The 288,358-nt window shown below is 42.9% G+C and overlaps 1 protein-coding gene, 1 long non-coding RNA gene and 2 pseudogenes across 2 annotated transcripts; 1 reads left to right on the forward strand and 3 right to left on the reverse strand.

Annotated features, from left to right (window-relative positions):
- Nucleotides 1–4,251: 4,251 nt before the first annotated feature.
- LOC127576192 (uncharacterized) lies at nucleotides 4,252–161,964 on the reverse strand. Its single transcript, XR_007957180.1, has 4 exons — nucleotides 161,814–161,964; nucleotides 74,358–74,444; nucleotides 29,953–30,043; nucleotides 4,252–5,271 (listed from the first exon to the last, which is right to left on the reverse strand). It is a non-coding gene; the product is annotated as an uncharacterized LOC127576192 (long non-coding RNA).
- A 76,119-nt stretch (nucleotides 161,965–238,083) lies between these two features.
- Nucleotides 238,084–240,803, forward strand: LOC127578514 (gamma-crystallin S-1-like; annotated as a pseudogene).
- Nucleotides 240,804–256,848: 16,045 nt separating this feature from the next.
- LOC127568111 (gamma-crystallin S-1-like) lies at nucleotides 256,849–260,084 on the reverse strand (annotated as a pseudogene).
- A 13,299-nt stretch (nucleotides 260,085–273,383) lies between these two features.
- On the reverse strand, nucleotides 273,384–283,616 carry LOC127567962 (gamma-crystallin S-1-like). Its single transcript, XM_052011207.1, has 3 exons — nucleotides 283,587–283,616; nucleotides 274,713–274,972; nucleotides 273,384–273,654 (listed from the first exon to the last, which is right to left on the reverse strand). Exons 1-3 carry the CDS (start codon nucleotides 283,614–283,616, stop codon nucleotides 273,384–273,386), a joined length of 561 nt encoding a protein of 186 aa, XP_051867167.1.
- Nucleotides 283,617–288,358: the final 4,742 nt, after the last annotated feature.

Below are 288,358 nucleotides of genomic sequence, written 5' to 3' on the forward strand. Positions count from 1 at the left end.
GATATTGAATAACTTGGAAGTCCATTCAATGCAGCTGGGATACATTTTGCCATGACAACATGTAATGTTCTGAATGTGTTACAACTTGATTAGACTCCATAAAATGCCATACAATAATTCAAGATTTTTCAGGTTATGGTGTTTATAATTTTTACACGTTCATTATCACAAATTCATTGGCAGCAGTTTTTAGTGTCTGATGGACTATAGCAATCCAGAAGATTTTGTTTAACAACAATCCAGTTGTTTTGTCACTGATGCTAGCATTTTAATTCCACATCTATTCAATTGATTCAATTTATATAAGAGATGACTGGGAGCCATGAGTCCATTGATATTGAACTGAACTACAAGAAATTCTTACAAGAAATTATTATGACAATAACTTATTGGGGTCTTGACCACTTGCATAAAACATTTTGAAACCCATTTATCTAGATTACAATGGAAAAAAAACATTTCTTTCCATACATCCCTATGTATACAAGCCATATTACACGAAGTAATGCTCTGAGTTACAGAGGAATCCAAAGCACCCTTACAATATGATTCAACAGCCCATTGGATCAAACTATTCCATTAAGCAAAGGAAGAAGCATCTTCAAAGCATGTTATGATCAAAAGCATGGTGGCAAGCATTACAGTATGGGATACCATGATTGGTCCAGCTGTGTATCATGTGAGTATCATGAGTAGAATCATGATTCGATCATGGCTGATTTATCTTTCCCTCTCAACTCCATTCTCCTGCCTTCTCCCTGTAAGCTTTGATGCTCTTACTAATCAAGAACCTATCAACCTCTGCTTTAAATATACCCAATGACTTGGCATCCACAGCCGTCTGTGGCAATGAATTCGGTAGATTAACTACCCTCTAGCTAGAGAAATTCCTCCTCATCTCTGTTCTAAAGGGACATCCTTCTATTCTGAGGCTGTGCCCTCTGGTCCTAGACTCTCCCACGACTGGAAACATCCTCTCCATATCCACTCTTTCCAGGCCTTTCAATATACAGCAGGTTTCAATGAGATCCCTCCTCACCCTTCTGAACTTCAGCGAGTACAGGCCCAGAACCATCAGATGCTCCTCATACATTAACCCTTTCGTTCTCAGGATCATTCTTGTAAATGTCCTCTGGACCTTCTCCAATGCCAGCACGTCCTTCCTTAGATATGGGGCCCAAAACTGCTCACAATACTCCATTTGTGGTCTGGCCAATGCCTTATAAAGCCTCAGCATTTCATCCTTGCTTTTATATTCTAGTCCTCTTGAAATGAATGGTAACATTGCATTTGCCTTCCTTACTACCAACTCAACCTGCAAGTTAACCTTTAGGGAATCCTGCACTAAGACTCACAAGTCCTTTTCACCTCTGATTTCTGAATTCGCTCCCTGTTTAAAAAATACTACATCTGCAGACCTTTTCTTGCCATACTAGACCATTAAGTACTTCCAAGAAAAGAAGGGGATTTTTAAAGGCAATATTAATTAGTTAGCATATAATAATAATAATAATAGTAATAATAATAGTATTCAGTATATTTGTGATAACAGGTAGAAACTCTGAATTTCCATATGCAATTAAGATTTTTTTCATTAATTTCAATGCTGTTAAGTCCAGAGTGTCCGTTGACCATCAGAACTTACAAACAGTGAATTTTCTAGTAGCAAACATCAAAGCAAATAAAACTTATTTACAAAGTCCATTTAGAAAGATCCTTCACAAAGAACAGCAAACTTTCTGTAAAATAGATCCCAGTCACTTGGATCAGTGCAGTCTCCAAGCCTGATTAATGGGAGAATTACCCAGCCACTTCCATTCTGTCTGAGAATAGTAGCATCATTCCATGCAGCCTGTAAAATAACATTTCATCCAAGTTATTTGCTTGCTTGACTAAACATTCTAATGCCTATATTTTTCCACAAGAGGGTTGATTGTAGCTCATAAAACAAATTAAAATGCTAAAAAGAATCTAAAATGTTATGTACTAATGTTTTTACAAACAACAGTCAGTCAGGTAAATGTAAAATGAATTGTAGACTGCATACAGAATGATATTGGTCAGTTAGCTAGATGGGCAGATTAACACCAGATGGAATATAATCTTGAAAAATGTGAGGTGATGCATTTTATGAAGACTAATGAGATTAGGATATACACAATGCTGAGGCGATTCTGAAGAGCAGACAGACCTTGGTGTACCTGTCCAAGAATCCATCAAGGCAGCAGCACAGGATGGATAAGGTGGCTAAGAAGGCACATGAGGTACTTGCCTTCATTAGCCAGGTCATAGAATGAAAGAGCAGGTGGGCTATGGTACAACAATACAAAATATTGGTTAGGCCACAGCTGGAGAACAGTGTGCAGTTCTGGTTATCACATGAGAGGGAAGGTGCGATTGTACAGAAAGGGATACAGAGGAGATACACCAGGATGCTGCCTAGGATGAGGAGAGACCGGATAAGTTGAGTTTGTTTCCCTTGGAGTAAAGAAGGCAAAAGGGCTACCTGATTGAAGGACATTGACATGGCAGATAATGAGAAACTTTTCCCCTAAGCAGATGTATCAATAACTAAAGAGAATTGGTTTAAAGCATGAGGTAGGAGATTTAGAGGGAATTTGAGGAATAATATTTTCACCCAGAGGGTAGTTGATATCTGGAATGCTCTGCCTGCATGGTACAGGCAGGTACTCCTACAACATTCAGGAGGCGTTTAGATAAATACTTGGAATGCCACAGCATAGAAGGCTACAGGCTGAGCGCTGGTACATGAGATTATTATAGATGGCTACCAAATGAATAGCATGGATCAGGTGGGCCAAAAGACCAGTTTCCATCCTGTATGACTCTATGACTACATTTTCATTATTTATATAAATCATAATCATAACAAACTTTTCATAGCTGTTTATTCTAAAAATGTTACAAACACAAATTATACAATTTCCTTTTCCCATTTGGAACAATTAATGAGAGCAGCATAAATTTGAACCATTCTCCGAAACATTCCCAAATGTTATCCCGAAGTGTCAATGTCCATAAGTTGGTTACAGACATGCTCAGCTACTTTACCTCGCTAAAGTCAAGTGAGAAGTCAAGTGGATCCCTGTGTAAATCACTGTAATTTGGAGCAAAGCCTCATATTAGCTTTATTTAGCATTGGGCGTGTGCTGCTTTCAAAGATGATGACATACTTTTATGTCCTGTGTTATATATTCTGTAGTTGGTTCAAACCTTGTGGTAAAAGATCAAAAGTCCAATACTGCAATATAATGCTAATATTCCAATTAAAGTTATAATTTGTTTTTGTATTTGTCAATTAAGAATGAATCACCAATGAGTTCAAATGATTGATTTTTGAAAGTAACTTTTAAGTTTGCAGTATTTACTAAAGGGAAATTGCAAACATAACTGGCAAATGTGGTAGGTGATGCAGTGATTCAATAAGATAATTGCCTGTGCGATAAACTGTTTTGCAGACCAGCAGCATGTTGGTGTTAGAAAACTTTTAAATGGAAACAGAACCAATTTTTAACCAAAGAAAAGAGCATTGCCAGTGAGTTTTATTTAAAAAAATAGAAATTTAGAATACAAAAGAAACATAGGATGCCTTTGTACTTTTTCTTTAAGTTCAGTTCAAATAGAATTGCAGGCTCATTAAATAAAATTGAATTTAATGATAGAATGTTTTGCAAAACAACATCAATAGATTGCATTATGACATGTGTATATTAATTATCATGGGCTATGGTAGCACAGTGGTTGCATTACTAAACCAGGAATTCAGAGGATAGGACTTACAATCTGGTGACAATCAATCAAATCCCACCCCAGCAAGTGAGAAATTTATATTTAGTTAACTGAGGAATTAAAGAAAACTAGAAATGATAATGGCGATGGTGAAGTCACCATAATGCCTTAAAGAGCCTCTGGTTTACCTGTATCCCCAGGGAATGAACTTTGCCATCCTGAGCTGTTATCCTAAACTGTGACAGAGCCACATGGCAGTGAGTAGAAGGACAGCACAAAATCAGTAAAACCCATTCAGAATTTCCTCGCACACAATGTGAAGTTGATTTGCTAATCTCCTTGTGCGTGTGTGCTACTGTGCAGGGAGACTGCTAGCTATGTGGCAGATTATTAAGTGGTGCATAACTCACATTTGAAGTTGCTGCTGCAGCAATGGAGCATTGAAAAAAAAACATGTGGGCTTTGATTGCAGAAAAATGAATCTTAATGGGAGGAGGCAGAACTGCTCAAGGGTAACTTAAAGAGACTGTCCATTTCTTAACTGCTACTGGAAAATCTGCCACTGAAACCAGCCGTGCAATCGTGTCCGATGAATGAGATGACTCTGAGTTTCTTCCCCTTGGCTGGGATGGAGAATCCAGACTGCTATGATATGTGCTCTCAGTGTCCACCTTCACCACTAGGCATCTGGTGTCTATCAGAGAAGCAGGGTATCTGCTCCTTTCTCCATCCCTCCACTCCTTGGTTCAGTCTGCAGATCAGGCTCCAGTACTACAAGTGGTGATTCCCATTGAGAACTGTCATTGTAAAGGCTGCAACCTTGCTGTGAGATCATATTACTTGTGCCACTCTTGAAATTAAGCGAGTTGCTGTGTGTAACCCTCCTAACATTTGGGGACTTGCTCTGCTAACCTGCTTGACTTCATGCACATTGGGTGTCTTCTACCACTGTAGTGCACTTTATCACTTTCTATACAGTTTCTAGTCTAAGAAACCTTCCAAAAATTGCATATTCATATTCTTGCACAATTCCAACCAGACTTCCTTTCTTTACTCATATGGCAGAGTAACTAATCTTGGAATCATTTCATAGTTTTATTAACTTCCTTTAATCTCTACCGGTTCTCTTTCAGAAACACATAAATACAAAATAAATGGGACTTAACTGCACTGGCCACTTAGAATTTATTACAGACAAAATAATCAATGTGAAGTGTCACTTACTTTGCATAGACAAATAATTATTTAAGTGTACAGAATTTATGTTCATACTCTGAAAAATAAAGTTGTCAATAAACGGAAAAATAAATTTGCTGCTCATTAAAAATATTGCAGCATTAAATTGATTGAAATAATAATCAGGAGCACCAGAAATCTGTGAAGATCCTCATAGTTGTGAAGCTGCTCCTCAATTGATGCTTGAGCTGGAGGCTCTGATCCATTTGGAGACAACCTCTTCTTTGGCCAGCATGTGCCAGCTGATGACCTGTTCCTCCATTCTTGACCAGCTTAGATTTGGCTCTGTATGTAAAAATAAACAAAAAAAATCACTAAACTATAGTTGATTTGAATAAAAATTTTAGATAAATAAAAGATGAAGTTTTTTGTGCGGTTAGTACAAAACAAACGTCCATACCCCTGCCACCTTGTTGCGGATCTTATCGGAAAAAATGCACAAATTATGTCCTATCAAGAGAGTTGCAGTTGTCATCGGAGAAAGCATTGCTAAAGTTGTAACTCTTCAGTGCCTCGGCATGCTTATGAAACTATTTTTTTCTCTTTTGCCATTTCATGCATATATATTTATATAAATAATATTTTCTTTGGAACTGGCACTGACTACAAAATAACACTTTTTTTGGTAAGGAATGCATATTTCCTGCAAAACGATTTGTATACTTTAAACATGGAAGATTTTTTCAGAGGAAAAAAGAACTAATGGAAATAATTTTCTAATAGTCTTTGTGATATTTCAAACATCCCAGATTTTCAAGGCACATTTCAGATATTTCCCCAGCTTTAGTTCCCTCTCCACATGAGTACATACTCATGGTTTGTTTGCACAGAACCACAAACCAAAGAGAGAGCTTCATTTTTGCTCACATGTGATACATTTTCCAATTATAAGTCAGAACCAGGATGGATGCTAAATGTAGTGAAGAGCAGGTGCTGTAACATTTAAAAGGATTGGCTACCAGCTTCCTTTGTTTTGTGTTTTTAAACAGTCCATTTTTCCAATAACGACATCATAAATTAACTGTACCCAGACCGTATACTACATTGCTGAAATTGGAATAGGTTTTCACTGTTCATCATTGAACTCTGGTAACTCCATTTCTGTGCTTAGTTTAGTATGATCTGACATGAGGTGAGTCACTGTGCATAATTTTTCACCCTACCTTCCATTTTATATCCCCTATTGCAGCAACCATTCGTAATTAAGAATAACAAGTAGTTGAACAGGTCCTGCTCTCATACTTTAATCCACCAGTCAGTACAAGGTGCTAGAGTCCTCTGGGATGACAAGCTTTCATTCTGCATTTCCTACTCTGGGGAAATGTATCATTTCCAAGGCACAGCTGCTAGATGATTTATTTCACACAGCAAATTTGCTGAGTGGGGAGACTCATGACATTCTGCAGTCTTGTAAAACAATGAATTAGGACAGGATGAAATTAACAAGGTAATTGTCATCTTTTTCTGCACTTAAACATTTTTCAGAAACAGGCAAAAAATGTTCATATTCACGATAGTTTGTATGTCAGTAGTTCCACAATTACTGAGGGATATATGTCCTCTTCTTAAATGAAAAGGCTAATAAACCTTGAATTAAAATACTTGGTAATTTCATTCTTTGTTGTGGATTATCTTGTGAATTGAATGCTTCTAGCAGGGACAGTCAAAAGCAAATCAGTCATGTTGCACCTCTTGTAACCACAATACCTATGTTAGGGGCAGTCTTCAACTGTCGACTTTGGGCATCTTGCCTGACAAATGCATGGTCAGCAGACTAAAACATGGTGGCAGTCTTGGCACTCATATCCTCACCTGATTTAGTTCTTTCCCACCCAGCACTCTCATCAAACAGATGGAAAACTGGGTTGACGTGGAGTGCCACAACAGTTGCATTAGGCTAATCGCAATTTTTATGAAGAAATGGATGGATCATGCAGGAAGTGAGTGGCTTAACTAATGGCCCGCATGAGAACGCTTGGAAAAGGCAAGTTGCTGTTTCTTTTAAAATAAAGTTTATCTGGGGCCAGGTAGAGTACTACTGACCTTTCTAGTTCCTCAAGAACATTCTGACCCTAGATATATCCACTCCATTAACCCAACTTGTTGATCCACTCTGTCCTGAGCTCCTGCTGCAGCTGAATGCCCCTTTGGTGTCCACTGTTTGCTTGTTCCAACTGAAGTGAAACCAATTTGTGTCTTCTGCCTGTGACACTGAAAGCACCACGGGTACACTGCCGGTATTGTGCTCACTTTGTACCTGATGTGAAAACCTTCCCCTTGGTATCCTACTTGGTACTCCCTGTTTTTCAAAACTTTGTTATGTAATTCTTATCAGTACTAGATTTTAGCTCAAGTGGACAGAGCTCATGAAAGATTCCAAAATTCACCGAAGTTAATACAATGGCAAAGCTATTTAATCTGTCATAGCTTATTTAATTAAAGATAAATGACTATAACCATCAGAGCATCCAGCTGTAGTTTAGATCATTCTAAGGTTTATACCTCAGTCGTCCCTATCAGGACAACACTCCAGGCTTTGATCTTTCCTTGTGCAGACTTTTTACAATGCACTAACTCCTTGGATCTGGATACTTGCAAGGTTGAAGCTGGGAACATCAAGGGTCAGGGATGTGGGTTGGATTTGCGTCTGAAGCTGGACCGGGAAAACTGAAGGTCAAGAACGCGGGTAGGTTTATATACAGGAACACAGGTAGGTTTATGTACAGGAACATGGGTAGGTTTATGTACAGGAACACGGATAGGTTTATGTACAGGCTGAAACTAACATTGAAGGTTGACTGCTGTATTTTGTTACAACCTTAATGTCACTGCCAGTGGCCTGAGAGGTATCTGCATTTTCTGTTATCCTGGAAAATTCTGTGCACTTACCCCTCATGTATGATAAATGCTTGGCCTAGTATAAAATGGGCTATTCTGAGTCTCCCACTTTATATTTCCTTTGACTTCAATCTTATAGAATCAATTCAGAAGAAAAAGAACAAAAAATGTAGAGGTGGTTAAACACAGCCTTCATTAAACACATTGTGCTGGAAAATCTAGTTCCTTTAACTTTTGTGATTTTGTTTTCTAGAAGCTGTGGTAACACTTGGAATTCTTCCCTTCATTAGCTAATATATGTCAGACTGACTTTCCATTTATATTCCTTATCTCCTCCTGAGAAACTCTGCATGGATTTGAGCCTAAGGTCTTAATAGACCTTCACAAGCAGCAAATTTCTTAGCTTTTGGAATGGAAAATATCAGCACAAATGGATGGGAAACCATCCTCCTCAGTCTTATTTTCTTCATGCCTTCTTCTCCACAAAATTGTTACACACAAAAAACATGACCCAAATGTGATTGTTGCTTTTTTATGGGATGTTGGTATCCGGAGCACAGCTAGCTTTTAATGCCCATCCTGAGCTGTCCCTGAGAAACTGTAGTCCATATGGTGAAGGCACAACAGAGTTTGCTGCTATAGACCAACAAACAAGATACTGGAGGAACTCAGCAGGTCAGGCAGCACCTGGGGAGACAAATGGACAGTCAACATTTTGGGTTGAGACCCTTCATCTGAACTGAAAATAGAACTGAATTTTTGAGTACAATATGCAGAAGTTTCCTGCTACTAACTGAATGTAAGACTTTAGGCAAGTTTCAGTAATGGTGGCTATCGTAGAGTCACAACAAAAAACTCCGGTTCAGATGAAGGGTCTCGACCTGAAACATTGACTGTCCATTTCTCTCCACAGATGCTGTCTGATCTGCTGAGTTCCTCCAGCATCTTGTTTGTTGCTCCAGATTCCAGCATCTGCAGTCTCCTGTGTCTCCATGTTGGTACTATAGAGTACTATTTCAGAAGTTACAAGTCAACCAAGTGGGTCTGGATTCACCAGACTGTTATGGGGAGCACATTTCTTTCCTTCCAGCAGGACATCAGAGACTGTTGTATACTCTGCTTCACAGAGACATGGCTCACCCCAGCACTCCAGAACAGCGCTCCAGCCCAAGGACTTAACCATCCACCCAAGGACCAGACGGTGGCATCAGGTAAAGGCAGAGGCGGTGTTTGCTTCATGACTAACTCATCGTGGTGCACAGATGTGACGGTTCTGTCTCAGGCTTGTTTCCCTGACCTAGAACATCTGGCGGTCAAGTGTCATCCGTTTTATCTGCTGAGAGAGTTCTCCACCGTCATCATGGTAGTGGTCTACATTCCACCCATGGCAAATGTCAAGCTGGCACTGGAGGAGCTCAACACAGTAATCAACAGTCACGAGACAGCACACCTTGATGCCTTCCAAATCATAGCGGGGGACTTCAACTGGTCCAGCTTGAAGAAGTCTCTGACAAACTACAACCAACATGTCACCTGCGGAACCAGAGGAGCCAACACACCACCATCAAGAACGCTTACTGTGCCATCCCACGCCCGCACTTTGACAAGTCTGATCACTTGGCTGTACTTCTACTCCTGACATAAAGGCAGAGACTGAGGACTGTAGCACCAGTGGTGAGGACTGCAAAGGTACGGTCAAGGGAGGCAGAGGAGCATTTATAGGACTGCTTTGAATTGGTGGACTGGACCGTATTCAGGGATTCATCTTCGGATCTGAATGAATATGCCGCGGCTGTCACTGACTTCATCAAGACCTGCGTGGATGAGTGTGTGCCGTCGAGAACATACCAAATTTTCCCAAACCAGAACCAGGAGATTCACAGTCATCTAAGGGCTAGATCTGTGGCATTCAAGACCAGTGATCCAGAACCCTACAAGAAGTCCAGGTACAACCTATGGAAGGCCATCGTGAGAGCGAAAAGGCAATTCCGTGTGAAGTTAGAGACACAACTGGACACGCGACAGCTGTGTCAGGGTTTGCATGCCATTACTTCCTATAAGGCGAAACCTAACAGCATAAATAGCAGTGATGCTTCATTCCCTGATGAGCTCAATTCCTTTTATGCATGCTTTGAAAGGGAGAATAACACTACACCTGTGCAAATCCCCACATGACCCTGTGGTCTCTGTCTTGGAGGCTGACATCGGAGCATTCTTAAAGAGGGTGAACCCTCACAAGGCGTCAGGCGCTGACAGTGTACCTGGTAGGGTACTGAAAATCTGTGCCGGCCAACTGGCTGGAGTGTTCAACGACACCTTCAACCTCTCACTGCTGCAGTTGGAGTTTCCGACCTGCTTCAAAAGGGCATCAATTATACCGATGCCCAAGAAGAGCATGGTGAACTGCCTCAACTACTATCGCCCGGTAGCACTCACATCTACTGTGATGAAATGCTTTGAGAGGCTGGTCATGGCTAGAATTAACTCCTGCCTGAGCAAGGACCTGGACCCGCTGCAATTTGCCTACCACCGCAACAGGTCTACAGCGGATGCAATCTCACTGACTCTCCTCTTGGCTTTGGAGCACCTAGCCAACAGCAATACATAGATCAAGCTGCTGTTTATCGATTACAGCTCTCAACAAACTGCAAAACCTGAGCCTCTGTACCTCCCTCTGCAATTGGATCCTCAACTTCCTCATCAGGAGACCAGAGTCAGTACAGATCAGTAGTGACATCTCCTCCTCGCTGATGATCAAAATAGGCGTACCTCAAGGATGCGTGCTTAGCCCACTGATCTACTCTCTCTACACTCATGACTGTGTGGCTAGGCACAGCTCAAACGCCATTTATAAATTCGCTGATGACACCACTGTTGTTGGCAGAATCTCAGATGGCGATGAGGAGGCGTACAGGAGTGAAATAGATCAGCTGGTTGAGTGGTGTCGTGAAAACAACCTCGCACTCAACATCAGCAAGACCAAGGAATTGATTGTGGACTTCAGGAAGGGGAGGTCGGGAGAACACACACCAGTACTCAATGAGGGGTCAGCGGTGGAAGGGGTGAGCAGCTTCAAGTTCCTAGGCGTCATCATCTCGGAGGATCTATCTTTGGCCCAACACATTGATGCAATCACGTAGAAGGCACACCAGCGGCTCTACTTCATTAGGAGTTTGAGGAGATTTGATATGTCACCAAAGACTCTTGCAAATTTCTACAGATGCATGTTGGAGAGCATTCTGACTGGTTCCATCATGGTCTGGTATGGAGGCTCCAATGTGCAGGATCAAAAGAGGCTGCAAAGGGTTGTAGACTCAGCCAGCTCCATCGCAGCACAAACCTCCCTGCCACTGAGGATATCTTTAAGAGACGGTGCTTCAAGAAAGTGGCATCTGTCATTAAGCACCCTCACCATCTGGGACATGCCCTCTTCACGTTACTACCATCGGGGAGGAGGTACAGGAGCCTGAAGACTCACACTCAGTGTTTCAGGAACAGCTTCTTCCCCTTCACCATCAGATTTCTGAATGGTCCATGAATCCATGAATACTCCCTCATTATTCCTCTTTTGTATGATTTAGTTTTGTAACTTACAGTAATTTTTATATCTTGCACTGTACTGCTGCCACAAAACAACACATTTCACAACATATGTCAGTGATAATAAACCTAATTCTGATTCTGATTCCTTAAAGATATTAATGAAGCAGAGTTTTTTAAATGACATTACAGTAGCCTGTGTGGCCAAATTATGCTGTAACTCCATCTACAAGTTTGCATATGATACCACCGTAATAGGCTGTATCTCAAATAACAATGAGTCGGAGTACAGGAAGGAGATAGAGAGCTTAGTGACATGGTGTCATAACAGCAACCTTTCCCTCAATGTCAGCAAAACAAAAGAGCTGGTCATTGACTTCAGGAAAGGGGGCGGTGTACATGCACCTGTCTACATCAATAGTGCTGAGGTTGAGAGGGTTGAGAGCTTCAAGTTCCTAGGAGTGAACATCACCAATAGCTTGTCCTGGTCCAACCATGTAGATGCCTCGGCCATGAAAGCTCACCAGAGCCTCTACTTCCTCAGGAGGCTAAAGAAATTTGGCATGTCTCCTTTGAAACTCACCAATTTTTATCAATATACCATAGAAGGCATCCTATCTGGATGCATCACGGCTTGTTATGGCAACTGCTCTGCCCAGGACTGCAAGAAACTGCAGAGAGTTGTGGACACAGCCCAGTACGTCATGGAAACCAGCCTCCCTTCCATGGACTCTGTCTATACCTCTTGCTGCCTTGGTGAAGCAGCCAGCATAATCAAAGACCCCACCCACCCGGGTCATTGTCTCTTCTTTCCTCTCCCATCAGGCAAAAGATGCAGGAGCCTGAGGGCACGTACCACCAGGCTCAAGAACAGCTTCTATCCCACTGTGATAAGACTATTGAACTGTTCCCTTATACGATGAGATGGACTCTGACCTCACGATCTACATTGTTATGACCTTGCACCTTATTGGCTACCTGCAATGCACTTCCCTGTAGCTGTGACACTTTACTCTGTTATTGTTTTTACCTGTACTACCTCAATGCACTCTGTACTAACTCAATGTATCTGCACTGTGTAATGAATTGATCTGTATGAACGGTATGCAAGACAAGTTTTTCACTGTACCTTGGTACAAGTGACAATAATAAACCAATACCAATACCAATATCATTACTGAAACTTGCCTAAAATTTCACATTCAGTCAGTAGCAGTTGTACTCTGCATTTTGTACTCTGAAATTTAGTTCTATTGACTTCAAGTGCTGAGGAAGAATTTCTAGTCAACTATCTTTTTATCCCAGTTGGTCACAGCCACCCTATTTGAATATGAACAGATACCTCTGAGTCTTCAGTCCTGGGCTCTGGATTACCAATCTACTCACTTAAGACCTCTGTTACAGGCCTCAAACAATGTAATGGGGGGTTGTTGTTGGCAGCCCAGAACAAACCTCACCCATGAAACTCATCTGGAAGCCTACGACAGCCAGCAAATTAAAATCTATTAACAATGAGACAATATCTGGGCCAATAAATTTTTAAGTTTGTTGACATTTTAAGTTTACAACGTTTAGTTAAACATAAAGACATGCTTAGTTTTTTTACATATTCTCTGTGGCACAGTGTTCATTGCTGCAGTTTACCAGTTCCATGGAAAAGGAAACCCTTGACTCCTTTTTTTGCTTATTTACTCAAAAATATTTATTTTTCATCTCTACTTGCTCCTGAGTTGAGGAGGCAGGATGAAGGCACAAACAGGCCAAACCAGGTGAAGATGACAGATTTCCTTCCCTGAAGGATATTACGAATAGAGCTGCTGCCTCACAGCTCCAGCAACCCAGCTTCAATCCTGGCCTCTGGTGCAGTCTGTGTGGAGGTTGCATGTTTTTCCTGTGACTGCGTGAGTTTCCTACCACCTCCTAAGGTCAGTTGGCCACTCTAAGTTGCCTCCTCTTTGCTAGTGAATGGTAGAATCTGGGGGGAGTTGATGGGAATGTGAGGAAGATATGTTACAGGGAAAATTAGTTGGAGAAGGGGATTGCCCTGTGAGTTGGCATAGACTTGATGGGCTGAATAGCCACCTGCTACATTGTAAAGAAATACGATATAATATACTAAATCAGATGGATTTCTCTGACAATCCAGGAGTTTCATAGTTACCTAGACTTCTACTAACATTTTATTCCAGATTTATTTAATTAGTTGAATTTAAATTCCCCAGCTATCATCATAGGATTCATGTGCATGTCTGGATACCAGCCTAGAGACTTCACCACCACTGTACCACAGCACTGCTTTAAAATTCCCACATAATGTGTGTTTCCAAAGGAAGCCCACTGGATATGGACGCTACTCTACACCAGCTGGAAAACCTGGATAAAACCATGAATGTTTATAACGCCTAAAAAATAACCAGGATTTGATGCAGTTTATTGATCCTACCAGAATTGAACACATCTATCAATTTCCACCATGTCCAATCATTTTATCAACCACAATGTTAACAGGATTATCTTGGTAGCTTTGCATGGCCTTGATAACTCATAACCAGCTCAGCCAAGGCAGCATATTGTATTTCATTATTAATTTAGTCACAGTTAGAAATGGGAAAGTGCAGTGGGTAAAGGATGAAACAACTTGGATAATCAAACCTGACCTCATCATTTAAAAAGACTACCTAGTTGTATCGTATTTTGCTTTGAATAATGCCCATGAATTTGTTTGCATTTTGGATTATCTTAAACAGTTCTCCCTTTGCAAATAAAAAAGCTGTTGTTATAATGTGTTCCAACTTTTTGCTATTTTTGATTAATTACCACTTCTGTTCTCTGGATTGATTTTATTTTGCAGTAAATGTCTTTGTTTACTTAGCTTGATATTTTGGGAATGAAATTGGTCGTTACCAGTTAGATGAACAGCTGTATTGGTGAATACACTGTGCCCATACTATTTTAGACCACATCTCTGGAAATCAACGCAGGTGTTTATACATAAATATATAATCAGATTTATTTCCACATTTGTCATAATTATATTATGGTCCAACAATTTTGCAAAGGCTGCACCAGGGTTCCGATGAGCACAGCAGGTCAGGTCTCAATTATGCCTGGAACTGGCTGGAAATCAATGGAAAAGAAAACGGGAAACTGGATTCTGATGAAAGATCATTGAAGTGTTGACTCTGTTTCTTTTACCACTGATGCTGCCTGACCTGCTTAGTGTTTTCTGCACTTTCTGGTTTGGGTTCAGGTGTCTATCATCTATATCCTTTTTGCTTTTTGAAAAGAAAATGGTGCCAATCTGCTGTGAACCTATTAAGTACTCCAATTTAACTCCCTCTTGTCTTACAGGATTTGATGAAGTCATCCATTATCCATCATAATTGCTCTTGATAGCTCATTCCCTTTACATCAGGGATCATTTTTCTGATTAGTTTCATAAACTCGGAGATTCAAGGAAGATCTAAAATATAAATGTATCCACGACAAATAAAATCCATTTTCCAGAGACTCGTCAAGGACAACTTTAATGAAATATCAGTGTTTGTATACCTAAAATGACATTGAATCTGACAATAATTTTAAAGGGATTGATGCTTAAACCTAACCCCATTTCAGAAAAAGCTTTCCAATGAATGTTTAATTATTCATTTAAATCAACTGCAAACCCCATGTTTTATGTTATCTTGAGAGTATTTCCTTTAGAAGACCAGAGTGAAAGCAAGTCATCCTTGATCCCAAGGAGCTCCAAGGGGATATGCTTATGTTTAAATGCATGTCCCTTAAGCTTCAGATTTTCTGTCTCATTGTTATATTTTTTTGTATTGACCGAAAGTCCTTGCAACCTGTGAATCAAATCACTATGATGCCCTTACATGTCACCCTCAAGATTTTACTGCTTCAGTTACAGCCTCTAGAATAATAATTCTAATATCCAACACTACATGGCAATATCCTGAGCCTTTGAGTGCAGTTAGTGCAGTGCACAACTATCAAATCAAGGTTGAAAGGAAAAAAAAATCACAGAAATTCTCGCTCAGCATTATATACTACGATAATCTTGATAATGGTGCATCAATTTTGATAATTTTTTCATGAAATTCATGATTTTTTTCAGTTACAGTGTGGTTGCCAAGTTGTTCATGAGTGGGTGTTGTTTGTGCAAATATTTTCACCTGCAATTTATATTGTTTAACTATTACTTGACCTCCTGCCATATTTGGCTTTTATTAACAATGCAGTGTTCAACCCTATTAATAAGCAGGTGAACATATATAATTATAGAGAGCTTGGATTTATTTCCATGTTTGTCAGAATTATATCATGGCCCAGCTATTTTGCAAAAGCTGTTCCAGACTCCAATCAACAGAGCAAGTCAGGCCTCAATTATGGAGCAACAAACAATCTGCTGGAGGAACTCAGTGGGTTGAGCAGCTTCCTTGTGGGGGGGGGGGGGGCAGAGAAGGAATTGTTGATATTTAACGTCAAAACCCTGAATTAGGACCTGAAATATTGACAATTTCTTTGCCCCCACAGATACTGCTCAACCTGCTGAGTTCCTCCAGCAGATTGTTTGTTGCTCTGGATTCCAGCATCTGCAGTCTCTTGTGTCTCCAGGTCTCAATTATGTTTGGAACCGTCTGGTCTTGCAATAGCCTTAACATCTCCCTATGAAGCAATGATTCTGGGGATAGGGTGTTCCTACCCTGGAGGTACTTCCTTGCTTTGATTGCTGGGACCACTGTTGGACTGGAGGCTGATGGTGTAGGATGATGTATACCGGTCTCCAGATTAGCATTGACCATGCTGGGTCTGACGTAATGGGTGAAAATGAAATTCAGTCTTGTGAAGAGAGCAGCTGCCTGGACCCCCAGAGGATGGATGGAATCATTCTCTTCCAAAAGTCAAGTTCCTCTCTCTTTTACAAGGGACCAATGGAAAACCAGCTGGGGTTGGGCAGTGGAATTGAGGAGAGGCTGCTCAACGTATTGTGCTGCTGCTGCAAAAAAGCTAATTTTCATTTTCATGACATTTATACCCTGTGTATGTATGCCTATGACAACAATAAACTTGAACTTGAACAACCTCCCATAAAGTCAACAAGATTTTCCAACCGCACAGGCAGATAACATGCTGGAGATTCACTCATGATGATGGGAGTGCCAAGCAGCCCGGAGAAGTGACGTATCTTCCTACTGACTGCACAGACTCCGGGAAAGTCAGCGCTGGATGACATAGAATTCCCAGAACTACTGTGGCCTTCAGGGGGAGGATTGCAGAATGCCATGGACCATGTGTATTTTCAGGATTAAAGTCTGCATTGAAAGGAGGGAAGAACAAAACTGGTGGGAAAAAAATTGCTTTTGGCTCTTGCCAAAATACTGACCAAAAAAAAAATTCTGGAAGTTGAAAGCCTGCCTGCTGTATTATAGTTTTATGGAATAACATAAGAAACATCTACTGTTTTAGATATGTCCACTATAGATGAGCAAAAGTGCTTTACAATTATTTTCATTCAATGCCCATGTTTTGTTCTTGTAAAGCACAAATATTCATCAATATTTTCTGTAAACCGCGTTCGCTATTTTCTTGATACACTATTTCCATTGTTTTTCTATATTTCCCTCTCTAATCTATAGACCTAATGTGTAAACTTTCTTAAAAAGTTTATATAGCTAAAACTTTTATGTATATATATGTATATATACTGTACATACGTACATATATTTATGTACATATGTATATATAGCTAAAATGTATATATAGCTAAAAATATATAGCTAATATTGCTATATATGTATATATAGCAAGTGAACCATGGTGTTTGCAACCTGATTCGTCTTTTTTAATAATTGATTTGGAGCCGTACAGAGCTGTTGCAAAAGCCAGGTAGATGACATATGAAGAGCCAATTGACACAACAGTGAAGTTCTGGCGTGAAAGTGAATGGTCCACATGCGACCTGCTGGGAATCTCCAGCTATTCTGCATTGAATTGCTGCCTTTAACTCCTGCACAAACATGGGATTTCCCAACTCACAGACCAAGAACCCAGCAGTGCAGCATGAATTTGGTGAGCTTCCTGAGTTACGTTAAGGAATCTGGCTAGTGAATCCATGCCAGGTTAGACCTGAGCAGCAAGGTATGGCTGTGAAGAAGCAGATTAAATATAAAGGCAACTTACACTTCCTTCAATTATGATTGCATTGATGTTTTTAAACATTTTAAATTTCCTTTCAAGTTGCATGCCTTCTTGATTTGGAAATATATCACCAGCCCTGAATCTAAATAATGGAACTTCCTACCCAATAATACTGTGGGATATCTTCACTCGAAGGACTGCAGCAGTTCAAGGTGGCAGTTCACCACCACCTTCTCAAGGGCAATCAGGGATGAGCAATAAATGCTGGCCTTGCCATTGCCAACCAGACCTCAAAAAAAATTAAAAAAGTAAAAAAAAATGGTCATAGGTGTCCATGATCTGATTCAATGTCAGAACAGGCTCTTTGGCTCTTGCGTTTGTCCCCTTTGTTCCTGGACATATAAGGGCAAGGTAATTTGGTGAGTTAAAGCCCCCGTCACTCCACAAAGCCCAATAACCATTGTATAATCAGAGGGGGTAATTAGCAATTGACAGCCAGATAAAAATTTAACCTGAGGGACACTATGTAAATTCATTGCTTAATTGAGGGATTGTTGTGTCACAAATACTTAAGTCTAAAACAATTCTTCCATGCAATAATACAATGAAAAAACAGAGCATTATTTAAAGATAATCATTGTCGGTTAATTAATCTTTCATTTTATGTTTACTCCATAAAAATATCAACCATTAGCTGCTTCATTTACTAAATAGGAAGTTATTTTCATCATAATGATATCTGGCTCTTTCCTCCAACAATGGAGGAATATGTTTGTCAGGGCTTTTGGACTGAGCTTCATGTAAGAAGAGCACACACTGTATTAATTGTTTCTATGTGAACTTCACTCACTGATGTTTTGTTCAATCCATTCCTAGACTGAAATGTTGCATAAATGTTTCCCTTATCCTTTGAGTCCAGAAAGCATTGATAGTGTCTTTCTTTGTGCTAGGTAGTTCAGAACAAAGCAGTAGTTGAATAAAAAATTTAAAAACTGCAGATGCAGATGCTGGAAATCTAAAATAAAAACAGAACATTTTGGAAGTAATTGATGGGTTAGGCACCATCTGTGGAAACGGAAAGAGTTAACATAAGACCCATCATCACCTTCTCAATGGATTCGAAGGCTATGCATCAACTACTGGCCCTAACAATGACAAAATGTTTGGAATATGAAGATGGATGATGGTAATTCATGTCTATAGGGCACATTTTTGAGAAGCATTTTGAGTCTGATTTTCACTCATAACATTCTGAGGTTTGAGAAATAACTAGAGAAAATTGTGACTACAGATGGATTATTTCTAAACAGGAGTGTCATTCCCATGCTGTGTGCTTAATCCATGCCTTGTCTGGTTGCAGTAGCTCCTGGTAATAAATGCCTGTGTGTATTTGGAATGTCCTGTGCTTTGTGGCAGTCAACGCAGGTCCCATCAATTGATGTTAGGGTTCTAGGCTTTAAATGTTACACTTGTACTAAGCCATAGCCAAGTTTATTGACTGCTTGTGCAGTTTTGGTCTCCTGTTAACTGAAAGAGAGGGATTGGAGGGCCTCTGTTTCATAGATATTGTCTAAAATATCTTAGTGAAGGAAATGGTTTGCACCAGGCACGTTTTCTCCACCATTGTTGCCAGGAAGCACCCAGGTCACTTGTGAAGTCGAGATGGTAGGACGGGACTACAGAGCTGACCTAATGGAGTGAATCACCCTACAACAGGAATAGTGCCAGAATAAATTGTGTGACCTGACAACATATGTGAAGGTGTGTGTTCTGCTATTTGGAACTGTGCCTTCACACTCAACTAGCTGAAACATTCACACCAGCACCCAAGAAACTATTCCCCTGAAGTAGCCTTCCATCTGCTTTCAACAACTCCTCACCAACTTATCCCTTTCTCAGCAAAACATCCTCAAAACTCCTCCAAATTTGACAAACTAGACACTCCCATCATTTACTCCATGTTAAATCTGGCTAATTACTTTAGTGTCCTGTTGTCATTAGCATTAATGATGGGATTCCTCATATTGCCAACGAGATGTGTCAGGCTAACTAATCTAGAGGCTTGCTAGAGGTATAAAATTTAAACCCCATCCAAACCTGACTCGATGATCGCCAACCTAAACCTAACCCATGCCTCAGCAAAACCCTGACACAAATAGTGGATGGGGTCACATGGCCAGGCTCTACAGTTTTGCTATAGGTTGAGAAATAGGAGGCACTTCCAGTGTTATCTGCACAATCCCAGTTGTTTGGGGACAGTCATCCTATCATGTCCCAAAGTACTGAGCATAGGGCATCTCCTTATCAAAAACAGCCTGACCCATGCCAAGGACACATTTTTCTTAATATCAATCCCAAACCTGAGATATTCACAGACGCCAACCGGAAGTTGTGGTTGTTCCTTATTTTTGCTTCTGCTTTGCTTGATGATAAAGTAAAGAACACTTTCTCCAGATACCAGCAGATCTCTGTGTGGTCATATGGATCAACAGAGACAGATCCCCCTCTAAAAGTGTCTTTCATTTTTGCTTTCACTGTGCAGTATTCTTAAGCCTCAAATGTGGTGTGCTTGATGCAACAGAATTACAAATCTCCTTTACATCAGAGACTGCAATGTTATCACCTTCTACTTCCCCATCCCCTGTGAACTGCAGCCCTTTAAGGAGTGCAGCCCTGTCTGATTTTACCATCCAGCACAAATCTGCCAAAAGCCAAGTTTCCTAGGTGACTTTCCTTGGGCTTGTGGCCTTAAAATGTTTGGCTGTCCTCCTCCCAAATGCAAACCCTGGCCAAGTTCTTTACATCAGCAGCAGTGAAGCCTCCAGTAAGTCAGAGAATGACTTAATGAGAATGATCTCATGCTCTTGCACTCTGGGCAGGAAGTTGCGCTCACAGTGAGTCACAGTTGGAGCTTCAGGCCATAATGTTGTTGTGTCACATGTGATCAGCAAATGTGACAGGAGGTTTCAAAATGTCATGTCACTGCTGCTCATGGGTGGACTGGATAGATAGGAAATCAAGAGATTTAATTGAGCACCCCCTGTGTATAATTCCAAAGCACGTTATTATCAGTATCTTTCAGAATTACCAGCAAATCCTTTCCCCTTGAGCATCTGATAGAATCTTGCACTGATCTCTCAAACTTTGTTGCTGTTACTTGCAAAACCTGGATTCAACATGGCAGCAAACATAGCACTCACTAGAGATTCATTGATCTCCTGCTTTGTAAGATACTAAACCAAGCTATGCAGGAAAGTCGGCAGATGGTTGTTGGCATAGCTGAGATCAGAGTGATTGATACTGTGCATATCTGTCAATTCTTCACAGTGCAGGCAGAAGCCAATGTCTTTAATGTCAGCCAAACCTACAGTCAGAGCTGACTGTGTCATCAGATCCATTATTATGGACAAATTACACTTCAGTACTCAGGCTGGTAAAGCCAACAATGAGATCAAAGTATGCACCAATTCCACACAGCGTAACCTGCGCTCCAAACAAAATTTGTGCAAACTGAGCTTCCAGCAAAGTTTGCAAGGCTTTAATTTAGCTTTGTAAAACTTCCACACCTGTCTCCAGCATACCTTTTACATTGGTCATGGCACTGTGCACGGATGTGGTCAATTCTCCACTCAATCTTACTCTGAGATGTCCAGCAGTAGCAAGATATCACCCAATCAAACTATTTATGTATTCATTATCATTAAGGACCCTCACCATCTGGGTCATGCCCTCTTCTTGTTGCTGCCATCAGGAAGGAAGTATAGGATCCTGTCGACCCACACCTCAAGCTTCAAGAACAGCTTCTTCCCCACTGCCATCAGGTTCTTGAACAGACCTGAGAAACCTAATTCTACCTCAGACTATATTTCCCTCAACTTGCACTAATGCTGTTATGTTTATTTTTGTTTATTTTGTTGTGTAAGTTATGCATAATTTATGTTAATTTAGGTTGATGTGATTTACGTTTGTCGTGTTTGTAATTTACTGTGCTGCTGCTGCAAAAAGCTAATTTCCATGACATTTATACCCTGGGTATGTATGCCCATGACAATAAACTTGAACTTAACAATTTAACAACCATTTGGGATCAATTTCAGATTGGTTGCCTCTTCCATTCTTCTATTATATAGATTACTGTAGAAAGTACAATATAAGCAGAAAAGCTATTGATATGATGTTGAAATTACACCAATAAATATAAATTACATGCATTGAGATAAGGGAATAGATCAATGTACTGTGAAGTGTCAAGTCTTGATAACTGTGTAATAATTATTAGCCGCAAAATTACCAGGCCCAATTCATCATTGACTTGGAGTACAATAATGAACCCTTCTAAGGAGAATTAAGTTACGTTTCCAGAAAGAAATGCAGAATGCCGAAGTATCCTACAATTATCTCAGACAGTCTCTTAGAATCAAGGATGACTCGTTTCCATTCCGTTTTCATGAATTCTGTCAGGCCAATGTGAGAACTGCAGACTCTTTCACAAATGGAGCAGGAGGTGGACGATGAGGTGGGTAGGTGATTGCTTTGTGAGCTAGTGTGCCTCTTTTGATATTTATACCGGTCTTCTGTGTCCTAACAAAGCATGGATTTGAAGTTATCAGTCTTATTCTGAATGATCCTTCTCCACTTTGAGCATTCATGGGCCAGTGATTCCTAGGAATCAGTAGCATTTTTCAAGTAGGCTTTGGGTACATTCTTGAATCTTTTCCTTTCACCACCTGGCAATCTCTTCTTGTGACAGTGCTTGGAATTGGTGCGTCTATTTAGGGAGTTTGGTCAGGCATGTGTACGGCAAGGCCCGCACAATGAGTTGACTCAGTGTAACTCATTGGCTTAATGGAACTCAGGCCTCAATGCTGGGGGTGTTGGCTTGGGAGAGGGCACTGACATTGGTCTGCCTATCCTCCTGGTGAGTTTGGAGGATTTTGTGGAGACTGCATTAGTGGTGTCTTTCCAATGCCTTGAGGTGTCCGTTGTACGCAATCCAGGCCTCAGAAGTACATTGGTGGGCAGGAATCACTGCCTAGTAGACCATAAGTTTTGTGCCAAGTCTGAGGTCTTTAACTTCTAACACACTTTTCATTAATCAATTGAATGCAGTGGTGATTTTCATCATTGGTGTCTGCCTTTTCTGAAAGGTGATGTAAAAGAAACAAGAAGTTGTCCACGTTTTTCAGGGTCTTGCCATGAACCCCATTGTTGGAGGGTGGTGTTGTACAGCAGGGGCAGGTCTTAGAGGACCTTTGCCTTGAGGATACTAAGTGTAAGATTCAACTTCTTGTTTGCTTCAGTAAACAACTGATGAAGTCTTGGAACTTGCCTTGAAACACAAGCAACATCTGCGTACTGTGGACCTGCAGTATGAGATTCAGTTGAATTTGGTTCTGGAGCATAGTGGTCGTAAGTTACACCCAACACAGCGGAGAATTAGCTTTAATTCACAAGTCATAGGAGTGAACAAGTTAGGTTTCTCTTTTGTACTCAAGCTCAGATCAAAACTTACCACCCAGAACTGTAAAATTATTTTTAAATGCATTTTTAATTTGCATGGCTCCAGATAGATTCTTGCATATTTCATAATATTTTCTGTCTGTGCTTTTGTGAGGGATGGTTCTGTGGAGCAAGTTGCAGTGGAAGTACTTGAATCTACCCTGAAAAGCAATAGCTGGCATCGACAGTCATGCAGCACAGGGAGGGAAATATGTGCCTTCACCTTCAGTGGGACGGGGACAATTAAAGAGAGTGTCAGGTGGAGGTGAAAAACATTTAAAAAGCCACTGAAGTTTGTTGATTTATCACCAGCAGCCTCTTTCTCCAGGGATGAGAGAGCAAAGGACAACTAATTGCAGCCCAGCATGAAGAGAAATGGACTGTTAGAAATAGTGAAAGGGGAGCAGACAAATTGCTGTGCAGCTCAGTACTCAGTCTTGTGCTTAACTGCTGAAGTTGAGGACACGTTACGTGACTTGCTGTAAGAAGGATTTTTCACAACATTATCTCCTGGGCCTCCGCTGGGCTCTGCCTGCAAGGAAACATCTTATGGCTGACCCTTACATTGACGCACTTTACAGCATGGTAGTTGCAGGTCGGCATGGCTCAGCATCACTGCCTCTGTCAAAGTAGTTTAGCATTGCTTTCCCAGGGAATTCTTACAGTAAATCTGACTCTTAAGTGCGGCTGGCTGTCAATGACCTTTGACGCAGATGTTATGCCAGATGTTGACATCTGACTGGGATCCAGTGCTGCTACATCCTACAGAGGGAAAAGTTTCCATCCGTTATTGTCAGTGTAAATGTGCTACATCATTCTACAACTTGAACGCGTGCCAGCAGGAAGTAGAGAGAATGGCTGGGACTGAGCCTGCCTCTGGCCGATGTAGCAGGCACGGTAGTGTAGCGGTTAGCGTAACGCTATTACAGCACCAGCAACCTTGGTTCAATACCCACCACCGTCTGTAAGGAGTTTGTACATTCTCCCTGTATCTGCGTGGGTTTCCTCCAGGTGCTCTGGTTTCCTCCCACATTCCAAAGACGTATGGGTTAGGAAGTTGTGGGCATGCTATGTTGGCGCCGGAAGTGTGGCGACACTTGCGGGCTGCCCCCCAGAACACTCTATTCAAAAGATGCATTTCACTGTGTGTTTCGATGTACATGTGACTAATAAAGATATCTTATCTTATCTTGTCTTATCTCATGGCCCTGTAGAGGACTGATGGCCACTTACAGTCTGTGTTTCGGCTTGCCTCGGACCTTCACGCACGTGTGCTCCAAATGCAGATGCCAGAGCATCCGACCTCCTGCTCTGCTGTCGGACTCACCCCTGAGCCCAGTGACAGTGCACTGTCAGATGTAGTCTGCGCCTGGCCCTCAGCTTGGTGCCAGCACTGGCTGGTGTGAAAGAACCTCAACCCCACCGTGTGAAAAGTGCAGAGAGAAAAATTTATTTTGCTTTATTTTAATGTGTTTTAATTAAATTTATTACATTTTATTTTCCAATATTATTTACTCATCTTTGTTCTGTAAAATTACTTAAACAAAATCCTCTGGGGCATTTGTAGGGCCTCAGGATCTGATGCCTGCAGCTTGGAGCCTGCTCGTCTCATAGGACATCCCTCAGTTACGAAGAGTCGGTTCCCTCAGCCCTCTGATGGGTGACCACGTGGGCAATGAGTTCAGGCTGTGTGCTGGGTGCAGTCTGATTCGGCTCAATTTCTCTGTTACCCATCCTCTCCGCCACAAAAATATTGTAGCTTAGAGGATCCCTAGTGGTGAATCTAATCATTCCATGAAAGGGACCTTGGAACAAAATGCATCCAGCTAAAAAGGTTCAGAAATGTTTAACAACCAGCTGAAATAAAATGGGAAAAGACAACAACACACACAAAATGCTGGAGGAACTCTGCAGGTCAGGTAACATCTATGGAGGGAAATAAACAGTCAATGTTTTGGGTTGAGACCCTTCATCAGATCCTGTTGACTGTTTATTTCCCTCCATAGATGCTGCCTGACCTGCTGAGTTCCTCCAGCATTTTGTGTGTGTTGCTCCATATTCCAGCGTCTGCAGGATCTCTTGTGTTTCCGAAAAGACAACAAGGTGTCTTTCAATAAGATCTTTCAATAAAATATATTAGCCTTATTTTCAAACCACTTGGATAGCCTCTGGCCCACTGCTGGCCCACTGGCTGAAGCCCCCAACCTTCAATATGAAACCGCTAATCTTAAACTGACGCCTTCTATACAATTCTTCTGGCTTTCCACCCACAGCCTGAGCTCTTGTGCCCTCTACATTATCCTCCTGCCCATCAGCTTTCAAAAGAAAGACCTGGGGACTCAGCATGCCCACCAGCCAGTGAATGGGGTCTGCCCAACCTCTCCCTGCTTCACACACAGTGATGCTTTTGTCTGCTTCAGATTTAATCATTCTCCTGGCACTCAGTCAGAATAAGTGGATGACCTAGTGGCACAGCTACAGATTAAAAAATATGACTTTGTGGCAATCACCGAGTCATGGCTTAATGACGGATGTAATTGGGAACTGAATGTCCAGGGGTACACAGTGTATAGGAAAGATAGGTGGGTAGGCAGAAGGGATGGTGTGGCCCTGATGGTTAGTAATGATATAAAATCAATAGAGGCAAGGGACATAGGGTCAGAAGAAGTGGAATCCTTATGGGTGGAGCTAAGAAATAGCAAGGGTAAAAGGACAATAATAGCAGTTATATATAGGCCCCCTAATAGTAACCAGGATATGGACTACAAGTTACAGTTAGAAATAGAAAAAGCGTGTCAGAGAGACAACGTCAGGATAATTATGGGGGATTTTAACGTGAAGGTGGATTGGGACAGCCAGGAATGCAGCGGATCTCAGGAAAACGAGTTTGTGGAATGTCTACGGGATGGCTTTTTGGAGCAACTTGTTGATGAGCCCACCAGGGGATTGGCTGTTTTGGATTGGGTGCTGTGTAACGAATTGGAGGTGATTAGGGAACTAAAGGTAAAGAAACCATTAGGAACTAGCGATCACAATATGATTGAGTTCAGTTTCAAATTTGAAAAGGAGAAGCTGATATCAGATGTGTCAATATTTCCGTGGAACAAAGGAAAGTACAGTGGCATGAGAGAGGAACTGGCCCAAATTGATTGGAAAAGCAAGCTAGCTGGAGGGACGACAGAGCAGAAATGGATGGAATTCCTACAGGAAATAAGGAAAATGCAGGATAGATATATTCCAAGAAAAAAGAAGGTTATGAATGGAAAAATGGCACAAATGTGGATAACGAGAGAGGTGAAGGCTAAAATAAAAGCAAAAGGGAGGGCATACAAGGAAGCAAAAATTAGTGGGAAAACAGAAGACTGGGAAACTTTTAATAACTTACAGAAAGAAACTAAGAAGGTCATCAAGAAAGAAAAGATGAATTATGAAAGGAAGTTGGTAGATAACATTCAAAAAGATACTACGATTTTTTTAAATATATGAAAAGTGAAAGAGAGACACACAGGTTGATATAGGACCAATTGAAAACGGTGCAGGAGAGATTATAATGGATAACAAGGAGATGGCAGAGGAACTAAATGAGTATTTTGCATCGGTCTTCACTGTGGAGGACATCAGCAATATACCTGATAGTCAGGGGTCTCAGGGGATAGAACTGAGTTCTGTCAAGATTACTAGAGAGAAGGTGCTAGGGAAGCTAAGTGGACTAAAGATAGATAAGTGTCCCAGACTGGATGAAGTGCCCCTTCGGGTTCTGAAGGAGGTGGCTTTAGAGATTGCAGAGGCATTGGTGATAATTTTCCAGGAATCAATAGACTCCGGCATGGTTCTGGAGGACAAGAGGGTCACAAATGTAGTTCCGCTGTATAAGAAGGGTGGGAGGCAGCATAAAGGAAATTACAGACCTATTAGTCTGACATCAGTGGTTAGAAAGCTATTGGAATCGATCCTCAAGGATGAGGTTGTGGAATACCTAGAGGTGCAAGGCAAGATAGGTTCAAGCCAGCATGGTTTTGTGAAGGGAAGATCCTGCCTGACCAACCTATTGGAGTTTTTTGAGGAAATCTCAGGTAGGGTGGATAAGGGAGAGGCGGTAGATGTTGTGTACTTAGACCTTCAAAAGGCCTTCGACAAGGTGCCGCACAAGAGGCTGATTAATAAGATGAGAGCTCATGGAATTACGGGTAGGATATTAGAATGGGTGGAGCATTGGCTGGTAGGCAGAAAGCAAAGGGTGGGAATAAAGGGATCCTGTTCTGGTTGGCTACCGGTTACCAGTGGTGTTCCACAGGGGTCGGTGTTGGGGCCACTTCTTTTTACTTTGTACATTAATGATTTGGGTTATGGAGTAAATGGTTTTGTGGCTAAGTTTGCAGATGACACCAAGACAGTTGGAGGAGTAGGGAGTATTGAAAAAACAGGAAGGTTGCAGAGAGACTTAGATAGTTTAGGAGTATGGGCAAAGAAATGGCAGATGAGATTCAATGTTGAGAAATGTGCCGTTGTACACTTTGGAAAAAGAAACAAACAGGCAGATTATTATCTAGGTGGGGAGAAAATTCCAAGTACAGAAATGCAAAGGGACTTGGGGGTCCTCGTGCAGGATACCCTAAAGGTTAACCACCAGGTCGGAATGGCAGTAAAAAAAGCGAATGCTATGTTGGCATTCATTTCGCGAGGTGTAATGTATAAAAGTAAGGAAGTGTTGGTGAGGCTCTATGGGGCACTGATGAGACCTCATTTGGAATACTGTGTGCAGTTTTGGGCCCCTTATCTTAGGAAGGATGTGCTGATGTTGGAGAGGGTTCAGAAAAGATTTACGAGGATGATTCCCGGAATGAAAGGGCTTACTTATGATGAGCGTTTGTTGGCTCTTGGACTGTACTCGCTGGAGTACAGAAGGATGAGAGGGGACCTCATAGAAACATTTAGAATGTTGAAAGGACTGGACAGAGTAGATGTGGTTAAGCTGTTTCCCTTGGTGGGTGAGTCCAGGACTAGGGGGCACAATCTTAGAATTAGAGGGTACTGGTTTAAAACAGAAATGAGGAGAAATTTCTTTAGCCAGAGGGTAGTGAAATTATGGAATTCTTTGCCACATACAGCTGTGGAGGCCCAATCATTGGGGGCATTTAAGGAGGAGATTAATAGGTATCTAATTAGTCAAGGTATCAAGGGATATGGGGATAAGGCCAGAAATAGTTTTAGTTGATCTCGTGGAGCAGACTCAATAGGCCGAACGGCCTACTTCTGCTCCCTTGTCTCGTGATATTGTGATTTGTGATCTTGTGATTATACAATGGGACCTAAAACCCAAAGCAGTAGTCAGGAGATAAGGTAAATATTGCTTCTGCTGGATTTTGCAACCATTAGATAGGGGACATTAAGTCATGTAAACTTGCTCCCCCACCATTTATTTCTGTCTGTGTTTAGCAATGGCTTACCTTAGCATGAAGATATCTTTTGTTCATCTATTGTGTCAGGAGAAGATCAGACTGCTTAAGAAAATAACATGGCAGAACCATGTCTTTCAAATATCAAGTTAATTACAGGGATCAACTGCAGCCTTCTAAGAACTGAGCTGCTAATACCTTTGCTGCTGGATTATTTGACAGCTGATGCCGGAATTCAGTGCTGCAAAAGCTTATAACAAACTGTGTTTGCAAACACTAAAACAATCTTATATCTCAAACTTGACCTCAAGATGCAGTCTGAAAAAAATCCCTTGTTGTTCGCTGTCAGTTTAATGTACTTAAATACAAATATGAAGATTAACAAAATCTCGTTTGGTTGATCCTGTTGTTCAACAAGACCCTTTTGTAATAAACACATATAACATTAACCTTGAGAACACTGAAAGTAGAACATTCTGACTGTTTACCGTCAGACACCAAAATTTCCTCATGAATCAAATTACCAAGCGACACAGCAAGACATCAGCAAAAATAGCATGATTCAAAGGCATCAGTTCCTTCTTCACACAGAAAGCAGCAATTACAGCACACAATATATGCGCTAATTCTGTTTCAATTTAATTGCTAAGATTAAACATTGTTCAGTCACTTGCTGGAACTGATAATATAAAACAAAGCAAGCAGAATTATATTAAATCATTTGGCAAATGAAATAACTTCCTCAAATTGAAACAGCTACCTTTGGCCAGACAACTTAACTACCTTGTAGTAAAGGTACTTTATAACAACTCCCTCAAACTGCATAGCAGCTTCCAGCTAAACAATAATACATTCATATAGCACCTTTAACACAGCAAAACATCTAAAGATGCTTCAAAAAATAGTTATCAAACAAAGGTTGATACTGAGTCATTCAAGTAGATGTAAAGGTGAAAGGTCTTAGGTTGAAAGCTTTAGAATAGGAATTCCAGACTTTAGGGCCCTGGCAGCTGAAGGTACAGCTGATAACAAAAGACCAATCAAAATCAGGGTTGCTCAAGAGGCCAGAAGTAGAGGAGAGCATGTAAAAAGGATTACAGAGCTGGAGCTGATTGAGGGAATTGAAAATGAGGATGAGAATTGAAGCATGGCTTAACTGGTGTCAGGTCAGCAAGCTGGCAAAATGTAACCTGGCAAAGTTTTGGAGAGATCTCAAGTTTACAGAGGATTCAAGGGATGAGGATGGGCAGCAGTTTGCAGAAGTAATAAAGGAATGACTGAGGACTTCAGCAGAAAATGAGTAAGGTGAGTCAGGTGATCTTATGGAGGTGGAAACATTCAGTATTAGTGATGGCAGAGATATGTTGTCCGAGCAGCCTGATACAGCCTCAGACATTAAGGATTAGGGACTGTGGTTTTTTAAATCTATTCCGTAAATCCCATTAGAGGACCTAAATTAACACGGTACTGAAATGGAGTGATACGCTCTGGGGAGAGAACTCTCACACTGATTCAGTTTGACATAACATGGAGTGTGAAACTTTTTAACTACCTTATGTCAGTTTCAATGTTTTTTTTGCATGAACGTCTTCCTCTTTGAGATCCAATGCTTGGTTTTCACTGGTTCATTCCTCTAACATGGCCTAAACGAGAAAGGAGAATTGTTAACCCAATGTGTCACACAAGTCTCCAAGAGACACTGATGCAATTTGATTCCTGTTGACTCACAGCTGATAAAATCAGAAGAGGAAGTAAGAATACATAACACATCCAGTTCCTAACATCACATTGCATTCATCTCTGGTCAGTTGTCAACAATTAATACAAGCAAACGGAAATGGTGAGTTAAAAGGCGTGAAGAATCAATGGGCTCCCTTGTTTCATATTGCATTTATTTTCCCTCTGTTCTATTTTTAGGTTGCCCTAAGCAGGTTTCAAGCTTAACTTGATCCATCCTCTCAACACAGAGGCAGCCGCTGTTGAAAATTTACATTTTCAGATGCTCACAATTTCGGTACAGGGCCCTACATGGTTTAGATTGTGTTAATTTATGTACTTGGCCAAATTAGCAGTTGCATTAAGATCCTTTACATACTTCTGATAAAGAATGGCAAAAACAAAACTTCCAGGTAATCATCTGGGAGGAGTGCGAAACTTCAATCGACTTCTCATTCATTTTTTTTGTCTTATTTGTAACTTAGACTGCAATTTAAAGATCATTCATGAATAACAGGAAAATCGTACTGATTGATTGAGATTACTTGTTAAGATGTTCTCTTTCATTATTTCTCAGCTGAAAGCAGAGGTGGATAACCAGCTCCAGGGGTCTGCTCATGTCTTCATGAACTGGCTACAAAGATATTTGCACAAGGCATAATCCCTCTGATAATCTCTTTTCTTTTCTGGGAAATTATCTGGGTTACACTTAAGTCTCGAACAGAAGATGAAGAAATTATTAAGAAGGATCTCCAAGGCCGCAGGCAAATTATCTCCCTGAAGTACCGAGTCTTTACAAACCTGTGTGTTGAGATGTATAAACATTGCAAGTTTGAGCGTCAATACAAAGTAACATCCACCTGACACCAGTGGGTGAATGGTGGTACCTTAACCACCCTAAGGTGCGCAAATTAGCGAGCACCATCTATGCTGTCTAGGTTGTAAATTCTGTTGCTTAGGTCCCAGAATATATAGGACAGGATTTATTTGCTGTATTAACACTGTCAATTGCTGATAGCAATTCCTGGTATCAAACTGATACTTTATTTGGTAGCATGCTTTGTCAGCATGTGCCATCGCATGAATGCTTAAATCATGACTTGCACAGACGTTTGGCAAGATACTTGTATCACAGATAAATAATGGCCATTTGGCCAGCAGGTGGGAAATCCACGGATGCTGCCAGAAGTTACATTGAGCTGTTCTCTCCAATCACTGATGGCAATTGAAGCAAAGAAACTTTCTTCTATAAAGCAGAAAGAGAAAAGAATCACACCTGAAATGAACCTGATTGGCATTTAAGGTACTGCAGATCTGAAATTCATTGCACACTGAAGTTAATGTTAATCAGTCTACCAACATGTTTAATCGAATAAATCTGCAAGAAATTTGTTTGTGAGTTACACGGTAACAAGAGTAAATAGAAAGAGTTCACCAACGTGATGACTACAAATGAGGTAAGGTCTGATTTATAACAAAGTTCAAGTGGGTACAGAGACACAAGAGACCGCAGATGCTGGAATCTGGAGTAACAAACAATCTGCTGGAGGAACTCAAGGGGTCAGGCAGCATCTATGGAGGGAAATGGACAGTCGATGTGTCAGGTCGAGATCTTTCTTTTGGATTCATGTCTTCTGAATTTTGCCACTTATTTTGACCTGTCTTCTGATTATTACTTTGATACATATACATGGACACAGGTTTGGTTTTGGAGCCTCAACCCATTTATGTGGGCCGCTTGAAATGTCCCCATGAGCAGGGAGGAATTCCAGATCATTTGCATTATCTATAAAAGCTGTCATTTTGTAATTTTTAAGATTGTGGACTTGTGGTGAACCAGCAAGGATGTTAATGTGATTCAAACCAGATGAACCAGAGTTTACACTTTAAGAATGTGAGAGTGGGAAAAATGTTAGAATCTGCTTTGTTACATTTTACAGTTGAAACTTTTTCAGCTTTGAGTCAAGACTCCCATTTCGAGTTGTTCACATCCTGAGACCTGGTCAAGATAGAATAGGTGTGAATATCACAGATAATCTGTAACAATGGAGCCAGGTAATCTAATGGATAAATAACCAGGATATCTCCAGTCTCCTGGTGTTTAGAGGATTTGAGAATTAAATGACTCCCTGTGTTGGGGAGATCAGGGAAAGGGGACATAATCTTAAAATCAGAACTGGGCCATTCAGGATCGAAATCCAGAAACAATTTTTTACACAGATGGTGGTGGAAATCTTGAACTCTTCCAACTCCCCCACCCCCAAAACATGTGGATGATGGATTAATCAAAATATTCAAGGGTGAGATCATTAAGATTTTATTAAAGCGAAGGATGGATGAAGATTGGTTATTGTCGAATCAAAAGTTGGTGCAGTCTGGTAAGTTATTAGATTTCTCATGTTCCTGTCTAGTTCAGCTACTCTTTGGATAATCACACTGAACTATAAGAAAGTTCTGCACCTTCCTTTACAAAGGTACACCCCCCCCTTTATTCCAATGTGACCTCGTCTTTCAGACCTTATATCAGCCATGCTTGAAGAAAAGGGGTGGGGGGCGGGGAGGGGGGTCACAGGGAAACGATTTGGAATAAAGTCTCTATTAGTCCTAATCATTGATGGCAACCAGCTGGCATGCAACAATAGTGAAGAAGTCACTATCCCCAATTTTCTACATAGCCTTTGTTAAGTTACTCGGCATCATAATCATGTCTCTCAAGAGTGAAGCAACAGTAATCAGGTTAATTACTGTTCTGGTACTTGGGGCAAATTCAGGATTTGGACAGTCAAAGCAAAACTAAGTTTCAGATATAGTTTCCGGAAAATTTGATTGTCCAAAGGGGCAAAACAGCTCATCATAAACTAAAGTCTGAAGCAGAACCAAAGCTGACATTTGTTTGCTCTACATTTGGAAGATTAGGATTACTGTATCCTTAAATATTCAAATTTCATTTAAATATAAAACAATGCCACAAAATGAAATGCGTATCTCTTACTTATTCAAAAACAAGAGGCATTTGTGCCAGGTACACTTCCTCAGTGCAAAAGCCTTTTTGACTTTCATGTATTTTGCTTAAAGCACATCTCTTCTCTCCAGCTTTCACTGATGACCTGCATATTTGATTACTCTAGGCTCCCAAATGCTTTTTAAGCATATGGATGCCTTATTTCTACAAGACAGCTATTTGTATTTTGTTCATGAAGAACCCTCATCTCTCATGCGTGTCTGTTGCTATGGTGATCTAAAAATAGAAAACGTATCAAATAGATCAGTCTGGCTGAAAATAAAGTAACCCTTTCCATAAAGGTGAAAGCAAGGATGTTTTGTGAATGAATTAGACACACATAGTAAAAGTGCTATCTAATAATGGGAGTAGATGTATTATTAGATATCACCTAAGAATTGTATCTACAGCTGCAACCTCAGTTACAAATCACAAGTTTGACTGAATTCACCCTTGATTTACATAAGACTTATGATGAATTGGCTGTGAAAATTACAACAAATATCTTAAATCCTGTCTCAATCCTTTAATATCCCCATCTGAGTAAAACTGAGCTTTACCCAAGAGAAAGAAATGATACTTTCCTCCACTTATCATTGCCTCTTGACAATCAGGATGACTAGGAACAGACAGTTGTGGTGTAGGTGATAGTGTGGATGTAAACACAGATACAGCACATCACTGTGTTGCCTATGTTTGGGTTTGTTATTGTTACCACCAAAGTGACAGCCGAGCCTTCTTGTGACCAGGTCTAATGGAAGACTGACGCTTATAGACTGCATTACACCTATCAATTATGAATCACTTTAACCATCAGCCCCTCATGCTAAGGTGTCAGCCCTGGGGGTGAATGTAGCACTTTTGCCTCAGACTGGTGTGAGTTTGAACACACAGTAGAAACCCAAGTGTATAATCCAGTCTGTCTCACCAGTGCAGCACTGAGGGGGCATTACACTACCAAAGGCACCATCCTTTGGATGATATTTTAAGTTGAAGCCCCATCGGCTCTCTTGGGCAGTGCGATGTGAGAGAAAACAAGTTGCAGGGAAATACATGGGAGAAGGCAATTGATGGGATTGCTCTGACAGCCGGCATAGACTTGATAGGCCAAATGACCTTCTTTAATGTTGTAAGAAAATATTTGATAAGAAGAGTTCCCACGAGCCTATTCAAATAGGAAGAAAGACTTTTCCCTGATGGGTTGATCAGTGTTTATCCTTCAATCATTGCCACCAGGCCAGATTATGAGGTCATTATCTGGTTCGTGGGAATCTCAAATTGACTGCTGTTCCTCTTCCATTACACTCGTGACAACACTTCAAAAATACTTAACTGGTTACACAATGATTTGGAATGCCTTTGAGGGTGTGAAAAGATGCCACCTAAATGCAAGTCTTTTTCTGTCCGAAGCAATTAATAAAAACAACATATACTGTCAATAGATTCACTCTGGCTGCTGTTATTCAGGCAAGCAGAATCCAGAATTGAGACTTCTTTGTTGAACTCCATTTTTCTGCTTTTGCAAAAAACACTGCCGTATTGTAAGTTGATGCTTTAAGGTTGCAACCTTTTTTTGCAAGAAAACGTGCCTTCCACTTCCTAATTATGATTTGGTTTAACTCAATAAAGGCATTTATTGCAGGAGCAAAAGGGCAGGCACATAATTTAGCTATTTAATTTCATGTTTTTTAGTACTTGTTTTTTTTTATTTCTAGGCTTGTGATGTCTCAAGAGCCACCTTAACTGAAAATTTTCACCTTAAAAGAACTGAATAGAATTTATAGTCACAAGTGCACATTCTGAACATTTGGGGCTTGAAGATGTTCCCACAACATAAATAATGTAGCTTCAAGATGTCAAGAGTAGAACTGGGTCTCCTGTCATCCTGAGAGGATTTCAGTCAAGTATCATTATAAAATATTAACATTTTTTCTATTATGAAGACATCTAATTAATGCAAAGAAAATGTTTTATCACACACCCCTATGAAGATGCCAACCCCAAGTGAATGCAGCACTTTTGGTAAGACCACACCTTCAGCACTGTGTGTTGTTTGGGTCTCTGTACTTAAGGTGGGATTCATTTGTCTTGAAGTCAGGGGGCATAGATGAGATGCTTGTCTGCTGAAGAGGGACTGACAAGGTGGATGCTGAGAGACCATCTTCTTGGTTGGTGAGTTTAGAACTAAAGAGTGTATTCTCAGGATTTGATATTGGACATTTAGGACTGAGATGATGAGCAATTTCTTGACTCGGTGTCAGGAACAATCGGAATTCTGTCCTGCTTAGTTGCGGAACATCTTCAAGAGTGAGATCAAAGAATTATTGGATTCCGAGAGAATCACAGGAGATGAGAACAGGTAAGGAAGTTGGTGAAGTAACTGATTAGCCGTAATATTGAATGGTAGAACAAGCTTGAGGGTACTTACAGAAGCCAAGAAGAGAGTGGTGACCTGCCTCAATGACTACCGTCCAGTGGTGCTTACATCAACCAGAACAAAATGCTTCGAGAGGTTGGTTATGGTGCGAATCAACTCCTGCCTCAGAGATGACCTGGATCTGCTCCAATTTGCCTACTGCCACAACAGGTCAACAGCAGATGCGATTTCTCTGGCTCTTCACTCTGCTCTGGATCATCTGGACAATAGGAACTCATACGTCAGGCTGCTGTTCATCGACTACAGCTTGGCGTTCAACACAATCATCCCATCCAAACTTATCATCAAGCTTCAAGACCTGGGCCTCTGTACCTCCCTCAACAACTGGACACTCCCTCATTGGCAGACCTCAATCAGTGAGGATTGGTAACAACATCTCCTCCTCTCTGGCCGTCAACACAGGTGAACCACAAGGCTGTGTGCTTAGCCCCCCGCTCTACTCTCTATGCGCATATGACTGTGGGCTAAGCACAGCTCCAATGCCATCTTCATATTTGCTGATGACACCACTGTTGTTGGACAAATAACAGGTGGTGATGAGTCAGCATACAGGAGAGAGATAGGACACCTGGTCGAGTGGTGCCACAACAACAACCTCTTGCTCGACGTCAGCAAAACTAAAGAGCTGGTTGTTGACTTCAGGAAGGGGAAGGAGGGCAAACATGCACCAGTCTACATTGGGGGATCGGCAGTGGAGAGAGTCAGCAGCTTTAAAGTCCTGGGTGTTAACATATCGGATGACGTGTCCTGGGCCCAGCACATAGATGCAATCATAAGGAAGGCGCTCCAGCGTCTTTACTTTCTTGGGAAGTTAAGGAGTTTTGGCTTGTCACTGATCCAGAATCTGCAGTCTCTCCTGTGCTTGCCTTCAACCATTTGGTTCTTGAGCCAACCGGCAAAACTCTAATCACTACAGTTTAGCACCACTATGAGTACTTTGATCACTTTTCACTAAAATGGACTTTGTTCTTTTTTGTTCTAATTATGTTCTTGCTTGAAAAATTGTGTATAGTTTATGTTTAATTTATGTTTTTCTTGTGAATGCTGCTTATGTGATGCTGTGTGCCTGTGACGCTGCTGCAAGTAAGTTTTTCATTGCACCTGTGCACACGTGTAGTTGTGTATATGACAATAACCTCGACTTTGACTTATGGCCTATTATTGCTCCAGTTTCTTATACTTTTGAAAGCGTGATACCTGAAGAGGATGCAATTATCCCTTTTTTAATACTCATCACAACTGAATAATAAAGAAACTGAATTATTTCAGTGACCCAACATGTCCAAAGTGCCTTGAGTCCAATAAATTACATCAAAGGTTCCACTTGATTTTTGTTATTTCATATCTTGAGCTGAGAAAGGAAATAGTTAATTCAAATTTATGCTCAGATCTCTGACAAACAACCTGATAGAGAATTGTGAATATCAACCAACTTAAAAATAGCACATCCCTGAAAAAACAAAATAAAACTGTAATAATGCCTCAGATTTATGTAGTGTCCGTACCGAGTAATAGATGCCTGAGGGCTTCCAAAGAGCTCAGTCAGATGAAATTCAACACCTTACTTCAGCAGGTAATTCAATAATACATTGCAGCATACACCACAGTGCTACACAATCCATTTTTAAAAAGTTGTCATCAATTTTTCAATTTTTGTTTTGAACAAATTCTGCGTATATGTCCTCTGAATTGTTATTAAAATGCAACTGTCCATAAACAAGCATCTTGTGAGGATTCTTATTTCATTTGTGTAAGTGAACCTGTTTGGATTTCACAAAGCCAAGGAGATTCCATTCACATTCTGTTCAAGCGCCCAGTGCTAAGTTGCTAAAGTCTATTCTCAGGTCATGCTCCAAATAGATTGCAGCTATATTTTGTCAGCATACAGTTATTGCTTGCTGCTGCTTTATGGATTTTTCAGAACCTATGTTCTTGAAAAAATGCATTATTAATTTCATAATTTGGCAACTTTCAATGGTTTGGAGCTTGAATACACTATGTGGACCTTTAGTACTGCATTATACATCACTGACAACTAATACTCAGATAATCCCAGGATAACATGACTTAAAATGACCTTGAAAAACAACCAGAAAAAAGCCTTTAACTCTACTTGCAGTTTACTTAGTTGAAAATATATATTTGCTGAAATGGAAATGGAAAGTTTCTGCAGATTTATGGGGGAAAACACTGGTTTGGTGAGTGCTCTACTGGAATGGTTGTTTATGAATCTGCATTTGAATCTATAGTTTACCTACAATAAAATGTTATTTATATAAATATTGAGTGAATATTACGGATATTGCTCAGTTATAAAATTCTCTGTTTTTAACCAAATCTCATTCTATATTTATAGAAGTCAATTGACTCTAAGTAGTTTTTCAATCACTTTGTAAAATCACAGCTCACTTCCTTTAGAAGTCTACATACACGCCAGTGCAGAGCTAGCTTTGCAACAATAGGCAATGGGTTGATGTAATAGTTTGGGTGACACTACCATAAAACTGCAATATTTCACAATGGCTGAGCTGATGAAGTCAAGAGGTTCCAGCAGAGAGGGCTTAATCAATGTCCATTACTGTGTCACACTCATATATTGTCATTTTTGTAAAAGTCGACCCGTGCTGTAATAAAGCAGACAACAGCAGAACCAAGGAGCGTACAATTAATGCTTTATTATTTTAATGCTAGCGGGAGTGAGGGATACAGAGAAAGAGTAAACAGTGTAACCCGAGCTCTGTACTGACCCCCACTCGGAGATTTACATGTTAGTGTCCCTCCTTTTATAGACCCTATGTGGGAAACTGCACATACTATGGCAGTTGCTTACAGCAAACTTTTAGCAAAACAAGATATGCCTTAAGCACTTCTTTGTTTCTCACCAGCACCTGTACATTTTTTAGTCATAACTATAGTCACAACATGGTTGAAGCAATATCACGCCATGGTTGAAGGAATACTAGCTGCACACCATTAACCCTTACAACGCCATTAACCCTTACATTTCCAGCTACCTTTTACACTTTGCTCAATTGTAGAATCATGAATCATGGAAAATTTGTTATAGAGAGGGAGTCTGTGCTGGTCAAAAATGAGCGAAGCAGCTTAATCCCACCTTGCAGCATTAGGTCCGTTGCCCTGAAGGTCATGGCTCTGCAAGTGCACGTCAAGCACTGCTTAAATGTGATGAGGGTCTCTGCCTCTACCATCCTCTCAGGCAGTGAGTTCAAGACTCCCACTACCTCTGGGTGAAAACATTCCTCTTCATAGCCTCTCTAATCCCTCTACCAATTAAGATTATGTGCAATGGCTAGGGGTTGAAGCATAAATGGCTCACTGCGAATTCTGATCGCTGGGCTCATAACGTATAGAGGCCTTAAACTTAGATGTCAGGTTACTTTTATACCCAGTGAAGTACTTTAGAGATGTCTAAAAGCAAAATGACACAGGCGCTATAAACCTGAAATAGAAAGCAAAAGTACCAGAACTACTCAACAGGTCAGACAGCATCTGTGGAGACAGAATCAGAGTTAATGTTTCAGGAAAGTGACCTTCCATCAGGTGCACAGGCTGCCTGACCTGCTGAGGATTTGCAGCATTTTCTGTTTTTATTTTGGGAGCAAAGTCACTGGAACATACGTGACTCCTGTAAAACTGGCCTCTTCTCTCACCAGGCATGGTCTCTGCTCCCCCTCTTCCCAGACTCTTTCTCCTTCCTCACTGAGCCTGCCCTCTTATCATCCTGACTTTTCACTCCTCCCTCACTGGACCTGCTCTCCACTCTCCCAGATTCCTGCTCCCTCACCAGGTCTGCATCTCTCCCACACTCCCGCTCCTCTCTCACCAGGCCTGGGTCTTTGTTCTCCTAGAACCCCACTCTTCTCTCACCAGGCCTAATTATAGTTTGCACTGGTCACAGTACAGATGAGACTGATAAAGGTGCAAAAATAGGAACATGAAGATTGCTTCAACACAACAATCATTCAACCACTGATCTCCTGCATGAATATCCAGATGTTTTTCATGGAAGTTCCTCAGGTTTGAGTGTGCCTTGCTTCTCCTCCGTTTCTGTGAGTTCTGCAATCAAGTACTTAATTACTTTTAGAGAAGTAAAAATCTGCAGGTGCTGGAAATCTGAAATATGAGCATAAAATGCTATTGGAAACACTCAGCAAGTCAGGCAGCATCAGTGTTGGCTCTCTTTCTCTCTCTCTCTTTTCTGTTCTTATTTAGTAATTACTTACATTTTGCTTTTTCATTAGATTTAATTAATGACCCAGATGGCATCACGGAAGAGTTGTGAAAGCAGACAGTTCATGATGGTGAAGAGGAGAAGGTTAAAAGCAGGGAAGTCTCATCTGATTGTTTCATAACATCTGATTATTTTCTGATCAAATCTATTCAGTTATTGCATTTAAAGCAGTAATTTGTACAATTTATTCTCTTTCAAGCAATTTGGATTAATTAGGTGACCCTCTGTTGACTTAAATCCTGCTTAGTTATCTCTGGGATATGCAGGAAATATTATTAGATGAGTTAACAATTGCATACACATGTCAACTTTAATTGATCTCATTGTACTTTGTTTTGTCAACAAAGGAAAACAATAGTAAAAATTATATTGGGTCAGAATATTTCAGTGGAAGCTGTAAGAAACCATACTGAATTTGCTCCACCTTGGAATATTAAGTATATCGTGAATAGAAGGCATGTAGAAGACTCATCTCTTGTTCCACAGATGCTGCCTGACCTGCTGAGTGTTTCCAGCATTTCTGTTTGTATTTCAGATTTCCAGCATCTGCAGTTTTTTGATTTTCAATATCTGTATATATTTGTTTTTTTGTCTGTAGACTGGTAGTTGTGCAGTGTACATTGCAACAATGACTTCACTTCAAAAGTAGTTCATTGCTGTAAAGCACTTCAGACAATGCAGTCATGAAAAGTCCTTGATAAATGCAATTCTTTCTTGTTTTTGCATGTCAGATGAGGGGACGTCACTAAGTTGGCATAAAAGATTTCAGAAAGGCAAGGCAAATATCCAGAAGCTGTGATTCACATGGGAATTAAAGACTTAGAATAGAAAGAACTGAGGTCTTACAAAGAGAATTCAGGAATCTGGAGAAGGACATTGCAGCAGATGTCAATAATCTTGGGATTTCCTTCTATGTTATCATCTGGTCAGTATAGGAATCTTCTTGTTGAGTAGGGTCAAGTTTGATTTGCTTCCACTCCAGATCTATGGTTCTGAGGTGGCTGAAAACTCCAATACAGAATCTGCAGACTGCCACAGGAGGGGCAGGAGATACCTTACAGGGCAGGTAGGTGGGTTGTTTGGGATGTTGTTCTGCTGTTTGCATTTGGCCTTCCTGTGCTCTCCTTGTTGATACTCAAGCTGTTCAGTGCCTTCCCAGATGTTCCTTCTCTATTTCGGGCAGTCATGGGGTCGGTAATCCCATAAGTGGTGAAGATGTTACATTACTTCAAGGAAACTTTGAGAAAATCTTTCTGTTTTCTTTGACTGCCTGGAAATCTGTTGTGATGGAAATCTGAGTAGAGTCCTGGTTTCAGAGGGGCCCATCAATGATCTCAGAGCCTCAATGCTGAGTTGTTGGTCTGGGACAGGACACTGAGTTCACCTGTCCTGCCAATGCATTTGGAAGATTTTGAAGAGACAGTATTGGTAGCAGTTCTCCCCTACATTATGGTGCCTAATGTAGGTGATCAACGTTACTCAATAGACCAGTTTAGTGCCAAGACTGAAGTCTTCACCCTTGGACACTCCTTCCTTCAGATGGCCCAGCATACTGAAAATGGTGGTGAATTTGATGGTGAAATCGGTCTACTTTTACTGAGGGGTGGTTCCCAAGGTATGGAAATGATCAATGTTTTCCAGGGATTCATTGTGGATCTTCATTGTCTGGGGTGGGATTGTGGGACTGGGACAGGTTTGTAACTCATGTTGGTCTTCTAGATGTTTGATATAAAGTCCATTCTCCCTTACACTTGAACAAAGGAATCAAATGATGACTTGTGGTTCAGCATCCAACTGTGAACATACATTTGCATCTCTTGGATACTGTAACTTGATGACTGTGGTTTGAATGGAGGCAACAAAGTGCAGATCACTCCCCTGAATTTCTGAAGTGTGGGTGAGACCTTCATATTGTGCATAATGATCTCTCAACTCCAATAGGTTTGTTCACATATTTTTCTGGGAATTCACTCCCATCTGCACAAATCCACTCACTTGAATTCAAGTACCGCCCACAACCCCCACCCCCAAATGAGACTCATCTTAGAGCAGGACAAGGGCCACACAGGATGCACCACCTTCAGGATGTCAGGACTGGAACTCCTCTCCACTGAGACTGCCCAGGAGGATGTTCTATATGGCTAAGGCAGGGTGAAAAAAAAACAACAAAGTATGAAAACACTGGAAAGAAAAGGCTGTGGGATAAGTGAAGAAGAAAGCAAGCACTTTTTGAAAAATGACCTGGGTGTGCACAGCAAACCATCACACAGAGAGGAGGCGGGGGTAAAGATTTTCAGATAAGGGATAATATTGATTGACTTTAATTACACTGAGTTACTGAGGGAAACAGATTCTTCAGTTGCAGTTGGACAGACAGCCGAATTGCAACACGAACTCTGAGGACTGGCCCTGCCCACTTTCCTGGATTGAACCTGGGCTTCCAGGATAAATCAGCTGTGGAGAATTTGGGGCAGATCCAGGTTATGTGAGGGTTCCTCCCCCAACCCTTTGCAATGGTCCATTTAAATTCTAGTGGTAACTGGGATCTTAATACTCATGCAGGAGGAGTGCCCCAACTTCTCAGAGCTAGCTTCATGAAGACCGCAGTGGTTCAAGGCACCACCGCTCACCACCACCTTCCTGGGGGCATGTAGTGACTGCCATTAAATAGTGGTCTTGTCACCCTCGTCCCATGAGAGAATAAAAGCACTCTAACCCTGCTGCCCTTCAATTTGCTCTCATACCAGCTGAGAGTGTGCATAAACACTGCTGAGCATGCGGTGGGCAGATTCTCATCCACCATGGCCTTTGTGAGATTCTGCATACACTAACACCTTCAGCAATTTTTCTCTCAGTGCTTACAACATTTACATTTTTTAGAATTTAGTCAGCTCCTAGAAATTGGATGTCAAAAAGAAATAATAAGTTTTCATATAAGAAGTGACGAAATTGAATCACCTTTTGATGGTCATCTATCTAATCCAGTCAATTGATTGAAAAGGGTTGAAACAATTCTTCCTTTGTTATATTCCATAAAACACGACAAATGGATTACAGAACAGGAGGGGAACCATGATGAGTGGCCTTTGTTTTGCGACTGTTTCTCTTTGGCAGCTTTCCTGGTTGCTAATGCCAACCTTGTGTTTAGTCCACCACTGAGGATGCAGATACAGCCCAGCAGGAAGGAGATGAAGTCAGACAGTTATTTTCTTTCGGGAAATCCAAAATAAGAAAAGAGTCCTTAATCTATTGGCTCATCGTGATATTTATCTTTCACTGAGTGGAGCCAAATGACGCATGGGTGAGGAAGAGCAATGGTTTTCCACTGAATTATAGAGTTCATGAAAATGATTTCTATTGGAATTCATAATTAGATTAATAATTGTTCCCAATATTGGTAACACTCAGGAAGAAACCTTTGCGGTGGCTATTTTAAACCATCTGAACACTGATAGTTTATGACACTGATTACTTGGTCACATTTATGAACAACAAACCCAGCATAAGCAAGTACAATCCTGGATAACTAATGAAACAACAGCTGGCTGCTCTTGGGGATTCCCATCCTTACCAATGAATCAACAGCCGTTACAACCAAGGCTTAGAATAATACTAGGATCCAATGTTTTAAGAGCATTGCATGAGAAAATATCACTGCTGGGTGGTTCATATATTACCACACAGGGCTGTCATAATGCCACTGCACTTACACTGATGATAAGTGTTTTCCAATGAATTTTGATTTGCAATCAGCAAAGTTGCCTCAGAGTTAAGTATGATTTGAGTTTCAAGTGCACCAAAACTAAAAGCTGCAAGACCTGTACTTCACATACTCAAGCTGCATGGAGATTATACTGAGGTGACATATAATTCTGGTCAAGAAACATATTATCATTTTACCAGGAGATCTTTACAATGGTGCACTTCTTTATACCGAGTGCTTTCTCCTCATCTAGTACCTGGTATTAAAGAATGTGTGCAGTCTGCTTTTGTGGCTGTGCTCAAACAACCACCAATCAATAAGTGTAAGTTAGGACTATTGACCATTCATTGGACTGCTGCTTTGAGACTGATTTCTGCAATATTACAGCACCCAGTTCATCAGCACTGTATAATGGAACATCTCTCCTCTGTGCTATTAAATACTCAGATGCTGACTGCTGATTCTGCTTTTCTCAGAAACGGCAACAATCTTGAGAGGCATTATGTGAATTTGGTAAAGTGTCGGCTTGAGGGCACTGAGCACGTCAGAACCTGAGCATAGAAACTCTCTGTCCGCTAGCTTCACAGTTCAAGTGAATAAGTGGGAACAAAGCTCAATTAAAACACTTGCAACAATCTGTAGCAAATGAAGATTCTTCTCATTGGCATCAAGAGTGATATAAAGTAGATCTAAGTTTTAATCAGTGCTCCTTTCTGAAGTTGCAGTGCATTTGATTTATGATAAACATCATTTATCTCTAGGCTTTGCATTTTTCAGAAACTGTAAGAGAACCGTGAACTGTAATTTGGTATAAACTCATCAAATTGACGTGTCATACCCCTATTATCAGTTGATTGGTAGTTAACCTCTCCCTGCTTCAGTCTGAGGTTCCCACCTGCTTTAACAATAACTAAGAAAAACAAGGTAACATGCCTTAAAGACTACCACCCGGTGGCTCTGACATCCACCATCATGAAGTGCTTCGATAGGCTGGTCATGACACATATTAACTCCAGCCTCCCGGAAAACCTCGACCCACTGCAATTTGCCTCCCACTGAAACAGGTCTATGGTGGATGCCATCTCCCTGGCCCTACATTTATCTCTGGAGCATCTGGACAGTAAAGACACTTACGTTAGACTATTGTTTATTGATTCCAGCTCTGCTTTCAATACTATGATTCCAAGCAAACTCATCACCATACTCCAAGACCTGGAAGTCAGCACCTCCCACTGCAACTGGACTCTTGACTTCCTGACCAACAGACCGCAATCAGCAAGGATAGGCAGCAACACCTCCACCATGACTATTCTCAATACTGATGCCCACAAGGCTGAGTCCTCAGCCCCCTACTCTACTCCCTATACATTCATGGTTGCATGGCCAGATTCTGCTCTAACTCCACTACAAGCCTGCAGATGATACCAACGTAGTAGGCCGTATCTCAAATAATGATGAGTCGACATACAGGAAGGAAATAGAGAGCAGAAAGCTTAGTAACATGGTGTCATGACAACAACCTTTCCCTCAATGTCAGCAAAACAAAAGAGCTGGTCATTGACTTCAGGAAAGAGGGCGGTGAACATGCACCTGTCTACATCAGTGGTGCTGAGGTCGAGAGGTTGAGAGCTTCAAGTTCCCGGGAGTGATCATCACCAATACCCTGTCCTGGTCCAACTACGTAGACGCCATGTCCAAGACAGCTCCAGTATCTCTACTTCCTCAGGAAGCCAAAGAAATTTGGCATGTCCCTGTTGATCCTCACCAACCTTTATTGATGCACCATAGAAAGCATCCTATCTGGATGTATCATGGCTTGGTATGGCAACTGCTCTGCCTGTGACTGCAAGAAACTGCAGAGAGTTGTGGACACAACTCAGTACATCACGGAAACCAGCCTCCCCGCCTTCCCCCCCATGGACTCTGTCTATACTTCTCACTGCCCCAGTAAAGCAGCCAGTATAATCAAAGCCCCAGCCACCCTGGACATTCTGTCTTCTCCCCCCTCCCATCAGGCAGAAGATACAAGCCTGAAAGCACGTACCACCAGGCTCAAGGACAACTTCTACCCTGCTGTTATAAGACTATTGAATGTTTCCCTAGTGCGATAAGATTGACTCTTGACCTCACAATCTACCTTGTTATGACCTTGCCTCTTATTGTCTACCTGCACTGCATTTTCTCTGTAGCTGTTACACCTTACTCTGCATTCTGTATTGTTTTACCTGGTACTACCTCAATGAACTGTGTAATGAATTGATCTGTACGAATGGCATGCAAGACAAGTTTTTCACTGTACCTCAGTGACAATAATAAACCAATTCCAATTCCATCCTAAGAAAGTGGGGGGTGGGAGTGTGGTGGAGGGTGCAGCGGGGGTGTGGAACAACTCTGTCCTCATCAACGGAGGTGCTGTAGAGATAGCTTTCAGTTCCTTGGCATCCATTATCACCAGTAACCTCGCCTGGTCCCTTCACACTGATGCGGTGCAATTCTTCAAGGAGGCTTTGAGCACATCCTCTCATCTTTTTTTCCGTCTGCCTGCTAATCCCTTCCCGTGGGTTTCTTCATTCTCCCACAGAGGGAGGATCCTGCCTCAACAACTTACTTCAACACACAAAGAAGAAACTGAGCACATGCCTCTGGTAGCATGGTTAAAATAGTCGGTTAGAAAGAGAAGCTGATGCCGATCCCTGACTTCCTTCCTGCTGATGAAACCTATACCCTTCAATGGGTCAGCACTAGACTTCACTATTCCAACTCCTGGTTGGCCTTTCTCAGTTCTAAGCTCTGTAAACTTGAGGACATACAAAACTTTCTTGTCCACCTCCCAACATGCACCAGCTCGCATTTGCCCACTGTGGTTGCAGACCTACTTTAAGCAATCCCTCGGTTTTCATTGCTCTCTCGTTCCTTTTTCAAATTTTCCCGTGGTCTTGCTCCCCTTACACCCTTGTTGTCTCCTCCAGCCCTACAACCTTCTGAGACATCCATGCTCTTCCAATTCTGCCCTCCTTACTTTAATCACCACACTATGTTGGGTTTGTTTCTAGCTGTCATGGCCCAAGTGCTGAGATTCCTTCCCTAAACCTTTCTACCTTCCATCCGTCAGATGATTCTTACAACCTACTTCTTTGACAAGGATTTTAGCCATTCATCCTGTTATATGGATTGGTGTCAAATTCGTTTTACTAACATTCCTGCAAAATGACTTGGACTGTTTTACTATGTTAATTACATACCCTATATATGCAAGTTGTTGTTGCTCAAATGGTAAAGTAGGATCTTTAATTTTGCCATGGAAAATGTAAACAGGCAAAACTGACTGAAGGGAATGTGTGACGAGAAGGGCGGCATCTTGGACCATGAACATTGTCTCGTTACTGCACTGAAAGATCACCTTGGTTTGGAGTTGTATCTTGGCTGCTCATAAAAGTGCATGGCTGGTAAGGTAAACTGGAAAGTAGATACAATTTTAATAGCCAGCTTAGTACATACATCTCTGTTGCTTGCACCTCAAATCATGGTGATTTTTACAAAAGTCATGTTCTTTTATCATGATTGAAGATATATAACAATGCTGCAGGAAACACACCCAAACGTTTTTTTTCTTCAAAAGACTGCAAAGAGCTCTCAGTACAATAACATTAATTTCCCCTTCTCAACTGTTGTTACATCAAAGAAACCCTTGAGCTCCCCAAGACCCAGAAAAGAGAAGCATAAGTGTGTTACTTCTCATGTCTAAATTCCACATTCTATGTTAAACATCCCATGACAAAAAGACTAACCATATTTTTTAAAGCCCCAATATGCTCTTTTTACACAACCACTTAGTGGCTTTCTTGGTACTGATCGAGGCTGGTGGCAATGGAACCCTCAGCAATTTATAAATTTTGTATGAAGTACAGTAACAACATCTTCCTACTATTCTTCAAGACAGACATAATCTGGAGTAGGAAGGAGATGATAATAATTAAAAGGCAGAGGAGGTTTGAGGGGGTGTACCTCTGTCCTGATGGCTCTAATATTAAATCAGACCTTTCTCTACTTGACTGCTGCTTTAGACTCCAATATAGTACTGTCCTAAAGTCACAACGGGACTTAATTTATGCAATATCTCCTCTGGTTTTACTTCTCAAAGATTGTCATTATCCATCAGTTCGTTTCACAAATTAAGTTTACAAAAGAGATTAAAATAAATATGCCAAACCAATATTTGTGATATATTAGCATTTTAGCATTCAGAGTTTAATTATGAAGAGCAAAACAGCGATTGATAATGCTTTCAGACATGGATTTTAATTTATGTGAAAAATTGTGAACAAATACAAGGATGCTGAAAGGATAATGGCTCAGAAATTGATTGTGAGATGTGTGCTTTTGGGTGATTGAATGCAGAATTGATTACAAAATGCAATTGGAACTTTTATGTGTGCAGAGTGTCCACTATGAAACTAATTCACTGGCTGACATGTGGGTGAAGAGGTGGTAGGAAAACTAAATGGGCTAAAGACTGATAAGTCTCCCGGACCGGATGAGGTGCATCCCCAGGTTCTGAAGGAGGTGGCTTTAGAGATTGCAGAGGCATTGGTGATAATTTTCCAGGAATCAATAGACTCCGGCATGGTTCCGGAGGGTCGCAAATGTAGTTCCGCTGTATAAGAAAGGTGGGAGGCAGCATAAAGGAAATTACAGACCTATTAGTCTGACGTCAGTGGTGGGAAAGTTATTGGAATCGATCCTCAAGGATGAGGTTGTGGAATACCTAGAGATGCAAGGCAAGATAGGTTCAAGCCAGCATGGTTTTGTGAAGGAAAGATCCTGCCTGACCAACCTATTGGAGTTTTTGAGGAAATCTCAGGTAGGGTGGATAAGGGAGAGGCGGTAGATGTTGTGTACTTAGACCTTCAAAAGGCCTTCGACAAGGTGCCGCACAAGAGGCTGATTAATAAGATGAGAGCTCACGGAATTACAGGTAGGATATTAGAATGGGTGGAGCATTGGCTGGTAGGCAGAAAGCAAAGGGTGGGAATAAAGGGATCCTGTTCTGGTTGGCTACCGGTTACCAGTGGTGTTCCGCAGGGATCGGTGTTGGGGCCACTTCTTTTTACTTTGTACATTAACGATTTGGATGATGGAGTAAATGGTTTCATGGCTAAGTTTGTAGATGACCCCAAGATAGGTGGAGGAGTAGAGAGTATTGAGGAGACAGGAAGGTTGCAGAGGGACCTGGATAGTTTAGGAGAATGGGCAAAGAAATGGCAGATGAGATTCAATGTTGAGAAATGTGCCATCGTACACTTTGGAAACAGAAATTAACGTGCAGATTATTATCTAGAAGGAGAGAAAATTCCAAGTACAGAAGTACAAAGGGACTTGGGGGTACTCGTGCAGGATACCTTAAAGGTTAACCACCAGTTAGATCGGTGGTAAAGAAAGCGAATGCTATGTTGGCATTCATTTCTAGAGGTATAGTGTATAAAAGTAAGGAAGTGTTGATGAGGCTCTACGGGGCACTAGTGAGGCCTCATTTGGAATACTGTGCACAGTTTTGGGCCCCATATCTTAGGAAAGATGTGCTGATGTTGGAGAGGGTTCAGAGGAGATTTTTGAGGATGGTTCCTGGAATGAAAGGGCTTACGTATCATGAGCGTTTGTCGGCTCTTGGACTGTACTCACTGGAGTACAGAAGAATGAGAGGGGACCTCATAGAGACATTTAAAATGTTGAAAGGACTGGACAGAGTAGATGTGGTCAAGCTGTTTCCCTTGGTGGGTGAGTCCTGAACCAGAGGGCACAATCTTAGAATTAGAGGGTACAGGTTTAAAACCGAGATGAGGAGAAATTTCTTTAGCCAGAGGGTGGTGAATTTGTGGAATTCCTTGCCACGTACGGCAGTGGAGGCCAGATCATTGGAGGCGTTTAAGGAAGAGATAGATAGATATCTAAGTAGTCGGGGTATCAAGGGATATCGGGATAAGGCCGGAAATTGGGGTTAGGTTTTTTTTGCCCCCCCCCCCCCCACACAGTTTCTCATTTCTTTTTCTTTTTTCCTTTTCTTTGGAGCAGACTCGATGGGCCAAATGGCCTACTTCTGCTCCCTTGTCTTGTGATCTTGTGATACCTCTTGCAGAAGTTGCAGGGTAAACAACTGTGATACTAACTGTTATGCAAGACGTGTGACGTTGCTGCTGCAACATTCAAACGTTCATGCTGAAGCAACAGTATAAACCTTGACTGGTAACTCAGTGAGAGTGTGAAGACCTGCTCGTAGAAGGGTTAAGGAGCTGAAACTGGCAAGAGTTATAGAATCACCACGGAAGACACTCAAGGAATCTTCTCCAATAGATCAGATGTCCTGGCATGTTTTAGTCAAAATTTCTGTTCCCCTGGTTATCCTGTTCACCCAACAATATAACCCAACCCAAAAATACCCAACAATTTTACCCCTGATTACCCAAAATTAATTTATTTAATTCCATTCCATTACATGAACGATTGGTACATGTTGAAAATTGTTCTTTTCAGAACTCCCTCTTTGGCAGGAGATCACACAGTTAATTTGTAAACTTAACATTCTGAGCATTTTTCCTTCTACTGTGTATATCCTGCTAAATCCTCCGGGTATGCGGCTTTTTGTTGTGTAATTGTGACCAAAAGGACAACATGTTACCATCATTCATCAATCACATGGCACACTACTTTACTTGTCTTGAATTCCATTTGTTAGATCAAGGAAATTTTTGCTAAGGGGAATGTTGCAAATTGATGAATAAAGAAACTTGATCCTGGTCAGGCATTGTTTACGTATGAAACCTACATAGATGTCAAAAAGACTGCTGGAGAAATTCAGCAGGTCAGGCAACATCTGTGGAGGCAAAGGCATAGTTGATATTTTGGGTTAAGACCCTGCATCAAGGTACAGATACTGCCTGACCCGCTGAGTTTCTCCAACATGAAACACGATGATGCTGGAGGAACTCGGCAGGCCAGGCAGCATCCGTAGAGAAAAGCAGGCGGTCAAGGTTTCAGGTCAGGACCCTTCTTCAGGACTGAAGATAGGAAAAGGGGAAGCCGAATATATAGGAGGGAAAGACAGAGCAGTGATAGGTGGACGAACGAGGGGAGGCGAGACGAGGCATGGTCCTGACCCGAAACGTTGACCACCTGCTTTTCTCCATGGATGCTGCCTGGCCTGCTGAGTTCCTCCAGCATCATGGTGTTTCATCTAGATTCCAGCATCTGCAGTCCTTTGTTTTTTGACTTTCTCCAACAGTTTGTTTTTTTTTGCTCCAGATGCCAACATCTGCAGTCTCTTGTGTTTCCATAGATATCAATCATGTTTTCCATTTCAAATCAGGCAGACAGAGGGTCTTCAGTTGTTTTTGCAAGTCTGCTGAGTAAAATGATCTGATGAGGATGCAGATTGGCAGCATTAACAGTTAAAACAGCAAAAATGAAGCCACAATGTGAATCATTGATATACAGTATATATTTTGGTGAAGCAATAACAGGTAATTTTAAAATAGAAGTTGGTGAAGATGCTTCAAGATATTGTTCCCAGAGAGACTTATTTGAGCAAACAAATGCTGGAAATGCTTAGCATGTCAGGAAGCATCTGTGGAAAGAGACACAGTTAATGTGTCAGGTTGAAGAATCCCTGTCAGGACTGGGGAAGAGAAGGCATGGGGGAGGGATAGGTGAGACAAAAGGAATATCTGTGAAGGTGTGAGGCTGGGGTTGTCCAGGCTACTGTGAGGATTAGTTGTGATCCATGGGTTAACGGCAGCAGTTGGGGAGTGAATACACAGAAAAAGGAGGGTAAAAGGTTGTGAAATGTATGGCCGTCAAAAATGTCCTGCAGGTCAGGAAGTGTGAATGGAGAGAGAAAACTGAGGAAATATCACTATTGGATGACTTATATAAGAAATGGCCAGCTCTGATATAGGCACAGAAAGTTGGTTCCCAGAAGTTGTAGAATTCAATATCAAATCCAGAAGGCTGTAACATGCCCAGACAGAAGATGACATGTTGATCCTCAAGCTTGCCTTAGAAAGCGTCACAGTTAAGAAAACATGATAGACACTTAAATAACCAAGGTGTAGAAGTATATGGTCCTAATGAGAGAAAATGGGATTAGTATAGATGGGCAGAAAGATCACATGAATGTGGTGGGCCAAAGGGCCTGTTTCTCTGTTGTATATCTCTGTGACTCTTGTATTGGGCTGCATTGTAACAATACAAGAGGCCACAGACAGATGGTGAGAGAGGGAGTGAGATGGAGAATGAAAATGGTAGAAATCAGGAAGCTCAGGTTCACTCCTAAGAATTTTAGGTGCAACACCTCTTCCCTTTTCACCATCCAGGGATCCAAACAGTCCTTCCAGGTGAAGCAGTGATTCACTTACATTTATCTCTGTTAAGCAGTCACCCAGTGTCTTTGGTTTCTCAAGAAATATAAAAGCAGATAGTAAGAACTTCTGGAAGTATCTACAAAGGAAGGAAGTAATAAGGTAAATGTTGGTCCCTTAGGGGATGATTTGGAAGGAGGAAATGGCAGAGACTTTGAACAAATATCAGTCTTCACAATAGAAAACATTAAAAACATCCTATAAATGGCAGACACAAGAAATTCTGCAGATGCTGGAATCTAGAGCAATACACAAAAAGTGCTGGAGGAACTCAGCAGGTCAGGCAGCATCCATGGAGGGAAATAAACAGTCGATGTTTTGGGCTGAGACCCTTCATCAGGACTGGAAGAGTAGAAAATAGTAGAATAGTAGAAAATCGGATGGCACAGAGAAAACAAAGGGAGTTAAAGTAGTCATTTTCACCTGAAAAAATGTACTAGGCAAAGTAATGGGACTAAAGGTTGACAGATTCCTGAACCTGATGGCCTGTCTCCTGGGGTCTTCAAAGATGTGGCTGCAAAGATAGTGGATGCATTGGTCATGATTTCTTAACATTCTCTGGATTCTGGAATTTCTTACGTAACTTTCTCTGTCTGTATCAGAGCTGGCTATTTCTTATGTAAGTCATCCAACTGTGATATTTCCTCAGTTTTCTCTCTCCATTCACACTGCCTATCCTCCTGGACATTTATGACGGCCATGCACTTCACAACTTTTACCCTCCTTTTTCTGTGTATTCACTCCCCAACTGCTGCCATTAATTGTAAACGCAGGTTGAGAAGGAGAAAAGGGGATGACTTTCTTTGACACGGTCATGAAGATATTGCCAGGAGCCAATCTGGTTCTGTGGCAAAGGCAACCACCTGATTGGAGAGAATCAAACGAGAAGTTCCAGGAGAAATGGATGGAAACCTGAGAGGACATGGCATCTTCAAAGAATTTGGAGAGGAAAGGGAGGTTAGAGATAGAGTGGTAGTTTGCAGGATTTATTGGGTGATGGCAGATTTGAAGGACAGAGGCAGTACCACCAGAGAGAGAGCTCCTCATAATATTGGCCAACACGGAAGCCATGAAGACAAGTTGGGTTATCAGCAGTTCACTTACCAATAGTTCACTGGAAATAAGGCTGACTGAACAGAAAGTAGGTCTAATGGTTAGGGCCTGGAAATGAATCAAACCAGTGAAAAATACATCTTCAGTATTAAAGGATGGAAAACTACAAGAATTTAGTGAGAGGGGGGAAGAAGGGTAACGGTTGGTCACATGTTCTCATTTAGTGACAGGTATATCTGTGACCTTTTCAACAACATGAGATAGAGGAAACAAGGGAGAGGGGGAGTGAACAGTTCTAATGGATGAAAGGAGGAGCTGATGTGGGTTTAATGTGGTCCAGCCCAAGAACAGTTGTCTGTCATATCCATTGAAGATGGTGTCTCTTAGATTAAAAAGAGCAGAGCTGAGGACTGTACCAGTGGAACTAGCCAGGACAGTAATGGTTTTAATGGGGGCATGCATATTAATTGGGTGATCACCAAGAGAAGCAGAGTGACAGACCATGATCTGGTGAATTAGAGCTGTCAGCCAGCCTGGTAGTCTGATTATCTGGTGGAATCCATAAATGGACAGGCCTCATCAATTTGAAACAAGTCATCGCCCACCAACCAGAATTCTCAAACTACATCAGTTGTTCTCAAGGCTCAATTTACAGTACCTTAGAAATCAGCATAGAGTCATAGAGCAATACAGCATGGATACAGGCCCTTCAGCCCAACCAGTCCACCCAGCTAGTCCCAATCTCCTGTGTTCGCCCCATATTCCTCTGAGCCCTGCCCCTCCATGTACCTATCCAAGTGCTTCTTAAATGATACTATTGTACCCACCTCAACCACTTAATCTGGCAGCTCATTCCCAATACTCACCACCCTCTGCGTGTAAAAGTTGCCCCTCAGATCCCTTTTAAATCTTTTCCCTGTCACCCTAAATCTATGCCCCATTGTTTTAGACTTCCCTACCCTGGTGAACAGACTGTTACCATCCACCTGATGTATGTCTCTCATAATTTTAAACACTTCTATAAGGTCGCTCCTCATTCTCCTACATTCCAAGGAATAAAGACCTAGCCTTGCCAACCTCTCCTTATAACTCAGGCCCTCTAGTCCTGGCAACATTCTCGAAAATCTTTTCTGCGCTCTTTCCAGTTTAACCATGTCTTTCCTATAACAGGGTGACCAAAACTTACATAGTACTTCAAGTGCAGCCTCACCAATGACTTGTACAACTGCAACATAATGTCCCAACCCCCATACTCAGTGCCCTGACTGATGAAATCCAGTGTGCTAAATGCCTTTTTCACCACCCTGTTTACCTTTGATGCCATTTTCAATGAACTATGCATTTGTACTCCTAGGTCCCTCTGTTCCATTACACTCCCTAGTGCCCTACCATTCACAGTATAAGTCCTACATTGGTTTCACTTTCCAAAATGCATCACCTCACAGTTACCTGTATAGAAATCCACTTGCCACTCTTCGGCCCACTTCCCTAACTGATCAAGATCCCCCTGTAATCTACGATAACCTTCTTCACTATCAACAACATCTTCTAATTTCATGTCATCTGCAAACTTACTGATCATTTGTGCATTTACATCCAAATCATTTATATAAATAATGAATCACAAGGGTCCCAACACTGAGCCCTGTGGCACATCACTTGTCACCAGCCTCCATTCCGAGAGACAACCTTCAACCATCACCCTCTGCTTCCTAACTCTGAGTCAATTTTGAATCCACCAAACTAGCTCTCCCTGGATTCCATGGGACCAAACCTTCCAGACCAGTCTACCATGCGGGACCTTGTCGAAGGCCTTGCTGAAGTCCAAATAGACAACATCTGCTGCCCCACCCTCATCTACCTTTTTGGTTACCTCTTCAAAAAACTCTAAAAGGTTCATCAAGCACGACTTTCCACGCACAAAGCCATGCTGACTTCTTCTAATCAGACCCTGGCCATCCAAATGCTGGTAGATCCTGTCCCTCTGAATTCCCTCCAGTAACTTCTCCACTACTGACATCAGGTTGATCGGCCTGTAGTTCCCTGGCTTATCCCTGCTACCTTTCTTAAACAATGGAATAACATTAGCCACTTTCCAGTCTTTGGGAACTTCACCAGTGGCTGATGATGAAGAAAAATCTCCACGAAGGCCTCTGCAATTTCTTCTCTAGCCTCCCACAAAATCCAAGGATGTACTTGGTCAGGCCCCAGGGATTTATCCACCTTAATGTGCTGTAAGGCTGCAACTACCTCCTCTCTGGTAATATGAATTTCCTCCAACACATCTCCATTTGTTTCCCTTATCTCTTGAGCAACCACGATTTTCTCCTCAGTTAACACCGAGGAGAAATATTTGTTAAATATCCCACCCATCTCCTGCAGCTCAAGACATAGGTGGCCCTGCTGATCTCTAAGGGGACCTACTCTCTCCCTGGCCACCCTTTTATTCTTTATATGGCTATAGAACCTCTTGGGATTTTCCTTAACCTTACCTGCCAGATCCATCTCATACCGTCTCTTTGCGCTCCTGATTTCCCTCTTAAGAGTATTCTTAATCTTTTTATAGTCAGCAAGGTATTCACTCATCTCTGACCTCCTAAACACAATGTATGCTTCCTTCTTTTTCTTGACCAGATCCTCAATATCCCTCGTCAGCCAAGGTTCCCTAAACTTGCCAGGTTTACCCTTCACCCTAACAGCAACATGCTGCTCCTGGACCCTTGATATCTCATTCTTAAAAGCCTACCACTTGCTATTCATTTATTTCCCTTCAAACAGACGCACCCATCGACCTCTGCTAGATCCTGCCTAACTCCCCCAAAATTAGCCCTGTTCCAGTTTAGGCCCCTAACCTGTGGACCTGTCCTATCCTTTTCCATCATGATCTTAAAACTAGTAGAACTGTGGTCACCAGAGCCAAAGTGCTTCCTGACCACAACTTCCGTTACTTACCCTACCTCATAGCTAAGAAGAGGTCAAGTATTGCACCCTCCCACGTAAGGTCCTCTACGTATGGACTCAGCAGAGAGCTTTTAGCAGGGACTTCAGAGAATGAGAGCTCATCATACTAAAATGTACAAAATTCTTTAGGGTCTTGACAAAGTAGATTTGGATTGACCTCTCCTTGGCTGGGTTTGTCCAGAACCAGATAGCACAATCTAAAACAAAAAATGGTCAACTATTTAGAACAGATATATGAAGACATTTCTAAATCTAGGAGTAGGCTGGCTCCTCTGTTCTGTGAGATCATCACTGATCTTCATCCTCAGTGCTATTTTCCTGCTCCAAGGATCCCCTGTTGATCAAGTCTCCATTTAAAAGCATTAGTTAAACACTCTTTATTTGCAGCACTTTCGTATTGCGCAATGTTATAATTTAGAAGTGGCATTTCCAAGATTACTAATCCATTTGGAAAGAGAACTTTTAGTGCAGCTAAAGAACCTGTGCCATGTGCCCCATGTTCCTAGAAGACTCTGTAAATGTGCTGATGCACCCCTGGGCATACCAACCATCTGGGAGGCTATCCATTCCACAATCCTTGTCCCCAGTAGAGAAGCAGATCTTCTGGAGAGCTGCAGGGTGTCATAATATTGGCTGTTGGAGCAAACTTTCTGAGTCTACCTTCGGAAGCACACATGACTACAAAGCTCAAACATCACCCAACCCCATCTGAGGTTACAGCTGACATCACTTACGTGGACCTGAAGTTCAGGGGTCAGTTGAGTGCCTGAATTTCTAAGCCTGTCCTTGGGGCGTCAAACTGCTGCCCAGCTCTGGAAAAGGGGTGCAGTGGACAAGCGAAATCCAGAAGCAGTTTGAAATATCAGAAGCCACATCGATAAGGGTGTGAGCACAGGGCTGAGAACTCCAGATGTGTGTGGATTCATTGGCCAGGCAGAAAACAACAAAGCAGAAATGTCAGATGAGGTGTGTGAATCTCCGTTCGGGAACCAGAATTGATGAGGCAGTGGTCACAGGCATAGACTCAGATCTGAGTAGTGGCACATCTCAGATTAAGAGGACCTTAGATTAAGAATGATTTGATTGAAAAAGTGTTCCAACATTCAGTCATGACTAAGTTTGCTCTGTTGTCCAATCCCTCAAATACAATTCTATTAATATCCGAAAATGTGTTGATCATAGTCTCAAATGTAACCTATGGCAGAGCATCCACAGCCTTTTGAGTAAATTCCAAAGACTTACAGCTGTCCAGGCAAAGACATTTCCTCTCCCTTCAGTCTAAAATAGCCTGAGACCTTCCTCACCCCCTGACTCTAGACTTTCCGATTGGAGGAACTGGTCACTTGGCATCTACTGTACCTTCCAGAAACTTGCAAGTGCTTCAATTACTGTAAAGCACCTTGGGAAGTTTGGAAAGGGAACTGAAAGAGCTGTGAAGAAAGAAAAGATGCCTTTTCTTCTCCAGTGTGATGTAATGCAATCAATTCTACACGCAGGCTGATCGGCCTTCAGTCTATTTGAGTACTTTGCGTCATTATGAAAGTTACATACTCCTCAGAAATTCCATTCTGCATCCAATAGGTTCAGAAATCCATTCAACATGCTAGTTACATTGTATGAGCTGAACTGCAGAGGATGAGTTTATCAGATATCCTGAAGATTCCATTCACCCATATTTGCATATAATTTCCATTCAAGCAATGCAAAGCAGTACCCCCACTGGTTTCACAGTGCAGACCAGCAGATGGTAATTTGTGATCATTTGCATGAATTCCAATTAGCAAATGTCAGACTGTAGAACCCTTTATATTTGTTTACTTAAATGAAACATGGCATTAATATCCTGGCTAATCAATAGCTGTTTAATGTTAACTTGAAGGAGAATGCTAAAATTCATCACTCACATAGAAACAAATCTATTTGTACCTATTTGCATATTCAAGATATTGCAGGTTCAATTTGTGTCAAAAACATTCAACAACAAAAGTAAATGAATGAAAATCAAGAGTTTCATTGAAGCTCAGGGGTGGAGTAGTTTGGAGCTTCACTATTCAAAAATTTTTTAAAAAGCAGTTTCAACACAATGGAGCAAGGGAACTAGAGTGTACAACAGACAACAGTTGAATCTTCGGAATTTGCTTTACAATTTCTAGACTGAGAGCTAAAAATGACCACATGTAATGGAAGTTGTACACAATAATTGTTACTTGAAAGCTCTGCCCCTTTAAGGATTATGTCATGTGACTAATCATTCTCTGTGCTGCAACAGTGCTTGTCGAAAACTCCAGAGACAGGCTCTGAAGAGTCCTTAGATAAACTGCAAACACATTGTATGAGCTCCCAGTGTCTCAAGTGTATCACCTTGAAGTGAATGTCATTAGAGGTTATGAATCCTTTGGGTGAATGCAGTTTACACTGGCAAGAAGGCTAGGGTGGCAAAGACTCTCTGCCAATAATAATAAGGTCATTGGGTGCATCAAGTGACTTCATGACTGCATTAGTCGAATGGTTCTGTGAAGCCACAATTCATTGCAGCAAATCTGGTGTGCAAATTTTGAACTTGATGAGAAAGATAGACCCTGCAAAATCTGGTACAGATAAAACACCAAGCCTTGTAGGTGCTGCAGTGACAGACAGTGTAAAATGGCAGTCTGGTCCCATAACACGGTTATGACAGAGTAGGGGGAGCCATTCCGTTCAAACAGCAAATGGATGGAAATATTTTTCAGGACAAATAACAATATCAAAGTGGAAGGTGAGGGTGAAAGTGCTCAGAGCAAGGCCATACTTGAATACAAAGCAGTGACCCTGTCAGCAGAAATAGGACAAGAAAATTTTGTAATGTTGGTCAACTGACCAGCACCCCATGTGATGATTGATCATTTGACAAAGCAATAGAAATGATGAAGAACTATTTCAGCCCAGTGCTGTTGGAACCCATAATCAGGAGAGATGATTACATAGTCATTCTAGAAACCTCATTGTGGTATTTGGTGCATTTTTGCATTGCACAGTGCAATGTAAATTTGTGCATAGACTAACTGATGTTTGTTAAAATCACTTCTTGTTCTTGTAAATTCAAGATAATACGACCCTGGTCAATTGAACCTCTCCTTGTACAAATAAAGCTGCCACCCAAGAATTAATCTGTGTGCAGTCGGTTGTTAACCTCCAATGACATTCATTGAAGAGTCTGTGTACTTATACATGTGAGACACCCTCAAATGATGTACTTGTCACTTATTTAATGGCTCTTCACACACTGCCTCTGAAGTTTCTGCATTGTTACAACCTGGTGAGCAATTGGCCACATTGCATTCCTTAAGGGTGACAGCCTTAACTAACTAGTATATACATCATCAGTTTCACACAAGATTATGCATCCTCTTTTCTTTAAATAAAACATAAACTAATTCAATATATTTACAAATTTCACAAGTTTAACAGTGTGACAAGCTTATGCACTGTGTGATTTTCCCAGTGGCATCAGTGTTACTTTAGTTGAATGTGGGTTGACCAGATATCGAAGTATCATCCATCTCTGGGCTCTGTTGCTTCATTGTGACTTGTCAGAAATATGACATTTTGGTTCTTGAACAATTGTGGCATTGACTTACAGAACATCTTCAATCTCACTGTCTTCCTCATGATTCTCCCAAAAAACACGTGTTCGAGGTAAGTTGTCTAGAAGGACTTTTCAGATTTTCTCAACAATCTGCTAAACACTTTATATGGCTGTTTATTAATACTAAGAAGTTGTCCACTCCTTTTCACAGTAGTCCATGTGGATCTGCTGGAATGGCCTTGCAGGACACTTCCGTACCTGGGATGGTTTTGTAGGAGGTTGCATTCTGGACTCCCTACATAGGATCTGCTGGCTAAATCTAATGTATCCTTCTTGTTGCCAAGCCAATAGATAAGTCCTGTAATACTGCCTTATTATTCAATATAACAAAGAATCCTGTGTGGACCTCTCCCATAATCTTGCTTTGCAGTTCCTCTGGTATCATACCCTGCGTCTCACTTTAAAAATCCTTGGTCTTTAAAAAAATCCATGGTGACTTCAACAAAGCAGCTTCATTATTTCATTGAGTCCTTTGCCTGAATCAGTCCATCCAGTTACTGTGTTTTTATACATGTCTTCAAAATCAGGTTTTATGTGTAGTCCTTGCTATTTCCACCAGTATCACAGGGAAATCATCTTCCACCACCAATACAGTATAAGTTTTACATTCTATGTTCATTCTAGCTTCTTCTAAATCAGCCGTAGCTTTTTGCTTGGATGCTCTGTACTTAATGTTGTTGTGGTCTTGTGATGGCAGAATGGTCGACCTCTCCCATTGTTGATGTTCCTATGGTGGAAACAGCAGATATTGTCCCCATGATGGCCAACAAAGGCTTTAGTCAGTAACTAGATTAAATTGTGATTCCCAGTAAAGATTGGTGGAACCTTGTAATTCTAAATATAATCACCAACACCTCCTTCTCTACCTGAAGTGCTTTTTCTTAACCTTTGATAAGTGTGCATGATGCTTAAGCAATAGGCTTCATATGCCCACAACTCTGGAGTATATACATCATGCTCCAATTATATTGAGCCCAGGCAAGACTGCATGCAGAACATTGCAGACAGCTCTTGTCTTCCCTACCTAAGGATATACCAGGACAGAGGGAGTGGAGTGAAGGTCCACCAAATTAATTCCCAAGATAGAGCTGTGGGTTTTGTTATATAAAACTGTAAATATTAAAGAAACTGTGCCTGTACTCTCTTGAATTTAGAAGAATGAGAGGTGGCCTCACTGAATTATATGGAATTCTTATGGGGTGGTCATAACAGATCCCATAGCACTATTCTGAAGAACAGCAGGGGTATTAGACTTGGGTCGTGGCAAATATTTGTGTCTCAATGAGCATCACTATGAAGGATTATCTGGTCATTATCACATCATTTGTGGCATTTCCGTGATTCTTAAAAAAATACTTCATTGGCTGCTTTGGAGTATCCTGAGGTTATAAAAGGGGCTGTGCAAATCTTCATTTCTCTCTCTGTCTCCTATCGTATAATACTCTCCTTCGTGTATAAAACTTACTGTGGTTCCTTTTGCGGCTACTGCATGAATGGATCATAAGTTTCACCCACAAGTTATAGCTGAAGTGTCTGTTCCACCATTTCACATCTAGGTTGTTCAATGGGGGTACAGTTCATCTATTGCCTCTTGCACCTCACATTTCTCAATACCATCTCCAGTCTGTCTTTCCCTCCTCTGTAAACTTTGTAACTGTTCCTTATAGGGAAGGTGGCCCACCCCAGGTATCAAATGAATTGTCCTTTTTCCTCTGAGGCGACTGCAGAAGAAGCTTGGTATTGGTATTGGTATTGGTTTATTATTGTCACTTGTACCGAGGTACAGTGAAAAGCTTGTCTTACAAACCGATCGTACAGGTCAATTCATTACACAGTGCGATTACATTGAGACAGTACAGAGTGCATTGATGTAGTGTAGGTAAAAACAATAACAGTACAGAGTAAAGTGTCACAGCTACAGAGAAAGTGCAGTGCAATAAGATGCAAGGTCACAACAAGGTAGGTCGTGAGGTCATAGTCCATCTCATTGTATAAGGGAACTGTTCAATTGTCTTACCACAGTGGGGTAGAAGCTGTCCTTAAGTCTGGAGGTACGTGCCCTCAGGCACCTGTATCTTCTACCCGATGGAAAAGGAGAGAAGAGAGAATGTCCCGGGTGGGTGGGGTCTTTGATTATACTGGCTGCTTCACCAAGACAACAAGAGGTAAAGACAGAGTCCAAGGAGGGGAGGCTGGTGTCCGTGATACACTGGGCTGTGTCCACAACTCCCTGCAACTTCTTGTGGTCCTGGGCAGAGCAGTTGCCATAATAAGCCGTGATACATCCAGATAAGATGCTTTCTATGGTGCATCGGTAAAAGTTGGTGAGAGTCAAAGGGGACAAACCAAATTTCTTTAGCCTCCTGAGGAAGTAGAGGCTCTGGTGAGCTTTCTTGGCCGTGGCATCTACGTGATTTGACCAGGACAGGCTGTTGGTGATGTTCACTCCCAGGAACTTGAAGCTCTCAACCCTCTCGACCTCAGCACTATTGATGTAGACAGGTGCATGTACACCGCCCCCTTTCCTGAAGTCAATGACCAACTCTTTTGTTTTGTTGACATTGAGGGCAAGGTTATTGTCATGACACCATTCCACTAAGCTCTCTATCTCCTTCCTGTACTCTGACTCATCGTCATTGAGATACGGCCTACAACGGTGGTATCATCTGCAAACTTGTAGGTGGAATTAGAGCAGAATCTGGCCACACAGTCATGAGTGTATAGGGAGTAGAGTAGAGGGCTGAGGACTCAGCCTTGTGGGGCACCAGTGTTGAGAATAATCGTGCTGGAGGTATTGCTGCCTATCCTCACTGATTGCGGTCTGTTTGTTAGAAAGTCAAGGATCCAGTTACAGAGGGAGGTGTTGAGTCTTAGGTCTCGGAGTTTGGTGACAAGCTTGCTTGGAATTATTGTATTGAAGGCAGAGCTGTAGTCAATAAACAATAGTATAACATATGGTTGAAGGTGGACACACCTTCCCCCCAACCATCCATCATGCCCATCTCCCATTGCTACGCACAGTCCAGTAATTGTATTTTACAATACTTTTTCCAGTCCTGGAGCCTAGATCCTGTTGATTTTTCTCACCACTACTAGTTGGTCGGCTAATTGGCTACTGTAAATCATTGCTAGTGTGGGTTGTTGGTAGGAGAATTAGGGGAGAGTTAATGGGCATATGTAAAAGAATACGTTACAGGGGAATGAAGTCATGGAGCCATACAGCATGGAAACAGGTACTACGACTCAACCTGATCATGCCAAACAAGTTGTCTACCTGAGCGAGTCCCATTCGCCTGTGTTTGGCCCATATTCCTCTAAACCTTTCCTATCCCTAAATATCTCTTAAACGCTGTAATTGTACCCCCCTCTACCACTTCCTCTAGCAGCTCATTCCACACAGCCACAACCTTCTGTGTGAAAAAAGTTGCCCCTCAGGTCCCCTTTAAATCTTTCCCCTCCCACCTTGATCCTATGCCCTCTAGTTTTAGACTCTCTTACCCAAGGAAAAAGCCTGTGACCATTCACTTTATCTATGCCCCTCATGATTTTATGTACCTCTATAAGGTTACCCCTCAGCCTCCTATGCACCAGTGAAAATAGCCCCAGCCTATCCAGTCTCTCCTTATAACTCAAACTCTCCAGACCCAGTAACATCCTCGTGAATCTTTTCTGCACTCTGCCCAGCTTAATGAAATCATCCCTCTAGCAAGCTGACCAGAACTGCACACTAGACTCCAAGTGCGGTCTCATCAACATCTTGTACAGTTGTAACATGACATCCCAACTCCTGTACAGTTGTAACATGACACCCCAACTGATGAAGGTAAGCATGCCAAACCCCTTTTTCACCACCCTGTCTACCTGTCTCGCCACTTTCAGGGAACTATGTATTTGTAGCCCTATATCTCTCTGTTTGATAACATTCTCCAGGGCCCTGCCATTTACTGTGCAAGTCTTGCCTTGGTTTAACTTCCCAAAGTACAACACTTCACACTTGCCGAAGTTAAATTGCATCTGCTACTCCTTGGCCCACTTTCCCAGTTGTTCTAGATCCTGTTGTAAACTTAGACAACCTTCTTCACTGCCCACTATACCACTAATTTTGGTGCCATCTGCAAACTTACTAACCAAGCCAACTACATTCTCATCCGAATCAATTGTATAAATGATGGAAAAAGCAGACCCAGCACTGATCCCTGCAGCAGACTGCTGGTCACAGGCCTCCAATCTGAAAGACAACCCTCACTCGCACTGATGAAGGGTCTCGACCCGAAACATCAACTGTTTATTTTCCTCCATAAATGCTGCCTGACCTGCTAAGTTCCTCCAGCATTTTGTGTGTATTGCTTCAGATTCCAGCATTTGCAGGATCTCTTGTGCCTCACTACCCCTCTCGGACTTCTACCACCAAGCCAATTTTGTACCCATTGGCTAGATCACTCTGGATCCAATATGATCTAACCTTCTGGACCTGCCTACCACATAGGACCTTGTCAAAGACCTTGCTAAAGTCCAGGTAGACAATGTCTACCACCCTGCCCTCATCAATCCACTTGGTCACCTCTTCAAAAAGCTCAATCAAATTCATGAGACATGATTTCCCACGCAGAAAGCCATGCTGACGATCCCTAATCAGTCCTTGTCTTTCCAAATGCAGACAGAACCTTTCTCTCAGAATCTCCCCCAGTAACTTTCCTATCACTGATGTTAGGCTCACTGGCCTGTAGTATAAGGGAGGGAAAGAGCCAGCACAGAATTGATGGGCGGAATGGCTTCCTTCCATGTTGTAAAGAAATTTGAAAAATATGAAATATGTGTTGTACTATTCTGCAAGCCATTAAGTCTAGATCTCTCTCCAGCCTCGTATCCTGCAGGCAAAATCCTTCACTATCCTTTACATGCCTGTAGTCTCTGGCTTGTAAAGTGAAATGGCTGCAGTTTACCAGATCAAACAATGCCTCTACACTACATTTATTGTTCTCTGCTCACTGAACAGATGCTGACTGACCTGCTGGTTGTTTGCAACAGATTGCATGCCTGATAACCAGTCTTGCCTGAGCTGGATTTCTTCCAATGTCCCATTCAACCTTGAGTTCCGTATCTACTGCATCACAAGAGGTCGCTTGTTTCAACTTTGGTCAACATTGTCCATATCTTCCTTTGTCTTCTGATGAAACCCTCCCTTTACATCTGGCCTCTTTGGACATGACTCTTCCAATGCTTCCTGGCCAAATTCCCATCAGCCATGTCTGTAAACTTCCCCCAAATACCGGTTCCTGAATCTGCTCACCCATATTTTCTGATCTTTTGAAATACATTGGGAACTTGGAATCAAAGCCATGAGTTTAAATTTGTCATCATTGTATTTCAACCTTTCCAATAAAAGCATTACATCCAATAGACAGAAAGAATTCTGCATTTGGCCCCAGTCCCAGTAGCAGCAAAATTTTCCCTGTTGAAACAAGATTCTGAGGGATTTAATTTACTTTGGCTCTGATAATGGTTAATTCATTCATGTTAAGATAATTTCTGTTCTATTTATCATATTATTTAGTTAATTGAAAATGGGTGAAAAGTGTGTTGAAATGGCATTTGGTTAAGCTTTACTCAGATATTTGCCAGATGCTGGATATTCTGGGGTTTAGATGTTTCAAAAGGGACAGGGCTGGAGGTAAAAGAGGTGGGGGAGTGGCTTTGCTGATCAGGGATAGCATCACAGCTGTAGAAAGGGAGGATGTCCTGGAGGCATCGCCTACTGAGTCAGTGTGGGTGGAAGTCAGAAACAGGAAGGGAGTAATCACTTTATTGGGAGTATTCTATAGACCCCCCTAATAGCAGCAGAGACACTGAGGAGCAGATTGGAGGCAGATTTTGGAGAGGTGCAAAAATAACAGGGTTGTTGTCATGGGTGATTTCAACTTCCCTAATATTGATTAGCACCTCCTTAGTGTAAAGGGGATAGATGGGGCAGAGTTTGTTAGGTGCGTCCAGGAAGGATTCCTGACACAGTATGTGGACAGGCCAACTAGAGGAGAGGCCATACTGGACCTGGTACTAGGCAATGAGCCTGATCAGGTTTCAGATCTCTCGGTGGGAGAGCATTTTGGAGAGAGGGACCATAACCTTTACCATAGCCTTGGAGAGGGATAGGAGCAGGCATTATATGAAAGCATTTAATTGGAGAAGGGGGAATTATGATGCAAATAGGCAGGAACTTAGGAGTGTAAAGTGGAACAGATATTCTTGGGGAAGTGCACAGTGGAGATGTAGAGGTTGGTTAGGGAGTACTTGCATGGAGCTCCATTTCATTTGTTCCATTGAGGCAGGGTAGGGATGGTAGAGTGAAGGAACCGTGGTTGACAAGAGATGTAGAATATCTTGAGGTCCATGTCATAGATTCCTCAAGGTTGCCGCACAGGTTGATAGGGTTGTTAAGAAGGTGTATGGTGTGTTGGCCTTCATTAGTCAGGGTATTGAGTTCAAGAGCCACGGGGTAATGTTGCAGCTCTATAAAACTCTGGTTAGACCACACTTGGAGTATTGTGTTCAGTTCTGGTCAACTCATTATAGGAAGGATGTGGAAGCTTTAGAGAGGGTGCAGAGGAGATTTGCCAGAATGCTGCCTGGATTGGAGTGCATGTCTTATGAGGATAGGTTGAGAGAGCTGGGGCTGTTCTCTTTGGATCGAAGGAGGATCAGAGGTGATCTGATGGAGGTCTACAAGATGATAAGAGGCATAGATTGAATGGACAGTCAGAGACTTTTTCCCAGGACGAAAATGGCAAACACGAGGGGGCATATTTTAAGGTGACTGGAGGAAGGTATGGGGCAATGTCAGAGGTAAGTTTTTTTTACACAGGGTGGTGGGTGCGTGGAACACACTGCCGGCAGAGGTGATGGAGGCAGATACATTAGGGACATTTAAGAGACTCTCAGATCGCCACATGAATGATAGAAAAATGGAGGGCTATGTGGGAGGGAAGGGTTAGATAGATCTTAGAGCAGGATAGAATGACGGCATAACATCGTGGGCTGAAGGGCCTGTACTGTGTTGTAATGTTCTATGTTCTATGCTGAGTGCACAGTACTTGAAGTGCTTTGCCACAGGTTTCCTGGAGCCTTTAGGCCTTGGGCAATCCCTCTTCTTACTGTTGTGTCTGTCATATCACCTGCTAATCTAATTTTCTATTACTCAAACACTCAGACACAGTTGTTCATTTTGAATTGGAGGAACTGCCAAATTGAATCAGCTTGCACCCTGCAATGATGTGGCATGACAGATTACAGATTTGCCATAAGAAGTGTGAGACCACTGGATCAAAAACATCATTTTGATAGGAAACGAATGATAATGCCTCCTGCACTTGTTTGCCTCACCAGAACAACTCAGATTGCTGAACTCTTAGGAGCATGGTTGTGTACCTAGTGGGCCACAAGATACTCACAAGAGGTTAAAGTAAACATGGGAGTAGGGTCATATTTACACAATGCTTTCTTCTGTCTGTGTTACCTGTGAATAGGATCAATGAATCCAAGATAGAATACTTCAATTTCTCTACAGCACTGTTAAAAAGCTGCTAGGTTGTAATTTAGGAGTGTAACTATTAAATAGTAAAAAGTGTTTGGTATTTACTTATTCAAATATATTCACTATTTCTTAATACAGTATACAATCAGCCGGCAGGCAACCATGGGGAGTGCCAGTTGCAGGAGAATTGCTCAAAAAAAATTACTGTACATCACACACTACTATTCTATGCATAACCTTTAAATAAATTGCTGAACCATATGTCATCCCCTTAACCTTTTAAAAAATAACATGTTATACTGCAATATACAGGAAAAATAAATCAAACGAATGACTGTACTCACAATCACATGAAGTGCCAGATGTTCAGAGGATGTCGCTGCTAATTAGCCCACAACTGCACTGCCCTTGTGTATATAGATAAATAAACTAAAAGTGTCTTTTCACACATATTTCATTTTGAAAAAAAATGAATATGGTTAATATTCTGAGAAATTTATGCCAGTTGCATGAGAATTCTGATGCACAAGTATCGGATAAACAAGACTTTACAGTATATGTAACCAAGTTGAAAAGTTGTGCACTGTTAGACAACTACTTTAAGAAAAGGTGCAGGTACAGTGTGGACCTTCCCAAGTTTTGCTTCTGTGATGCAAGCAGAGGAGATAAATAATTTGACTCTGGGTCTGATTATCTTCCATTTATAATGTATACAACGCCACAGTGGAAAATGCCACAAATATTCTGTATTACAATAGAGATATGACTCAGCCCATGGCTACAACTGATTCCCATCCTCTTATTTTGCTTCTGCCCACGATAGCCATGTCTTAGAGGCAGTCAGTCAGCAGGAAGGGAAAGTGGTCTCAGCAATTTCTCACCTGTGTGTAGGAGAATTGAGCTATCATCTGAAACACCACATGGGGAACTGTGCTATCACCAACCATTCAAATGTTTCCCATCAAAAACGTTGCCAGTTTTAAAGCTCAAGGTGGTCCACACACGGTATTCACCCGTCATGCTGAACACTCCACTGGCCTACAATGAGGCATCAACAAGTCATTGGCCCAAGTGATTAGTTTGAGGATGAAGAAGTTGAATTCATACTGGAATCCTGCTTATCCAGAAGAACTTATCTGGAAGAAACCACTGGGGAAGGGAGAGAAGGGGAGGGGCAATGGTGTGATGGTGATGAGGGTGGGGAACAGCAATCTAAAAAGAACCTCAGAAATGTTTTAAAAAAACAAGATACTGGAGGAACTCAGCAGGCCAGGCAACATCCGTGGAGAAAAGCAGGCGGTCAACGTTTCAGGTCAGGACCCTTCTTCAGGACTGAAGATAGGAAAAGGGGAAGCCAAATATATAGGAGGGAAAAGCAGAGCAGTGATAGGTGGACAAAAGAGGGGAGGTGGGGTGGGTACAAGGTGGTGACAGGTAGATGCAGGTAAGAGATAGTGATAGGCAGGTGCGGGGGAGGAGGGGAGAGCAGATCCACTGGGAGATGGGTCATAGGTATGCAGGCAGACATGCTAACTCTAACCCTAACCCCATGGGGGGAGGGGAGGAGAGAAAAAATAGGAGAGGAGAAAAAAGAGAGATAGGCTAGGAAAGGGAAGAAATAAAAAGAAGAGGCATGGTGGGGTGGGAGGGTGGGTTGTTTACTTAAAGTGGGATAATTTGATGTTCGTGTTGTTAGGCTGCAAAGTTCCAAGATGGAAAATGAGGTGTTGTTCCTCCAGTTTGTGTTTAGACTTTTCCTGGCAGTGGAGGAGGCTGAGGACTGACATATCAGTGACGGAGTGGGAGGGGGATTTGAAGTGACTGGCAACGGGGAGATGCAGATCGCAGTTATAGATGGAGTGCAGGTTTTCTACGAAATGGTCACCTCGTCTGTGTTTGGTCTCACCAATGTAGAGGAGGCCACACTTGGAGCTTCGAATGCAGTAGATGATATTAAGGGAGGTGCAGGTAAATCTCCGCCTCACCTGAAAGGACTGTTTGGGTCCCTGGATGGAGGTGATGGAGGTGGTATAGGGGCAGGTGTTGCATCTATGGCGAGGGCAGTGGGAAGTCCCCAGGGTGGGAGCGGGATGAGTGGGGATGGAGAAGTGAACGAGGGAGTCATGGAGAGAGTGGCTGCTGCAAAAGGCAGAAATGGGTGGGGAGGGGAAGATATGCTTTGTGGTGGGGTCCCGTTGGAGATGGCGGAAGTGGTGGAGAATGACGTGTTGTATACGTAGGCTGGTGGGATGAAATGTGAGGACAAAGGGGTCCCTATCCCTCTTGGATCTGGAAGGGCCTGTTGGATCAGAAATATTCAGCTGCTTCCTTTCAGATGCCAGACTGGTTCCAATGGTCCTCCTCAGTCCTTAAATTGGTTATACCTCTATTTAAAGCTCAGTTATGGTGTCAAGTGGTGTGAAATGTAAGCCATAACTTTTAAGTCTTTTGTTTCTCAGCATTGACATTCCTTATCTTGGTTAAAAACATGAAAAAAAACCCGGATGTTTAAATAAACTAAAGCAGAAATGCTGGAAGAACTCAGCTAGTCAAGCAGCATCGATGGAAGAGGAAACCAGTGACCCTTCCTCAGAACTGGGGGGAGAATGGTGGGTTTATGGTTCTCAAAACTGAGCTGGGGGGGGGGGAGGAGTGAGGTGCAGGACAAAGACCGACATGAAAATAGGTTAAGAGAGATCAGGTGATGAGGAGCATGAGTACTGATGTTAGCGAGGCATTTTAGAAAGACAGGTTGAGAAAGGGATACAAGTGTGATAATGAGAAACAATGAGAGAGCAGGTTACCTGAAGTTGGAAAATTCATTGTTCATTCCAGGGGATTGCAAAGTGCCCAGATGGAAGATAAGATGTTGTTGTTGTTCTAGTTTACATTGGGCCTCACTATGGCAGTGGAGACGGCCGCAGACAGACAGGTCGGAATAGCAGTGGGACGGAGAGTTAAAGTGACACGCAACAGGAAGGTCAGGATCATCCCTGCGGACTGAGCGCAGGCGCTCTGCAAAGCGATTACCCAATCTGCGTTTGGTTTTCTCCAATCCAGTGGAGACCGCATTGTGAACACTGAGAACAGCAGACTAGATCAGAAGACGGGCAAGTGAATCACTGCCTCACCTGGAGTGGATGTTTGGGCCGTGGGATGGTGGAAGGGAAGAGGTAAATGGACGGGTGTTGCCTCTTCTCCGGTTGCATGGGTTGGGGAGTGGTGGGTGGGAACGGAAGAGTGGACCAAGGAGTCACCAAGTGAGCAGTCCCTGTGAAGTACAGAAAGGGGAGGAGAGCAGAAGACATGACAGTTGGTGGGATCACCTTGGAGCTGGGAGAACTTGCAAAGGATAATATGTCGAATGCAAAGGCTGGTCAGGTGGAAGGCGAGTGCCAGGGGAACTTGCCCTTTGTTCTGTAGTGGTGAGGAAGGGGTGAGAGCAGACAGGTGGGACCTAGAGGAAATGAGGTTGAGAGCTGCATCCACTATGGCAGAGGGGAAGCCACGATAGAGTGAGAAGGAGAACATTTGAGAGGCAGCCGAGCATAAGACCTCATCATTGGGACAAATGCAATAGAGACAAGGAAATTGGGAAAAAGGAATTGCAGCTCATTACTATTTAAAAAGTATGCTGGTAGAACTCCAGTTTTATCCATTATACATTGTTTAAACATTCCTTCCTAAACCAGACTGTTGCAAGTGGAAGTTCCTTGTTGTCACCAATTTGGACGCAAGTCTCAATGCTTGGCTGCAAATTTATGGTGAACTGGCCTGCTTCCTTCACCTTCTATTGCAGTTGTGTAATGTAAACACAGCAAATAATTCATCTGAACATTCCATGTTTCTTGCCATTTGGATATTTCGCTCTTTGAGTTAAAAGGAACTGTCTTATTCTTCTCTAGTGCTTTATTACAAAATCTGGCCACTGTCTGTAAGGAGTTTGTACGTTCTCCCCGTGTCTGTGTGCGTTTCCTCCGGGTGCTCCGGTTTCCTCCTACATTCCAAAGACGTACGGGTTAGGAAGTTGTGGGCATGCTATGTTGGCGCCGGAAGCGTGGCGACACTTGTGGGCCGCCCCCAGTACACTCTATGGAAAAGATGCATTTCACTGTGTGTTTCGATGTACATGTGACTAATAAAGATATCTTATCTTTTCTTATTTTGTATTAAACAATATTATCATACCTTTCAAATGAAAACACTCAGTTGATCCAATTTGCTGTATCAAACTTTTTCAGGGTGGCTAATGAATGCTCTTAAATAAAATGAAACAGGTAAAAGAAGAGCATAGGATCCTCATCGCACTCCCTGTGCACATCACTCTGCAATTGCTTTAAAATACAAATTATAGATGTGTGCTAAATGAACACTTTTCACAATACAAGAGGGCTTCTGTAGGATTTCCGTAAGCTGTTAAGGATGGTTGGTCTTTTAATGCAAAGAGGCAAACAAAACAATTGCAGCACGGATTGGTGACGTGAGTGTCTTGTGGATGAGCACGATGAGGTGCATCAGGGCAGTTCATCACCACAGATGGCCACAACCTTTATTACACATTGAAGGAGATGGCTGAGAGTACTGGATGCAGCAAAGCAATGGGACCAGACAACATCCTGGCTGTAGCATTGAAGATGTTTGCTCCAATAGTTGTGCCTCCAGCCAAGCTTTCAGTATAGTTACAGCACTGGCATCTATCCAGCAATGTGGGAAATTGCTTAGGTATGTTCTGCTCACAGAAAGCTGGATAAATCCAATCCAGCTACTTACTGCCCCATCAGACTGCTATCAATCATCAGCAAGTTGATGGAAGTTACTGTCAACATTGTTGTCGCCAACATAACCTGGCTCCAGGCTTCATTCTTTTTCCAAACATGGAACAAAGAGAGACGAATTCCAGTGGTGAAGTGAGAGTGGCTGCTCTTGGTGACAGGGCACCCTGGCAAAACTGAAATCAATGGGGATCAATGGGAAAACACCCCACTGCCACTTGTCGTACCTTACACAAAGAAAGCTGGTTGAGATTGTCAGAGGTCAATCATCCCGACCCCAGGATAGCACTGCAGTGTCCTTGAACCAAACATCTTTGGCTGCCTCATCAGCGACCTTCCTTTCATGAAATGGTAGGAAGTGGGGATGTTCACTGATGATCATACAACGTTCAATTTCATGCACAGCTCTTCAGCAAATGTCACACCCATGTTCACATGCACAAGATCTAGACAATATTCAGGCACGGGCTGATAAATGCCAAGTAACATTTGCTCCACAACAGTGCCAGGCAAAACCATCTCCACAAGAAAGAATCTAATGACCTAACTGTGATATTCAACAAGCATTACCATCACTGAGTCCCTCACTATTTACACCCTAGAAGACACCATTGATCAGAACGTCAACTGGAGGAATGGATTAAATACTGTGATGACAAGAGCAAGTTAGAGACTGGATACTCTATAGTGACTCACCTCATGGCACTCCAAAATTTTTCCACTGAATAAGTCGGCAGTGTGATGGAATACCCTCCCCTTGCTGAAATGTGCAGCTCCAACAACACTCAAGAGGTTCGACCCCATCCAGGGTGAAGCAACCCACTTAACTGGTACAATACACAACAAGTGCTGGAGGAACTCAGCAGGTCAGGCAGCATCCATGGAGGGAAATAAACAGTCGACGTTTCGGGCCGAGACCCTTCATCAGGACTGGAAAGGAAGAGGGCAGAAGCCAGACTAAGAAAGAGAGGGGAGGGTGTGCTCCTGCGTGTGTTACCACTTGGTTGGTACCCCACTCTAAATATTCATTCCGTAAACCAGTGCAGCAACTGCAGTGTGTAACATCCACAAAATGCACTACAATTACTTGCCCCAGCTACTCCAACAGCACCTCCTCAACCTGTGATTTCTACCACTAAGGAGGACATGGGCAGCGGGCTCAAGGGAACACCACCATTCCTCACATTCCCCTCCAAGTCATACATTATTTTGATCTCGAAATATGTTACCAGTTGTCCATTGTTGTTGGATCTAAATCCCGGAACTCTCTACCCAACAGCACTGTGGGGGTACCTTCACCAGAAAGACCGCAGTGGTTCAAGAAGGCAGCTCATCACCACCTTGTCATGGGCAATTAGGGATGGGCAATAGAGGCTGGTCTTGCCGGTGACACCTAGATCCCTAAAAATCAATGCAGGTTTTCTCCAACTTGCACACCACCCCAACTTTAAAGTCTATCACTAGTCCTTCAATGTCACAGAAACTCAGTCCTGGAACCTCCTGCCCAACAATGGTGCGAGAGCACCCGCATCAGAAGGACTCCAATTGTTGAATGAAATTCTTAGAGGTGATTAAAGGTGGGCGAGAAATGGTGGCTTTGTGAGTGATACCCACGTAAACTCAAATTCACTGGGAAAATGCTTGCACATTAACCATCAAAATAGGATAGTTAACTTCTGCATCTAAGCCTGGACACTCAATTGGATTGCAAAATTTTGCATGTGCATTGTGACTGAACTTTTACGAAAAAGCATTTGGTAAAGACAACTGGATACTGACTGGCGTGCTGCATCTGTGCTGATGATTTAATGCATCTTTCCTGGAGCAAACAATATCTGTGCCTCTCTTTGTCTTTAAGTAAGGAAATCGGCCAAACCTCACCCAGACAAACCTGTACGTTACTCCAACCGTACAGCAATGTGGCTTCCTTTTAACTGCCCCTTTTGTGGCTATTTTTTTCAATCAGGGATAGGCATTAATATTGTCTTTACTAGTGTCACCCAGATCGTGCAAATGATATCAGAGAGAAGATACCATTGTGGTTAAGTTACTGGTCAAACAGCCAGAGTTCTGAAGCATTGATGCAGACATAGGAAGTGAATAAATGGCAAGTAACATTCATGGCAGCAGGAGAATTTAAGTTGAAGTAGTTAAATAAATATGGAATTCAAAAATAGGATGTCTCATTAAGCACAAAGTTACCAGGTTTGTCCTAAAGACCCATCTGGGCCACCAGCAGGGCAGAATATCTCTTGTCCTCTCCTGGCCTGGCCTGAATGGTTCTCCAGACCCATCAATGTGATTGACTGTTAACCGTCTTTTTAGTTCAGGGGCAATTAGGGATGTTCAATAAATGTAGGCTTTGCCAGCAACAGCCCCCTCATGAGAAAGAATAAATTAAAACCACGCTGAATGTGGAATTAGTCAGGAGCAGATGTTCTCCTCCATGCCTCAAGTTAAAATCACAGGCCACCGCTGCCCTTGCTTTCCCAACATACCTCTCCAAAGAAACAAAGGACTGCAGATGCTGGAATCTAGATGAAAAACACGATGACGCTGGAGGAACTCATCAGGTCAGGCAGCATCTGTGGAGAAAAGCAGGCAGTCAACATTTTGGGTCAGGACCCTTCTTCAGGACTGAAGATAGGAAGAGGGGAAGCCCAATATATAGGAGGAAAAAGCAGAGCAGTGATACGTGGACAAAAGAGGGGAGGCAGGGTGGGCGCAGGGTGGCCTCTCCAAACTTGCTACCATTGACTCCCCTTCCAATCACCTTCCCTCACAAGCCCAACCTGAGAGACGCTGCCAATATCACAATAGGTCAATACTCAGATAGACTTTACAGTAAAACTGGTGTGGCTCCCTGGATTGAGGTAAACAAGGCCTCTAATCCCTCATTAACTGTGCTGGGATTTACTTATTCAGCACAGAGGCCATTTGCACCCAGATGCACACTTACTTCAGGGCCAGAGTGCCAATTACTCTCTTGGGAGCATAATGAGAGAACTAAGATCTTCCCTCCGCATTATGAAGCAGAGGTTACATTTCAGGCTGGTTTTGGACCAGGGTTATTTCAGTGTTCTGAAAGTTCACTTTCCACTGTTCCATTTTCAACAGAGTGCTCTTTTCATATTTTTGGATTCTGCGTTTTTTTGGTATTGAGTTCATGCTGTCTGTTATTTTTCCTGTTTATTGCACATAGATCTTTCTAGAATTGCAGGGCTGACTCCAGGAAATATTAACTTGTTTTCAGCCAGCCATCAGCCATTGTTGCCAAGTGATTACTCATCAATGCAAACAATGGCCAAACATGCAGCCAGAGGCCCAAAATAGAATAAAATGTGAAAGAAGCATAAGCTGTGCACAAAAATAACTCTTGTACTTTCAGCCATTGTAATTTTTATGTGGTGACATTGCACACCTACCAGCTTCTTCCATTTGGTGGGGAGTATGCCCATTATTTGATGGTGCACGTTGCTTGCCACCCACACTGTTTTATTCTTTAACATTGTGCTCCCAGTCCTGTTTTTGATAAGCAAAACTGGTCACATAAATAAATAGAAACACTTCAGTTTCACCAAGCCTTCGAGAAAGGCGACAGCAGATACCGATGTCAAAGATGATATTGATTGAAGAGGTATAAATGTAACCTTTTGCTGAAATCAAATTAAAATCAATGATCACTACAATGATTTCCAAGGGTGATAGAAAAGACCTTGGACACATATGCAGTGCAATTTGGATAAAATACATTTAACTTGCAAAGGGTTTTTAGAATTTTCACACATTACTTGCTAATTTTTCTATCTTGGTTTCTTGTTGCAACACCCACACATTAACCAACAAAGCAGGCCACTTTAAAGATGCCTGTTCAAATCTGCATGGCAAGCCTCTGAATTGTTTACAATCTTGTTTTCTTTTGGGATTGGGATGGGCATGTGGGCATCAGGTGCTTTAGTGAATGAAGCCCTATTTCAAGACCGCATTTTAGTGTCAGTCAAGAGTTAGAAAAGTGTCAGGATTGAAACTGAGTTTCACACTTTTGTAAGTGGTGATGCCTTGTGGCTGTATTGCACGTCAAAGGCAATGTTATACATCCTTTGCAACCATGGTTGACATTTTCATTATCCACCCACTCAAACACATCTGTCAAGTGCAGGTCTGTGAGAGAGGGGATGTTACCCAGTTACCCTCGGGGATTGCAAGGACCTTCATTACATGATACTCTGAATGATGCAGTGCGTAACAAGGAAAGGGTAGATTTCCGTTTCAACAAGTATTTATCACGACCCAGAAAATAAAAAGTGTAAGTGAGGTCTGGAGGCAGGCGTGCTCATTTCTTAACACTGGTGAACACGTTAAAGCTTTAGGATTCAAAACCTCTGCTTGCTGCACATGAGTTCCAGCCATTGTAAAACTGGTGGTAAAGTAATGTCACTGAACCATTAAATGCTCACTGCTTAGACTCTGCCGTCCTCTAAATGAAATGAAACAGAATTGAAATTAGCTATAATGAAGTTGTGTCCCACAAGTGAGAATGAAAGGGGAAGAGGATACAATCGCATTGTAAAATACAAGGAATATATAGGCATCACTAATTCATGTGGCATGGTAGTGAAGGATTTTGGGACTGACAGTTGAATAATAAGTCAAAATTGGTTCTCTCTGCTGTGTACAAATTACATTAACTTTTTGTAAATGTGATCTCCCTCCTGTAGTGATGCTGATCTTAGCCGGATTGCCTTTAGAAGACATTAATTTGAAATAGGGAAAAAAAGGGAAACACCATTCGTGTCATCCTGTTCTCCATTCTGCCTCTGAAAGTAAGTCCACTGAAAGTACTTGGAAGAAGTCCAGAGACAGGTACAAAGTCTGACATGACTATATAATGAATTTCATGTTATGGACTGGGATGAATCTGAGATTCAATCATTGTCTGACCTATTTCATACACTGTTCAACACCTCAGTTGATTTTCCTTTTAGTTATAGAAAAATAGCTAGCACAGAATTAAAGGCTGCAAATTAATCCAAAGCTTCAGATATTTGTAAAGTATTTGATAAGCTCTCTTCATATCACATGAATCCAGAGATTAAATTTACACTCTATTTTTAGACACAAAGGCATCAAAGGATATGGGGAGAGAACAGGACTATGATCTTGAGATAGAGAATCAGCCTTGATCACACTGGATTGAAGGGCCTACTCTTATTTTCTATGTTTCTACTCACTCCCAGGCACCTTTCACCTAATTGTAAACATTTTGTACAGTATTCATTAGAGAAGGTACAACACTGCAGAAATAAGGCTTCAAACCTCCAAATAACACAAGCTGATGTGAATTGGTCATAAGGCTTTCAACCCCATCCCACATCCAAAATTTGTAAATTTGTTAACATGTAAATTTGCCTGACAAATGCTGCAATTACCTAGCCAATGGGAACGAACTCCTCAAAATCAGCTTCTTCCTTCGATGTTATAAGGCTTAATGTCTAAGAACAAAGTGAGCACAATTAAGAAATGGGCACTTAGTTAGAACAGGTATTGATCTTTGTTGCAGTTCAGTGAAATTAGAAAGCAAGTAGGGTTGTACATGTCAAAAGTTAAAACAAATTGCTCCTCGAGTTATGCAGCTTTCTGAGGCTTTAACTTTAATCTTTATTAATTCCTCATTAAACTTTACTTTGGGCCATTTATCCACAATTCTATCTTTGTAAATTATACAAAGGCATCACCTCAAAGGTCTGTTCCACAGTATTCCTTGACCCTAAGGTAGCTCATTACAACCTTCACAGGGATATCAATGACAGACAATCAGCATAAGCCGTGCAAGTGACAATAGATCTTGAAAATGAATTCAAAATGTTTTTAAAATATACTTGAAGAGCAGTTTCAGGTAATCAAGAAAGGTAACTTCCTTGGTTACCTGAAAAGTATTTCCTTCAACTAATCAGCTAGCTTCCTAATTACTTGCTGTATCCACATGCTGACTTTTTTATTTCCATGCATTTGACCTCCCAGATCCCTTTGCAATTTGTAGTCTCCCTTCCTTCAAATATTAATTTGCTTCTTCACTCTTCTTTCCAAAATGGATAACCTCACGTTTACCCACATTATACTCTGTCTGCCAACTTTTTGCCCAATGATTTAACCTGTTGTTATCCCTCTGCAGGCTCTTTGTGTCCACCTCAAAACTTGTTAACCTACCTATCTGTGTTTCATCAGTAAGTCTGACTATAGTATGTAGGTTCCATCATGTAAGCCATCAATATAAATTATAAATAGTTGAGGCCCTAGTACGATTGCTGTGGCAACTCACTAGTTATTGATTGCCAGTCCAAAGATGACCCATTTATCCTGACTCCCTGTTTTCTGTTCTTTAGCCGCTCCCCTCTCCATGTCAATATATTATCCCCAACCACAGGCACTCATCTGTTGTGTAATATCTCACTGAACATCTTGTGAAAATTCAATTACACTTCATCTACTTGTTCTCCACTCATCCACCCTGTTGTTACTTCTTCAAAGAATTCTAGTAAGTTTGTCAAATGCAGTTTGCTATTCATAAAACCATGTTAACTCTGTTCAATTGTCTTATGATTTTCCAAATGTCCTGCTGTTAATTCCTTCATAATCCATTCCAGCACTTTTCTAATGACAGATGTTTTCCGAATGACTGGCCAATAGTTTGTTGCTTTCTGCCTCCTTCCTTTCTTGAATAGTGGAGTCATATTTGTAGTTTTCCAGTCAACTGGCACCTCTTCAGAAGCCAAGGTATTGTGGCAGATTATAACCGATGCAGCCACTTCACTAAAGGTCTTAGGACGTTGGCTCAGGGAATATGTGGGTCCTTATCCCCATTAGTTTGCCTAGTACTTTTTTTTGAATGATAGATATATTAAGTTGCTCTCTCCCTATAACCCCTTAATTATCTATTATTATGGGGATGTTCCTAGTTTCTTCTACTGTGAAGAGGGATCAAAGACAATTTCTGCCATTTCTCCAATTCCTGTTATTAATTCCCTGGTCTTATCCATTAAAGGACCAATGTTTACTTTATCTACTCTATTTCTTTTATGTGCCTGTAGAAACACTAACGATCTGTTTTTATATTATTTGCTAATATAACCCTGATGAGCCCAATATGGGACCCTTCAACAGAAAGGGCAGGAGATGTCTGATGCAGAGGATGGGTGGGTAGTTTGAGGTGGTACACTCCTTCCAGCACTTACACAGGGCCCTCATGTGCTCCTAGTGCATGGACTCGAGATTCTCAGTGCCATCCTAATCTTCCTCTCTAATTTGAACCATTAGGGGCCAGAGGTTCCCAGGAGTCAACGAGGATGATTTATCTTTTTCAAGGAGGCTTTGAGGACATCCTTGGAATCTTTTCCTCTGTCTACCTCATAATCTTTTCCCGTGACAGAGCTTCTGTTTTGGGAGCCAGTTGTTGGGCATGCAACCATCATGTCTACCCACCAGAGTGTAGTCAGGGCCTCAATGCTGAAGATGTGGCTGGCATTAGCAACAACGTGTCATTGTTATCATTGTAGGGAAAGGTGTGATTAGATAAAGAAATTAATCTCATGCATGTGCAGGAGTGTATCTTGCACTAATATATTTTCCAAAGGGGAAACAAACCCCAAAATTGTCAATACTTTGAGTATTTGTAAGACAACATTTACGATTATGCAGTCAAAGGTTTGGATCTGTTGTGGATTGCCTGCTTTGTGTCCATTGTATGTAATTTACACTGCACGTTCACATGATTCCCAGGGAATTCAGTGACAACACTTTATTTGCCGCAGGGATTTTAGCTCCTGGTGTACTTCCTTTTGATGGGAAGATCTATTATTCATGTCTGGATTCTTTAGAAAATTTTAATGCAGTGTTCAGGGAGTGAGAGAAATGGGCAGTGAGATGCAAAAGCATATGAAATGTAAAAATCCATTGCAAATTTGAAATTAATTTTATTCTAACTTGCTTCCCAATGTTGGTGCCTTTCATAAAACATAAAAAAAGACCAAGTTTATAACAAGTTTTTCACATTACATTGGAGCAAAACATAAATATATAATCCTGTTCTAATCATATAAGCTTCCCAACTTTATCACTTTCTTTCCTAATGATCAAATGTCATACAATTTAAGCCTGTGATTAAATGAAAAAGTGATCAATATTGCAAATATTTTTTTATTTTTCAAATCAGCAAGTTGCATAAATTCCAATCTGCACCAGTTTTTCAAGCTTGTCAACGATTAATGATGATTCATTTGTTCCTATAAATCTCACTTCAGCTCTTTAGTTCATGAATTTTCCACTACAGAGAAAACCAATGTAAATAAGCCCCATGAATGGCTGTGTTCAGTCCTTCAAAATATTTTCAAACTTACCTATAGAAATAATTATACATCAATTTAAGCCAGTTCAGGCCCATCGGAGAACAGAACTGTAATTTACCTAAGTGACGTTTAACATTGTGGTGACTGGAAGCCCTCGTTTATCTTTCATTCATGACAGCAAAATAATTGCTACAACACAAACCAATCAAACCTAATGCTTTTAGTATTTTCTTGATTTGACACAGGTCTGCTGAATGCTTTGTCGACTATAATAGCATTTCTGGGTCTTTTTTAAAATGTTTGTCAGCAGGAAACATAAATATTACATGAGGTGAGAGATTTCCTCTGCATACCATGTGTAAGGAAACTATAAACCCATTTAAAATGAAATCCTGAATTCCTTATATGGATGGCACAGAACAAGTCTTGCACAGTATCGACTGATCCTTTCAAACATAAAAAATACCCTCAAGAATCAAAACATATGAAAAATAATTTATTATGCGCTTATTGTGCCAACAGGTGCATATTTTGAAAGCTGCAATGTATATTCTCAATGCTCAAAGGACACAAAAATGACATAGCTAAGTGTATGCATTTTTCATTGAGAAAGTGGCTTTCTAATACAACTAAACAATGTTGGCTATTAGTCTGGATATGTCAGTTCACCCCAATACTAAAATCTATCAAATTGTTAAAAACACATTTTTTTCTCAAACTGCATTTTTAATTAGAAAGAATGGAATTCACCCATCATGTCCAAGGTAAATAGAACAAAGCTAAATTTAATGTTTTGAAAAATGTTTTCCAGAGAGGTATTTTCTAATATTCAGTTCATTGACTTCAAATTTCAGCCATTTGTTCCATCCGGCACACAAGTGGCTTTGAAAATTCAACAATTCGAGATAGATGAGCATTGATCTGCCACATGCAGTAACACTTGATCAAATGCAATAATGGTAGAATAGATCATGGTTTGTGCTATCCACTCCCCTGGGATCAGAGAGTTCAGCCAAAGAAAACTTGGACAGTGAAGCTGCTCACCATATCCCTGCTTGCTCTCCTTTTCCCTCCCCAGTCTCTTGCTGGGTTGGCCAGTCTCCTTTCACCAGCCATTCTCTTTCTTCCCCCAATATGGTTTGAAGATCTATCAAAAACTCCAACTACCTCTTAGTGGTGGATGGCCAACACTGCCAACAGAGAGAATTTACAAGTTGAGAGGTAGCTTTATTGGTAAAAAAGGCCCAGATGTTTCTCATGCTCAGTGGCTTACAGTGTTATAAATGCTGGAAGGTACGGGCTGTGAGCCAGAGACTGTATTAAGTAAAGGGCAGTAAGAACAATGGAAGCTTCAAAGATTGAGTTCCAAGAAGTTTATAACCCAAGAGTGGCCTTATAGCCTCTAATGTCTATGTCACTGGCACATTCTTTCACAGAGTTTTCCCACTGAATTCCCAAACAGCAGTTTGGGGGCAGATTACAGAGCCACTCAAATGGTGGCTCCATGCTGTTGTCTATATCAGGTGGGACTTTCTATTCACCTCCTCATGGACTACTAGGTATTCACAGCAATCTGGCCGGAGACCTGATGAAAGGAGGTTCAATTGTTATGTTCCCTTCCTGCCATTCTGGTAATTGCTGCACGTTGGCTGTTAGTTAGACACAGAGCCCTGATGTTGCCAAGAAATGGGGATCTGGTGTTTGGGCTGTGGGAGCGATGGTCAAATGAGAATTTCTTTCTTTGTTAATAGAGGCCAACGGTGCCTTTGCTGTGCAAGCAGATGTTTACTTCCACTTAGTTTGTACTAGATGCACTTTAAATAATGTTTGATGTCAAGATTGGTCTATGATTGAGGAAGGTAATTATTTCCAGTCGGTCAAACAACCTTCAATTACTAATGGTTCTGAAGAAAATGGAGGAGTGACTGATTCTCATCTTAGATTTTCATGCACTTTGACCTGTAGTTAGCGACTGAACATAAACTCAAAGCTAAACTAAATAAAACTGTAAACCATTATTCATGTGCCATTCTACTGAGCCTATCAGGTAACTCACAGCAAACCACCAACTACTGGTTTTGATTACCTCATAGAGAAACTAGACTTCATGTAAATAACCCTGCAGAAGCTGACCGAGGTGTGGTTGCTACTTGAATTGATTGGATCCACCAAGCTTGACTGTCTAAGCAAAGGCCTTCACATCAACTGGGGAGTTGCTGACAGTCTCTGAAGTGGTCCAGATTTACCATCCAAATTCAAACACCCTCAGCCACTGGCTTGGCTTGGTGACAAAGATGACGGTAAATCCAGACCAGTTCATTGAGTTAAATTTGCCCTTATAATGTTTAAATTAGTTCAGTTCCTTAATCACTCTCTCTCTACATCTAAGTCAGTGAGGCAGGCCATGGATTTCAGCATAAAAATTGTTTCTTGCATATCTGATCACTTTGAGGCAGAGTTAGTGAACTCACAAAGGACACTCCTCCATACACTGCTCTTTCCTGACCAGTTCCTGTGCATGTGAACAAACACTTGGCTGGTGCTGGCTTTGCACAATTTTTTTTCCCCCGATGCATCTGAGCAAATTACATTGCTCAGAGATCAGCCAGATTTTTAATCCTGTATTCTGCAGTAGTGATTAACTATCTGGAGTGAGTCTCGAATTCACAACCTTTTGACTCAGATGCAAGAATGTTAGCAATGAGCAACAGTTAACAACTTTAACTGGATGGAGGACATTAAAAAAATTGTGCCACATCAAACCCAACTGTAGTTCCCAGGTTTTCATTTTTATATATTATCTTGACTTTTTCAATGATTAAACCACACGTATCACTTTTACCGACAAAATCTAATATCACATATTGGACATGACAGAATTAACAATTACTTTCAGTACTCACCCTTTTCTTTGTTCCTTTCACACTATGGAGGAGAAATAGAAAGTTTCAGATGATGAGTCTCAATGATGAGAATCAAAAAACAGGAAGAAATGAAGCTGATTGTGACCACAAGGACAACAGTGGAACCTTTAGAGGAAAACTTGTATAGGAAGCATGCCATCTGAAAATAAGTAGAGAGGGTGTTCCTGTTCTATCACAACTGTAACGATCAGCCTTGCAAAAATGAAAGAGACACTTCTATGTGCAAGTTTGATAAGTTATTAAAAAGATAGCAGCTTGGTGATGCACATTGATCCAATATCAATGTGACGTTAGGAAATAAGACCAAGAACTAATGAAATATTTAATGGGAGTCTTTTCATTTATTTTCAAAAAAAATTCAGAAGTGTAGGTGAGAGGTTCACCTAGAAATTTGCAATTTCCTCCTGGATCCGTGCACTTTACTGCAGCTTGCCACTTTGCAGCAGAATTACTTGGAAGCTGGTGCATAAACAGTCACTTGGTGGTAAAGTAGTCTCTCACAGATTGTCAAACATCTGCTTCTATTGTTCACAGAAAATTGTTATCAGTATCATCGGTGTCCTCAAAACCACAATATGATGATTTACCTTATTCTGTGCAGAGTTTAACCCACATATTTCATATTTCCTTTAGAAAATGTTCTATTCAATTATGGTGCTGGTATGTTCATAATTATGTTGTCAAGCTACTAACAAAACATGCAACAATCCTGCATTCTTTTCTTTTCACGTGTACTGCAGTTGTCCTTTCAATCCCTGGTTCTTCTGGAGAAACTTTTAATCTTTAGGTCAATCTGTTCTTACAGGGAGTCCTTCACAAACCTATGGCTGGTTGCACAATGTTCAAATATTTCTCATGGAAGATCATCTAATCCAAGATTGGGGAACACAATTTAAAAGGTGAAGGCAAGTAAGCGGCTCGTTTCAGATTTCTTCCCTGAATTTTGATTTAAATGTAGTCAATAAATTGGGTGCAATGTAAAACTGGGGGCTGACTTAGTATCACATAAGAATGGAAGAAATAGTAACAGGATTAGGCCAGATGGCTCCTGGGCTGCTCTGCTATTCAGTAAGATTGATCCTCAACCTCCTCCTCTTTCCTCGCAATTCCATCAATCCCTTGATTCTTCAGAGTGTCTCAGTCACAGCCTTGAAGAAGTTCAATTACAAGACCTTCTCATCCTTCCAAGGTGGAGAATTCCACGGATATCCAAAGAAGAGGAAATTTTCCTGACTCAGGTTCGAAGTGTCCAGAGGAAACATCACTTCAACACCTGGCTGGACCTTACTTGTTTCAACAAGATCAGAGAGTTGATTGTACTGGTTGGTGCTGCTGCCTCACAGCCGCAGAGACCTGGGTTCATTCCTGACTTTGGGTGCTCTGGTTTCCTCTCACGTGCCAAAGACATGCTGGGTGGTAGGTGAGTTAGCTACTGTAAATTACCTCTAGAGTAGGTGAGTGGTGGGGAAATCAGAGTTTGGGTGTGAGGAAGGTGAGGGGGATGCAAGAGGAAAAATAGGATTAATATTGGATCGGTGTAGATGGGTACTTGATCGTCAGTGCGGGCAGGATGGACTGATGGCCCTGTTGTCTGAGCTGTATGGCTCCACAACCTCTTTTACCTTGCAGTTCAGAGAGCAGGGGCACTCCTTTCGCTTCTCCCTGCGTGAATGGCAAAGAGCTAGCAGTGTGAATGCTCAGTGTTTCTCTAAAACCACATGGATCATCTCCATTTAAGTCAGAGTATCACAAGGAAGGTATGCCAGTATCTCTACTTTCTTAGAATGTTAAGGAGGTTCAGCATGTCACTGAACACTCTCACAAACCTCTACAGATATACTGTTGAAAGTATCTTGACTGACCAACCGTGGGAACAACGATGGAAGCTCCAGAATCACATCCAGGTCGCGTGATTGTGAGCGGTGTGGAAAGTGGGTCTGAGAGAAAAGGCCGTTACGTTGCAATGGAAGTTATTCAGCACAAGAGCAGCAGGATATTTCGGTTGCAGAAAGCAAGGGCACACAAGCTCTAAACACAAGGTTATTCACCATTCAGTGAGCCTGAAGAGAGTTGGCCTCCCAACAAAAGGGCCACAAAGACACAAAGAAGTTTACATAACATTGAGGAGGGCATTTAATTAGCACTAGTGGTAGTAAAGAAAACAGCATTTCAAAATGTAACAGTTACTAATCAAGCCGCAGCTGCCAATTGCTCCACCATAAGAATGGACACATATAACCAAAGGTTTAGCAAGCCTATCTTAACCAAATGTTATTCAACTGCTGATGTACTATAGTGGGAATTTGAAAACATTAGGACAAATGGAATATGTAGTCTTCTGCAAGGGCAAAGGACAAGGTTTCTGATTATAATGATTGACTGTCAACACACCAACTCTGCTAGGGAGAGAAAAAGTTACATATGGATAAAAAATGCATTCAGCATAAATACATCATGCCTATTTTCAAACAAACTTCAAACTATACAAAGAAATGTTTAAGAATTCATGACAGATGTCAAAGGGTACAAAGCTTGTAAGTATATAAAAATCAGATGCCAAGCAAATCTACTGTAAATCCAGGCCAGTACCTAATTCACCAAAAACTATGATGAAGAAGAGCTAAACACACACATGTGGCATGGAATATTGGTGAAAGTGCACAGAATAATTGGATGAGGGCAGTAGCAGTGTACCTAAGATCATCTGACTCTGCAGGATGACCTTTATTAGAAACGTAGATGACAAGCATCGTCAACCCATGTCTCAAGATTTATATGCTAAGTTGGCAAAAGGAAAGATCGTCACAAAACTGGAACTGACCCATGTTCAGGCTGATGAAGAGAATGAAAAACACTATGATACTGGAGGAACTCAGCAGGCCAGGCAGCATCCGTGGACAAAAGCAGGAGGTCAATGTTTCGGGTCAAGACCCTTCTTCAGTCAGATATAGTCATGAACACAGGCACCATCATAGGCACCATCATCAACATAGGCATGATGTATTTATGCTGAATGCATTTTTTAATCCATATGCAACTTCGGATGCTGCCAGGCCTGTTGAGTTCCTCCAGCATCATTGTGTTTTTCATCTAGATTGCAGCGTCTGCAGTCTTTGTTTCTCTGATGAAAAGAATCATTGATATTTGACATTCAATAGCCACGAGATTTTGTACCTATACACTAGGGTACAAGGTGGGGTAAAATCATCACCTTAAGTATTGTAAGCAACAATAGATCAGATACTGCAGGGTCTCAAACATTATTTGTGCAATCAGGATGACATTCTAACTACAAAACCATTGAAGGAGGAAAACCTTTGCCCATTTGAGGAATTGCTCAGAAGACTTCATCAAAATAACACCAAACTGAAAAAAAACAAATTATCCTGTGTGCAATCGAAGTGGTTTTGCAGAATATAAGCTTCACAAAGTGGCAGTGTGGGTATGGAAGTAGCCAACAAAACCATCCCAGCAGACCCATACTAATTATTGTGAAAGAAGTTCTAAGGAGAAGGAGAGATTATTCAAAGTGATTGAAAGTGTGTTTATGCACTTCCATGGAAGGCACAATAGAAGAGATAAGATTTACCTTTGCCCTAGTGTATAAGTACAAAACCTCGTGGCTAAGAAGTTGTATTAGATAATGGCCCACTGTTCACATTATCACTGAACAATTCATTGAGGACAATGGCTTAAAACACCGCATCACTTCTCCTTACCACTCAAGTTCTAATGGGGACATTCACATGGCACAGAAGACATTGAAGAAGCATATCATGGACTTTATCATTTAACATTAACTTGCAATGCTTCTCCTAAGCTATAGGTCAATGCCACACTCCATAATAGTGCACAGTCCCATTGAGATGTTGATCAAAAGATTCAGAATGCAACTCAGAAAGAGGCTTATCAAATTCAATTTAGAAGGGAAAATGGAAGAAAAGTGATTTAAAAAAGTATCACAACACAAGTCACAAGAAGAGGTTCAGAATTCAGATACTGAGACTTCCTGGCAGTGAGGGCTGAGGAGATAGGGGACTGAGGAGATAGGGGAGGAACATGGTTCCGAGAAATATTTTGTATAAAGTCCACATTGACCATTGATCCTTGCAAACAATACATGGGAAAATAACAAAGATTGTAAGATCAAAAATGTTCCTGAAATGAGTCCAACTATTGTTCAAAAGAGGTCAACTTGTTATTTTTCTAATGAGACTCAAGCTGAGACAACATTGTTAAGAAAAGAGATGGATGATACACCCACAATACCTCATGAGTCAACAGCTTCAGTGCAGGTAACACCACTGTCATTCCAAAGGCCACAGAAACCTGTGATTCTGTTGCATTTGTAAAACTTGTAAATGTGTTAGTCAGTTTATGTTCTTTATAAATAATAAAAAAAAACAGAAAGAGGTGTCGTATATGGTTGAAGCAATGATTGTGCCTTTAAGGGTGTCATGCCTTTAAGGATTAGGTTACGAGCATAATAATGTTTAGAGTTTTTTGAGCCATAGCTTAGGAGAAACATTACAAGTTGATGTTACATGGTGAAGTCCATAATATGTTTCTTCAATGCTTCCTCTACCAAGTGAACTAACTTTTCTGCTTCCCCATTTGAAGGTGAGTTGTAAGGAGAGATGAAATGGTACGTTATTTGTCCTCAATGAATTGTTCAAATTGAGATGATATAAACAGTGTCTTGGTGTACAAATTCAATCCTTTATGGGCGTAAATTATCAAGTAGTGTTAGCTTTCCTTGTCTACATTAGGCTGGGCAATGGCCATGAGAGGCCGTCTAATTTAGTAAAGGTCATTGCCCTGCCAATTCAGGGCACAATTCAGGCCAAAGGCAATTATTCTGACCCTTCAGTCCTGGTGAAGGGTCTCAGCCCGAAATGTCGACTGTTCATTTCCCTCCATAGATGCTGACTGACCTGCTGAATTCCTCCAGCATTTTGTATGTGTTGAAAAGGAATTATTTGTCATCCACCACCTATATTAAAGGTCACCTTATAAGCCAATCCAGTTCTATAGAGGCTATCTTATGGGCATCATCTAATCAGTCTGGATCAATTCCATTAAGACTCCATGTTGCTCTAGTGTTGACTCTTCTTTTACCTGAGTTTTTGGTGCATATGATACCAGTCCAGGTTTACAATAGATCAGTATGATATTTGCTTTAATACACAGAGGAGCATGGTGTCCTTTAATACTCCAGGATGAATCTGTAAACATATCTTCACGTTGTTCCCGAAGCACCTTTAAGTATGGTTGGATTCTATTCAATCTAAAGACACTTTTCCAGTCTGTCTACCACTCTTTCAGTCTCTCCCTAGCTTGTTTTCATAACCACTTCCCATTATTGGTAGCCTGGCCATTTGTCCATTACAGAGGATTACACATTCTCAGTGTACCAATATTCTCAGAGTCTCAACAGAATATTATTACCTACGTATATGTGTAGGGTACCTTTAAGAACCAATTAGTAGCAGTTGGCAGCTGTGTCAATAATCATATTGATGTCTTGATTATTAACCTTTACCTTACTTTTGCAATCACTGTTTTTTGATCAGCACTAGTGCCATCTTCAGACCAAAACACCCTCATCATGTAGTATGGCATTGCAATCGTGTTAAATGGGATAGACTCAGAACTGAATCAGCAGCTCAAAACTGGGCATCTATGGAGGTCTGTGGAAATGTTACACCGCTACATTTTCACCCTCTCTGTGCCTCACGCTACAGTCACAAACAAGCCAGGGGACCGAGCCAGAGTTGTCGCCACACAAAGAGGTTGCTTTTCTTCACCTCCATGCCACCTGTTCATGCAGCTGTCCTGTGGCTGCCACACAATGGCAGTTCCTTCAGAAAGACATAGATAACCTGAGCCAATGGCCAAGTTCATGGCAGATGGAATATAATAGAAACATAGAAAAACTACAGCACAATTAAGGGCCTTCAGCCCACAAAGCTGTGCCGAACATGCCCCTACCCTAGAAATTACTAGGCTTACCCATAGCCCTCTATTTTTCTCAGCTCCATGTACCTATCCAACAGTCTCTTAAAAGACCCTATCGTATCCGCCTCCACCACCGCTGGAGGCAGCCCATTCCACGCACTCACCACTCTCTGAGTAAAAAACTTACCCCTGATATAATGGAGAACAATCTGAAGTTCACTTTGTTAGAAAAAAATAGAAAGCTGTTTTTTTTTAAGAAAGCAACGAGATGATGTTCAGAGGGATCTAGGTGTCCCTTCGACACAAATCACTGGAAGTTAGCACAGCAACACACCAGGCAAATGGAAGGATTTAAGTACAAGATGACTCACTGCAATTTTGCAGCACCTTAGTCAATCTGCACCTGCAGTATTTTGCACAGGTCCAGTCTCCCAACCTTAGGATAGAAGGAATGCAATGAAGGTCTACCAGATTGATTTAGTGTTGAATAAGGAGAGATTAAGCAAACTGTACCTATACTCTGTAGAGACCAGAAGAATGAGGTGATCTCTTTAAAAGATAGATGCAAGGATGAAGTTTCCCTTGGCTGGGGTATCTAGAACCAGGTGTCAGTCTCAAAATACAGAGTTGGGTATTTAGCACCACGATGAGAAGAAATTTGAGTGAATCTTTGAAATGCTCTACTCTAGCAGGTTGCAGAGGCATGATTGCTAAACATATTATTAGGAGAGATTGATAGATTTTTGGATATGAAGCATGTCAAGGGATATGGTATTACTGGCACTGAGATAAAAGATCAACCATGATTTTGACGAATAACGAAGGATGCACGGGGGGGCTGAATAGCCCACTCCTTCTATTTCTAATCGTTCGCTGCAACCCCACAACTAACAAATTAGAACAAAGCTCTGCATTCCTGCCACACCCAGCCAAAAATTGTGGTGGACAATTCAAGATCTAAAGAGAGGAGGCAGCTCCAAGCACATCATCAAGAATGGCAGGGCTTAGCTAGTGAATGCTAAAGACGAGACTGGTGCATTTGCAACAATGTTCAGCCAGACGTGTTCTGCGAATGATCCATGTTAACCCGAGCATCACAGAAGCCCACCTTCAGCCAATTCAATTCAGCTCACAAGATTACAAGAAAGGGCTTAAGAGTACTGGATAGAGCAAAGGCAGTGAGACCAGACAACATCCCAGCTGTAGTACTGAAGACCTGCGCTTCAGAACTAGCCACACTTCTAGCCAAGCTCATCCAGTACAGATACAACTCTGGTATCTACCCAACAATGGTAGATACCAGAAATTGCTCAGGTATGTCCTAGGGCAGGCACAGTAGTGTAGTGGTTAGCGTAACACTTTACAGCGCCAGCGACCTGGGTTTAATTCCGACCACTGTCTGTAAAGAGTTTGTACATTCTCCCCATGTCTGCATGGGTTTCCTCTGGGTGCTCCGGTTTCCTCCTACGTTCCAAAGACATACGGGTTAAGAAGTTGTGGGCATGCTATGTTGGCTCTGGAAGTGTGTCAACACTTGTGGGCTGCCCTCAGAACACTCTACGCAAAAGATGCATTTCACTGTGTGTTTCAATGCACATGTGACGAATAAAGACATCTTATCTTATCTTATTCACAAAAGGCTGGACAAATTTAATCTGGCTAATTACTGTCCAACTAGTCTGTTCTCAATCCTCAGCAGAGTGCTGGAAGGTATTGTTGGGAATGCTGTTAACTTGGTACTTACTTGCTGATAACATACTTACAGTTTGGTTTTCGCCTTGACCAACTTCAACACAACTTTGATCCAAACACAGACCAAAGAGTGAAGCCCAGAGGTGAGGAGAGGTGACTGCACTTGACACAAAGGCAGAATTTGACCCACAGTGGCCAAAACTGAAGCTAATGAGCCTCAAAGGGGAAGCAATGCAGTGGCTGAAGTCCTACCTCGCATATAGTTGTGATTGTTGTAGGTCAGTCATCCCAACTCCAGGCCATCACTGCAGCAGTTTCTCAGGGCAGACTCCTGGACCCAAACATCTTCAGCAGCTTCCATGATCACAATCTTCCTTCCATCCTGAGATCAGAAGTGGGAATGTTTGCTGATGATTGCACAATATTCGATTCCATTCAGAACTCCTCTGTAAATAGAGCAGCCCAGGTCTGACGCAGCAGGGCCAACACAACATTCAGCCATGAGTAGGTGACATTTGCTCACTGAAGTGTCACGCAATGACCACCTCCAACAAGAGGGAGTCCAGACCTGATATTCGGTGGAATTACCATCACTGAATCTCTCACCATTAACATGCTGGGTGCCATCAATGACCTGCAACTCAGCTGGATCAGCCACATAAATGTTCTGACTATGACAGCAGATCAGAGGCGCAGGATCTGTCTGTGGGTGACTTACCTTAACACCCTGAAGTTTCACCATCTGAACAACACAAGTCAGGAGTCTGATGGAACACTCTCCACTTGTCTGGATGAGTGTGGCTCCAACAACACAGCCATCCAGGTGAAGCAGTCTGTTTGATTTGCACCTCGTCCACCTCCCCGAGACATTCACTCCTTCCATCTCAGTACACAGCGGCTGCACTGCAGTTTCTCACCTAGGCCACTTGAAAACCATAACCTCCACCACCAAAAAGAACAAAGGCAGCAGGTTCCTGGGGACACCGTCACTTGCAGATTCCCCTCCGAGTCGCACGCCATCTTGACTTGGAAATATATCGCTGGTCCTTCACCATTGCTGTGTCTAAATCCTGGAACTCCCTGCCCTGATAGCACTGCGGGAGTAGCTTCACTAGATCAATTATAGCAGTTGAAGAAGTGCCAGGCATGTGCAATGAAAGTGGAGCAAAAAACAAATTGCTGTAGGAACTCAACAGGTCAAGTAGCATCTATGGAGGTAAAGGGATGGTTGAATTTTCAGGTCAACACCCTGCATCAGGACTGAGAGTGTAGCGGGGAGGTAACTTCTTATCTGTCGCTACCTATCACTCACCAGCTCATGTCTCCCGACTCCACCCCTCCACTCCCCCACATGGTTCCATCTCCTCTCCCGACTCCACCCCTCCACTCCCCCACATGGTTCCATTTCCCCATCATCTCCCACCTCATTGGATTCACCTATCACCTGTCAGCCCCTGTCTCACCCATCCCCGTCACCTCTTCATACTGGCTATCCCCCTTCTACCATCTCAGTCCTGATGCGGGGTATCAACCTGAAATGTTGATCATCCTTTTCCCTCTACAGATCCTGCTTGACCCATTGAGTTCCTCCAGCAGGTTGTTTGTTGCTCCAAATGTCAGCATTTGGAGTCTCTTGTATCTGCAATGAAAATGATCTTGTCATTGATGCCCACATCTGGTTGGAAATGGTGGTGGACAATCAAACAGCAAGAAAGTACTATTTAAAATGGCAGGCACAGTAGTGTAGGGGCGGCAAGGTATTGTGGCGGTTAGCGTAATGCTTTACAGTGCCAGCGACCCAGGTTCAACTCCAGCCACTGTCTGTAAGGAGTTTGTACGTTCTCCCTGTGTCTGCATGGGTTTCCTCCAGGTGCTCCAGTTTCCTCCCACATTCCAAAGACATATGGGTTAGGAAGTTGTGGGCATGCTATGTTGACGCCAGAAGTGTGGCGACACTTGCGGGCTGCCCCCAGAACACTACGCAAAAGATGCATCTCACTGTGTGTTTCCATGTACATGTGACTAATAAAGATATCTTATACCTCACTCCGTCATCTTCTTTAATGCTTTGTCGACTGTAATTTTTTTCCCCTTCCTTTGGGACACTGCTTGACAGCCACTGCTTTGGCTTGCGGGACTCTGAATAACTCCGTCTTCAGAGGCAATGTTGCCTCTCTTTCTCCAGCTGAAACATCTCTGGGCTTTGAACTGACACACTTGTACTGAATGGTTCCCATCTCACTGATAAAATGGATTCCCAGCAGATCCACTTACCACACAAAGTAGCATCACATGACCCAGGCTCAATGTGGGCACTGCCACCATTGCTGCTGCCCTTGGCCTGTGAACATTTACTCCCTATTCTGTGTGGGCCAGAATTCCTCCACACTTTGAGCAGCTAAATGCAGCTCTCTTATTGTAACATTTGATCAAGTGCCTTTCTGGGACGGTCACCAGTTAGCCCACACACAAATGTAGTTCACAGCACCCGATCTGAGAAGGCACCAAAATTTCAAAGTTACAGCAAGTTGTTTAAATAACTGTGTAGTTGCTAATCATGTCTCCTGACAGCCACATTCATGGCTTCCCAGAATCTCCTGTTTCTGCCAACAGGGTACCCGTCTTTTGTTCAGGTATGGCCTCAATCTCAGCAGTTCCACCCTCGCTCTCTACTTTGGCACTGTGATTCACCCTAAGAGATCTCCATCCATTCAATGTGAGAACAGAAGCGCTCTCACACTTTGATATAACTTTCCTTTATAACTGTTCTTGGACTGGAGTGGCATTTTGTGCTCTCCTCCACAATGACAATTACAATGTTGCCTTTTACCTGCACTCAGTTTTGCAGGTACCACCTCTTTTTCTTTTGTGTTCATGTTAGTCCCTCAGGCTTGCTGTGATCAGTCATGAGTTTCTCAGCTTCACCTTTCCAATGTGGCACTCAATGACCTTGCTGACCTTGTAACTTTTGATGGTTGTGGTTCTTTGCCACCCCATCTTTGTCGCTATTGTAAAATAGATGCGTTCAGTGGGTTCATAATGTTATATGAAGTCCATTGGAAATTGATACACATGAGACACCAGGTGTTTGTAGATTATTCAATGTTTCTTCGCAGACTGCTTCTGGAACTTCCCATACACATTGTTGCAGCTCAGCATATAGTTAGTCACATGGCATAGTCCTTAAAGTCATGACATCCATAAACTAACAATTATTGCCCACAAGGATTGTTGTATATACCATGATACAGAAGTGTGATATGTGTTGGGTTTTGAGGCAAAGTGCTGGAATGTGATACTTGAACATAGAACATAGAACAATACAGCACAATACAGGCCCTTCGGCCTACAATGCTGTGCTGACCTTTAAACCTCGCCTAAGACTATCTAACCCCTTCCTCCCACGTATCCCTCTATTTTAAATTCCTCCATATACCTATCTAGTAATTTCTTGAATTTCTCTGGTGTACCTGCCTCCACCACTGCCCCAGGCAGCGCATTCCATGCACCAACCACTCTCTGGGTAAAAAACCTTCCTCTGCTATCTCCCTTGAACTTCCCACCCATTACTTTAAAGCCATGCCCCCTTGTATTGAGCATTGGTGCCCTGGGAAAGAGGTGCTGTCTGTCCACTCTCCCTATTCCTCTTAATATTTTGTACACCTCTATCATGTCTCCCCTCATCCTCCTCTCCAAAGAGTAAAGCCCTAGCTCCCTTAGTCTCTCCTCATAAGCATACTCTCTAAACCAGGCAACATCCTGGTAAATCTCCTCTGCACCCTTTCCAACGCTTCCACATCTTTCCTATAATGAGGCGACCAGAACTGGACACAGTACTCTAGGTGTGGTCTAACCAGAGTTTTATAGAGCTGCATCATTACCTTGCGGCTCTTAAACCCGATCCCTCGACTTATGAAAGCTAACATCCCATAAGCTTTCTTAACTATTCTATCTACCTGTGAGGCAACTTCCAAGGATCTGTGGATATGGACCCCCAGATCACTCTGCTCCTCTACACTATCAAGAATCCTGCCATTAACTTTGTACTCTGCCTTGGAGTTTGTCCTTCCAAAGTGTACCACATCACACTTCTCTGGATTGAACTCCATCTGCCACTTCTCAGCCCAGCTCTGCATCCTATCAATGTCCCTCTGCAATCTTTGACAATCCTCTACACTATCCACAAGACCACCAACCTTTGTGTCGTCTGCAAACTTGCCAACCCACCCTTCTACCCCCCTCATCCAAGTCATTAATAAAAATCACGAAAAGCAGAGGTCCCAGAACCGATCCTTGCGGGACACCGCTAGTCACAGCCCTCCAATCTGAATACACTCCCTCCACCACAACCCTCTGCTTTCTACAGGCAATTGACACCCCAGTTCCACCTCCTTGGACTCTTTGATATTCTAATAATAATAGGAAAATCCTTCAGCCATTGATTGGCGCATAGCCTTTAATGATGATTTAAAGAAGTGAAAAAGCTGACCAGACTGAGTGGCATTACCAGACAGTATTCTAAGAGGGAGATTTCCTCAATGACCTGGTTCATATTTAGTCATAGAATCACAGAGTAGAGCCTATTTGACCCATCATTGTGCCAGTTCACTGAAGGAACATACAAGTAGTTCCTACTGATTGATGAGCAGCAATCAAGCACTGAACCATTTCCCTCTTGAAAGTTATACTGCAATAGCACAAATTATTTGGTCCAAATGACCTGTTTCTGCATCGGATATTCTATGAAACTGCTTCCAAAAACTCTGAAGTGCAACTCTCAGTATTTGAGACTGCAGAATAAGGTGTTTTCAATTAGGGTGATTTTTAGTATTTATTATTTTGCAGATGTCTCTTTATGCATTAAAAAAACCTGCCGATTAAATACATTCCAGAAATTCATGGTTCATTACATAGGGGAGTTTTAAGAAGTAGAGTTGATTAAATTTAAGTGAATGTTATCTGGGAAATTATGAGTCATAGGTAATTTGAAATAGCGAAGTGATCTGCAAAGAGGATTATAGGTTTAAAATTAACCCTGATTCAGGAATAAGAATTGATAAAACTCAAAGATAACATTGCGGGAGCCCTTATATTTTGGAAAAAAAACAAGGGATCTATCATGAATAAAAATAGTAAGTGCTGGAAATACTCAGAAGGGAAGGTAGCATCTTTGGAGAGAAAAATAAGGAAGGGAGACTTTGGTCTAATTGCCAAATCTTTTAAATTACAAACTTGCCTGAAAATCCTGTGCAAGATCCAATGAGGCAGCAGGATTTAAAAACAAATAATGGAAGAAGTTTTGTGCTTAGAGCTGAGCTGACAGGGTTCACTTCTGGCTATCACTTGCGATCCTCATTGAGAGAACCTGTGGGAATCACAGAGAGGATTATCCATGGGGGAGGCCCGACACATCATTGGTGTTTGATGGTATAAATGGGGCATCGTGTAAGGGGAAGTTGAGGAGAAGGACTGGAGAGGAGATGAGGAGCCAAAACTAGTCCTGCCCATGGAAATAAAAATAAGGGCAAACCCTGCGTTACGGCCTTCTGGGTAATGGAAACTCACCCTTACAGAATACACATATCACCACCCAAAAATTTGAGATATGGAATAAAATTCATTCTCACGGAACTTATGTGGAAAAAAAGTAAATAAGTCAACACAAAATTTATTCTCTTATCAATGCGTTTCTTGATGCATGTGATGCAGCTTTGCATTATAGAAAACTGCGATATGGATCATTCTATAGGAACGCAACATCCCCATAACACAAGGGTTGCCTGTAAAACTAAAATTGATGTAGAGACAAGACTAAACTGGAACTCTTCGAGACTTAAATCTTTTAAAATACATTAAATGTTTCCGAGACATTCAAAAAATCTAATAAAGAACCCCTAAAAATCTTATAAAATTAAACAAAAATATAAAAATCTTAACTTGGTTGAAAACATGAAAATATCAAAAAATATCTGCAACATACCACTGGAAACTTTACAAACTTCCACAATTAAATACCTTTAAACACTTTAAAAATTCAAAATTAAGAAAACATTGAAGACTTTAAAGCAAATTCTTGATAAGCTTTAAGACACTGTATTTAAAACTGAAAATCCATCTGAAAGTCTCGTATAAGCTGATAAACACAATAACTCCCTTTCATTAAAATTAAAAAAAATCCTGAGCCCTCATTAGTTCTGACACAGGATTTTTGGTTGAGTTTGTAATTTAAAGATTTGGGAATTATCCCAGGGTCCCTCTTCCTTGGCGAACTCCATGAGGAATCTTATATCACAGTGCAATCTGCTCCAGAGGCGAATGGCTGAGAGCAACATCTGAATTTCTGTAGTTCCACACATATGTATGAGAATACCAAGGATGCTCACAGTGACAGCAGCTGCTGCCAGTTTTGCTGTCATTACTTCACATAATCTGGGGCAATATTTCACAATAATGCCTTTTCTTTAGAAAAGGATCAAGTCAAAATGATTTCCTCAAATCACCCATGCCTTTGTTACTCCTATACTGAACAATTCCAGTGCCTCGCTGGCCATTCTTCTCCGTTCCATCCGTATCTTTGTTCATTCATGGGATATGGATGTCACTGGAAGACCAGCATGTAGTGCCCATACTCAATTGCCTGGAGAAGGTAATGGGTCACTTTCATGAAGCATTGTAGTCCTTGATGTATGTACTTACTCATTGCAGTTGGATTGCAAGATTTAGACCCAGTGACAAAGAAATGGTGATCTGTTTCCACATCAGGATGGCCTGTGATTCTGTATACTTGAGTTCATCCAAACTTTGCTCCTCACACCTAATCTCATTCACACATTGGCCTTTGGCTTGCTCACCCTCATTGAGTTCTGGTCCAGCAATACCATGGCTCTAAAGCCATCAACAACAGTCGCAGGAAATGCTCATCACCACGGCTCCCTTCATTCAACGCATCTCTAGCTCCCACCCAACTTGGCTCCATTTCAAATTTTTGTCTGATTAAACCCGTGAAACCAGCTTGGGGAATTGCACTGCATAAAAAGAACTACATAAATATATTTTGTTGTTGTGAAAAGATGCTAGGAAATGATTCCCATCCCACCCCATCAACCCTCTTACCATTTACTTCCTAATATTATACACACATTATTTAAAAGTTGCAAAAATATCTGAGGACCTGTTGCTTTCAGATACGTATATGTCTGTTTAACTGAAGGTAAAAAAAAATGTTATCATCATGTTCCCTAGAAGTTAGCTGCCTCAGCCATCCATAACGTTAAATGATATCACTTGGACTCCTCTAAACACAGTTTGAAAGCTGAATGCAAACACTCCTGCATTGTAATCTTTCTGGCTCTGCAACAGGACCCAGTAGATTCAAAAAATGCCCCCAAAGAGTATTGAACTCTCATGAACTCTATGGTTCTAAAGTAAGTCAAGCATGTTTTGATAACAATGCCACATGAATCAGGCTGTAATGTAATCATAAGCTGGTTCTATTCTCAATTGTTTGTCTCACATTGAACAGCAGTGAATTGTACAATATTCTCACCTTGCATAGAAATGCACTGGATTGATAGTGATGCACATCCCTCCCAGCCTATTCTTTAAACTTTGCAAGACTTGGATGATGCCTATTTTCTTGGAATGAAGAATTTCCATTTACATGAGGCATTAGTGACTCTATGCTAGCAAAAAGCTTGAACAAAAAAATGCTAAGAACATAATATACCAGAACGAAACTCCCAGCATTATAGATTGATTGACTTTGTAGATATTTGTTACTGAAAACTTGTGCTCATCTGATATATTTACATCTGAGGGAAGCACAATGATTCCCCTCCTACTTTCTATTGTGACAGCAACATCTACCAAAATCCAGATTTAAAGTTCCTGTATGACTAATATTGATTCATAAAACATGGCTGGTCATTTGGCATTTATATTACTGGTGAAGCCAACAGGGATACTGCGTTGAGGCAGACAGCACATTTCTTATGGTTGACACAAAATTTCTGTTTTACTTCAGGTCTGCAGTGTAAACCATTAACAAGTTGAACCACACCAACCATTGGACAGCCCTCTTACCTAAAAGGACAAGAATAACAGACACAAGGGAGCATCACCATCTCCAGGTTACCCTCCAATTTACATATTATCATGGCTTAGAATTTTTTTGCCATTCATTTCTCATCACTAGGTCAAAATCTACGACCACCCTCCCTGACAGATCTGATTATTTTCTCCAAAAGTCCTGCAGTGGTACAAGAAGCTGGAAACATTCTCTTATGGCAGCAGGGAATGGGTGATAAATGCTGGCCTTCAGGGAACCAAAAATGAAGAAAAACAGAAGATATTTCTGTATCTTTTCATTTAAAACAAATGCAAACCAAATTGCCTGTATTACTGGTAACAGCAGGGAATAGTTCAGATAGTTGTGAAGATGTTCTTAGTCATGGGCACCTTGAGCTGGGGGGGGGATAAGAAATACAGGATAGGTTCTAATAAATCGTAATTTCTAAAGATTTTCTAATAAAGTAGAAGACTTGGATCTGTATAACATCTTTCATGTCCTTTCAGGACATCCCAAGTACTTTACCGACAATGAAGGATTTCTGAAGCAGGTCACTGTTGTAAACTAGGAGAGCTAGCAGCCAGTCTGGAAACCACAGACTCCCACAAACAACCACAAGAGGATGACTTGACCATGTGTTTTTAAGTGATGCTAGGTGAGGGAGTGACCTTTCACACCAGGGTAAACACATCTGATATTCCAAAAAATGCTGGCATGGAATCTTATACATTCACCTCAGAGAGAAGACAAGACCTCAGTTTAATGTCTCAACTGAAAGGTGGCACCTAAGAACAGTGCAGCTCTCCTCAGTACTGCATGAGAATGCCACCCTAAATTTGTGTTCTTAAGCCACTGAGTGCTACAAATCGTCTCAACTTGGGGCAGCCCTGGCTCAAAGAATTCGAGAAAATATCAAGCAAAACTTCTTTGCGTAGGGAGCAGTTGGAAGATGGGATTTATTACCACATGGAAAATTTGAAGTGATTAATTAGAATCATTTCTGAGGGTAGCTAGGTAAGAGCATGTGGGGACAGGAGTTACAAGGCTATCTCGACGGAATGAGAAGAAATAAGATGGGAGGAGGCTCATGGAGAGTATAAATAGCAGCAGAGAGTTGTGGAATTAATGGCCCTTTCCAGTTCTGTATGTTGAATGTCATTCAACAGCAGTCCTTGGCAATGAGTCTTATTTCAACAGCTTACTACAGCCTCAGTATCTTCTGAGCTCAGATGAAAGTCAGACGTTATAGTTGTTGGCCTAGGAGATTGCTAAGAGAGGTTGTTACATTCTGCATTTATTATTGTTGTATCTGCAAGGACAGGCAAATTATAAGTACCATAATCAAATTAAATCTTCTCCATTGGTTTTCAGTTAATATCCACCTTATTGCTTTTAATGAAACAAGTTCATGATTTATGATTTAAGCATTGGAATCTAAGGATCTATCCAAAGTCTTGAAGAGCTTAGAATGTGCATAATTTAATTAGCTTATGGAAGTAACAAATATTCCTATTCAATTCTCATTTAACATTACAGACATTGTGATTATAAAGCTGCATTATAATTATTAAGAAGCAATGGCTTGTTTAGAGATAAGCAATTTGCAGAAGAGAAGTGTCTGCAGCAGCCATTAAAGTATAATGGCACTTAACTAACAGTCAGAGAATCTTCATAGCGGAGGGAAGATTAAATGCACATAAGTACACAAAAAAAAGGCAGGAATAGGCTGCCTGGCCCCTCGAACCTGCCTCATTATTTAATATGATCATGGCTGATTTGCCCCAGGCCTTAACTCCTTCTCTTCGCCAGTTCCACATAGCCCTAAATTCCCCCCCTCCCAAAAATTATCTGCTTTCTCTTTAATTTCCTCCAATGATCCAGCCTCCACAACCTTCTGGGGTACAGAATTCCAGAGACTCACTGCTCTCCGTAAGAAGACATTTCCACGCACCTGAGTTTCAAATGATTACCCTATTATTCGAGACTCTCTTGTTCGAAACTGTCGCCTTCAAACCCTGCCTGAGGAACTCAGAGAAATGAGACTGGCTTATGACATGAAAGACTAAAAAGGTGGCAAAGTCTGAGGACCACCTTCCTTTGTGTAAATCTTTCCTCCTTGCTTTGTCCATAAAGTGCACTTCCTGGGGTAAAACCATTGGGAGGTGAAGCAGGGGGAAATTGCAAATGTTAAACAGATGAAGAGATTTTTAATGGAGCACTGTGGACGTGCCATTGCTGCCTCTGCCATTTTCCAGGAGAGCTACCAGGTAGAATGCTTGTGAAGAATTCCCATGGGTACAGGCTCCAAGAGTTGCTGAGTTGCACCTTCAGATCAGGGGCTGTTTCATTCTTTAGCCAGCAGCTTACAGCCTGACTGTTGCAATACATCGAGTGAGTGGTGGAAATACATAAAGCCAATATGGATATAACAAAGATGCCTTTGTAAATATGCAAGGCACCCTCCCCTCCATGGACTCTTTCTATACTTCTTGCTGCCTTGGTAAAGCAGCCAGCATAATCAAAGACCCCACCCACCCCGGACATTCTCTTTTCTCCTCCCTCTCATCGGGCAGAAAATACAAAAGTGTGAAAGCACGTACCACCAGGCTCAAGGACTGCTTCTATCCTGCTGTCATAAGACTATTGAACAGTCCCCCTCTTGAACTCACACTCTACCTTGTTATGGCCTTGCACCATAATGTCTGCCTGCACTGCACTTTCTCCGTCACTGTAACACTATAATCTGCATTCTGTTATTGCTTTTCCCTTGTACTACCTCGATGTACTGATGTGATGAAACAATCTGTATGGAAGGCGTGCAAAACAAAGCTTTTCGCTCTGTCTCGGTACATGTGACAATAATAAACTAATTTACCAATTAAACGTTCTTAATTATCATGGAGTATTCCACTTCCTGTCCCATGTTTTGAGTACACCCTTGTGTGAAATAACAGTCCCATTTCACCTAACACTGTACGGCCCAGTGATAAGAAGGATAAGAACATAACAGATAGAAGCAAGAGTGAAGCTTCTTACTGCTTCTCCAATTAACATGATCTTGGCTGATCTTTTACTTAACACCACTTTCCTGCAATAAACCCATTCTCAATATCTCTCTCTACCTCTGCCTTCAATATACTCAGTGACAGGGTCTCCATAGCCCTCTTGGATAGAGAATTCCACAGATTTATGTATGTTATTTGGACTCTCTGTAGTTTCCAAGCAGCTTCTGCCCATGCCCCTATATTAAGCTTTGTTAGCAAAACTAGTTAGCTTGTACTGTGTCTGAATCCAGAGATCATGAGATTAGTTGAATACTGCAGGCGATAATGTCATCAGTAAAGAAAAAATAGTTAGACAAAGACAGGAGGCGCTGGAAATGCTCAGAAGATCAGGCAGCATCCAGAAAGAGAGAGCAGAAGTTAATGATTCAGGTCAATGACCTTTCATCAGTAGAAAGAGCACTGCGGATTGCTGTCAATCAGAAATAATATAATGGGTGCAGCAAGAAAAGACAAAATTAACAAAGGTACAGGATCAGAATGCATATGGATTGGGGGTACGTCATTCCAATCTTTCCAGTACAAAACTGGGTAGAATCACAGACCCATTCAAAGCCCAGAAGGAGACCATTCAGCCCTTTGAGTCTCTACTGGCTCTCTGCAAGAACAATGCAGCTGGTGGAGGAGGAACATCTTTCAGGCTCCTCACCTTCAACATTTTTGTTCTTGGTTTATTTGATGGTATTTTCCTTCACTGCCTGCCCTCATATGATGACCATGCTGGGGCTATATTCTACAGTGCTCATGCATACTGCTTACTCTGTGAGTTTCACGCAAACAAGGAATTTCATTGCACCCTGGTGTATATGGCAATAAACTAATCTAATCTAATTTTATCTTATCTAATCTTTTGAAGATGCCAGTAATGTATTATCTAATGTTCCTGGTGATTCATTGCACATGGGGAACTCCTCATTGCCACTCTGCAGAGTTAGGAACCAAAGCTGATGATGATTGGCCCTTGGGCTGGACCGTGCCGACCCTGGTCTGCGTCTGCCAGTTGCCCCCTAAGCTAATGTTGGCTTCCAGTGCACTGCGGGGGTCACCGCAGCAATCCCTGTGTGAGGTGCAGTGGGCTGTGAGTAAAGACCAGGCTGAATTACCATCTGGAGAGCAGGTCAGAGACATTCAGAAACAGTTGAATAAACTTAATTCATTCAAAAGAAATTTTAAAAATGATAAATTTAGTTAAAAGCCATCAAATTGCTATAAATTAATTTAAAACCAACATACAGTGAAATAAAAAAAACTTACATAAACTTGCCTTTTAGCTGAAGGTTGGTAACTCCATTCAAATGAATGAAGCTGTGTTGGATGTGCCGGCTATGGCTGGTGTGAAGCCCAGGGGCCAGTTATCATGGATCTGGCCCCTCAGCTCAATCGGTTATGGAAACTAGTGTGCCCCAAGTCAAGTGCAGGGGTGGAGTGGGAGGCCAGGCCCATAAGTCTTAGCTCCAACATATTCCTGACTTTAATGCTGCAGCGAGAAGGTGTGGAAGTCTGGGATGCACTGGTGTGTGAGCTGCAAGTTGCCTATTCGTCATTAATGCCACCTGGCCCATTATCAGTGTGGGGCCATTCCAGCCTTATGGGCTCCTTTAACACGAAGGGGCCACAACCACTGCCTGGGAAACAGGCAGTTACTCTAACGTTATGACTTTGACAATGACAGGTGATCTTCGTGTTGCTGGAACAATGCCCAGTTACAGTTTACAAAGTTTCAAAATCGAGTTTATTGTCAAACGCACGAGTACATGTCTGCATAGGTGCAATGAAAATCTTACTTGCAGCAGGCACATAGGGTCAGAGACACAACATTCACAAGAAAAACAGAAATTAAACATAAATTATACAAGAAAGAACACAATTAGAACAAATAAAGGTCCATTGCAGTGCAAAGTAGTCAAAGTGGTCATAGTGTTGCTATACTGAGGTAGTGACTAGGGTTGGGCAGGTTGAACTAAACGGTTGAAGGGAAGTAGCTGTTCTTGAACCTGGTGGTGTGGGACTTCAGGCTTCTGTACCTCCTGCCTGATGGTAGCTACAAGAAGATGGCGTGGCCCGGATGGCGGGGATTCTTTGATAATATATATTGCCTTCTTGAGGCAGCACCTCCTGTAGATACTACTGATGGTGGGGAGGGATGAGCCCGCGATGTAGTCCACTACTCCCTGCAATAGGAACCTGTGTGGAGCTTGAGGGACCACAGTGATGTCACCATCAGCAGTGCCGTGGACCTGGTGGAAACAACACAATTGAAAAATACCATTCTGCTCTTTCCTCCTCCTGCCTCAAATGTCCTGTACACGTAACTGACCCATTACAAATGATTCCCCAGTGGGAACTTGCAGGCAGAATCTGGCTCCAGCAATCGTAGTGAGGCACTGTGCAAATCTGGGGTCTTCTGTGATATGGATGGCATCACACGGGAGTGCTCAGACTGCAGGTTACCTTTCCTACATTACCGTCAGCAACTGTACTTCAGAAGCACTTCATCGGCTGCAAAGCACTGCAGATGGCTTGAGGTCCAGCAAGGCATGGCATAAATGCAAGTTCTTTTCCTGTCTAAGAGCTGCACTGTCGATCCAGATGTAAAGAAAACAACAAAAGAGTGCCAATGCAGGTTACATTTCACAATAACGTATCAGCTGCTGCAAGCTTTTGCAGTCCAATCTCTGAGCACTTTCCTACTGCTTCCAATGAAGTGCATCAAAAATTTTAAAAAATTACAAACCTAAGTATGCAACTCTTTGAGTTTGAAAGAGGGACAGTAAGATATCAATCAAGAATTAACTTTGACTGTTTTCTAACTCAATTCCCTTTTCCACTCTCCACCACTAGAGCTATTGTATTACATTCCCATATTTATATATTCTATATATACCTCCAGGTGTACAAACAGTGCGGTGAAGATTTGAATTGAATTAATGGTAGGCAAGTCTTTGGACACTATGCCGTAAAGGATATTCAGAACAAAAAAGTCCAAAAAAGGAGAAGAAATGAAGTCTTATGCTAAACATATCCTTGTCTACTTTCAGCTTTTCTTTACATCTGCACCTCGAGTGCTGAATTTCACTTGCAGATCTGAATACACAGGAATGCTTTTCATCAGGGTTCTTCTGTTAAGTGTGCACAGCTAATTCCTTACATTCGTTTATGGATTTGTCAAAGGCACTGACTCAAGAAAAGCCCATATAAAGTATGTGGCACGATCAAACTAATTTGCTTGGAAAAACACTGTTTTATGTTTGCAGTAGTGGGGAAGTCTAGGACATGGTAATTACACCAGCCACCAGCAGGCAGACTGCTTCCAGTGGGTCTGGCGAAGCAAAGGGAAAGCTCCAGTGGAGGAGGGGCAGGCAGGGAGAGGTGCATTGAATGTGGATGAAGTCGCAGATACAGTAACGTGGGAGAGAAACTCTGCCTGTCAGCTGCTGGCTTTAATATGTGGTCATCAAGTCTGCTGCCATAAGTCTGTGGGCTTGTTCACGTCACCCTAGACACCCAGTGCCTCTCAATCCTTCTGCAAAAACAGTGTATTTCTCTGCAGGAGCCAAAGGAGGGATTCGGGTAACCTGGTGACTTTAAATATCTTTTTCCCAATTGTTTGATGTAATTTAAGAGTGGTAAAATTCCATTGAGAGTTTTCTTCATGTATAGAAGGATGCCCTGTTGTTAAAAATACAGCTGTTGGACTGGATGCTGGTGTGTTGAGAGTTTCTACCCCGGATCAGAACAGCGCTATACATACATATAGCCCCACAGTCAGTGTATTAGACTGACACACAAGGTGTTGGCTCTGCTGGTTGTTAAGCATTGCCTGCTGGTCAAAGCTTAGTCTTCCTAAGCTGTCCTCTTAACCTCAGTTGGTAGTGTAGAGGGACCATGGACCAACAGTTAAATGATTGGATTAGCAATCTGGAAACCGGGATTAAGACAATTTGAACTCAATTTGAAAACAAAATCAGGAAACAAAATTTTGGATCAATAAAAATTACCTGGAAGCTGCAAGTTTGTTGTAAAATCTCAAGTCTTCCTCTTTTTCATTCATAAATTTATTTTGGGGATATGGGCATTGTCAGCAAGGCCAGGATTGATTGCCCTTCCCTAATTAGAGTCATGCAGTACAGCATGGAAACAGGCCCTTCAGCCCAACTTGTCCATACTGACGATGGTGCCCACCAAGATAGTCCCATCTGCCTGCGTTTGGCCCATAGCTCTCCAAGCCCCTCCTATTGCCCTAAAGAAGATGGTGCTGAACCCACAGTGCTGCTGGAGGGGGAGGTCCAGGACTTCAACTCAGACCATGAAGGACCAGCAATGATGGTGCGTGACCTGGAAGCAGTTCCAGTGCACCTGCTGCCCTTGATTGTAAAAGTTGAGGGTTTGGGAGATGCTGTTGGGAAGGAAATGTGTCTTCTTTTCCCAGTTTGGCCTGTGAAGTGATTCTTGATCCATATCATTGCAATTGACTATGAATAGCCCTTGATAGTTGAGGAAGCTGTACTGAAGATTCAAGAAAGTCCAGCATCAACTTCTCAGGGTATCCGGCACAGGAACTCATACTGCCACACCCTGACAAAGTTCTCACTCTCAGAATATCAGATCAAGTCTGCTGAGCTTCCAGATAGCTTCTTGTATTTTTAAGTATATTTGAGATTTATAGGTAGTAAGTATTAAATACTTTTCAATAGTGTACATCAAAACGACCTGTGTCTCTGGACAAAGAAAATGACAACTAATCCTGATGGCACATTGGGAGGAAGGAAGAGCATCAGTGGATTAGCAATGCTGCTGGGAGCATGGATTTTATCAAAAATTTAGAAGCTGAATTTAACAGCTGAATTCACCCTGTCTTTCAAGTGTTAAATTTGCAAACTGTGGTCTGAAATTCAAAGAATTTTCCAACACAAGGAGAAGTAACTTGAACATTGGAAATGATAAATAAAAACATAAAATGCTGGAAACACTCTACGGGTCAGGCAGCAGCCATGGAGAGAGAGAGAGAGAGGGAGGGAGAGAGAGAGAGAGAGGGAGGGGGGAGAGAGAGAGAGGGAGAGAGAGAGGGAGAGGGAGAGAGAGAGAGGGGGGAGAGAGAGAGGGAGGGAGAGGGAGAGAGAGAAGGAGAGGGAGAGGGAGAGAGATAATGAGGGGAATGTTAACCACTTAAAATGGATCACTTGGGGTCTAGTAAGATGGCAAATTCTTTAAAATCTCAAATCAACTAATGAATGTCCCACTGCCCAACTGTTTATTAAAGAAGAGGAAAATGGTGAGGGTGTGGGGGTGGGGTGTGAGTGGGGAGGACAGTGAAGAAGTTGACAGCGTGGAGCTGGGGAGGATGTGCAACCAACACAATCCCTGTGACACTTGGGCACTTAAATATTGCAATAAGGCTGGGAGCTTAATTTTAAGCTCACTCCTAGGGTTAAGCTGGGCATCTGGGTGACCCGGACCTTAGGTAACCAACCTGGCACTTGGAATAGACCAGGACAGGTAAAGGACCGCTACTTAAGGAGCAGTTCGTTCAGGTCACATTTCCCATGCCCCAGCCCAACTAATGCAAAGACATGCTCCTCCCCAACACACACACACAGGACTGGGAGTTAAACCTCCATCAAGAGTGGGGGTGGGTGGGTGTGGAAGGGAGAGACCCATCTCCATTACCAGATGCACACTCCCCATATTCCCACCAACACAGCCATAGGTCCCCTACCTGCTCTCAACTTGCAGTCTCCACTTGATTTGGAGCCTGGTATCAAGGTGGGGAGCCAGATCGAAAATAAGAAGCTCCCATTGTTGAGCTCAGAATGAATACTTGGAGGTAATGACTGATGTATGTATTTCCTTTTCAGAGACTACATAGACGGTCAAATGCCTTCCATATCCATGACATAATTCACACTTGCCTGCCGATGGATTCGACTGAAAAATGTCACTGCCACAGGGTATTCATGTAAGCCAACTGTTGGTAATTTATAGTTGCGGTGAGCCTCTTGGCCTTGTCATCCACTTGTCAGCTTTCACCGGATCTAAGCTTCTCAAACAGTGCCAGAGTGAAGTCTTCCCACCCCTCAGGGTGTCAGCACCACTCTTCAGAAGCACCAGGGCCTCCCACACTTATTATCATAGCCAGAAATAGTGTCAATCTGCTCCCCTACAGGAGGGGCAGCTGAGACAATTTGCAGGTGGAAGCAGCGATGCAGACTTTAACATACTAACTCAGTTGAACTGAATTTGGATTTTCTTTTTACAAGGAGAGAATCTCTGTGGCTGATAATTGCCGATGGGTTTCCTTCCATTGACACATACAAACAGATAAATTCAGAGCAGGAGTAGGCCACTCAGCCCTTCAAGTTTGCTCTACCATACAATAAGATCATGGCTGATCTGATGGTAACCTCAACTGTGCATTCCCATCTACCCATGGGAAGCATTTAGTCGTTACTTCTTTCAGAACCATTCAGAACTATTCTTGCTTCTCAAGAATCGATCTACCTCTGTCTTAAAAATATTCAAACACTCTTCTCTTGTCCTTTGAGGAAGAGAACTCCAAAGATTCACAGCAACACACAAAGCACGGGAGGAACTCAGCAGGTCAGGAAGCATCTATGGAGGGAAATGGACAGTCAATGTTTCAGGTCCAGACCCCTCATCTAGTCCAGATGAAGGCCCAAAACTACAACTTTTTAGTTCCCTTCATAGATGCTGCCTGATCTGCTGAGTTCCTCCAGCACTTTGTGTGTTGCTCCAGACTCCAGCATCTGCGGTCTCCTGTGTCTCCAAAGATTCGCAACCTCCTGAGAGAAAATATTTCACTTAATTTCTATCTTAAAAGGACAACTCTTTATTTTTAAACAGTGACTCCTGATTTGAGATTTTCCCAAAAGAGGAGACATCCTCTTTAGACCCTCACCTCAGGATCTTATGTGTTTCAATCAAGTTGCCTTTCACTCATCTAAACAGCTGTGGATGCAAGCCTGTTCAATTTACCCTTGTAAGACAACCTGCTCATTCTTGGTATCAGTCCAGTTAATCTTTGTTGAAATTTTCCAATGTATTAACATCCTTCCTTAAGTTAGAAGACCAATACTATGATATACCGTATGCGAGCTGTGGTCTCACCAAAACCACATATAACTGAATATAGCTGTACTGCTTTTTCATTCAATTCCCCCAGCAATAAATAAAAACATTGTGGTTTTTCTATCTGGGACAAAAAAAAGCTGCTGAAGGTACTCACCAGATCAGGCAGCATCTGTGGAAGCAAAATAATAGTTGACACTTTGGGTTGAGACCGATCAGGACTGTTTTACATAATACTAGCCTTTTCTGAATCATCCACAACTAGGACACCAGATTCCCCTGCATCTCAGAGTTCTGCAGTCTCTCTCCATTTAGGTAACACAGGTACTTGATGGTCAGGATGGACAGATTGAGCTGAAGGGCCTGTTTCTGTGCTGTATGACTCTGTGACCGTTTACGCTTTTTTTAAGCCACAGTAGGGTAGCAATTAGTGTAAGTCTATTACAGTGCCAGTGATCCAGGTTCAATTCCGGCCACTGTCTGTAAGGAGCTTGTACGTTCTCCCTGTGTCTGCGTGGGTTTCCTCCAGGTGCTCCGGTTTCCTCTCGCATTCCGTACGGGTTAGGAAGACAAGGAAGTTGTGGGCAAGCTATGTTGGCGCTGGAAGCATGGCGACACTTGTGGGCTGCCCCCAGAACACTCTATGCAAAAGATGTATTTCACAGTGTGTTTAGATGTACATATGACTAATAAAGGTATCTTATCTTATCTTATAAAAAAAATGGACAATTTCACATTTTCCCTTATTCCACTCCATTTGCCAGACCCTTGCCCACAGTCACCACACTACAGGAACGATGTGGTAGCACTGAAAAGAGTGCAGAAGGGATTCACCAGGATGCTGCCTGGAGTTGTGGGTTGCAGTTATAAGGAGTGATTGGATAGGCTGGGTTTATTCTCACTCGAGCGGCGCAGTCTTAGGGCGACCTTACAAAGATTTATAAAATTATGAGGGAGTAGATAGGGTAGATAGAGTCTTTTTCCTAAGGTGGGGGAAGAAATTTAAAGGCAATCTGAGGGGCAAATTTTTCGCACAGAGGCTGGTGGGTATAAGGAAGAAGCTGCCAGAGGATGTGGTAGAGACAGATACAATTACAATGTTTAAAATGCATTTGGACTGGTACTTGGATAGGAAAGAGTAGATGGATACGGGTCTAATGCGGGCAAATGGGATTAGCGTAGGTAGACATCACGGTTGGCATGGATGAGATGGGCCGAAGGGCCTGTTCCTGTGCCGTAAACTCCCTGAGTCTATGATCCTGTGACTTAACCTATCTACAGATCTTTGAGGTTTTCTTATGACCTTTCAACTTACTTTCATGCCTATCTTCGTGTCATCAGCAAATGTAGCAACCAATTCCTCAGGGCCTTCATCCAGGTGATTTGTATAAATTATAAAAAGTTCTAAAACAATTTTCATCTTGCCCAGGAAGTAGAAAAAAAGATAGTTTTCAGTCTGTGAAAATGGCGTTAAGAGATCACCATGGCCCATTTCAAGCATTCTGATACCTCATGTCCCATGCTACCACTATTACTGAATGTAATGGTCAAATTAGGGCATTACAGAAGACAAACTGTGTCACACTGACAGAGCCCTAGAGCTCTCATTGTGCCCCAGCATCTACAGTGCTTCTCACAGCCCCATTTGCAAGGTCACCTCAGAATGCCCCGCAATTTCCTTCTTGCCTTGAATGGCATTTGAGTACTTCTGTGGGGATATGGCACACAGACCACAGCTCCGGCAATGCTTCCCTCCCTGGCTCATACAGCTTATTACTCAGACTTCTCACATACATTGAAAACACCAAGTGCGACCTTGTCACTGCATTTTCCAAACCCTCTGTGTTGTCAGACTATTTGTTCAACAGCCAGTCTTGGATAAGGTATATTTTCCTACAAGTAAACATTGGGAATAACAAGGACGTAGTGATGGGAGGGAGAGAAGATATGAGGGAGCACAGGCATGGGGATAAATCTGCCAAGGTCAGGGATGTGAGGATCTTGTCCCATTTAATGATTGGACCGTGTCTTAAAGGGTCTCGACCCGAAACGTTGACTGTCCATTTCCCTCCATAGATGCTGCCTGACCCGCTGAGTTCCTCCAGCATCTTGTTCGTTGCTCTTAATTTTCATCGTCTACTTTTTGCCAATAGTTTGCCAAATTGGCAGGCTGGCTGGCTGGCAGGGGAAAAGGAGATGGGTCTCACAGACAAGAGGAGCATAGATCAGAAGCGATCGGTCGTCGGAAAGAGAGGGAAGCATGGGTTGTGTGCTGGGAAATAGGGAGCGGGTTGGAATTGAGAGGTGAAGGGATGGGAGTGGGTATGGCATACTGGGCAAGATGGGGAGGCAGCACAAATCAATCTTAGTAACAGGGGATCATGACCTCCTCATAATTGTTTTTCTTTAATTTTATTTACAGCGTGGTAACAGGCCCTTCTGGCCCAACGAGTCTGCGCTGCCCATTTTAAACCCAGATTAACCTACCCGTACGTCTTTGGAATGTGGGAGGAAACTGGAGCACCCGGAGGAAACCCAAGCAGACACGGGAGAACGTACAAACTCCTTACAGACAGCGACGGGAATCGAACCCCGATCGCTGGCGCTGTAATAGCGTCGCGCTAACTGCTACAATACCGTGCCGTGCTGTTGAAGGTGAAGGAGTATCCATCATAATGAAGGATGTTGGTTCATGTAAACTTATCGATAATGAAAGTGCTGTGGGAAATGTTATTAACTGTATTCATTATTTACTCCATTTATTGCAACACCATCGTCTTTTACGCTCTCTCCAATCTAATGAAATAAGAACTTCCCCAAATATTTTTCTTGTGGTTTCACTGCAATTATGTAAGCTTGTCCTAATTCGTAACAACTGTTTTGCAGAGAATTAAAAATGCACCTTGTGATGACGCAGACAGCTGAGGTTCCACAGTGAAATGAATTGGATCATAAATCTACATGATACACCTTCTGGGTATATTCACCATGATTAGGCAAACTCAGTCATGTTTCTTTACAACTTAGTGCCACGTACAAATGATAAAGCCTGTGCAGTTATTATTGCTGACAACAGAACTATTTATAATCACTTGGAAATACTTCCTCTTTAAGCTTGACAGTACTTTTATGTCTCCTCCTAGGTGTCTTGTCTGTGTTTTTCACCTGACTGAGGGCTCCTGGCAGTAAAAGTAGTATAAAGGTGCAAAGCACTCATGAATCCAGCGGGCTAAATATTCCTGCTTCTACCACTGCTGTATCTTCCATCTGGAAGATGTACCGCATCAACATGTCAAGGCCACTTTGACTGCACGTCTAAATTTGTGACCTCTGCCATGTAGCAGGACGAGGGAATCGGGCATGGTAATCCCAGCACTTATGTTTCCCTACAAGTCACAAACTATCCTGATGAGGAAACAGATCACTGTTCTTTTGTTGCAACACACACAAAATGCTGGAGGAACTCAGCAGGTCAGGCAGCATCCATGGAGGGAAATGAACAGTTGATGTTCTGGGCAGTGAAAATCCCTCGAGCACAGTGGAAGTTCCCTCATCAACAGGGACCGCAGTGCTTTAAGGTGACAGCTCACTATACCTATGTGTAAAATGCTACTTTGACAGTGATTCCCACATCCAATGAATGAATAAAAAAAATCAGCTGTCTACAGCTAGCTCTTTTCATAACTGTTTTCCTTTTTTTTTATATAAAGAGTCAGTCTCATTTTTCATAAACCTGTTGATTAACTCTTTGCTATGATTACTGCAGGGAGGCAGGATTTTCCCCACAGTCATACCTCAGGTTAGTGTGAGTTTGCACTTAAAGTTCAAGTCCTTCCAGGAGCAGCCCTGAACCACAGGCAGCACAGCAGGTGACTCCAGTCAATCCTTGACTGGATCCATAAACCCTTGACTGTGCGTTCACTGTGACACAGGCAGCAAGAAGCATCAGAGCTCAGAAAGGGAAATGTGTGACAGATGCTAAATGGCACATTTTATAAGCCCAGGGTTTGGGTTCTGGGATCATAGAGTCATAAAGTCATAGAGCATGGAAACAGGCCATTCAGCTCACAAGTGCCCACCTGAACATCAAGCACCCATCTGCACTAATGCAACACTAATCCCATTTTATTCTCCCCAGATTCATATCAACTATCCTAAGATTCTGCTGCTTACCCACACAGGAGGGGGCAGCTTACACTGGCAGTCAGCCCATCAACCTGCATTTCTTTGGGACATGGAAGGAAAGTGGAGCACCTGGAGGAAGCTCATGTGGTCACAGGGAAAACATGCAAACTCCACATAGACAGCACCTGAGGCCAGGATTGAATTTGTGTCACTGGGGCTGTGAGGCTGCAGATCTACCAGTTGTGGCACAGGGTCAGCCCCCCAAAGGTGGAAATACAACTGTCCTAGTGCCTGTTTACATGTGTGTGTGCATGTATGTATATGTGCATGTATGTATGCGTGCATGTGTGTGTGCATGCCTGTACATGTGCGTGTGCATGTGTGTATATGTGCATGTATGTATGTGTGTGGGCATGCCTGTGCATGTGTGCGTGCATGCCTGTGCATGTGTGCATGTGTGTATCTGCATATGTATCTATTTCATTGTGTGTGTGTGTGTGTGTGTGTGTGTGTGTGTGTGTGTGCGTGTGTGTGTGTCTTCCTTCCTGAGAGGCGGGTCACTGATTACAATACTTAAGTTGGACCAATTCTAGCAGATTTTCACCAGCATGTAAATCTAAGGGAGTCTGCACTTCCTGAAAGCCTACTAAAATATTGGGTATTATATGGAGCTAATTCAAAGGAATAATATGCATGTCAATAGATGTTGAGTACTCACAGCTGCTTTCGAACCAGCTGCAGGAGTAGGCTTTATTGAAACACCTTGTTCTGAGAGGCTAACCTTGGATAGAGGTATTGATGTTCACCACTTCAGGGTGGATATCACCACGGGGCTGGGTTAGGTAGGAACTTGGATGAGGAAGAAGATGAAGATTGTCAGTAGCAATGGTCTACTGTGGGGAGACCTGTGGATGTTTGGTAGAGTGGTGCACAACAGATGGTGTTGGCAAGATGGTTAAAAAAGTGTTGAGATCAAAGGTGGCACTCTCTATGTAATAGTGTGCTGGCAGAGGCAGAGGCTCAGCTGGCAGAGCCTTGCTTGTGGAGGCTGAGACTATCACATGAGATTACTATTATAGGGTGCTCACCCATCACCAGCACTTCTCTCCCAGACCAGCTGGCAGGCTTTTGTCTCCAATGACCCCATGGGAGCAGGTACTCACACTGACAGCTAACGTTCAGGCTGGATTCCACTGGAGCCTCGTGACATTAGCAGATCTGCTAACACTGCCTTCTGCAACCACAGACTGCTGCCATCTGCCAAGTTGCTTCACCTTCCGTGGACATTTGTAAGCAATCAAGAAATGTGGGTTCGCTTGAGGGATAGGATCGGCCAGCCAGGAACTCTCAGTACGATAAGATGGACCCTTGACCTCACAATCTACCTTGGTATGGCCTTGCACCTTATTGTCTACCTGTACTGCACTTTCTCTGTAGCTGTGACACTTCACTCTGCATTCTGTATAGTTTTACCTTGTACTACCTCAATGCACTGCTGTAATGAATTAATCTGCACGAACGGTATGTGAAACAAGTTTTTCACTGCACGTTGGTACAAGTGACAAGAATAAACCAATTCCAATTCAAACAGACTTAGATGGGCATCTTGGTTGGCATGGACCGGTTGGGCTGAAGGGTCTGTTTGCGACTCTATGTCTTCCCTTAGGGAGTTTCCTCACTCCTGTGCTCTTTCACATCTATGCAGGTGATTTATTATTACCATGTATACTGTTTGTTTTGTGAAATTCATGTGAGCAAGGAATTTCATTGTACCCTGGTGTATATGAAAATAAACTAATCTGATCTGCCTGCCACTACATTGAGGAAAAGTTTTTACACCAACATAGGTGTAGACTAGTAGGGACCAGGGGAACACTTTGACAGCTGAGTAACTGCAATCACAATATTTTCAGAGTTTATGACACAGTTTCAAGGACTCTCCACTGGTCCTACTGTTCTTCCCTTGACATTTACAACAGGAAGGCCTAAAATACTATTCAAAACAAGGAACTCATTCGAGATCCAACAGCAGCCCTCCCTGGGTTGCACATTCCTTGAAGGAGCTGGACAGTTCCAAGTAGGACCTGAATGTAGTTCCAAAGTAGGACATGGAGACACAAGAGACTACAGCTGCTGGAATCTGGAGCAAAAAAACAAACTTCTGGAGGGCTTAATGCATATGTTGTGAATCAAGCTCTCAGTGATTTTGATCAAACATGGAACGTGTCATCATATCCTGCTTCAGCTCAAATTCAATACCTTTGAGATATACCCCCTCTCCTTAAAAACCATGCAGTGCTTATGAAGACGGAACTTCATGTATAAATGTTGATTCAGCCACATTTAAGAAGATGAAGATGAAGAAAGAACTGCAAAGTATTCCCAAGGCAGGACAGTGTGCAGCTTGAGGGGACCTTGCATATGGTGGTGTTCCCATGCACCGAATGCCCCTGTCCTATTATGTTTAAGAGGTGCTTTGAAATGCTTGCAGATTACTGCAGTGCATTTAGTAGAGTAACTACTGAAAACTTTGTAGTGTCCAGGCAAAGAATATCTGGATGATTTATACTTTACATTATGCCATAAGTATTCTAGCTATCAACAGCACTTTAGATTCACAGCCCGGTGCTTAGCATAGAGTTAACCCAGACTTGACAATGTCACTTCTAAGATTCATTGGTTTACCCAATTATAGCTTGCAAAGCTCAAGCTTTGAATGTTACTGTTTCAGTCAATCTCACATTCCTGAATACCAAATCTAATTTAACATTGGCTGCAACATGTTGTGATATATTTATAAAAAAGTAAACTGGACAAGACAAAGTAACATGGAGCAATGGATTCATTCAAGGAATAAAATCCAGTCACTTCAAAACAATGATTATTAATGCAATATACTAATCATGTCTTTAAATATATTTTATTTTGTCTGCTTCCTTGTTCAGGGGAATTATGCTGACGTCTGTGTATTTCCTATCCGTATACTGATCTGAAAGGAACTGGGTGGGTTCATTGTTCAAAATGCCAGTGATATCATGGCAGCTTCTCTGAAAAATATTTCTTCTGTATTTAATATAATAGGGTGAGCATTAGCGAACACAAATTCTAACTTGATCATGCTATGTAGCACAAAATATTATGATTTTGTTCATGTGTTTCAAACCTGTTGGTAACAAAAGACCTTCAATTTCCACTTTCCCCTTGCAGTATAAAACCTTGCAGTTAAAGCAGACTGAGCTCTGTGTAGAACCATTTAAAAAATTCCAAACACAATGCAGATCAATGCTCCCTTTCATTTTATTGTTGTTGATTTCAAGCAATTCTCCACAATGGATACAACAATTTTACCAGACACGAAGCAATGTGCTACAAAACTCATCTATAATTTTATTGATATTGCTTTTTAGCCTGGGAAACAAAGCAAACTAATGCAACAACACCAAGTTTTCTAAGCATCCAGTGTTAAATTTTATTTCTGCTGTTCTCACTAGATGTTCTTCCTTTGAAATACAAATTTTAGAAGTAGCAGGAAGTGTGAATGAGACAGCAATGTGAAATTAACCATTGATGGACGATGTATCAGTCATGAATTAGGGGACCTGACAGGGTATCAGAGCAGCTTTGACACTGCTGCCAGTGTGTGTGGGGAAGAAATGGAATGACAAACCAAAGAGCAACATGAGCAGGAAATGCTCCCAAAATAGCTCCAGCTGATTGATAGCCACTGAGATGTTAGTGGCAGCTACATTTCTTTCATGCCCATAATAAAGGAAATTTACATGGAGGAAGCAGTTGCACAGTTGAAGCTGTTAACGCCCACACAGTAAGGAAGCTTCAACTGCCCGCATGCCAGCAAAGGGGAATTCAGACAATCTATCTTGTAAATCCTCTCAGGGAGGTGGCTGCAGGCAGTGTTTCAAAGCAGTAACCAGGAAAAGGTGCTCCAAAAAAAAAATGCATAGATTTTATGCTGTTCAAAACCTTCGCTGAAAAATATTCTTAACAATTGCACATGTTGTGGTTTGTTATCTTAAAGTGTGCAAGTGTGTTAACGTCTTAAACCGCGTAGGTATGACAACAAAGTTTAACTTAGATGTGAAGCCCACATGACAGGATGTCTGCACCTAGCTGTGTGAAAGGGATGTTTTTGTTTGTATTGAACTACAAGATGCTTGTAACAAGATACAACTGCAAGGATTGGCATTGAAAAGTGATGTCCCAGAGGGCCCCGGTATCAGACTAGGAAGGTCTACCCCAGATGGATAGTCAGACTTTATAGTGAATTGAATCACTGAACTGAGTGGCTGCTGCAGTTAAATATTCTTTCGGGTGTTGATCCTACTAAGAATCTTGAATGAAGGAGACTGTGATGATATCTGTGACAATAAGCTGAACCCACTGTTGTTCATTTTGAAAAGAAAGTCCTGTCCATTGTAATACACTCAAAGTACTGAAGTTTTGTGATATTGGACTAGACCACCAGATTTCAACAGTCAGCAGGTAACTCAGTCCCGGATTTAAAGGCCCCGCCGTAATTAGCTGAGTGACGGATGCTGGCGAATCTGTCTCCTGCTTCAGTGCTGGACTACATCCTCTGAGGTGCAGGATTTCAACCATCTGCTTAAAAACTTCTTACTTCAGTCTTTAACAATACATTACGCAAAGGGGCCAATTAAAAGCAGGATAATCCTACCCTCAGACCAAGGCCTCTGGTTCTAAACTCTCCAACCAAAGCCAATAACCCCTCAGAATCTACCCTGTTAATTCCCCTCAGACTCAATGAAATCATTTCTCATTCTTCTGAACTCCTATGAGTATGGGCCACTTTCACTTCACAGATGACCCCCTGTCCCAGGAACCAATATGGTAAACTAATGTTGCCCTGATTCCAATGCAAATTCATTCCTCTTTAGGGTCTGAGACAACATAGTATCACAGGCTTCCAAATGTAGTCTCACTGCACAATTATGACAAGAGTTCCTCACTTCTGTACTCCCAACCCCCTTGCAATAAAGACCAACATGTTACTTGCCCCCCAATTACTTGCTATACCTGCATACTTACTCCTTGTATCTCATGAACCAACGTGACGAAATACCTCTGTACGCCAACATTGATTCAATTCTCACTATTTAAATGGATTCAGTTTTTCCATTCTTCTTGCTAAAGTGAACAATCACATATTTTCACATATGAAACTGCAACTCCTACAACCATCAAGTTCTTGAACTGACCTGCACAACCGTAATCCTACCTCAGCAGTGGAACACTATGGACCACCTCTTGCACTATCATGGACTTGTTTCTGATTTTTTTTGCACTAATGTCCTGTTTTGCACAATCTTTTCCTTCACTGTCTTGATAATTTATGTTCTGTGTGTTGTGTCTGAATCTATCTGCCCGTGTTTTTTTTAAGATATCTTTTATTAGTCACATGCACATCAAAACACACAGTGAAATGCATCTTTTGCGTAAAGTGTTCTGGGGGCAGCCCGCAAAGTGTCGCCATGCTTCGGGCGCCAACATAGCATGCCCACAACTTCCTAACCCATATGTCTTTGGAATTTGGGAGGTAACCAGAGCACCCAGAGGAGACCCACATAGTCACGGGGAGAATGTACAAACTCCTTACAGACAGCGGCTGGAATTGAACCCGGGTAGCCGGCGCTGTAATAACATTACGCTACCGTGTTGCTGCTGCAAGTAAGTTTTTCTTTGTACCTGTAGCTCACCGTGTTAGTGCACATGACAATAAACTTGACTTTCATTCGCTTAACCTATCCATATCCCTTTTATATGCTCACTTTCCCATCTAGTTTTGGAAAATGGGCAGAAGCTAAACAATAGCTGCTGTCCATCTCCAGGCTTTTGATTCATGCCACCAGGAAGGCCCAGAAGCACTGCAGCAACTAAAATATGACCTGCAACAGATGAGGAAAAGCAGATAAAAATCTGGAAAGGTTTGCTCACTCCTCTCACAATCTTTACTTTGGGATTTTAACCCACTTAATCACTGTAGACAAAGTTTTGCATAAAAACAGCAGAATATGAGTTCTCTGTACAACACCAGCTTGATGTCACACAGATCCCCCCTGTAATCATCAATCACACCATTATGTCCTACAATAGATGTGATTATTTCCTTCTAAAGAGGAATAAACATGGGAAAAAAAGGTCAACTTAACCGTACATAAACCATGAAGACCAATGAGAAATATTACAAGGTGATCCTCAATTGTTATATGTTATTGGAGGAAAGCTTTGTTCCTTGAGACAAAATTGCAGGAGAACCATTAGGACTCAGAAATTGTGGATGATTTTATCCCCAAGGGAAAAAATATGAGATTATGTTCATCCACGTGCGCACTTTTGTGATGTCCACTTATATCTCAATTTCCTCTCAATAACATACACCAGAAAGTAGTAAAAGGCTTAAGGTACTGAAAATCAGCAGGCAATTTCCAGAATCAGAGAATGCAGCAAACTTGCACAAATATTGCTTTATTTAGTTAGTAACGTGTTTCAGATTATTGAACTCAGACATAACTTGTTTAGAGACAGGCATTTTTAGAAGCTTTTCACTTTCTAATGTGACATGTCATAAAATTGATTCCATAAAGTTGTTAAAAAAGAAATAGGAAGCGCAAAAAGAGACAAGTCAATGGATACCTAGAAAAGACCTTGGTCAAGAAATTCTAAGTTATGGACTCAAACAGTCACACCAAGGGTCTCATCTATCTGTGTGCCCGTTTGTGTTACGTGAGGCCAATGCACATGTTTTGCCACACAGAGACACATGCCTAAATGCCACTTTCTGCTGGTGCCTTGGGTGAGGAGTTTTCTTATGAGCACGGCTTGCAAGGAGTTAGGTGCACAAGTGATCAGAAGACCAGACCTTCAGTGCAGTTAAATATGGTTCACTTCAATGGCAGGAGCTCATAAAGTTCTCGTTCTTAATGGGGATCACTGCATGAGGTAGTGGGGCTCAGACAGATTAACTCTGGCTGGAAGTGGTGGAAGGGACAAAGGAGCGGGTACCCCCTTCTTTGCCAGCACTCAAGGAGGATATCTGAGGATATTGTAGGACTGGTGATCTCCTCCATAGCCCCCCCTTGCCCACTCTCAAGAAAGCAGTAGGGTCTACTTCTAGCTTTGGAGAAATCTTCTCTGTAAGAGAGGATTCAACAGTCACCTTCAGGAGTTGACTCTCAACTTGCTCTATTTTTAGGTTGGTGGCTTAGGTACATTATGCCCCTTTAGCTTGTTCAATCACGTTTGCAACACCCCTCCTCCTCCCCCACTGAGGCCAGGTTTTCCATTTAAATTTCATCTAGTGGACATCAGTGTTGCAGCAGCCTCATTGTGTGTGTGTTACCTGCTGACAGAGCCCACTCGTTGCCACATTACAAGTGGACAGTGACACAATATCACATTGAGTTGTGGAAGTGGTGATTGATATTCACCTTTAAATCTATCGAAGAGCCCCAAAACAAAGCGTAATACATGATGGGATCTTTAGCCCTTCACTTCATGCTCTCTATTCTAGGCTTAACTCCAGGGCTATTTTGAAACTGTATAATCAGAGAAAATGTGTGCGTCTTGCTCCTTTCTCCTTGCATCCTTCAGGTGCAGGATTGTGAATAAGGAAAGGAACTACTTGGGCAACAGACTTGCACCTTAGTTTCCTCAAGCACTTAGGGTGAGTGTACACATTACACTTCAACTGCATGTGTTTCTGAGCTCAAGTTCCCTAGACTTTCAACCTACTGATGCCAGCATTCAGATAGGACTAATTAACCAATGCTGCTCTTCTGCATCTCCTAGTGGCTAAGTCTGATTGGCACTTTCAGTTTAAAGGCTCGGTTTGAAACCCAAGCTCTCCTGAAAATAGAGCAAGTCGGACTCGGTGCCTGATTTTCATCTCCACTAAGGTGAACTGAGTGTAAAATTGGGCTGCCAATCAGGTGTGTAGGTCACACAGAGCAAGTAAGTTTAAACTGGGAGAAAAAGCCACTTGAAATCAGTGGCTTGAAGAAGTGAAGGCGGCAGGAGAAAATTAGTTAAGAGCCAGGCAAAGAAACTAAAAATGTATTTTTCTGAAGTCCTGAGGACAAGATCATAATTAGACTTCAAATGCTCACAGTTATTGATGCAAAAATGAATCTCGGCACTGAATTCTGTAAATTCTTAATGGAAAGCTTATATCAAACAAGAGTTAAGGGATCCCATAGCCAACTGGGAGAGTGTGACACCCATTAAAGTAAACATAAACAATTCTGTTGTTGATATGATTTGGATACCAGTGCTCAAGTATATCTGTGCAGCAAGTTAATGAGCTGTACTACATTTCACATATGGTCCCTGTATGTAATAAAGCTACCCAGAGGCATCAGCTGATTGTGATGGCTCAGACTTACCTTTCACCAGCTAAATCATGCAAGTATTCGAAAGCCCAATTATAACTCAGGACAGGAATTGGAAATGTGGGAGCTGCACTGGGTAGCAATAAATATGACTGGGTTAGTTGGTTAATTTTAACTCCTGGGCCTCATTAGAAGTCTCTGTTGGTGACTCCTGCCTAAAGCTGAGTTCCCTCACTCCTCCTCCTTCCCATCTTAACCTTCTTGCACATAGTACCATTCTTGTCATATGAAAGATTAAAATCAGGCTTTAAGCTGCTCAGTGACTCAATGGATCCATCAGGCCTTGCTGTGCTACAGCTCCTGAAATAAATGGCATTTTAAAGCAGCCATCAGCCATGGCGTAACTGAAACCCAAATGGACATTTTATGACAAATATTTAGCCTGCAGCGCTTGCACATTTGTTGACAAGAGAAATTGCACCCAGCAGAGTTCTTACAACTGCGTGGATTTCATCAGCACGTCTCTCAAGTGCTTCAATCACTCACTCTTCATCTGTTTTAACAGGAACGTCAGTGGCTGAAGTCACAGTAGGATGTCAGAACCTCCAGCTTCCTGGCTAAGAGAACTGTGAAACATTAGCTGAAGAAGCTGCGATGTACATGTAGAGCTACCTTGCTTGCAGGCCAGTGCAAAGTCAGTGCTATTTTGATGGTTATAATGGAAATAAGCTGACATTTGTTCCCCAGTTTTCATCACCTCAGGATTTATTACAGCTAGTGCATTACTTCTGAAGTGAACTTGCTTTGGGAACCCAGCAACTAAACTGCATGTAGCAAGGTCCCACAAAACAACAATGGGATAAATGATTAGATGTGTGTGTTTAGGCATTGGTCGAATAATGTACTTCTAAGGCCACTGAGGGACATTTCACATCTGCCCAAAAGGAGAGTTTAACATCTCATCCAAAGAATCGTGGAAATTTACATCACAGAAGGTGGCCATTTGACCCCTTGTTGGTGAAAAATGGACTTCAGGTAATTCCTCCTTTCCAACACTGGTCCAGAGTACTGTAGGTTACAGCTCTTCAAGTGCATATGGCAGGTGTGGTAGTGTAGCGGTTAGTGTAACATTATCACAATGTCAGTGACCCGGGTTCAATTCCGGCCACTGTCTGTAAGGAGTTTGTACGTTCTCCCTGTGTCTGCGTGGGTTTGCTCTGGGTGCTCCGGTTTCCTCCCACATTCCAAAGATGTGCGGGTTAGGAAGTTGTGGGCATGCTATGTTGGTGACGGAAGCATGGCGACACTTGTGGGGCTGCCCCCAGAATACTCTATGCAAAAAATGCATTTCACGTTGTGTTTCAATGTACATGTGACTAATAAAGATATCTTATATCAGATATTGCTTCAAAATGGTGAGGGCTTCTGTCTCCACCAACTTTTCTGGCAGCAAGTTCCAGACTCATTGAGTGAAAACTTTACTTCAACCCCCCCATAATACTTCTACCAATTAACTGAAATCCATGCTCCCTTGTCCTGTCCTGAAGATGGGTCCTGACCTGAAATATTGACCGCCTGCTTTTCTCCATGGATGCTGCCCGGTCAGCAGAGTTCCTCCAGCATCATCGTGTTTTTCATCTAGATTCCAGCATCTGCAGTCTTTTTTTTCTCCCTTGTTATTGTCTGAGTATCTGTCACTGGGAAGTTTTGCACTGTACCATGTTGGTCCTGGACAAAGCTTGTCAGTAAGCCAGCTTTATTTTATCTCATGTCTCACAAGTTTGATCAGAGGACTGCATTCTTTTATATTTAGAAAGGCCACAGCAAAGCACAGTGGTTCAGCTGGAAGAGGTGCTGCCTCACAGCTCCAGTGACACAGTTTACATTCTGACCTCCGGTGCTGCCTGTGTGGAGATAGCACACATTCTCCCTGTGGCTTCGTGAGTTTCCTCTGGGTGCTCCAGTTTCATCCTGCATCCCAAGTAACGTGCAGGTTGGTAGGTTAAATTGGCCACTGTAAGTTGCTCCTCATGTAAGTGAGATGGGACTGTGGGGAGAATAAGTGATGAGGAATTAGTGGGGGAATAGGATTGCTGTAGGTGCCAGCATAGATTCAACAGGCTGAATGGCCTCCTTTATGGGTGGCACAGTGGTGCAGCTAGTAGAGCCACTGCCTCACAGTCCCAGAGACCCGGGTTCAATCCTGACCTCCGGTGCTGTCTGTGTGGAGTTTGCATGTTCTCCCCACATGGATTTCCTCTAGGTGTTCCAGTTTCCTCCCACATCCCAAAGACATGCAGGTTGGTAAGTTAATTGGCCGCTGTAAATTGCCCCACATGTGTAGGTGAATGGTAAAGTCTGGTGTTACGGACTCAGTGAATGTCCCTTTTAGATAGAGTGTGTGTGTGTGTGGCGTGCTTACGTCAATAGAAGATAAAGGACATAATGACGTTGTTGAAGAAGTCCGAAGGAGAGAGAGAGAAGGGAGAGAGACACCAGCCTGCTAGTTTTCTCTATTGATGGATGAGAAACTATAACTGTGTCTGCCACTGAAATCCATGTATGGAAGTTGGAAGTAATCCGGTGGAGTTCACTTTGTTGCTGACCTGTAGAAGGAAACAGGTATTTGTGTGTGGACGACCACGATTCGGATGCTTTTCGGGGTGAGGAAGTCACTACCGAGTAAACACTGAAGTGTCGTTTGGGTTCCATCGTGGAACATTTGGATTTTGTACTTACTCTCTCTATGTTTCTCTATGTCTACGTCTTATCTTCAGACAACGGTGGTTGTTGAAGAAGCCCTTGCTCATGTTTCACCTTATGGCTTGCGGAACTGAACTTTAAGAACCATTCCTGAACTTCGAGTTTGGGACTTTGTCACACACACACGAAGAGTTTAGTTTTGGGGTTAACGTTCAAGGTTTAACATTTTTGAATTCTAACATACTAACATTTTTACTTTTATTTTATGTATTACCATAAGTAGTGATTAATAAAATAGTTTTTAACACTGAATCATGCTCAGTGTGTTTCTTTTGTTGCTGGTTCGTGACACTGGGAGGAGCTGATGAGAAAGTAGGAAAAATAAAAACGGGATTAATGCAGGATTAGTGTAACTGGGTGGTTGATGGTTGGTGCGGACTTGGTGGGCTGAGGGGCCTGTTTCTGTGCTGTACCTCTCAATGATTCTATGTTGTAAGGAAATTTGGAAATGTATATTAATATCTAGAACAATGCCTGTGTTGTTGGGTGGTCCATATATGGAATGAGCTGCCAGAGGAAGCAGCTGAGGCAGGTAAAATAACATTCAGAAGACACTTGGACAAGTACGTGGATAGGAAAAGTTTAAAGGGATATGGGCCAAATGCAGGCAAATGGGACGAGCTTAGATGGGCATCTTGGGCAGCATGAACGGGTTGGGCCAAAGGGCCTGTTTTCATGCTGTTTAACTCGATGACTCTACTTGGAGATGCAACGCTGCAATAAATATTGATGGCCTGCGTGAAGTGCCCTCGCTCTGCTGTGTGAAGCAATCCTGCTTTGGATGTCCAAGTACTAGTTCTGGGGGACGTGGAGAAGTGCAAAGCACAACAACTTTAATTCAGCGACGGTTGTGAGATTACATGGAAATGCATTGTATGCACAGAAGAATGTAAAAAAATAGAAGCAGTAGAGTGAGCCATTCAACCCCTTGTGTCTGCTCCACCATTCTATAAGATCATCATCTTTTACCTCAGTGCCACTCTCTAATACTAGTCATATACTCTGTGGTTGGGAGTACTCTGCTGAGGCTGGGGTAGAAGGCCATGTTTAGTGCAGAGGTAACTGTACTGGTGGTGTCCCATGCTGGTACTGGGTACAAAATACTGTTTCATTTAATGAACACAAGAACCATAGCAGGAGTAGGACATTCAACCTCTGCCCCATTTGATAAGATCAGAGCTGACCTTTCACCTCAGCATCACTTTCCTGCACTAACCACAGACCCCTTGATTCCCTTACTCTCTATAAACCCATCACGGTCTTCTCGGGGGAAGAATTCTAATGATTTGCTACCCTCTGGCTGAAGAATTTTCTCTTTCCCGAATGGTTGATCCCTTATTTTGAGACTATGATCCTGGTTCCAGACACCCGGCCCAGGGGAAACATCATTCCTGCATCTACCCTGTCAAACCAGTAAGAATTTTGTATGCTTCAAGGAGAATAGTTCGCTTTTTTTCTAAACTTGAGAGTACAGAGTCTGCGTAATCTTTCCTCATAAGACAAACCCAGTATTTCAGGAATCAATCTGGTGAACCTTTGTTGCACTCTCTTAGGAAGGGAGACCAGATCTGTACACACATCCCAGATGCACTCTCAATCAGGTCTCCATATAATTGGAGCAAGAAGTCTTCACTCTTGTGCTCAAGTGTTTTTGCAATTAAGTCTGACATACTGTTAGCCTTCCTAATTGCTTTCTTTACATGCTTGTTAACTTTCTGAGATTCGTGTACACGAATACCTAGGTCTCTCTGAACACCAACACCATTTTATTCCTCACCACTTAAAATACTTTGCATTTCTATTTCTTTTCTACCAAAGTGAATTACCTCATATTTTTTTCCACACAGCAACCAATCTCCCATCTTTGCCAATTCATGAATGCATCTTTATTTTTAATTCTTTTTTAGAAAATGGGCATCACTGGCAAGGCCAGCATTCATTGCCCACCTTTACTTGCCCTTGAACAGGTGATAGTAGGTTGCCTTCTTGAATTGCTGCAGTCCTTCTGGTGAAGTGCAGTTGGAAAGCGAGTTGCATGACTTAGACCCAATGATGATGAAGGAGCAGCAATAAATTTCAAAGTCAGGATGACGTGCATTTTGGAAGGAAACCTGCAGGTAAAGAAATTCCCATGTTGCCCTTGTCCTTCTTAGCAGGTGCTCCCAAAGTAGCCTAAACAAGCAATTGCATTAGATGATGCCTAAAACTCCATTGCCTACCACTGCAACAGGTCTACAGCGGATGCAATTTCACTGGCTCTCCATGCTGCTTTAGAGCATCCAGACAACACCAAAACGTACGTCAGGCTGCTGTTTATCAATTACAGCTCGGCATTCAGTACCATCATCCCCTAAGTATTAATCATCAGGCTTCTAAACCTGGGCCTCTGTACCTCCCTCTGCAACTGGATCCTCGATTTCCTCATCGGGAGACCCCAGTCAGTACAGATTGGTAATAACATCTCCTCCTCGCTGACAATCAACACAGGCGCACCTCAAGGATGCATGCTAAGCCCATTGCTCTACTCTCTCTACTTTCATAACTGTGTGGATAAGCACAGCTTAAACGCCATTTATAAATTTGCAGTTCCAGCAGCCAGAGCAGCAGAGGGGAGAAGCCAGCAGCTTTGTTATAAGTTGTTTTCGATTGGCTATGTGCGTGGCCACTCAGCCAATAAAAGGAAGGTAGGGTCAAGTGGAACAGCCATTTTGGAGCAGTGATTGTGTGAGTGGGCCAATGTCAGAGTGGGGAGCTGAGGCTTTGGCTCAAGAGGTGGAGGAAGTGACCTGGGTGAGGGGAGTGCGAGCAACTCTTTAAAAAAGGCTTCAGTGAGAAGGCAAAGGTAAGATCTTTATTTTGTTGTCTGTAAATCCTTAGTCCTTGATTCAGTGTCGGTAGGATGGCAGTTAAGGTGGTGGAATGCTCCTCCTGTAGATGTGGGATGTCAGGAACCTCACAGTCTCCCTGACGACTACGCTTGCAGGAAGTGCACCCAGCTGCAGCTCCCGACTGACCAGGTCAAGGAGCTGGAGCTGGAGGTACTCAGGACCATCTGAGAGGCTGAAAACCTCATAGATGAGACTTTTACTGAGATGGTCACACCCAGGGTACAGGCTTCAGATAGATGTGTGACCACCAGGAGAAATAAGGGGAGGAAGCAGTCAGTGTGGGGTTCCTCTGTGGCCATTCCCCTTAGCGACAGGTATACCACTTTGGATACTGCTGAGGAGGGGTCGGGGGTGGGGTGGGCGAACTGACCTATCAGGTCACAACAGCAGCAGCCAGGTCAGTGGCACTGTGGCTGGCTCTGCAGGGAAGGGTAAAGTCAGGCAGAGCAATAGTGAGAGGAGACTCGATAGTTAGAGGGACAGACAGGAGATTCTGTCTCTGTGAAAGAGACGCCAGGATGGTGCGTTGCCTCCCAGGTACGAACTTTGATCATATCTTGGAGCGGCTGCGGAATATTCTCAAGGGGGAGGGTGAGCAGCCAGAGGTCGTGGTGCACGTTGGCACCAATGACATAGGTAGAAAGGGGGAGGATATCTTGCGCAGTGAGTATAGGGAGTTAGGAAAGAGGCTGAAGAGCAGGACCTCCAAGGTAGTAACCTCTGGATTACTCCCGGTGCCACATGCTAGTCAGGGCAGGAATAGAATGATAGAACAGATGAATGAGTGGCTTAGGAACTGGTGCAGGGGCAGGGTTTCAGGTTCTTGAATCATTGGAACTTCTTCTGAGGCAGGTGTGACCTGTACAAGAAGAATGGGTTGCACCTCAACTGGAGGGGAACCAATATCCTGGCCTGGAGGTTTGCTAGTGCTTCTTGGGAGGGTTTAAACTAGTTTGGTAGGGGGCTGAAAACCAGAGCACTGGGTCAGAAAGTAGAGGGATTGAGAGGAAGGTGAAAGTCAGAACCAGCATAAACCGGCAGGAGCAAAGTAATAGACATGATGGGATGGACAGTTTGAACTGTGTGTATTTGAATGCTAGGAATGTTATGGGTTAGGGTGATGAACTTAGAGCATGGATCAGTACATGGAACTATGATGTGTAGCCATAATAGAGATTGGTTGAGAGAGGGACAGGAATGGGTGCTTAATGTTCCAGGATTTCTATCTTTTAGAAAAGATAGAGGAGGTAAAAAGCAAGTGGTGGGAAGGGGAGGAGGAGTTGCACTACTAATCAGGGACAATGTCACAGCTACACTCAGGGGACATAATGGAGAGCTTGTCCACTGAGTCTATATGGGTAGAACTCAGAAATAGGAAAGGTGCAAACACCCTGATGGGGTTATACTACAGACCCCTCAATAGCCACCGGGACATTGAGGAACAGAAATACAGGCAGATTAGGCAAAGGTAAAACCAATAGGGTTGTTGTTGTGGGGACTTCAACTTCCTTAATATAAACTGGGATCTCCTTATTGCAAGAGGTTTAGGTGGGGCAGAATGCGTTAGGTGTATCCAGGAGGGTTTCCTAAATCAATATGTAGATAGTCCATTGAGAGGAGGGGCCATACAGGGCCTGCTATTGGGCAATGAGCCTGGCCAGGTGACTGACCTTTCAGTGGGAGAATGGTTAGGGAACAGTGATTACAACTCCTTAAGTTTTAAGATAACTATAGATAAGGATAAATATGGACCTTGAGCGAGAGTATTAAATTGGAGCAGGGCAAATTATGGGAAGTAGGGAGAGTTAATTGGGAACAGCTGTTTCTGGGGGTCCACCTCTGACACATGGAGGGTGTTTCATGATGAACTGTGCAGAGTAAAGGACGGGTATGTTCCAGTAAGAAGGATGGACAAAGATGGTAGGGTGAGGGAACTTTGGATGTCAAGAGAGGTGGTGAATTTAGTCACGAAGAAGGAGAAAATATATGTAAAGCTTAGGAAGCTAGGATCAAACAGAGCCCTTCAGGATTATAAAGAAGCCAGAAGAGAACTCAAGAAGGGAATTAGGAAAGTCAGGAGGGGCCATGAGAAGTCCTCGGCAAGTAGGATTAAAGAATCCCAAGGCATTCTATACATCAAGAGCAAGAGAAAACTAGGGAGAGGGTAGGACCACTCAAGGATGAAGGAGGGAACATATGCTTGGAAGTGGAGGATGTGGGTGAGGCCCTAAATGAGTATGTTGCATCAGTATCTACCAAGGAGAAGGATGTGGAGGATAGGGAGATCAGTGTGGAGTGTGTTAATATGCTAATGGCACCGAGATAAAGGAGGAGATAGTGTTGGATCTCTTTAAGAGCATTAAGGTGGATAAGTCCCCAGGGCCTGATGGGATATATCCTAGGTTATTGAGAGAGGCAAGGGATTTCTGGGGCCTTGACCAAGATCTTCATGTCCTCTTTAGCCACAGGTGAGGTCCCGGAGGACTGGCAACTAGCTAATGTTGTTCTATTATTCAAAAAGGGAAACCGGGATAGTCCTGGAAACTATGGACCCGTGAGTCTCATGTCAATGGTTGGGAAGTTACTGGAGAGGATTCTTCAGGATAGGGTTTATGAGCATTTGGAAGACCATGACCTAATTAGGGACAGTCAGCATGGCTTTGTTCAGGGCAAGTAGTGTCTTACTAACTTGATTGAGTTTTTTTGAGGAGGTGACAAGGGTGATTGATGAAGGTAGAGTTGTGGATGTTTACATGGATTTTAGTAAGGTATTTTTCAAGGTCCCTCATGGCAGGCTCATCCAGAAGATTAAGATGCATGGGATCCACTGTGAGCTGGCCATTTGGATTCTGAATTGACTTGCCTGTGGAAGACATAGGGTGGTGGTTGAGGGGACTTATTCTAGCTGAAGGTCTCTGACAAGTGGTGTTCCTTAGGAATCCCTACTGGAACCTCTGCTGTTTGTGATGTATACAAATGACCTGGATGAAAATGTACACTGGGGGGGGGGGGTAAGTAAATTTGCAGATGATACGAAGATTGGTGGTGTTGTGGATAGTGTAGAAGACTGGCAAAGGATACAGCGGGACATAGATCAGTTGCAGATATAGGCAGGGGAATGGCAGATGGCGTTTAACCCAGCCAAATGTGAAGTGTTGCACCTTGGGAGATCAAATATAAAGAGACAGTGCACTGTTAATGGCAAGGCCCTTAACAGTGTTGATGAGCAGAGGGATCTTGGGGTCCAAGTTCATAGCTCCCTGAAGGTGACTACACAGCTTGATAGGGTGGTGAAGGCAGTATATGGCATGCTTGCTTTTATTAGTCGAGGCATTGAGTTCAAGAGTCAGGAAGTTATGTTGCAGCTTTATAAAACTCTGGTTAGGCTGCATCTGGAGTATTGCATTCAGTTCTGATTGCCCCATTATAGGAAGGATGTGGAAGCTTTGGAGAGGGTGCAGAAGAGATTTGCTGGATTAGAGGGTATGTGCTATAAGGAGAAGTTGGACAAACTTGGTTTGTTTTCTCTGGAGTGGAGAGGCTGAGGGGAGATCTGATGGAGGTTTATAAGATTGAGAGGCATAGATAGAGCGGACAGCCAGTATCTTTTTCCCGGGGCTGAAATGTGTAATTCCAGAGGACATGCATTTAAGGTGAGAGGAGGTAAGTTCAAAGGAGATGTGCACGGCAGGTTGTTTTTTTTTACACACAGTGGTGGATACCTGGAATGTGCTGCCTGGGGTGGTGGTGGAGGCAAATATGATAGGGGCATTCAAGAGGCTCTTGGATATTCACATGAATGTGCGGGGAATGTAAGGGTATGGATATTTAGGCAGAAGGAGTTAGGTTAGTTGAGCATTTGATTACTAATTTAATTAGATCAGCACAACATTGTTGGCAGAACATTGTACTGTTCTCTGTTGATGACACCACTGTTGTTGGTTAAATCTCAGATGTCAATGAGGAGGCGTATAGGAGTGAGATAGATCAGCTGGTTGAGTGGTTGTTGCAACAACAATCTCGCACTCAGTGCCAGCAAGACCAAGGAATTAATTGTGGACTTCAGGAAGGGGAAGTTGGGAGAACACACATCAGTCTTAATTGAGGGATCAGCATTGGAAAAGGTGAGCAGCTTCAAGTTCCTGGGTGTCAATGTCTGAGGATCTATCCTGGGTCCAACACATTGATGCAATCACAAAAGAAGGCATGTCAGCAGCTCTACTTCATTAGGAGTTTGAGGAGATTTGGTATGTCACCAAAGACTCTTGCAAATTTCTATAGATGTGGAAAGCATCCTGACCGGTTACATCACAGCCTGGTATGGAGGCTCCAATGCACAGGATTGCAAGAGGCTGCAGACGATTGTAGACTCAGCCAGGTCCATCACAGGCACAACCCTCCCCACCATTGAGGATATCTTCAAGAGGCTGTGCCTCAAGAAGGTGGCATCCATCATTAAGGACCCTCACCATCCAGGACATGCTCTCTTCTTGTTACTGTCAGGGAGGAGGTACAGAAGCCTGAGGACCCACATTCAACAATTCAGGAACAGCTTCTTCCCCTCTATCAGATTTTTGAATGGTCCATGAACCCATAACACTACCTCATTACAAAATAAATAAATAGTGCAAAAAAAAGTAATTAAGTTTTGTCTTGCACTGTACTGCTGCCTCAAATCAACAAATTTCTCATATGAGATGGCGATAATAAACCTGATTCTGATTCCATTGGTCACAAACTCCTTGTCCATATGACTTGTTTCTTTCTACACTAACTACATAATTTAAAAATGTAAACAACAGTGACGTTACAAACTGTTGGAGATATTTTTCTTATGTTACATTAGCCCTGGAATCTCAAAAGGTAATAATATACTGGAAATATGCTCTACATCCAAATCACATGGATCAAAAAGCAGAGACATTGTTATTACATTTTCCAAATTAATACCAGAAGTGTTTACAATACCCAATCCCTGGCTATGTTAGGTTAGCTCAGCTGATGAGCACTGTCTTTAGAAACATGATGCAAGCCTCCAAAATATTGTTGGAGAGTCAGAGAATAATTAGATGGCTGGAAACTTTCGGTGAAGTCCACAATATGGGCTGACAATTTGGAGTTTAATAACCCAATAATACTAACAATGCATTTACAGATTTTATTTTGACCACGTTTCTAAAAATTCTTTGGAAAAGATCCATTTAAGGACTTGGATTTGATGGTCACGTGGCTTCTTGAGTGCAAGTTACAGAGATCGTGTTGAGTTAGCGAAGGCCATGCAGATAGCAAACCTACAATATCTTCCAATCTTCACCTATAAGACCGGAAGGCTCAAAGGAGGATCCACTGCAAAGTAATGTATTGCCTGTATGCAACAAGGCAACTTCAAGCTCCCAAAGCCTCATATATAAGGTGATTAATTCCTACCAGTGAAGGCAACAGTGAACTTGTACTCTTGATCAAGAAGGAAAGGCACTTCACAAACTCATGGAGATAAATATGTCACTTTCAATTATACTGTGCAAAAAAAATGAATACAATTTAACCTTAACTGCCAAAAAGTTTCATGAAGCTACAAGATAATTGCTGCAACTCTGGCCCAAGACAAAACTACAAAAATACTGAAGTATTCATCTATCGTTTATAACAAGCGACAGTGGCACATGGCCTTTTCTCTCCCACACACCCCCACCCCCCCACCCCACCCCACTCCACCCCCAATAAGCTCCTTTTGAGCAGGGCAGTTGGCAAGGAATAGTGCATTTACATTTCATCACTGAGCCAGGCCAGAATGCTGTCCTGACTTGCTGGTGAAATTGTTCTATTCACAGCCAAAAGGTAGCAGCAAGAATGGAAAACATGCAGTATGGGCCCAAACCCATCAACTGCATGCCTGCCATCTTTCAAAACGTCAAACCTTGGAATTCAGCAACAGAAAGGAAGGCTGGGCAAATTGCAACAGGTCTATGATCCACTGCCAAGTCTTATTCTCCAGGGAACCACTTCTTTGTCATCAATACTCATTCCAAATCCTCTCCACAGTTCATTGCAGCCTCAGCATAGTCCTCCTGGGCTGAAGATCCAGCTTACACCTTTTGATTGCTTCTCTTCTACCTTCAAACATTTGGTTCATGCCTCTTCTGCCTCTGGTGAAACGAACCTGTGAAGATTGTGCTTTCAGAGGATAGCACCCAGGAAGTGTTCAGCTGAAACATAGGCTGGGGATGAGGACAGGCCTTCTGGGGGACTCCAGAGATAACGTTGCTTGTGATTCCATGGATATGACCAGAAAGATAAGAACAGATGCGTGAGTGCAGTCTTGCCAAACTGGTGGAGCTAAGAAGCGTTGGGGAGCGATGATGTGGGCAGCTGCAGAGTCTGCAGACAGGTCGAGGAGGCCCATTCTGCGTTTGTGACAATCACAGGGCGTAATCTGTTTCTTTGATAAGGGTCTTATTGTGGTAGCAGTGAAAACCTGATAGGATAGTTTCAAACATGCATTTCTGGGAGTCAAGGTTTTAGAACATAGAACACTAGAACATAGTACAGGCCCTTTGGCCCACAATGTTGCACCGACATTTTATCCTGCTCGAAGATCTACATAACCCTTCCCTCCCACATAGCCCCCCATTTTTCTATCATTCATGTATCTATCTAAGAGCTTCTTAAATGTCCCTAATTTATCTGCCCCCACAACCTCTGCAGGCAGTGTTTTCCATGCACCCACCAGTCTCTGTGTAAAAAAACTTACCCCTGACATCCCCCTTACATCTTCCTCCAATCACCTTAAAATTATGTCCCCTCATGTTAGCCATTGTCACACTGGGAAAAAGTCTCTGACTCTCCATTCGATCTTTGCCTCTTATCATCTTGTACACCTCTATCGAGTCACCTCTCATTCTCCTTCTCTCCAAAGAGAAAAGCCCTAGCTCGCTCAACCTATCCTCATGAGACATGCTATCCAACCCAGGCAACATCCTGGTAAATCTCCTCTGCACCTTCTCTAAAGCTTCCACATCCTTTCCATAATAAGGTGACCAGAACTGAACACAATACTCCAAGTGTGGTCTGACCAGAGTTCTACAGAGCTGAAACATCACCTCGCGGTTCTTGAACTCAATACCCCACTAATGAAGGCCAACACTACATACACCTTCTTAACAACCCTATCAACTTGTGCGGCAACCTTGAGGGATCTATGGACATGGAGCCCAAGATCCCTCTGTTCCTCCACACTGCTAAGAGCCCTACCATTAACCTTGTATTCTGCCTTCAAATTCAATCTCCCGAAGTGTATCACTTCACACTTGTCCGGGTTTTGAGAAACTAAAGCTCATTGAAGAATTTAGTGGAGAAAGGGAGGTTGGAGACTGTATATGGTGTGAAAAGGTGGCGTGGTCAAGCTGACGAGGTGCAACTTTAAAGGATGACGATACCCGAGGAGAGTATAGCAATCTCAGTTCGAATCAGCATCAGAAAAGAAGCTGGTTTGTACTCATGATCCGTCGACCCCTCAGATGTGAGAGGGACAGAGGAGAAATTAAACAAAGTATAAGCCAGGGGCTGGGACAGAGGGGAGCTTTACAGGAAGCTTGGCCCAGTTGATTTGGGGGAGAAAAGGAGGGGAATGGCAAAGGCACCCTTAAATTGTTAGTGGTGATGATCAAGGAGATGGAGGAGGGGTTGAGGAATCCAGGGTTATTGTTGCAGTCAAGGATGGCAGTGAGCAGTTTTGGAAGATGTGAGCAGTTCTTTAAGTGATCCTGGCAGATATAATGATGAAGGCTAAACCAGCAATTGGTGATATTGGTTCAAATCTATATATCTCTTGGACTTAAATGGAGTGGGGCAAACACTGAAGCCTCATGGAATGGCAAAGTCAAAGCCTGACATCAGAGGTGGGGAAGACACCAGACAGAATTCTGAAGGACAGGATCTACCAGCATTTGGATAGACAGAGTCTGATTAGGAGGAGTCAGCATGGCTTTGTTTGCGGAAAGTTGTGCTTGATGAATCTTTTAGAGTTCTTTGAAGAGTTAATCAAAAAAGGTAGATGAGGATAGGGCAGTGGATGTTGTCTATTTGGACTTTAGCAAGGCTTTTGACAAGGTCCTGCATGGCTGACTGGTCTGGAAGGTTAGGTCCCATGGAATCCAGGGAGAGCCAGTTAGGTAGATTCAAAATTGGCTCGGAGGTAGGAAGGTCATTTCTCCGAATGGAGACCGGTAAGTAGTGGTGTGCCGCAGGGGTCAGTTTTGGGACCTTTGCTATTTGTTATTTATATAAATGACTTGGATGTGAATGCATGAGGCTGGATCAGCAAGTTTGCCGATGACATGAAATTAGGAGGTGTTGTTCATAGTGAAGAAGGTTATTGTAGATTATAGGGGGATCTTGATCAGTTAGGGAAGTGGGCCGAGGAGTGACAAATGGATTTCAATTCAGATAAGGGTGAAGTGATGCACTTTAGAAAGTCAAACCAATGTAGGACTTGTACTATGAATGGTAGGGCACTAGGGAGTGTGATGGAACAGAGGGACCCAGGAGTACAAATGCATAGTTCATCGAAAGTGGTGTCACAGGTAGACAGGGTGGTGAAAAAGGCACTCAGCACGCTGGCCTTCATCAGTCAGGGCATAGAGTATGGGAGTTGGGACATTACGATGCAGCTGTAGAAGACATTGGTGAGGCCTCACTTGAAGTACTGTGTACAATTTTGGTCACCCTATTATAGGAAAGACGTGGTTAAACTGGAAAGAGTGAAGAAAAGATTTACGAGGATGTTGCCAGGACTAGAGGGTCTGAGTTATAGGGAGAGGTTGGTCAGGCTGGGTCTTTATTCCTTGGAACATAGGAGAATGAGGGGGAACCTTATAGAAGTGTTTAAAATTATGAGAAGCATAGATAAGGTGGATGGTAACACAGTCTTTTCCCCAGGGTAGGGAAATCTAAAACTAGAGGGCATAGATTTATGGTGAGAAAGGAAAGATTTAAAAGGGACCTCAGGGAGCAGCTTTTTCATGCAGAGGGTGGTGAGTATATGGAACGAGCTGCCAGAGGAAGTGGTTGAGGCAGGTACAATAGTATAATTTAAGAAGCAGTTGGATAGGTACATTGAGGGGCAGAGCTTAGAGGGACATGGGCCAAATGCAGGAAATTGGGACTAGCTGGGTGGGCACTGTGGTTGGCATAGACTGGTTGGGCCGTAGGATCTGTATCCGTGCTGTATTGCTCTGTTTCTATATGGTTCATGAATTGATTTGATTTGTGGAGAGAAACGAGGAAGGCGGTGAAGTCGAGGATGAACTGAGATGGAATTTGATATCACTGGGAGTGTAAAGTCACAGGGTCAGCATCAGGAAAGAAATGAGAGGTCAGCGGATGAGTAGACTGGGTGATCTAGGCTGCTGCCTGTATGGTGGGAGTGACAATACCTTCATGGGTCCTTTGGAGGACAGCAAGTGAGGCACAGAGGGAAGCGTGGGAATATTTAAATGAATAAATAATGAGGTGCAGTGTGTGCTTAATCTGAAGTATCATTCTCTTTCGCTCACTCGGTGTTCCTCAAGGCGTGAAGGCTGCCTCCAAGGTCAGCTGATTATTCAGCTGCAAGTGCTGCAGCTACTTTTACATTTGCCAACTCTGGCTACTCAGTCTGCTGACCCCCAGGGCTCAGTGAGTGAAAGAGTCATCTCCCAACTGGATTGGGCAGGAGTGACGTCAGGACCAACAGACAGGAGCAGAGGTTGGGGGCGGAGCCGAGTGGATGACAGCTCAGGAGCAAGGCAGAAGGAAAGTCTGCAATGCGAAGGGGTTGGCACTGGGGAGGGTCGGACGCTCCTCGTGGGATTTCGGGCAAGCAGATTTGCTCCTTCTGGCTCCCAGGAATTCCACTGAAAGGAAAACTGAAATATCTGTCCTGCCCTATCCAACAATTCTGCTGCCTCCTGGTCTGGGCTCTCAGCTTTGCTGCTACACAGGCCTTCTGACATTTTCTGTTGAAACAGGCTGCAATGCTGACACTAGTGCAGTTATATTTTAGCACAGGAGTTGTAAAAACAAATGCATCTATTCCTGACTATTGCTCTGAACTGCTAACACAACAGACTTCAGACAGGTCACTTTGATCTTGGGCTTTTGTATAAGATATGCTTTTCATTCCCAGCCTCTGATAAACACTACACACGACATTTGTTTGAATCAAAAGCCAGAAGAGGTATTCCTTTCTTTTAACAAGTCGTGTATTCTTGATCAGAACAAACCTACAAAATAAACAAAATGATTATACTGCGGCTTCCTGATGCCAGTACTTTTAGGATTAGTCATCCTGCCCTCATCCATATTTTCTAGCTCCTCTCCTGTTTTGGCTGTTTTCAAGCTCTGGAATCTCCTTTGGCTGTATTAAGCCTCAGAGATATTGTCAGACTCCCAAGTCAGGCCTTTGACCAGTTTTAATTGTTGTACCGTTAATGGCTGTGCCTGCAGGTGGAAAGGTTGAAGAGGTCCAGTCTGTCTTTGTGACAATCCCATTGGATGTCATTTGTGACTTCTCTAAGGTCCTTAATGTAATAACATTGAAAACCTACTGGGAACAGCACTGTAATTTCTTCCCTCTGCTTCTCTACCCTCATCCAAGATGATCCTCAAAATCTCTCTTTGACCAAGCCCTTGGTCACCTGTCCCAATATCCTCAGCTCCCTTCCTCAGTATCATTACGTTTCATTTGATAAGGCTTCCATGAAGCACGAGGATAGGGAGGCTGAGGGAAGGGATTTCGGGGTCTTTCCCAGCAGGTTTTTATTGCTGCCACATCAAGGCCCTGAGAAAAGTGACAATAGTTGTTGTAGAATCATAGAATTTATGCTAATCCCATTTGCCCACATTTGGCCCACTCCAATCCTATTCAAGTACTTGTCCAAATGCCCTGCAAGCATTGTAATTGTATCTGTCTCCACCACTTCCTCGGCTCTGTATGAAAAACATACCCCTCAGATCTCCCTTAACTTTATCCGCTCTCACCTTAAACCTATGCCATCTAGTTCTAGACTCCCCTGCCATGGGAAAATGATTCTGACCATTTATCCTATGCCCTTCATAATTTTATAAATCCCTACTCCTCCAACATTCCACTGAGAATGAACCCAACCTATCCAGTTTCTCCGTATAACTGCAGCCCTCTATTCCAGGCAACATTCCAGTGAATCCCTACCTTATTCCCTCTATGGCTCCCACATCCTTCCGTTAGTGCGGCAACCAGAACTGTACACAATACCCCAAATGTGGTCTAACCAGTTTTACACACCTGCAACATGACATCCCAAAAGACCAGGCTGGTAAAGAAGCAAGATGTCTGGACATGCGGAAGTGTTCCTACATTCAGTCAGTGTTTCAACAGCAAGGCTGGCTCCTACCATGTGTTCTTCTGAGGCTTCAGACAACCAGGTCCTGCTTTCAATCATTTGGATTCTGGTCCATCTAATACCTGTAGTAATCAGGTTTGACAGGTACCGTTTTTGTTCAGGCCCAGACATTTTACCTGATCATCAGTCAATTCTGTCAAGTGGGCATCAAATGTTGGCAGGTGCAAACTGGTAACATACTCTTCTTTTTAGGCAGAAGGTACATGTCTAGTTTTCAGCAGCCCTCGGGAGCATTGTAGAGCCTAATCAGAGCCAAAGCCTGAGTGGTCGCTGTGATTGAAAGCACAGTTGAACAGGTTCAAGTTAAGAAGATGACTCTCAGTTAAAAGCATAGCACGCTTCCCATCAGACCAGATCACGATTGACCTGGAACTGCACGTGTTCCCAGGTTAGTTCAGGAGTACGCACGCTAGCCACATCAAGCTGTGTTGAATGACCCATATTGCAGACAATGCACCCATTTTTTCCATTCAGTCAAGCTGTTCTCTGTTGTTGGTCAGAGTAGTCGACGGAAGCACTGGTGTAGACCTTCCATTCCAACAAACTCCTGGAACATACCCAGGTATTCCTGTGGAAAACCCTGTTGACATTAACAGAAACCGGTGGTGGCATTTTCAGCCCCCGTCCCTGCCAGCTATGGCTGTCTCTGTGCTGCTTGGCTCCAATGGGGCAGTGTGATCTTCAGCAGATTTCTCAGCTCTTTGGCTGTGGAGTCTGCCCGCTGCACCCGAGCTGGGTTAAATCTGGGGCGAACACGGCAGTCCCTGTTTGAACAAAGGGTGAGACACCAGCTCATGGTTCTGGGGGGGGGGGGGGGGGGCGCAGGGTCTCACCATCTGTCAAAACCATTGTGTGAGTGCAGCAGTCTGCTTGAGCTGTGCCACACTGGGCCGTATTGAAGTGGTCACCCTGCTAGAACAAGCAGCAAGCCGCAGCACAGATGGATGGTGAATGCGGGGCAACAGAAGGTCTGTCCCATAGAAAGACTTCTGCTATTTAAGCTAGTTAAAACAGTTCTGAACATGTTGGATGCACATGTTCCACAATTAAGTTTTCACTTGCTGCAGGATGAGTGAAAAGTTCCCAATATATTCACAGGTCAGTTAAACAAACATTATTAAATTGAGACCATAATTAAGACTTAGTCATTTATAGAAAAGCAATGTAAAGGAACTTTCTTGGAAATAATCCTGGAGTAATTGGTTTTAAACAGAATATGTGAACATTTAAACCCTTGTGAGAGGAATTAAAGCAGCCAGGAGGAAAAACACTCGAGATCTGTTGTGGCAAGAATTTCACAGGTCAGGTGCAGTTATGAATGATGTATGCGTTTTCATATCGCCAACACAACATGAAATTTGGTCAATGTGGTTCCAAGAATCCTATGTAATAAGATCTATCATTTCCCGAAATAATCATTCTGTCTCAAGCCAGTTCTATTCTGGGTCCATAGCCAACAATTATTATAAAAATCACAGTCTTGTTTTGGCATGAAGGGATCCATTCAGCCCAGTGAGTCATAGAGAGTCTTACCGCACAGAAAAAGACCCTTCAGCCCATTGAGTCCATGCTGACCATCAAGCACCTATTTATACTAATCCCATTTTATTCTTGTCACATTCCCATAAACCTCGCCTCCCGATTCTATCGCAACCACTCACTCGCCTACACTCTAGGGACAATTTACTGTGGCCAATTAACCTATCAACAGGCAGATTATCTAACTGGAGAGAGACTGCAAATGAAATTCAGAGGGATCTAAGTGTTCGAGTGCATGTATCACAAAATGTCGGCAGTCAGGTCCAACAAGTAGTAAAGGTGGCAAATGGCATGTTGGTCTTTATTGCGAAGGGGTTGGGGTCTAAAATAGGGAGGTTGTGTTACAATTGTACGGGATGCTGGTGAGGCCACACTTGGAATACTGTGCGCAGTTTTGGTCCCCTTACCTACCAATTGTAACATTGGAGGTAGTCCAAAGGAGATCCGCAGGGCTAATTCCTGGGATAAGAGGATTGTGCCATCAAAAGAGGCTACATAGGTTGGGTCTGTATTCTCTGGAATTATTAGAAGAATTAGGGCTGCACTTATTCAAACACACAAGGTCCTAAGGGGGAATGACAGGGTAGATATGGAGATGTTTCACTGGTGGGGGAGTCACGAGAAAGATAAAAGAGGCTGGTCATTTGAAACTGAGGTGTGTAGAAGTTCCTTCTCTCAGATGGTGGTAAATCTCTGGGATTTTCTGGTGGTGGAGATAGATAAATTATTTGAAAGGTCGAGGAATTGAGCATATGGGGGAACTGGCACAGAAGAGGAGTTGAGGCCAGCATGGATCAGCCATGATCAAGTTTGAACATCAGGGCAGGCTTGAGGGGCCTGGTGACCTGCTCCTGCTCCTTTTTTATTTGATCCTAACATAGAACAGAACAGCACAGTACAGGCCCTTCGGCCCACAATGTTGTGTTGACATTTTGTCCTGCTCTAAGATCTATCTAACCCTTCCCTCCCACATAGCCCCCCATTTCTCTATCAGTCATGTGTCTAAGAGTTTCTTGAATGTCCCTGATGTATCTGCCCCCACAACATCTGCTAACAGTGCGTTCCATGCACCCACCACTCTGTGTAAAAAAAACTTACCCCTGACATCCCCTTATATCTTTCTCCAAACATCTTAAAATTAAGTCCCCTCGTGTTAGCCATTGTCGCCCTGGGAAAAAAGTCTCTGACTGTCCACTCGATCAATGCCTCTTATCATCTTGTACACCTCTAAGTCACCTCTCATCCTCCTTCTCTCCAAAGAGAAGAGCCCTAGCTTGCTTAACCTATCCTCAGAAGACATGCTCTCCAATCCAGGCAACATCCTGGTAAATCTCCTTTGCACCCTGTCTAAAGCTTCCACATCCTTCTGACAATGAGGCAACCAGAACTGTACACAATCCTGTGTTCTTGTGTACCAATCTGTGTATCTTTGGGATGTGGGAGGAAACTGGAGAGCCTAAAGGAAACCCACACAGTCACAGGAAGAACGTGCAAGCTCCACACAGATAGGACCAGAGATCTGGATTGAACCCTACTCTCAGTTGTGATGCAGTAGCTCTCCTCGCTGTGCCACTGTGTCACTTGTAGATCTGTGCACTGCTGGGTCTTAGTAGAGTAACCTCATTTGTTGTATTCCACTACTCTTTTGCCATTGTGCTCAAATAAGGAGAGACCAGATAGGCTGGGACTGTTTTCATAGAACATAGAACAGTACAGCACAGAACAGGCCCTTCAGCCCACAATATTGTGCCAACATAGCTATTCCCTCCTACCTACAGAATGCCCATATCCCTTTATTTTCCTCTCATTCATGTGCCCATCCCATCCCTCTTAAAAGCCCCCAATGAATTTGCCTCCACCACCCTATCAGCCAATGCTTTCCAGGCACCACTCTCTCAGTAAAAAAATGTACCCCTCACGTCTGTTCTGAACCTACCTCCTATTGCCTTAAGTGCATGCCCTGGAGCATAGGAGGCTGAAGGTTGACATTATAGAAGTTTATAAAATAATGAGGGGCATAGATAAGGTGGATGGCCACAGTCTTTCTCAGGATAGGGAAGTCTAAAAGTAGAGGGCATAGGTCTAAAGTGAGAGGGGAAAGATTTAAAAGGGATCTGATGGGCAACTTTTCCACACAGGGGGTGGTGGATGTATGGAATGAGCTACCAGAGGAAGTGGTAGAGGTGGTGCTGGAGGGGGGCACAATTACAATGTTTAAAAGACATTTAGACAGGTAAATGGTTTAGAAGGGTATGGGCCAAACACAGGCAAATGGGACTAGCTCAGGTAGGCCACTTGGTCGGAGTGGACGAGTTTGGCTGAAGGGGCCATTTCCATGCTGTATAATTCTATGACTTCAATTATTCTTTCTTAAGATCTATCCAACTCCTGTCTGATTGTCTGCACTGCCCTTGCAGACAGCAAATTCCAGACTACAACCACATTCTCTGTAAAGGAAATTATGCTCCGAGATACACAGGCCTCCGTGTTCCTGCACATCCTGTACAAACATGCTATTTAGTCTATAGTTCCCCATTTTCCTGCCAAATTCCAGCTCTTCATCCTTCTCTGTATTAAAATTCCATCTGCCACGTCTGCCCATTCTGCCAGTCTACCTATGCCTTTTTCCTGTCTATTAATATCCTCATCACTGTTTGCCTTTCTTCCAACCTTGGATGGATGCCTTAATTCCAATTACTCAGTGTATATTCATTTAGATTCCCCACACTAATGCTATGAAAGTATAGGTCTGAAACATATTATGGAATTAACTGTCATACATTTGAGTGCATCAGCTTAATTATCTACTGTCTGTATTTAAGCACAAACAAATGAATTATTGGGAATGGCAACCTCTCCAGGTTCTCTTTGTCCAGTTTTGACTGATGAAGCCAGATGGCAGCTTTTCAACAGGATATTATTTAATGTTTCAACAGTTGTGAATTTCTCGCTCTACTAGTTCATTCTCCAATAATGAATTAAATCAGCTTTATTCTCTAGGATAAGGGCATCAGATTTGCCACTGTAAGATACTGTTAATGAAGATGCACCGTAGTGTAGCGGTTAGTGTAACACTATTACAGCGCCAGCGACCCAGGTTCAATTCCGGTCACTGTCTGTAAGGAGTTTGTATGTTTTTCCCCGTGTCTGCCGTGGGTTTTCTTCCGGGGGCTCCGGTTTCCTCCCACATTCCAAAGACGTATGGGTTAGGAAGTTGTGGGCATGCTATGTTGGTGCCGGAAGCGTGGCGACACTTGCGGGCTGCCCCTGAACACTCTACGCAAAACATGTATTTCACTGTCTGTTTCGATATACATGTGACTAATAAAGATATCTTAACCTTATCTTAAGTGCAAAGAACAATGGGTCAGATGTTGCAGTCTCAACTGTTCGCATTTCCTATCATTACATTGATGGCAACTTCTGGCATTTTTAAAGGCATAGTTAAACTCAGAAATCCAGATATCGTACACTCCCCTTCCATAGATTACAGTGCTTTGCAACCTTCTTCATCATATTCTTCAGAAATCAATGATCTGACAATTATATACAAAATATTCTCAAAAATACTCTGAAAACATTGAACTTTGTTACATGAGACTAAAGCAAAGTTTTAATGGTGAACTAAACTGCGATTCCTACTTTCAAATCTTTTTGGCCTTGAAAATAAATTCACATGTGTGGAAAAACCATAATTAATATTGAAGCTGTATCTTTTTTCTTTTTAAAAAGGGTTTCTTTGCTTAACCGTACCTTAATCTCATATGTATCTTATAAATTCTTTGCAATTTGCGAAATTTTCTAGAAAGTTAGTTAATAATTATAGAGACAAAAGACTGCGGATTCTGGAATCTGGAGCAACAAGCAATCTGCTGAAGGAACTCAGCGGACTGGAGCAGCATCTATTGGGGGGGGGGAACAGATCACTGACATTTTAGGATGAAAACCCTACATCAGGATAGTTTTAGGGAATGGAATTATCATTCCCTAAAGGGGAAGGGTATCTGTGGGAGAGCACGTTTAAGATAGTGATCATAATTCACTTGGATTTAGCATAATTGTGGAAAAGACATTAAAGCTGAAGTAGGGGTAAAATTTCTAAACTGGAGGCCAACTCTTCCTTTGAAGGTTGTTTTCGCTGGAACAAAGGGAGTCTGAATTGAGGGGCCTGGATAAACAGGAAAGAGGGAAAAACCCCCCAGCAAAAGGATCAAAATGAATGGGCACAGATTTAAAGTAACTGGGAGAAGGATCAAGGGGGGAGATGAGGAAAGCATTTTGCACCCGGCAGTTGAAGGGGTCTGGAACTCACAGCCTGAATAGATGCCAGAGACAGAAACCCTCATTACCCTTAAACAGTACCTTGGTGTGTACTTGAGGAACCGTGCCCCTACAGGGCACAGACCTAGTGGTGGAAGGTGGGACCAATGTGGGTCGACCTTCTCCACTGACACAGATGCAATGGGCCAAATGGTCTCCTTTTGTGTCTATGTTTTTTCAATGAGTCTATAACCCTGTTATTTTTTTTTAATGAAAAGGTAGGCTATTAGTTCAATACCATAGAACATAGAACAATACAGCACAATACAGGCCCTTTGGCACACCATGTTGTTCCGACCTTTAAACCTCGCCTAAGACTATCTAACCCCTTCCTCCCACATTTTCCCCTATTTTAAAATCCTCTATATGCTTATCTAACAATCTCTTGAACTTGACCAACGTATCAGCCTCCACCACCACCCCAGGCAGCGCATTCCATGCACCAACCACTCTCTGGGTGGAAAAACCTCCCTCTGACATCTCCCTTGAACTTCCCACCCATTACCTTAAAGTTATGCCCTCTTGTATTGAGCATTGGTGCCCTGGGAAAGAGGCACTGGCTGTCCATTCTATCTATTCCTCTTAATATTTTGTATACCTCTATCATGTCTCCCCTCATCTTCCTTCTCTCTAATGAGTAAAGCCCTAGCTCCCTTAGTCTCTCTTCATAGTCCATACTCTCCAATCCAGGCAGCATCCTGGTAAATCTCCTCTGCACCCTTTCCAACGCTTCCACATCCTTCCTATAATGAGGTGACTAGAATTAGACACAGTACTCCAAGTGTGGTCTAAGCAGAGTTTTGTAGAGCTGCATCATTACCTCGCGGCTCTTAAACTCAATCCCACAATTTATGAAAGCTAACATCCCATAAGTTTTCTTAACTACCCTATCCATCTGTGAGGCAACTTTCAGTGATCTGTGGATATGAACCCTCAGATCCCTCTGCTCCTCCACACTCCCCAGAATCCTGCCATTAACCTTGTACTCCACCTTGGAGTTAGTCTTTCCAAAGTGTACCACCTCACACTTCTCTGGATTGAACTCCATCTGCCACTTCTCAGCCCAGCTCTGCAGCCCATCAATATCCCTCTGTAAGCTTCGACAGCCCTCCACACTATCCACAACACCACCGACCTTTGTGTCATCTGCAAGCTTGCTAACCCACCCTTCCACCCCCTCATCCAAGTCATTAATAAGTATCACGAAAAGTAGCAGTACATGGTATAAAGATTGTGGTGTTTGATTTATGATATAACCTACCCAACCTGGATTTTAAATAAGTGTTTCCTTAGGCTTAGTATAGCATTGTAATTTTCTTGCCAGGATTATATTTTTATGAATGTATATTGTTTGACAAGCGCCAATTCAAAAGTAATTTCCTCAAGAGAGGCTTTACATAGGAGATTAGATCCCAAATCCCAGATTCAAAAACAGAAGAGATTCTACTGCATATTTGAGGAAAATAATCATTGGCCTAATGCCTACTTGAAGGCTCGATCTTGGGGGAGGAATGTGTCCTTTAAAGTATGTATCAAAAGCAATGCGCGTGTTGAAATCCACTTCTGAAATTCAGTTCATTGGCTTCAGCTGACTAAAACTGCATTGGACGGTTCAGTACAGGTGTTGTATTCACAGTGGGGCGAGAGGTCTCTGCACAGGCAGTGTGGGCAGAGAGGTCTGGTGGGTAATTCCAGGAATCAAACACAGAGCTGCTGGAGGCAGCACTCCTGTGGTTTATGTACATCAGCTGCTAAGGAAACCTGCTGCTTCAAGGTTGCTGGGTGGTGACTACCTGAACAAACTGTCATTTGTTTGTATCTTGCATCATTTTTTGTACCGCCACTGCAGTTTGGTTGAAAACTGTCACAGGTAAAAGAAGTAAAAACAGACAATGCTGGAGATTTCAGCAACGCAGGCAGTAGCTCTTGCCACAGATGCTGCCTGACCTGCTCAGCATCTCCAGTATTTTTGACTTTTATCTCAGATTCTCAGCAGATTCTTGCTTGCCACGAAGAGAGGTTGTGTTTACTTGTAGCTCCATGTTTAAGTGAGTGATAATCTGTTCTCAACACCGGTTTGGAAGAACCTACAATAACTACACTGGCAATGAGGCATGGGGTGTAAGTAGCTCCAAGCTATAGAAAGTAAACTGGGTGAGTTTGTAAAGATGTTAGTCAATGTGTGACTGATGTGGATCAAGGATATAATCTACCAGAAGTTCCAGAGTGTAAGGAAGTAAAGATAAAGCAATGTCACAAGACAGTCTCTGGAGAAATTGCGAACTCAGCTCAGTCCATCACTGTCTACACTTTCCGCTGCCTCGGAAAAGCAGCCAACATAATCAAGGGCCCCTCCCACCCCAGACATTCTCTCTTCTCCCCCCTTCCATTGGGCAGAAGATACAAAAGCTTGAGAAGACAAACCATCAGTCTCAAGGACAGCTTCTATCTCACTGTTATCAGACTTTTGAACAGACCTATTATCATCTTTATCAACCTACCTCATCATGGCCCTTGTGCTTTGCCTACCTGCACAGAACTTTTTCTGTAACTGTTACACCATTTTCTACATTCTGTTTCCTTTTCTTTCGTATGACTTTCATGTACTCATGTATGGTATGACCCGTCTGGATGGCACGCAGACAAAAGCTTTGCACTGTATCTTGGTACATGTGACAATAATAAACCAATTAACAATTACCATGAAGAAACTGACAGTGAATCTAAGAATTTAGTTGTGCATGGATGTTTTTGAAATGTAACCAGTTTCACAAATTGATCTGTGGATGTAACTGAGTATGCAAGTTTACTATTGACCTGTGTTGATTTATCAGTGTACGTAAGCTTCAATTTTTTTCCAATCCTTTTATTAAATTTCAAATTAATATACATAACAATATTGATTATACATGTGGTGCGAAGAGATTGGGATTACAATAATAACAGTTTACATATACACTCACAGGGAGTAAAATATATAATCTGAACCTCCCAATATTTTACTAAGTGAACATGATACAAAAGAATTTGAAAAGAAATTTAATTATATGAAAAGAGAACCCCCAAAATTAAAAAAAAATAAACAAAAGCAAATCAAAAACTTCAAAAAAAAAAGCTGGACTGTTATTTCTTCGGTTAAAAAAAATCATTATTATGTTGTTAGCTCCGCTCCTCTATATTCAAAGGTTATTGAAAGGGATTCGAAAAAGGTCTGCTTATATCATATGGAAATACTGAATAAATGGACTCCAAACTTCCTCAAATTTAAGCGAAGGATCAACAGTACCACTCCTAATTTTTTCTAAGTTTAAACATGTTATATTTTGAGAAAACCATTGAAATGTGGTAGGAGGTATAGGATCCTTCCATTTAAATAGAATGGATCTCTTGGCCATTAATGTAACAAATGCAATTATACGACAAGCTGAAGTGGATAAATGGCCAGAATTCATCATTGGTAACCCAAAAATTGCAGTAATAGGATGAGGTTGTAAATCAATATTCAATACAATTGAAATAATATTAAAAATGTCTTTCCAATATTTTTCCAAAAGAGGGCAGGACCAAAACATATGTGTCAGGGAAGCCACCACCAAATTACATCTGTCACATATAGGATTTATATGATGATAAAAACGGGTTAACTTGTCCTCGGACATATGGGTCCTGTGGACCACCTTAAACTGTATCAATGAGTGTCTAGCACACATTGAAGATGTATTAATTAATTGGAGGATTTTCTTCCATGTCTCTATAGGTAAAAGTATCTGGAGTTCTCTTTCCCATTCCTTCTTAATTTTATCAAGTGTCTCTAGACGTATTTTCATAATCAGATCATAAATTATTGCTATCAAGCCCTTCTGATAAAGATTAAAACCTAAAAATTTTTCTGTAATTTCAATTTTATGTGGTATCGGAAAAGTAGGTAAAATAACTTAAAAATTTCTAATCTGTAAATATTGAAAAAAATGTGATCTAGGCAAATTGTATTTATTAGACAACTGTTTAAAAGACAAAAGACAATTATCAATAAATAGATCACGAAAGCATGTTATTCCCTTCATTTTCCACAAAGAAAAAGCTAAATCAATTCTGGATGGTTGAAAGAAAAAATTGGATTGGATAGGACTTGATAAATGATATTTATTCAAGTGCAAAAGGGAGTGAGGCTCCTAAAATAGAAGCTAATGAGAACCCTTGCACAGACTCATACTCAAGATACACTCATTGGGGACATTGAATTACACCTAAATCTTGTGTCCAAAAAATTAAATATCTAATATTAATTGCCCAATAGTAAAATCTAAAGTTAGGCAAAGCCATACCGCCATCCTTTTTCAATTTTTGTAAATATTTCTTACTTAATCTTGGGTTTTTATCCTGCCATATGTATGAAAGAATTTTAGAATCAATAGTGTCGAAAAAGGATTTCGAGATGAAGGTTGGAACCGTGTGAAATAAATACAAACATTTTGGTGAAATATTCATCTTAACTGCATTAATTTGACCAATCAATGATAGAAACAATGGGGACCATTTAGTAAACAATTGTTTAACATGATCGATAAGGGTAAAAAGTTAACTTTGAATAAGTCCTTGTGTTTCTTGGTAATTTTAAACACCCAAATAAGTAAAATAATCAGTCACTAATCTAAATGGTAATTGCCTATAAATTGGGACTTGCATATTTAATGAGAAAAGATAACTCTTATTAAGATTTAATCTATAACCAGAGAAAACACTAAACTGAGCAAGCAGTGATAATGCTGCAGGGATGGATTTCTCAGGGTTAGAGATATAAAGTAACAGGTCATCTGCATGTAGTGATATCTTATGGGTGCCCTTTCCACAAGTGATACCAAATATGTTAGAAGAGTCCCGAAAGGCAATTGCCAAGGTTTCCAAAGCAATGTCAAATAATAAAGGACTTAAAAGGCAGCCCTGCCTAGTACCTCGAAAAAGCCTGAAAAAGGGGGATCTCTGATTATTAGTAAGTATTGAAGCCAAAGGTGTATGGTATATCAATTTAATCGCGGATATAAAATTTGGGCTAAAATTAAATTTCTCAAGCATGTTGAATAAATATTCCCATTCATCTCTATCAAACACCTTCTCGGCATAACATTCTGAAATTGTAGATGAAGGGGTATATACAATATTCATTAGCCTCCTAATATTAAAATGCAAATAGCGATTTTTAATAAATCCTGTCTGGTCATCAGAAATAATTTGTGGAAGTACCTTTTCCAGTCTAGAAGCCAATATTTTGGAAAAAATTTTGGAGTCCACATTCAATAAAGAGATAGGTCTGTAAGATGCACATTCAGTGGGATCTTTATCTTTTTTAAGAATTAAAGAGATAGTTGCTTCATAAAAGGATTGTGGTAATTTACCTGCTGATAGCGCATCTTTAAAAATGGTCTTACCTTTGACCCATCCCTCAGTGGATCTGCTCTCCCCTCCTCCCCTGCATCTGCCTATCACTATCACTTACCTGCATCAACCCATCACCTCCTTGTGCCCACCCCACCTCCCCTCTTTTGTCCGCCTATCACTGCTCTGCTTTTCCCTCCTATATAGTGGGCTTTCCCTTTTCCTATCTTCAGTCCTGAAGAAGGGTTCTGACCTGAAACATTGACTGCCTGCTTTTCTCCATGGATGCTGTGTGGCCTGTTGATTTCCTCCAGCATCATTGTGTTTTTCATCTAGACTCCAGCATCTGCAGTCCTTTGTTTCAATAGTGACAAGAGAGTCATTTTCAAGGGATAAGGGGGCCATTTTCAAGTTGGCAACTTTTAAATAACAGGACCACAGGTATTTACAATGTTTATTAATGATTGGAGGAAGGAAACAAATGTACAGTAGCCAAATGGGGGAAGCAAACTGTGAGGAGAATACAAACATTTTACAGAAAGATAGGGACAGGTTGAGTATGAGGGCAAAATGTAGGCAAAAGGAGTATACTGTGGGAAAATTGTTGACTCTGGAAGGAAGAGTGATAAACAGACCACTATTTAAATGGAGAAAGACTGCACAAAGCTGTGGCACAAAGGAATTTTGCAGTCCTTGTACATGAAACACAGAAAGCTAGCATGCAGGTGTAGCAGGTAATTGGGAAGGCTAATGGCATGCCAGCTTGCTACTTCAAGAGGGTTGGAGTATACAGGTAGGGAAGTCTTCCCACAAATGTACAAGGCAAGACAAGGAGAGATATATTATCACTGGAGGCTCAGAGAAGGTTTGCTCTGATGATCCCTGGTATGGAGGAATTGCCTTATGAGGAAAGATTGATCAGGATGGGTCTGTGCTCACTAGAGATTAAGGGAATGAGAAGTGAACTTATTGAATGAAGATAGACCTTATTTACACTTCCCCATCTATTTTTCCATCAGTCTGACTGACCTTTCTCTGGCAGGCAGCCTCGTCACCGATCTCCACCCATTGGGTGTACGCGTGCCATTACACCTTCTATTCTTTTCCTTGATATAGAAAAAAAAGGTCTTGTTTTGTGCCTTGGAAAGACTGTGTTCAGGAAGCAAATCACTCACTGCAAGATACCCAGCCACTGACCTGTTCTTGTAACCACAGTATTATTTGGCTTGTTTAATTAAGTTTCTGGTCAATGGTAAACCCTACAATGTTAACATGTAGTGACTTGATGATGGGAAAGCCATTGAACGTCAAGAGTAGTTGGTTCAACTCTTGCGGAGAGTTTGAGGCCTTGCAGAAAACTGGCATTGACCCTTCACATCTGCAGGTCACACGACAGACACACTTCATTGCAGTCACATCACAAAAATATGTTCCATGACAATCTTTGGCACAATTGCTCCTTTCTTGTTGAAGACTGCCCACCATAGAAGCAGGGAAACAGCAGAAGGCTACATGAAATAATTGAAAGACAAGAGCTGCAGGTTCCGGTTTCCAAGAACATAACAGACAGCATCAGGAGCCATTAAGCCTTTTGACCCTGTTCTGCCTTTCAGTAGGAAATGCACATCTTCCTGCCATGAATCTTTCGATTCCCTTAGAATTGAAAATTCTGTTGAACTCAGGTCTTGAATGTATTAAACAGAAGATTTCAATCATTCCCACTTAGAGTGACGATATTTCTTCTGTCCTCCCCTTATTCTTTGACCCCTTGTTCCACACTTTCCAGCCAGTATCTTCCTGCTTGGTATCTTAAAAGTGTTAGACATTCTAATGGGATCATCCCTCCTCATTCTAACCTCAGCCAGCCTTCCTCACTGGGCAATCTCCTCATTCCAGGAACCAATCTGGTAAACTTGTTGCATGCCAAGGTAAATATATCTTTTCAGGTGTAAGTGGACCAAAGCCATACACAGTGCTCCAGGTGTGGTCTGACCAATGCAGTAAGACAATTTTGTTTTGATTTTTCCCCAATCTCTTTTTAACAAAGCTTCATCCCTCATTTCTTCTTGCACCCCAATGTTAACTTTGTGATTCAGGTACAAGAACCTTCAGCTGCCTCTGAATCCCAATGTTTTTCCAATTGTACAAATCTAAAAATGGATTCTGATTTTCTATTTTCCTACTAAACTGGATAACTTCAATTCTCCACGTAATATTCCTTCTGTTGAATGCCTGGGAGCTGACAGAGCACTGTGTACAGTTTTGATCTCTTTACTCAAGGAAGGACATATTTGCCTGAACTATGACAATAAAAGCCATGAGGTTGCTGTTAAAGAATTCATAATGTTCAAACATTTCAGAGAAATAAAGAAAGTGCATACAATAAAGATGTTAGATGTTCCAAAGTTTGAGAACTGTAATTAGCATAGAACAAAAACAGAATGGAAGAATAAATAGCTTGCACTTATATTTTCATCACCTCAGAATGTTTTCAGACAACTTTAAAGCCAATAAAGTATTTTTCATAGTCTAGTTGCTACTAGAATGTAGGAAATGTGGGAAACAAATTGCATACAGCAAAAGAATTGTTGTACCTGATGTTGTTCGAAGAATAATTACTGGCTGGAATACCAGGCAAAACCCTAGTGGTTCTTCCATGAATATTGTCATGGAATATTCTATATTTAGGGTGTTGGCTTAATATCTAATGCAGAAACAGCATCTCCAACACCTTGTTGATCCATCAGCCTGGATTGGCACACTCTAGTTCTTGATAAACTCATGACAGACTCTCCCCACACTTTAGAATTTTTATCACTAAGACCTGACTGAAACTTAGTGGATTTTTGATAACCTTAGTAGTGGACCTTAGTGTTCAGCAATGCTTGCCTCAGTGTGTGCAAAGGACAGAGGCAAATATTTCCTAAATGAGAAAAAAAAACCTACAATGTCAAAAGACCATCGAAAACCAGAAGGAAATATAAAATAAAGATGTAGCTATTTTAGAAGTGGCCCCAGTAAGTGATAGGTAATGAATTGTTCCAGCATTGTATTTGAACTTGACAATTCTTTCCACTTAAATTAATCCTTCAGTTTCTGGTACTGGGTATATAACTGAAGCAGGCAATTAGCTCCTCGCCTCTTCTGCATCCATGAGGTTTTAACTGATTTATGACTAAGTTCCACATACACAACATTTTCTCCTATTCATTATTAACTTTCATTATCCAAAATCTATCAATGTTGCAATTAAAATTAAGAATTGAGTTTCACACTTCACACCTGAAAGGTCTGACTCTAATTTTTGGACTGTATCCCAGTAACATTTTTTCAATTAACATTGGGAAAGTACAATAACATAATAACACTACATAATAGCACTAGTTATCTTATTATGCTTTGTTGTTACATTACACCTTTAAGAGCACTGTGCATTTCCCCTTTAGGACTATGTACAGCTCTGAGCATGCCTAGTATCTCAGGTGTGGCAATATAGAAAGTAGCCATGATTTACCATGCTTAACAGTGTGTCTTTTTAATTAATAATTAATACAAGAATTAATACGGTCAGGGTTTACAATGGACACATCCTTCCAGCTCTGCAGGGTTTCCAGTATGACTCTCCCCAACTATAGCTTGTCACTACTTTTCTAATAGTCACCTAAACAGATGTGACATTCCACAAATAACAACTCATTCATGCACTGAGCCGCATGGTCTTATCAACACAATTCTTTCTTCCTTGGATTTATCAAGTTCCAATATCTTGTCTGTGGCTTGAGCTTCCCAGGCCCAAGCCTTCCCGAAAACATTATCTCTTCAGCTCATTAAATCCATGACCAAGGTTGCACTCACTTGTCCTAATATCTTCTTATGAAATTCAGTGCCAAATTTTGCTGCTAATGCTACTGAGAAGTGCCTTCAAATACAACTTTTGTATGTTTTTGTTTGGATTGTTGGATCCTCATACCTCTTTGCAAATCTCTCCGTATTCCTTACTGCATCTGTGTCTGAGATCTGTTGACATTTTATCCAGCAAAGTTCCTCTGCCCACCAAGACAAATTTACCTCTTATTCCTGACGCCCAATCTTTATTTTTCTTTGGTTGCCTCATTAGTCTGGAGAGGGATCAATTGCAATCCAGAGGAGGTTCTAGAATGATGGGTTAAGGTATTGTTTCTAGTGCCCAGGAAAATCTGGAATCAAAAGGCAACTGGAATCCAACTTCTACTCACTGTTATAAAATTTGAGAACTTCTGTGTCACGAATCATCATCATAGTCCAGCCCAGATATTTGCCATCTACCGATATAAACTCAAATGATCTTCTGACTCAACCTCCCCATTCTAGAAACACATACCTCATTTTTCCTATGCTATCCTACCCCTGTATCAATATATCTTCTTTCCAAATCTGTTTATAGCTATTTTAATAGATGACCTGCAATTATATTTTGGATACGGGCAAATACTTGTACATGGATTTCCCTCGCAGGATTATCTCTCAATCCATTCTGACAACACCCAACATTAAAACAATATTTCACTTGGGCTGTTTCTAAATTAGGATGATGTTGACACTTCAGGATTTGGCTGGTAATCTTGAAAAATGCAGCATTGGCAACTTGAAGCTGAAGTCTAATCTGAACAGGTCCATGTGGATTGCCAGAGAATAAAGTGTATGTTCCTGCATTTCATTTTCTTGGGAAACAGTTGTAGCAGCCATTTGGGATCTGTGCAGAAATACTGAGGATCCTTGAGCCTGTCAACATTGATGGACAAACAATACCATCAAACTCAGTAAATAGGTCTAAGTTTGGGACACTCTCTCTCCGTATGGATGACAATTCCCAACCGAAAACAGTGCTCATAGATTACTCAGAGATAAATACACGGACTACTTAGTATCAGACACACAGTGTAGCAGACTTCAATCATCAAGCTACAATTACCCCACCCATGATGAAAGTAGGTAGCTCCCCCCACATTATACATTTTTCTTTTCATCCACCAGATGGCAATGACTCCCACTACACCAACAGTGGCACTTCCTGTAGTGTTGTTTATAATATGCCAGTATTTGATTGGTTAATCACTGGATGGGTCTTGCCTTTTGTGCATGGCTACTGCCATATTCTTTTTAAAAAACAAAGCAAGTTTGAACCTAAATAAGTCAAATTTGTCAGGTTTAACTTTGTTCACGGATTGAGTTCTTTAATAGATGTTTCACAGAATGATCATAAACCTGGATATATTAATCTCATTTCTCTCTCCACAGGTGCCTGCCTAACCTGCTGGGTTTTTAGTTCAGATTTATTCACTAGATTTTGCTTTTGTCTTTAATGAATTCACTCATTTCTATTGCATTCCAAGCTAGTTTCTCCTCAAAAACACCATCAGATTCAATGCTGTATTCCCTTTCCTTTTCATTCCATGCAGGGTGGGAGATTTCCTCCGCTATCATTTTTATGCTTGGTTTGGTGGATTCCTTTCTGGTGAACTGGGTTTTCCAACTCAACATCAGCATTTACAACTCTGTAGATTATCTGAGACATTAAGAAATTCTTGCAGTATAGGGAGATAGAGGTAGGGAGAGAATCTACATTTGCTTTTGTCTGGAATATGCATGGCAATAACCATTTGTAAACTACCTTTGCACAGGGGACTTGAGCAGATCCAGTTTTTTGCTTTGTAAAGATGCAAGAATTACTGATCTGTTTACTCCACTGCATTGCAGAATTGTTGGTGTTATGGTTGGTAAATGCATCAGGAAACCACTTGTGTTTATAAAGCAGCAGGCTACACACAAGTTCTGATATCCATATTATATAAACTGCTTGGATTTCCCCTGGGAGCTCTGGTTTCCTCTCACATCCCAAAGATGTTTTATTTGTTCGGTTGCTGTAAAATATCCCTGCTGTAGGGGTTGGTTGAAGAATTGGAAGAGGGTATGTTCATAGCATGCGAGAAATAATAGGTTGCAGCGACATCAGTTGAAGATGGGATTGATGGGACTGCTCTGAAAGCCATGAGAGATGTGATGGGCTGAATGGCCTTCTTCTACATCAGCAGGAGAAATGGAAGATAATGGAGGCACTGGAGAAGATGCAGGAACGATTCACAGAGATGCTGAAGAAATGAAAGACTATGCCTTGGTATACTCACCAGGAAAATGATTAGTTGGGTGGGTAGTAGGGTGGAGGGGCCTTTTCTGTAGGCAAGATATTTATGGGAGGTCTTTAAGACAATGAAAGAAATAAGGAAAATACTGGTATGTAGTGAAAGAAAATCTACTAGTCATAAATATATGATTGTCACAAAAAGAGTGTGGTTAGAATTTGGAAGTTGCTCCTTCGGAGCAGCTGGGTCATGGATGCATTCAAGAAGAAGTGAGAACGTTCAAGCGAGCAGGGAGTCTAAGGTTGCCCTGATGATGTGGCCAGGTGCATGCTCGCTTGCAGTGTACACACTGCTCAGTAGGGTTGAATGAGCTGCTCCTGTGCTATACATTTATGCAGTTTTATGGACACATTTATACAATGAGATTCACCAGTATAGTGGGCTCATTGCCAATGTTAACCACATCCATGGTATGTTTATTGCTCTTGGCTAACTGTCACTTTCTGCATATGCAACCCCTCCTATTGCATCCATCTACTACAAATGCTTTTCAATGAAGCACCTTGAGTTAGTTAAAACTTAGCAGCAAAAATCGAAAGCCATTGGGATTAATAAAACAGAAAATGCCACACGTCAATGCAAGAACATAAGAAATAGGAGCAGGAGTAGACCATTTAGTTTTTTCAAGCCTGCTCCACCATTCATCATGGTTAATCTAATTACCTCAGTGCTATTTTCCTGCATTTTCATATCCTTTGATTCCCTTGACAGCCAGGAAAATATCTTTAGACTTTATTTACGCAGCACAGTAACAGGCCCTACCAGCCCAACAAGCCCGCGTCGCCCAATTACACCCATGTTAACCTACCTACCCATACGTCTTTGGAATGTGGGAGGAAACCGGAGCACCCGGAGGGAAACCATGCAGACACGGGGAGAACAGGCAAAGTCCTTACAGGCAGCAGCAGGAATTGAATCCCGATTGTTGGCGCTGTAATAGAGTTGTGCTAACTGCAACTCTACTGTGCCGCACCATGCCCCCCCCCCCCCCCCCCCGTTCAATCAATCCCTGTTTTGAATGAACTCAGTGATTGATCTCCACAGGGGACTATGCAGATAATTCTAAAGGTTCACAACATTGTGGGTGTAGAAATCTTTCCTCATCTCAGTCTGAAATAACCTATCTCTTATTCTTTTTTTCTTCTTCAATCTTTTTATTAATTTTCAAATTAGTACAAAATAATATATATAACATTAGTAATTATACACATGGTGCAAAGAGATCAGGATAGCAATCATAACAGTTAATATATATATAATCACAAGGAGTAAAAAAAGGTAATCTAGACCTCCCGTTCTCTTATTAAGTGAACAAATACAAAAGGAAAGATTGAAAAGAAATGAAATTTAATTATATGAAAGAAGAACCCCCAAATCAAAAAAAATATTGATAATAAACCAAAAAAACCCAAAAACTTAAAAAAAATGGGACTGATATTTCTTTAATTAAAAAAAAACATTATTATGACATCAACAATGTTCCTCTGTATTCAAGGGTTATTGAAAGGGATCTGAAAAAGATCAGCTTATATCATATGGAAGTAGTGAATAAATGGACTCCAAACTTCCTCAAATTTAAGTGAAGGATCAACAGTACCACTCCTAATTTTTTCTAAGTTTAAACATGATATAATTTGAGAAAACCACTGAAAAGTAGTGGGAGGTATTGGATCCTTCCATTTGAACAAAATGGATCGCTTGGCCATTAATGTGACAAAGGTGATCACACGACAAGCAGAAGCAGATAAATGGTGGATTCCATCATTGGTAACCCAAAAATTGCAGTAATAGGATGAGGTTGTAAATCAATTTTCAATACAGATGAAATAATGTTAAAAATGTCTTTCCAATATTTTTCCAAAAGGGGACAGGACCAAAACATATGTGTCAGGGAAGCCAACTTTGAATTACATCTGTCATACATAGGATTTATATGATGATAAAAACAGGCTAACGTCCTTGGACATATGGGTCCTGTGGACCACCTTGAACTGTATCAAAGAGTGTCTAGCACACATAGAAGATGTATTAACCGATTGAAGAATCTTCTTCCATGTCTCTGTAGGTAAAAGTATCTGGAGTTCTCTTTCCTATTCATTCTTAATTTTATCAAGTTCCTCTGAACGTATTTTCATAATTCGATCATAATTATTGCTATCAGGCCCTTCTGATAAGGATTAAAACCTAAAATTTTTTCCGTAATTTCAATTTTATATGGTATCAGAAAAGAAGGTGAAGTAACTTTTAAAAAAATTTCTAATCTGTAAATATCGAAAACCATCTCTTATTCTGAGGCTGAGACCCCTGGTCCAAAACTCCTCAGTACAGGGAAACAACCTCCCTGCATCCAGTCCATTGAACCCTGTAAGAATTTTGTAAGTTTCAATGAGATCTCCTTTCATTCTTCGAAACACTAGAGGATACAGACCAAGTCTATGCAATCTCTCCTCATATGACAAACCTGCCAACCCTCAAACCAGTCTCCTGAATCCTTGCTGCACTCCCTCAATGGCATGTATACTTCTTTTTAAGGAGACCAATACTATGCACAACACTCCAAGACTAGCCTTTCCAAGTCTCTGTACAATTGCAGCCAGACATCTTTGGTCTTGTACTCCAATACTCCCATAACATAGGCTACATACCATTTGTTTTCTGAATTGCTTGCTGCGCCTGCACATTGGCTTTCAGTGACTGGTGTGCAAGAACAACTGGGTCCCTTCAAGGCATTACCAACCTTATGCCATTCAAAATAATATCCCGCTTTTCTGTTCTATGCACCAATGTGAATTAGTTTGCATTTTTCCACATCACATGGACTTTAGCAAGGCCTTTGACAAGGTTTTGCATTGTCAGCTGCTCCGGAAGGTTACTCGGGATCCAGGGTGAGCTTGTCAGTTGGATTCAAAATTAACTTGGTGGTAGGAGTCAGAGGGTGGTAGTGGAGGGTTGTTTTCTCAGACTGGAGGTCCGTGATCAGCAGTGTACCGCAGGGATCTGTGCTGGGTCCCCTTTTGTTTATCTGTACCGATGATTTGGATGAGAAGGTAGGTGGTGCGATTAGCAAGTTTGCAGATGACAGCAAAATTGGTGGTGTAGTGAACAGTGAGAAGTTTGTCTAGGATTACAACCAGGATCTAGATCGACTGAGGAGTAGGCCAAGGACTGGCAAAAGGAATTTAACTCAGATGCCCAAAGTATTGCATTTTGGCAAGTTAAACCAGGGCAAGACTCACACAGTAAATGGCAGGGCGTTAGAGAGTGTTGTAGAACAGACAGACTAGGGGGACAGGTAACTGGTTCCCTGGAAGCGGTGACACAGGTGGATAAGTGGTGAAAAATTCATTTAGCATGCTTGCCTTCATTGAGTACAAGAGTTGGGGTATCGTGCTACAGCTGTACAAGATATTGGTGAGACTGGACTTGGAGTATTATGTGCATTTCTGGTTGCATAGCTACAGGAAGCACGTCATTAAGCTGGAAAGGGTGTGGAAAAAATTCACAGGGATGTGGGCGCAACTGGAGGGCTTGAGTTAGAAGAACAAGCTGGATAAGATGAGGCCATTTTCCCTGGAGCATTGGAGGCTGAGGGGTGACGTTAGAGGTATACAGAATCATGAGGGGCATAGATAAGTGAGTGATTATAGTCTTGTTCCCAGGGTACTGGAGTCTAAAATGAGAGGGCATACATTTAAGGTAAGAGGGGAAAGACCTGAAAGGCAACTTTTTCCACACAGAGGTTGGTGGGTATATGGAATGAGCTGCCAAAGTAGAGGTGGACACAATTACAATGTTGAAAAGACATTTAGACAGGTTCATGGATAGGAAAGGTTTAGAGGGATCTGGGCCAATGCAGGCAAATGGGACCAGCTCATGTAGACATCTTGGTCAGCATGGACGAGTTGGCTGAAGGGCCTGTTTCTGTGCTTTCAAAGTCTCTGGCTTAAAACTGCAGATGCTGGATTCTGATTCTTCACCTGAATGTTCTCTTATTCTGCCTCTGTGGATGTTGCTTGTCCTGCCGAGTATTCCAGCATTTTCTGTTTCTTATGCCTCAAGTAAATGTGGGGTTTTGCACGTGGTATTGTTTAACACAGCTACAGATCTGGCCCTTTATTTGTCATCTTGTAACATTACTGCCTCCCTCTGCATTACAGCATCAGAACTCTGCAGGGTACATTTCCAACACCAGTTCCTTGCTTGCTAATAAACCAAAGCCTTGTGATGTACCCAGAGTTAGGAGAATATTTCGAAAACCTTTGCTGGATGTGGCCCATGTTGGAAAGCTTAGGCTTGTTTATCTCTGTAAGGTTATTTCTGAAGATACATTTCTATCTATCTATACATATATGTATATATATCTATCTATCTATAGATAGATAGAAATGTATATATATATATATATATATATATATATATATATATGTATGTGTGTGTGTGTGTGTGTGTGTGTGTGTGTGTGTGTGTGTGTGTGTGAATATATTTAGAAATGTATCTAAATATAAAAACACACACACACACGGATGCAATTATCTTGTCCTAGATAAACCCAAGAAGGAAGAAAAAGAAAGCTTCAACTTGCATGTATGTCTTAAGTCCTCAGAACTTTACACACACACGCAATCATTAAAGCACAAGTCAAGAGCACATTGGAATATCTGCCACTTGCCAGAACGAGTGCAGCTCCTTTGCTCAGTGCCATCCAGGACAAAGAAGTCCATCAACCACCCTAAACATTCATTCCCTCCACCACCAGCACATAGTGGCTGCGGTTTCTTACCGAACAGAGGACACGTATGGAAAGGCATGGATGTGTTCTCAGCTGAGGAGCAGTACTATTGAAGGGAATTTCCATTTCTTCCTTTACCTGACTCAGAATGTTCACTAACCTGTGTTGCAATTTGCTGGAAGCAGTGAGTCTGATTTAAACCTCCCACTTCCAGCCATCCCCCACCCTTCAACAACCCGTCGATGACTGCCCATGTCACTCCCTTGCCAGAGTCTTTAGTCAGGAATTCAAATCATTCATGGAAGCTGACATGGAAACCCTGACCATATGGAGCAGAGATGATTTTGTTCTGTGCTTCAGTGGAGCCTCACCCCAAAGTTTGTGGGTGTGTCCTACTGCAGACATGAGCACACAAGCCTGCATTGTTAAGGGGAAGACAATGGACCAAAAGAGGTGGATTTCATAGATCCCACTCCTTTATTACAAAGGAAGAAAGAGACTTTAGGCACATCTCTACATCATTAAAGACCCTTTCTAAAATCAAGACTACTTTCTTGCATAAAGAGAGCAAATACTTAACCTGCAGACTCCTCTGCATCACATACTACAAGGTTGCTGGGACGTATTCTAACATCGACTCCAAAAATGCCTGCTGCTCTTAAACTCCTTCTGAAAGCAGGTCTCATAAAACACAAGTCAGGATGTTTCATTGTGTGCCACTGCCAACTTTCAGTGAAAAATAAACAAAAGGAACATCTCATGGATAAGCAGAGCATCAATTTAACACAAATCCCAAGTGAATTAGAAAACTAACCATTAAGTAGAAACAAAGGCCATTAGAATGGTGATTGAATAGTCGTTTTCCTTAAAAAATACATTCATTCCAAAATTACTATGGCATTTCTGTAATAAGCTTACAATTTAAAGTATGAAGATTGGTCACTAAAATGAGACTCAAAGAAAGCAATTAATTTCTTGCACGAGTTCTTCAAGGTAAAAGCACAAACAACATACAATTCCTGTCCAAGTCAACCATTGCCTTGATAAACCCTTCGTCATGTCATATCCTTCACAAACAGCCATTAATTCTCTTAAGTAAGCAGGGAAAAATATTGCATCTTACCAGTGAATCCTTTCCAGTGCAAACTATTTAACTATTTTTGCTTCCTATAAAGTTAAATTAAGCTCCTCTCAGGATGTTTCCGTCATATCAATTGTGAGGAAAACTACTTAAAAAGTTGGGCAAGTGGTACACTGAATTCCCACAGCCTTCACTTTTAGAACAGCACATTGCTTACTCATTTCTTCAGTTGCTGTTCAAGAAAAATACTCATTGCGTCACACTGGCACTGTTTCCATGACACTGGTGACTTTAGCAGCACCATAGTAACCATACAATATAGCATTAAAATGATGTAAGAATGAGAAACACTCTTTCAAATTGATCAGATTGATTGAGACACTTAAAACAGTGGAATTTTAATGAAAGTATTAACAACATAATTCCATGGTTATAAATCATGGTGTGAATATTTTTTTGAACTATAAGACATTCATTAATGACAAAAGATTAGAAGCTCCTAAGCAAAGTAACCTAATGTGATTGCTTAATACACATGGTAGAACACAAACAGATGAAATCCTTTGAATACTCTGCCAGTTTTGCAGGTGGTAGAACAATGCCAACTTTTAACTGTATTAACACTGTCATTCTCATTACCTACAAGATTAGCTTATACGTAAATACTTAAATTCAAAGGCATAGGCGTGCTGGAAAATTATGCACAAAGCCTGCTCGGCAAAGTTTAATGTTGTCATCTGAGGAACAGAATTATCCAAGGGCATTTCCACGTATTCCTTTACTGAGCACTGACTCAGAATGTTCACTTATCTGTGTTTGCTTGGAAGAGTTTAATGTTCCATTGCCTACAAATTAAACTTCACCCCTTTATGGTGCACTGGTCATGTGCTGGGTTTTGCCCTGATGTCCAATCAGATTCCCTGAATGGAAACTGGTAAAACTGGCCAAAAGTATATGTCAGACAGAGCACTGTTATGGTTTATGTCCAAAGTCATGTGTTAAGCAGGACATAGGATGTCCGGTGGGATTCATATAGAAATATTGCTGCCACACTAATCACTGGGAAGACCTTATAGGAAACACCAGGGAGAGAGGAAACTGATCTTGTAGATGTCAGGGTATGTCCCTCAGGATCACCTGCCCTGATTGAGCCCCAAACCATGAAAAGTGTTGTACACACCACTGAGGAGTGTGGAGCGATCAACAAGGCAGAGATCACAGCATGTGCTTCTGTTGTACGTTGTATGAAAAGGCTGCAATCAGTGAAGGAACAAACAATGATGAGGTTAGTCCTGTGCATTGAAAACTAAGTCTGGTAGATGCAGCATGCAGGCCCTTTAATTGACATCTCATTGATAATCTTAGCATAATGTGCTCCTAATTATTTTGTGTGAAGGTCATAGGTTGTACCCATATGCTTCCATTTACGTTGGTGAAGAAGGGAAAAGTGCATGGTTTGTGATATCCTTAGGCACAGGATTGATGGCAGAATATGTCAGATAAGCTGAGGCAAATTGCACAACAAATTGCCTGGCTCAGTTTTCCCATGGATGTGATTTAACCTGGAAATGAACACTTGGGGCATCCCACCAGGTTGAATTGTTCTTGTGTGCAATGTGCACAAAAGTGCTATTGGATCCAATTCTAGCCTCTTATGGATGCTTTGAAAAAATGATTATGAGGTCTAATCTTAATTAAGTAGCACAAGTTTTTCTTTAGAGCGAAGGAGGATGAGAAGTGACTAGATAGAGGTGTACAAGATAAGAGGCATAGATCGAGTGGACAGCCAGAGACTTTTTCCCAGGGAAGAAATGGCTAACACGAGGGGGCATAGTTTTAAAGGTGATTGGAAGAAAGTACAGGACACACTGCCAGGGGTGCTGGTAGAGGCAGATACATTAGGGACATTTAAGAAGCTCTTAGATAGACACACAGATGATAGGAAAATGGAGGGCTATGTGGGAGGGAATGGTTAGATTGACCTTACAGTAGGTTAAAAAGTCAGCACGACATCGTGGGCTGAAGGGCTTGTACTGTGCTGTAATGTTCTACATTCAAATGGGACAGCTATTGTGTGAGAAAAGGGCTAGCTGTGTCTACTGAGAATTACAGAAAAGTGAGCCTCTCATTGAATAAAGGATTTGGGATGTGGGGAAGTGTCCTCAGGGAATGAGCGTTTTGATAGATATCAGTCAAAATCAAACGTAATAGGAAAATATCAACTCTGATTTTACAGCTAGTTCATATTAAATTGAAACGTAATCTTTCCTCTTGTTATACTGAAGAAGAGACATTATCTTCATTATATCATGCAAAAGTAAATGTGCAATCACAATTCACAAGATCACAAGAGAAAGGAGCAGAAGTAGGGTCATTAGGCCCATCGAGCCATTCAAAAGCCACTACTGACATCACTTCTCAACGTTTTGCTTGTGCTCCCTTTGAGACTGAAAAAACTGGATTACAGATGACCCCTGTATTATGGCTGTTAAAATAGTGAAAATTTGCCCTTATAGAATTCACAAACCACTACCGAAAATGTTTGAGATATGGAATAAATGCACTCTCACAGAATTTATGTGAAAATAAGTAAATAAACGGAAAGCTAATATTTTTTCAACTCGTGTTTCTTGATGCATGCACGGATGACGGGGCTTTGCATTGCAGAAAATCACAATACAGACCGGTTTCTAGGGACACAACACCCTCCATAACACAGGGGTCACCTGAATGTTTAACGAGAGAAAAAAAAATGCTCTTTTCAGTCAACATCTTCTAATCCACAAGCAACCGAGGATGAAAAGGTGTAGTGGACGGACAAGAGACTGGAATCTGGACCAACAAAAAAAACTTACTGGAGAAACTCAGCAGGTGGAGAAGCATCTGTGGGGGGGGGGGGGGGGGACGTGGTGGGGGGAGGGAAGGAATTTTCGACATTTTGGGTCAAAACAGGGTGCAGCTTAGATCTGTGAAAAAAATGCAATTCTTCATCTCTGGTAGTTTTAGGTTAGTCAGTTGCTTAAGCATATAAGCTTTCACTTTTACTTTATTCTAAAAAGTATGAACATTTCACTATCAAATGAGCATTACTTGCATAAATATAGTATGTATAAATTCCCAGCCAAAACAGCAGCTCCAAATGACTGAATATATCAGAAATAAGTACATTACTGACAAAGTGTATGATCATTTCACTATTTTACTTAACATTCCTATACAGAGGGCTGATTGCTTTTTGAGTTTTCTGATTTTTACTTAAGATTTCTTGTTTAGGTAGATAACAATTCTAAAATACATTAAACGCATTTTTTTGTTGCTGTCAAAAAGTTAGGGTCCATTCTCATGATGCTTCCCGAAAATTTAGATCTTTTATTAATGTAGAAAACTTTAATTTCATTACAGCATGTAACGTTTTGTAAATATACAGAGAAACTCCAATATGCCACCTAATCAGAGACATAATTTTAAAATTGAGAGGAACAATATTACTTACTTATTCCCCTGTTGCCCTGTAACTTGTTCTCTCCCATCTATTCCCCTTCGATTCTTTTGCCATTGACCTACACCAAGGGATAACTTACAGCAGCCAATTAACCTACCAACTCATATTTTGGAAGTGGGAGGAAACCAGAGCACCAAGTGGTCATGAGGACAACAATTCAAACTTCACATGACACTGAACCCAAGATTTTTCAAGGGATGTTGGCTTTGCCGGCTGAGCCAGCATTTAATTGCCCTTGAGAATGTGGTGGTGAGCTGCCTTCCTGAACTGCTGCAGTCCTTGAGGTGTGGGTATACCCTCAATGCAGTTAATGAGGGAGTTCCAGGATCTTGACCCAGTGATGGTGAAGGAACGGCGATATATTTCCAAGCCAGGATGGTGTGTGGCTCGAGGGCAACTTCCAGATGGGGGTGTTCCCTTGCTTTTGCTGCCCTTGTCCTTCTAGCTGGTAGATGTCGTGGGTTTGGAAGGTGCTGTCCTGAGGAGTCTTGGTAAGTTGTTGCAGTGCATCCTGTAGAATGGTACAAACTGGAGTGAGTGAGTGGTTGTAGAATGGGAGCCAGTCAAGTGGGCTGCTATGTCCTATATGGTGTCAAGCTTCCTGAGTGTGGTTTAAACCACACTCATCCAGGTAAGTGGAGATTATGCCATCATACTGCTGATTTGAGCCTTGTAGACAGTAATCAGGCTTTGGGGTGTTAGGAGGCGAGTTATTCACCGCAGAATTCCTGGATTCTGATCAGCTCTTTTAGGCACATTGTGTATATGGCTACTCCAGCTCAGCTTCTGGTCAATGGTAATCCCCAGGATATTGATAGTGGGGGATTCAGTGATATCGAATGTCAGGGGATGATAGCTGGATTTTCTTTGTTGGATATCCGTCATTGCCTGGCACTTGTGTGGCACAAAATGGTACTTGGCACCTATCAGCCCAGGCCTGGCTGCATTTGGATGTGGATGCTTCATTATCTGAGGAATTGTGAATGGTGCTGAACATTGTGCAATCATCAGCAGACATCCTTACTTCTGATCTTATCTTTGAAGGAAGGTTAGGATCGAACAGGAAGTCCTGGAGCAGTGAGGCAGCAGGGCCACTGCTTGTTTCTTGATTAATGCCTTGAAAACAAAGTTTTGCTAAATATCTAATTAATCTTATGGGATGAAGGTATTGGATGAGCAATTTGCAATTTAACATTTTAAATCTCTCATAGACAACCACTGGATTTGAATTCAATGAATCTGTTCATTTGTCAGACCATCATAAATATCCAACAGGCTCATAAGAGAATCTCACCACCTCTGCATAATCTGGTCTGCATGCGTCTCAGTCAACACTCTCGGTTATTAACACCTATGCCCGCCATCTGGTTGTAAAGTAGTTGCTATAATAATTAAGAGAATGACTTGTGATCTCAGCAGGAAGAGACAAAAAGAATCCCTGTTGGTTTGGGAGAGCTGTCATATGGACTAGCCAAGCAATCAATTCACATCCATCAGCCAATATTCCCAATTCCTATAACCCCATCTTAACTATGGTCTGTATTACTGGCAGAGATTGAGGACTACATTGAGTGTTGCCAGCCTAAGTAAATATGTAAAGTAGTGTTAAGGCCAAACACTGTTTGGGACGTGGGGACTCTGATCCTTGTATGAAAGTTACTAATGGGTTGCAATAGTCAGTGAAGGGCAAGATGGAATTTTCATTATTTTCATTTAACCAGGGATTAATATTGGAGTCATGCCTGCAATTATTTACATCCCTTGGGAAAAATAGTAGCTGGAAAGAATTTATAGCACATGATCGATTGAAATGAGTAACTCTGTGCTCTCAGTACTCACTTCCTGTGATGTATGTTCTTGTCAGCATGCACTGTTGGTCCTACTCAATTTAGCTCAGAGCCATTGAACTTTGGACTGATTTCTGAAGCATTTTTCTATAAATAGATTGAGTGGAGTGGCATGGCAATGGGATTTCTTTAAAGCTATGACTCAAAATCTCTTCCAAATGTCATAAATTGGGGCCAGGGTGAGGTGAAAGTAATATATCCAGCTGAGATTCTGCCTCACATCTTGTCAAAACAACAGAAAATAATTTGGACGAGCATGAAAAAATTTGCTCTTGAATCATGAGATGGTTCCAAATTCTAAGTAACATTTCAAATTAATTCTCTGCAACTTCTCACCTTGGTAGCACTAACCCCGCAACTTATAGCAGGTGAATTGATGGGGCACCTTTTCCCTATTAAATAATATTGGTGTGTGATGGCATTGCTGGATAACAACAATATTCCTGCTGCTTATCAACATCACTGCTGCCTTATGAATTAATTTTTATTATTTGAATTTGTTTGGAGGGCTGTTTTGAATCAGCCTACTGACATTACAATCAAAGGTTAATGATGAACTTTGCATGCCGTGACTGTCCAGCTTCAAACCATACCATTGCCCTAACCCACCTTCAAAACCATTCCAACACTCCCAATGGCTGTTAGTGAACTCTTGTCATCAGCAAATGAGCACAGATGTTTCTGACTAAAATAGAACAGTTCAATACACTGTAATTGACAATTTTAATACAAATGGCTACTGGCTATCACATTTTGGATTATAAGATATCTTTATTAGTCACATGTACATTGAAACACAGTGAAATACATCTTTTGCATAGTGTTCTGGGGGCAGCCCGCAAGTGTTGCCATGCTTCCAGTGCCAACATAGCATGGCCACAACTTCCTAACCCGTACGTCTTTGCAAGATCGGAGGAAACCGGAGCACCCGGAGGAAATCCACGCATACATGGGGAGAATGTACAAACTCCTTATAGACAGTGGCCAGAATTGAACCCGGGTCACTGGCGCTGTAATAGCATTACTCTAACCGCTACAATCAACTGGTTTATAAAACTTGCACGGTTTTTACATGATGGGGACTGTACAGTCAGAATGGGACTGATACCCACTTCAGATCTTTGATGATGTTTTGGCTCAGTTTTTCCCGTCTCTTCATTAGTACAGCCTGACCAGGTGGGCATGTCCACAACCCTGCTCCAAGCTACACACAACACAGAGAGAGAAGTGTAACAAATATCTAGCTGCTCTCATTAACCAACATGGCCTAAATTCACCCAGTCATAGATATTCCTTCTTTAACTATTCATCCCTTCTAGCACCTTCTCCGCAACTTAAAACCAACTTGTTTTTCCCATCTTTCCCGGTTCTCAGACCTGAAACTTTAACTTTGATTCTGTTTGCAGAGATGTTGTCTGATCTGCTGAGTATTTCCAGCATTTTGTTTTTATTCCAACATCGGTGTTGAATTATTTAGAACAGGCAACAAGAGTTCCTCCTCTTCAGCACACTCCACAAGATGACTTGTTTCATTACAAGAGGTTTTAAAACCAGAAAGGACACATGAAGAAAAATTGCTTCAATTGAAAGTATAGTTAAAGAAAGTTAACTTGAAATATTATTTCAGAACTTGTCATTATTTCATGATTCTGGGGCATCTTTTTCATGCTCGTCCAAGTTATTTTCTGCTGCGTTGGCAAGACGTGAAGTAGCATCTCAGCTGGATATATTACTTTCATCTCATCTTGGCCCCGATTTACAATACTTGGAAAAGACTGAGTAATAACTTTAAAGAAATCCCATTGCTCTGCCACTCCACTCAATCTATTTATAGAAAAATGCTTTAGAAATAGACCCAATGATTCTGAGACAAATTAAATGGGATTAACAACACTTGCTGGTGAGAACACACAGGTGGACACAGTTTGTTCCCGAATCCATTGGTTGTCCTCATCAACCCTGAACACGAGCGCTCTGCTACTCCCAGCCAACATACTGTGAACACAGGTGATGTCATGTGATACCAGCCAGTAATAATCCAAAAAATGTCATGACAATGGATTCTCCAAGGTTAGGAGCATCAGGAAAAACAACAACTTTTATTTGTATTGCACATTTAATGTAGTAAAGACTCCAAGATGCTTCATTGACAAACAAAAGACAAATAATGCAAAGCTTGATTAAAAATACTGAAGAAAAATTAGAAAAAAAGAGACTTCCTGTATAGCGGTTGCTACCGCGGAATAAAACAAGACTCTACTCGGAGGATTGCCAAACAGAACTGGTTTATTTTCCCGCCTTGCGCGGGCCCTTTAAGGGAGAATGTTCCCGCCCAAAACAACCGGCAATGACATAAGTCCTACGTCATCAGGACTTTCCTGCGCGCGGGTTCTCCCCGTCGCTCGGAAAGACGAGGCCCGCCGCCATCTTGGGCCTCGTCGCTCTGATGCCGCGCGACCCGACTGCCGAGCCGGTTCGCCCGACTAGACGGTGAGTCGCCACACAACCCCCCCCCCCCCCAGAACCGGCGAGACAGTCCCCAAGGTCCGTGGGCTGTGCCAGCTGCCGCTTAGGGGGACGGCCTCTGCGTCGCGGTGTGGCAACCTCGACAGGCTGTTGCAGATCCAAATGGGCCGGTTTGAGGCAGTCCGCCGTGAAAACCTGTTCCCTGCCTCCAATGTCCAAAATAAAAGTGGATCCGTTATTCCGTATGACTCGGAACGGTCCCTCATACGGTCGTTGCAATGGCACCCGAGATGTGCCCCTGCGAACGAAAACAAACTTACAGTCCCGTAGTTCCTTGGGCTGGCAGGATGGGGCTTGACCGTGCCGTGAGGGGGAATCGGGGCCAAGTCGCCAAGCTTCTCGCGCAGTCTTTGTAGGACTGCTGGGGGTTGTTCCCCTTGGTCCCGAAGGGCAGGTATGAAATCCCCGGGGACAACTAGTGGCGCCCCGTATACAAGCTCAGCTGACGAAGTGCGGAGGTCTTCTTTGGGGGCAGTGCATATGCCGAGCAGGACCCAAGGCAGCTCGTCAACCCAGTTAGGACCCTTCAGGCGGGCCATCAAGGCCCATTTCAGATGGCGGTGAAAACGTCCCACCAACCCGTTTGATTGAGGATGGTAGGCCGTGGTGGTGTGCAGCTGCGTCCCTAGCAGGTTCGCTAATGCAGCCCAGAGACTAGAAGTGAATTGGGTGCCTCTGTCTGAAGTGATGTGGGCCGGAACGCCAAAACGTGAGACCCAAGTTGTGAGCAGCGCCCGGGCGCAGGAATCAGTTGTGATGTCAGTCAGGGGGGTTGCCTCAGGCCACCTCGTGAACCGGTCCACGATGGTAAGGAGGTACCGGGCTCCTCTTGAAACCGGCAGAGGGCCCACGAGGTCGACGTGTATGTGGTCGAAACCTCCTACGGGTAGGCTCGAACTGCTGTGGTGGGACCTTGGTGTGTCGCTGGATTTTTGACGTATGGCAGTGCGGACAAGTCCTGGCCCACTCACTGACCTGTTTGCGCAGGCCATGCCAGACAAACTTGCTGGCGACCCAGTCGGACAGTAGATCTGATGGACAGGTGCGCCAACCCATATACCGAGTCAAAAACGCGTCTCCGCCAGGCTGCAGGGACTATAGGGCGGGGCTGACCAGTTGCAACGTCGCAAAGTAGGGTCCGTTGACCTGGACCAACCAAGAAATCTCGGAGCTGCAGACCCGAGACTGCGGTTCTGTAGCTGGGCAGTTCGTCGTCGGCTTGCTGTGCGTCAGCTAGGGCCGTGTAGTTGACACCCAAGGATAGGTTGTGGATGGTTGGTCTGGAAAGTGCATCAGCAACGACATTATCCTTTCCGGAGACATGTTGGATGTCAGTTGTGAACTCGGAAATGTAGGATAAATGTCTCTGCTGACGAGCTGACCAGGGATCGGAGACTTTGGAGAAGGCAAAGGACAGAGGCTTATGATCGGTGAAAGCGGTGAAAGGCCTGCCTTCTAGAAAGTATCGGAAATGTCGGACCGCCAGATACAGCGCTAGAAGTTCCCGATCAAAAGCGCTGTACTTCAGTTTGGGCGGTCTAAGGTGCTTGCTGAAAAATGCCAAGGGTTGCCAGCGGCCTTCGAGTAGCTGTTCCAGTACCCCACCCACCGCGGTGTTGGACGCGTCTACCGTGAGGGCAGTCAGGACGTCAGTCCTGGGGTGTACCAGCATCGTGGCGTCTGCCAGGGCGTCTTTGGCCTTAACGAAAGCAGCCGCAGCCTCGTCAGTCCAGGTGATGTCCTTGCCCTTACCAGCCAGCAGCGAGAACAGAGGGCGCATGATACGGGCTGCTGCAGGGATGAAACGATGGTAAAAGTTGACCATCCCAAGGAATTCCTGTAGGCCTTTGACTGTGTCGGGGTCGGCAAAATGGCGGATAGCATCCACCTTGGCGGGTAGGGGTGTTGCCCCGTCGCTGGTGATTTTGTGGCCGAGGAAATCGATAGAGTCAAGTCCGAATTGACACTTGGACGGGTTGATCGTGAGGCCGAAATCGCGGAGGCGGGAATACAGCTGGCGGAGGTGGGAAAGGTGTTCCTGGCGGTTACGGCTGGCGATCAGTATGTCGTCCAAGTAAATGAACACGAAGTCCAGGTCTCGGCCTACCGCGTCCATCAGTCGCTGGAAGGTCTGCGCGGTGTTCTTAAGGCCGAACGGCATCCGAAGGAATTTGAACAGGCTGAATGGGGTGATAATCGCAGTTTTGGGGACGTCATCCGGATGGACCGGGATTTGGTGGTATCCCCTAACGAGGTCCACTTTGGAAAAGATGCGGGCCCCGTGTAAGTTCGCTGTGAAGTCCTGGATGTGAGGGATGGGATAGCGGTCCGGGGTGGTGGCGTCATTCAGCCTGCGGTAGTCGCCGCAGAGCCTCCACCCTCTGGTGGCTTTGGGGACCATGTGCAGGGGGGAGGCCCAGGGGCTGTCTGACCTGCGAACAATCCCCAGCTCCTCCATGTGACGGAACTCTTCCTTTGCCAGGCGGAGCTTGTCTGGAGGTAATCGTCGTGCTCGGGCATGAAGGGGTGGCCCTGTGGTAATGATGTGGTGTCGTACCCTGTGTGTGGGCCTAGAATTTGTAAACGAAGGTGCCAAAATCGATGGGAATTCGGCTAGGAGCTTGGCGAAATCGTCGCCAGAAAGGGAAATGGAGTCCAGGCGCGGGGCTGGTGGGCTGATTTCTCCCAGGGGATAGGTCCGGAGAGTGCTAGAGTGGACTAACCGCTTCCTTCGCAGGTCGACTAACAGGTTGTGGGCCCGAAGGAAATCGGCTCCTAGGAGTGGTCGGGCGACGGTGGCAAGGGTAAAGGTCCAGGTAAAACGGCTGCCGCCAAAGTGTAATTGAAGCGTACGGGTGCCGAAAGACCGTATCGTTGTACCGTTGGCGGCATTGAGTAGAGGACCTGGTGGCCTGTCACGAGTGTCACGGCCTGTCGGGGGCAAAATACTGACCTCCGCTCCAGTATCAACGAGGAAACGCCGTCCAGATTTCTTGTCCTGAACAAAGAGGAGGCTCTGTCGGCGGCTAGCCGCCGTAGCCATCAGCGGCGGCTGGCCCTGGCGTTTCCCTGAAACTTGCAGGGTGGGCGGCATCGACGGGCCTCCGCACCCCACCTCTGATGGTAGAAGCACAGCTGGTCACCCGTGCTGTCGTCTGCGTTCCTGGGGCGTGGCTGCTCGGTTGCTGGGGCCAGGCAAGGCGGGCGTTGGGCTCGCGGCCTGGTGATTTGACTGACAGACGAACCGCTCTCCGCGCTTGGCCCTCCACAGGGACATCTGCCCGGGCGGCCACCTCACGGGGGTTGCTGAAGTCGGCGTCAGCTAACAACAAGTGGATGTCATCGGGGAGCTGTTCGAGGAAGGCCTGTTCGAACATCAGGCATGGCTTGTGTCCCTCGGCCAATGCCAGCATCTCATTCATTAGGGCGGATGGGGATCTGTCCCCCAGGCCGTCCAGATGAAGCAGGCAGGCGGCGCGCTCACGACGGGAGAGGCCGAAGGTCCGGATCTAAAGGTCTTTGAAAGCCGGGTACTTATCTTCCTCCAGAGGCGACTGGATGAAGTCTCCAACCTGGGCGGCTGTCTCCTGGTCCAGAGAGCTAACCACATGGTAATACTTCGTGGAGTCGGAGGTGATCTGCCGAAGGTGGAATTGCGCTTCGGCTGGTCAAACCAGACGCTGGGCCGAAGTGTCCAAAAGGTGGGCAGCTTGAGGGCCACTGCATTGGTTGCTGCGCTGTCGTCCATTTCACAGGTCCAAAAGCCGTTTGGACCGTCGGGGTCACCAATATAGCGGTTGCTACCGCGGAATAAAACAAGACTCTACTCGGAGGATTGCCAAACAGAACTGGTTTATTTTCCCGCCTTGCGCGGGCCCTTTAAGGGAGAATGTTCCTGCCCAAAACAACCGGCAATGACATAAGTCCTACATCATCAGGACTTTCCCGCGCGCGGGTTCTCCCCGTCGCTCGGAAAGACGAGGCCCGCCGCCATCTTGGGCCTCGTCGCTCCGACGCCGCGCGACCCGACTGCCGAGCCGGTTCGCCCGACTAGACGGTGAGTCGCCACACCTGCATATATTTACGGCCAATGTTGGAAGTTGCTGTCATTCTGAAGCAAACAGGGCAATCAATCCATCCACAGTAAGTTCGCACAACTGCAGTCTGATATTGACCAGAACATCTATTGATAATATTGAATGAAAAATAAATTTTGGCCAAGACCCCAGGAATTTCTCTTTGCTTCTTCAAAATCTTATGCATCCTTTTGAGGATAGGAAAATCCCCAGTATAACATCTTGACCAAGATCACCACTCTCAACAGTGATACGCACCTGCTCTGCAGTAGTATAATGTCAGCCTGGATTTTTGTTCTAATCTCTGGAGTGGGACTTGAAGGCAGCTGAAGATACTGCCTTAAAATAAAGGGAACTGCAAGAATTATTGCAGTACTATACAACCGGATTGTGAAGATTATTTTGAATGGACTTTACAACCTTCCACTACCCAACCCCACATTGTGATAAGATGCATTTGCAAAGGTACGAGTAAGAGTGTTCTGTCCAATCCATCAGACCAGAATGGTGTTTAACACCACATGTGCTCTTCTGGGTTGCCTAACTACCATACCATTATATAGCTTCCTGACATTAAATGGTCAGGAATTATGAGCTAAATAGATTAGCATCAAGTTCCAATGACATTGTTGTTGATACTTACTGCAAGACATGGTAACTAGAATGACATTCTCCTCTGTTCAGTTGTGACACTGGTTTTCCTGTGTTGCAATTTCTGTTAGACTTTAAGAGTAGAAAGGGCAATGATTTGGATGTTTTGTATCTTATGACTGGTTGAATTATTCAATTTCTGAGTCAGTGTGGGTAGAGGTCAGAAACAGGAAGGGAGTGATAATCTATTGGGCGTATTCTACAGAACCCCCCCCCGCCCCCTCCCCCCCCAACAGCAGCAGAGACACTGAGAAACAGATCAGGAGGCAGATTTTGGAAAGGTGCAAAAATAACAGGGTTGTTGTCATGGGTAATTTCAACTTCCCCAATATTGTTTGGCACCCCCTTAGTGCAAAAGGTTTAGATGGGGCGGAATTTGTTAGGTGTGTCCAGGAAGGACTCCTGACACAGTATGTGGACAGGCCAACTAGAGGAGAAGCCATCCTGGATTTGGTACTAGGCAATGAACCTGGTCAGGTGTCAGATCTCTCAGTGGCTGAACATTTCGGAGACAGTGACCTCAACTCCTTGACCTTTACCCTTGCCTTAGAGAGGGATAGGATCAGATGGTATGTGAAAGTATTTATTGGGGGAGGGGGAATCATGATGCTATTAGGCAAGAACTTGGGAGTAAACTGGGAGCAAATGTACTCAGGGAGATGCACGATGGAAATGTGGAGGTTGCTTAGAGATCATTTGCAGGGCATTATCCCATTGAGGCAGGAAAAGGATGGTAGGGTGAAGGAACCATGGTTGACAAGAGATGTGGAATATCTAGTGAAGAGGAAGAAGGAAGCTTACTTAAGGTTTAGGAAGCAAGAGTCAGACAGGGCTCTAGAGAGTTACAAGGTAGCCAGGAAAGAGCTTAAGAATGGATTTAGGAGAGTTAGAAGGGGGCATAAGAAAGCCTTGGCAAGTAGATTAAGGAATACCCCAAGGTGTTCTACATGTATGTGAAGACTAGGAGGATGAAGGTAGGACCATCAGGGACAGAGGAGGAAACGTGTGCCTGGAGTCGGAGGAGGTAGGGGAGGTCATTAATGAATACTTTGCTTCAGTATTCACTTGTGAGAGAGACCTTGACATTTGTGAGGACAGCATAAAACAGCTGATAAGCCAGAACATGTCGATGTTAAGGAGGAGGATGTGCTGGAACTTTTGAAAAACATTAGGATAGATAAGTCACCAGGGCCGGACAGGATATATCCCAGGATACTACAGGAAGTGAGGGAAGAGATTTCTGAGCCCTTGGTGACGATCTTTGCATTCTCACTGACCAGAGGAGTAGTACCAGATGATTGGAGGGTGGCAAATGTTGTTCCTTTGTTCAAGAAGGGGAGTCGGGAAAACTCTGGGAATTATAGACCATTGAGTCGTACTTCAGTGGTGGGCAAATTATTGAAAACTATTCGTAGATACAGGATTTATGAGCATTTAGAGAAGTGTAGTCTGATTGGGGATATTCAGCCATGGCTTTGTGAGGGGCAGGTCATGGCTCACGAGCCTGATTGAATTCTATTGAGGATGTGACAAACACATTGATGAGGGTAGAGCGGTGGATGTGGAGTCTATGGACTTTAGCAAGGGCGTTTGATAAGGATCCCCACTGATAGGCTCATTCAGAAGGTCTGGAGGCATGGGATCCAGGGAAACTTGACTGTGTGGATTCAGAATTGGCTTGCCCATAGAAGGCAGAGGGTGGTTGTAGATGGAGCGTATTCTGCCTGGAGGTCGGTGACCAGTGGTGTTCTACAGGGATCTGGTGCTGGGACACCTGCTCTTTGTGATTTTATAATGACTTGGATGAGGATGTGGAAGGAGGGTTAGTAAGTTTGCAGATGACACGAAGGTTGGTGGTGGTGTTGTGAATATAGTAAAAGGTTGTTGAAGGTTACAACGGGACATTGATTAGGATACAAAGCTGGGCTGAGAAGTGGCAGATGGACTTCATCCTGGAAAATTGTGAAGTGAATTCACTTGGCAGGTTGAATTTGAAGGCAGAATGCAAGGTTAATGGCAGGGCTCTTAGCAGTGTGGAGGAATAGAAGGATCTTGGGGTCCAAGTCCATAGATCCCTCAAAGTTGCTGCACAAGTTGATAGCGTTGTTAAGAAGGCTCATGGTGCATTGGCCTTCATTAGTCAGGGGATTGAGTTCAAGAGCTGAGAGGTAATGTTGCAGCTCTATAAAAACCCTGATTAGACCACACAGAATATGTGTTCAGTTCTGGTCGCCTCACTATAGAAAGGATGAGGAAGCTTTTGAAAGGGTGCAGAGAAGATTTACCAGGATGCTGCCTGGATTGGAGAGCATGGACTATGAGGAAAGGTTGAGCGAGCTTGGGCTTTTCTCTTTGGAGTGAAGGAGGATGAGAGGTAACCTGATACAGGTCTACAAGATGGTAAGAGGCATAGATTGAGTGGACAGCCAGAGACGTTTTCCCAGGGTGAAAATGGCTAACATAAGGGGGCATAATTTTAAGGTGATTGGGGGAAAGTACAGGGGGGATATCAGAGGGAAGTTTCTTTCCCCCCCCCAACACAGAGAGTGGTCGGGTGCGTGGAACGTTCTGCCAGGGGTGCTGGTAGAGGCAGAATCATTAGGGACATTTAAGAGACTCTTAGATAGGCAGATGGATGATAGAAAAATGGAGAGGTACGTTGGAGGTGTTACGTACCAGCAACAATGGAAAACACTATGAGCCATGTTAAATGTTAGAATCTACAACTGGAATGATGTAAAGGTCTGAAGGCAGATTCACTAACGTACTGGCAATGAGTGAGAGAGCGAGAGAGCGAGAGAGTGTTGGTAGCACTGACTGCCAGTCTCTGAATCGATGTGTGAAGAACAATCATTGTGACTGTCACTTTACAAATCCATGTATGGATTTTTGGAGCAATCTATGGAGTCCACTTTGTCATTAACCTGTACCAGGAGTCAGGTATATCTGTGGATGGCCACGTATCGAGTGCCCTCGAAGTGGCAGATATATCTGTGAGCAGATTCTCGAACCCAGCAACAGAGCTCTTCAGCGATTGAGGTGTTGTATTGGTTCCATTGTGGAACTTGTGGAATTCGTAAACTGCTCTCTATATTCTCTCTACATTCTAATGTGGTTTTCAGAAGTCTTTACTCATCGTTTTGCTTCATAACTTGCTGAACTGAACTTTGAGAACTGTTTCTAGACCTGGGGTTTGGGAACTTGCCACACACACACTTCAGTTTATTTTGGGGTCAATGTCTGATATCTAACGTTTTTATTTCTCTTATTATTACAAGTAGTTATTAATAAATAGATTCTAACATTTGAACATGGCTCATTGTGGTTCTATTGTTGCTGATATGTAACAAAATTGGGGGCTCGTCCGGGATCGAAATCAAGACCGACATGAGAGGTCTGGGTTTGAAACAATTTGGGGCTTATTGAACGACTGATTGTCGGTCGGATTGATAAATTTCTTTTCGATTGGCTTGTGGGTGTGGAAACCAGCAACAATGGACGTTGATGCATTTTTGGACTTGTCAGCCTCTGAGGAACTGCAATGGGTGAAGAAGGCAGAGTTGTTGAGCATTGCTAAAAGGTTAAAAATTGAAGCAGCGAAGCCGTCAATGAAAAAAGCAGATATTCGGAAAATGATAATTGAATATTATGTGATTGAGGGGGAGTCTGAGGTGAGTGAGTTAGAACAGTTCCCTGTGAGTAAACCAGAAATCTCTGATGCCCAGGTACAGCTGGCACAGATTGGTCCAAAAATCCATACATGGATTTGTAAAGTGACGGTCACAACGATTGTGCTTCACTCGTTGATATAGAGACTGGCAGTCAGTGCTACCAACTCGCTCTCAGTCTGTCAGTCTGTGCAGTTGCCAGCACATTAGTGAATCCGCCTTCAGACTTTTACATCATTCCAGTCATAGATGCTTTTTCCACTCCCACTCGTAGCAGTCAGATAAAGCCACACACACACTACCGCACAACCGTCCAGGTGCCTTGAAGGGACCTTCACCAAATAGCAACTTGGCTCGTAACAGGGGGAATGGTTAGATAGATATTCGAGTAGGTTAAAAGATCGTCACAACATTGTGGGCCAAAGGACCTGTACTGTGCTGTTCTATGTAATATCCTCTGGGGATGGAAATTTGTCATCCTTATCTGGAATCCTTGTCAGAATGTTTCCCATCACCAATGCCATGCCCTCTGAACTATCATGGAGCCCTCACAGTTCAAGGGCAATAAAACTCATCCTTGCCAGTGATCTGTACTTCCCGTGAATGAATAAACAATATCACCCACAATAGTTACAATATTTCTAACTTCACCTGCAGTCCCCACACTCATTCATGTTCATAAATTGAAAGGCATGGCCAGTTATGTGAATGAAATATTCACAGACCAAGAAGGAATCTCAGGCTTTAAAATTCTGACATATCCCCAGACATTCTCCTCTGCAGCAGCACAGATTCATTGCATCTCACCCAGCACCAGAAATAAACCGTGTGGAGCAATCACATATCACAGCTGGAAACTGACTGGAGACAAATGTCAGACAGTACTGCATTACATATTAAACATGTTATTGCACTTGCAAAGAAATACAAGCATGTTGCCCTTCACAGGATGATAGGGTCAATTTTCACAGTGGGTTGGAACCTGAGATCAGTCAGCAATTCACGATTGTCTCATGACTGTTAAAATGCTATTTTCCGCTGGTGGTTTTTCCACAGGTTTTGTGAGACATGGCTTTATGTGAAGAGGAAAGCAAAATCAATAAATGTTAGAAGTATTAAATCTAATGCAAGGCCTTTACAATCAAAACATCATTGAATTTTAAAGTAAAGATTTTGAGCTTGGAGCTTCATCTCAATGGCACTGCAATAGTCAATGCAGTTCTCTCGATATTGGTGTAACCTGTTTCTAATGTAATGCCTTCAAACCTAGTGCAAAAAAAAACTGAAGAACCGAATCTTCATGGGGATATTCTGCTGATTGTGCACGTTTGAGGCAGCTCCAAAAATTGTTGGATCTTTTGGGTATAAGGACACTAATAGATACATTTTGTAAAGGCTTGTAGGAATTTTAAAAGCAGTGCTGAACCCTGATCTAACAAGAAAAAAGCTTATATTTTTGCTTTGGAGCATCTAGACAACAGCAAAACATACATCAGGCTGCTGTTTATCGATTACAGTTCAGCATTCAACACCATGATCCCCTCAGTACGAATCAACAAACTTCAAAACCTGGGCCTCTGTACCTCCCCCTGCAACTGGATCCTCGACTTCCTTTTCGGGAGACCACAGTCAGTGCGGATCGGTGATAACATCTCCTCTTCACTGACAATCAACACAGGTGCACCTCAAAGATGCGTGCTTAGCCCACTGTTCTACTCTCTCTACACTCATGACTGTGTGGCTAGGCACAGCTCAAATGCCATCTATAAATTCGCTGATGACACCACTGTTGTTGGCAGAATCTCAGATGGTGATGAGGAGGTGTACAGGAGTGAGATAGATTGGCTGGTTGAGTGGTGTCACAATGACAACCTCACACTCAATGTCAGCAAGAACGAGGAACTGATTGTGGACTTCAGGAAGGGGAAGTCGGGAGAACACACACCAGTCCTCATTGAGCAGTCAGTGGTGGAAAGGGTGAGCAGCTTCAGGTTCCTGGGTGTCAACATCGCCAAGAATCTGTCCTGGGCCCAACATATTCACGCAATCATGAAGGCGGCACGCCAGTGGCTCTACTTCATCAGGAGTTCAAGCAGATTTGGTATGTCACCAAAGACTCTTGAAAATTTCTGCAGATATATGGTGGAGAGCATTCTGACTGGTTGCATCGCTGCCTGGTATGGAGGCTCCAATGTACATGATCAAAAGAGGCTGCAGAGGGTTGTAGCCTCAGCCAGCTCCATCACGGACACAACCCTCCTCGCTATTGAGGACATCTTAAGAGGCGGTGCTTCAAGAAGGTGGTATCCATCATTAGGGACCCTCACCACCTGGGACAAGCCCTCTTCACGTTACTACCATCGGGGAGGAGGTATAGGAGCCTGAAGACCCACACTCAATGTTTCAGAAACAGCTTCTTCCCCTCCACCATCAGATTTCTGAATGGTCCATGAGCACTATCTTGTTATTCCTTTATTGCATTATTTATTTATTTTTGTAACTTATAGTAATTTTTATGTCTTTGTCTTGCACTGTACTGCTGCCGCAGAGCAACGAATTTGACGACATAAGTCAGTGATAATAAACCTAATTCTGACTGATTAATATTTAATAACTTAACAGGGGTGGCGATTTACACCGATTTTAAATGCCTATTTTCTCTAATAAACTATTTTTTGCTTTACCAACTCTCAGCCTAAGTTTATCAAGGAATAATTTTTTCAATTGTACTGGTTCATGATGGATTTCACAGTTAGTGATAAGCAAATAAGTTTGAGAGGAAACTTGGAAGAAATAAAAATTTTCAACATAAATGCAATCAGGATCATCTAAAGTAGAAACTCTACCTCTTTGGAGTTAAGATGTACTTACAGAACAAACGCTGTGTGATCAAACTACGCTGAATAATTTAAAAGTATGTAAGAAGTTAACTGGTGGCTACATGGCAGAGAAAGCAGAGTAGCTGCAGATCAATAATTTGCAAAAATTTGGAACTCCTTGATGCCTGTGGGTGAGAATAAGTGACAATATAGTAGCAAGCAAGGCGACAAGTTCCACCAATTAACAAAATTGTACATCAGCGAGCTTTCAGATTCCTTGAATGATTCTACAACAAGTCTAGTCTGACCTGGAACCCTCAGTTCAGACTAATCAATAAAGTCTCTCAACTAGTGCAGGCTGGGAATGAAAATTACTTGAGCAGGTGCCAAATTGTGTCTGAAACATGAGCTGGGTAAGAAGAAGAAATGGCCATTTATCTTTATTGAAAGAGGAGCTTGGTACTTATGTCGTGCCTTTCACAGCCAAAGGACACTGCAGTACTTCATTGCCAACACATTGCTTCAGATGACCAGTTATTGTTGTAATAAAGAGTAGCAAATTGCTTCCTGGGACTTTGCTGTGCACAAAGATATAGCTGAACAGATCATCCATTTCACTTAGGTCAGTTAGGAATAAATATTGGCTGAGGAGTCAGAAAAACTCACCAACTTTTCTGTTAAATTGTTCCATGGAATCTTTTAAGCCCACCCATTCAACACATTGTCCAAAAGAGAAAAGCACAATTCTGACACACTAGGGTAGACCCTTTTTTAAGCATACTCCAGCCGAGTCAAGTCCATGGCTTTACTGACTATGCAACACTTCTGTACGTGTTTTATTTGTGTCTGTAACCTGATTATGTGATTAAAATTCCACTCATAATGCATACATATCGCTTGAGATTACCTTCATTAAATTGCCAGCAATTGGTCCAATAAGTTTAGCAACATTGTCAAAACCAAATTGAACATCTAAGATCCTGAAGTATGCAAAAGCACACTCACACCTGTGGTATAAATGGAGCTTCATATTGCCTAATGCTTGTGAGCTGATCCGTTTAGCAATGGGAAGGATGGTCACGAGCGGCTTTATATCATATCTTCTTGTATTGATTCACTTACTTTTTTTTATTTCACTCATTTCAAGAGCTTTTGTTTTAAGGAACTCATTTTCACAAATGTGCATGAGAGTGGAGTAAACAGTGAGTTGAGGATACTTAGTACTTTAAACTGTTTGGTATATTTTGCTTCTAGAAAACAGTAGGTGGCAAAACATAAAGAGTACCTTGTTTTATTGATGCTATTTTTGCCAATGCGATGAAAAATCTTGAAGGACTAGAAAACAGATTGCTACCTGAAATATTTCTGTGATTCCGTTGTGGTCAAACAGAAAACACATCAAGTTTTCCACCTCAAAGACTTAACCCTGACCATTGTGCTAGGGTAGAGAATAGCAACTGTTGAGCATCATTCTAGCCTTTCCACAATATCATTTTGCTGATAAGTGCACATGGTGTCTCACTAACTCCCTAATTACTGAATTGCTTTCTTCAATTCCATTCCCTCTCTTAATCTGACATCATGTACAAGTTTCACCACCCTTATGAATATCAGTAGTTATCCAGGGCTTCGTGTTAAATCATTGAGTCTAATTAATTGGCACTCATTTGGAACTTTTCCAAAAGTGTTTTGGAGGCTATCTCGATAATCTTGTAAATTGTTTAACTGGGTTGATTTCAGTTCAGTAATGCACTTTCACCCTTGTGGGGCCAGTATAAAATGTGTATTCTTGGCATCCCTGACATCTTCCTATTCTTTCCACATGTGATACTTAGCTCTTGATGTACCCAGAATCACAAAGATTTGGATTGTCTTATTTTCTCAAACTGACATCAAAAGCATGCGTGTCACTATGCACATCATCAAATTAAAACTACCTTTGATTTCAATTTCAGCACCATTGACTGAGTTCCCCTTTAAAAAGAGATTACTTTTGAATTCAATTGTTCATCTATAATCCATTCCCAGTAACAAGGCAGGATCAATTGCCAGTTTTGTTATTTTTGCACCGGAGAGCTACATTTATGTTGCTGGTTTTATAAATACATTGTGTGGCAATTGGTTCTTCTATCCTACAAGTTGTAGACTGGACCTTTTAATAAAAGATGGAACTCAGAAGTCCCTGCTGTTTTTTCTGCTAAATCATTAAGATGAATTGAAATAATTTGCTTGGGGGGTGGGGTGGGGGGGTTGGGGGTAGTGAGGGGGTGGGTGGGGGGGTTGGGGGTAGTGAGGGGTGGGGTGAAGGGGGGGTGGCTGCAGGAATGGCAAAAAGCAACAAGCATAAAGACAGTGGAAGAATTTGTATTAGCCTTTATGTCAGTTCTGCTGCTAGATTACCAAATTGCTCAGGGAGTAAATTCACTCATGGTGATCATAATATTAATTATAAAATGAGCAAAACTGAAAATGTGAGGTGACAAATAATATTAGTTCAATGTGATCAGCCATGTAATTATGTTAATGGATGGACCTTTGTTTACAAATAAGACATTGCCAGTTATGGGGCACTTTACTAATGAAAATGGTTTCTCGACTGTAAATGCAACCTTAAATGAAATTTTAAAAATAGGATGAACAACACTATGGACAGGGCTGATAAAGCACAGCTGCACTTGCTTTTGCCTGCACTTGTTGGTTGGAGCACTCACAGGTACTACTGATAAAGATCTGAAAGAGAGTGAGATTCTACTGCTCCTGATGGGATTAAATCCCTGTGGTGTGAAGTGGGGGGGGGGGGGGGGAAGAAATCACCGTGTCCAGGGGAGAAAGAAGTAAGAGTAGATTTTCACCTTCAACATCTGAGTACGAGAGTTTGGTGAAGTGGAAACAATTATTGTAAATCTGGATACAAGTTCCTAATGATTTAACTGCAGGGACAGAATCCCAATTTCTTCAAATATCAAAGTTCCCCATTTCTGGTGGCAAGTCTCTTCTGCAGTTTGGGCCTGAATTTGCAATGAGCAAATGCTCAGCCCACTAAACATTTGGGTGCTGAAGGGGATATTTGTCCCACTTGTTGGCACGTGGATGTGTAATTGCATGATGCTAAAATAATCTTCCAAATATGTTGATTTATTTCAGTGTTAAATATGAGATAAATTTGCAATAATTATCCACTAGAGAATTTATTATAACTGAGGAAATTAGTGAGTTTTACAAATTCTGAAGTTTTATTGGAATGTGAAAAGGAGAATATTATTGAGTGCTGAAGATCTGAAACAAAATGTTGTAAATAAATGAGCCAGTGTCTGTAAACAGAAAAAGCAAATTTCCAGAGTTTAAGACTGAAGGATGAGCGGGGATTTTAGGAAGATTGGAATAAAGTAAGTTAAACAGAGCAATCAGTTGCTATGACCTACCACTACCACCCTCACCCCCATCTCCTACCCCTTTATGAAATCTGTGTCTTTTAGTTACAGATCTTACAGTCAGTGGAAACTGTTCTGCCAGCTCTACTCTGTAAAATCCCCAGTGATTTTGAACATCTCTATTAAATGTCCTCTTAACCTGATTTCAGAAGAACAATCCTGGATCCTCCTGCTTCTCTACATGACTGAAGACACACATGCCCGGTACCACTGGCCATTGTAGCAAAACTCTTCTACACCTGCATGTGTGTATACATGCATGATGGTGTATGTTTATATACACGTGCACATTTGTGTGTATAAATATGCATGTATGCATGTGTGTGGTGTGTTCACACACATATGTCTGCATGTGCATTTCCCCTTATTCTTCCCATAACAGTCTGAGATTCATTGCCTTGCCCAATTACTTTTTCCTGGTCTGTGGGGATGATGCTGAAAATAACACAAATAAGAAATTGTGCAATAGCCAAGGGAAGGGTGCAAGGGTAAACAGCAGTTCAGAGCAAAAAAATGTCCAAGGCGATAGAACCAAAATATTTAATGTATAACAGCTGCGATGAAAAAGAAGCAGAGCTGAAATTAAAACTCTTTGGTTAATGTAAAACTCAGTTTAATGTACATAAAATTATTAGCTGGGGAAAACTTACACTCATTATCCACTTGGTCAAAGTTAGACTCAGATTTCAAGGACAGAAATAAAGCATTGTGTATGTGGAACCCTTAGAAATTTATCACTAATATTTTCAGGTCAAGTTCAGTGTAGTGGCTAAAATACTAAATATTGAACTATAATGTTTAATTATTACAGCATTATAGATGAAAAGTTAATTGTACATTATTGAATAACATTGAACTGTTTTCGAAATGGTTTAATTTCTCTGCATGCTATTCATGTTAATGATCAGATCATGCTGATACTGGGATTAATAGGAGTCAGACAAAATGATATTAGGCAGATGCAAAACCGCTCAAGGCTCGACCTTTTCAATCAAAAAGCAAGTCAACTTGAGTGTAATGTAGGCTTTTCCTAATAAACTCTAATTTGTGCACACATGGATTCTGTGCACAACAATGGTCAGAAGCACACTGTAATCTATTAGTACTGATGAGAATATTCTGATGACCCAAGTTCTATTTATAGCTTTCAAGCTGTGATATTAAGCTCACAGCAGTAATCAACATTAATACAGCGCCGTTAATAAGCAACTAGCAAAGAAGAGCATATATACTTTCCCAGGATATCAATCACAAAGGGATATAGCAGCACAATGCATACGGCACAGGACTAAAATTCAGGGGCCTGGACAAATGACGTTGGAACACATTCAAATTGAACCATGGCAGCTGGGGAATTTAAATTCAGTTAATGAATTAAATAAATCTGGTACATTAAGCTTGGACCAGTAAAGGGGACATTGAAACTGCCATAAAAACCCATCTGATTCACTAATGTCCTCCAGGGAAACCTGCCACCTTTACCTCCATCTGCCCTGTGTGCCGCTCCTCAGGATCATGCTTCACTTTAGAAATGTCCTGGCAAGCCACTCAGTTGCCTGCTAACTGCTACAACAGAACAAGGCAATATTAAACAGCACAGCCCTCCTTGTATAGATGTACACACTGGATTCACCCATGTCAAAGACACGACCAGCACAATCCTCTACTGAACGTGGACCCCTGCTGTGAACACAGCTAAAACCTCCTCAGTAGCAAACATATATATGCCAAAATTGCAGGTGCTGTACATCTGACTCATCAAGCAACAGCCTGATGTAATGATACCAACAGAATCCTAATGAATATTCTGGACTCCTCTGGAACCAGCATCACACCTGATACCCTTAACATTCTGGAAGCTATTACTGACCTGAAGCTCAGCTGGAGCGGCCAAAAAGGTAAGGTAGCTACAAGAGATGGTCAAAGGCTGGCTATTCTGCAATCAGAGACACAGACCTGACACCTCACCGCCATTCCTCTGAAGGTAATTCACCTGCCCAATTTTACTTTCAATGGAAACTTGCATTTCTATTACATCTTGAACATAATAAAACTTCTTAAGTTGACTCACAGGATCATTCTCCATATAAAAGAATGGCATGGAGAAGCACGAGGAGATACCAGGACAAAAGATTGTCAACGACGTTAACCTTGATGTCATAATCTTGAAAGACATAAATTTTGGTGGGAGGGAGGTAGAAAGACAGGTGTCTGGGAATAAATTCTCTGCTTTACAGCTTAGACAGCATTGATACTGGTATGGAGTTGGGAGGGTGTGGTGCGGAGGAGACGGGGGAGCAATGTGTCAAAGGGAAGAACTTGGGAAAAGTTCTCAGAGGTTGTGAGGCCAAAGGTGATTCCAGAAATAGGGTGTAGTGAGGGGTCTGAATTGAAGAATGGACACGTGAAATTTGTATTGTTGCTGATCACGTGTCAATGTAAATCAATTGCCGCAGTGGTGTTGAGCAAATGGGACTCAATGCAAACCAGGATACGGGCAACAGAATATGGATAAACTGAAGCTTGTCTAGGGCAGAAGGTCAGAGACTAGCCGGGGGAATACTGTGGTAGAGTCTGCGGGGGATAACTTTGGGGAGTGTTTCAGTAACATTGAGGTCAGCAGAAAGGAAAATTGATCCTTGGCTGTCAATTCACTGTGCCCACTGAAGCTGAAACTGGAGAGATGTTTTACAGTCAGACAACCACAGCCACACCCATCCTGCTCCCATTCAACAAGCAATTCCTGACACAATAGAAGTGTGGCATCTTGATTTTTTCTTTCCTCTCTAACCTCAGGGACGATATCCTGTGATATCACAAGTGTTACCATGGTGAGGTTAACCAACTCAGCAATGAGCTGTCCCTGGTCTACGGGGCTGCTGAATGGCACACTCACTGTCCAAGGCACCAAGAGAGCTCAAGAATCTGACTAAGTTTTGAATTTACAATTGATGTTGCAAGATATTACTGTAACATAACTGATGGGAAATGTACTCAGCTGTATAATTTCAAAGATTGCCCTTGCCCCCCCCACCCCAATGTCCAGATTAATGCACTTGCATTCCAACATTTATGGTTTGCAAATAATTTACAATAATTACAGTTAAGTGCACACAAAAGCATTCTAGATCAACATTTAAAATTGCCGTAATGTCCGTGAGCCCTAATGAGCTCAATTAATGTGGCAGTGCTGCAAGGTTTGTTTTGTAAAGGAAAATAAATCACAGAAAACCACTGGCCTTAACTAAATACATGCTACAGGGATCTATGAAACTATGACAGACGAGGATGAATGGGAACAGCTTTTTTCCCCTCTGGCATTGGCTCTTCATATATCCTAATTGGAACATTGAGGGCAATCTTTAGTTAATAAAGGGCATTTAAACAAAGATTATACTGTATTCACAGCAGAGGTCAATGTTCAGTATCAACATATATGGCATATCACACAGATCCATTAACCACACCGAAATACTATTGAGAGGAGATCTGCATACAAATGTTTGGCCATACGTTTTTCTGCTTTGGGTTTTAAAAGAGAAAACACATGCCAATCATCAGTAATGCAGGTTGTAGGGGAGGAAAATTAATTTGAGTACTATGTTAGCTTTGTGAGCATTGGGATAGAACATTTATGATTAACCATGTCTTCTGTCAAATCAATAAAGTTTAAGAGACTGTAAATGGAATAGGATATAGATTTTACTGCATCCAAAGGCCTGGGAGATTAGAGGAGAATAGTCAATAAAGCATCACCTCTTACCTGGACTTGCATTTGATCTCCAACCAACCACTGCCAGAAGGAATATAACTGCATTGTTCTCCTGAAATTCTAATCCCATATCACAGCCAATATCAGAGCAAACATCTGTCAAAAGATTTATACATCAACCATTTCTTCAAAGAAAACAAAGGGAACTGCCAGACATGCCCTCGGGTTCAGAAGGATGAGGATATAATTTTACTACCATATGTCCACGTAAATAATTCATCCCCTTTCATGACTTCACTCACTTAGGTTCCCTAATCTTTATTTCAGTAGATCAAGGAAATAGAAGCAGGCTTTTCGCTAGCTTGGCCTCTTAATAACAACCACACAAAATACTCACCCATCGCAACGCATTCATTCTGAGGACATGGCTTCCAAACAGAAATATTTCTGCTTCTCTGGACTGACTTTTTTGTTTAGTAATGAGCAATAAAAAGTCAGGTATTGGCTGCATATAGTGACAGTGTCATAGTGGGCATGATTAGGCATTACCCCTGTCAATCAGGCTTGGGCATCACATTCTTGGAAGGCGTTATGATTGATTTTATGCACATGATATATATGCAACCATCTTCCATTCTGTGCATTTTAATCAAAAAAAAATCTTTTATTGGAAGAAGTTGCTGTAGTTTCTGTTTCCTCTGCTCTTTAAGCAGTCTTTGTTCACTGAGTAAGTAGATTGCCATAAAAAAGTCTGTTTTCTCTGATTTAAGTGCCCCACCTCAAACTCACTGACAATGCTGCATGAGTCAAAAAATACTCTATATTCCTATACAAAGTAATCCTTAATATCCCATGCTAAAAATCAATATAATACATTAAAACATGCAAGATCATGGAAGTTATAAATAATCTTAGATTTTGTGAACATTTCAGCTGATAATATCACATTCTTCTGGGAAATCATATAGTTCAACAGGAACATTATTTGGAAAGAATTAATGGTCAAAGAAAGCGATAAAATTTGACTGCTGTGTGCTGAAGCAAGAATTCCATACACTCAGGTTCTCCCGGTGGGCGTTTATGGATAATAAACTATGAGTAGATAGAGAATCAATGCCACCTGAAGCAATTCATATGGTTATTCAGGAAAAGTGGGAATATAATGACAGAAATTTTTTAACCACTTGTAAAATTGGGGATGACTTGCTTACTATTCTTTTCAGGATGATGTTTTCGAATCTCTCAGATCTTCCCTTCAAGTGTACCTCACTAATAACTTCTGATGTACTCTGTTGTTTCACTGTGAAGTGCTGCATTTGCCTGACAACATTCTAATATTCCTTAAAGAAAAATAATAGGATACGGAACTCTTTCCCAATTCAGTTATGGAAAGCATCCAACCCATCCAAAATGAGTTGAATGTAAGTATGCTTCAAAAGACTATTTCCTGTTCTATCTGTGGTGTTAATGCTTTATCCTCCCTCTTTTCCTGCATTGCAACAATGACAACACTTCAAAAATGACTCCACTGGTTGTTCTGTCCTTTGGGATGACCAAGAGCCATGGAAGGTGCTTCATAAGTGCAATTTATTGTTTCATTTGAGCTACATATTCATTGTGCATGCTATATTTCCAATTCCTCCACCAGCTAACTCTGTTACCTCTAAGTAATAGTACCGGAAATTGGAGGGCAAATAAGGTTTTAAAAAAATCACACCAATTCCAATTACAAAGCATTGAACAAGCTGTGGTAAAATGCAAAATTATTGTGGTCTATTACACTACATCACACATGGGTTTGTGGAAGGGAATACCAATGAAGTAGCACTCAACCACACTGACTGTAATAAATTAACTTCTTTAGACACTGGGAGTCCCTGGGTTCTGTCTCTGAGAACTGCCCATAAACCAAATATTCAATAAGTTGGAAAAGAACAACTTCCGTGCCCTCCCCCCCCCCCCCCCAAATCACATTGTGAAATCTTTAGCCTTGACAGCCCTTGGGGACAGAGTAGATGGGGGAAGTTCAGCATCGGTGATGGGAGTTGTTACCAGCAAGTGGACTGTGAGAAATGTTTGTCTGAATGCAGCCTGAGTGGAGTGACGGGGGAATCTGATCCTCTAATCAGCAAGAAAACTATCGGCAGTTTAACAAAAGGAAATGTGTGCTATCCAGAGGTGTCTCAGGGGTTGGATCTCACCTGAAGGAGAGCTTGGAGAAGTCATTGGCTGTTTTCTGGGTGATCTCTGCATTGTTTCCTGCAGAAGATACGTGAGTACTGTACCTGAGAGCAGAATCTGGGAGAAATTGTGTAAAGTCGGATATCCGTAAGTCAGGTCTTCCCTAACCTAGGGATCCCTTGTATTGTATGGCACATTAAGTTAGAAGCAGACTTATTCCATATGATGGGGCCTACTTGAGGCCCAGTTTTCTTTTCCCAAGTTCTGATATCCTTCTCATTAGGAAGAGGAGATATTTAATTTGGCAGCCCACTATGGATATGACCAAGTGCTGGAAAATGGGATTAGTATGGATGGGTACTTGATGGATGGCATAGACTTGGTGGGCTGAATGGCCTGCTTCTGTTCTGTATGACTCTGCTAACACTGATAATGACACCAGATACCTGGATGGGGTAGGATGCATGAAAGATATTAGTACTGTGGAGGGAAATGGAATGGCATGCTCAACCACCAGGCCAGTCCATTTCCCTCCACAGGAGTAATATTTTTCACATCTTACTTTATGCTGTTGTCATAAAAGTTTCCTTTACCCTCTTTCATCCTTACCACATATGGCTCATTCATGTCTCAAGCAGGAGGCTGTCGTTGCAAAGTAACTTAGGAACTAGAAGCAGGAATAGGCCATCCAGCCCTCTGAGCCTGCTCCGCCATTCAGCAAGATCATAGATGATCTTCTACCTCCGTGCCATTTTCCAGCACTGTCCCTATATATGTTGATTCCCTGAATGTCTAGAAATCTATTGAAATAAAAAAAAAACAGAAAATGCTGGAAACACACAGTAGGTGAGGCAGTATCAGTGGAAAGAGAAACAGATTTAACATTTTGGTTTGAAAACCCTTTGTCCAAACTCAGAGAGAAAAAAAATCTATCGATCTGTGTTTTCGATGAACACAGCAATGGAGCCTCCACAGAACTCTGGAGTGATTCCAAAGGTTAACTACAGTCTAAGTGATAAAAAATTCTCCCCAGTTCAGTTCTAAACGGCCTATCCCATATTCTGAAACTGTGCCTCCTGACCTTAGAAGAAACATCCTCCCTGCAACCATTTACATTTCGGTATTAAGAATGAGCAGCTAAATATCTTGTAGACACAATAGACTGGAGATGCTGGAATCTGAAACAACAAACAATCTGCTGGAGGATCTCAGTGTGTCGAGCAGCATCTGTTGGGCGGAGGAATTGTCGATGTCTTGGGTCAAAACTCTGCATCAGGACAGGCTGGATATCTTGGTTGTTTGTTTGTTGTAATCCTTTTGTGACATTTGAGACCCATGCGTGGGACTTCAACAAGGCACCTACGTCAACCATTCCTTTCACTCCACAGATGCTGCCTCACCTGCTGAGTTCCTCCAGCAGCTTGTTTTTCGCTCCCTTTTATCCATCCAGCTTGTTACTGCTGGATTGACTCTGCAGGATTGTATTATAATTTTCTAAATATTCTGCTATTGCTTCTGAAATAATTGATTGCTGCATTTTCCCAATGATGAATGTCAGTCTAATTAGCCTGTAACTTCTTGTTTTCTGTCTTGTTCCTTTCCTGAATGTGGGTGTTATATATATGATTTTCCAACCTTTAAAGAATAACTTTGGAAAATTGCAGTCATTTCTCAAGACCCTCGGATTCAGTCCCTCAGTTCCAGTGGGGTTTATTGGTCTTTAGTCTCTGTCCATCTGTCTCTTGCTCTGTACCAGAAGTAGTCCTGAATGAAATGATTAAAGCTTTTCTTAGCCCGTTTCCTGGTCCGTTTGATCCCTCAGTATGTACTATTCTTGATTTGGCACTGACTTGACATTCTTAGAGCACTGTTGGATATCTACAGTGGGAACAAGAATAGAGTGCTTCAGAAGTTGGAACTAACATGCATCATTTGCTCACTGGAAAAGCTTTACTCCATGTGCAGCAGTACTAATGAAAATACTGGATAAAAATCGTAAATAAACAAATATTTCATTGGATTTCTTGTATTTTCCTTACATTCTCAAACACAAGAAAAACATTTTATTCCCTTTCTCTACACAGTTTCATTGATGGAGAAGTTAAGATATTTAATCATGACACATAAAAGAACAATTACTGGTCAAGGCAAGCTGCAAGCTACAGCAAAGAATCATAGTAAATAGGCTTCCATTATGAGGCAGCAATTTTACCGTAAAATACTTTGGTGAGTTGGGAGACAGTAGCTATTGCAGTTCAATGATTAGAATTCAATGGGAGACTACATTAGGTGATTGCTTTTAATTATTTGATTATCTAATATCACTCTATGATATAAACAGCAAAAAAATCACTAACTTATAAACCATTAATTATTGTTTCAACATCATGCATCAGCATGGTGGTTATGTTGCTGCACCAAACTCAAATAATCTGGACACACATTTAAAATCCCAACACAATAGGATTTTAAACAGTTAATTTAATAACAAATTAAATAGCTAGGGTAGGATTAGTAACCATGAAATTGTCAGCTTCAAAAACAATTAGGTTTAATAATGTACTTCAGAGAAGGAAATCTGCCAACATTACCTATCCTGGTCTCTACTTGGCTGCAGAGCCAAAGCAAAATGGTTCATGCTTAACCGGCCTCTAAAAGAATTTAGCAGGTCATCCAGTTGTAACAAACTATTACTACAAAACAACATTGATGGAGGCACTAGACACACAATCTTTGACCATAGCACACACAGTCAACCTGCAAGTTGTCCTCCCTAACTTTTGGGAACATTTCAAAATTGTGAGTTATCTCATAGACTAGTCAAGCAAAAGCCTGACCCAGTGACAGATTGATATTTTTCAGCCAACATTGCAAGTAGTTCTTTGCAAATAATGTTCATGTTGAACTATATGATTTCCCAGAAGAATGAGACATCATCAACCGTAATGTTCACAAAATCTAAGAGTATTTATAACTTCCATGATCTTGCATGTTTTAATGTATTATACTGATTTTTAGCATGGGGTAATAAGGATTACTTTACCCTGCCCTGGTATTGGCAGGGTAGACCTCTCAGAAATGGTGGCACAGTGATATAGAAGCAGGAATGCAAAGTCTTGGGAGCTCTCCGTTTTCATTCTGGGAATGAAACCTCTCACAGATTATCGCCACCCATCCTCTCTCAGCTGATGAAACAGTACTCAATACCACATGGAAGAAACACTAATGGGAAGAGAATATATTGTGGGCATGTTGAGGGGCTTGAAATCCATCTCTGAAAGTGGCTTGGCAACCCAACCACTGGCCAAGATGGCTGAGTCCTGAGGAATGGCAGCACATTAGGCATGTGGAAAGTGACTGGAGAACCGACAGAAATGAAAACCATAATTGATTTCACCCTCAGAAAAGAACAGTAGAAACCTGGTTACCTGCCACTCTGCAGCTGGGCCAGACCCTTTGCTGGCATTGGGTTAACTGGCACCTATCACATCCAGCATGTGCTGGATAACCAAACTTTTGCCGTAACCTGTTGCAGGCTGGCGGTGTTTAGCAACATTGTAAAGACGCTGGCCAAGTGGGGTTTTCTGCTAAGCTGCTCCTACATACAAGCCCTTTGTGAGAGCTTTCCTGTCAAGGGAGCTCTCAGATTATACAACTATTCGGCCTGTTGCATCGTATCCTGCTGCTTGCACAACCTGCCTATATTCCCTGCCATTGATTGTCCATGGGAACAAGTCTCCTGGAATAAAGTAAAACATTATACATTTTATTTTGTTCTTCTTCCACTACCAGTGAATTCTACTTCTGCTTCTCGAAGTTATGGATTCCTTAATAACTACCTTGACTAGTTAGTTGAATTTAACACGATAATCTTCTGGGATGAGCAAGCAGGTCGATTAATCCTACGTCACCTCAGATTTGATTAAAATGCCTGTTTTTACCATCATGTATTAACTGGTCTGTCAAAACTAAAGTAACTCCAAACTGGAACTACATCAATTTCTTAGTCATCTTTCTATAAAAGGGAAATTGATTCTGCCTGTTGATTAATACAACTAAATTATTTAGGTACTAAGTTGGCACTAAGCACTTAAAGAGCTTCTGTGTTCTGTCCATTATCATCCATTAATTCACAGTGTGCACAGATCTATAGACCCTGGACAACATCATTTAAAAATCATTATTATTCAGTCTTCTGTCACTGAGGCATGACTTAATCAAGAAAAAAAAGTATATTTAGTGGTTATGTTTTGACATTATACAGCGCAGTAGCAGTTTAATTTGAGCCATGACATGCAATCAGTTCACATAAACCACAAATATTTTCAGGTTCTCATTATTTCCCTTTTAATTCTAACTTTTATTTTTAAGCTTGACCTCAACCCTTCATAACAACATTTTTAATAAAAGTTATAGCTGCTTCTGGATAACATGAAGTATCTGTCTGTAAGCAATTTACACTCCTCATCTGAGATAGAGAACTATTCCTGAACTATGACATGTTTATTTTTATAATACTTGGAAAATATCCCATCAAGGGATGTCATCAATAAGTGAACAGTTAGATAATAATAACTTCTAAGAGACCAGAAACATGGAAAATAAGTCTGGAAATGTAAATTGGCAACAGAATCAAGAGTTCTTTCCCAATGGAAACAAGGGCAGCTAATATTAGCTTTGACGAATGGGCTGTACATATTGACGTCAACTGCAAGCAGACAGCTGTTTTTGATTTCCTTTTTGCAACATTCTTGAATTTGAGTGGAATATGAAATTGAAGAGTATTCTTTAGCCATGTCTAACATTTTGAAACAGCTGGGGAGAGAGCGAGCAACACTTTTTTAAGAAGGGATATTCTTCCATTGTTTTATCCAGCTGTGTATTTAGATGCTTGTAAGGAATCTACCTTGTTATGCTTACTCCAAATAAGGTAACAATAAGGCTTGGAAGATAATGGCAAAAAATCTGAATAGCAGGACAATGCCAACCATATTAGCAGCCCATTAAATTGATTTACGAGGTCAAAGTAAAATAAACTCAATGCAATTATATCAAAGGGCAAAGCATAGATCTGAAGTAACACACAGATATCTTCCTATCTTTTTTCTTTGATTATTTTCTAACATAATTGACTTTGGTTCCTATTTTTGTGGTGGTAAGCATCGTTAAAAGAAATGCAGCCATGATGGCCTTCGCAACAACTAGAACAAAGCTCTCTCCAAATCACTTCTAACCCATTGTCAAACGTGTATGAGAAGTAAATTTCCTTTGTAGTTTGCATTATGATGCCTCTGCTGGCATGAAGGAAAATGGCAAGAGAAAATAAATTTGAGAAATCAAGCTCCTTGGCAGACTGAATGGCAAGACTCATTGCTGCCTTGCTGCTCTGCGTTGCTGCAGGTTACACAAAGTGCCACTCATGGAGTACATGCCAAAGCAATGGGACATCTGTAGTCGAGACTTTATTGCATCTCTATTATACTACACCATAATCGGTTGCACATTGGCAACCCCTGCCTACATATGTATGTGCGCTGGTCTGTGCATTCAGGCTGTAGAACTACCCCAAGGAACAGCCTAAGAAGAAGATCAGAGCAATATGCAAATTCAAGTTAAAAGTACAGGAGCGTCAGGCTCTGGGCTTGGTTGTCAAAAACTGAAATGCAGTTTAACAAATGGGGAAAATTAAATCTTCGGTACTTTGTTGAAAAACAGCATGAAGGCAGTGGCATTTTCAGCTCGTTTCATCAAGTTTAAATTAGATGCAACTGCAAGTGCAATTAACTGAAACACAGCAGAAAAAATAAATTTGAATGGTGTATAATTTGACGGAAAGAATGTAGCTGAAATGTGCAAGGAACTTGTAAGAATTACTGAATCTCATTTCAGGATAATTAAAGGTAGTAATCTCAGGATTATTACCAGTGCCATGTCCCAGTTAGCGCAGAAATGGCAAGATATATCGGTTGAATATGTGGCTAGAGGAATGGTGTAAAGGGAAGGGATTCAAATTGCTGTGACATTGCTACCAGTTCTGGGGGAGTGGAACCTGTACAAGCTGGATGGACTGCACCTAAGCAGAAGTGGGACCAATATCCCTGGGGGAATGTTTGCTAATGCTGTTAGGGAGGGTTTAAACTAATCTGGTAGGAGCATGGGAACCTCTGCAGGGAGACAGAGGAAGGGGAAGCAAGGAATGAAATGAACAACAGGATCTGGAAAAGCAGCTGTGGAAGGCAGTGAAATCAAGGGCAAAAATCAAACAGGGCCACAGAGCAAAATGGTATAAAGGAGAATAAGGTTTTTGAAATGTCTGTGCTGTAAAGCATAAAAAATTCACAATATGATGGTTGAATTAATTGAGTAAATAGATGTAAATAGGTTTGATAATATTGGGATTACAGAGACATTGCTGCGGGGGGGGGGGGCGGGGACTAAACGTCTAGATTATTCAATATTTAACAAGGACAGACAAAAAGGAAAAGGGGGTGGGTAATGATGCCTGTTAAAAATGAGATTAACTTAATACTGAGGAAGAATATTAGTTCTGATGACCTGGAAACTGTATGGGTGGAGCTGAGAAAGATTAAGGGGCAGAAATCATTATTGGGAGTTGCATACAGACCTCCAAACAATAGTGACGATGTTGTGCATGATATTAGATGGAAAATTAGAACTGTATGCAGTAAAGCTACAAGTGTAATCATGGGTGACTTTAATCTGTATGTTAATTAGGTTAATCAAACAATGAACAAAACTGTGGAGGAGGAATTCCTAGAATGTATACACAACAGCTCTCTGGACCAACTAAAGAGGAGGCCATCCTATGGATGGTGAAAAGAACAAAAATAGTGAAGACAAAGATAGGCCCCTTGTAGGAGAATTTGTAATGAAGAACAAAGAAGCAGCAAACCAATCGGACAAATATTTTGCGTCTGCCTTCAAAGGGTAGAGATGATCTCCCAGAGTCTCGTGAGAGGCAGGAACTGAAGGAAACATTATTGGTAAGGAAAAGGTGTGAGGGAAATTGATGGGATTGAAAGCCAATAAATCCCCACAGTCTGATAGTCTACATACCAGGGAACACAAAGGAGTGTCCTAAGAAACAATGGATGCATTGGTGGTCATTTTCCAACATTCTTTAGATCCTAGATCAATTCTTATTTATTAGATGGCAGCTAATGTAACCCCCACTATTTAAAAAGGGAGGGAAAAAGAAAAGAGGGAATTACAAACTCATAGCCTGACATTGGTCGTGGGGAAAACGGTGGAGTCTATTATTAATGATGCAATAGCAGAGCATTTAGGACACAGTGACAGGACCAGTTAACACTAGCATGTATTTATGAAAGAAAGATAATGCTCTACTGGATGTAACTAGCAGAGTGGATGGGGGACAAACAGTTGATGTAGTATATTTGGACTTTCAAAAGGCTTTTGAGCGGGTTGCACATAGGTGTGTAAAATCAAAGCTCATAAGATTGGGGGCAATGTATTGACATGAGTACATAGTTGGCAAACAGGAAACAAAGAGTAGAAGTAAAGAAGTCTTTTTCCAAGTGGCAGGCAGTGATGAGTGGGTTCAGTGCATGGACTGCAGTTATTCACAGTACACATTAATGATTTAGATGAGAGAATTAAATGTAAAACCTCAAAGCTTGCAGATGGAATTGGAATTGGTTTAGTATTGTCACTTGTACAGAGGTACAGTGAAAAACTTGTCTTGCATACCGTTCGTACAAATCAATTCATTACACTGCATTGACGTAGTACAAGGTAAAACAATACAGAGTGCAGAGTGAAATGTCACAGCTATAGAGAAAGTGCAGTGCAGGTAAGCAACAAGGTGCAAGGTCATAATAAGGTAGATTGTGAGGTTAAGAGTCCATCTTATTGTACTAGAGAACTGTTCAATAGCCTTATAATATATCCACTGTTATAAGTTGTCCTTGAGCCTGGTGGTATGTGCTTTCAAGCTTTTGTATCTTCTGCCTGATGGGAGAGGGGAGAAGAGAGAATGTCCAGGGTGGGTGGGGTCTTTGATTATGCTGGCTGCTTTACCGTGGCAATGAGAAGTGTAGCAGAGTCCAGAGAGGGGAGGCTGGTTTCCATGATATGCTGAGCTGTATTCACAACTCTCTGCAGTTTCTTGAGGGCAGACCAGTTACCATACCAAGCCATGATGCATCCAGACGGGGTGTTTTCTATGGTGCATCGATAAAAGTTGGTGAGTTTCAAAGGGGACATGTCAAATTTCTTTAGCCTCCTGAGGACGTAGAGGCACTAGTGAGCTTTCTTGGCTGTGGCATCTATGTGGCTGGACCAGGACAGGCTACTGGTGACGTTCACTGCTTGGAACTTGAAGCTCTCAACCCTCTTGACCTCAGCACCATTGATGTAGACAGGTGCATGTACACTGCCCTCTCTCCTGAAGTCAAAATCCAGCTCTTTTGTTTTGCTGATGTTGATGACGCAAAGCAGGGTGAGAATATGAGGAGGATGCAGGGAAGGACAGTATGATCTGGGCAGCTTGAATGAGTGGACAAATACATGGCAGATGCAGTTTAATGTGGATAAATCTGAGGTTATCCACTTTGGTGGCAAAAACACAAAGGCAAATTGGTGATAGATTAAGAAAGGGTGAGGTACAATGAGAACTGGGTATCCTTGTTGATGAAAGTAAACATGCAGATGTAGCAGGCAGTTAAAAAGGCAAATGGTTGACAGGTAAGGATAGAGTAGATGTGGCTAGGCTGTTTCCCTTGGTGGGCGTGTCCAGGACCAGAGGGCACAATCTTAGAATTAGAGGGTACAGTTTCAAGACAGAGATGAGGAGAAGTTTCTTTACCCAGAGGGTGGTGAAATTGTGGAACTCCTTGCCACGCACAGCAGTGGAGGCCAGATCAGTGGGGGTATTCAAGGAGGAGATAGACAGATATCTAAATAGTCAGGGTATCAAGGGATATGGGGATAAGGCTGGCAAATGGGATTAGAATAGTTTTTTTTTTCTCTTCTTTTTTTCCCACCCCATTTCTTTTTCCCTTTTCCTTGGAGCAGACTCGATGGGCCGAATGGCCTGCTTCTGCTCCCTTATCTTGTGATCTTGTGATCTTGTATGTCAGCCTATAATGCAAGAAAATTTGAGTAAAGGAGCAATTTTACAGGGCCTTTGTGAGACCACACCTTGAGTATAGTGTGCAGTTTTGACCTCCTTTTCTGAGCAAGGATGTTCTAGCAATGAAAGGGGAGAAGTAAAGATTCTAAATCTCTTCCCCCTTACCCTAAATCTATGTCCTCTCGTTTTGTCTGTCTCTGATATTGAGAAAAGTTGCCTGCATTCTACCCTATTTTATGGAGGGACAAGGAGTTGAAACAGAAAATGATTACTTCTTTCTTTCATCAACTGAAGGACTTGGACACTGGTTCCTCAATTTCAATCACCGAATCAGAACTGATGCTCTTGACATACGGCTAAGCTCCAGTTGGTAGTTGGATTCTATCTTAAAGGAGACAAGGAAAAATATTGTAAGTCACTAACAATGATAACTGGGGGAGCAACTGGATAGTGGACAGACATTAGTAGATTTGAAACAGACAAATATACAGATAACTGTAGAACTTGGGCTGAATTTTCCTGAAGATATAATTGGGGGATTATATCACAAATTACACTCAGTAGTGTGCTTATTTATGCCATTTTCTCTTTTCATCCAACAGTTCTGCTGTTCACATTAACATTAGCTGAAACATAAGAATTGGCATTAACAAGTAGGTGTCAGGTGCCTGCAGCATAAATTTTAAAACAACAATTCAGCAGAAAAATCCTTTTGCCCAGATGTTTCATGATCTAAGGTCATTGACCTGAAACATTAATTCTGTTTCTGCCTCCGCAGAAACTGCCCAATTGTTTGAGCATTTCTTGTCCTTATTTTGAATTTCTAACATCAAAAGCATTTTGCTTTTCCAAAGTCAATTTTACCCACCGTAAATCAGACAAGGGATCTTTATGGATGAAACAGCACTAATTGGCACAATAGGATAGACGTTGAGTTGTTTCCATGAATGAGCAAATCTTGAACAAGGAGACATAGTTACAAGATTAGGGGAGGTTGTTTAAAACCGAGGTGCATTAGAACTTCTTCTCACAGGGGCTGGTTATTCTCTGGAATTCTCTACCGCACAATGGGAGTATTTAAAGAGGAAGTAGACAAAGCTTTGAAAGATCAGGGAATTTAGGGCTATGGGCAATTAGCATGGAACGGGAGATGAGGCCTGGGGCAAATCAGCCATGATCACATTAAATGGCAGGGCAGGTTTGAGGGGCTGAGTGGCCTATCCTGCTGCAATTTCTGATGTTCAGTTGAACTGAGCACTTCTGGTTGTGATCTATGTTACCACAGCTGATGATTTTCCTGTACCATGCAGGCACTTAACACAGGTAAATTGGTTTATTATTGTCACATGTACCGAAGTACAGTGAAAAACTTTGTTTTGCATGGCATCCATACACATCATTTCATCACATCAGTGTATCGAGGTAGCACAAGGGAAAAGCAGTAACAGAATGCAGAATATAGTGTTACAGTTACAGAGAAAGCGCAGTGCAGGCAGACAATCAGGAGCAAGGCCACAACGAGGTAGTTTGTGAGGTAAAGAGTCCATCTTATTGTACAACAATAGTTTTATAACAGCGGGATAGAAGCTGTCCTTGACAGTACTTTCAGGCTTTTGTATCTTCTGCCCAGTGGGAGAGGAGAGAAGAGAGAATGTCCGGGGTGGGTGGGGTCTTTGACTATGTTGGCTGCTTTACCGAGGCAGCGAGAAGTGTAGATGGAATCCATGGAGGGGAGGCTGGTTTTTGTTCCATTCTTTCTGAATTACATTGCTCAAAACTCCAGAAAACAATTGTTGTTGAACGGTCTCAGGCTCACACTAGTGGGGAGGGCTTGCTGCAATTGCTGAGCAATGCATTTGAAGGGTCTCTCAGTGGCCATACCATTGGCAACAATTCATTATAGGAAGCTTTGGGCAAGGAGTCACAGAATATTTAGGGATGATTGAATACCATGGGCCAGGAGGCGTGGAAATGCCCTTGTGTGATCAGCCTATTCCCAGAGGTTTTTGTTTAGAAACACTGTCGTACCTGGACCTGCTGATGAGCAATGTGGCACAGTTTTTCAAAAGTTTTAATAAGAGACATTCTGTGACATTCTTTGTGCTGGACTTCAGCCACACCCTTGTGCCAGGATTACTCTCCATGAAGAGTAAGTAAAGGTGTGACTCAGCTTCCTGGTCTCAGGTTCATTCCAGGCAGCTGCCACTGACAACCACCACATTTCTTGGCTTGCTGCTCACCATAACGTTGGAGAAATTACCCAGGCTCGGTACTCGTAATGGAACAACTTGGTGCACTTTTATTTTAGTGCAGAGTGGTTGGCATCTTGCGCACTGGGACATATCAGCAGGGTTCCTTTGACAAATCTAGATCTTTTCATGAATAAAATGTTTTGATCATCAAGAAGCAATATATACCGGTCAATTGCACTATTGGACTTTTGAGTGGCAGCATTGCCCAGGGGCAATGGTGAATATCTGCCATCAAGGTTGATCAGCAGGCTACAGCATTAAAGCTTCCATGAAAAGTGTGTTTTGTGTGGAAGTCAGAGAGCTCTAAGTGAGGTAACGTTCATCAAGAAATACAGAGATGTGTTGGCAAGACACTTAAGCAAGAGGAGTCGGAATTCATTCATCGTGTTAAATTTGGTGCAGATGGATCTGCAAAGCACCACACGAGGGAATATTGTGCGACGACTGGTCTCTCTAGGTTGACTGTTGGTGTCAGTGGCAATGAACGGAGTGTGGAGAGTGTCACGGGAGTCAAGAGCTGCCTGCCAGTTCCGTGGTGTTTGATCCTCATCTGCATCTCATTAAGTGAGTGTTGACACAATAACAGTCCCAGTGTGACATTGGAGATTTCCACTGGCTTCCTGAATCTGAGATTGCTGCCTTCATCACTCTAGGGCACACTGCAGTACATGGTCACCAGGTGTGGAGACTTCACTGTGCAGTGCTGCCTGCAGCATAACCTTGGCCGACAGGGTAGCACAGCTGGTACTCAAGGAAGAGAAGAAAAACACAATGACACTGGAGGAACTCAGCAGGCCAGGTAGTATCCGTGGAGAAAAGCAGGTGGTCAACGTTTCGGGTCAGGACCCTTCTTCAGGACCAGCAGAGGAGATCACAGAGGTGGAGCAGTGAGAGAGGGACTCACGAAGCTCCTGTCAAAGAGAGGATGAAAACTTATTCAAAGTGGGCATAGCAGAGGAGACCACAGAGGTGGAGGTGTTAACCGCCTGCTTTTCTCCACGGATGCTGTCTGGCCTGCTGAGTTCTTCCAGCATCATCATGTTTTTCATCTAGATTCCAGCATCTGCAGTCCTTTGTTTCTCTGCTGATCAACCTTGATGGCAGATATTCACCATTGCAGCCAATGCAACTGAGAGTAAAGCATATTGCATTATAATGATTAGATGGAATTTAATGGGTGGGGAGATGCACTGAGGGGCCAACACTTCATGCAACGAATTCCACACTGACTTGTCAGTGAGAAATTGCTTATGGAGCCCACTTGGAGCGATGACATTCATTATCAGCTGTGGAACAATTCTGAGGTACATGATGGGAAAGAACTGAAGAGGTCTCAGTGGTAAAAGGACCACAACAATCAGATGTGAACATTGTATAGTCGCACTATCTTGCTCAAGCAATCACTTCTGTCTAATGTTATATTACTTGATGACGCAGCTTGTAATCCTGCGCATAGATGAATGCACAGAATCAATGTTTCTTTTAAGCAGGTAATCTTGCTTACTTCTTTCAGGGGTCTGTTCATAGGAGTTGCTATTATAAGTAATTGAAGAACACACAAAACAGGGGAGAAGAATCCCCAGATGGGAGTTAACGTCAGAGGACATATTCATTCACCAAATCAAATTACATATCAGCTCTTGTTTACATGTCAGTTGTTGTTATCAGAATCAGAATCAGAATCAGGTTTTTTATCATTGTCTTATATGACATGAAATTTGTTGTTTTGCGGCAGCAGTACAGTGCAAAGACAAAAAAATTACTATAAATTACAAAATAAATAAATAGTACAAAAAAAGGAATAATGAGGTAGTGTTCATGGGTTCATGGACTGTTCAGAGATCTGATGACAGAGGAGAAGAAGCTGTTCCTGAATTGTTGAGTGTGGGTCTTCAGGCTCCTGCACCTCCTCCCTGATGGTAGTAACGAGAAGAAGGCATGTCCCGGATGGTGAGGGTCCTTAATGATGGATGCCGCCTTTTTGAGGCACCGTCTCTTGAAGATGTTCTCGATGGTGAGGAGGATTGTTCCCGTGATGGAGCTGGCTGAGTCTACAACCCTCTGCAGCCTTTTGCTTTCCTGTGCGTTGGTGCCTCCATACCAGGCAGTGATGCAAACAGTCAGAATGCTCTCCGCCATATATGGATAGAAATTTGCAAGAGTCTTAGGTGACATACCAAATTTCCTCAAACTCCTAATGAAGTAAAGCTGCTGGCATGCCTTCTTCGTGATTGCATCAGCATGTTACTCTCATATTCTGCTCGGCGGTGAGACAACCTTTTTAATCAGGGAAGTTTCCCTTAGTGGTGAGCAGCATTCAGATGTGACCTGGAGCCAGCTGCCCTCAGCTGCATGACATGAGTTTCTTTACCAAGTGAGGAAGACATTGGGTATGCAGTAATGCAAGACCACTGACTTCACTCTGTCATGTGACCTAAATGAGATGGCACTTGCATATCAGTTATGTATTGAAAATCATATACCACAAGGTTAAGTCAAAAAATGCAAGTGGGAAAACACAATACCATTCCCCTGATTTCAACAGCTAAGTGATATTTCCTTTCCACTGCCATGTTTTGATGGCCTCCACAACATCCTGGTAACCCCTCTGTGGAAGACCGTTTCATCTCGCTTTGAATCTGCATAAATATACTTGACCCATGAGGAGCTGTCCCCTAGGTGGGCCAACTTCAGACAGGTGGCCCCAGCCAACTGAAGGAACGCCCTGGGATGGCTGGCTGCGCAGCAAAGCAACAGACAGTGCTGGAAGGTGAATCGGTGACCTCGCAAAGGAGTTATCAATGGTAAGGGAACCAATGCACTGGACGCAAGACTAGTTCAGACCCCAGACCCGGGGCTGACAGAGCCTGAATCACATGTGTCTGGTCCCCTTGTCTTCACTCCTCTCCTCGGAGTCAGCCCGACGTGTGACTCTGCTGATGATGTGCCACTTGGGGGAGAAGGAGATGTGGGGGTTGGAGTGGAGGAAGGAGAGATGCTCCTGTCTCTGCTTCTGCAGATAAGAGATGAATTCCCGTGTGCCTACCTTAGCCTAAGAAGAGCTTCATCCTCCTCTGGTGTGGCAGAGACCTGACCTCCATGCTCCATGGCATCTCCTGCATTTGGCCAGGCTGGCCTGACAATGAGAGACAGAGGACTGCAGATGCTGGAATCTAGATGAAAAACACGATGACGCTGGAGGAACTCAGCAGGCCAGGCAGCATCCGTGGAGAAAAGCAGGTGTTCAGCGTTACGGGTCAGGACCCTTCCTCAGGACTGAAGATAGGAAAAGGGGAAGCCCAATATCTAGGGGGGGAAAGCAGAGCAGTGATAGGTGGACAAAAGAGGGGAGGCGGGGTGAGCACAGGGTGGTGATAGGTAGATGCAGGTAAGAGCTAGTGATAGGCAGGTGCGGGGGAGGAGGGGAGAGCAGATCCACCGGGGGATGGGCCAAAGGTAAGGAGACAAAGGAAAAAAAGGTAGAAAGAAAGAGGCTAGGAAAGGGAAGAAGAGAAGAAGCATGGTGGGGGGGGGGGGGTGGAGTTGTAGGGAAGGGGGTGGGGATTACTTGAAGTGGGAGAATTCAATGTTCATGCTGTGAGGCTGCAAGGTTCCAAGACGGAAAATGAGGTGCTGTTCCTCCAGTTTGCTCTTGGAATTCTCCTGGCAGTGGAGGAGGCCGAGGACTGACATATCTGTGATAGCTTGGGAGGGGTTCTGTGATATCAAACCATCTGTGATAGCTTGGTAGTTGAAGTGACTGGCAACGGGGAGATGCAGATCGCAGTTATGGACAGAGAGCAGGTGTTCTGCAAAGTGGTCACCTAGTCTGTGTTTGGTCTCACCACTGTAGAGGAGGCCACACTTAGAGTACTGAATGCAATAGATGATACTGAGGAACGTGCAGGTGAATATCTGTCTCACCTAGTTTTCTCCATGGATGCTGCCTGGCCTGCTGAGTTCCTCCAGCATCATCGTGTTTTTCAGGCCTGACAATGCACCAACCATTTGGTAGGGAACCTACAATGCATCCTTGCCACGAAAGGATTCTAATGGCCGTCCTTACCTCAGTCCCATGGATGTGTGGAATCCTCACAATACCCACACCATGTCCCCAACACCTCATGGAGACACAAAGGACTGCAGATGCTGGAAGCTGGAGCAACAAACAGTCCAGATGAAGAATCTCGACCCGCAGCGTCAACTGTCCATTTCCCTCCACAGATGCTGCCTGAGCTGTTGAGTTCCTCCAGCCACTTGTTTGTTGCTCTCTATTCCTCATGTATGACTGTGACCCACCGTATCTCACTGCTGGAGACAACTTGAGCCATCTCCGACCCAGCTCTTCTTGCGGTGGCCCTGGCGTGTCTCCTGGTCCTCTGACCCGGCAGGTATCTCTCTGAAACGTCCCTTCCTAAAAATTTGGGAACTCCCTCCCTCTCCCCCATACAATGTCTCTCTCACCCACGTGTTGCTGCGGCCTGGTTACCATGGGATCTATGCCTTTATCTATGCTGAGCCCTTTCTGAAGTTTGCACAGCAAGGTGCTACAGTTGCACTGAATTTGCACAGTGTTTGTGGGAGATGATAAGGTAAGATAAGATAAGATATATTTATTAGTCACATGTACATCGAAACACACAGTGAAATGCATCTTTTGCATTGAGTGTTCTGGGGGCAACCTGCAAGTGTCGCCACGCTTCCGGCGCCAACGTAGCACACTCACAACTTCCTAACCCGTATGTCTTTTGGAATGTGGGAGGAAACCGGAGCACCCAGAGGAAACCCACGCAGACACACGGCAAGAACGTACAAACTCCTTACAGAGAGTGGCCGGAATTGAACCCGGGTCGCTGGCACTGTAAAGTGTTACGCTAACCACAACACTACCATGTCTGCCCGTGCAGGTGCCCCTTCAGTGCTTCTTTCTGGGTGGAACCTCACACCAGTGCTGTTGTACATTTGCTTTTCACTCGTTCTGAGATTTTCTGAGGAGAACCTGAATTGGTGCTGGGGCTACACTCAGCCATGTTTTAGTGCAGCAAGAGAGGTGCAATCCAATTTCCAGGCTCATGCACACTGCCACACCTAAAACTCTGAGTTTAATTTTATCAATGTACTGAATCCGCATTAATGCAGAAAAGTTATGCACATGATCTTTTAATTAGGGAGCAAATAGAAAAAGATTTTAATTTATACTTCAATGTTATGTAAAATAATGAAATTATCCCAACATTTCAAGAATTATTTATGAAATAACCACTTAAAAAGTAATAACTGGAATAGATCAGGGTCCTGTTTAATCAGCTTTTCAGATGAAGTGTTGTCCCAGGTGGATTGCAGAAAGTCCTGTGCTCTGTTGTTTATAGATTTTGAGAAGTGAAATGGCCTTTGTCAGCCATGTTAATTTTCCATCTCCTTCAGACAGAATAAACCTGTCAACCATCCATTGTAGCATTGCTCTGATGACTTACTGGACAGGTTCCCATGCAGACTTGGCATAATTCAGATCGTGACATCTGATGATAAATAACTGAACTCATTTAGCTGTAAATTCACCTTTCAAAGTAATTGAGCCCCATGTTTGACCTCAGTTCTTCCCTGCTTGTAGGCATCCTGTGGGAAGTTGACTTTTGCGACTGAGGTCACAGACCCTTTCAATACCAAATGAATAGATTTTAGCTTGAGAGACAAAGGATGAGAGGTGGAATTATTTATACTGGCATAGTTGGTTCTTTTGTGGTTGAAGTTCAAACTCTAGTTGAGGCAAGACATGCAGATGCCAGCCATTGATGTTTCAGTTGCTTTGTTTAGTGAGTCAACTTAAGCTAAAAATAAAATGATTGGAAACCAAGCTGAATAACTTCATGGCTGACACAGCTTACTTCTGTATCTTTGCACTCTGGAGTCTCCCCTTTCACTATTAGCTTCCATTCCAAGTCAAGCATCTATGGGGGTCGCCCCCTCCTCACTGCTGCTCTTGCCAATGGCCCCAGTGGCGGTATGTAGTTGGCAGGAAGTCTGGGGAGAACGGGATCTCCTTGTTGCATTAGACAGGGCACCTGAAGTTACTGTCATTGGCACTGAGCAAAGTGGCTGCTGGTCTGGTCCATGTTGAAGGCAGACACAGGTACACCTTGGAGTGGAGGGTGGTGGATGGCAATGGATGGAAAGAAAGGGAAGGGAAGGGAGGAGCCATAAAATGAAAGAGGCAGAGAGAGATTAAGAGGAAATAAATAAGCCAACATTAATACAAGGATAAACGTGAAGAAGAACTGAAATTAAAAAGAAAAGATACTTCTGGAAATATTTCCTATAAATAGGGTTGTTAAGAAGGCGTATGGAGTGTTTGCCTTCATTAGTCAGGGTATTGAGTTCAAGAGCCACGAGGTAATGTTGCAGCTCTATAAAACTCTGGTTAGACCACACTCGGAGTATTGTGTTCAGTTCTGGTCAACTCATTATAGGAAGGATGTGGAAGCTTTAGAGAGGGTGCAGAGGAGATTTACCAGGATGCTGCCTGGATTGGAGTGCATGTCTTATGGAGATAGGTTGAGCGAGCTAGGGCTTTTTTCTCTGGAGAGGAGGAGGATGAGAGGTGACTTGATAGAGGTGTACAAGATGATAAGAGGCATAGATCGAGTGGACAGTCAGAGACTTTTTCCCAGGGCGACAATGGCTAACATGAGAGGTCATAATTTTAAGGTGATTGCAGGAAGGTATAAGGGGGATGTCAGGGGTAAGTTTTTTACACAGAGAGTGGTGGGTGTGTGGAGCGCACTGTCAGCAGAGGTTGTGGGGGCAGATACATTAGGGTCATTTAAGAGACTCTTAGATAGACACATGAACGATGGAGAAATGGGGGGGCTATCTGAGAGGGAAGGGTTAGATAGATCTTAGAGCAGGATAAAATGTCGGCACAACATTGTGGGCCGAAGGGCCTGTACTGTGCTGTAATGTTCTATGTTCTATGTTCTACTTACTAAATCAGGCGGCATCTGTGGAGAAAGAAACAGAGTCAACAATTCATTTCAGTGGAGACACAAGAGAGTGCAGATGCTGGAATCTGGAGCAACAAACAGTCAGGTGGAGGAACTCAGTGGGTTGAGCAGCATGTTGGTTGAAAGGAATTGTCAATGTTTCAGGTGGAAAACCCTGCATCAGGGTTTTGACCTGAAACATCGATGATTCCTTACAACCCACAAGTGCTGCTTGACCCGCTGAGTTCCTCCACTAAATTGTTTGTTCGTTCAGTTCAGTGACCTTGCGTTCCAACATTCCCTGTTTTTATTTCTGACCTCCAGCTTCTACAGCGTTTTATCTATTGAAGGTGAACTGCCTCTTCTGTTGCTGGGATTTTCCAGCCATGTCCCATCAGGCTTCCTCAGCCATGGGTATCCCACCGGGAAAACTGTGTGTCTTTCAAATCACCTCAGGTTTCTGGAGAAACAGTCTGGTTTTGGAGCTGATACCAGGTAGTGAGTGGAAACTCAATCCCGTGAGAGCTCTGGTTTTGTATTCTCCCTCTGGGATTTTTGACCTTCTTCAGCAGAAGGGTAAGGAAGGAGGAATACTGCAAAATCCAAATGTAAATGGTTCAGAGGTGGAACTCTTGCCTGCAACTTAGTCACTCCTGAGAACAGCTGATGGTACTGAAGGAGAACAGCACTGGGTTTCAGGTGATGTGTTAAATTCAAGTCTTGGATGCTCCTATAAGATCCCAAGGTATTGATCAAAGGTCAGGAGTTCTTGCTGCATTTTGACCAACATCTTATAACATCACAGTAGGAGGTCTGTCCAAGCTCCGAGGTGAACAATCCCATTCTCCCTTTCCTTATTTCCCTGTATTTTTGCAACTTATTCTTTCCATGTTGCATTTTGGGCCCCATATCTCAGGAAAGATGTGCTGGTCCTGGAGAAGGTCCAGAGGAGATTCACAAGAATGATCCTGGGAATGAAAAGCTTAATGTATGAGGAACATTTGATATCTCTGGGCCTGTACTTGATGGCGTTCAGGAGGATGAGGACTGATCTTATTGAAACCTACCGAATACTGAAAGGGCTGTATAGAGTGGACGTGGAGAGGATGCTTCCATTAGTAGGAGAATCTAGGATCCAAGGGCACAGCCTCAGAATAAAGGGATGTCCCTTTAAAACAGAGATGAGGAGGAATTTCTTCAGCCAGAGGGTGGTGAATCTGTGGAATTCGTTGCCACAGAAGGCTGTGCAGGCCAAGTCATTGGGTGTATTTAAGACAGAGATTGATAGGTTCTTGATTGATAAAGGGGTTAAGGGTTACAGGGAGAAGGTGAGAGAACGGAGCTGAAAAAAAATAGCCATGATTGAATGGCAGAACAGTCTCTTTGGGCTGAATGGCCTAATTCTGCTCCTATACCTTATGGTCTTATGGTCATACACAGATAGCACCTGAGGTCAGGATCAAATCCAGGTCCCTGGAGCTCTGATGCAGCTACAATAACTGCTGTTCTACTGTTCCACCCAGCCAACATCATTCAAATTATTACTTCATCATTATCACATAGCTATTTCTGGACGTATCTAGAGCAGACATTTGGAGCCATATTTGCTACATCATTAGATGTAAAGTGTTTTAGGATGCTTTGCATGTTGGAAAATTGATATATAAATGTATAAGTCTTTATACAAAGTGACAGTACCTTCTACAATGAATGCTATTGACTTCAATTACTGAACATTACAAATGCTTCAATTACTGCTGTAGCCCACAAGGCAATACAACTAGCTCGTCATTAAGTTAATTCACAGTGGCACAGTGAGAGGACCAGCCGCCTCACAGCTCCAGCGATCCAGGTTCATTCCTGACCTGTGTGGGGTTTGCATGCTCTCCCTGTGACTGCGTGGATTACCTCTGGGTTCTCCAGCTTCTCGCCACATCCCAAAGATGTGCCGATTGGTAGGTGGATTGGCCACTGTAAATTGCCCCTAGTGTGCGGATGAGTGGTTGAACCTGGGGGTGGGGGGGTGTGAATGGGGATGTGGTGAGGATGGGATTCATGTAAATGGGTGCTTGATGCTTGGTGTGGACTTCGTGGGTTGAAGGGCCTGTTTCTGTTCTGAATAACTCAATGAGTCAATGATTCTGAGACTCCAATTGCCCAGATTGGAATTCTAATTCAGTTTCAGTATAATGTAGACTAGACACCAGATGGCAGTATGTACCATTATTCTCAATCCCTGGATGAGAGGCAGGAAATGAAGAGTTCCTGTTCCAGATTGTCGTGCAGGGATCCTTTGTGGAATATGGAGCAAAATAAGAACCATGCGGGGCTGAGATGTTGACTAGCTTACTGAAGCTCATCTGTAAATAATGGCTATATTTTACCAGAGAGGAACCACTTCACAAGTCAAGTCGAGTTTATTGTCATGTGCACTTGTGCGGTGAGGTACATAGAACACAGAACAATACAGCACAGTACAGGCCCTTCAGCCCACAATGTTGTGCTGACATTTTATCCTGCTAGAATATCTATCTAACCCTTCCCTCCCACATAGCTCTCCATTTCTCTATCACTCATGTGTCTGTCTAAGAGTCTCTTACATGTCCCCAATGTATCTGCCCCACAACCTCTGCCGGCAGTGCATTCCACGCACCCACCACTCTCTGTGTAAAAAACTTACCCCTGACATCCCCCTTATACCTTCCTCCAATCACCTTAAAATTATGTCCCCTTGCTCAGTACAATGAAGAACTTATTTGCAGCAGCATCACAGGCATGTTGATTCAGGCAACACACAGAACATAAATTACACGTAAATTATACAAGACTGTGAAGAAACGACTGCATAAAATGCAATCAGAGACAAGTCCATGGTAGTGCAAGAGGTGGTCCATAGTGTTCCATTGCTGAGGCAGGATTAGGGTTCTGCAGGTTGGTTCAAGAGGAAAGTAGCTGTTCCTGAACGTGGTAGTGTGGGACTTCAGTTTTCTATACTTCTTGCAAATGGTAGCAGCAAGAAGAGCGCATAGTGGGGAGCCATGATGACAGATGCCATCTTCTTGAGGCAGCACCTCATGTAGGTGCTTTCAGTGGTGGGGAGGGATGTGCCCATCATGGATCGGGCTGTGTCCACTCATCCCTGCAGCCTTCTGCATTCCTGTGTGTTGAAGTTGCCATACCAGGCCATGCTGCAATGAGTTAGGATACTTTCAACAGTTTGTTGGAGCATTTGGTGACATGCTATGCTTCTAAGAAAGTAGAGGCAATGGCACACCTTCTTCATGGTTGCATCTATGTGCTTGGCCCAGTCCAAGTCATCAAGATGCTAACTCTCTCCACCTCTGACCCACCAATGAGAACTGGTACATGGTCTCCCGACTTCCCCTTTCTGAAGTCAACAATTAGTTAATGACACATCAGGTATCTACAGGAAAGGAAATGAAGTGAGTCAAGGACCCTCAGAGCATCTCAGACACTATTGTATCAGGGTTGGGAGATACCTATTGGAAGAACTTACAACAAACAGTGTATATGGCAAACAACAAAGCAAAACCAATTTATAGAATCTATTTTGAAATAGTCTCTGCATACAGTGACAGAATTCAAAGGTGAAAACTTAAAAGTGGGGTGATTTCTGCAGCAAATGCAATGAGTGGAAGATAATAACATTGGAAATTATGTACGCGAATCAATAATAATCAATAACCCAGTCACTTATAACGGTATGACCAGCAAGAGAATTAACCACTCAGTTCCTTCATGGCTGGGAATAACACTGTCATTACGTGCAGCCTGGAACATGGAAATAGAAAAGGGAAGAATGAAAAGGGAGGAAGATATGCAACCTACTTTTAAGAGTTTTGGATCAATCTGTTTGAACGACTTTTTCCACTGGGCTTGAGAACTGTCAATTGTACTGATAACTCTGCTGAAATAAACTACCATCAACATTTCTGCTCTTGTTAGAAATTATGCTCCAAATCAATTCAGTGGGGCAGAGGCAATAGCATTTAATCAATCTTGTACTCCAAAATCTTAACCATTCTTGAGGTCTATAAATCCCAGAGTCACAGCCTGAAACCATTGGGCTTGTTTTCATGAATAAATGCTTGCATGAATTAAGCATCAACAATACACTTGGGAATTCCTGCCTCTCTACCCCTTCCTCTCCAAGATAGTGGTTGAAACCAATGGCTTGAGCAAGCTTTATTTACCACTTTGTCTAATAAAGTGAATTGGTGCCAAGTTTTACCAGATGATATTCCAGTATAAGACACTTCAGGATGCGGTATTCTGCTAGATGAATGCCATAAATGAAAATTATTGTAATGACTAGCACTGGTGATTTAATTCTCATTGTTCAGAGCTTCATACCGCAGGTGTCCACATCAGGAACCGAGGTGTCGACGTTAGTGCACCTTCTTCATTGCCACACAGAAAATTGCAAACCTGGTTCATTCCCCACCATTGAGCAGCTTCATTTATTCCGTCTTGCAACCTTGCAGCCTAACGGCATGAACGTTCAATTCTCCCATTTTAAGTAATCCCCACCCCATTCCCCACAAACCACACCCCCCCACCATGCTTCTTCTCTTCTTCCCTTTTGTAGCCTATCTCTTTTTGCTACCTTTTTTTCCCTTTCTCTCCTTACCTTTGATCCATCCCCCAGGTGATCCGTTCTCCCCTCCTCCCCCGCACCTGCTTACCTGCATCTACCTATCACCACCTTGTGCCTACCCCACCTCCCCTCTTTTGTTCACCTATCACTGCCCTGCTTTTCCCTCTGATATATTGGGCTTCCCCTTTTCCTATCTTCAGTCCTGAGGAAGGGTCCTGACCTGAAACGTTGACCACCTGCTTTTCTCCATAGGCGCTGCCTGGCCTGCTGAGTTCCTCCAGCATCATCATGTTTTTCATCACGGTTCCAGCATCTGCAGTCCTTTGCTTCTCATTTATTCCACCATTCTTCAAAGCTGAGCAACAGGAGCACTAAGTCTTCCTCCTGGCTATTACCACCATTGCCGAGCACTGTACTTCCCTGTGTTGAAACACCACTTTGAACAATCCCCCAAGGTTGCAAGAGCAGAATGTATTGGGTGGGAGACCTCCTTGTCCATTCACTATAGTGCCTCAATAGCACCACCTTTGGTGGATCCATTTGAATCCTGGAAGATATAGATGTCATGCTGGGCTTTCATAGGATAGAGGAAAAACCTACCTGATTCATCCTGTCCAAGCTACCTGCAACAGATGCACATATCCATAGCTGTGTGGGCTGGAGAAATTATTGCATTGTTGTTGTTGAAATAAGGTCCTATCTTCACAGTGAGTTTTATAGCAGTACCATGGCATGAATTGGACAGATTCAGAACAAGTACAGTGGTTAACGTCTGGATGTCCATGAGACTTTCTGAGACACAAGCAGTAGCAGAATGATATTCCATTACATTCTGTAATCCCGTGGTTCATTGCATCCCTCACTTTGCCAATACAACCAAGCCATAGACAGGAGTAACTCAACGAATGTGTTGGCTATACCAGTAACTGTACCAGCCATACCTGAAACTGTGTTGCCATTCTGGAGGAGCAACAACTCATGCTGCACAGCAGAAGCACCATGCTGGAGACAACCAATGGATCAGTCCAAAAACCTGCAGCACTGCTGCATTGCTTTCTGAATGATGGAGAGCAAGTAAAGGATTATTACAAGGCAGAGTAACAAAGAAAACCCCTGTCCTCAGAGATGGAGACCCACGAAAGGCAGACCGTGTCACTGTGGCTCAATTGCCACCATTAATTGCTTCCGTCAGGGGATTATGGTTTGAAGGCAACTCCAGAGGCACAGCACAACATCTAGGCTGATGCTTCTGCAGGGAGTGCTGCATGGTTGGTGCTGTTGAATCTCACTTGTAACATTGGACGATCCCTACTCTCTGGAGGATGTAAACTGATCTTTGGGACTATATTAATGGCAAGCAGGCAGGGGTCAAAATATGAATTAATGGAGCTGAATTCCAGAGACCTGCTCAGAGCTACTATTTGACATCAAAGTAGAATCCAGCTGAGTGTGGAGCCATGGTAAAATTGAAGCCAATGACGCTGTGGAGAAAACTGCACCCTAATTTATAAATCCATCGTGGTTCCATCATCACTGGGTCCAAATCCTGGAGCTCCCTCCTTAATAATGCTATGAGGATACCATCATCAAAAGGACTGCAGCAGTTCAACAAGGGGCAGGCACGGTATTGTAGCAGTTAGCGTAACCCTATTACAGCGCCAGCGACCCAAGTTCAATTCTGGCCGCTGTCTGTAAGGAGTTTGTACTTTCTACCTGTGACTGCGTGGGTTTCCTCCGGGTGCTCCGGTTTCCTCCCACATTCCAAAGGTGTACGGGTTAGGAAGTTGTGGGCATGCTATGTTGGCGCCAGAAGCACGGCGACACTTGCGGACTGCCCCCAGAACACTCCACACAAAGATGCATTTCACCGTGTGTTTTGATGTACATGTGACTGATAAAGATATCTTATCTTATCTAAGGTGACTCCACCACCATCTTCTCAAGGGCACATATATTGGGGAATAAATGTTGGCCTTGTTGATGATACCTTGGTCCGGAAAGATAGATGAAAACAAGCCCTATTTAACCTGCTCTTTTGGCTTATCATTATTTAATTTTTCTTTTGTGGCTATTCTATTTGAATATTTAATAGATAACCCAATGTTTTTGAATGCCTCAACCATCTCTTCAATTGTGTCATTTTGTATTTTTGCTGCATTTAGCATCATTCAGGCTTACCTACTTTCTTATGGATTGCTGGAAAACCACAGTATCAACAGTCTTTCAGCTGCTAATCAGTTCCAGCTATAGCATGCTGCAAGTTTAAATAAAAATCTTTATTTTTAGTGAATATGTAATTAACGTGAACAGCAGGTTTCTTTTTTTAAGACTTCAAATATGACTTTCATTGTGAATTTTGGGCACCTCTGTGATTGTTAGTCACTGGTTTGGCTGTTGTTGCTATTGACTCTGTTCTAAAAGGGGTGTAGGAGCAGAGTGAGCTGGGGGTATGATTGCACATAGGGCAGGTTGAGAAGGCTGTTAAAAAAAATCACACAATTCTGGGTTTTATCAGCAGAAGCATGGTGTAAAAAAGGAGGGAAATAATCCTCAACCTTTATAAAACACTGGTCTGGCTTCAGTGGGAATATTGAGTTCAATTCTGGTTGCCTCATTATAGAAAGGATGTGAAGGCATTCAAGAGGGTCCAGAAAAGATTTATGAGAATAGTTCATCGGATGATTGACTGCAGTTACGTGGATATATTAGAGAGGCTGGGACTGTTTTCTTTGGAGAAGGGTAATCTGGGGGGAGATCTGATGGAATGCTTAAAATGATGAGAGGTCTGGATAGTCGATGGTGAGAAGCTGTTCCTGTTGGTGAAGGGGTTGAGGAGTGGAGGTCAAGTTTAAAATAGAGGGAAAAAGAATTAATGGTTGTATAGAAAAAGCTTTTTTATGCAGCGTGTGATTGGAATCTGGAAAGATGTGGTGGAGGGAATTGGATGAATATACGGGAAGGAAAAATTTGCAAGGCTACAGAGGAGGGGCTTTCTCTGGTAGAGACCCCTTATGGACATGATGGGCTGAATGGTCTCCTTATGTGATTCAAACAGTTCTCTGATTCTCTATAATAATAGATTTATTATTTAGTAAAATTTAAATGTTAAAAATGGTAGTGGGGGCAAGGTTGTGAGGAAGAGGGAGTCATTATGATTTAAACTGCAAACTCCATTGAAATTATGGCACATTTTATAGCAAAGGGACTCGAGTTCAGAGACAGGGATGTCTTGTTACAGTTGTACAGGGTGTTGGTGAGGCCACACCTGGAGGGCTGTGCACAGTTCTTGTATCCCTACCTAAGGAAGGACAGAGTAGCTTTGGAGGAAGTCCAATGGAGACTCAGCAGGCTATTTCCAGGGAATAAGAGGATTGTCCCATCCAGAGAGGGTAATTAAATTGGGTCTGTGTTCTTTGGAGTGTAGAATAGTGAGGGGTGATTTTACTGAAACATTTAAGATCATGAGGGAACATCATGGGGTAAATGTTGAGAAGTTTTCACCACTTGAGAGAGTCTCAAACAAGGAGACTGAGTTTCAAGATAAAGGGCTGGTCATTTAAAACCAGGGTGCTTAGAAACTTTTTCTCATGGAGTAAGTGAATCTTTGGAATTCTCTTCCCCAGAGAGTTATGGAGGCTAGATCATTACATGTATTTAAAGTGGAGGCAGATATACTTTTGAAAGATTGGGATAATTGAAGGCTATGGGGATCTGGCACACAGGAGAAGATGAGGCCTGGAGTAGATCAATCATGATCATGTTGAATGGTGGGGCAGGCTTGAGGGGCCAGGTGACCTACCCCTGCTCCTATTTTCTTGTGATCTTGTGTTCTTTAGTTTTGGGTGGCACCTGATAGTGGTTTGCTTGGTGAATTAACACATGGAAAATAAAGCATGCCCGCCTGCAGTAGATCCAAACACTTCTTATAAATGTATGGTGAAATATTGGGAAGATTGACACCATTATCCTCTGCCTCTATTCCCCAATCACTGATTCTATCCCTCTCCCTTCTGAAACTGAAGCAGGATCTTCACAACATTGGTATCACATTTAACATGGGTATAATCTTTGGATCACATTAATGTTGCCCATTTCTAACCTTACTGTAGTTCACCTGCTGAAAACTTCACCTGATCCTGTCTCATATTTTCCTCACAGTTTTCTCACAACATAGAAGGAGGCTATTCAGCTCATCAGGCCCATGCCAGCGTGTAGAATGATCCCATTCCCCCCTCATTTCCCTGTAACTTTTTCTCTCTCACATGCCTATCAACTCCCACTGATTCTCCTACCACACACCTGCACAGGGACCACTTGCAATCACCAATGAACCTACCAGCATGTCTTTTGGGTATGGAGGAGGAGGGGAGGGGGGTGGGAACCAGAGTACTCAGGGAAACCCATGTGGTCACAAGGAGAATGTGCAAACTCCACACAGACTCCTGAGGCCAGAATCGAACTTGGGTTGCTTGAGCTGTACGGCAGCAGCACTAAATGTGCTTCCCCTTCGTTTCTGCCTGAATAATGTAAAGCACTCTTGGCTATTCTCTTTCATTTGAATTTCCCTGAGGTGATCCAAGGCTCAGCTGCTGTGTTGTTAATCACACCAATTCTCATTCACACTGCTAGCCTCCATTAGTTCCCATTTGATCAAGGTCTTAGCTTTAAACTTCTCTTTCTTGTTTTCACTCTCACACATTTATATCTCTGTATTCTCTGCACTCCACAAGGTCAGGCCTCTTTGTTGTCCCAACTTTGTCTGCCGTGTCAATAGCTACAAAAGCCCAAAAGTCTAGAATTCACTCTCTGAACAAACTCTCTGCTTCTTTACGTCTCTCTTCTCCTTTATGGCACTTCTTAAAATCTACCTCTTTAAGGAAGCCATTATTCATCTGCCTTGATATCTCCTTTTGTGAATCGGAATCATTTTTCATTTGCAAATAGAGTTGTACAGCACAGAAACGGGACTTTCAACCCACCACTTCCATGGCGACATTTTTGCCCATCTGCACTAATCTCATTTGCCTGTGTTGGGCCTATATCTGTTTATGCCTTGCCTATTTGCACATGTCTAAATGCACCTTAAATGAAGTGGTTGTCTTTGATTCATCACCTCCTCTGACAGCTAGTTCCAGATATCAACCACTCTCTGTGTAAAAAAAAATCCTTCAAATCCCCTTTAAAACTCTTTCCTCTCACGTTAAACCTCTGCCCTTTTGTTTTTGATATCCCTACCAAGGGAAAACATTCTGACCATCTGCCCTTTCTAAGCCTCTTATAATTTTATATACCTCTATCAGGTCAATCTTCAGTCTCCTTCACTCCAGGAAAAAAAATGCCCATCCTATCCTATCTCTCCCCACAGTCCTCCAATCCAGACCACATGCTGGTGAAGCTCCTTTGCACACTCTCCAGTGCAACCACATCCTTTCTATAGTGTGGCAACCAGTTTGGGGATGATACCTCCATAGTGGGCTGTATCTCAAATAATGATGAGTTGGAGTACAGGAAGGAGATAGAGAGCTTAGTGACATGGTGTCATGACGACAACCTTTCACTCAACGTCAGCAAAACAAAAGAGCTGGTCATTGACTTCAGGAAGGGGGGGCTGTGGTGCATATGCACCTGTCTACATCAACGGTGCTGAGTTTGAGAGGGTTGAGAGCTTCAAGTTCCTGGGAGTGAACATCACCAATAGGCTGTCCTGGTCCAACCATGTATACGCCAAGGCCAAGGAAGCTCACCAGCGCCTCTACTTCCTCAGGAGGCTAAAGAAATTTTGGCATGTCCCCTTTGACACTCACCAACTTTTATCGATGCACCATAGAAAGCATCCTATCTGGATGCACCACGGCTTGGTATGGCAGCTGCTCTGCCCGGGACCGCAAGAAACTGCAGAGAGTTGTGGACACAGCCCAGCACATCATGGAAACCAGCCTCCTCTCCATGGACTCTGTCTATACTTCTCGCTGCCTTGGTGAAGCAGCCAGCATAATCAAAGACCCCACCCACCTGGGTCATTCTCTCTTCTCCCCTCTCCCATCAGGCAGAAGATACAGGAGCCTGAGGGCACGTACCACCAGGCTCAAGGACAGCTTCTATCCCTTTGTTATAAGACTATTGAATGGTTCCCTTATACAACAAGATAGACTCTTGACCTCACAATCTACCTTGTTATGACCTTGCTCCTATCGTCTACCTGCACTGCATTTCCTCTGTAGCTGTGACACTTTACTCTGCATTCTGTTACAGTTTCAGCCTGTACTACCTCAACGCACTGTGTAATGATCTGATCTGTACGAACAGTATGCAGGACAATTTTTTCACTGTACCTCAGTACAAGTGACAATAATAAACCAATACCAATACCAATAGCAGAACTGCGCACAATCCTCCAAGTGCTGTCGAACCAGTGTTTTGTAAATATGCAACATAACATCCTGACTCTTATATGCTATGTCCCAGTCTATGAAAGCAAGCATGCTATATGCCTTCTTTACTACTGTAACTTAACTGTGTTGCACTTTCAAGGAACGTAGGACTTGAATCCCAAGGTCACTTTGTTCATCAGTGTTGGTGCCCTACCATCTACCCCATCACCTCACACTTGATGGGATTAAATTCTATCTACCAATGCTCTGCCCAACCTTCCATCTGATCTATACAACTTTCTTGTTGTCCACACACTGCCAGTTTTCGTGTCATCCTCAGACTTACTAATCATACCTCATTTCACATTTAAGTCATTAATACAAAGCACAAACAGGGGTCATAGCACCGTTCCCTGCAGTACACCACTGGTCACGGACATCCAATAAGAAGAGCAACCTTCCACCACAACCCTCTGCATTCTATCACCAAGTCAATTTTAGATCCAATTAGCCAGTTCACCTTGGATCTCATATTCCTTAACTTTCTGAACCAACCTACCATATGGGACATTATCAATTGCCTTGTTAAAGTCCATATAGACAACATCCAACGCCCTGCCTTCATCAATCTTCTTAGTTACCATCTCAAAAAACTCAATTAATTCTCGCACAAAGTACCTTGGGAGATTCTGCTATATTAAAGGCACTATATAAATGAAACTTGTTATGGTGAGAGGGGTGACTTAAAGGGGTGTGATGTACTGAGCAATGGCCAAGAGTTACCTTTCAGAACGAGGCATTTGAAAATGCAGTCGGTGACCTTGACTACTTGCACAAAGTCTTTGAATGTCTAGCAACAACACAACTGGATCCTTGTGGGTCAAGGTTATAGGTTTCCGTCTTAGGCATCTTAGGTTTCTGGAGAGCTCCTTGGGCCCCTCTCCTACTTTCTATCTTCTCCATCAACGCCTCCAGTACAGCAGCTGAAAACCTCGCAAACTGCTCTTCCCCACGAGATATGCAAATCATTATTTAATTCCACATGGATAATTGATGATGGACTGTTAAGATTTAAAAATTGTTGCCATGTTCCTTTTTTTGTCAGTTTTTTATGTTTCATTCATATGTTGAAGTATTTCCTGAGTGTGTGGGTTTTACACATAGGAAGATAAATGATCACTTTACATGGTAGCTATTCACTAATCAGCTGCAATGGGATTTAAACTCTGGAGCGATGCTAGATGGCCTGACAATTCACTGTCACATAAAGCCGAAATTAGACCCCCACATCTTGAAACTTAAACATTAATATTCATAACATTAAATCACCGTCAGCACAATTGAGTAACCTTCCATATCATTACGTCAGTAATGACTCAGTACAAAACATTTTCTCACCGAAGTGAATTACAAGTTGAAGTATCCAAGATGTCACAAAAATAATTTCTTTCCCATTCACTTTATGTACTTACAAGTGTGATTTTCATTTGAATGTATAAGTGATTTTGCAGAATCAGAATCAAAATCAGGTTTATTATCACTGACATATGTTGCGAAACTTGTTTTTTTTTGTGGCTGCAGTACAGTGCAAGGCATAAAGACATAAAAATTACCAAAAGTTACAAAAATCAATAAATAGTGCAAAAGAGGACCAACGAGGTTCGTGGGTTCATGGACCATTCAGAAATCTGATGGTGCAGGGGAAGAAGCTGTTCCTGAAGTGTTGAGTGTAGGTCTTCAGGCTCCTGTACCTCCTCCCCGATGGTAGTAACGAGAAGAGGGTATGTCCCAGATGGTCCTTAATGCTGCTTTCTTGAGGCACCACCTCTTGAAGATGTCCTCAACGGCAGGAAGGGTTGTGCTCGTGATGGAGCTGGCTGAGTCTGCAGTATTTAGCCAGTCTGAGAGTCTGCAGAACTGAGGCTGAGTCTGAGTCTACAACCCTCTGCAGTACTTCCATTACATTGTCTTAAGCTGATGTGTTCAACACGTAATAAAATACCTTCAGAAGGAAATAATCAGTGATATCATGAATATAGCTGTATTGGAGACTGGGGCATATTATATAAACTGTAGTCTGTTTAATGGAGGAAATGTACAAATCATTTTCCATTTATTCCTATCGCTTATCAGATCCAATGAGACCAGGAAGTGCAACAAGTAATAAGTCTTCACAGCAGCACTAAATTAGGCAAAGCTGATGGACCACCATCATCCATGCAAAGCAGCAGAAGACTTCCTCAGGTCAGGCAAGTGTCATGGGGCTCTAACTTTTCATCAACTGGGACTCCCTGGAAACGAACTGCCTTTAAATTTACTACCTGTTCCTTTAATGTTAAATTTTGAGAGTTCAGCTCTGGCAAGCAGAGATCCATGAACATTCCAGAAGGGAACATGTTTATACAATGCTTTTCAGAACTTTAGGAGGCTTCAAAGGTCTTCTCAGTTAATGAAGTACTCTCCAAGTGCAATCATAGTTATTCTGTAGGTACACTGCAAGACCTCTCCAACAGCTGAGATTCATGGCCAAGTAATCTGTTGGTTGCACACACAAGAGAGACTGCAGATGCTGGAAGTCTGGAGCAACACACACAGAATGTTGGAGGAACTCAGCGGGTCAGGATCTCAGCATCTACGGAGGGAAATGAACAGTCGACATTTCAGGCCGAGACCCTTCATCACAACTGGAAAGAAAGAGGGCAGAAGCCAGAATATGAGAGTTGGGGGAGGGGGAGGAGCACAAACTAGCAGATGAGAAGTGAATCCAGGTGAGCAGGGAAGGTCGGTAGGTGGGGGTGGGGGGGGGAAGTGGGAATGATGTGAGAAGCTGGGAGGTGATAGGTGGAAAAGGCAAAGGGCTGAACAAGATGGAATCTGATAGGAGAGGACAGTAGACAATGGAATAAAAAGGGAAGGAGGTGGGGAACCAGAGGGAGGAAGGTGTGGATGATGGGCAGGTCATGAGGGCAGGGGAGGGGAGTTTAAGGGGCTGGAAGGATAAGGGGAAACCAAAAGTGTGTGGGGGGGGGTCAGGGGGAGTGGTTACCAGAAGTTCGAGAAATCGATGTTGATGCTGGCAGGTTGGAGACTACCAAGTTGGTTGGTCTATTTGGATGTGATAAATATTGGCCAAGGTGCAGATCTGTCCCACTTATCTTCATTTGGTACCATAGGATCTTTAAAGTCTGCCAAAGAGGCCATAAGGGATCTTGGTTTCAGACCCTATCTGAAGTGCATCACCTCAGAATAGATAGCAATTAACTAGCACTACCACTAATACTGACAATAGAGCAATATGGTGTTGGCTGTATGACATCTCCCTGTCGGTATTATGTCACATGCTGCATTGTTAATCTGATATCTCTGAGAGAAAAACATATAAAGATTTACTGAGTTATTACAAATATTAATCACTCTTTCCTCTTGCCCATTTTATCTCTGAGATTTTGCAGTGTTATTCTCTCAGGGTGAAGATTTGTTAAGTTTTCTTTACAATATTTTTATTGAATCCATGAAAAAAAATACAGAGTACATGCTTCAAGAAAGAGAATAAAAATACTACTGAATACATTGTATTAAATCATACTTAGATTACAATGCTCTAAATTAATAATCACATATAATAGTTAGTTAATAAAGGAATAAAAATTGAAATATGTTATTATAAAAAAAATCTACTCCCACTACCAACACCAGAAGCTGTTAGATGGAAAAAACAACAAGGAAAAACTTTTAAAAACAACCGTGTCAGCCAATATCTGCATTTTAATCCCCAAATCAGAGATTTTGAAAATAACTCAAAAAGGTCCCCACAGGGTTTGAAAGTCTAGGTTAGGTTCAAAAACTGAACAGCGAATCTTCTCTAGATTCAAGTATGACATAACATCCTGTAACCATTGAGCATGAGTAGGCGGAATAACTTCCTACCATTTAAGCAATACAGCTCTCCTGGCTGTAAGAGAAATAAAAGCCAGAATGTGTAAATCAGAAGCCTTCAAAGTTATATCTTTTTCTCCAACAATCCTAAATAGTGCAGTCAAAGGATTAAGTTTAAAATTTACTTTGAAAAGTACAGAAAAAGTATGAAAGTGTTGAAGACAAGAGTAGGATGATTATTATCTCAATCTCCAGTGGCTATTAGATGACAAAGTCATGAAAATATATGCTTCCAATTATAAATTTACTGCTTGAGACATTCTTCAAGTTGTTGTGCAAAAGATTTTTTTTGTATAATAAGCGGAACTGGAAATGCTTCAATGATCAAAGTCCTTCAGATACCTTGTAAAAATAAGCTTTATACCATTGATCCGTGAAAACGAATTGGTTTAACATTCCTGCCCATTGTACCATGTATGTCCCTATCCCTGCCCTGATGAGAGCACAGATTGAAAGCACGGAGAGAAGGTATTGGTCTAATGCCAGTAAAACACAAGAACTGACATTCTAATGTCTGATCAGCCACAGCAACAGCTTCTGTCAGAGCTGAACTCCAGAGATGAGGTGAGGGTGACTACCCTTGACAACATAATACCATTTGTTCGTGTATGGTATTAAGCAGTCCTTGGTAGAATACATGAATGGAAATCAGAAGGGTGGTGGGGGCTAACTCCCCACTAACAAGCTCACCACCTGCCCTGCACGGGGGGGATGGTAGTGAGTGCTGGAGGTCAGTCATCTCAGCCACAGGGCATTGCTGCAGGGAGTTTCTCAGCCCTGTGTCCTGTGCTGAACCACCTTCAGCTGCTTCACCAAAACCTCTCCCTCCTCAATAAGGTCAGAAGTGGGGATGTCTACTGATTGCAGAACGTTCAATTCTGTTTGCAACTTGTCAGAAAATGGAGCAGTCTGCCACATTCAGTAACACCTAGATAACAACGAAGCGTGGGATGATATGCATGTAACACCAATGGCACACAAACCTCAGGCGATGGCCATCTCCAGCAAAAAGGATGCCTCATTCTCTTTTTGTATTCACTGGCATTATCATTGTCAACATTCTGGTAACCATCATCATCACAAACACAAGTAGAACAACCTCCTAGATTCTATTGTTGCAATTATAAGGAGAGGCTGCCCTGAGACACTCACCTCCTGACTCCAAATGCTTTCCATTTTCTACAAGGCAGATGGAAAACACTCCACCTCCCTGAATAAGTGACGATCTGATGACATTGAAGGTGGTCAAAGACTGTTCACCTGATCGGTATCCCCTCCACATTAGAAAAAAATCACACCTTCTACGATTGGTCTACATGGCTGCTGGGTGACCACTTACAAAGACATACCACACCACAGCTACTTGTCAAGGGGTCTTCAATAACACCTCCCAAATCTACTACCCCTTCCACCTTGAATAACAAGGGCACCAGGAACATGGGAAAACCACCTTCAGAAAGATCCTTTCTCTCATCCTGACTTGGAAACGTATCACCATTCCTTAAATCACTTCTGGGACAAATGTCCTGGAGGTTCCTTCTTCATAGCGCTGTGGGAGTACCTTCACCAGAAGGACTGTAAGGTGGCTCACATTGAGAAGGCAAATAAGATTAGTGGGGATGGGCAAAAAAGTTGGCACGGATGTAGGGGACTAAAGGGCCTTGAACTGTGCTGTACAACTCTATGACTCTTGTCTCTTCTGGACTTCACTGTGAGTACATCCTTTGTTGAATAAGGGACCAAGTCTGTACTCAGTAACTCCAGGTGCAGCCTCATCAACACCCTGTACAATACATCTCTATCTCCAAACCTGAATCCTCTTGAAAGAAAGGCCAATATGCCATTTGCCTTCCTAACCACTTATTGCACCTGTGTGCTAACTTTATGAGTTTCATGCCATGTTATAACACTGGATGTACAGTCAGTGCCACAACAGGTCAGCGGCTGAAGTTCCCCTCTCCTTGTGGAACGTGACGTTGATGACTGTGTCTCTCCTTCCACCAGCACCAAAACCAGAAAATACTGGAAATAGCACATCAGGCAGCATCTGAAAGGTTATTGACCTGAAACTTTAACTCTGTGTTTTTCTCTTCATAGATGCTATCTTGCCTGCTGAGTGTTTCCATCATTTTCTGGTTTTACTTCAGATTTCCAGCATCTGCACTTATTTGCTTTCTGTTTCCCCTTCCCCACTGCAGCAAAGGTGCTTGCCTTGAACCCACAAGCCAGACCATTGCATCACACATTCTGAAGCCAGCCTACTCTTTCCTGACATCTATCTCACCTCCAGAGTGAAGGGGAGTAGCCTGAAGGCCTTTCACCTTTTACCTATGTCTACGATCACTTCTGGGACAAAAGTCCTGGAGGTTCCTTCTTAATCGTGCTGTGGGAGTACCTTCACCAGGAGGACTGTAAGGTGGCTCACACCTCACAAATATAAGAAACATTTGAACCAAGATGTTCTAAAAATAATCTCACTTAAAAACAATTAAGAGTAAAAATGGGTGCTTGATGTTTGGCGGGGATTCAGTGGGCTGAAGGGCCTGTTTCTATGAAGTATCTCTCTATGACTGTAAAAACTCGTTTAACATTATCAATCCAAATGAAAAAAAGATTGAAAACACTATCAATCCAAATGAACAAAAAGATCTTTTAATGAGGACTTATAATCTCTTTCAAACAAATGGGGCTGTGTTGTTTGTACCAGTGATCGGCATAAAGCTAAGAACCTAGAGTGTTTGTGGTTACTCAGCTCTATAAGTTAAGTAACACACTCATGCACCTGCCACAGCTGGCTGTTTCCTATGGAACTGCCATCTCACCATCGGTGCAGTCTGGCCCAATAAGATAACAGGGTATTCTACCACATTCTCCAGTCATCTTGATGCTTCCTTTCAAGGGATGATCAGAACTTCAGAGGCATAATGCTAAATAACTAAGACATTGCTGCTAATGGATGCTTGTTTACCTGAGAGATAAATAGCTTAATCTGGCAGCAGGAGTCATGTTAAAATTAGGTCTGCTGAGATGGAGAAGGTCTTCATTTCATCATCCCCCCCCATTATATCATATTCTGAGGTTTGCTGCAACTCACATTATCTATCAGTGATGCAAAATTGTAGCAATTGTGGTGTGTTCATTAATGTCCATTCGTTGTCCAGCTACTTATGGATATATAGACAGGTATTTATTGCAAGTTTACATATTACTAAAACAACTTCAATTTCCAGCATGATCATTAAGGGGTTAATCTGGTCATCAGCCTATGCTGTATCAAACCTACTGCTCCAGGGAAATTTAATCCCAATCTATACATAACAATGTTTAAGTGTCTGACACACGAGCTACGATGATGAACTGCTCTGCACTCCTATCCACCAACTATGCTGTTGTGAAAACACCGTAATAATCAAAGCACTGCATGAACTAATATGTGTCAATGCCTTTTCCAGAAAGGTTCCATAAATTGATGAAGCTTTGATGAACATTTCCTCACTTAAACTGGTCCAGATGCAGCACTGTAGCTCTGAGTGCTGTGTTATAATGAGTCCAGTAATGAGTGTAGCAAACTTTAAAAGGGGTCAATTTCCCAGAGATTCTTTCGCAAGATGGATCTCCATTTAGTCGGTGCAGAAAATATAACCTTTGTTAAGGTCATTAGATTAGTTATTGCCCATTTTGCTGTCAGCTGGTATTAGCTATAGCAATTGATTTAAATGAATCTCATGACTCAGATAGAGTGGGAGGCATCTGAAAGGAGGCAGTGAAGGTTCAAAGCAAATATGTTCCTCCCCATACTAGGGAATAAGAGTTCTACATTTCCTCCTAAACATGCTTGAGAAGGTGGTTGAGAGCCACCTTTCTAAACTGCTGCTATCCTTCTGGTGAAGAAACTCCTGCAGAGCTTTTGGGTAGGTTCGACCCACAATAATGAAAGAATGGCAATAAATTTCCAAGATAGGATGAAGTGCAACTTGCAGTGGAACCTGCAGCTTGGTGATGTTTTGGGCTGCTGCTGCTCAGGTCCTACTTAATGGTAGGGGTAGTGGGTTGGGAAGTGGTGTTAGAGTAGTTCTGGGCGAGTAACTGCTCCTTCATGCCATGATTGGCTATCCGCTGCCTTGATATCAAGGGCCGTCTTTCTCATCTCACCTCTAGGAATCAGCTCTTTGGTCAACTGGACACTTCTGGGTGTTGATGGCAAACAAGATAGGATGAAGAAAAGTGTATCTTATGGGATTAATGTAGAGTTGGTGTAAATGGGACAGTCAGAGCAGACAATGAGCCTATGAGCCTGTTTCTGTGCTGTATCACTCTGTGACTCCACAGCATTAATGCTGCAGAAAGCCAAGAGGGGTATGGAACATGCAAGGTTGAAATTAAAAATGAAAATAGGAAGGCCAAAAAAAATACTGGCAGGCAAAATTAAGGAAAACCCTAAGACTTTTTTGTAAAGGACAGACGGATAATGGAGGAATGAGTAGGATCTGGTAGGAACCAAGGTTCTAAATTAATATGGATGCCCCCAAAATGTGTGACTTCAGTGAAGAGCCAATTATATTTTTGTGGTCTGGAGACACACATGTGTTACATTGGGTAAGGAGAGCAGATTTCCTCCTTTGAAGGACATTACTGGACTGAACGGATGTGCAATGGAATTAGACAGGGTTCAGTTCACAATCCTGGGTTTTTCATGGTATGTATCATCAATTTGATTTTAAATGTAAGAGCTTTAATTCGGAAATTTGCAGGTGATTTCAAAATGGGCAGTACGGTTGATAGTCAGAAAGTTATAAACTGAAAGGAAAACATCACTGGAGAGGAAGGGTGGCCATAAAAATGACATATGTCATTCAGTGTGTAGAAGTATGAGGTTATACATTTGAGCAGGGCAAACTAGGTGAGAAAAAAAACAAAACACACGGTAGGATTACTGCATAATGTGAAGGAACAGAGCAATCTGGAGCTCTGCAAGTCCATAACTTCCTGAAAGTGCAACACAAGTAGATAGGATGGTAAAGAAGGTGTGCAGCATTCTTGCCTTCATTGGTCAGGGTGTTGACTATAAAAATCAGGAAGTCATGTTGCAGTTGTATAAAACTTTGGTTGGGCCTCATTTGGAGTATTGCGTTTAGCTCTGGTTGCCGCATTATGGGAAGGCTGTGGAGACTTTGGAGAGGGTGCAGAGGAGGTTCACCAGAATGTTGTTTGGATTAGAGAATATTATCCATAAGGAGAGGTTGGACAAACTTGAATTGTTTCTCTGGAACGTTGGAGGTTGAGGGGGCAACCTGATAGAAGCATGTAAATTTATGAGAGGCATAGATTGGGTAGATAGTCTTTTTCCGTGGGTGAAAATGTCAAATACTGGAGGGCTTGGCTTTAAGGTGAGAGGGGGAAACTTTAAGGATTTAAGAGGTAGGTTTTTGACACAGAGCTTGGTTGGTGCTTGGAACATGCTGCCGAGGGAGGTGGAAGAAGCAGGTATGACAGTAATGTTTAAGAGGCATTTAGAAGGGCACATGTACAGGAGGGATATAGACCATGTGCAGGCAGATGAGATTAGTTAGAACTGGCATGGTCAGCACAGACATTGTGGGCCGAAGGGCCCGTTCCTGTGCTGTACTGTTCTATGTTCTATGTTATACATGTCTACAGATCCCTGAAGGTACCATGGCATGCAGATAAAATATTAAGAAGAACCACAGAACACCTAACGTTATTGGTTAACAAGGAGATGTTGGTGGAGCTGTATGAAACATTGGTTCGGCTACAGCTGGTGTGCAGGGCAGATTCTAGTCACCAAACGACAGGAGCACCAGAGAGGGTGCAGAGGTTTACAAGGGATTTAGCAAGGCTGGAGGATTATGAGGTGAGCTTGGATTGTTTGCTCTGGTATATAGAAGGGTTCAGGGAGATTGAAGTGTGCATAAAATTAGCAAGGGCCTGGGTGGAGTGATAAGGAAGGACATAGTTCTCTAAGTAGTGGGTCAAAAACTAGAGAATATAGATTCTTGTTCATTGGCTGCAGGATTAGACGAGGAATAAGGTAAAATGATTTTGTCTAAAGGTGGGCAAAAATCCTTATCATATCTAAAATGTACCTGTGTGAAGTTGAAGATTAACCCACAGGGGTACGGGCAGAGAACTTGTATGTGGGACATCTAATTAGCTCTTGCAAGTTGGCATAGACATAATGGACCGACCAACACCTTCAGTGCCATGAATATCAATGATTCTATCATTGATTGACTGCTCTCCTTTTCTCCCATTTTATCCGATGTTGTGAACAGTGCTTTCTCCCTAAGGAATCGCTCTGCTTTCCTTCTAACAGATGGCTATGCTGATGGGTTAGATGAATAAGAGTTGGGGAAGACTTTAGCTGGGCATAAACACATGGATCTATGGACTCAAAGAGCCTATTTGTGCAAACATTCCAATATACGGGGAAGTGATGAGAAAATACGGAGCAGATTTTGACTCTGCAAAAGGTCTAAAACAGATTGCAGATCTGTAAAACCAGCAACTGAATTTCTCTCAACTGCTTCACAGCCTGGCACAAAATTAGAATCTAACACCCCCTCCCTGCCCCTGATGTTGGGCTCACTTTTGATGGTCTCTTGGACTGACTTTGTGACTGCTTCAGAGAACACGCAATCCCTAATGCGGTGAGGTGGAAAGCTTAAGCCCCAGTTAATCACAGCCTGGTCTTCTCTCAAAATGTTCGGACGGGATCAAAGCTCCTTCTGAGTTGTGTAAATGGAGTGTGCTGTGGTGGAAGTAATGATTACTTGGATGAGCAATGATTGCTGAATTCCCATCACATTTCTTGAGAAAGATGACTCCTCATAAATCCTTATTTGATCTGGATGGCTGGTGCACAAGTGAACGTAATTAGTTCCATTCTGAGATCTAAATGCATTTCTACTCAATGTTGAAAAAGAAGGTAAATGGTATTTTGAATAATTACTACTAGGAATAGTTTTAATCAGAGGATGTAGCATAATTGTCATACAATGTGAACACTTTGCTGTGATCCGCAAAATGTATGGTTAGAGAGTAAAAATAAATCCTGAAGTGAATAATAGTCGGGGAGGGGGGGCAGGGAGAGTCAGGTGGCTAAACTGGATAGTTTTCAAAAGGCCCTGAGGATTGCAGTGTGTGAATAACCCGTAGACACTGATTGCATATGGGCAGCACGCTAACTTTGTTCTGCTGGCTAACTTAATTGATCGCGGTATGCAACCAGGGATAAATGTGCTTTGGGGTGCCTGCAAGGCTCAGCGAGGGGCTGGATATCGTGTACGGTTAACTGCAGCTAAAGTGAGCTGACATTGCTCAAAGCTGGCCTGCATCTCCCCATTCTGGGCAAGAGCCAGGTGTTCACAGTAGTCAGTGGGAAAGTGGTCAAGGACCCAGGTTTAGAAGTGTAAATTTATATTGGTAATTGGTTTATTATCGTCACATGTACTGAGACACAGTGAAAACTTTTGTTTGCCTGCCATCCAGACTAATCATTCCATACATAAGTCCATCGAGGTAAGTACAAAAGGAAAGTGATAACAAGAATGCAGAATATAGTGTTACAGTTACAGAGAAAGTGCAGTGCAGGTAGACAATAATGTGCAAGGCCATGAAGAGGTAGATTGAGAGATCAAAAGGTCACCTTTATCGTATAAGAGATCCCATTCAAGAGTCTTATAACAGTGGGATAGAAGCTGTCCTAGAGCCTGGTAGTCATTATTTTAATGTTTTGGGCCAATGTCCGAGGCCTATTCAGGGACTGGCGGCCGGGGGAGCAGAGGCCTGTGGTTTGTTGGTTGGAGGTCCAGCTGATAGGATCAGATAAAGAAGGCCAGGGGAGAGATTTTGGGCAATTGGAACAATGGGGCCTTGGGGTCAGATTTCAGGAAATGGGGAGTCGGAGGGTTGGAGGGCTGGCTAGTCAGGATTATCAGGTCATCAAAGAGTTGGACAATCCGCCAGTTGGATGTTCAGGATGATCAAGGATTAGTGACTCCCTCTTTGGGGTATCTGTCAGGGCCTGGGTCAATCATGGGGCTTTGGGGCTAAGGTCAGTGGTTGGAACAGTAGATTCGTGGAGTCATCGAATCATACAGCACGGAAACAGGCCCTTCGGCCTAACCAGTCCATGCTGACCAAGATTCCCATCTGAGCTAATCCCATTTGCCAGTGTTAGAGCCACATCCCCTCGAAACCTTTCCTAGTTTTAGGGTGGCACGGCAGTGCAGCAGTTAGCGTAACACTATTACAGTGCCAGCGACCCGGCCACTGTCTGTGGGGAGTTTGTATGTTCTCCCCGTGTGTTTGTGTGGGTTTTCCTCCCGGGTGGTCCGGTTTCCTCCCACATTCCAAAAAGATGTGCGAGTTAGGAGCTGTGGGCATGTTATGTTGGCACAAGAAGAGTGGCAACACATGCGTGCTGCTCTCAGCAACATTCTCAGTAATGTGTGTATCGATGAACATGTGACTAAGTAAATAAATATCTTATAATATCTTATCTATCTTACCTGTCCCAAGTGCCTTTTAAATGCTGCTAATGTACCTGCCTCAACCATTTCCTCTGGCAGCTCATTCCATATATTGACCACCCTCTGGGTGAAAATGTTGTCCCTCAGGCTCCTATGAAATTTCTCCCTTCTCATCTTAAACCTATGCCCTCCAGTTCTTGATTACCTAACCCTGGGAAACAGACTGTGTGCATTCACCATATCTATGCCCCTCATAATTTTATACACCTCTTTAGATCACCCCTCATTTCAAATGCTCCAGTGAAAAAAGTGCCAAACCCGCCTCAACCTTTCTCCATTACTCAGTCCCTCAAATCCTGACAACATCCTCATAAATCTCCTCTGCACTCTTTCCAGCTTAGTGCCATCTTTCCTATAGCAGGGGTGACCAAAAATGAACACAATATTCCAACTGCAGCCTCACTAATATCTTGTATAAATAGTAGAACGAGGGACAGGTGCTAGGCCATAGAAGTTACCTTACGGGGTCCTGATCCAGCACTGAGTTAGGACAACACGGTTGCCCTTGGGGGGACCAGTGATGGCTGCCCTCTGGGACAACATGGACTAATGTTCCTGGCAAGGCAGAATGATGTCACCTGATGCATGGTTTGGCACTGCCAATCACGTCAGATGTGTAAGCGTGATCCATACCTGGAAGTGGCCGGTGAAAATTCTGGAGTGACATAAAAGGACCTGGAAATGCTCTTTATTTATTTCATTCCACTCAGTTGTAATTTTGAAAAAAAATTATTTATTGGAAAAATACACAACGTGAAATACCGTGTTAGAACTTGCTTTGTATCTATTCCTTCCATATTTAGTAATCGGGATGCCAATTTAATGTGGTCTAGTGCCATTTTGTGGACTGGTTTTAGATATGCAATATACTCCATCCACTTCAATCACTGGTTACAGGCCTGTTGGTTTCAAAACCTTTCAGACAAGTTTTGTACACAAATCCTAACTGAGCTAAGCCTGCCGTTTGGGCAGCTTCTTCCAACACACTGACTTGTTGCATTTCTGGGAAGTCCTACATGAGCAATCTAAGACGAGAATTCTCCTGAAATCCCCAACACGTGCCAGTGGGAGCTCTCAGTCCTGGAGTCCAACTTTGTAAGCGAACGGAGAGGAAAACTGCTGTGGTGAATGATATGGTATCTACAGAGGAATGTTCTTTTTGAATGCATTTACAAAGTTGTTACACAGAGCAACACAAGCAATTTGTCCCTTAACGGCTGAGAGCTTGGGAATAAAATTAGATTTCCAGCACTTGAAGTTAACCTGTCATGCTGGAAGATAAACAATGTGGGTCTGTTGACTAAAATAAAACTAAATATCTGCCAAGAAGCAACAATAGTTTGGGACATTTTACTTAATCACTAATTCTGATTTGTAGGTTGTTAATTTTAAACAGTCCCAGTGGGTGGATAATTTGAGGTGGATCATCAGTCAATGCATATTACAACTAATAGTCTGCGGCAAATGAGATCACCTTGTGTTGTCACGAAGGTCCCACGAAGCTTTTTCTACAGTGCACAAGATCATACCAGAGGTTCAATTAGGCTGATGGAAATAATGGGCCATGTTGAGCTGGATTGGACTCTTCACCCAGACTCACCGGTCAGACTTGGCAACCATTGAATTCCTTCCCCTGCCCGCATCCTTCCCTTGCCTGTGCTCAACTGGTCCAAGGGCAGAAGGCTACCCAAGCTGACATACACCCCCACCACATCCACACCCAGGAGATGTTTGGAAAGGCATAGAGAGGCCTCAGTGACAAGTAGGTCACAGCAGGGTAACACTAAGGCACCACTCCTGGAACTGATGGCAAGGCTGGGGGTGGAGCCTGCCTCCTGAAGAGGCTTTGTAACTGTTCCTAAGTACCTTTGAAGCTCAGAGACATTTAAAAACCACTTCGATGAGAATTGCTTTAAATAATTGCAAAGACGTATTCAAAAAGATTAAGATGTGGCGACCCACTTTTGACGCAGGCGAACTGGCTCAGAAAATGGCACGCGCGTCAGCAGAGAGGCCAGCCACAAAATGGCGCTGGCCTTCTTCTTCACCAGCGAGGGGAGAAAGCCCACGCGTGGAAAGAGGTTTTGGTGACGCACCTCTGACAGTCATTGCCGCCCGGAGAGGGCGGGAACTTAACTGCTTAAAACCAGTGCGGCAAAGTTCTGAATAAACCAGTCTCAAGTGCAACTTACAGACTGCGTGTCATTGTTTTCTAGCTTGGTGCGTAGCCCATCGCTACATTGGTGACCCCGACAGTCTAAATGGGATTTGGACCAAAGATGATCGACCCTTCATCTGTTCATGCAGTTTCGCTAAAACTGCCAACCTTCTGGACGCTGCGACCACGCCTGTGGTTTGACCAAGCAGAGGCTCAGTTCCAGATTCGGCAGATATCTTCTGATTCTACGCGTTACTATTACGTGGTGAGCTCCCTTGACCAGGAGACAGCCTCCCAGGTTGAGGATTTCATACAATTGCCCCTGGAGAACAGCAAATATGCAGCATTCAAAGCGCTGCTCGTAAGGACTTTCGGCTTCTCATGGCAGGAGCAAGGTGCCTGCTTGCTGCACCTGGACAGTTTGGGAGACAGGCTGCCATCAGCATTAATGAATGAGATGTTGGCCCTGGCTGAAGGACACAAGCCCTGCCTCATGTTCGAGCAGGTGCTCCTAGAGCAACTGCCCGAGGACATACACCTGCTACTGGCCGACGCAGATTTCAGTGACCCCCGGAAGGTTGCGGCCCGGGCAGATGTGCTGTGGAAAGCCAAGAGGGAAAGCGGGGCATCCATCAGACCGATTACCAAGCCACGTGCCCAACGGCAGGCCAGACCAGGCCCAGCAATGGAGCGCACACAACCCAGAGGCAGGAGTGAGGAGGCCGATGTACAGTGGTGTTTCTACCACCAGCGATGGGGCACAGAAGCCTGCCGGTGTCACCCTCCCTGCGAGTTCCCGGGAAACACCAAGGCCAGCCGCTGCTAATGGCTACGGCAGCTGGCCACTAGGACAGCCTCTTGTACATCTGGGACATACAGTCGGGACGCTGCTTCTTGGTCAACACCGGAGTGGAATCAGCGCCATTACCCCCGAGGGGGTATGACACCTGCAACATGGAACCAGGACCCACCCTGAGGGCCACCAACAGCAGCACAATATGGACCTATGGCACCCGCACAGTGCAGCTGCAGTTCGGCGCCAGCTGGTTCACATGGGACTTCACACTGGCTGCTGTGGCCCAACCACTCCTGGGGGCAGACTTCTTGCGAGCTCACAGCCTACTGGTTGACTTGCACGGGAAAAGACTGGTCCATGCCAAGACTTCCCCGACGTTCCTCTTGGGTGAATCCAAGTTGCCGGCCCCGTACCTGGACTCCATCATGCTGTTGGACAACGAATTCACCAGAATCCTGGCAGACTCCTTATCGGTTTCTGGCACTGCAGTTCACGGCAGCCATACCCAGACACGGAGTACAGCACCACATTCCGAACAAGGGACCACCCCTCCACACCCGCGCACAACGGCTTCCCCCGGACAAGCTCTGCCTGGCGAAGGAGGAGTTCAAGAGGATGGAGGAATTGGGGATTGTACGGAGGTCCGACAGCCCATGGGCCTCCCCACTGCACATGGTGCCCAAAGCAGCCGGGGGCTGGAGACCATGTAGCGACTACTGTAGACTGAACGAGGCTACAACCCCAGAATGCTACCCCCGTGCCGCACATACAGGACTTTGCAGCAAACCTGCACGGGGCAAGTGTCCTTTTCCAAAATGGACCTCGTCCGGGGGATACCATCAAATCCCGGTACACCCTGAAGACATCCCCAAGACAGCACTCATCACCCCGTTCGTCCTGTTCGAGTTCCTCCGAATGCTGTTTGGCCTGAAGAATGCCGCACAGACGTTCCAGCTGTTAATGGATGTGGTGGGATGCAACCTGGACTTCACGTTCATCTATTTGGACGACATCCTCATAGCCAGCAGTAATCGTCAGGAGCATCTGTCTTACCTCCGCCAGCTCTACTCTCGCCTGAGTGATTTTGGCCTCATGTTCAACCTTGCCAAATGCCAGGTCGGACTCGACACCATCGACTTCCTGGGCCATGAGATTACCAAAGACGGGGCAACACCCCTGTCTGCCAAGGTAGACGCGATCTGCCACTTCGCCCGGCCCAACACAGTCAAAGGCTTGCAGGAGTTTGTTGGTATGGTCAACTTCTACCGCCATTTCCTCCCCTCATCAGCCCGTGTCATGCGCCCTTTGTTCACCCTGATGTCGGGTAAAGACAAGGACATTACTTGGGACGGAGAGGCCGCGGCCGCTTTCATTAAAGCCAAGAAAGCCTTGGCAGACGCCGCAGTGCTGGTGCACCCCAGAACGGACGTTCCAACCACCTCACAGTGGACGCATCCAACACGGCAGTCGGTGGGGTGCCGGAGCAACTCATCGAGGGGCGATGGCAACCCCTAGCATTCTTCAGCAGGCACCTGCGGTAACCCGAACTCAAGTACAGTGTTTTCGACCAGGAGCTGTTGGCACTATGTCCAGCAATCCGACATTTCAGGTACTTCTTAGAGGGCAGGCCGTTCACCGCGTTCATGGACCACAGACCATTGACCTTCGCGTTCACGAAGGTGTCCGGCCCCTGGGCAGCCCGCCAGCAGCGACATCTGTCCTACATCTCTGAGTACACGATGGACATCCAGCATGTCTCGGGAAAGGACAATGTCGTGGCGGACGTAATCTCCAGACCAGCTATCCAGGCCCTGTCCCAGGGGGTGGACTATGCAGCACTGGCAGAGGCGCAGCAGGCGGACGACGAGTTGCCCAGCTACAGGACCGCAGTCTTGGGTTTGCAACTGCAAGACTTCCTAGTAGGCCCAGGTGGGAGGATGCTCCTGTGCGACGTGGCTACCGGCCAACCTCGCCCCATCGTCCCAGCAGCCTGGCAGCAGCGAGTTTTCAACTCCATACACAGTTCGGCGCACCTATCTATCAGGACAACCGTCCGGATGGTCTCCAGTAGGTTCGTGTGACACAGACTTTGCAAACAGGTCAGTGAATGGGCCAAAACATGCTTGCAGTGTCAAGCAGCCAAGGTGCAGCGGCACACCAAAGCCCCGCCGCAGCAGTTTGAACCACCCGCCGGAGGTTTGACCACATACATTGTGGATATTGTGGGGCCACTGCCAGTGTCCGAGAGGAACGCAATACCTCCTAACTATGGTAGACCGGTTCACGAGGCGACCCCGCTCACTGACACCTCCGCCGATTCTTGCGCCTGGGCGCTGATTGCAACCTGGGTAGCGCGCTTCGGGGTACCGGCCCACATTACCTCCAACAGAGGCGCCCAGTTCACCTCCAGCCTGTGGTCGGCTGTGGCCAGCCTGTTGGGAGCATGGTTACACCACACAACTGCCTACCACCCACAGTCGAATGGACTAGTGGAACGTTCCACTTGATGTCGGCTCTCATGGCCCACCTGAAAGGGCCTGACTGGGTGGACGAGCTCCTCTGGGTCCTGCTTGGAATCCGCACAACACCCAAGGAGGATCTGCCACACCTCATCGGCGAGCTGGTGTACGGTGCACCCCTGGCCGTCACAGGAGATTTCATACCAGCCCCGAGGGGGCAAGAGGAAAGAACCCGTGGCAGTCCTGGACAGACTACGCGAGAGGCTCGGCAACCTGGCCCTGTAACCGACTTCACGGCACAGACAGATCCCCACCTGCATACCCAAAAACCTGCAGAACTGTAAGTTTGTATTTGTACGGAGGGGTGCACACCGGACACCGCTACAGCGGCCGTACAAGGGGCCGTTCAAGGTGCTCAGGAACAACGGGTCCACGTACGTTCTAGACATAGGGGGGAAAGAGGAGGTTTTCACGGTGGACCAGCTCAAAACCGGCCCATATGGACTTGGCGCAGCCGGTTGATGTCCAGGCTCCGCGGTGCAGAGGCAGACCGCCCAAACAGCGACTGATCCAGACTGTAGGCTTTGGGGGGTGTATCGCTGGTTCTGTGGGGTGGGGTTATGTGGCGACCCACTTTTGACGCGGGCGAACCAGCTCGGAAAATGGCAGTGCGCGTCAGCAGAGAGGCCAGCCACAAAATGGCGCTGGGCCTTCTTCTTCACCAGCGAGAGGAGAAAGCCCGTGCGCGGGAAGAGGTTTTGGTTTTGCACCTCTCACGTCATTGCCGCCTGGAGAGGGCGGGAACTTAACTGCTTAAAACCAGCGCGGCAAAGTTCTGAATAAACCAGTCTCGAGTGCAACCTACAGACTGCGTGTCATTATTTCTAGCTCGGTGTGTAGCCCATCGCTATAAAGACATAAAATTTAGGAAATAATTAAGAGCATGATTAAAATAAAGTCAAATAAAAAAAGTACCTAAACTTCCCTCACCTCGTGTTTCTCATCAATTCTACAGGGCTGGGAATTCTCCTTCAAATGACCTGAACTTACACCAGGGTTCAGGAGGTTCCCCGCCTTATGCCAGGGAATCAGAGTGTGACAGGACTCTGCCATTGGACTCTATGAGGAAAACGGTGACAGAGCAGAGTGATGGGTGCGTCACTTACTTGGGATACTGGATGAACATGAACAATGACATCTCTGCCACAAGAATGCCAGCTTGATTAAAGACTGCTTGCTACCTGATACATTACTCAGATATGGCATTTGAAGAGGTCTCTACTGACACTGAGTCTTTGAACTCCTTGCAGTGGAACATGCTGTAAGTAGCTTCAGGAACATATAGGACGGCAGGGATCACTGCTGCCTGGTAGACCATGAGTTTTGTGCCAGGTCTGAGGTCTTGATCTTCAATATCCTTTTCTGTATTCAACCAAGGTCTGTACTGATGCATTGAAGGTAATGATATAACAAGCTAGTCATTACATTAAATCTCAAAGAATTATTCCACTTTGTAAGACTGATATTCTGTCACATTTCCCCAATAAATTTCACTGCTCCTCAATTTTTTAGGAATTTCTAGATCTTCCCTCAAGTAAATTTTCCTCATAAATGATCTGGTCACCTCTCTCATATCTCCGGCGGAGTCTCTTTCTCCCACTTTTTACCAGAGTGCAGCAATTTCAGCTGATTTTCCACATTAACATTTTGATGAATTGTATTTGTTCCATTTGTCTGCAAAATAATAACATGAGTCGTTTCACAAGGTTGTGAGTTTAAGGATGAATTAGTTGCAAAAGCACAACCCATGCAATAGCTGAAATGGCAGCTGAAAAGTCTGAGTCACCGTAATCATGAAAAAAAGTGACAGTGTAAAGATGCTCAGATTGCAGTGTTATAAAGTACTGCACTTAAACCTTACAAGAAAAGCTGGAGGATGTCAGGGCAATTTTACTCACAGAGGGTAGGTTATGATTTCATGGACAATGTGCTCGTTCAGAGGATGTAAACAAGAAGCTGGCTCAACTCTCACCTCATCACTGCTATTTGAATCATTTAGCTCAAAATGGGAAAGTGGGGAAAGGTAATTAGGCTTTACTGAAAAATATAGTTATATTTTATTGCTGCTTTGCAGAAGTATTACCAGAAGTAATTATTTGTCTTCAGATCATCTTCTACGAGGACAGGAACTTCCAGGGTCGGCACTACGAGTGCAGCACCAACTGTGCCGACCAGTCCCCCTTACTTCAGCTGCTGTAACTCCATCCGTGTTGAGAGTGACTGGTGGGTGGTGAACAAGAGACCAACTACATGGGATACCATTATGTGCTGAGCAGGGGAGAGTATCCTGACTACCAGCACTGGATAGGATTCAATGACTGTGCCCAGTTCTGACCCAGGCCCCTATGTAACATTTTCTCATTCAGTTTTCCATCCAGATTTTGGGCAACAGACCCCTTCCAAAAAGCAGGAACATTTGGATAATCCCTAATGCCAGCACCTAGGCAAGTGGAAGCTATGTCGGTAGATTACCCCTTCGGTATGTTGCAATGACCTGCATTCATGTGCAGGATGGGTGGTGTAGGCACCAAAAGTTGTAATATTCTTTGCTGAGCACAAATTACAACTCGGTTTTTAATTTCTTTTTAAATTCATTGTCCCACACATCTTTTAGCAAACAAGACTGGAATATTTGTTAATTTGTGACAATTATTTCAATATTCATTGATGATTTCACTGTGTGGGACTATTGTATCGAAAATATTAAAATAGGACATTTTAAGGTACATCTCAGACATTTGGAATCTTTTAGTACAGGCGACTCCCGTGTTACAGCCATTTGGGTTACAGAAATTAACCCTTACGGAATTCAGAAATTACTACCCAAAAATATGAGATACAGAATACAATTCGCTCTTACAGAATTTATGTGAAAGATTGTGATGTGGGCTATTTTCTAGGAATACAACACCCCCCTCCCTGGAACTTGGGGTTTGCCTGTAATCGAAAATATTAAACATTCAATCATAAATTTAAATAGCTAGTAGGTATCTGATTATTTGTATAACCTACAACTAAAGACCAGCTCTACTCTAGAGTTTGCGCTTTTGAAAGATCCTGGTAAATTTTGCCAATTTATGCTGCAGTTGATAAAATAATTGTAAATAAAAGACAACACTGGGGTGTTTATTTTGCCGTTCCATTCCAACAGTAGCTCCTACAGGATGAGGATTTACGAGAGGCCTGACTTTGAGGGAAGACGAAGGAATTCATGGACAACTGTCCCTCTGTCTATGATCAATTCCATTACCGTGACATCCACTCCTGCCAGGTGATGGATGATTACTGGATCTTCTATGAACAACCCAACTACAGAGGCTGACGGCACTTACTGAGGCTCGGCGGGTTCAGTGACTGGGGTAGCAGTTGTCTATCTGTTGGCTGCTATCGAATGACGCATTTCTAAGCATTTGCAGCACTAACTTTATTTGTCGAAACTTACTATTAAATAAAGCTGAAGTAATAAATAAATGAGATTTTATTGACTTCAAGCCTTGTTTGATCTTCATTTGTTGGTTTGGTTGCAGATGTAATAATCATAGGATATTTAAGGTCAATTATTTTTAACTTAAACACAAGTTGACAATGTGATGCTCAGCCTGTTTTTGTGCTGAAGATAATTCTAGTGATAGCATGTCAGACATAAATACATAAGGGCTTACTAAAATATACCACATTGGTGAATAGAGTATTATTAAAGTAATGATCTTTTTCCGTCTCAAAGTATTTTCACATATAGTTAAATAGCAAAAGCATAGACATTTTTAAAAAATTATGAAGTTCTGGAAATAAAACTGAAGACACTGAACCATTTATCCAGAGAAAGTGGATAAGTGGCACAGGGTCATCTATGATTGTATTAGTGATTGTCTTTTATTTACAATAATTTGAACATCTGTACCATTGAAATGGCAGAACTTATCAGGACCTATCAAGAGTACACAAGAGGCTACGTGCTCTGTTCCTGCTTCTATTTCTTCTGTCTTTTATGTTCTCATAGGTGGATATAGGAGCAACTGTACATCAATCCCATTGATAATCTAAATGTGATGAGTCCCAGAACATCGGATAAAAACACATCCATTGGAGCAGCATCCTCTGGGCCTAGGAATTCTTGCTCAAGGCCAGCTATTCAGTGGAACAATAATTGGACAATCAGCCTATACACCTCATGGGCTAAAATCCCCAATGCGTGTTACAGCGTAAATTAAGGAGAGCTGCATGGTGGAGCAGTGGTGATAGTGGCGGAGGGGAGGAGGTTGGGAGTTGGTGGAGATACGTCAGTTTTGGACAAGTACCCCACACTGAGATGGTCCACTGTGCACAGGCACTGAGATTCCTTGTTAGGTAAAGCAGATCAGATGTTCACAAAGAAGTTTTTTTGATGACCTCCTGTCATTGCAGAGAATGGAGATTGAGGAGTCAGAGAGTTTCAGAGCAGATTGGAGATGGCGGGGGCACGAATGGTGAGGTACATTGTTATGTTACCAAAGACTTGCAAATTTCTACATTCTGACTGGTTACGTCACTGCCTGGTATGGAGGCTCCAATGTGCAGGATCGCAAGAGGCTGCAGAGGGTTGTAGACTCAGCCAGCTCCATCACGGGCACAACCCTCCCCGCCATCGAGGGCATCTTCAAGAGGCAGTGCCTCAAGAAGGCGGCATCCATCATTAAGGATGTTCACCATCCAGGACATGCCTTCTTATCGTTACTACCATTGGGAAGGAGGTACAGGAACCTGAAGACCCACACTCGATGTTTTAGAAACAGCTTCTTCCCCTCCACCATCAGATTTCTGAATGGTCCTTGAACCCATGAATGCCACCTCGTTATTCCTCTTTTGCATTATTTATTTATTTATTTTTGTGACTTATAGTAATTTTTATGTCTTGCACTGTACAGCTGCCACAAAACAGCAAATTTCATGACATATGTCAGTGATAATAAACCTGATTCTGATTCTGACAACAGTGGGTGAGGAGAACTTTATGGGGGACAGTGGATTCTGGAACGGGATGGGGAGGCACGGAGGATGTGAGGGGCTATCAGGGAGATGATAAGGTGAGAAAATGGGAAGATAACTCATGGGGTGTGAGGACTTTGGTAGGGAGTTGGTAGAAGAGGGAGAGTTAAATAGCAAACCTACCTGGAATGTCTGAGATCCATGGCAGCAGCCCAGGTAGTGTTGGGTCCTTGAACCAACTTCCAGTGTTTAATGTCCACATATAACTGCATGACAAAAATTTAAGCATGTGGCGTCTTTGTGGTACATTGTATAATGCCACAGTGCCTATCCAGTGCTTTCCATGCATTCACAAACATCAAACACAGGGGCACTAAATCAAGTACAACAAAAACTCCTGTTAATCCAGTACTTCCAGGACTTTGGTTGTGCTGGACATGCAGATTTTCTGAACTGTCGGACATTATTCTATTACACTTTTAATTCACTTTTTTTAGATTTCATGCAATTGAATAATACATTTTCCAGTGAACCTGGTTAGTTTAAAAGGACCGTTTGGAGCAAAGCCCAAGTAAGTTTCAAGGGAGAGTAGGAAAGAGATGGCCAAGTAAATTTCAAAGGAATACGGTGAACAGGACCAGATGACTTTAAAGGGAGAGCAGGAGCCAGGGCCCCGTTGAGTGAAAGAGAGCCAGGAAATTCACACCCACTGAGTCAGATACCAAACCATCAAGATTTCCAAACTGTCCGACAGCAGATTATCAGAGTTTTACAGAACTCTGCTGATGTCCAAGGTAACACTGTGAGGTTTTTGATAACTGTTGCCTTATGCCATTGAATTTTCAGAGCCAGATCTTTTGGTTCTTTTGCTTGGTCATCTTTCCCTGTATTCTGTCCTATGCTCTCTTCAGTTCTTGTGTTTCCATTATCTTTCCCGATTCTGCTCCTCTTGTTGTCTCCCTTTTCATTTCCTTCCTCCTGGAAGTCAGGGCTAACTTTATGTCGGCTGTCTCTTTTACGACGTTTCTTGACAAAATTCCGAAATGGCTTCTTTTCTAGATACTTATGAATTAAACACCAGTGGGTGTAGAAGGCATTCTCTGCAATTTCTCCTGTAACTGAAGCAGAATTTCTACTAAGTCTCTCACCCTCCTGAATCAGAAATAATAAAAGGATTGTCACCTTAATAAATGCCACTCTCCAGTCTTGTCCCGTCCAGGACAAGTAGCTTTCCCTCATCTACTCCACCCTTGCCTTTCAGTGTCCTCTCTATTGTTTTTTCTCCAATGAAACCTCATTCAGTACCTTTGTACTGTTGTGTAAATTAGAACAGTGAGATGGCTTACATTGTTCCTTACTTCATTTCCATTGAAGTTTTACACTATCACTAAGTCATAAGAAACTCCAATTTGCTTGTGACTCAAGAGCACCATGTGTTATTTTATTGTTGAATCTCAATTTTGCTTTTTTACCTCACTGAAATACCAGTGAGTTGGGAGTAAGTCATCTTTCTCCACTCTTTTGTGCCATTTTGCCTTTCCTTTCAACATATGAATGTGATTGTGCAGGACAGAGCTCCCAAATAAATTAAAAAGGATAAAGGCAGCATTAAAGCGCCCAGAAGAGCTGTGGAAATTGTGTTAACCAGTGCACTAAATAATAGAGCAACAAAACTAAATTGAACGAAGCAACTAATGCTAGAAACTCTCAGCAGATCAGGCAGCACCTGTGCAAAGGGGAACAGTCAATATTTCAGGTCTGGGACCCTCCTTCAGAACTGAGAAAGAGAGCAATAACTTAGTCTGGATGGCAGAGAAGATGGGGCAGGTGATGGGGGAGCAAAAGGGATTTCAATGCTAGTGTGAAATAATGTGGCCATTATTTAAGACCAATCTTGTTTCTCTCTTAAGGACTTCTTTCTCTCTTTCTCAGGTCCCAGGCCTGAATCTTTGACTGCTTTGTTTTCTCGCAGATGCTGCCTGACCTGCTGAGTTTTTCCAGCATTTTCTACTTTATTTCAGGTTTCCAACAGCTGCAGTGTTTTACTTTTGGATGTATCTAAATCATTCTTGAAGGCCCCATTTGACCCTGCATCCACAGCTTTTGGTTGGGTTTGGGGTTGCAGTTTGGGGGCAGTGGGTGCATTTGCAAGCTTCTGCTGAAAAAGTGCCTGCTTCCTGATTTTGCTCTGAATGGGCCAGCAATGCTTTTAAGCCAAGGTTCCCATCTTCTCAGTTTTCCCAGTAGAGGAAATAGTTTATTCAGCACATCAACCAGTTATAATCTCTTGAAATCTCATTCAGATTACCCCTTTGTTTCTGACATTTGAGGGAACGCAGGGGCAAGTTAATTCAATGTCCTTACAACATAGTTCTATAATCAGATAGGCTTATGATTATGGAACCATAACCTCACTGGTTATTCAAGAATACCTGACTGTTCCTTACTCAAACTGCTGGGCAGGGCTGGATTCATTTGAATGCTATTTGCCTGCTGAGGTTCAGGTGGTGGCCCTTTTGCTTGAGTGTGACAGCTGTGGGTTCAAGTCCTACGCCAGTGACTTAAGTATAAAAACATAGACTTACGCTCCACTCCAGTCCACTGTTTCACAGACAACTGGTATCCTTTTCATTATCCTTGGTGTCCAACCTAATATTTGGCTCTTTTTTGACATCACCACAGGGATTATCTTGTCACTGGTACACTGTTGTTTTTGGGAGCTTGCCGAGCTGCTGCACTTTTTTCCATTACACCGGCCACTCTTTGAAAGCACTTAATTGGCTGTAAACTACATGTAGCATCCTGAGGACAGGAGCTGCGGAAATGCAAGTCTTTATTTTCTCATTTCTCAGTCTCTCCTGAACTCAATACCTGGTCAAGGTTACGATGTGAATGGCAACCCCTATGGGAATCACTTGCTGTCAACTGTAGTCGTAGACTGATTCAACGTGGAAGGTTATATTCTCATCATCACAAGATCACAAGACAAGGGAGCAGAAGTAGGCCATTCGGCCCATTGAGTCTGCTCCAAAGAAAAGAGAAAAAAGCAAAAGAAATGAGAAATTTGGGGGGGGGAGTTTTCTAACCCCAATTTCCGGCCTTATCCCCATATCCCTTGATACCCCAACTAATTAGATATCTATCTATCCCTTCCTTAAACGCCTCCAATGATCTGGCTTCCACTGCTGTATGTGGCAAGGAATTCCACAACTTCACCACCCTCTGGCTAAAGAAATTTCTCCTCATCTCTGTTTTAAACCTGTACCCTCTAATTCTAAGATTGTGCCCTCTGGTCCTGGACTCACCCACATCTATGATGTGGGGTGCTGGGTTGGGGTTTAGAGTAGGATCAAACTAACCAATGGCCAAAGTGACAATGCAAAGGTCCTAATGTCTGTTTCAGATTTGTTCGAGACATGGATGGTCTCACATTTTCTGCACTCATGTGACAGGCAGTGAACCAATGGTTGCAATTCTGTATGGGCTTCCTGTTCACTATATTGGAAACTCAAAGTGCGTATTTGGCCTCCTCTTACTGCCTGAAAAACAGGCATGCAGTCATGAAATGTCTCAGCCAGTGCTCCTAAACTTAATTCTGCTTTAGAACAGAAAGTGTTGGAAATTGATTATCGGTTAGATTCTCTTGTCAAAATAACGTTACGTGTAAATGGTACAGCAACTTCAAGTAAAGAGCATTTGCATGGTTAAACACTAATATTGGCATCTGAGTCACACTGTAATATCATTAATTTTGAAAAAATGGTATTTCACTATTTGCCTTCCATGCACTGTTTGGCAAGAAGTCGCTGTATTGGCACAATGAACTTTACATGTCGCAAAAATCTAATCAGAATCAGAATCTTCCTTAACAACATGATAATTGTTAATCAATCTTCTGACACTGAAAATTAATGAGTAAAAATGTGGAACTACAGCCCTTCAGGTAGTAGATAGTTGAAGACTTAAAAAGTTCCAAATTAAACATTTTTTTGAGTTTCCTTTCAATTACTCTCTTGTAGCGGTTGCTACTGCAATGTGAAAAAACAAGACACTAGTCGAAGGGTTTCCAAACAAGAACTGGTTTATTTTCCCGCCTTGCGCGGGCCTTTTAAGAGAGACTGTTCCCACCCAACCCAAACGGCAATGACTTATATGCTACGTCATCAAGTCTTTCCCCCGCGCGGGTTCTCCCTGCCGCTCGGGGAAGACGAAGGCCCACCGCCATCTTGGGCCTCGCCGCTCTGACGACGTGCGACCCGATTGCCGAGCTGGTTCGCTTGCCCGGACGGTGAGTCGCTACACTCTCTAAATCCAGTCTTTTTATTTTCTATTTATCATCCAATGTCTGATTTGACAGTAATTCAACTCTTTCAATTCACAATTATTCCACTCTTTATTCCCAATCCGTCAGTCTTCTCAATGGTTAAGAAGACACCCCATTGTTGCCCTCGTGAGTCAGATCTCAGATAACCCTCACCTCTCACTGAAATTTTATTACCCCCTTATAGTTAGCAATTTGGGGCCAATGAGTGGTGTGAGGGCAAGTCTAGCTGATAGAAGGTGAGGCGAGATGCTCTCCCATAGCAAAATATGGCTCATTAATTTCCAAAGCTCTGAAATCGACAAAACTGGCAAAATAGCAATTTTACGCAGGCCTGATGACCTGATACTGTCATTGGATCCCATCCAGGCTGGGAGTCAGGATCATCTCCTTTGCTAACAGCACACTGGTATCCCGTGTGATTGTGTTTCTCATACACTGCCCACTGTGGATCAGACCTAAGAAATAGCGGTGGGTCAAATGACCCCTCAAGTTATTCCATTCATTAAGTTTATAGCTGACCTTGTATCCTAAGTCCACGTTCCTGCCAATCTCCATTTCCCTTGACTGGAATCCAAAATCCACCAATCAAAGCCTCGGACGCACTCAATGACTGTGCGCCCACTCAAGGAGAGAGTTCAATCTTCTGACGTAAAGAAATATTTCCCACCTTTAATCCAAAATAGCTGATCTCTTATCCTGAGCCTATGGTGCTAATTCTAGTCATTCCACCTAGAGAATAAGGCCTCTCTTCATCAATCTTGTCAATCATCCTTAGAATTTTATGTTTCAATGAGATGTAGCTAAATCATCTGTGGCAGGCAAACGCATCTGCACAGCCAGTACCGCACTGGAAGTTTCTGTCCTTGTAAGAAAACGAGTGGTAAATAACAGTCTTCATGCATCATCTTTAAGAGTTATACTTAATAGGCTGCAGTGCAATAACCAATCTACCCATTGTGGGCTGAATGACTCAGTGACTATAACAAAGCTTCAGGGGACCTGGGCTATTTGTACATCCCTCTGAAAGATGAATTGAAGGAAACATGCTGTGAGTCAGATCATTCTGCGCCCTGTATAAGCACAAATATAATTGGATTGTTTTTTCCTGCCATCAAGTACACTCTGCAGGACTGCTCCATAGATCCTGAGCACTCTTAAATGAGGGGAGATGAATCCACTTCTGCTTCTCTTACGGCAGGGGGGTTGCACACAACAGAAGTGAGATTCTAGAATGGGAGGTGGCTTGCCACACTGTGGTCACAGGTATCAATGGAAGAGGCCACCATCAATGGGGTGTTCAGAGAACAGGCAGCCAGCAGTGGGCATAATGAAGCAGTAAGTCAGACACAACAGAATATAATTATTCAGATGTAAATTTTTACAGAGCGAGCTCGTAGTCCTTAATGACCCCTTCTGTTCTTATGCTGTTGCTAGTATTTGGGTATCTTGTCTTCCTGTCCTCTTTCTACTTAAATCACTCCATCACACACACAGTGATACAATCTGTGACTGCCTTCCTGTGCCACTGTGTGTGAAACCTTCTCACACCTCTGATTCTAGATACCAGTATAGCCCATACTGAGTTATCTGCCAAGCACAGAAGCTGCAGATGGAAGGAACGGCCAAGGAAATGGCTCTCTGGAGAGAGGGGTGAAGTAAAGGGCAGCTTGTGCCTCACTCTACCGAACAGGATGAAGCTGGCAAGGGTGTAGCTAGTCTTTGGTGATCCCACAAAACAGGTTCATGGTGAACCAGCAGCTGTGGGAAGGAATAGAACATAGAACATAGAACATTACAGCACAGTACAGGCCCCTCGGCCCACAATGTTGTGCCGACATTTTATCCTGCTCTAAGATCTATCTAACCCTTCCCTCCCACATAGCTCCCCATTTCTCTATCAATCATGTGTCTATCTACGAGCTTCTTATATGTCCCTGGATGGTTACCGTGCATCAGAAGCTGCCGATTCATGATGAGCCCCCTTCACGGGTTCTGCTGAAGTCTTATGGCATCCCTGCTGGTCTGGATGAGTTCTGTGTCCCAACAAATCCTCCATGTCAAATTGAATTGTCTGCCAGAGAACTTCCCAAACATTCTGAGGTTGTGGAGGAAATCTGCTGTGGGACTGGATTACGTGATTGTCATGTTTATGGGTTTTCTTACTTTTGTTGCAAGCACTGTCACTCATAGTAGGCAGAGCTAACAAAGCATCCTTTATCGTAGGTAGTTATACTCAAAAGAAACATCAGTTTCTGGTATTACAGTACATCAAGGTCACGTGGTACACTTAGTTCATAAAGGTAAATCATATTCACTTTACTGCTTCCCCAATAAAATTAAATAACAAACCCACGCAAACTGCTATCTACGTGCATTATGCCATCAGATAGCTATTTACAAATATGAAATTATGTAATTAATTAAATGTTTACAGATTCTGTAGAATGCTGTTCACATTCTTCTCTGAACCTTCCTTTGACTTTGGCTCCCTCTATTGTATCTTCATCATGGTATCCACATTGGAAATCCATGGCAGTCTTGACCTGCTCCCACTCAAGTGTCAGTGGTGTGTCTTGATGAATTAGCCTGTGGCTTTGGTCTCTGCTGCTCAAGTTTACATTGATGGGGCAGGGGGAGGGGGCTCCTTTATCAGCATGTTCCTCATCTTGTTTTCTAATCAGCACGACCATTTGTGACTTGCCAGCTCAACTGCAATAATGCCTTCAAATCTTTCCATATTTGGGTGCCATTCATTTTGAATATACGGTGCACAACATGGATAATCATGTTCTCTGTACCTTGGCTCCATTCCAGCAGTGATATTGCAAACACTTCATTCTCCAGTTTGATAAACACAACACCTTAAGATTCTAGAGCAACACAAGAGCCAGGAATTCGACTCTTTCTGGCAGCCTTGCCGATTTTCTTGCGGTTAGCCAACATCACTTTGTGTGGAAGACTTCAACCAAACCATGGAAATCAATTCTTCCATGTGGTGTCCTCTCTGTCACATGTCTTAATCACCTTCACTTTGGTGAATAGTACAGTTTGGGAACGACTACTTTAGCAGTTTCCTCTCCCTTCCTGGCTCTCCCAACAGCAGGACTTTCTCTCTCCAAAGCTTTGCCTTGTCCTTTCAGATAAGAGTTTCCAACAAATGGGGCCATTTGTTGGAAACTCTTATCTGAAACCTTTTCTAGAGCTGATGACTGTTCCAGCATCTCCCAAAGATCAGCTTTCCAGCTTCACCTGATGACTAAATTTAGTTTGCTCAAACTTGTGACTGAGTGGAGGGTTTCCATGTTCCAAAAACATTGAGCTGTTGGCCACTTTTCCTCTAATTTCTGAAATATGTCTCCCAATCATCAAGATATTATGTTCCAAATTCTCAATGCCATTTTCTTTCCCTTGTCTACCAATGTTTCCTGCCTGTAGATGCCTTCGACCTCCCAAGGCCACCAGACCAGTGGTGGGTTGGAGCACCCATAGTGTAAGTAGCTTCTGAATCCCCTTGCTGCTCAAAGACATGATCCTTTGCAAAAGAAAATCCAAGTGACTTGATCCATTCCCCTCCCAGGATTGCTGGTGTGAGCTTAAAACCCACAACGTGATGGTCTCTGGACTGACTGTTCCTGTCAGACACTCAGTAGTCCATTCCACCCTTGACTTTGAGGCTGTCTCCAGAGGAAGTGCCCAAGACTCTTTTTGGGTTGCTTCAGTGGAAGGTGGCAGAAGTATTCCCAATACGTATCTTGTCTCATTGCAGAACACCTCATGGTAGTACCTACAGGCAGATTTATAGTCACTCCCTCAATTGATGTGGCATCCTAACCTGCTTTCCTTGGTTGTGCAATAAATTCCATTGAGTTTTTTACTTACTCCACCTCTTTCCACTGACTCCACCACAGTTACTGTGCCCCAGTGGCTCCAATCCATAGACTTGCCTCCATTTCTGAGATAAACAAGGAATAGTATTATCCGTTGGCTTTTGAAGGGCCAGTACCTTTGTGCAATGTGCCCCACCCCATGGCAACTATAACACTGGATCTTCTTGATTGGACATTCTGAGGCTGGCTGTCACCCTTGGCAGGGCCTCCCATAGCTCTCCTGCCTTTAGCACTCACACGACCTGCTGTTTTCCCGCTGAGTCTCCTTACACCATCAACGTAACTCGGCCTTGTTGCAGAAGACCACGCTGCCATCGCCGACTCTGCGGGTCTTTCTCCTGCTCATACCTCAGCATTACGGCCCAATTGAAGCTGTTTCTCATTCTCAAACTTCATGTTCCTGCATGGTGGCAATTCTGCACATCCCTGTCGAAAGTTGGATCGACCCGACTGACCCACTTCACTTAACTTCTTTCAACAGTGTTGAAGGTACATTTCACTCTGATGCTGCCAATTGTTGAAAGAACTCAAGTGAAGTGGATCCCTCAGGTGGTTCTAATTTCCCAGGAACAATTCCATCACCTCCTTTTACCACTCAGCTGGAGTGATACTCTGCTAATTCAAGACCTCTTGTGCTACTGAGTTCTACCCCTCAGATTAAAGACCCACATCACCCAGGAACCCTGACACACGGATCAGGCACACGAGTAGGAAAGTCATCTGGCAGTTCGGAATTTTTCAGTAAGCTGTAAAAGTATAAAGCAGACAACACATTGGAAGAACAGAAAGAAATTCATCTTTATTTCGACTTTAAATGTCCTGCAAAAGCATGGTTAGCACGCCATCTAGTGGGTGGATGAGGGGCTGAATTTGTGACCAAGGTGTTCCTCACCACCAAGTTTCAGAACTTCTGCAGGGATACAGTTTCCTCCTGCCGCCTTGTTATTTCTCAGTTGGCTAATATCTTTTTTTTGATCCCAAGTTGCTCAGTGACGGCTGCAAGGTGGGACCAGGTAGTCCGCTATGGAAAGTAGTGAAGACCACTCATGTGAAGAACAGTGTGGCGGTCGAGGAGGTCCTTGAAGTATTTCTTCCAGCTGGTGCTGACTGCCTCTCTCTGCTTGATAAGTTCACCTCCACTCTGGGACGTCAGCAGGGTGGGACCTTGGTGCTTGGGGTGTAGATGGCTGAAGAACCCATGCATGTCAGAGCCGTCAGCAAGTTGCTGAGCCTCCTTTGCTCTCTCCAGCATCCATTCTCCATCCACTACTTTATGTCACAGGCTTTCTGTTGGACCCTGTCCTTCAGCTGCCTGAAGACCTTCTTCATTTCCCTTGAGGAGCGGTGGAGTTTCCAATCCAAGAACTTTTTGCTTTCGCAATTAATTAGCTCCTGAGTCTCCAGGTCCTTCTCATCAAAACAGTTCAGGTTCTTTCTGGTAGAGAAGTCAAGAGTCTATCCATAGGTGCCAACTATGGCGGACTTCAGGCCAGTCCAGACAATGTGTGTACAGTCTGAAGCTCCTGTTGGTTGGGAGTTGCCAGGTCATGAGGCTCTGTCTGAAGAGAGTTGTCTTTGTGGTGTTCTTGAAGGTTCCAGCATTGACATTATGTGTATCTGTTGTCACTCTGTTGATGGAGATCTGAAAACAGATTAGACAGCGGTCAGTCTATTGGTCATCAGTACCTATGAGGGCTCAAATGAGCATGATCTCTCTCTCTCTCTCGGACGATGACACAATCAAGCTGTTGCCAGTGCCTGAATCAGAGGTATTGCCCTGAGGCTGCGTCTTCGCCTCTCTGAGGAAGGATGTTGGTGAAGACAAGGCCATGCTCCAACCATTTTTTCAAAAGGAGAGCTCCATTGATGGAGTCTTCCTTCGTCCCCTTTTGTCATTCATGTGGCTGGGCAGAGCAGGGCATTCATTGCAATCGTGAACCATCTTCAAGACTAACCTGGTTGTGATAGCTACAGAGGGGTCTCCCTGCTGCCCGGCACAAGGAATGTCATTGCCAGGGTCCTCCTCAATCTCCTCTTCCGAGTGGTCAAAGCACTTCTCCCTGAATCCCAGTCACTTCTGTCCATCTAGATGCATACTGGATGTGTTTCTCACCACACGTCCATGCGCCGGGGCACAGTCATAATGCAAGCAAATGGGATTAGTGTATATGGGCAAAAAGGTTGGCATGGATGTGGTGGGCTGAAGGGCCTGTTTCTGTGCTGTAAACTTTATGACTCCAGGACCAGATACATTAGGGTATTTAAGAGACTCTTAGATAGACACATGGATGATAGAGAAATGGGGAGCTCTGTGGGAGGGAAGGGTTAGATAGATCTTAGAGCAGGATAAAATGTCGGCACAACATTGTGTACTGTGCTGTAATGTTCTATGTTCTGTGTTCTGTGACCAAGGGAAATGTGGAGATCAACATTGTCCACTGTACGTGACCTTCTCTTGACTTCATTGAAACCTTTGACACTGTCAGTTGAGAAGGACTTGTGGAATATCTTCGTCTCCCACTAACATCTGCTACATTATGGCAAGCAAGTCCTGAGCTTAACCAATGAGTCCAAGCTAGACCTAATCCCAGTGCAGACTAAGGTCATGCAAGGCTGCATCATCACTCAACACTTCCTTCAATCTACCTCACCACAATGCTGCCCCTCACTTCCAATGCACTTCCCTTTGGAATGGATCTAATCTACACAAACAAATGGGAAACTGTCCAACCTGCATCACCTCCACCCCTGAACCAAGGTCACCCTCAACTTCAGTTATCAAACAGACAATGCCTGAGTATGTGTCCATTTATAGCTTCAAGTCTTTGTCAACTGTACACTGAAGTGTATGAGAGAATGGGGCCTTAGACTTAACATCTGCAAAACAGAGGTCCTCTGTCAAACTTGTCCCAATGTACAACATCACCCACTGGCAGCAATGGTCCATGATGAGACCCTGAAAATTGTGGGCTGATATTCATGACTCTGGAGCCACCTCTCAATGAAAGCAAATCAATGCTGACGTAATTCACCATCGACTCCAGTGCACCTGTACAGCTCTGGCTGTCCGAGGAAAAGACGTGAACGTGAAAATCTCAAATCTGGCACAGATCTGTCTATTGGGAAGCCGTGATCCCTGCCTTCCTGTATGTTTCAGGTGCTTGGACTATCCACACCATGTTCCTCAAGGCGCTGAAGATTCCCACCAACTGTCTCTATAAAATCCTCCTAATCCACTGGCAGGATAAGTGAATCGATGATAGTGCCCGCTCTCCAGCCAACATCCCCAGCATAGAGCCTTTAGACCCTTAATTATATTCAGTCAGCTCCAACGGGCCGGCCACCTCACTCGCATGTCCCCTACATCAGACTCCTGAATCAGACATCTTATTCCAAGCTTTGTTGCGGTGAAAAGCTGCCAAGAGGACAAAGGACATGATTCCAGGGGGTTTGCAAATCCTCCTCGACAAAGTGCAATATCTCAGAGTGGAGAAAGAGCATTGGGTTGGACTTGAGAGCCTTGCATCCATGTGTTGGCAGCACACAAGCAAGCCAGTGTAAATGGTGGAAGGAGCACATCGCCCTCCAAACCTCCCTCCCAATCTGCCCCATCAAGCACCCTGGCTCCACCTACATCAGACCCTGCATGGTGACAATTCAACTAAAGCAAGCAGACTGGGATTAAGACAGAGCAGCTGTTCTACCTTACAACTGACGGGTGACTCTCATCATTCAGCTGGATTAAAGTAGCTCACAGTACGTTGACATTGTCTGACCACGACTTTTGGACTCAATCCATCCTTCCCTCTACTGCTTCCAAACTTGCAGGATAGAGGAAAGTATTTGAACCTGTAAATTAATTGAAGTACAAAATTGATGACTAAAGCGTGCATGTGTTATAATTTCCAGGATACCTATGTTTTTTTGATTTGACTTCAGCTCATCTTTCACCAACTAGTCACTGAGCATGAGAGCTTTAGGGAATTATTGCAACTTCAGTTCTTCACTGCAATGCATTTTGTACTGTTTGCTAGTCATCCATGACTAAGCTCACAGCCGTGGGCCATGCATAATTAGCACCATGTTTTCCAGACTGTGTGTGATATGCCTGGAATGCCAGAACTTCTATAAATGTTCAGTTGGACACCTTCAGGTTTAGGATGGCATTTTTTCTTTAAGTAAACAAACTCTGCTCTTGCCTTTAATTTACATTGCTGAATCTTGTAAAGAAAAATGAGTTGATGTGGTATGGAAAGGTCATTTGTTTTTACCATTCTTCATTGTACAGCAGTGTATCCTTGCCTCTGAATTAGAAGGCTCAATGGCTCAGCTAGTAGAGCTGCTGCCCTTGCAGCAGTGATGTCGCTTCAATCCTGATTTATAGTGCTGTCCGTGTGGAATTTGTATACTCTTCCCGTGACCACACAGGTTTCCTCTGGGTGCTCTGGTTTCCTCCCACAACCCAAAAGACATGCAGGTTGGTGGGTTAACTGGCCACTTGTAAGTTGCTCCTAGTGTGATGGTGAGTGGTAGAAATGGAGATGACAGGAATATGAGGAGAAAAAGACAGGATTAGTATAGGATTAGAGTAAATGGGGGATTGATGCTTGGTGTGGACGTGGTGGGCCAAATGGTTTTGTTTTTCAGACTGTAATGACTTTATCATGGTTTTATTTTCATGGACTTGACTGCAAAATTGAGCAAATACTGTAGTGCAGCTGTGACTGCGTGCTGGTCTGTCAAGGTTCTTTTTCGGATAACATGTTCATCAACAGTTGTGTCTGGCTTCTCAGCAGGACGTACAGGTTCCATGGTAAGACTCTGGGGATAAATAGGGGGACTTATTGTTGGTGCCCTGACAGATATTTATCCTTCAATTAACTGAAATAAAGGACATTATCTGGTGACTATCCTATTGCTCCTTTTGAGACCTTCTGTGAATACAAATGTATATTCTTTTAAACATTTGTTGTGACTTCTCTGTGACACGGAACGGATTAAGAGTGAGATAACAGTGACTGTAACCCAAGTGTCAGTGAATAACTAAAAGGTTATTTATTCTAAGGGCCATGGTGTAAGACAACGCCGAGTCTGGTAAGAATGGGGGAAATGGGGCAAAGTGACTCACATTGATGCATTACAATCAAGTTTGGATTTTATAAGTCCTTTAAATTGTAGTAAGAAGAGAAGAAAAAAAGCAAAATTAGACCAATAATAACAGCAAAAATTTAAAGAAGCCTGAAAACAGAACACAATCCATTTTGAAAAACTGTGAGAGGGACGTGAAACCAATTGAAAGCTATTTGCAAACAGCTCTTCCCTCCCTTAATTGATTCATAACTATGAAAAATACTTGTTGTGTTATGAGAATCAATTGGTAAAAGATGTCATTTCAGATTATCTAAAAAGAAGTACAACTTCTCGACAATGCCAGCTGCCGCTTGCGATTGTTTTGGACAATTCGCCAGTGGAAAATTCAAACCTCTACTAATAGGCCATTGACCTGAAAAACTAAACCCCTTTGCTCTCCCCACAGCCCCTTACTGACCTAGTGGGTATTTCAACCATTTTATGCTTTTATTTTACCATTTTATGCTTTTATTTCACCTTCCAAAATATTGACAGCAGATAGGCTTCTTTTAACAGTGCAACACTTGCAGAACCTATAATTTAAGAGGTCATGCCTGGAGGTGTATCATGGGATTGTGATGGGAAAATGAGGGGTTGTCTTTAAGAATTCATAGAGATTTAAATTAATGTCACAATTCACGATGTGAAAGATATATTTGGAATTCTGAAGTAAAATTATGTATTTTTTTCAGGTTTGAAAGGCAAATTCTCAATGAGTTAAGCTTTATTTTAGTTTCTAAATTTTCACTTATTGGTGATTTTAATTACTCTTCTACACTGCAGTTTACACAGATTTGAATAATTTATTCATCAGTTATTGTTGTTCGCTAGTTTTAAATGTATAGAGTATTTTGCTTAAATATGTTTTTTTTTAAAACCATGATTTAAAAAGATTAGTGAGTTAAACTTGTATTTTAACATTCATTTTTCACCTTGCAAAATATGGTGAGGCCTAGGTATGGTGCTAATAAAGAAGAAGAATTCGAACATGTTGCTTCTCAAACTTTATTTGACTTTAAAGGGCAATCCAAGGGGGGAAGAAAGATCACACACTGTGACCTCTAGAACTCTGTAATACGACGACAGGATCCCACGGTGGGAAAGCTTGCCCCCCAGTCAGTGTAGCGCCTGTACTCTCCTCTCTCCAGCAGGTACTGTCTTCCCTGAAGTTAGGATGCTCATAGAAAACCCAGACGCCATCCAGCACTTGGCACGAATGGATTTCACGGTATGGGAAACGATCATGGATAGAGCTGCAATCTTCGGTGAATTCCATCATCTGTCCACCAAAGTCTGGCCTTTCATAGATTCTAATTTTGTATAACCACCAGGAGTCTGTGGTATTCAAATAGAAAAAAAAGTAGTAATTTGATAATATGGAATTGCATACTTGTCACATAGACTCCACAGAAAGAAACTGCAATTTGCCAGATACAATTCGTCTCGTGATTGATTTTGATTACATGCATTAGTGTGAATTTGGTTTTCTATGTCTCCATTTCTGATTAATGCAAATGGAGGTATCAAGAGCTATCCCTGTCTGTTTTGATACATGATTAGATACCTTTCTTTGAAAGTATTTGTCGTCCAGTTCCCAATGGATGCTAGTAAAATATGAAAAGTACGTGCTAAAAATAGCCCATGGTTCAAATGCTAATGAGACTAAACTAAAATAAATCAGTATATTTTCACTTATGTAAAATCTATAGCAATAAACTGGCAGCTCATTTCACATCCTTCCCCATATTTATTGACTTCAATGAAAAAGTCAATTGGAAACATGTAAAATGTACTGTGGGCACAATGTCACGCTGTCACTCCCAGCCAGCAATTTAGAGTAGGTAAAAACAAATTCCAAAATAATCTCTTTTGCAACATTAAGTTCTGGAACTAAGCTGCTAATTTGAAAATGTCAGGAAGTAATATGGAGGGCAATTTTATATTTATGTAACCAAACAATTACAGTTCCAATTCCCACGAGGCATTCCAAAATCTGATGTGAATCAATGAAATGCAAAAGCAGTATTCAGTCACAGGTTGTCAGAAATCATAGCCAGAGTTTATCCACTGTTCTTCATTTAGGAAAACAATGGGGTTATGTAGAACAGATCTTTTACTTCCATATAAAGAAAAGACGTAGAATCCTTTACAGTAAATATCTGAATTAGAGGAGTTTCAGAAAATAAGGAGCATCAAAGGTTAAGATGAGAAATGAGAATTATGGCAGATAGTTCTAATTAAATAATTTTCAGAAGCAATATACTTTCCTTCTGTGCTATGATATTTGTAATTCCCATGCATAAAAAATGTAAAAGTGTAAAAATGCAAAACTATTTAATAACACATTTATAATGCTATAAATAGGACATTTTAGATAAACCAATGGCACAGTGCAAGTCCATGATGGCACAAAGGAGTAGTAAATAATTAACAATGATTATGTAGCTAGTGCCTTTAACTAATTTTGTGAAGCAAATAGGGATTGTCATTGGGAGCTGTTATTTTACAATATCTTTGAAAGCACTCCCATCACACTTGAAATTACAAAGAATCAAATGTGTTTATCTTTGTATTAAAGTTTTATTCTGATTTTGATCAGCTTGCATGTTATCAGAAGCTGCCTCCATGAGACTTTGTTAATACTTCTGTTCCTGGCTCAGACAAGATTTGAGGGTTTTATTTTGACAGCTGTTAGCATTTCCTTTGAGTTATTTGTTGCTTTGTGAATCCTTGTGCTGATCACATTGAATGTAATTGGCTCAGAGAAATTTAGATGCTCTTACTTTTGCTGTCCAGAGTTAGCAGCAAATGATGCAAATTCATGGCATGATTGGAGAGTAAAACTGCCACTACAACTATACAACTTTATGCCTTAAGACTTGATGTAGGAAAGACGTTTCTTTCTTTATCCAGTGCGAATTATTCAAACCAGGCAACTTTCTAAAAGAGATGTACATTTAAATGCCAAATTTTGCCAGAATATGTCACAGAAAGCACAGCTTTACTCTTGATTTAGATCCATACCATTTCCAATCTATGATTGTTAATGATGGCACCTTCTATCCAAGTGGAAGATGGCACTAATATGCCTCAGCTCAAAATGTATCATCGCTGGTCGTTAGCCCTAAACTTGCAGAAATGCATTGAACTCCCATCCAAAATTTGGTTTCATTTAAAGTTAATGCAACCCACATGGGATGAATTTCTAAGTAACATCTATATTTTAAAATTACATAAAATTATATAGCTTCTGCAGCACAAAAGCAAGCCATTTAGCCCATTTTGTTCATGCTAGTGTTATTTTTTTTAAATTTTAAAATTTTTAAAAAAATTTTATTTACAGCGTGGTAAACATGCCCTTCTGGCCCAATGAGTCTGCGCCGCCCATTTTAAACCCAAATTGACCTACCCGTACATCTTTGGAATGTGGGAGGAAACCGGAGCACCCAGAGGAAACCCACGCAGACACGGGAGAATGTACAAACTCCTTACAGACAACAACGGGAATCGAACCCCCATCGCTGGTGCTGTAATAGCGTCGCGCTAACTGCTACACTACCATGTCGCCCTGCCCTGCAAAATCCTCTTCTGTATCAGATAGCCTTACATTCCTTTGTTCCTCATGGTTATCCAGCTGCACCTGTAATGCTATTTACCTCAGGTACTCAGTATGGTGTCAAATTCTACACACTCAGTACTCTCCAGGTAGATTAAGCTACGCATTACATGATATGAAATGATTTAATACTCAACTGTATCATGTGCAATACAATGCATTTTCAGTAAAACGTAACTGTTGAAAGTCGACACTGAAAGTTAAAGCAACAATATTTTTATAGGTTTGTAATAAATTCTAGCAGTTTTTATTTAAATACATTATTAAAAATGTCAGCAATTTACCTCCTGATAAATACAACCGTGTGTTGTTAAGTAGTACTTACATGGCGAATTAGGCGGCATGATTTAATGCTGTCACTATATCCATTCCAGTGTTGATAGTCTGGGTATTCCCCCCTGGTCAGAATGTATTGGTACCCAGTGTAATTTGTTTTCTCATAAAGGACCCAGCTGCCACTCTCCACTCGGATGGAGTTGCATCGGCTAAAGAAGGAGTGCAGATCTGGACAGTCAGTGTTGCACTCATAACACTGGCCCTGGAAGTTCTTGTCCTCGTAAAAGATTATCTGTGAAGAAGAGAAGAAAGTTCATTTGATATAACACAAAGGACAGTTAAAACTTCAATAAAAACCCAATAACTGTTAAATTTCACACTGAACATCTGCCCTACCTTCCCCATTTTGGAGCTTTCCTCAAAGGACTGCTTTGATGGAGATGAGCTCAGAATGTGAGATGTGAGCTTTATATACCCAACCAGATCATGCGATGTAATCTAAAGCTTTGTTAGTTTAATGACCCATATTTGCATATCAGCAAAACCTAGCCCTGGCATCCTTTGTTTTGAAAATAATAGTTTGATAGTAAAGAAATGCTGTCCTCTGTCAAATTGATTTCTGAGTAAATGCTTGTACAGATTAATGTGTGAATAGCTGTTTCATGCAATGAAACTTTCCATTTGGTGGAAAAGTTTCATGTGTTTTGTTGCATCAGGAAATATCAGAGTACAATGAAACAAAATGATACTTTTCCAAGGTGCAGTTCAGTAAGCTACTCATCCTTTGCAATAACCTTGATGATGAATAATTTGCAGAAGCTGGTGGGTATACGGAATGAGGTATCTTCACACAAGGAGGTGGTGGGTTTCTAGAACGAGCTGCCAGAGGAAGTTGTAGAAGGGGGTACAATTACAACATTTTAAAGACACTTAGACAGGTGCATGGATAGGAAAGGTTTAGAATGATATGGACCAAACACAGACAAATGGGACTAGCTCAGGTAGACAACTTGGTCAGCATGGACAATTTGGGCTGAAGGGACGGTTTCTGTGTCGTATGACTCTGTGACTCTACTTTAGAATGCTGCCAGAAAAAAACTGAATAAAGGAAAATCATGAAAGGAAAATGATGTTTGATTAATTTGCTGGAGTTCTTTCAGGATCTGACTAGCGATACAGATAAGGGGGAAACAATGGCTATATTTAGATTTTCAGCAGGCTGTTGATAAGGTCCCACACTGGAGATTGGTCAACACGGTTTGATCACATCAAACTCCTTACGTTCTCCCCGTGTCTGCGTGGGTTTCCTCTGGGTGCTCTGGTTTCCTCCCACATTCCAAAGACGTACAGATTAGGAAGTTGTGGGCAACTATGTTGGCGCTGGAAGAGTGGCGACACTTGCGGGCTGCCCCTGAACACTCTACGCAAAATATGCATTTCACTGTGAGTTTTGATGTACGTCATTAATAAAGAGATCTTATCTTTGGGGTAAAATACTGACATCAGTTGAGTATTGGTTATTGGATAGAAGGCAAAGAATGAGAAGAAAGGGATCGTACTCATAAAGGAGACATAAGAGACTGCAGATGCTGGAATCTGGAGTAACAAACAAGATGCTGGAGGAACTCAATGGGTCAGGCAGCATCTGTGGAGGGGAATGGACAGTCAACATTTCAGATCAAGGCCCTTCATCCAAAATGTTGATTGTCCATTTTCCTCCACAGATGCTGCCTGACCTGCTGAGTTCCTCAAGCAATTTGTTTTTTGCTGAGTGTGTAACAGCTTTGAATGCGCTGTGGAGTGCTGAGGGTGGACTGCAAAACGATGATACCACATCTGTATACCTTGGTGCCTCATTGAAGCTGTGTGAATCTTCAGCTACCTCCATTACCATGAAGGTGTGAATGTTAGAAGAACTTAAGATCTTGAGCAAATTTTCCCAGTATTGAGGTGTAGAAAGAGCTTCAATGCAGACAATGCCATGGGTACTTGGTGGGGTGGAAGTGGGCTTGGGTTTTCGCAAATAAAGTGAGAAAAGTCATATTTAAACAGTTGATAGAAAGGGGGCAGGCATGGTAGTGTAACAGTTAGAGTGATGCTATTACAGCGCCAGTGACTCGGGTTCGATTCCGGCAACTGTCTGTAAGGAGTTTGTACATTCTCCCCACATCTGCGTGGGTTTCCTCCGGGTGCTCTGGTTTCCTCCCACATTCCAAAGACATAATGGTTAGGAAGTTGTGGGCATGCTATGTTGGCACCGGAAGCGTGGCTGCCCCCAGAACACTCTACGCAAAAAGATGGATTTCACTGTGTGTTTCGATGTACATGTGACTAATAAAGATGAAGATATCTTATCTTCGCATGAGGAACCGAGAAGCCAATGTTTCTGCCCACAATGGACTCTTCAAAATGTCTAGGCCAAACTTGGACAGGTCTCTCAAAGACGTAGTGAAAGGACTTGAGGACAAAGTTGTAAGGCCAGAAACTGAAGTCTGCTGGTGCAACTCCCACCTCATTTAGATCCAGTGGAAACAAGATGAAACCTGGATCTGAACTCCCCCTCCCACCCCCAGCCCTACTGCACCACCCTCCCCCCTACCCCCTTGCATTCATTTAAAAACTTTCCTTTGTACATGTGGGAGCCTTGCACCCATCTTATGCTCTGTCACACATTGTGCCTTTCAAGCTAACCTTAAGATAAATTTCAACCACAAATCCTATTACAACTTCCACACTGTTGTTTGTACTCAGGTCCACGGATTGAAGGTAGTGGAGAAACCAGCCTCGTGCTCACGTGTTTGGATTTTAGACCTGGATTGTTCAAGCACCAAGCGAATGTGAGCTATTGAACATAAGACCATCCTCGCAACACCCTCTCTGCCCTGGCTTAGAGGTGCGGGGGGCGCAATGTGCTAGGCTTTTATTGTTCACAAGTACATTAGAAACAGAGGAAAACATATTCCAGAAAGATAGCCTATCAATATCTCTTACCTGCATCTACCTATCACCACCCTCTGCCCACCCCGCTTCCCCTCTTTTGTCCACCTATCACCGCTCTGCTTTCCCTCCCCCCCTATATACTGGGTTTGCCCTTTTCCTCTCTTTGGTCCTGAAGAAGGGTCCTGACCCAAAACGTTGACCACCTGCTTTTCTCCATGGACGCTGCCTGGCCTGCTGAGTTCCTCCAGCATCATCGTGCTTTTCATCCACCAATTCTTTGTTTACATATTCGGCCAAGGTTTCTGCACCATTTTCAACGGACATAAGAACATGAGAAGCAGGAGTGGGCCACTCAGCCCCTCAAACATGTTCCACCATTTCATCCGCCCCAGGCCTCACCTCCTCTTTTGTGCCAGTTCCCTATGGCCCTCACTCCCTGATTTTTCAAAGGTACTTCCTCTTCAAATACCCCTGATGATCAAGTCTCTCCACCCCTATGGGGCAGAGAATTCCCAAGATTCACCACCCACTGCAAGAAGTTCATATGCACCTCATTTTTAAATGACGGCTCTCCCTAATCTGGTAACTAAGTCTCCTTGTTTGAGGTTCTCCTATTAGTGGAAACATTTAGACATCTACCCTTCCAATAAGTTCACCCCTCACCTTTCTAAACTCCAGAGAACGTAGATCTAATTTCTTTAGGTGCTAGTAATAGGATGGATCTCTCATCCCAGGAATTAGCCAAGTGAGTCTCTTTTGGACTGCCTCCAATGCCAGTATATCCTTCCATAAACAAGGGGACCAAAATTGTGAACAGTATTCCACTTGTGGCCTCCTCAATGCCATGTACAATTGCAACAAAACTTCCCCTTTTCTATCTACTCTTGCAATAAAGGCCAAGTGCCATGTTATAGCTGGCTGACTTAGAGCAGACTGTTTGGTCTTGAGAACAGATTTTGGTGGAGAATAATTTTGGAAAACTATGAACATTGTTGATTTTCAGTTTAAACCAGGGTGTATTGGAGAACAAAGTGGGATGCTCCTATTCTGGATGAATGTGCAATAATCAGCTAATAAGGCACAGAGACACTTGGCCTTTATTGCAAGAGTAGATAGAAAAGGGGAAGTTTTGTTGCAATTGTACATGGCATTGAGGAGGCCACAAGTGGAATACTGTTCAAAATTTTGGTCCCCTTGTTTATGGCATTGGAGGCAGTCCAAAAGAGACTCACTTGGCTAATTCCTGGGATGAGAGATCCATCCTATCACTAGCACCTAAAGAAATTAGATCTACGTTCTCTGGAGTTTAGAAAAGTGAGGGGTGAACTTATTGGAAGGGTAGATGTCTAAATGTTTCCACTAATAGGAGAACCTCAAACAAGGAGACTTAGTTACCAGATTAGGGAGAGCCGTCATTTAAAAATGAGGTGCATATGAACTTCTTGCAGTGGGTGGTGAATCTTGGGAATTCTGCAGGTGCTGGGATCTGGAGCAATACACAAAAAAGTGCTGGAACAACTCAGCAGCTCAGGCAGCATCTATGGAGGGAAATAAACAGTTGACGTTTCGGGCCAAGACCCTTCATCAGGACTGGAAAGGAAGAGGGCAGAAGCCAGAATAAGAGGGTTGGGGAAGGGGGAGGAGTACATGCAGGTAGGGGACAGGTGAGTTCAGGTGAGAGACGAGTCCAGGTGAGATGGGGAAGGTAGGTGGGTGGGGGAGGGAGGGAAGATGCAAGAAGCTGAGAGGTGATCGGTAGAAGAGGCAAAGGGCTGAAGAAGGAGGAATCCGGTAGGAGAGGGCAGTGGACCATGGAATAAAGGATGGGGGGGGGTGGAAGAGAGGAGATGGGCAGGTCATCAAGACAGGGGAAAGGAGCCACAGGAATAAGGGAAGACAGGGGGAGGAAGAAAAGAAAGGGTGAGGTTACCCGAAGTTAGAGAAATCGATGTTGAGGCTGAAGAAGGAACAATGCTACTGATTTTCGATTCAAGAATTCTTATTAATTTGTTAATTGAAAATCAGTAATCCGTGCTCATTTCAGAATTCAAAGTAATATTGAACTAATGTTAAATAAATCAAAAAAAGTGGCTTTAAGTTTTTGGCTAATATGCAAAAATGATGTGAACAAATTTGCATGCACCTAACTTTGAAGAGTTGAGCATAAAAGTTTTGAATTTTAGCTGATTATATTCAATTACAAATGCCTTTTTGAAATCAGATAGTTTATTCAATCCGTGACCCGGACCCTGGCAGCATGCCACGATTGAGCTATACTGATGTGCAAAGCACATAGTTAGTGCATGAAGTGCTTGGCACACATTTCAGCTGTAACCAGCAACATTTAATTCTGCTTTTGTGAATTCACTATTGTGAAACCAACACACAGACAAGTGGAGAAATAGAATCCGACTGCCGCAAAGCAAAAGCGCCACTTTTCCTTTCGTTCTCATCTGTGCCCTTTTAGTTTTGTATTAGCTGAATATTATGCAATTTAAATAGATTCCCAGCTGGGTTGAATTAAGAAGATGATTTGCTGGGAATGCTCAGAATATTAAGAGAAACTGATATGGAGAGCGAGAGAAATGATTCCATTTGATTGTAGAGTCAAGGGCAAGGTCACAGAGACTGAACGCTAGATCCAGCCCTTTCAGGAGTGAAGATGGGAAACACTGGGTGATCAGAAATGTGTTGCTCTCTTCCAAATACAGCAAATGTTAATTGTTAATTTTAAATCTGTGATTAATAGTTTTTTTGATAAGCAGGACGCTTGGTATATGGAATTAGGTTGTAGATCACCTTGTATGATGGAAAAGGGTTTAATGCTAATTAGCCTACTCCTGCTCCTTTATTCCAATGTTGCCATGAGGTGTACTTTGTGATGAATTGTGTATATAAAGAACTGCTAAACACTGCGTTTTTGGGATCTTGCTGACAATACAGTGCTAGACATAATGTGGGTAACCAGGCATTAGTTTCAAGTTGCCTGGGAAAAGTGTAATGAAACACATACTGATATGCAAGAATTTGGATGCGGCCACAGAGTGTTAAATTGGAACACAATGAAATGAAGAAGTAAACCTGATCAAGTTTGCTTTTATAAGACAGGCTTTTAATCTATTGAAAAGATAAGAGATCCTTCCAGTGCCAGGAACAAAGCAGTTCTGTACTTTATTGGGGAAGAGTGAGATGTAAAAGATGTGAATTTCTTTATATGCCATGGATTAATTATGTGTACCTAATAGAAAGGGTGAACACATCTGCGAGTAACCAAATGGTAGAGGATTAAAAGGAAGTCCAAACATGGAGTGCACTTCTTTAACAGAGGCATTGCGCTGGATTGTCAGACTGGATGCCTGCCTGTGATTCACTGATAGTTATGACTGTGAAATGTGTCCCTTGTTGTCCACCAACAGACCTGCTCAACTGCCAAATGAGTTTGTGCCACTTGCCAATAATGGGCATGTAGAGGAGATCACGTGACTAGTGCCCCCCCACCTCCACACACACACACACCACACACACAAACACACACACACACACACACACACACACCCCACACACACACACACCCACACACACACCCCACACACACACAAACACATGCACCCACACCCACACTCACACACACACACACCCACACACCCCCCTCACACACACAAACACACCCACACACTCACACACACCCACCCACACACACCCACACACTCACACACCCACACACACACACCCACACACTCACACACCCACACACAGCCACACACACAAGTACACACCCACATGCACACACCCTCACACACACACAAACACACACACATTGTGTGCAATGTTTGCACATTTCAGGTGCTTAACAAGGAAACCCTAAAGATGGATTCTGGCTGTGTCCTTTTTTTTAGCATGGGAAGGGGACTTATAACCAACCCCATCCTAAACGAGGACACAGCTGAGAAACCAATCACTTGAGAGGAAAGATATATTCAAAAAAAATAAAAGAATTCCCCTTGCAGCCTACCTGTCCATCTTTAAAATGATTCACCCATGAGTCTAAAACTCAGCCGAAGGAGATACGGGCCAAACGCGGGCAAATCAGATCCGCTGAGGTTGGCATGGACCAGTTGGGCCAAAGAGCCTGTTTCCGTGCTCTATGACTTAATGACTCTATGACACAGTATTCTTCCCTGACCACCTCCTCACCCAGAACCCCCCCCTCCACCCCACCAAGACCAAACACCCAAGACTGATCCAGTAACCCTTTCCCGAGCCAGGCCATTCATTTTTCCTCAACTTTGGAATTCCATCCCACTATTCCCTCCTCCTCCCTGCTATCCCCAAGACACAGACTGAGCCAAGGCCACATTCCCTCCAGGGATCTCAGCCTCTCCCCACTCAATGACATCGGTGCGCCATGAACATTTGGCTGACCCTTGATCATTAAAATGAGCAGTCCACCAATGCACAGGTCAACAGGTTAAGTTCACTGCACCATGGGAAGGGATGGACAAGGGACCAGTGAGGAACTGGTGAGAGACTGATGAAGGACTGGAGAGGGGCTGGAGATGGGCCAGTAAGAGGCTGGTGAGGGACTGGTGAGAGTCCAGTGAGGGTCCAGTGAAGGACCAGTGAGGGACTGATGAGGGAACTAGTGAGGATCTGGTGAGGGACTGGTGCGGACTAACTGGCTGGACTATTTATGGACATGTTCAACTTCTCGCTTCTGCGGTCTGAGGTTCCCACCTGCTTCAAAAAGGCATCTATTGTACTGGTGTCCAAGAAGAGCATGGTGACCTGCCTCAATGACTACTGTCGAGTAGTGCTTACATCAACTGTAATGAAGTGCCTGGAGAAGTGGCGCAAATCAACACCTGCCTCAGAGGTGACCTGGATCCACTCCAATTTGCCTACCACCACAACAGGTCAACAGCAGGTACAATTCCTCTGGCCTTTCACTCTGCTCTGGACCATCTGGACAACAGGAACTTACGCATCTGACTGCTGTTCATTGACTACCGCTCGGTGTTCAACACAATCTTTTTTTTATTCCAAAATAAACTTTATTCATAATAAAAGATAAACTATATACAATAATAAAACAGTGCAAACCTTTACATTTGTGTACAGATCAATCATTAGTGTTACTTTTTATAAAAACCACAGCACTGATGCCACTCATGTGGCTCCCTGGGGTGATACCCTAATCCCATATTTACAATATTTGAGGGGCTTTCTCGCCTGACCCCGCCCATCAATCTCCAGTGGCAGAAGAACCCTAAACTGTCGTCCTTCCCCACCGAGCTCTTGCGTTGGCTGCACCCAGCTTCAGTGCGTCCCTCAGCACGTACTCCTGCAGCCTGGAATGTGCCAGTCAGCAGCATTCCCCTATGGACATCTCGCAATGCTGGGAGACCAACAAGTTTCAGGCAGACCAAAGGGCGTCTTTCACCGAGTTGATGACCTTCCAGCAGCAGTTGATGTCCGTCTCTGTGTGTGTCCCCGGGAACAGCCCATAGATCAGAGAATCCTCTGTTACGCAGCTGCTGGGGATGAACCATGACAAGGACCCTTGCATCTTTCGCCACACCCTCCTCGCAAACCCACAGCCCACAAAGAGTTGGGTAACCGTCTTGTCCCCAGCGCAGTCCTCCCAGGGGCAGCATGCACTGGAAGTGATTTCCGAAAATGCAGGAAGGATCTGACTGGGAGGGCCCCTCTCAACACCAGCCAAGCAAGGTCTTGGTGCTTCTTGGTGAGTTCTGGCGATGAGGCATTCTGCCAGATGGTCTGGACAATCTACACAGGGAACCACCCCACAGTATCCATCGAGTCCTTCTCCTGCAGTGTCTGCAGGATGTTACTGCTGCCTGATAGACTTGTGGTCAAAGGTGTTGGTCTGGAAGAACTTTTCCACGAAGGACAGGTAGTGCGGCAACGTCCAGCTGACTGGGACGTTGCGCGGCAATGGGGCCAGGCCCATCCTTCGCAGCACCAGGGACAGGTAGAACCTCGGCACATAGTGACACTTGGTGCCAACGTACTTTGGTTCCACACACAGCCTGATGCAGCCACAGACAAATGTGTTCATCAGGATGAGGGTGACATTGGGGACACTTTTACCCCCATTGTCCAGGGACTTGTGCGTGGTGACCTGTCGGACCTGCTCCATCTTGGATCCCCAGATGAACCGGAAGATGGCATGGGTGATACCCAAGCTGGAGGAGTGAGAAACAGACCACACCTGCACCAAGTACAGCAGCCCAGAGAGCACCTCACAGCTGATGACCAAGTTCTTCCCAGTTATCGATAGGGAACGCCGTTCCCACAGTCCCAGTTTCTGCTTCACCTTCCCAATCCACTCCTCACAATTTTTGTTGCACGCCCCAGCTCCTCCGAACCAGATCCCCAGCACCTTCAGGTAGTCAGGCCTGATGGTGAAGAGGACGTTGGAGCGGTTGGGCCAGTTGCCGGAGAGCATGGCCTCGTTCTTCACGTGGTTAACTCTGGCCCCTGATGCCAACTCAAACTGGTCGCAGATGCTGATCAATCTGCGAACTGACCTTGGGTCTGAGCAGAAGACAGCGACGTCATCCATGTGTTCAACACAATCATCTCAACCAAACTTATCATCAAGCTACAAGATCTGGGCCTCTGTCCCTCCTTCTGCAACTGGATACTCCCTCATCAGCAGACCTCAATCAGTGAGGATTAGTAACAACATCTCCTCCTCACTGATCATCAACACAGGTGCACCTCAAGGCTGTGTGCTTAACCACCCCCCCCACCCCACCCCCACACTACTCTCTACACACACATGACTGTGTGGCTAAGCACAGTTCCAATGCCATGTACAAGTTCGCCGATGACACCACTGTGGTCGAACGAATCACAGATGGTGATGAGTCAGCTTACCGGAGCGAGAGAGGACACCTGGTTGAGCGGTGCCGCAACAGCAAGCTCTCGCTCGACGTCGGCAAAACTAAAGAGCTGATTGTTGACTTCAGGAAGGGGAAGGAGGGTGAACATGCACCAGTCTATGTTGAGGGATCAATGATAGTCAGCAACTTTAAATTTCTGGGCATAAACAAGTCGGATGACACGTCCTGGTCCGAGCACATTGATAAAATTACAAGGAAACCTTTCTTAGAAGGTTAAGGAAGTTCAGCTTGTCAATGAACCCTCTAACAAATCTCCACAGATGTACTATTGAAGCTATATCCTGACTGGTTGCATCATGGTCTAGTATGGCAATTCAGGAATGTAAGAAGCTACAGAGGGTAGTGGACTCAGCCTAGTACATCACGGGCACATTCCTCCCCACCATCAGTAGTATCTACAGGAGGCGCTGCCTCAAGAAGGCAACATCTGTCATCAAAGCTCCCCACCATCCGGGCACCGTCATGTTTTCGCAGCTATTATCGGGCAGGAGGTACAGAAGCCTGAAGTCCCACACCACCAGGTTCAAGGACAGCTCCTTCCCTTCAGCCATTCAGTTCTTGAACCAACCTGCACAACACTCATCACTACAGCAACACTATAACCACTTTGATCACTTTGAACTAAAATGGATTTTGTTTATTTTGTTCTTACTGTGTTCTTTCTTGAAAAAATTGTGCATAATTTATACTTAATTTATGTTTTTCTTGTGACTGCTGCTTATACGATGCTATGCACCTGTGATGCTGCTGCAAGTAAGTTTGTCATTGCACCTGTGCACACATAAACTTGTTCATATGAGAATAAACTCAACTTTGACTTCAACTTTGACTGGTGAGGAACCGATGGCTGTTGTGTGAGGGACCAGTGAAGGAACTGGTGAAGGTCTATTTAGGGGCCAGTGAGGGAACTGGTACGGATCTGGTGAGGGTCTACTGAGGAACATGAGGTACTGGTGAGGATTGGGTGAGGTACTGGCAGCCATTGGCAAGTAGCCATTTGGCAGTTAGACCTCCCATTGATCTCCACTGGCTTTCAGAGATCTGCCCAATCTCTACCTCTGTAATCCAGAGCTGCCAGCCTGCGTCTCAGAAGGCTTGCTACATGGGATGTTTGCGAAGGAGATGTCAGGAGGGTTGGCAGCTTGGTTTAGACTTTCTCGAGACATTCTGCTCACAAGAAGGTTTCATGAAGTTTCTTAATTATAGTTGAAATGCAAAGTCAACAATATAGTGATTGAGTTAATGAGCAAGCAGCCATTCTCCTGAACCATTAATATAGAGACATGAGTTCAAATCCAACAACGGCAGCCAGGGAATTTAAAGTCACATCAGGAAATAAGTTAGGAGTTTGTAAAAAATCAGTCCCGACAATGGTAACCATAAAATTACCAGATTGTTGTAAAAACCAATCTGGTTCATTTAATCGAGAGAAATAAAGGACTGCAGATGCTGGAATCTAGATGAAAAACACAATGATGCTGGAGGAACTCAGCAGGCCAGGCAGCATCCGTGGAGAAAAGCAGGCGGTCAACGTTGACTGCCTGCTTTTCTGTTGGTTCATTTAATCCATCTCAGGAAAGGAAATCTGTCATTCTTATTCATTTTGACCTATTTGTAACTCCAGAGCCACTAATCTGGTCAAGTCTTAACTACTTCCTGAGTTGAGGGGCAATTAGAGAAGTGCAATAAATGCTGGCATTGCCAGCCATGTCCCTGTCCCATGAACAAATAGATTAAAGAAAGTTGTGAGAACAAGCTTGTAAAGGAGCAAAGAACAGTTGGTTTCTCCAGGATACATTTAGGTTGCAAGCTTGTTAAAGCAACACAAACAGGATGGATGGCTGCTGTGTGATTAATCGACTTATGGCCAAAAATGACTGCAAAATGTCACAGAAGAAGTAGCAAACCATTAAATGGAGGAAGAGCTCTGCAAGTAAAGGGATGGGTTAGATCAATCAGGGGATTCCGAAGGAGAAATTTCAAATTTCTACAGCTGTAGCCCCCCCCCCCCCCCAACATTACTACCATCGGGCAGGGGGTACAGGAGCCTGAAGACCCACACCCAATGTCTTAGGAACAGCTTCTGTTCATCAGAATTCTGAACAGTCCATGATCCCGTGAACAGTACCTCATGATTCCTCTTTTGCACTATTTTTTTGTAACTTATAGTAATTTTTATGTCTTGCCCTGTACTGCTGCCACAGAACAAAAAAAATTACGACATATTTTGGTGATAATAAACCTGATTCTAATTCTGCTTGAGTCACAAAAAGCACAAATACATTGCCTACCAGCCCCATAGCCCAATCTGATTTTGCTAAAGCAGTCTGCTTTGTTTATCATTTCTCTTACCCACCTCTCCTGACAAGTGAATAAACAGGTTGTAAACTTTCTCTCACTGAACTGCTTTGCACCTGTCACAAGCAATGACAATCACACAAATAACATGCTGGATTGTTGTAAAAAATCCCTTCTAGTTTCCCAAATCCTTCAGGAGAGGAAATCTGCTGTCTTTACCAAGCCTGCTTCATATGTGACTGACTCTTCGATCTCCTCTCAAATGGCAATAGCAAGCCATTCAATTCAAGTCAATGTGGGCACAGGGAATAAATGCTGGCCTTTCCAATGATGCCAACACCAATGAGAATGAAAACCAATCATCATCAGCACCAATGAGAATGATGTCAATTGTGGGACAACATTGGCTAGGGTAACAGGAAGAACAATTCTGCTCTTCTCCATACTGTACCTTGGGATATTTTTTGCCCATCTGTGATGGGAGATGGAACTCTGGTTTAATAGCTCCTGAAGCCCAGGTCTTAATCAGTGCAGGTCAAGCCAGTAGTAAGGAAGGCAATTGCAATGTTAGCATTCATTTTGAGAGGACTAGAATATAAAAGCAAGGATATAATGCTGAGGGTTTATGAGGCATTGGTCAGACCACATTTGGAGCATTGTGAGCAGTTTTGGGCCCCATATCTAAGGAAGAATGTACTGGTGTTGGAGAGGGTCCAGAGGAGGATAACGAGAATGATCCTGGGGATGAAAGGGTTAATATATGAGCAACGTTTGATGGCTCTGGGCCTGTACTTGCTGGAGTTTGGAACCATGAGGGGGCATCTCATTGAAACCTACCAAGTACTGAAAGGCCTGGATAGAGTGGACATGGAGAGGATGCTTCCAGTAGTGGGAGAGTCTAGGACCAGAGGGCACAGCCTAAGAATAAAAAGATGTCCCTTTAGAACAGAGATGAGGAGGAATTTTTTAGCCAGAAGGTGGTGAATCTGTGGAATATATTTCCACAGACGGCTGTGGAGGCCAATTCATTGGGGATATTTAAAGCAGAGGTTCTTGATTAGTAAAGGTGTCAAAGGTTATGGGGAGAAGGCAGGAGAATGGGGTTGAGAGGGAAAAATAAATCAGCCGTGATCGAATGGCAGAACAGACTCGATGGGCTGAATGGCCTAATTCTGCTCCTATGTCCTGTGGTCTTATGGTCTTATGGCCTGGATGAAGTTCTATAATGTGATTCAGTAACTGAACAAGGGTAATTTCAGCCAGGCACCATCTTCATGAACTTAAGTCCTGCTGGCTCTGAATACTTCCCAGGGAATGGGAAACATTTTGCAGTCAACTCGTAGACTTGAATGCTTACAGTGTTTCTTCATTTCTATCTGATAATTTGTTTCTAAATAGATAATAACATAATGTTTTGTAAACAAGTTTTGTGTGATAGTCCAGAAAAAAACAACTAATCAAAGTAATCAGGAAAAAGGATTTTTATTTATGCTCATGAATCTATCTACTTCACTAATTCTTATATTTCAGCAACATTCTAGAAGTCCCTCATGCGCCTGAAGGACCCAATGGTTGAGTTGTAGCCGCCCCAGTCACTGTATCTCCTGTATTCACTGGGTCTCAGGAAGTACTGTCGGCCTCTGTAGTTGGGCAGTTCGTAGAAGATCCAGTAACCATCCACCACCTGGCAGGAGTGGATGTCATGGTAACGGAATCGATCGTAGACAGAGGGACAGTCGTCCATGAATTCCATCATCTTCCCTCCAAAGTCAGGCCTCTCATAAATCCTTATTTTGTAGTTACCTCCCCTGTACTATAAATGAAACATATTATCGATTAACCAATGACACTTGTAGGTGTGATATGTGCCCGAAAGCATTCCACAATTGGACACTTTAGAACATGTCTATCAATGAAGGCAGAAGCTGAAATGAATTTAGGAATGGATTTATTATCCACTTACTAAATGTGAAGCCTCTAAGATAAAACTGAAAGGCATTTGAAAATGTTGTAAGCCATAAACTGTTGGGTAACTGTGAGTAGATTACAACTCTATTGCTATTAGCAGTTATGAGCTCCCATTTTCAAAATCTTTATAATGCACTGGAGAGCTTTCAGAAAAAAAATGACAGGTATATCATTGTGGAACAAGTATATCACAAAGAAAGACATCTAAATCTGAATTTAACTTCCTTCTACAAAATGACATTACTTTTTACAGCTTTAAAGGATCAATCAATATTCCAATATTATCTGAGGAATCAGGTGAATCTGCTGAATATGGCAATTGGTGAATATAAGTTCAGATGTAGTTCCACGCGGGATGTGCATGTGGCCAAGGTGGTTAATGATGCAGTTACCTCTACTTAATTTCAACGCTCGGTGATCCTAAAAACCCTTCAACAATAGGTTTGGAAGGAAAATATTTGCAGCTCTGCATGTGCATGGGAACAGCGCAAACCCAGTACTGTCTAAGCCACAGTGAGTGCGATCTCCAATTGGATCACTGGTTACTTCCACCACAACGTGGAAAAATACCTAACAAACATCTGTGCAACATTTATGCCAATTTAAAGGGAAGCGCCAATGAAGGAGCAACAAGTGTTTTAATTCAGCACCACTAATTCTTGCTGTTTCACGCTTCATTTCAGAATTATTTCCCAGATCTTAAACAGCACAAATCAGAAAAATTAAAGTGTGGATCTGTCACTAATGATAGAAAAAAATGGAAAGACAAAAATAATCTTAAATTTGATAGTATTACATAATTAATAAATTGACTGAGACTAAACTGCAAAAAATTTACTTAATATTGTTGGCAGGCTCTAACATACTAAGTGCACTTTATTTCAGATTGAAGGTTAGCGTGTGGCTCCTACTCACCTGTGGAAAGCTGCGACATGATTTGATGCAGTCATTGAATCCCATCCAGCGCTGATATTCGGGATATTCTCCTCTGCTCAGCACATACTGGTATCCCATGTAGTGGGGTCTCTCGTACACCACCCACCAGTCACTCTCAACGCGGATGGAGTTACAGCGGCTGAAGTAAGGGGACAGGTCGGCACAGTCGGTGCTGCACTCGTGGTGCCGACCCTGGAAGTTCCTGTCCTCATAGAAGATGATCTGTGGGAGATGAAATGACACAGGTGAGTGGTTAATTTCTTGATCTGATGGAAACACTACTGGCAAATCTGAAAAACATGAGAGCTGGTCTTGCCTTTCCCATTTTGAGCTTCACAGTGGAAGAGCAACCTGGATACAACACAGCTTCATATAGTTCGGTATTTATAAGCTGAAATAAAATGCCGCAGTAGGAAATACTTTTGTTATTCTAATGGTTACAGTAGTATATATCAGCAAAAAGACAAAGTTAAAATAAGACCTATTGGCACTGCAGACAAAACCCCCGATTCAGGTTTTTAGATGACCACAGATTCTTTTCATTCTGCTTTGATGCCATTTTAATTGTTCTGGGCCAACTGTTCAAAAACAAGTGCTGAAGATGCATCCATGTACAGTCCAGTCACGGCACTGGTACGGCTTTTGTTTTTACCTTTTCCAAAGATGAAGTATTACCTTGCTCCAGACCTCCAAAATATACTTCAATCTTTTAATACTCAATATACTGTATATTAACCTACACGCAACATTTATACAATACCATGGCACAGTGGAAGCCTTATTATGTTTATTTGTTCTGGCAAGGTATTCCATTTTTTTTACATAATTAAGATCAGAAACTGGCAGAGGGAGAAACATGGTTACTGCTTCAGCTCAATGACCTGTTCTCAGAACCTTTTGCTAAAACAAAACATAGGTCTGGAGGAGATGCAGTTGGGAATAGCAGGATCATCATCATTTGAAATTGTTGAACTCTGTGCACAGTCCAGGAGGCTGCAGTGCCCCTTGTTGTTGAAAGATGATGTGCTGTCCTTCAAGCTTGTACTGAACTTCATTGGCATAGTGTAGAAGGCTGAAGACAGAGCAGACAGGGTGGGGTGGAAGGGAGAATGAAGATGACAGGCTACTGCAAGCACGGGGTCTTGTTTTGCAGACGGGATGGAAGTGTTTTGAATGAGGGTCACATAATTGCATTTGGACGCTGATGCAAAGAGTCCACATTGTGAGTTGTGTATTCATAAATTAATTGAAAATGTACTAGAATTGTAAGAAATCATTTTACCTATTTGGGTGTAACAATAACTAAAAATTATAAACATTTATTTAAAGAAAACTTTCTTACTTTACTGAATTATGTGAAAAGGGTCTTATCATATTGGTCACCCCTCTCTATATCGTTGGTTGGCTGCATTAATTCTATTAAAATGAATATTTTACCTAAATTTATGTATCTATTTCAGGCCTTACCTGTTTTTATTCCTAAGTCTTTTTTTTGATTCCCTTGACTCAATTATATCTTCTTACATATGGAAAAATAAACATCCTAGATTAAATAAAGTTCACTTTCAGAAAGCTAAAAATAATGGAGGCTTTGCCTTACTCAACTTTAGGTTTTATTACTGGGCAGTCAATATACGAAATCTTACATTTTGGTTACATTATATTAATCATGAGGCCTGTCCAGTATGGGTTTCTTTGGAAGCTAATTCTGTTAAAAAAAATTTCTATTCTCTCTTTGCTTGGCTCTTCACTTCCTTTATCATTAAATAAATTAACTGGTAATTTGGTAGTTAAACATGCTTTGAGAGTTTGGTTACAATTTGGAAAATATTATGGCTTATTGAGATTTTCTTTGTCTAGTCCCATTTTTGTTAATTGTTTTTTTAAACCTTCCATGACTGACATAGTTTTTAAAGAATGGGATAGTTTGGGTATTACTTGTTTCCAGGATCTATTTGTTGGAGGAAATTTCGCAATGTTTGAACAATTGTCAATTAAATATAATTTGCCAAAAACTCTCTTTTTTCGATATTTGCAAATCAGAGACTTTCTCCGATCTCAAGTATATACATTCCCTATGTCTTGATAAGAACTTACTAGATGTAATTTTTAGTTTGAAGCCTTTTTATGATGGTTCAATATCCAAGATTTATAGTGGGTTATCAGGAATGAATAAGGTTCCTTTAGACAAAATTAAAAATGCTTGGGTACATGATCTGCAGATTTCAATTTCTGAGGAACTTGGAATAAAATTTTTAAACTGGTTAATACTTCGTCATTATGTGCGCGTCACTCCTTCCTTCAATTTAAAGTGGTCCATAGAGCTCACCTGTCCAAAGACAAGTTACCGAGTTTCTTTCTTTCTTTTTCGATCTTTTTATTAGTTTTCAAATTAATACAGATTGATATATAGCATCAATATTTATACATGTAATACAAAGAGATCAGGATAACAATCATAGCATACATAATCATAAAGAACAATAAAATATTAAAAAAATCTGTAAATCCAACGATCTCTTAGTAAATGAATATAATATAAAAGAAAGGAAAGAAAAAGATTTATTATATAAATTTAAGAAAAAACCCAAATCAATAAAAAAAATTATAAACTGTAGCGGTTGCTACCGCGGAATAAAACAAGACTCTACTCGGAGGATTGCCAAACAGAACTGGTTTATTTTCCTGCCTTGCGCAGGCCCTTTAAGGGAGAATGTTCCCGCCCAAAACAACCGGCAATAACGTAAGTCCTATGTCATCAGGACTTTCCTGCGCGCGGGTTCTCCCCGTCGCTCGGAAAGACGAGGCCCGCCGCCATCTTGGGCCTCATCGCTCCTACGCCGCGCGACCCGACTGCCGAGCCGGTTCGCCCGACTAGACGGTGAGTCGCCACACAACCCCCCCCAGAACCAGCGATACAGTCCCCAAGGTCCGTGGGCTGTGCCAGCTGCCGCTTAGGGGGGCGGCCTCTGCGTCGCGGCGTGGCAACCTCGACAGGCTGTTGCAGATCCAAATGGGCCGGTTTGAGGCGGTCCGCCGTGAAAACCTGTTCCCTGCCTCCAATGTCCAAAATAAAAGTGGATCCGTTATTCCGTATGACTCGGAACGGTCCCTCATATGGTCGTTGCAATGGCGCCCGAGGTGTGCCCCTGCAAACGAAAACAAACTTACAGTCCTGTAGTTTCTTGGGCTGGCAGGATGGGGCTTGACCGTGCCGTGAGGTGGGAATCGGGGCCAAGTCGCCAAGCTTCTCGCGCAGTCTTTGTAGGACTGCTGGGGGTTGTTCCCCTTGGTCCCGAAGGGCAGGTATGAAATCCCCGGGGACAACTAGTGGCGCCCCGTATACAAGCTCAGCTGACGAAGTGCGGAGGTCTTCTTTGGGGGCAGTGCGTATGCCGAGCAGGACCCAAGGCAGCTCGTCAACCCAGTTAGGACCCTTCAGGCGGGCCATCAAGGCCGATTTCAGATGGCAGTGAAAACGTTCCACCAACCCGTTTGATTGAGGATGGTAGGCCGTGGTGGTGTGCAGCTGCGTCCCTAGCAGGTTCGCTAATGCAGCCCAGAGACTAGAAGTGAATTGGGTGCCTCTGTCTGAAGTGATGTGGGCCGGAACGCCAAAACGTGAGACCCAAGTTGTGAGCAGTGCCCGGGCGCAGGAATCAGTTGTGATGTCAGTCAGGGGGGTTACCTCAGGCCACCTCGTGAACCGGTCCACGATGGTAAGGAGGTACCGGGCTCCTCTTGAAACCGGCAGAGGGCCCACGAGGTCGACGTGTATGTGGTCGAACCTCCTACGGGTAGGCTCGAACTGCTGTGGTGGGACTTTGGTGCGTCGCTGGATTTTTGACGTCTGGCAGTGCGGACAAGTCCTGGCCCACTCACTGACCTGTTTGCGCAGGCCATGCCAGACAAACTTGCTGGCGACCAGTCGGACAGTAGATCTGATGGACGGGTGCGCCAACCCATGTACCGAGTCAAAAACGCGTCTCCGCCAGGCTGCAGGGACTATAGGGCGGGGCTGACCAGTCGCAACGTCGCAAAGTAGGGTCCGCTGACCTGGACCAACCAAGAAATCTCGGAGCTGCAGACCCGAGACTGCGGTTCTGTAGCTGGGCAGTTCGTCGTCGGCTTGCTGTGCGTCAGCTAGGGCCGTGTAGTCGACACCCAAGGATAGGTTGTGGATGGTTGGTCTGGAAAGTGCATCAGCAACGACATTATCCTTTCCGGAGACATGTTGGATGTCAGTTGTGAACTCGGAAATGTAGGATAAATGTCTCTGCTGACGAGCTGACCAGGGATCGGAGACTTTGGAGAAGGCAAAGGACAGAGGCTTATGATCGGTGAAAGCGGTGAAAGGCCTGCCTTCTAGAAAGTATCGGAAATGCCGGACCGCCAGATACAGCGCTAGAAGTTCCCGATCAAAAGCGCTGTACTTCAGTTCGGGCGGTCTAAGGTGCTTGCTGAAAAATGCCAAGGGTTGCCAGCGGCCTTCGAGTAGCTGTTCCAGTACCCCACCCACCGCGGTGTTGGACGCGTCTACCGTGAGGGCAGTCGGGACATCAGTCCTGGGGTGTACCAGCATCGTGGCGTCTGCCAGGGCGTCTTTGGCCTTAACGAAAGCAGCCGCAGCCTCGTCAGTCCAGGTGATGTCCTTGCCCTTACCAGCCAGCAGTGAGAACAGAGGGCGCATGATACGGGCTGCTGCAGGGATGAAATGATGGTAAAAGTTGACCATCCCAAGGAATTCCTGTAGGCCTTTGACTGTGTCGGGGTCGGCAAAATGGCGGATAGCATCCACCTTGGCGGGTAGGGGTGTTGCCCCGTCGCTGGTGATTTTGTGGCCGAGGAAATCGATAGAGTCAAGTCCGAATTGGCACTTGGACGGGTTGATCGTGAGGCCGAAATCGCGGAGGCGGGAATACAGCTGGCGGAGGTGGGAAAGGTGTTCCTGGCGGTTACGGCTGGCGATCAGTATGTCGTCCAAGTAAATGAACACGAAGTCCAGGTCTCGGCCTACCGCGTCCATCAGTCGCTGGAAGGTCTGCGCGGCGTTCTTAAGGCCGAACGGCATCCGAAGGAATTCGAACAGGCCGAATGGGGTGATAATCGCAGTTTTGGGGACGTCATCCGGATGGACCGGGATTTGGTGGTATCCCCTAATGAGGTCCACTTTGGAAAAGATGCGGGCCCCGTGTAAGTTCGCTGTGAAGTCCTGAATGTGAGGGATGGGATAGCGGTCCGGGGTGGTGGCGTCATTCAGCCTGCGGTAGTCGCCGCAGGGCCTCCACCCTCTGGTGGCTTTGGGGACCATGTGCAGGGGGGAGGCCCAGGGGCTGTCTGACCTGCGAACAATCCCCAGCTCCTCCATGTGACGGAACTCTTCCTTTGCCAGGCGGAGTTTGTCTGGAGGTAATGGTCGTGCTCGGGCATGAAGGGGTGGCCCTGTGGTAATGATGTGGTGTCATACCCCGTGTGTGGGCCTAGAATTTGTAAACGAAGGTGCCAAAATCGATGGGAATTCGGCTAGGAGCTTGGCAAAATCGTCGCCAGAAAGGGAAATGGAGTCCAGGCGTGGGGCTGGTGGGCTGATTTCTCCCAGGGGATAGGTCCGGAGAGTGCTAGAGTGGACTAACCGCTTCCTTCGCAGGTCGACTAACAGGTTGTGGGCCCGAAGGAAATCGGCTCCTAGGAGTGGTCGGGCGACGGTGGCAAGGGTAAAGGTCCAGGTAAAACGGCTGCCGCCAAAGTGTAATTGAAGGGTACGGGTGCCGAAAGACCGTATCGTTGTACCGTTGGCGGCATTGAGTAGATGACCTGGTGGCCTGTCACGAGTGTTGCGGCCTGTCGGGGGCAAAATACTGACCTCCACTCCAGTATCAACGAGAAAATACCGTCCAGATTTCTTGTCCTGAACGAAGAGGAGGCTCTGTCGGCGGCCAGCCGCCGTAGCCATCAGCGGCGGCTGGCCCTGGCGTTTCCCTAAAACTTGCAGGGTGGGCGGCATCGACGGGCCTCCGCACCCCACCTCTGATGGTAGGAGCACAGCTGGTCACCCGTGTCGTCGTCTGCGTTCCTGGGGCGTGGTTGCTCGGTTGCTGGGGCCGGGCGAGGCGGGTGCTGGGCTCGCGGCCTGGTGATTTGACTGACGGACGAACCGCTCTCGCGCTTGGCCCTCCACAGGACATCTGCCCGGGCGGCCACCTCACGGGGGTTGCTGAAGTCGGCGTCAGCTAACAACAAGTGGATGTCATCGGGGAGCTGTTCGAGGAAGGCCTGTTCGAACATCAGGCATGGCTTGTGTCCCTCGGCCAATGCCAGCATCTCATTCATTAGGGCGGATGGGGATCTGTCCCCCAGGCCGTCCAGATGAAGCAGGCGAGCGGTGTGCTCACGACGGGAGAGGCCGAAGGTCCGGATCAAAAGGTCTCTGAAAGCCGGGTAGTTATCTTCCTCCGGAGGCGACTGGATGAAGTCTCCAACCTGGGCGGCTGTCTCCTGGTCCAGAGAGCTAACCACATGGTAGTACTTCGTGGACTCGGAGGTGATCTGCCGAAGGTGGAATTGCGCTTCGGCCTGGTCAAACCAGATGCTGGGCCGAAGTGTCCAAAAGGTGGGCAGCTTGAGGGCCACTGCGTTGGCTGCTGCGCTGTCGTTCATTTCGCGGGTCCAAAAGCCGTTTGGACCGTCGGGGTCACCAATGTAGCGGTTGCTACCACGGAATAAAACAAGACTCTACTCGGAGGATTGCCAAACAGAACTGGTTTATTTTCCCACCTTGCGCGGGCCCTTTAAGGGAGAATGTTCCCGCCCAAAACAACCGGCAATGACGTAAGTCCTACGTCATCAGGACTTTCCCGCGCGCGGGTTCTCCCCGTCGCTCGGAAAGACAAGGTCCGCCGCCATCTTGGGCCTCGTCGCTCCTACGCCGCGCGACCCAACTGCCGAGCCGGTTCGCCCGACTAGATGGTGAGTCGCCACAAAACAATATAAACTAAACAAAAAAAACTTTTTAAAAAAAAACAAACAACAAAAAAAAGAGAAAAACAAAACTGGGTTAAAATTTCTCAGTAGAAACAGAGCAATATTATGTCGTCAAGTCCGTTCCTCCAAGTTGGAAAGTTATTGAAAGGGGATCTACATCATGTGAAAATATTGAATAAATGAACTCTTCCAGTTTCCCACTGTTCTTGGCGACTTTGTATGCATGAGCTTTTAGTTTGATACCTTCCTTTATTTCCCTAGTTATCCAAAGCTGGTTCTCCCCACCTTTACTGTCCTTGCTTTTAACTGGAATGTACTTTTGTTGAGCACTGTGAAAAATCTCTTTGAAAGTCTTCCACTGTTCCTCAACTGTCCCACCATATAGTCTGTGCTCCCAGTCTATGCTAGCCATCTCCTCCCTCATCCCGTTGTAGTCTCCCTTAGAACATAGAACATAGAACATTACAGCACAGTACAGGCCCTTCGGCCCACAATGTTGTGCTGACATTTTATCCTCCTCTAAGATCTATCTAACCCTTCCCTCCCCTATAGCCCTCCATTTCGCTATCATTCATGTGGCTATCTAAGAGTCTCTTAAATGTCCCTAATGTATCTGCCCCCACAACCTCTGCTGGCAGTGCATTCCAAGCACCCACCACTCTCTGTGTAAAAAACTTACCTCTGACATCCCCCTTATACCTTCCTCCAATCACCTTAAAATTATGTCCCCTTGTGTTAGCCATTGTTGCCCTGGGAAAGAGTCTTTGACTCTCCACTCAATCTATGCTTCTTATCATCTTGTACACCTCTATCAAGTCACCTCTCATCCTCCTTCTCTCCAAGGAGAAAAGCCCCAGCTCACTCAAGCTATCCTCATAAGACATGCTCTCCAATCCAGGCAGCATCCTGGTAAGTTTCCTTTGCACCCTTTCTAAAGCTTCCACATCCTTCCTATAATGAGGCGACCAGAACTGAACACAATACTCTTAGTGTGGTCTAACCAGAGTTCTATAGAGCTGCAACATCACCTCATGGCTCTTGAACTCAGTATCCTGACTAATGAAGGCCAACACTCCATACGCCTTCTTAACAACCCTATCAACTTGTGCGGCAACCTTGAGGGATTTATGGATGTGGACCCCAAGGTTCCTCTGTTCCTCCATGCTGCTAAGAGTCCTACGATTAAACTTGTATTCTGCCTTCAAATTTGATCTCCCGAAGTGTATCACTTCACATTTATCCGTGTTGAACTCCATCTGCCGCTTCTGAGCCCAGCTCTGCATTCTATCAATATCCCGTTGTAATCTACAGCAACTTTCTATACTATCCACAGCACTACCAACCTTTGTATCATCAGCAAACTCACTAACCCTCCCTTCCACATCCTCATTGAAGTCAATTATAAAAATCACAAAGAGCAGGGGTCCCAGAACAGATCCCTGCGGAACACCACTGGTCACCTTGTTTAGGCACAATATACTGGTTTTAGATCAAACTATTGCGCCCTCCATTTGTATGAGAAATTTAATCATACTATCGTCACTCTTTCCAAGAGGATTCTGAACTACAAGATCATTAATTTTACCTGTCTCAGTGCACAGGACCAAATCTAAGATAACATTTTCCTTTGTAGGTTCACTGACATGCTGTTCAAGAAAGCTATCACAGATGCATTCTATGAAGTCCTCCTCAAGACTGCCTTGACCAACTTGATTCTCTTTGACTCCCACCAACTTTTACCAATGCACCATAGAAAGCATCTGATCTGGATGTATCACGGCTCGGTACGGCAACAGCTGTGCCCAGGACCGCAAGAAACTGCAGAGAGTTGTGGACAGCCCAGCGCATTACGGACACCAGCCTCCCTTCCTTGGACTCTGTCCATACCTCTCACTGCCTTGGTGAAGCAGCCAGCATAATCAAAGATCCCACCCACCCGGGACATTCTCTCTTCTCTCCTCTTCCATCAGGTAGAAGATACAGGAGCCTACAACCACGTTTCTGTAATGGCCACTAAATCATACTCCTTTGTACTGATATGTACCACAAGTTCACTGACCTTGTTTCGAATACTGCGGGCGTTCACATGAAGTGCCCTAACACTCATTGTCCTTTTAGAATCTAATAATCTTTGTGTCTTTTGCACTTGGCTTTTCTGCCCTCCACTCTTACTTTCCTCTCTTCTAATTTTTGCTTTGGTCTTTGCGTTGCTTCCTTCTGTCTTCCTGCATGGATTCCTATCCCCTTGCCACATTAGTTTAAATTCTCCCCAGCAGCACTAACAAACAATCCCCCTCAGACATTGATCCCAGTCCTAGTCAGGTGTAGACCATCCAGTTTGTACTGGTCCCACCTCCCCCAGAACCAGTTTCAATGCCCCAGGAATCTGAAACCCCCACCCCTTCCTGCCCCACTGCTTAGGCCACATATTCATCCTAACTAAGCTGTTATTCCTGCTCTGACCAGCATGTGGCACAAGTAGCAATCTTGAGATTAGTACCTTTGAGGTCCTACTTTGGGCTTTGCTGGAACTGCATAAGAGGTCAAAGACAGAAGTTGGAGTGAGAGTGGGATGGAGAATTAAAAACTGGAACTGGAAGTTTAGTTTTGGAAATGCAGACAAGACCACATTGTGAACACCAAATGTAACACACCAGGTCAGAAGATGTGCAAGTGAATTGCTGCTTTATCTGGGAAAGAGTATTTGGGTCGATAGATGGTGGGAAGGGAAGAGGTGGATGGGTCGGCATTGCATCTTCTGCAATTGCATGCAAAGGTGCAGTGTCTAGTCCTAGTTTCCTGACCTAAGGAGGAATGTACATGCCACCGAGAGAGTGCAGTGAAGGTTCATTATATTGGTTCAAGGGATAGCGGGATTGCTATATAAGGGAAGATTGAATAGACTGGGATCTTATTTTTCACAGTTTAGGGAATGAGAGTTGACTTCATGAAACCGTACAAAGTTAGGGCTGAGGTGAGAAACCTCTTCACTCAGAAAATGATTGAGCTTGGGAATTCTCTGCCCCCACAGGGTTGCGGAAGCTTAATCCTTGTGTTCATTCAAGACATAAGTTGATAGATCTCTGGACATTAAGGGAATCAATGGAAAGACAAATAGTGTGGAAAATGGTGTTGAGGTCGAAAATCAGGAGGAGAAAGCATGGAGATCTAGATGGTCTGTTTGCACTATTTCCTATATTTTTATGTTCTTATATTTTGGCCTTATGATAGAAGACAGGTCACTATTGAAGCCTGAGGAAATCTTGCATTGATGTCCTGGGAATTGAATGATCGACCGATGTAATGTTCCATGCAAGATATGACTCCAACCATTGGAATGTTTTCTCTTTGATTCCCATTGACTTCAGTTTACCAGGGGCACCTTAATGTCACGCTTGGTCAAACGTTGCCTGGATGTCAAGGGCAGTCAATCTCACCTCACCTCTGGAGTCCAGCTCTTTGGTCTACATTTGGACCAAGGCTGCAATGAGGTCTGGAGCTGAGGGGTTCTGGCAAAACACAAACTGATCATTGGAAAGCAGGTCATCGATGAGTAAGTGCTGCACAGTAGCACTGTCAATCACTTTGCTGACAATTGAGTTTAGAGTCTTCTGGCAGTCATTAACTGGATTGAATTTGTTCTGCCTTTTGTGCACAGGACATGCCTGACCAAATTTCCATATATTTGTGTAAATGCCACTGTTGTGACTATCCTGGAACAGCTTGGCTATAGGTGCATTTAGTTCTGGAGTGTAGCACTTCAGTATTACAGCTAGGGTGCTGTCTGGTCCCAAAGCCTGTGCTGCATCCAGCTTGGTATCACGCGGAGTGAATTGAATTGGAAGAAGATTGGTTTCTGTGATGGCAGCGATCTCAGGAAGAACAGAATGGATCATCCAGTCTGCATCTTGAGCTGAACATGGATGCAAATGCTGTAGCCTTGCCATCAGCATGCATACACTGGGCTCTGCCATCACCGAGGATGGGGCTGTTCATGTTAGTGTGTGATAGTGTTAGTGACCTGATTGGTGCAGAGACCTACCTTCCTTATATAAGAGAAGCAGAGTCTAGCAGAGCGGTTGTCGGGGAATGGCCGTCGTCTGAGTGGTCTGAGTCAGGGTGGTAAGGCTTTGGCTCAACAGGCTTTGGCAAGAACAGGTAAGAGGCAAGATTTATAGAGCAGGGGTAAGTTACTAGTTCATTTATCTTAGTAACATTAGACAGTGCCATAGCAGTATGCATCTGGGATTAGTGTTATGTTTGGACTGCCAGATGCGGGGACCCTGGGAGACTACCAGCCTCTCTGAGGACTACATCTGCGCGAAGTGCATTGAGATGCAGCTCCTCAGGGATCATGTTAGGGATCTGGAGCTGCAGCTCGATGACCTTTGGCTGATTAGGGAGAGTGAGGAGGAGATAGACAGAAGCTGTAAAGAATTTGTAGAGAGTTCCTCTGTGGCGGTCCCCCTCAAAAATCGGTATCTCTTTTTAGATTCTGTTGGAGAGGATGACCCAACAGAGGAAGACCACGGCAAACGGGACTTTGGCACCGTGCCTGGTGCTGTGGTCCAGCGGACAAGGAGAAATGCAATGGTTATTGGGGATTCTATAGGAGGGGAACAGATAAGAGATTCTATGTACCCGACAACAATACCGGGATGGTGTGTTGCCTCCCTGGTGCCAGGGTATGGGATGTCTCGGACCGGGTCCAGAATATTCTGAGGGGAGAGGGTGATCAGCCAGAAGTCTTGGTACATGTAGGTACCAATGATATAGGTAGAAAAAGAGAGGGGGTCCTGAAGGAAGATTACAAGAAGCTAGGAAGAAGGTTGAGAAGCAAGACCTCCAGGGTAGTAATCTCAGGATTACTACCTGTGCCACATGCTAATGAAAGTAAGAATAGCAAGATCAGGCAGATGAATGCGTGGCTGAGTAACTGGTGCAGGGGGCAGGGCTTCACATTCTTGGATCATTGGGACCTTTTTTTGGGAGAGGTATGACCTATTCACAAAGGATGGGTTACACCTGAATTCCAAGGGGTCCAATATCCTGGCGGGAATGTTTAATATAGCTTTTGGAGAGGGTTTAAACTAATTTGGCAGGGGGAAGGAAACCACGGTGTTAGGATAGAGGAAGAGGTATATAGAAACAAGTCCAAGACAGTGTGCAGTGAAGATGGTAAGAAGGACAGGCAGGTGAAAAGACAGGATAATTTGCTGAACAATAGAAATACAGCGAAATCAGCAGCAGATACTGGTCTAAATGTACTATATTTAAATGAACGTAGCATTAGAAATAAAGTGGATGACCTAGTGACACAGCTACAGATTAAAAAATATGACATTGTGGCAATCACCGAGTCATGGCTTAATGACGGATGTGATTGGGAACTGAATGTCCAGGGGTACACAGTGTATAGGAAAGATAGGTGGGTAGGCAGAGGGGGTGGTGTGGCCCTGATGATTAATAATGATATCAAATCAATAGAAAGAAGTGACATAGGGTCAGAAGAAGTGGAATCCTGATGGGTGGAGCTAAGAAATGGCAAGGGTAAAAGGACAATAATAGCAGTTATACATAGGCCCCCTAACAGCAGCCGGGATGTGGACTAGAAGTTACAGTTAGGAATAGAAAAAGCGTGTCAGAGAGACAACGTCAAGATAATTATGGGGGATTTTAACATGAAGGTGGATTGGGAAAGCCAGGAATGCAGCGGATCTCAGGAGAGTGAGTTTGTGGAATGTCTACGGGATGGCTTTTCGGAGCAACTTGTTGATGAGCCCACCAGGGGATCGGCTGTTTTGGATTGGGTGCTGTGTAACGAACTGGAGGTGATTAGGGAACTAAAGGTAAAGGAACCATTAGGAACTAGTGATCACAATATGATTGAGTTCAGTTTCAAATTTGAAAAGGAGAAGCTGATATCAGATGTGTCAATATTTCCGTGGAACAAAGGAAAGTACAGTGGCATGAGAGAGGAACTGGCTCAAGCTGATTGGAAAAGTAAGCTAGCTGGAGGGACGACAGAGCAGAAATGGATGGAATTCCTACAAGAAATAAGGAAAATGCAGGATAGATATATTCCAAGAAAAAAGAAGCTTATGAGTGAAAAAATGGCACAAATGTGGATAACGAGAGAGGTGAAGGCTAAAATAAAAGCAAAAGGGAGGGCAAACAAGGAAGCAAAAATTAGTGGGAAAACAGAAGACTGGGAAACTTTTAAAAACTTACAGAAAGAAACTAAGAAGGTCATCAGGAAAGAAAAGATGAATTATGAAAGGAGATTGGCAGATAACATTCAAAAGGATACTAAGAGTTTTTTTAAATACATGAAGAGTAAAGGAGAGACACGGATTGATATAGGACCAATTGAAAACGGTGCAGGAGAGATTATAATGGATAACAAAGAGATGGCAGAGGGACTAAGTGAGTATTTTGCATCGGTCTTTACTGTGGAGGACATCAGCAATATACCTGATAGGGGGTCACAGGGGATAGGAACTGAGTTCAGTCAAGATTACTAGAGAGAAGGTGCTCGGTAAGCTAAATGGACTAAAGACAGATAAGTCTCTTGGACTGGATGAAGTGCACCCTCAGGTTCTGAAAGAGGTGGCTTTAGAGATTGCG

The sequence above is a fragment of the Pristis pectinata genome, chromosome 1, assembly GCF_009764475.1.
Source record: "Pristis pectinata isolate sPriPec2 chromosome 1, sPriPec2.1.pri, whole genome shotgun sequence".
Taxonomy (NCBI): Eukaryota; Metazoa; Chordata; class Chondrichthyes; order Rhinopristiformes; family Pristidae; genus Pristis; species Pristis pectinata.

Coding starts and splice junctions, on each gene's coding strand:
- LOC127567962 (XM_052011207.1), bottom strand. CDS start 283,616: ATGGACAGAGTCCAAGGAAGGGAGGCTGGT. Junction 274,973..283,586: donor TCCAAGGAAGGGAGGCTGGT/GTCCGTAATGCG, acceptor CATCTCCCACAG/ATCATCTTCTATGAGGACAG. Junction 273,655..274,712: donor CAGGTGAGTAGGAGCCACAC/GCTAACCTTCAA, acceptor TTTATAGTACAG/GGGAGGTAACTACAAAATAA.